General features: G+C 39.5%; 6 protein-coding genes and 1 long non-coding RNA gene across 14 annotated transcripts; 3 read left to right on the plus strand and 4 right to left on the minus strand.

The window, feature by feature from the left end:
• The first annotated feature begins 21,738 nt into the window (after nucleotides 1-21,738).
• Nucleotides 21,739-42,989, plus strand: IL7R (interleukin 7 receptor). 3 transcript variants are annotated; one of them, XM_069492403.1, is made up of 8 exons: nucleotides 21,739-21,820; nucleotides 25,701-25,839; nucleotides 33,526-33,683; nucleotides 37,813-37,970; nucleotides 39,946-40,117; nucleotides 40,982-41,075; nucleotides 42,038-42,113; nucleotides 42,495-42,989. In XM_069492403.1, the coding sequence occupies exons 1-8, from the start codon at nucleotides 21,739-21,741 to the stop codon at nucleotides 42,987-42,989; spliced, it is 1,374 nt and encodes a 457-aa protein (XP_069348504.1). The 3 variants fall into 3 exon arrangements, with proteins under 3 accessions (XP_069348504.1, XP_069348505.1, XP_069348507.1); XM_069492404.1 differs by having other exon boundaries at nucleotides 40,985-41,075; XM_069492406.1 differs by lacking the exons at nucleotides 40,982-41,075; nucleotides 42,495-42,989 and having other exon boundaries at nucleotides 42,038-42,117.
• A 23,794-nt stretch (nucleotides 42,990-66,783) lies between these two features.
• Nucleotides 66,784-95,068, minus strand: CAPSL (calcyphosine like). Of its 3 annotated transcripts, none has more exons than XM_069492396.1 (5): nucleotides 94,942-95,068; nucleotides 79,117-79,253; nucleotides 72,477-72,654; nucleotides 71,982-72,191; nucleotides 66,784-67,140 (listed from the first exon to the last, which is right to left on the minus strand). In XM_069492396.1, exons 2-5 carry the CDS (start codon nucleotides 79,251-79,253, stop codon nucleotides 67,039-67,041), a joined length of 627 nt encoding a protein of 208 aa, XP_069348497.1. In that variant the 5' UTR covers nucleotides 94,942-95,068; the 3' UTR covers nucleotides 66,784-67,038. The 3 variants fall into 3 exon arrangements, with proteins under 3 accessions (XP_069348497.1, XP_069348496.1, XP_069348495.1); XM_069492395.1 differs by having other exon boundaries at nucleotides 94,832-94,999; XM_069492394.1 differs by lacking the exon at nucleotides 94,942-95,068 and adding an exon at nucleotides 90,245-90,337 and having other exon boundaries at nucleotides 66,822-67,140.
• LOC138398162 (uncharacterized) lies at nucleotides 92,128-109,431 on the plus strand. The gene is made up of 3 exons (XR_011235933.1): nucleotides 92,128-92,316; nucleotides 103,144-103,208; nucleotides 108,571-109,431. It is a non-coding gene; the product is annotated as an uncharacterized lncRNA (long non-coding RNA).
• A 383-nt stretch (nucleotides 109,432-109,814) lies between these two features.
• On the minus strand, nucleotides 109,815-132,135 carry UGT3A2 (UDP glycosyltransferase family 3 member A2). 2 transcript variants are annotated; one of them, XM_069492390.1, is made up of 7 exons: nucleotides 129,642-132,135; nucleotides 126,853-126,954; nucleotides 120,158-120,272; nucleotides 117,538-118,069; nucleotides 115,136-115,367; nucleotides 113,443-113,662; nucleotides 109,815-111,661 (listed from the first exon to the last, which is right to left on the minus strand). In XM_069492390.1, exons 1-7 carry the CDS (start codon nucleotides 129,733-129,735, stop codon nucleotides 111,385-111,387), a joined length of 1,572 nt encoding a protein of 523 aa, XP_069348491.1. In that variant the 5' UTR covers nucleotides 129,736-132,135; the 3' UTR covers nucleotides 109,815-111,384. The 2 variants fall into 2 exon arrangements, with proteins under 2 accessions (XP_069348491.1, XP_069348492.1); XM_069492391.1 differs by lacking the exon at nucleotides 126,853-126,954 and having other exon boundaries at nucleotides 129,642-132,132.
• A 49-nt stretch (nucleotides 132,136-132,184) lies between these two features.
• On the minus strand, nucleotides 132,185-154,208 carry LOC138398159 (UDP-glucuronosyltransferase 3A2-like). 2 transcript variants are annotated; one of them, XM_069492392.1, is made up of 7 exons: nucleotides 154,018-154,208; nucleotides 152,647-152,748; nucleotides 142,698-142,812; nucleotides 140,130-140,661; nucleotides 137,709-137,940; nucleotides 136,048-136,267; nucleotides 132,185-134,332 (listed from the first exon to the last, which is right to left on the minus strand). In XM_069492392.1, the coding sequence occupies exons 1-7, from the start codon at nucleotides 154,109-154,111 to the stop codon at nucleotides 134,056-134,058; spliced, it is 1,572 nt and encodes a 523-aa protein (XP_069348493.1). In that variant the 5' UTR covers nucleotides 154,112-154,208; the 3' UTR covers nucleotides 132,185-134,055. The 2 variants fall into 2 exon arrangements, with proteins under 2 accessions (XP_069348493.1, XP_069348494.1); XM_069492393.1 differs by lacking the exon at nucleotides 152,647-152,748.
• Nucleotides 154,209-164,020: 9,812 nt separating this feature from the next.
• LMBRD2 (LMBR1 domain containing 2) lies at nucleotides 164,021-207,617 on the minus strand. Its single transcript, XM_069492139.1, has 18 exons — nucleotides 207,464-207,617; nucleotides 200,104-200,336; nucleotides 199,747-199,844; nucleotides 198,624-198,719; nucleotides 195,559-195,726; nucleotides 194,424-194,634; nucleotides 188,603-188,677; nucleotides 186,779-186,892; nucleotides 186,201-186,384; nucleotides 182,387-182,568; nucleotides 181,371-181,504; nucleotides 179,879-179,984; nucleotides 179,290-179,387; nucleotides 171,091-171,194; nucleotides 169,605-169,651; nucleotides 168,172-168,277; nucleotides 165,147-165,276; nucleotides 164,021-164,189 (listed from the first exon to the last, which is right to left on the minus strand). Exons 2-18 carry the CDS (start codon nucleotides 200,275-200,277, stop codon nucleotides 164,129-164,131), a joined length of 2,088 nt encoding a protein of 695 aa, XP_069348240.1. The 5' UTR covers nucleotides 200,278-200,336; nucleotides 207,464-207,617; the 3' UTR covers nucleotides 164,021-164,128.
• Nucleotides 207,618-207,846: 229 nt separating this feature from the next.
• Nucleotides 207,847-237,381, plus strand: SKP2 (S-phase kinase associated protein 2). 2 transcript variants are annotated; one of them, XM_069492290.1, is made up of 10 exons: nucleotides 207,847-208,023; nucleotides 208,526-208,797; nucleotides 218,657-218,768; nucleotides 221,508-221,651; nucleotides 222,754-222,888; nucleotides 225,011-225,109; nucleotides 226,183-226,313; nucleotides 230,694-230,745; nucleotides 230,914-231,021; nucleotides 236,843-237,381. In XM_069492290.1, exons 1-10 carry the CDS (start codon nucleotides 207,980-207,982, stop codon nucleotides 237,054-237,056), a joined length of 1,311 nt encoding a protein of 436 aa, XP_069348391.1. In that variant the 5' UTR covers nucleotides 207,847-207,979; the 3' UTR covers nucleotides 237,057-237,381. The 2 variants fall into 2 exon arrangements, with proteins under 2 accessions (XP_069348391.1, XP_069348393.1); XM_069492292.1 differs by lacking the exon at nucleotides 225,011-225,109.
• The last annotated feature ends 3,799 nt before the right edge of the window (nucleotides 237,382-241,180 follow it).

Genomic DNA, 241,180 nt, shown 5'->3' on the forward strand with positions numbered 1-241,180 from the left:
TGGCAGATCAGCTTGAAAAAAAATATGGCCACACTTGCATTTTGTTTTGAAGATTTTCAGATAATATCAAAGATTGTTTCCAAGCCACAGTCCTGGTTTTACAGTCCAGGGCAATGCTTTAACCGTTTCAGAAATGGAACAGAGTGTATGTTTCCAATTCTTTCTCTTTGTAACATCCAGAATAGATTTTAGTTTGACTTCAATGGCAAAGCTATTAGACCTAAATAAATATATAATCTAATACATTATTCACATACGGTCACCCAAAATGTTTATCTTTATGGGATATTGAAAAGTATGAAGACATCTAAACATCAGGACGTCCAAAATATCCATTATGTGCTTCCTTCTTTTCTGAGAAGATTCCTTTCTAAAGGAAGATCCTAACCATGGATTAGGACAAAGACAGTCTTCCCTGTCTTATTTTTCTTGTTACCTGCATTAACTTTTCTTACAATAGTGTTGATGGGCAGTGTACTGTTTACCTATGGTCTGTTAAGGAGAGTATGCTTAAGTTAGTGTTCTAAGGGTTTCAGGTGCCAATTAAGTATAAACATTTAGTTTTCCTTGGCAAATAACTTTATGTCCTTCTCACCTCCATCTTTGGGAATCAAATGTCATCCACCAAGTAGACAGGAAGTCCCCAAGTCTGCATGGATGAAATTGTGAGGGCTCTTACTTAGAGCAGCTGGGAGAACCATAGCCTCTGATCCATCACAACTTCTTCTTCTAGCCAAATACTGACCTAGAGCAAGGCAGTAATTGTCCAGGCCCTGCTGCTGCCCATGAGGCATTAGCCTCTTTGAGCTATAAAGAAACCAAGGAGATAAAGTCCACTCTGCCTCTGCCACGGCACCTCAAGAGTCTTAAGGTCTATTAGAAATTCTTGGTTCTAGACCTGTTGCTGGTTCCTGGAAATGCAGCCAAACAGTATTGCAAGGGGACATAGGGTGAGCCATAGATGGGGAGAGACACCCCATGACAAGATATCAAAATTGTCATATGCAAGTCATGTGCTTTGCAATATGTGTGCTCCCTCTCTCATAACGTCACAGCATGATACATATTAATATAGATGATTTGATAGGGAAGCCTGTCTGAATTAAGGAAAAGCATAAACAACATGATATTCTCCAAGAAGCACAATTCTATTATCTTCAAACATCAAACATACATTTACAAGAACTGCAAGGCGACAAAAGTGCTTCCTAATCAAAGGATGTTTTTCATAAGATGACTTTTATCCCTACAAGTTAACATCTCTAAAATTGGAATGGACCTTGCAATTAATGTCATTGTAGATTTGGTAAAGTGCAGAAAATAGGAACAATATCAAATTCATTTATCAGTGTTGTTGGTTCTAAAGCAATTGGAAATCCTTGTGAAATAAGTTGCTCTCTTAAGCATGGTTTTTTGTTTGTTTAACTATGTTTTAACCTAGGAAGTGTTTTCCCTAACTAAATCTCCCTCTAGGTTACCTAATTTGAATTCTGAATTATTTGATGCCACATAATGATATTTCACTTTAAAGGCAATTTTTGCTATTATTGTATCATCTGTTTCTATCCTGGCTTGAAGTCTATCTGCTTGTCTTCTCATTTCACCTGATTCCATTTGAATGGATTTTAGCCCATCACTCTGGAGGGAGAGCTATGTAATTCTCTTTTCCTCCCTCTTCGTTTCCTTTTTTTTTTTTTTTTTTTTTTTTTGAGACAGGGTCTCACTGTGTTGCCCAGGCTGCAGTGCAGTGCAGTGGTAGTGTTGTGATCATAGCTCACTGCAGCCTCAAACTCCTGGGCTCAAGCAATCCTCCAGCCTCAACCTCCTGAGTAGCTAGGACTACAGGCATGTGTCACCACACCTGACTAATTTTATTTTATTCTTTTGTACAGACAGAATACAGACACTATGTTGCCCAGGCTGGTCTCAAATTCTTGGCCTCAAATGATCCTCCTGCCTGGGCCTCCCAAAGTGCTGGGATTATAGGTGTGAGCCACCGTGCCAGGCCCCTCCTTGTTTTCAAATGTTACATAGATTTGTGCTGTTAGAGTTGAACTCCTTCTTAAACAAGTACAATTGTACTTAGCAGGACACTGACCTGACCTACTTTGGTGGGAATATGTTGCACAATTGCAAATCACTTACCAACACTGGCTGACCTAATTCCAATCATATAAGGTTTCTCTGAAACACTTACTGAGAAGGAACATGAATTAAAATCATTATGGAATTGTCTCTTCAATCAAATAGGAGCAAAATGATGAAAATGCTATGACAAAATCTTATCCTCTGCTTTTCAGATAGCAACATCATTTTCCATGATTTTCTTATTTTTCTCCTTGAGTATTCTTGATGATTCATTATCATCTTTAAAAACCAAACTGCTTCTTTCGTCAACCCTTATCTCCTCTTATGTGACCAGTTTATTTCTTCTTACTTTTATAGAATGATGACTCATAACTAAATGAACTTTTTATAAATCTCTGAATTAAAAAGCTGTTTTGATCAAATTATCTGGCTGTTTTTTGATGTATCCTGCAAAATATTGCCTGGGTATCGTGTATTTGACAATAAACACTGCTACACATACTATATTCTCTATTTAGGACAAATGGAAATACAACTCAAAATGGCACTAGATTAAGCTTTTGGAGCATCTAAGTGTTTATATTTCTAAAATTATTCAGATAAACCATCCATCCATTCATTTTTATTATGTAATTGCCAATGTGCTGATTACATGCATTTTAGGCGTTCTCTTATTGGGAAAAATGTTTTTGACACCTATAAACCACAAGTAGAGTGTCAGGTTAAACAAAGCATTTTGTTCCCACAATTTGCTTAAGAACAATTTGTATCTGTAAGCAAAAATTTACCAACATGATTCTGGCCCTAAGTGCTAACAGAGCATATGTTGGTTCCCAGCTCCAAATGTAACAAATCTATAGTAATGAAGGGTGAAGGATGAATTGGATTTCAGGAACCACGCAGAAGAGGAGTGTGGAGCATCCTTTTAATTTCAATTCAAAATTTGGCTCAAGATTTTAATTGTGTTTTTATTGCCTGGAAAACAAGACTAAATTCAACTCTTCTGAAAACTAAGTCTCACAAAACACCACTACATCAAAGTGGCTAAAACAAAATCAACTTCTGGTGCATTATAAAAATAAAAGTTAGTGTTTCAAGGCAGAACTGTTGTCTAAAATATGTAAACAGGAAAACCTAATCTCTCTCAAGTTTCCTACCTGCACACCTTTTTTTGTTGTTGTTCAAGCAAGCATGTTGGTACCTCATCAGGAAACATCAAGATGCTGCCTGCAATGGTTAAAGCACCGATTCTTTGACATAGTAACTCACCACAAGATGAACAAGACGGGAATAGCTGAAGCAAGATAACCAAGACAGAAATAGTTGAAGCTAACCAGAACTGAGCCAACTGTGTGTTATCTGCAACAAAGAGGAGGAAGGGGCCAAGGAGGAGAAAAGATGGGCAAAAATGTGTCTAAGATTATTGCCTGCCTTCATTGGGAATTGAAATGGGCACGTGAGGGTAAATGGAGCCAGACTGATTAAATAACTCAATCTTCTTTCTAAACTTGAAGTCAATCCATCTTCAGATGTGAACATTTTATTTTATCTTATTTTATTTTTTTATGAAGGGGGAAGAAGTGAGGTTCCATTTCCTTTTTTTTTTTCTTTTTGAGACAGAGTCTCACTCTGTTGCCCGGGCTAGAGTGCCATGGCATCATTATAGGTCACGGCAACCTCAAACTCCTGGGCTCAAGCCATCATCCTGCCTCAGCCTCCCGAGTAGCTGGGACTACAGGCATGTGCCACCACATCTGGCTAATTTTTCTATTTTTAGTAGAGACCGGGTCTCCCTCTTGCTCGGGCTGGTCTTAAACACCTGAGTTCAAGCGATCCTCCCACCTCAGCCTCCCAGAGTGCTAGGCTTATAGGCATGAGCCACCTCATCTGTTCCAGATTTGAACATTTTAAATTAGAAGCTACCTTGTCTCTGAAAGCCTGAAAGGTTGCTCTTTTCTTGTTTCACTGAAATAGCAACAACACATGTGTTTGTTCTTATGGAAGATGCAGGAGTATTTTTCAGATTATATATTATAAATATATATATATATTCAGAAATACTACAATATAGATTTAATTCCTTTCCTACGAAATAAGGTGGTTGTACTAATGAAATGAAATGAGGTGCCCAGCATGTGTTAGCAATGATGATGATGATGACAACAATGACGACGGCAACGGCAATGATGATGAAGGGTAGTGAGCTCCACGTATATGCATTTACTCCCTCTCCTCTTTTAGTAGTTGTGGCCAATTTGAAACCTATTAAGCGTCCTTCTGTCACTGTGACATAGCCCTTTGGTGGATTGTTTTTTCACTGTTTTTTCACAGCTTTTCTACCATGAGCTATTATTTCTCTCTCCTTCCTGAGGTCCTTTCCATTCATGATTTAGAACTTCCAGATTTTTCTTTTGATATCAAGTTCTCATGATTCTTCCTCAATTCTGGCCATAGCAGTTCCAAATAATTTGCCAGCATTCATAATTGACTCTAATTTTGCATCATAGTCATTCTCTCAGTTGCTTCATAAACAAACATTTCTTGTAATTGCAAAACATCTACCTAGAAAGTTGGGGAAAAGGGTAGTGGCACCGGTTTCTTTTTTCAGTGTTAATCAGAGAAAGACTGAAAGTGATGCTTTATGACTAAGCTTTTGAAGAAATGAGACTAGTCAAGTTGGTGCAATCTTTGTCCAGAGTCTGTGGTTACCATTAAGTATACACTTCCAACATTGTTTTTTATTATCTTGACTAAATTTTATAATTTAAATATTCCAAGTGACGAAATTAAAAATTTCCAAATAACTCTAAACATCATGAATTTGCATTTAGATCCCATATCTCAGTTCATCTGAGAATGTGAAGCACAGCAGTGAGTTACCATCTTGATGACCAAAAAGGAGAAAAGAGTTCTGAGCAACAGTGAACCAAGATGGATGAGAACACAAAGGGAAAAAAAGTTATAACAAAGTATGGGGAAACTGGCAGTGAAAAACATCTATTTTTTTTTTTTTTTTTACCAAATGAGAGTCAATTAAAAACTTATATAAAGAAAGAAGGAAAGATAAATAATAGGGAATATTTGTCTACCTTAAAGCATGGAGATAAACACAGACTCCAGTGAAGACTGCTTATTTCTTACCCTCCGTCCATCAACAAGATGAGTTTTTGAAATGATTCCAGAGAGTAGGCAGCCTTGCTCCTTTTCCCTGTCTCTCCTTTCCCCCAAGCTCCTAGGACCATGTTAATTTGGGAGAGGGAATAAGTGCTGTATCTACATAACACCAGAACAGGAAGCTGAAAAGGGGAAAGCTCAGTGTATTGTGCATCTGACCTCCAAAGAAAGACTTAATTTATAGCTTTTTATTTTGAATTGACTGACTTTAGGTATTGAATAGAAAAGCCTAGGTTTTCATGAAATCAAACAAAGGAGACCAAGTAGCAGAACCAACGTCTGATGCAGAGGACAACAGAGAAAGCACATCTGATGTCCCAACCAGCAACAATAGCCACTGTTTGTGGAGTACCTTGTACGTGCCAGGTTCCTGCTAAATGTTTTAGGGTTCATAACTGCCCTTTGCAAAGGCATTATTGTATGCATTTTTAAAATGAGAAACTGAGACAGAGAAGAGTGATTTGCACAGCCAGGTTCTTTCCACCACCCTATAACCTCCCTCTGATGTGACTGGTAGCTCTCTAATGGTACTTAGCTTTTTCCATGCTGTATTGTGGTTATCTGTTTTAATTGCTTCATCCACTCATATCAAGAGCAGATGCATTTTTAAAATCTTTGCATATCCTTGAGACTTAGTCCCTAATTGTTGAACAATATTTTTCTTTTAAAAAATGAATGAATACTACAATTTAAGAATTTTGTCTATATGAGAGGTTTTTTGATCTCTTCATTGGCTTATTTCTTGCAATGCATATTCTAACTGTGTGACTTTGAGTCAGTTATTTCATCTCCCTAAGTTTTAGATATTTCACCTATAAAATAGGAATAATACAACCACTTAAAAGGGTTGTAATGAGGCATAACAAAATGAATGTCTGTACAAAGTAAGCAATGACAAAAACTCCCACTGCAGAAGCTCTCCTGTCCAAGTGAAATTGATCCGTTAACTAAAAATAATAGAATCATTTAAAAAAAATTGTAACCTAAATATTTTTACTTAAGTTAATTTGCATTCATTTCCTATATATTCATATAAGACTAAGTGTTTTCCTGAGCATAGTTCCTCTTACTAGAGTTTGGTGTTGTTTTCCACGTACTTTCATAATTTCTAGTTTTTCTTTTAAATGGAGTAATATACTGTTGTGAAACTGAGTGAACAATGCATTTCAATATTTATGGGTTTTCTTATTAATCATTAACAATTATCTCATACCTAATTTGTTGTAATATTTCAGTGCAATGAATGAATCAACTTTATTTTTCAAATAATTCAAATATGTCTTATAGAAATGATAATTTTTATTTTATGTTGATGGTTCATCAGTTTATCTAGCATTTAACTAACTGTGTAATTACCATGACACTTACACCTTGCATAAACCATTCCACTGGTCAGAGTGGTGTTTCTTGGGTGTTTAGCAGGTCTAAAGAGTCAGTTAATGGGGAGATCAGAAAAGAGAGCTTCTATTATACATGGTTGTTATTATTGTCTGTTCTTTCTCTTAGCACACAGCCTAGGATATTAAACACTATATTCAAAAGAAGAGAGGACAGCTGAGTTTTACCTTCTTAGATCAGTTTGATAGGTCATTGATACTGATGTACCTCCTGAGTTTTACCTGGAGTAACAAGAGGAAATGCAAAAGAAGGCATACGCAAAAATAAAGGCAGCACCAAACTTCTTCTAATAGACAAAGAAAGCAGGCTGGGAATTGAGGGCAAGGATTCATAAACTGCAGAAGTAAACTTTGCCTCTTTAAGACTGAATTGTCACTTTGCACTGCCCCTGTCTGTTTCTCCCCTACCTATTACTATTTAATAATAAAACCACTAGCAAATTCAAAAGATTAGATGTTATCTTTTGATTTCTTTATTTAATCTATTTTCATTTATTCCATAACTCCACAGAAATTACATTAGAAATATCTAGCTACTTGTTTTTCAGGCAAAATCTTTTTAGAGTGAAATTCTCTTTTCAAAGTGAAATTTTAAAAAGAGTTGCTGAATATTAAAAAATTAACAAGGGGCCTGTACTATCAAAAATTATACAGGAGGCAGATGGTTTCACTGCCCCACTCCCAGCGTCCCCTGAGGACCTCCACAGAGGCATAGAGCTCCATGAAAACCAGCAAATACTTTTCAGAACCTAGTTCCTGCTACGTAGCCAGTCTAAAACCAGTCATATTAAGTATACATGCACACACACACACTAATGCGCTGATAACTAACATAGATTTTACTACAGGTTTCTTGAGAATTTGAAACAGGGCTATTATATGGTATGATACACAGTGAGATAGCCTAAGACTCTCAATTTGCCCAAAAGTCTGTGGCACATGGTGCCACCACATCAGTTCGGTGCTCTCCCTAGTCCTGCACCATCTTCTCTTCTCTGGCCACTCAAGGTCTTGGCATCTATGCCCATATTTTCCCCACATATGCTCTCAACCATTTCTTCTCTTAAATAAAACAAAGCAAGCCAACTGTCTACCAATACTAAGGCCTGATTTTTAGCCACACAAGACTACCTCTTGCTTCTAACCACACTCTTTGAGAGCCAGCCGCCATTCATTCAACCACACACTGGTCTTGCCCAACCCCTTCTGCCCAAAGAAAATAACTCAGAGTCATACTAGTCAGATGCACTTCCCATCACACTGGCAGCTTCCCTGGAATAAAGGGAAGTTTCAGAGAGGAAAGATCTCTGCCCCATGTGCACATCTATGAGCGTATCACAATGTGAAGTCAGAGATTTCCAATCAATCTCACTGGAGTCCCATGAACAATGTATAATTCTTCAAATCACATCATCTGAACTATGATTCATCTCTTCCTGTATTTGTGCAGTGATTCTAGGTATTCATACTAGAATACTAAAGTATTACTCCTTTGTGAGTAATGGTTTCCCCAATCAGATAGCAGAATGGGACTTTAAGGTATTGTGTGCCCCTCTTCTCTTCTCTTCCTGATTTTCTTAGAATATTTATATCTATGGTACATCAGAAAGGTGTGCCATTGAAAAGATCAACAAAAGCAACACAAGCCATTAACTAGACTGACCAAAAAAAAAAAGAGAGAGAGAGAAAATTCAAATTACTAAAATGAGGGACGAAGAAGAGGCATTACTGCTGACCTTATAATAATAAAAGGAATTATAGGGAATGCTATGACCAGTTGTGTGCCAACAAATTAGACAACCTAGATAATGGACAAATTTCTAGAAAGACACAAACTACCAAAACTGACTCAAGAAAAGTATAAGAAATCTGAATAACCCTAAACAAATAAAATGGTTAAATTAGTTATTTTAAAATTTCCCACAGAGAAAAGCCCAGGCCTAGATGGCTTCACTGATGAATTCTACCAAATATTAAAAGAATTAATGCCAATACTTCATGAATTCTTCCAAAAAATAGAAAAGGATGGAATATTTCCTAATTTATTTCATGATCCTGGTATTACCCTATAGCAAAACCAGACAGATATCACAAGAAAAAAAAAAACAATGGATTAATGTCCTATATATGTATAAATACAAAAATCCTCAACAAAATACTAGCAAACTTGAATCCAGTAACAAAATAAGACCGCGAACAAGTGAGATTTATCCCAGAAATGGAAGATTGCTCTAACATCTGAGAATCAATAAAAGTAAGACATTATATAGGTAAATAAAGGATAAAGCAAATATAATCATCTCAATAAATGCAGAAAGAGCACTTGACAAAATCCAACAGCCTTTCATGGTTAAAGCACTCAACAAAGGAGGAATAGGAAGGAAATTCCTCAACCTGATAAAGGATATCCAAGAAAAACCTATAGCTAACATACATTATGTTTAATGGTGAAAGACTGAATGATTTCCCCCTAAAACTTAGGGAAAAGACCAGGATGTCCACCCTCACAAGTTCTGTCTGACATTATACTAGAGATTCTATCCAGGGCAATTAGTCAAGTAAAGAAGTAAAAGTCCACCAGACTGGAAAGAAAGAAGTAAAACTATCTCTATTCACATGTAATATGATCTTGTATATAGAAAATTTTCTATTTTCACAAGAATTCACAGGGGAAAAAAGGAATCCACACACAAAAATAACTATTAGACCTAATAAATGAATTCAAAAAGATTACAGGATGTAATATCAGTATACTAAAAGCAATTAAGAAGACAATTCTACTTGCAATAGCATCAAAAAGAAAAAAATATTATACTTAGGCATATATTTAGCAAAAGAAGTAGCAACACTTCTACACTGAAAACTATAAAACACTGTTTAAAGAAATTTTAAAACTTTAAAAATGGAAAAAATCCTGTGTTAATGGATTAGAAGACTTTATGTTTTTAAGATGGCAATACTCTCTGAATTGATCTTTGGATTCAATGTAATCCCCATTAAATTCCAGTAGCCTTATTTCAAAAATTAGCAAACTAACCCTAAAATTTATATGGAAATACAAGGGACCCAAAATGTCTAAAACGGTCTTGAAAAAAATGGAAAAATAAAGTTGAAGGACTCACACTTCCTGATTTCAAAACTTACTACAAAGTTATAGTAATAAAAGCAGCATAGTGCTGGGAAAAGGGTAGATACATAGATCAACAGAATAGAATTGAGCATATAAAATAAACTTATACTTCTGGTTAATTGATTTCAGACAAGAGTGCCAATGCAATTGAAAGAAGAAGGAACAGTCTTCCAACAAGTAGCCTTTCCATTACCTGGATATACACATGTGAAAGAATTAAGCTCTTTTATGTTTTGCACCTCATGTAATTCTCTCTAGCGCAGTGGCGAGGAGACCTTGCAACTGCCATGCACTTCAGGTCTCTAGCAATATACTTTCCAGTAAGAGAACCAAAGGCTGCCACCAGCCAGGCCTTGAGGGAGGGTGGGGCTGGTGGGACAGTGTAGGAAGGGGCTGAAGCAGGTGTACAGCCAGGCAGGAATCTCAGGGAAAAGAGCCTATGGATGTTTGTAAGTAGCTGGAGAACTCAGTGGTTCTCCAACCAAGCTAGAGGGAATTTCTATGACTCCTCTAGAGAAAAGTACCAAGTAGGGAGGCTAAATTTTGTTGGAGGTCCTGATTTAGGGGCTTCTCTCCACGTTGGCAAGAGTAGCTGTGTTGCCTGTGACAAGATTGCATGTGACAGCAATGTTGCATGGGGCACAGGAAAGAGGAAAGAGTGGGACAGCACAGCAGCCAGGACAGTGTTGGAGGACTGTAGCTGCAGGAGGCTTCTGCCCTGGCCTTGCATAGCTGGTCCTGGCGGGGCTCAGGCACCCCCAGGACACAGAAGGGAAAAACTGCTCTGATTCTTCTCCAGATGGAGTTTGCTTTGGGGGTAGGGTGGAGTGGGGAGGGGAAAGAAAACTATGCCCCATAAACTTTTTTTTTTTTTACTTCCCATTTAAGACTCCTTTGAAAAAGTCCAACTCCACTAAACCAAGAGAAAGAAATTTTCAAGAGGTGGATGGGTTAGAGAGGAAGAGGCCAGAGCCCCAGCACCAAGGTAGCGGGTAAAAGCCAAGCTTCCCCCACACCTCAGCCTCCTGGGGGAGCCGGCTGGGCTGCCGCAGGGAGAGAAGGGCAGCGGGTATCCATTACTCCTGCATCCAGAGTCTGCAGTGGACTTGGTCCCCAGCTTGTAGACATTGAGGCAGGAGGTCTAGGATAGGACTGCACAGGCTGAGTGTGACGTGTTCCATAGGTGAGTAGGTGCTCAGCCAGGGTTGAGAAGCAAGAGAGAAGGAAATTCTGAAACCAGGGTGTCAGGGATCAGGAGAAGCTTTGGGACCAGGCTTTGGCCTGAGCTCTTGGTGTCTGACCTCCCAGCTACCACTTCAAGCCAAATAACCAGTTGCTCTTAACATCTCTGAGGTCACAAACTCTTGGGAATTAGGGGAAAGCTATAATCTTCTCCCTAGAAAAATGGCGAGCAAGTTTTGCATGCTACTCTGAGGGGTTTCCTACCCCACAATCTATCTTTGGGCCCCAAGTTGGAGCACAAATAGATGTGCCAATACCGTGTTCACCCTCCATCAGAGCCCTGTCAACACGATGCAAAAACTCCCCACAAGCTCATGTTCCTGCCCTGTTTCTGCCCCATCCAACACATTTCCGCATCTCTTGTTTTAGACAGGAAGCCCATCTGAGAGCCTTTGTCATTCAGCCCTGCTTTAAAGGAATCTAGTATTTTCCACAAGACGTATTCTTCTTTAAACACAGCCATCTCCTGAAACTCGGACCATAGCACAGGACCCAACTGTCATTTCAAAAAATACTTACAGGAAACTATCATTGTGAAAAAATGAGTCTGATATGTTATATGGTAAATTGTTCTACTAAGTTTTCTAGCCTTTTATTTTCTCCCCTAACAAACCTATGACACGATACATAAGAGATAATAACCAAGGTAAATAGCTGAATGTTCAGGATCCAATTTCTCTTTCCTCAGTTGAAATGCCCTTCCCTTCTTTCTGATCCCTCTTTCATACTTAATGTGGTCAAGCCCAAAGAATTGAAGAATTTTAAAATGGGAAGTGGGGGGTGGTGTTTAGGAGACAATTTATTTGGATTCCATCTTGCTAGGAGAAGTAAAGTAAGCCCCAGAGCAGTTTAACTGCTTGCCCACAGTTTAACTGCTTGGTCTCAGAGGTCATGATGCAGTTTTGTTAAGTAAAGCTCTTTTAATTGCTTCAGATAGATGAAGTAAGATGTCACTCAAAATTAGTTTGGCTCTGTGAGAGATTACCGATGAGCTCAGCTGAGCCCTGAATGCCCAGCCTTCTCTGCTGACACTTGTCTTGGTCCATATCCATGTAGAGACTGCACTATTTTTCCAGCTGCAGAAAATGCTCAGGTGTGCAAGAAATGTGATCCTTTATTTCTATAACTCAATTCCATTTCTACCTCGAGTCCTTATTCTACAAACAGTGAAAAAACTTGACCTTGCCAATGTAGAATAAAATTCATAGGCTTTGGTTAAATCTTAGTTAATTTGAAATTTTTCTCCTTCCATAGCTCTTCTTGCATGACTGACTTTTAGTTTTGTTTGGAGTTTGATTTAAGTGATGGTTTCATGATGTCATGTCAGCAGGGGACGGATGTGGCCCTTGAACCCACAGTCCTCCAGAAATGTTTCATCCCTCTCTGGCATCTTCTGGAATGTGCCATTTCATGTAAATCTCAAGCATGTTACCTCACCACAATGGCCTCCACTGAGGCATCTGAGATTACACCTGGCCCCCAACACCTCCATGCATATAGGATCTGTTGACAGCAGCCCCTCAGCCCATAGCATCTCAGTGTCTTATCCGTACAACTGTCAGGAATGCAGGAGAAGTATTGGGCTCCTCCCTGGGCCCTCGGGGCACACAGGACCTCTGTGAGATCTCAGGCCATTGTGCCCAGGCACCCTCTGCAGCTATCTCTACTCTGTTCCCCAGTGCCCTGGCGGTTTAGGAACCTGTGAGGAACACACTTCCTGGCATGCTGGTGAGGAGTGAAGCCCAAGTCCCTTCTATCTCGCAAGCCTTGTGCTCCCAAGCCTATCTGGGGAACTTCTCCCCTTCCCTGGATTCGTATCCCAGTGCAGTGAGCCGTTAGGACGCAGCACTGCATCTGCTCGTCAGCGTTCAGCTCTCTCTTCTCCACTGGAAATCTTTTTTCGTCCTTCCCCTTCCCCTTCTGCAGTTCAGAAACTCTTTATCATGTGTGCGTGTGCACGTGTGTGTGTACACCAGACTAGTTTAGCATGAGGTAGGGGAGAATGTGTCTTGCCTGACAATTGTTCTAAATCTTTCCTGTCTTACAGAGCATGGCTTTTGAACTTGAAAGCCAGGAATTTAAAATCTCTGTTTTTTAGTATGACAATTTCCACTTGGGAGCAATGGCTATGGATACCTGGTGGGAGAAGCCCATGGGGAAGAAGTCAATGGGCAGGAGAGACACATGGCTTAATATTTTTTGTGTGGTTTTTGTTTGGGGGATGGGGATTGGTTTTTTTTTAAAAAAGCTTTAAAATGTTTTACTTTCATCAAATTATTATTTTTATTTTAAAATATTAAAGGGATATAAATGTTTTGGGGTACATGGATAGCTTTTGTAATGCTTGAGTCAGGGCTATAAGTGTGCCCGTCACCCGATAGTGTTCATTGTACCTGATAGGTAGGTTTTTACCCGCCCCTTCCCATCTGCTTGATTTCCACTGAATTTTACTTCCCTCTGTGCACATGTGTGCTAATCCGTTAGTTCCAATTTAATAAGGAGTACATGTGGCACTCTTTTCCATTCTTGAGATAATTCACTTAGGATAATGGGCTCCACTTCTACCCAAATTTCTGCAAAAGGTATTAATTCATCGTTTTTATGGCTGAGTAGTACTCCATGGTATGCATATACCACATTTTGTTAATCCATTCATGAACTGATGGGCACTTGGGTTGACTGCACATCTTTGCGAGTACAAATTGTGCTGCTGCAATGAACATTCTAGTAATAGTACAGATGTCTTTTTGATAAAATTACTTCTTTTCCTTTGGGTAAATACCCAGTACTGGGATCACTGGATCAAATGGTAGGTCTACTTTTAGTTCTTTGAGGAATCTCTATGCTGTTTTCCAAAGAGGTTGTACTAATTTGCAGTCCCACCAACAGTGTATAAGCCTTCCTTTCTCTCTGCATCCATGCCAGCATCTATTGTTTTTGGAATTTTTAATAAAAGTCATTCTAACTGGGGTAAGGTGATATCTCATTGTAGTATAATTTGCATTTCCCTTATGACTAGTGATGTTGAGCATTTTTTCATATGTTTATTCACCATTTGTCTATCTTTTTTTGAAAAGCGTCTGTTCATGTCTCTTGCCCACTTTTTAATGGGCTTGTTTGTTTTTTCTTGCTGATTTGTTTGAGTTCTTTGTATGTTCTGGATATTAGCCCTTTATCTGATGTATAGTTTATGAATATTTTCTCCTATTCTGTAGGTTATCTATTTGCTGTGTTGATTATTTCTTTAGCTTCTTATTTTTGTTGTTTTTGTAATTGCCATTGGGGTCTTAGCCATAATTCTTTGCCTAGGCCGATATCTAGAAGAGTTTTTCCTACGTTTTCTTCCATATTTGTTATCCTGTTGATGAGAGCAGACAGTGAAGAAAATTTACATGCACTAAATACCTGTGCGAGCCACCGAACCACGTACCTCCACCATGGAGTAGCCCTCATAATTAAATATTATTCCCCCATTTTGCAGATTAGGAAAGCACAGGTGAGAGGTACTGGGAGGAATACAATTGGGGCCCAGGTATGATACCAAGTTCATGCCCTATTCATTAGAATTCAAATTCTGTAAGTTTTAAGCAGTAGAAATTATTTTCCAAACAAAATCATACACAAAGAACTACAGTATGAAACAGATTTAAGCTGGGGAGTTTACCATTCTCCTGGCTCATGGTGCCCTCATGTGAGCTCCTTCAGCTCCTCAAGTACAGATCCGAGGTGGGGATAAGGAGAGAGGTGGATTTTCTTTTCTCTATTTCCAGCCCCATCTGAATGTCCAAGGCTGTACTTTTCTTTTCCTGGACTTTGCAGTCATCTGAAACCTGTTGCAGGAGAAGCCAGACCATATCAGAGCATTATTCTTACTGGGCAGTGGGAGGGGATATTGGCAGCTGTGTCGAAGGACATCCTCACTGGGCCCCAGGGAAAGGGTGGGACCTCTGCGGGGGTTGGAGTGATGTCAGTGTGTAGGGTCCCCAGAGTGGAGGGATGGGGGGGTCTGTCTCACTCCCAAGGAGATGCTCAGGGGTGGGCTCCATTGCTTTCCAGCTGAGCCTTTCCTTCCCACAGCTCCTGTCAGCCTGGGAATGTGGCCTCTTGTGCCATCACTTCTCCGCATTCTCTTCTCCCCTAGTATGAACCCTTTTCTAGTCAGCAGGATGGAGGGGTAGCATTTTTAGGGTGAGAGACGTTAGGAATCCTTTCTTTTGTTACCCAATTTACGCTATTCTTTCCCTATATCCAAGGTTCAGACTTTTGAAATTTAAAAGCCAGGAAGAGACTCTTTTCTTCAATGCTTTTAACTGGCACCTTTCTTCCCTGAGTCAAAAATTCAGAGTATCTGGCCCGTGTATGAGGTGTGAGGGGTGAGAAGAGCAATAAAGGCGAGTAAAATCCACAGGTGGGGGTGGGAAGGGCAGTGATTAATATTTCCAAAATATCACAGTGCTGAAGCTGGGACCGCAGCACACTGGCTCAGCCACCTCTTCCCTCCTGAGTCTTCTGGTGGCCCCTAAGGCCTTTACAGAGGACCCTCTGAAAACTCAGGCACAGAATACGGCCTCACGTGATCTGAGGTTTTACTTAAAATAAGATTTTGCTTTGTGGGAGACACTGTAAAATGACCAGTATAGGCAGAATTCAGCTTCTCATATGAACTGGAAAAGCTAAGAGTTGATGAAACACATTCATTCTTTCAATGGAAAAACAGGTACAAGATGAGTGCTAGTACAAAGATGAAGTTCCCAGCATGCCCCCTGGCACCGTTATTACTCTGCATTACTTGGCATTACTAAGCTCCTGCTTTCAGCTTCCATCAGTGGAAGACAGTTTGGCTAAGATAGTACAAGACTTGGGCAGGGATGGAGGAGAGACTACACCATTGGTAGAGAGGAAAAGACTTGCTTTGGAAAGGGCACAGGCAGTGCCTAGAAGGAAGAACATGGTGGGAAGCCTCCTCAGGAGCAAAGCCAACTTCCCTCCAGGCACTGGGAATAAAATAAGAAAGGATAGCCTTCTTCATCTGCTCCTGAGTAGGGAAGGCAGAGACCAGCATGAGTACACGGTGACGAATTTGTGATGTTGGACATTCCTCCCCTCACCTGATGAGACTGGGAAGTGAGAGAACTGGCCAGGATTCTGCAGTATCCCAAAACACAGAAACTCAAATACAGTCTCAGACACAACCGTGTGGCTTTTTCCTAGTCAGTGATTCCTTGGTGACAACTCAACTGCTTCAACATGGTGTCACTCCCAGGTCAATGTACTGGAATTTAAAAGTTTTGGTCACAGTTTCTCTTGAGAGTAAAATAAATGAAAAAGATCTTTACCTTTTACCCTCATATATTTCTTATAGCTTCGGGAGCCTCATGGAGTACTCCTATTTGCAACATTAGCATTAGAGTTTTGATTATCTTTAAAATCTCCTGGGATCAGAAATCTGAGATCAGAAAAAATGGCCCTGGTATAAATATTAAAAGTTTTACTTCCTCATTGGCCAGTGAAAGCTGCACCCTCCCCACCCCACCCCCCACTCCAGGTCTAGGTCTACTCATATGATAGGTCATTTTGTGTCTTTTAATCTCAAGATCGAATGTCTACTCTCTCTTCCCACAGGTGGAGATAGCTACCACTGCCCACGTTCTTCATGGTGCACACAGTTGCATAACCACTGGATGTACTACTCTTGCAGAGACTGATCATTCTCTCAGCATCCATTCTCCCCTTCTTCCTTTTACTAATGGCACCTCCAGTTTTAGCTACAGCCGCCATTTCCCTGTCTCCTTTATAGCTAAAGTGGCCATGGTGAATATTAATACTTCCTGGCCAGTAGGTTATGAGCAGAAGTAACTTTCAGATCACATCCTTAAAGAGGAAGCTGATTTCTCTTCACCTTCTCCTTTCATGTACTTCCCAAGGGCTAGAATGGGATCATGGTGCTGGTAAGCTAACCTTAAATATGTGGACAAGGGCAACTGCTTAGGAAATGAAAGGTGAACTGGGCTCCTAATCAAATGAACCCATGGGACTGCCTATCTACCATGGATCATCTACTATGAGAAAGCAATAAATGTGTGTTTTTGTTAAAGCCACTGTATTTCTGGGTCTCTTTATTTCAGCAGCATAGCCCAACTAATGCATATAATAGCAAAAAATCCTGTATTAAATCCCCAAATTTCCTGAGACTGATGATAAAGTGAAAGCAGAAAGGTTTACATGTGGAAAAGTAAAAGTTGGCAGTACTTTATCATTTTCTTAGAAGGTTTCTGGAAAGGACAGTTGTGTCTTAAACATTTAGCCTAGGGTTATGTTGTATGGCCATAGACAGAGCCCTTGCTTCATTTTTTAGGAACACCTGCTGATTTGCTGTGACAATTCCATAAAGAGTACCACTCAGGGTCACTTTTGACCTGAGAGAGAGAAAGTGCTGAGCTGCAGGGACACCCACGCTGGCTCTAGCTGCCCACAGCCTCTGCCAGAAGGCATACCACTTTCCCCAAGGGTCAGCCCTCTTGTTCACATTTTTATCAAAATCTGGGCATGTCCTGAAATCGAAATACTACTCACTTTCTGGCAGAAATGTCTTCAGCAAAGAGTAAAAGGTTGATACTCAAAAGTTTCCATTTTTGTTGCATCCCAAGGCAGAGGCTAAACTCTTATAAAGGTGAATCCAGTAAGACATTTCAAACTCTGCCCAGAAAGAACACAAATGACAGTAAGACATGGGGCTGAAGATATGGGGCAAGGAGGAAAGGGAAATGAAAGAAGAGCCACAACAAGGAAAATGTTGTGCTCCTGGAAATGAAACTTTGAGATGCTGGGACTCCCCCTCAGAACCCCAGGGACTGACTCAGCACATACTGATCAAATGCTGAAGACAATTCATTGAGGACCAGAGCAACACTGGGTTTCCCTACGGCTGCCTTCGCCTATTAGGACATCCTTGCGAGTTTTTATTCCTTTTTCCGTAGCCCTTGGGGTTCTCCAGTCACTCCACTGAGCAGGCCTGGATTTTTTTTTGCAGAGGGAGGCAGGTGCCCAGGATTGTTTTCCACCTTAAGGATAAAGTCTGTTGATTAAGGAAGATACGTTGACGGTAGATGGGAGCGGTTATACAGATTTTCTAGAATGAGGATGTGTTTTGGCGCTGTTGAATATTTTTCAAATATCGGATTTTGCCCAGGACATTCCTGTTGCAATATATACTGCCTATTACTGTCGTTGTTGTTTCACTTTATTGCCCTTCAGTATGCAATCACAAGGTAAGTGACTTTTAAATCATTCTCATTTAGGACAAATTACTAAATGTTTAAGCGCTATTTTATAAGCTTCATCTAAAAACAGTCAGAGAAATACTTTTGCTCTTGAAACAGTTTGTTTCCAAGGGTGCTAAAAGAGATAGTGCACCGGTGTCTGTCCCACTGAATTTATAATTTCTGCAGAGGATAGAGACAAACTTTCTGTTCCTAAGAGATGAGTCCAACACAGTGAAGATTAGTAATAAGTCTAGATGCTCAGCCTGAATTTGCCCAGGAAATCCTTTGTTCTTACTGATAAAAAAAAAAAAAAAAAAAAAAAAAAAAAAGGAAGACATGGGACTTTCCGGGGTGGACTTTTATCCAGCTAACTAAAATAAAAAAACAGTCAAATATGCACACACTCTTCCAACTCTAACATTCTCTCAAATCTCACCAGAAGGTCAGCTCTCCGAACTCTCTAGGGCTCTACCAATTCTGTAGGAACACCACACAATTTACTGCAATATCAAAATAAAAGAAAGATTTTTTATGTGCTTTGTTTGACAAATGACCTAAACAATCACCAAAGGGGAAAAAAAAAAAGGAAAGGAGAGACTTGGCCAATTGGTACTGGAGTCTTCTGAGGTCTGTGTGCTCTGCTTGTGCCTGAGAAACAAGAAAATGGTTTTCTGTTTTAATGATTTACAGCATCATAGGAACTCATGAAACTGAAGGAAGACAATGTATAAAAGAGGGAAGAGAAGAGGGAACGATGAGAGGAAGCCATGAACAAAGAGGAGGAGAAGGCAGAGGATCCAAGCCAGCTGCCAGGCCAGAGGACTTGCTCTGCCCACAGTCCGAGGCCTGAGTCCTGACCGTGCAGCTGGAGGCTCGGGTGCCCTGAATAGCCCTCCTAATCCTGCCTTGCTCTCTCTGTCTGCGCTTGTCTCACCAACAAGGATGACAAAGCAAGACAGTGACTGTCTTTCATCTGGGGAATAGGTGGAGTGAGGCGGTTCTTCCTCAGCTTTTCTGTTGTCAAAGATTAACAAGACCCAGGTGAAGGAAGAGAGAAGATGCCATTGTTCCTCCACAATCTCTAGAAGCATTAGTGATGCGTCTCATTTTTCTTTGAGCCCCTCACACTCGATCTGGGCTTCTCTCTGTGGTCCTTTCGGCATCTCCGGCCCCACCCAGAGAGAGTAAGCACCCCAGTGGAAATCCCCTGAACAAACTAGCACATGCTGTACCAAAATATTGTGTCTTGGCTTTGTTCTCTCACATCTTCACAACTAAAGGAAGGAGATACAATCAAAATGATAGGCCACTTAAATGATAAACATGAGAACTTAAAGAGACATGACCCAATTACTCACCTGTGCGGTGACAATCTGTGAGCAGTTTATGAGATCTGTGTTGGCAGATAGATGTAATTTGTGATTCCTCCTTGAACACTTGCTTGATTCATGGGAATGTATAATTATAGCTTTCTTAAAAACATGTTCAGCTCAGTGCACAAAACACACCAAATTTTGTGAATCAGGCTTATAATTTTTAAACCAACCTTTCAAAACAAGATTAGAAATGAGGACACAAACATTATCTGGTGCACAAAATTGTCACTCTGTTTGATTTGGAAGGCATCTTGAAATGCCAAAAGAAGGCCCCAATAAACGGAGAAGATAGACTATGTCCCCTTCAGTTGGATTCTTGCTCTGAAATATCCCCTTAGCTTGTAGTCTATAACTAGAGCAGACTGTGTCTGTCACCGAGTCTGTCTCAAAACTGAAGAGCCGTTTCCAGAAATTGGTCCCATCTCCTTTTTTCTCATTTTCTTATTGTCAAACAACGGTGTTGATGAGACAAACTATTATAACTCATGCATCTTTCAAAGACTCTCCAATTTGCTTTACATCTTGGGGAATACTGTTTATCTCTGTTAATGTAGGTATTTCACAGGCCCATAGGATCAATTCTACCCAATGGCAAGGAATCCAGCAGAAGTTCATAATTTACTGTCCACTTAGTTTCTCTGTACTCACCACATTTCAATCACAGTCTTGTGGCTTCTTTCCAAAAGAGAGCCACTGTGAATCAGGAGAGTGGTGCTTTATGGCCTAAATCCAGGTTTTCGTTTGCAGACCTAAGCAGAAGTATGTTTTACAGGAGACATTTTGTGTCTATGGGTGATAGGACAGCTCTCAACCTGTGCCTTTGAGCACCAATAATGGCTTATAGAAAAAAATCCAACAATTATTAAGAAGTCAGCCAGGCTTAGCAAGTACCATCAGTTTAACCACAAGGCCACATTGGAAGGATTTTGATTGGCATAGAAGTTTAGGGGGAGTCTGAATTATCTATGTTATAGTCTCAGACATCTGCCCCTTATACCTAGGTATGAGTGTAGTTTGTATGACTATATGTTCCTAAAAAATTGTGTGGCAATCAGATTTTCACAAATAAAATCCTGTTTGAAGTACACTAAGAAAGTAACTATTTTATCCTTTAAACAAGAGATCAGCAAACTTTCACTACAAAGGATCAGATGGCAAAGATTTTATGCTTCAAGCATCATACAATCTCTGTCCCCATCTACTCAATTCTACCACTGTAGCACAAAAACAGCTTTAGATAATATACAAATGGATAGTGCATTTAAAGCTCAAAATGTGGATTTTAAGTGTTGAATGATACTTCTGCTCTTATTAAAAAGCACACATATAGACACTACAATTGTGCTTGCTGGAAAATCTCCAAGGTAATTTTACCATGTCAGGAAATCAATCTCGATTTATTTATAAAAACTGGATTTATTTACGACAACAGGTAGTGGTCCAAATTTGGTCCCTAGGCCATAGTATTCCAACCTTTGCATTAAACAAATAATTCTTGAATGCCTACTGTGATGGGTGAAGTAAGAGTAAGTGCAAGGGATACACAGAGAACAAAAGAGAAAAATTGCTGTTCTTGTGAAGCTTAGAGGAGGGCGGTAAGCTATTTAAATTAAACCTATAATAAATTACTTCATAAAGTGCAGAATCTTTCTTTAAAGAAAAACTTACCCCAAACAACCAATTGCTTAGTTTTGTAAGTTTCAATTTTTGACTTGTGATTCTTTTAAAGTGGGCCCTAGCCTGAAATAGCTTGAGGCTAGATTTGAATCTAGCACCTCACTTTGAAGTAAGCACAGTAAGGTTGGGGCTGCAAGGAAGATCAGAAAGGCATAATAAAATAAAATGCTCTTTCTCTTCATGTCCTCTACCTCTGCTTACAGCAGCGATACTTTTACTCAGGCTTCCTGTTTCTGGAACTTGCCCACTTTTTTGCTGTGTTTATACTTCCCCCTGTCTGTGGTTAAATAAGTATAAAGCTGTAGATCTAAGACTCTCTCTCTCTCCGCCCCCCCATTCATTTCTTACACACAGGCTCACACGTCTCTTCTCTCCTCTCTTTCTCTCTCAGAATGACAATTCTAGGTACAGCTTTTGGTTTGGTTTTTTATTTACTTCAAGTCGTTTCTGGAGAAAGTGGCTATGCACAGAATGGTGAGTCATTTCTTACTTTTCTTAAGGATTTTGGATTATCTCTAGCACACCTTCAGGTTACTCAGCTCTCTAACAGACCTGAGTCGGGCGCCGGGTTGGATGGAGATTGAGCACTAACCACGTATTTGTTTTGTCTGTTCTAACCACCAGGACAGGGGGGATGGGACAATACAGTGGGTGGCATATAAGGCCTCAGTGTTGTCCAGAAGGAAGGTATTGGACTCAGAAAATGTGGATCTTAAATGCCTATTGATTCCTCTGCTCTCACAAAAGAAACACCCGTATGGATGCTACAGTTGTGCTTGTTGGAAAATCTCCAAGGTAATTTTACCTTGTGAGGAAATCAAGCTGGATTTTTGCTAGGCTTTTTAAGAGGTTCCAAAAGCATAACTTTCAGGAAAAAATAATGTCCAGAAACAATAGCTTTGCCTGCATTGACAAGTGCTATTTCCCCAGCACCAAAATGTATCTAGAATAGACATTCAATAAATATTTTTAAATGTCTTCAATATACTTTAGTTTTGATAGATTCATGTGAGAGTCTTAGTAAATAACTGAGGGGAGAAAGATCTCAGTGAGTTGTCTCGTTGAAATACACTTAACTGCCTTCCCATTCACAAAGTTATCATATGTAATAATTCTCCTTGAGATCCTTAAGATACTTAGTAGCTAGGAGCAGATCCTGCCTACTCAGCAAATGCATTGTCATTACAACAAAACTAGGCAAAAGTGTCCAGCAGCAGCAAGAACCACCTAGGAACTTAGCCCACCAATTTGTTCCTGCAAATGAAGCCGTTTCCCTTTAAGAGTTAGTTAGAAAGTATTTTCCTATAGGCAATATCAAACACATCAGCTTGATGACTCAGCTTAGATATTTTGAGTGGCGTAATTACTAAGGATGGAAATCCCTAGAATTTTCTCATTAAGGGAATTGTCAGAGGGTTGACATTTTTCACAGTGTGACCATGTGAATCACTCTGTGGGGGATGATCATTATCCTGTGCTAAACGTTGCCTAAATGTGGGTTTGCACAAAGATGCACGGCAGGAAACACATAAATCTTGCTCTCTTTTGGTGTAATATATTCTCTCTATTTCTCCCTGGTGATCATACTATTTTTAAAAGAAATAAGAATTCTAATTGAAAGCTGGGTTTTCACTTCAACTTTTTAAATTTCAGATTTTTCTCCCCAAGATCTGTAGCCACCTAGCCACAGGATCATATCAAAATACCTTCCAGTTTGGGGTGTAAGGAATTCACCGTCAGCTGCTGCTTACTGAAAGATAAGTTAGTTCTCTTGATAACCACAAGTACAATCAAGAGAATACAGGAATACTTATAAAAAAAAAATCCAAACCATTTTAACCTATTAATCAACTAACTCTATCCATTCAGTAGGAAAAAGACTTCTAAACCACACTGCCTTGCCTATTATACATATTCCAAAAATTTTAAATTTTTATGGATAAAAATTTAAATAGATACCTATTTAAATATTAACAATATTAATTATTGAGCACTTAAAAAAAATAGATAAACTCCCTGTTCAAAAGCTCTGTAACTTCAGAACCATAGTGATACCAACACCTTCAACTGACATAGAACTCTTTTTCAAAAAATCCCCATGTTTCATGTATGTTTTCAGAATTAGAATGCTTATTTTACCTTTTCTTTCTTATTTCTCAGAAATAAAAGTCATAGCTAACCCTTGTTGAGTGCTTAGTGTTCTAAGCCAAGCCTTTGTATATATCCATTTAATGATTCTTCATATCATGAGTTTAATTTTGAGAACACTAAATATTAGAGAGGTTGAGTACCGGGCAGAGGACCACAGCTACACAGAAGAGTAGCTGGGATTTAAACACACATCTGTCCAGCTCTGACACCATAGGTCTTAACCGCTGTGTACACTACTCTTTCCTAAGAATTTTTCAGCTTGTGCCATATAGAATATTCTCTTTGTAAAATGCTATGCAACTTTACAAGTAATTGAAGGGAAGTTTTCCTGGTTACAAGGTGATTTTACCCCGTAACACTTGCTAAAGAGCCAATGAACTACTTCTTAAAACAGCAATTTCAAGTGCAGAAAAAAAATTGTATAAATGGTGCTTTGCATATTACATGAGAGTGTACAGTAAGTATGCTTTTCCAGACTTAATGGCTAAAGTTAATGGGAGTCTTTTGTTTCGCTGGCGCCCAGCATTTTCTAGAGCATGCTGTTTCTGGTTTACCTTGTATATTGAAGAATTGTGGAGATAAAGCTGACCCATAAGATGTCTGAATGTGACTAGTAATGCATGTGCTGTGTACAGGATAGGCGGAAGATCCAAAGAAGAGAAAAGGTCAAGGCAATGAGAGGACTGCCATAGAAGGCCAGACCCGTTCCATTTAGAAGGTTGCCAGCTCTTATGGGAGAGATCTAAGTCTGCAAAACTAGGAATGAATGTGCTTTAAAATGCAAGACCTAAATGGTGGGCTGCCCCTCATTTTTTCACACTGCCATCAGGACCAGGGCCATACCCTGCCAAATTACATAGGAGCCTTTGCTCATGGCAGAACTGTGAGCTGGATGGATTCTGGGAATGGTCAGAAAGACAAATGCTCATGGCTGTGAACAGTGCCCACAGCTCTTATCTAGCTGGAGTTGTTCCAGATTTGTAGCTTTGACTGAACTGACCCATCACTCAACTGGTTGGTCCATTCACAATCAGCTTTATTAACTTTCCCACAGAACTTCTAGGTTATTTAAGTAAAGAAAACATTGTTTGGACAGCCCATGGCCTCTGGGACACTCAATTGACATTCAATTTTAGTATATTCTGTATCCAATTTAAGCCTTAGAAGCATCCAGTTTCTAGTATTGATTAACCAAAATATCATACCTAGAATCAGTCACAAGCTCACATTCGACCACTCTGAGAATAGCTTTGGTTACTATTTTCTCAGGTCCTAGTCAGAGTATATTTGCTGACATATTTTTTCTGCCTCATTTTTCTATTAGGAATTGCTAATTGTACATACAAAATATCTATTTAATCATAGGGTCTACAATGTAGCTTAAGAAATCGAATACTGTCTGTGACAGATTGTATTTTCCAAAGTGGTAGCAAAAATAACCTGATTCCACATTTTCTTCCAGGATCTAGCTAGTGTCTATAAGGTACTGCATCTACAGAAGAAGAATCTAGAACAGAAGCAGTTATGTATAACATTCACAAGAAGGTCTACTAGATCTGAGTCAAGCCAGATCTAATTTTTTCTTATCCTGTTTATCTCAATCAGTAGTATAAGACAAGTTGCCTTAAATACTCAGACAATGGAGATAATCGATGCTACTTTTAACTGGGATGCCTTTTAGGCAAGAAAAAGCAATCCCTTAAAAAAGTGAATTTCCAACTGTAAGACAGCTATAATCTTCCTTCATTTGAAAGAAAAAACTTGAGAGGGGATAAATGAATATTAGCAATAAAGTCAAAATTAGATTAAGTGTCATATGAATAATGGAAATAAAGTATCCCTTATTTGAAATGTACAAACATTTCAATGTAAACAAATGTAGCAGAAGAAATTCCAGTTTGAATAAAGGAAAAAGTCTTCAGTGCCTCTTTCTAGTTCTCTAATGCATAAATATTTGGAGATTACTTATTAATTGTGATGCACTTTTTTTCTGTTAGAAAACTCTGTGTGCATTGTTTCAGGTTTTAGTTTTTGTTCATTTTGAAATGCTTTTCTTGTCTTTGCCTATGGGCTTTTCTTCTTTAGATAAAATACAATAACTCCTTTGTGTCTGCTACAACATTCTGCCATTTATGTGATGCCAGTTTTCAAGAGGATGCATTCATTTGCTTTATTAACAGCCTGCATGTCTATTACTCCCCAGGAGACTTGGAAGATGCAGAACTGGATGACTACTCTTTCTCCTGCTATAGTCAGTTGGAAGTGAATGGATCCCATCACTCTCTGACCTGTGCTTTTGACGATCCGGACATCAATAGCACCAATCTAGAACTGGAAATATGGTATGAAATGGTGGTTTCAAGGATGTTTAGAAATTCTCTGTCTCTCTTTTCATGTGCTTCTTTCTATAGCTGCAAAGGAAAGCGTGTGTGGCCTAATTAACAAATGTTAAAATCTAATTAATTTACAAAAAATCTCCTAAAACTCTTTGTCCTTCACCAAGACTGAAGCAAAGCAGCTCTCACAGTTTATCTTTCATGCTCAGGGGGCTACAGCCAAATGCTGCTATGGAGCTTGGAGCTTTAACATCTTTCCCTACTTCACTGTAGAATTTAAATCCTGGTTTTCCTAGAAAGCTCCTCACAAAAAACCTGTTTGCCCAATGTGAGATAATCTAGTGTCTTCAAGCTGCATTTGGGAGTGAAGTTGCCTGGTTTCTAATCCCAATACCAGTGTTTATGAGCTTTCTGACCTAAAGCAAGTTATGTAACTTAATCTATGCCTCAGTTTCCCCACCTGTAAAATGAGATAACCTACCTCATAGGAAGGTGATGATGATTAAATAGTTTAATAATAATATGCAAAGCACTCAGAATAGTCATTTAGTGCATGATGAGTAATGCAGAAGAGACACTAAATCATAATTCTGTGAATATCGACCTAACTTCTACCCTCTTGACACAGTTGGACTTCAGATGATCCTCTCAATGTAAATTTTCTAAAAATCTACAGGAATAAGTGGGCACTTGGTTTCATTAGGCCTCAGAGTAAAGGCAAAGAAGAAAAAAAGGTCTCTGGCTTGAAAGTTTAGTAAAGAGCTCAGGGAGATTTACCTTCTTCCTCTTTCACAAATCATCTCCTGTTGCCAATAGTTACTATCTCTGGTAACTTGAAAAAATACTCTAACTTGAAATTATGATTTGTGGCTATCTCCAAATTCTTATTAGATGACCTAATTTTTTAGTTAGTTTTCTAGTGAAGAAAGTAAGTCAAGATCCGTGAGAAGTAAGAGGGCTTCCTGAGTTCCATAGACACTGGGTCGGTGAGCCCTGCATTCCACCTTACATTAATTTATGGAAGCTTCCTGCATCTATTCATACAGTGTTTCCTGCTGCAGTCATTGGATAAATATGGTTTTGGACTCACATACTATAGTGTGTTCTCAGTCTGCCTCTGTTAGTTCACTTCTCTAACATACTTTCCAGGAATAAAATATGTTGAAAGAACGGGAGCCTACAATGTCCAGTATCTAGGCTGCAACTGGACTACACTAAAACAGCCAAACAACTCATTCAAACAATACAGTCATTATTACGGGCAAAACACCTTCCCACACAGAGGTTTGACTTTGGGTTCTCCAACCAGCTAGTGGTAGACGGCTGTGTTCATTGTGGTTTCTCTCGGCCAGGCTGAAGCTGACCTTTCTGTCCACTTTAACATATCTCTTGATTTTTCCTGTCATATTTTAAACTATCCAGAGCCTCCATTTGGGTTTTGCAACCATATTGAGGTATTTGAGTTGGAAAGGGATTGTCAAAGGCACGTTTTCAGTGTAAAACAGCAAGTATGAACTCTGGTAGATTAAGGTATTTCTAGAGAGCAGCCATTTTCATCAGAGGTGTCTACAGCTTGAGGGGGAGATCCATGCACCTCGAGTTCAGAGAAGACAATGCATCTCAAATTAAATTCAGTTCAACAGAGCACTCTCTTTGCTAGTTAGGTTGGGCTTCTTTTTCACTATGAAATTAGCTTTATTGGAGTGTTTTTTTCTGTTAATATAAATCTATAAGGAAGAAATTAAAATTTATTCAAAATGGTGCATGCTGATGAAGTCGTTACACAGGTGGGATTGTTGATAGTCACTCGATGCCATCTCTTAGAGGGCAATAAATTTACCAACTGCCCTGAATCTGACCACCAGTCTCCCAGGCTTAGTAAGTAACTTAGTGTTCAAAAAGCAGATCTCAGAGAGAGACTTGGATTAACCAAACTGACAGATTTGAATTACCAGCATGCCAGACTATTTCATACTGACAAATACAAATATCATAGAGATCCAAACATTCATACTGGGCTCAGGACCTATAGGATTTAGTATTGGGGGAGGGGAGCAGAGAAGGCTAATAGGTTGCGTATCAATATAAATTCACCTTGACTGGGAGGCCTGAAAATTTTTCATTCACCAAAACTCTAGCCAGATGTCAGGTGCCTTGAGAGACAACACAGAGGCTCTGGAAACAGGCACCTGGGTTGAAATCCCAATAGCAACACTTAACTCTGTGACCTGGGGTCATTTAAACTCTCTGATCCTAACAACTGCCTTGCACTGGGGTAGAGGGTATGGTGTCTGGCATGTGGTATGTGTCTGTAAATGGTACTTAATCATCTCAGTATGGTTCAATTTCCATTAAAAAATATGATCAAAATGTTGTTTGGTATAGAAGCAAAACAAAGAAAATATGTTTGTTGATTTTAAGTCTAGAGTTATTTTGTTCAGATCTCAATGTCATTAATATTTTTTAATTAGTTCCCAGCATTTAAAAATCTGAGTATCTCTTAAAAAAATAAGATCTGATAACACTGAGCCCATATAACAAAAAGCAGCAGGAACAGAATTCTGGCTGCTTCTTACAGATGGAAAATTAAATCTCAGTCTTGGCCAGGCATGGTGACTCACATCTGTAATCCTAGCACTTTGGGAGGCTTGGGTGGGAGGGTCACTTGAGGCCAGGAGTTCAAGACCAGCCTGAGCAAAGATAAGACCTCATCTCTACAAAAAATAGAAAAATGATCCAGATGTGGTGGTGCACACCTGTAGCCCCAGCTACTCAGGAGGCTGAGGCAGGAGGATCACTTGAGCCCAGGAGGAGTTTGAGATTACAGTGAGCTATGATGATGCCACTGCACTTTAGCCTGGGTGACAAAATGAGACCCTGTCTCAAAAAAAAAAAAAAATAAAATTCTCAGTCTTGAAGGTAAGACCACTTCTATCACATATATTACTTGCATAAACCCAACAGGAATTTTAATTTGAGGCCTTTCTTTTTAAGTGTTTGCATAGTTTTCATAATCTGCTCTTAGAAAGTAATTGTATTCCCTCTATTTCCATCTTCTTTGGGGTACCACAATCACTCCCATGTACTGCCTACAGATACCACTTCAAATATGTCATTTTTTGCTTTCAACGATTACCAACACCATCACAGGCTGCACCCTGATATTCTAGGCTTACCTAGCAATATCTGTCAAGTATTGTTAATTTAGTTCTTTTTACAGTAAATCATACTAACCCCTAAAATTGTGGAGTATTTTTGAACTAGATTCTGTCTTTCAGGGCTGACTGAGAAATGAAAGCAATAGTTGTGGGATTTTTTTTGTTTGGTTTGGTTCGGTTTGGTTTGGTTTTATTATGTCTTTCAGTATTTCCACAGAAATATTTGTGTGCACCAACAAGAGAAATGCATTTATCATACTAAACTACATAAGAACAGAGGAGGTTTAGGAGGGTGGAGGTGAGGTTAAGAATCAGATTACATGGAACCAGGAGATTTGTGTGAGTGGCTCAGGGTTGAAGCCCCCTAAGAAGGTGCTCCAGGCTCAATTCACCGGCCTACAGTACTACTTGGATACTTGCAGTGCTCTTTCTCCCCCCAGAACCCTAAAATATCTCTGTTCAATAGAAATACCAGGCAATCCACAAATGAGTGAGCCATTGAGGTAATTTTAAATTTTCTAGTAGCCACACTTTAAGAAAAGGAAAAAGAAATAGGTGAAATTAATTTTAATATTTTATGTAATCTAATATATCCAAAATATTACAATTTCAACATGTAATCACTATAAATAAAAATATTAATAGATATGTTACATTCTTTTTTTCATACTAAATCTTCAAAATCTAATGTATATTCTACAGTTAGATTGCATCTCTGTTTGGACTGACCACATTTCAAGTGTTCAATAACTACATATGGTGTGGTGGCTATTGTGTTGGGCAGTGTGGCACTAGAACATTCCTAACCATAACAATGCATAGTAGCAACCAAGTACGTTGCTTTAATTGACTTGCATTGAAATGAATCGGATTGCATTGAGTTGGACTCCTCATGAGGGACACTGAGTTTCCTTCAATTGCCTGAAGCTAGGGTCAGGTGCACGAAACAAGGCTGCGTACGCTAGTCCACAGCGTTTATCTTAGTCTTCCAGCATGGGCCCCAACCCACATGGAGTAGCTCCTCAAGTTCAGATCCCTTAAAAGGATGCCTAGTCTCACAGGACAGCCATGAGGTGATCCTTGATTGTCCCTTGCTCATAAATCTCATTCTCCAAAAAGTGTCAATGAGCTGAGAAGACCATTTTCGATCCTTTTAAAACTCCCAGCCGTACCAGAAACCTGCCACAGGCTTAGTATCTAGAATTAGATATTCCACACATGCTTCTCTTAGAAATATATTCTAAATTCAAGTATTGAACTAAAAGCTATTGTCCTTCTAGTTTCCCCATATCACATGTTTACCTAAAATTCAGAAATGAGACTCTGCCCACAATGCTTCCCTTCTGCTCTTTTTATCAAATCGTAACAGTGTTGCTGTCTTTCAGACCTTTCTACCTGGCGTTCATCCCAAGCTCGTTCCCTGATATCCATCTAGCTTACCTTAAAATTTGCTTTTTATTTTTACTTGGTTCCAAGTGGAAAAATCCATCTACCCCAACAAGGGACACAACCCTCTAGAAACTTTGACACACACACACACACACACACACACATTTCAAAGCCTGAACAAAGTGCATACCCTAAAAGATAGCAGTTAATAAAAGTTATATTTTGAGAGGACAATTTTAAGGAATATCTCACAAACATTCAACATATTGGCCAATTTTAACAAAATTTCTTGACCAGTCTGTAGTATTCATGATTGCAGGAGCTTAACCAGTCACTCAAAGCCCACAGTAGTCCAAAAGTGAAAGATTCTGTACCTATAGCTGCGAGTTCTCCTCAGCTTTTAACCCCATGATCAGCTCACCTGAAGCAGACAGGTTCCTCTTTCTCTACAGAGTCCCGGAACCATTCTAGAAAGGACTCACTTCAGCACGTGCAGGGGAAGAGTATACATACATCCAATTCACTAAAGAAAACTCGACACATATCTGGGTTGTAGACAGCAAAGGACCTTCCTAGAACACACCCCTTAGGACTTAAACAAAAATATCTGGTTAATGGAAACAATTCTTTCACGTAAGCAAACTTGCACAGAGGTACTTTTTTCTGCCAAGATTCTCACTTCCAATTTGATACAGTTATACCTCTTTTTAGAGCTATTTGGCTGAGTTTAAGGAGCACATAGGAAAAGCAAACTGGTAACAGTGGTTATCACAGGAGAGAGAAATTAAATTGAGGGTTGGGAAGGAAGGAAAACTGTAATTTTACTTTTATTCTGCTTTGTTTAATTACGTTTACAATGAGAATGTATAACTTCATTATTCTTTAATTCTCATATTATTAATTTGTTTACTTTCCTTTTTGATGACGGTTCATTTTGAGGATAAAATTTACTAATGGGAAAATGTGCAAATCTTGAGCTTGGAAAAATGTCTATGACATATAGATGACCCATCATTCGAGATTAGAGCATTTCTTTTGCCCTGAAAGGATGACTTATGTCCCTTTCCAGTCAACCTGTATGCCCCAGGAGCAATCATAATTCTGAATTCTATTTAATATTACCCTTGGATTTTACCAGTTTCTGATAGTTCTTCTAAATGGAATAACTCTGTTCATACTTTTATGTCTGAATTCGACACAATGTTTGTGAGATTTATCCATGTCACACATTTTGTAGCCCATCTTTTCAACTGCTGAGCAGTACTTCCCGTGTGTCAATATACCACAAATTTTTAAACCTTTCTCCTCATAATGGACTTTAGTGTTTTTTGAAGTTTGAGAGGCTGTTAATTTTTAAGTTGTTATTAACATTCTTTTACAAATCAGTTTGCAAATCTACATTTTCATTTCTCTGGGGTAAAAAACCAATTGCTGTATCATAAGGTAGGTGCACATCTAACATCATAAGGAACTGCCCTATGGTTTTGCAAAGTCATTCTACTGTCCTGTCAGCAATGTATGAGTCACACATTATTTCCAACATGTGAGTTTGGAATAGTATCTCATTGTGATTTTAATTTGCATTTATCAAATAACAAATGTTGAACACCTTTTCAAATATTTGGCCATTTGAATGTCTTCCTTGGGTGAGTATCTGTTAAAATCATGGAGTTCTTTGTCCTTTTATTATTGATAGATAGTAGATCTTTATATGTTCTGGATACAATTATTTTGCCAGATATATATATTGCAACTGCTTTCTGTCAGTGTAAAGCTTGCCACTGCATTTTCTTAATGGTTTATTTTAATAAGCAAGACATTTTTTCATTTTGATGAAGTCCTATATAATTTTTTATTCATTTATGTTTCGTGTTTTTTGTGTTCTTGCTGAGATTTCTTTGCCTACTCCCAAAGTTGGAAAGATATTTTCCTATGTTTTCTTCCAAATGTTTTATAGTTTTAGCCTTTATTTTATGTCTTAATCTATATATAAACTGTGTGGGATTAAGGTTCATATTTTCCATACATTTACTCAGTTGTTTCAGGACAATTTGCTGAAAAGAGTTTCTATGCCCCGTTAGATCTATTGGGTTTCTCCATTTAATTAATTAACCTTATACATATGAGTCTATTTCTGAACTCTATTATTCTTTCTATTGATCAATTTATCTATCCTTATGCCAGTACTAAATGGTTCTGATTGTCATAGCTTTTATACTAAGTTTGAAATCAATGCTCTGAGTCCTCCATATTTGTACTATTTTATCAACATTACTTTGGCTATTTTTGGTTCCTTATACTTCCACATTAATTTTAGAATCAGCTTATCAATTTGCTAAAATACTACTGAGATTTTGATTAATATTATATGGGCCAATTTGGGAAAAATTTCATGTTATCAATATTGAATTTGCTAATCCATGATCAGAGCTCTCCATTTATTAATATTTAGACTTCCTTTAATATCTCCCAGTAATGTTTTATAATTTCCAGTGCAAAGACCTTGAACATCTTTTATTAATTTTATTTCTAAGTATATTATGTTTCTATTGCTATCATAAACGGAGCTATAATTTTTAAATTTTATTTTCCAATAATTTGATGCTGTCTATAGAAATATAACTGACTTTTATATAATGGCCTCGATGAATTCACTTTATTAGTTTCTGTAGTTGTATGAGAGATTCTTTATAAGTTACCTATGAAAATCCCTTCTGTATATGTGATGTTACATATGTAATTTTTAGACTATTTTATCATTTCCTTTAACCCTTTTTTAATCAATGATTCTTTACAGCCCTTTTTTCTCCCATTTATTTCTACAAAACATAAAAAGAGCAATTTCCTTTTTTACCTAAATGAAGTATTTGTTTCTCAATGATCAGTTATCAAAAATAGGAGGGTTTTTTTGATAGTTTTCATGAACATACATTGACTATTTCAGGTTCAATTTTATCTAACACCTGAGTATAATGTTAGCAAAAAGCCATATTATTTTAATTCATTATTTCTCTCTGACATGCACCCACCCACATACCTGTGGACAGAGTTGCAGTCATGCAACTGAAATGCACATATGGTACTATTCCATTGTATAAAGAATCTCCTACTTGAATCAAGACACATTCCCTTTTTTGTTTTACAGTGGGGCCCTTTTGGAGATAAACTGCCTGAATTTTAGTAAGCTTCAAGAGGTATATTACATCAAGACAAAGAAATTCTTACTGATTGGCGACAGCGAAATATGTGTGAAGCTTGGAGAAAAGAGTATAACTTGCAAAAAAATGAACATAGTCAAGATAGGTAAGAAGTTGTATATAGAGATATGGTTGTCATTTTTTGGATATCCGAAGACACTGTTTCTGGACTTTCTGGATGTTAAAAACAGATAAATGGTGGAAACAATTAGCAATTAATCATAGCAAATTCTCTAATGCACTTTTTAAAAAATGAAAAATTTGAAGCTGATACTACTAATTCCTGCTGTGAAAGAATTCTGAGTATCTTCAAACTCAGCTGTGAAAGAGAGTCTTTGACACTTAGGATTGAAGGAAGAGCAAATCTACATGAAGCTTCTAACTGGAGCTGGGCCTCCTGTCATCCATGCACACGTGCCCTTTCCTTCCTCACTGGGCCTTCTCCTGAATTCCTTATAGTCTTCTCTCCACATTCCCACCAGATTCTGAGTGTGTTTAGCTAACTTATTAAGTTACTTTAAAAAGTAAATATGCCTTCTGTAATAGTCAGTGCTCCAGAGGAAAGAAAACCTATAGGAGATAAACAGATAGCTAGGTAGATAGCCAGATTGATTGATAGAAGAGAGAGATTTCTATTAAGGAGTTGGCTTGTGTGTATGTGAGGGCTGGCAATTTCAAAATCTGTAGAGCAAGACAGAAGGCTAGAAATTCAGGTAAAAGTTCAGTTTTGACTCCAAATTCTGCAAGGCAGGAAACTCAAGTTGATTTTCTATATTGCATTCTTGAGATATACTTGCTTCTTCTTCAAGGAACCTCAGGCTTTGCTCTTAAGGCCTTCTACTGATTGGATGATACCAATCACATTATGAAATATAATTTGCTTGACTCAAAATCTACTGATTTAAATGTTAATCATTCTAAATAAAATACTTTTAGACAAGTATTTGACCAAACAACTAGGCACCATAGCCTAGCCTAGCTGACGTAAAATTAACTGTCACACTTGCCTAAGAGACTTACTACGGGGGAGTGAAGCATGGCCAAATCTGATTTAGCCAATATGATTTGGCCAAGAATATCTAGATTATACTTTGCCAAAAATGAATTTTAATAATTCCATTTTAAATAAAATTACAATATCTGCATGTTTCCTTTGGTTCTATATAAATATTCATATACATAATGACGTGAATCAGTAAATCCATTTAATTATCTGGTTATAAGTCAATATTAATTACTAATAGACCATTTGGTTACCAGTCAAGCAAATCAAAACAATCAAAGAGACTGGGAATATGGACACAAAAATGTTTTCAGTTATTTATAGATTTATGACCCTGAGGTGAATAAAGTTTTTTTTTTTTTTTTGCAAAACCTCAGAGACACCCTGATATAGGGAATTGTGTAACCCAATTACAATATATCACTGTGATAGAATATTAATTATTTGTCTTTTTTCTACCTATGTAGCTTTACAAATGAAATAATGTATGTAGGAGAAAAACTATTCAAAGTGATTGAAGACATACATTCTTTTGCTGGTTTTAAATACTAAGATTATTTCTCTCCGTATTCCCACCTCTCTTCACCCTGCAAAAAGAAAATTAAAAGTGAGAGAGCAATACTCATTAGAGACAACAAAGAGTGAGAAACTTAGCTCAGCTTTGTCTCAGCTTTATTTCACCAAGATGGCAAAATAAAGAGTAAAAGCAGAAGTTCCATGTGTGAACAATTATCTTGTGAAAAAGCCAATGTAGTGGAAGACAGACATAGGTAGATGGTCGTGCATATAGACCACACAGTAACAATTGCCACGACCAGTACCAATACTATCTGGGGTGGGGAGGACGGTAACAACAGCGTATCTCCAAGGACATGAGCAAGCTGGGGTTTGGTCGTTTGGAGACTAGCCTTCCATGGATGGTCAGTTTATTCACTGCATAGGGTCACCATATCTAAAGGATCACCATTTGCATTGCAAATGTATATTCACTTCTTAGAGAGCAAGCAGAGAAGGCAGAGATTTTTGGTCTTGTGACAGTCCTGGAAATCAGGGGAGAGCCCATTCTTACACAAACTCATACCAGCACACAAGCCCTTGCATGCACGTGAACACTCACAGCACACCCAGAGCCTCCAGGTGACACCCTCCCACATCCAAATCCCCAGATCTCACACACCAGTGCTCTCAGAGGACCACACGGTGCACACCCCAGCAGACTGCAAACCTGGCATGCCTCAGAGGGGCCAGGGGAAGAGGCAGGGGGTGTACACTCCTGGTAGCACAGGCCCCTGAGGAAGGGGTGTTGTGAGTCTCGGGGGCTTTGGAAAGCACCCTTAGGCAACCAGGATGAGAGGTGGCTCAAGCTAGTCTCGCAGCAGCATCTTCTCCTGGTTCCTAATGCGACATTTCATCAATGAAACTACCATTTAACTGAATTTAAACTGGATGCTCCCAATTGAACCCCAGAGCCAGAGGCCCCCCACCCCCCACAACCGCCTGCCCCCTCACTCACTCACCCTTGCAAGGCTGGAGGGGCAGCATCCTGGCAGAGTAGATATGATTGTTCGGGTTGTATGAACACATACTACCCTTTAACCATGTTGCTTGAGGAATGAGCACCGTTTTCTAATTTGCTCAAAGACACCGCTGGGCTGGAGGCAGACCTGTCCAGAGAGTGCCTGGACAAGCCAGTGTGAGACTACTGGGTATAGAAACAAAAGCTAAATGAAGAGCGAGCCTCAGAATCAGACAGAATTGGATTTAAATTCTGTTAAACCATGTTATAGGGGCCCGAACAAAAGTTAATTAACTTCTCTGAGACAAAGTTTCCTCACAGTATAGTGACAAGTGACTGCTGTCTGAAGGCAGTGTAAGCAAAATACTCAGCACTTAGTAGGTGTGTTCTTCCCTCAATTCCTCCATTATTCGGAGATGGCACAGGGCAGGGCTTCGGTGTCAGAAAGTCACGTTGAGAACGGAGTGAAGGGTAGAAACGGGCCGGCAGTGGTGTGAGGGTGGCCAGGGTTCTCTGTCGGGCTGTCCCCATACACCCCCCGCCTTTCCTCCTGCTTCCCTGGAGGGCAGCTTCCCTTCTGGTGGCCCATGTTGGAGAAACTTAGGCAGTCACCACGATGGACAAGTGACTACAATAACTGGGCCAAACTCTGCCGCCAAGGTTTCATTTTACTGGGCCAGTCAGTCCACAGTCCAGCTCAGGTAGCCTAGAATGCAGCTCAGACCACCGAGTGAAAGTCTGATGAGCACACGCCCTCTCATTAATGACGGGGCCCGAGACCAGCCACATAAACAGAATAGGGGCCCTAGCCTCAGGCAACTAACTTCCCAGGCTGTGGTGGAGGAGCCACCAAGGGGCCAGGACAGGGACATCTCAGCACCTGTGTAGGAAATCGGTACCTTTCTCAAAGTTTGCTTTGCCTGAAATAATACCTGCCTCCCTCCAGCAACACAGCGTGTGGCACGTGGGATCCTAGCGGCAGCTTTGCCAGCCAGGCAGGCAGAAGGAAGAGGCCCAAGGTCAGTCCAGAGGTAACTCGGCTGAGGCTGACAGAGGGGACCCCCTGAGGCCACTCCAGAGGTTATGAGCCAGGGCCAGGATGCAGACCCTCCAGGCCTAAGTAGCTGACATGAGGTCTGAGGTCTCTAGCATAGAACCCAATTTTATTGGAAGAAGCAAGACTCAAAGTTGAAATGCTCCTGCTTTGGGGCCAGTGAGTAACAAAGTTCTCCAGTATGCAAAAGGCAAAGAGAATGGGTTTTAGTGTAAAATGAACACTGGCTGCTGTAACAAATAAGCCCCCAAACATGTGATATCTCAGACTCCGTGAGTTTATTTCTCTCTCACATCAGAGCCAAAATCGGCGTTTCTAAGCTGTGCGTGGTGCTCCTCCCTCCAGCCCAGTGTCCAGGGCTTCTTGCATCCTGTGGCTCCACCGTTGTCAATGCAGGACTCAAAGTGGTGAGAGGGGCCCAAGCCTGGAGTGGGAGGACGTGACTTCCACTCACATCACCCATGAGGCCACCCCCAGCTGCAAGGGAGGCTGGGAAACAGGGTCCGCATTTGCACCCAGGAAGAAGATACGGCTTTCTGAAGAGTTAGCCAGTTACAGATGCAGAAAAGGTGGAATTGATTTTCAGAGGAGATGGATTTTACATATTGCAATTATTTCCTTGACTGCCCTTTATACAGACATCATTTGTTTTTCTTTCCCAGTTAAACCGGAGGCTCCTTTTAACATAAGTGTCATCTATCGTGAGGGAGCAAATGACTTTGTGGTGACATTTAATACATCGCACTTGAAAAAGAAGTATGTAAAAAATTTAATGCACGATGTAGCCTACCGCCAGGAAAAGGATGAAAACAACTGGATGGTATGTTGATCAACCACATTTATAAAATAAAAATGCCTTAATGTTACATGTGTTACTGTCCTAGATGTGCATTTACCCCGGGAGGCCCTAAAATAATTTTGTTTTCAAAATGTACCTTCTACTGAAAGAAGCTCCCAACACTGTATAGGCTTCAGGCCCCACAAAAACCTGGATCTTCCCTGGAGCATACTGTTCTAGCTCTGATTTTTCTTTTTTTTTTCTTGCTCAAAGTTTTGTCTTTAGGATATTTCTAAGCAAGTTAGTTGGATAACAATATAGATTGAGATGAAATTGATCCTGTTTATTTGGGGGCCTCAAAAAGTGTCATGTCTTATACCACTTTCATAGGCAAATCAGGCAAAAAATATCTCTGGGTTTGATCACCAAGTCACAGCCACAATTTGGTCTATGAAATTTGTGGGAACAGTATGAGGTAAGGAGGAGAGGTGGAATGTTTGCCTTTGTTTTGTTTTTATTTTAAAGCCTGAGGTCTTAGTTCTTGAAGTAACAACTTAATGTTTACCTGTCATAATCTAGAGGGTTATTTAGACTATTTATTCATGATTCCTTGAGGTTGGAATGATCTGGAAGTCCCTGGAATCTGTTTTGGGGAGGTGGTAGGAGAATAGTAGAGTATCCCAGGTTATCAGATTCCTAGCATAACTTCTGTCCTTTCTGTCACAGGGACAGAAAATAGATTATGGTTTCTCTGTCTCAAGGCTCGCAGGGTGCCTACTTATTCCTACTGTCCTGTTTCCTCAGGCCAAGGTCAGCCTGGTCTGTGTGCAGTGCCGCACTGTGCTACTTATATAAAGGGAACGCCTGCCCCACACCACCTCCTACCCGCATGCCCCGCCCCCTAACATGCGCTACCTGGAGGACCTCGATCCTGCCCTCTTTCATTTTTCATCTAAAAATCACAGCAATGGGAAAGCAACTCTAGTGGATAAAGGAGGAATTTTGAATAAATAGTGCCAGAACAATCAGATAACTATTTGAGAAAAAAAATAAGTTAAATGCCTGATACTCTTCCTATAACAACAAAAAAATAACAGATGATTTAAGGAAATTATATAAAGTGAAACTCTAAGCAAGCTAAAAAGAATATAGGCAAATGTTTATATAATCTTGACATGAAGAAGAACATTCTAAGCGTAAAAGCAGTAGAAGAAAGTGAAGGATAGATACATGTGACCACATAAAAATTAGAAGCTTACACATGTCAACACACAATAATCAAAATTGTAAGGCATACTGAAAATTAGGATTAAATTACCACATATGCAGCTGACAGATGGTTAATATCTTTAATATATAAAGAGTTCTTATAAATCATTAAAAAAGACAAATATCACAATAGAAAAATGAACAAAGAATTTAGAAAAGTCTCAAAAATAAGAAATATGTGCATTCAATAAATATAAGAAAATTGATTATCAAATAAATACAAATATAAATAAAAATGGACTACTTTTATACCTATCAAATTGATAGAGCTTTGTTTTTCTTAAGAATAATACACAGTGTTAGGGAGACTGTTGTCCACATTCCCAATGTGGAAAGGTATCTTTCTGGAGAGAAATGATTCCTGCCCACTAACCTAAACTTTCATCTCCCCTTGCCACGTGAAAGGGGAAAGAGAAAAAAAAGAGGATATTGAAGTGTAGAAAGGAAGGTGGGAGCCTGGGAGTGATTTATATCCTCCCGAAGTGGGAGTGCCTAATTCAACTGACTAAAGACGCGTCATTTCACTCTCCTCCTTGGCCACTCACAGCATCATTTATGAGCTCACAGACTCTACCCCTAGTTCTGTTGCTGACTCCTCCACATAGTAAAACTCCTATTCTAACAAATATGAGAGAGCCTGAAGAGAGTGCATATGTGACTAAAGGAGTTCCACTTGAAATGGCTTGGGAGAGCTAGGCAACACCTCTTTTTCCATCCTGAAAATGCAATGGCACATTTTACTCTTCAGCACGTGAATTTGTCCGGCACAAAGCTGACACTCCTGCAGAGAAAGCTACAAGATGATGCCATGTATGAGATTAAAGTCCGATCCATCCCTTATTCCTCTGACTATTTTGAAGGCTTCTGGAGTGAATGGAGCCCAAGTTACCACTTCAGAACTCCGGAGACCAAGCGTGCAGGTAAGGAGTGGCAAAGTCTTTGTTCCCCTATAGAGCTTGAAATGCCAAAGTCAAAGTGTGAGAGCTGGGACCCCCTCCCCCAGCGCATTCTTACCCTTTCTTTGTAGAATGACCTGCCTGCTGTTTTTGCCCCTTTTTTGAAAAATAAGGAAGCAAACGCTGAGGGTCCTTCTACTAACTGATAACTGGTGCAGGCTGTCTGGAGCTACTATCCTGGGTGTTCCTAGGAACTGCTAATAATTCTGAACAAAATCCCCACCCACCACCTCCAGCTAACCATTTAGCCTAGAATCCTAACGGCTGGTATCTCTAAGACCCCACTAGGGAACACGTTTGTTGATGGCGGGTATGGCTGTCCTGTGTCTCCTTTTCCAAAATGATGAAGATGTCCTTGGGGGTCTAGGAGCTGAGACTGGCCAGAAGAGCCAGAGAACATGGCACAGGCAGTCCTGGGGACCCAAAGCACCACATTTACTTTTCCTTTGGGGGAGGCAGTCAAGGGAACTATTCTACCATAGCAGCTTCCCATCCTCACCCTGGAACTTGCTGGGAATGCAGGGTGAACATCTGTCTCATTACCCCCTGCTCTGGTGTGGCTTCTTTCCTTTGGTGGACAGTCAAGAAGGGAAGGGAGTGGTGGTACCTTTGAAGTTAGATCACTTTATACTTCAGGTGGCAGATGTTCTGGGCCTGGTCACCCAAGTCGGTGCCACTTATGCCAAAATTTCCTGATAGAGTTTCTGAACAGCAACTTTCAAGAAATGATAAATGGGCCCCCATTACCAAGTAAACTCAAAGCATCCTGAAAGTCTAACCCAATGCATACTTACTAAATGCTAACTGTGCTCTATCCTTGTATTCCAGAAGAGATGGATCCTGTGTTACTAACCATCAGTATTTCTAGTTTCTTCTCTGTGGCTCTCTTGGTCATCTTGGCCTGTGTATTATGGAAAAGAAGGTGACTTTCTTCAACTATTTGTGAAGATGATTGTGTGGGATCCCAGACACCAGAGCTTGAGCCCCATTTAGTGATGAGACAACTGCAAAGAGGAATAAGACATTTTAGGAATTGTAGTGGCCAGTATCACTTTCCATCCTTAGGTACCAGGGAATTTCCACAGTTGATTTCATAAGAGGCAAAAAAATATAAACTGAACATAAGGCAAACCTTTTCCACAAAGCAGGAATTCTTTAAGGCAGTGTTTCCCAAGCTTTCCCTCCAAAGTCTTCTAAAGCGTATAGAAGGCATCACCCATGGCAAATGTAGAATGCACTTGAAGTCTTGACTTTCAGCACACAAATTCGTAGTAGTTTGTACTCTACCCCTTGATAGAGCCATGATTGTTTCATCATACAAATGATGTTTTAAACATGCACCAGTTATTTAATATTCTAGGAAGATGCCCTCAGCACAGGGCTACGTAACTCTAGGATTACAAACACCCTAATTTGTAAAGTACTACCTTAATAGTACTAAGCGATTTCCCTGGGCAACTTAGAAAATATCCTCTACTTCCACTAAAATTAGGGCAAAGGAGTTGCGGCCAGTACAGAGAAGGAATAAGACCACAACACCTACATTGGGAGTAAATGACTCAGTTCCAGAGCCCCACAAAAAACACCTCATTGCAAGCCTTCTTCCCTCTAGGGCTCTTTCCCAGAGGTGTATTGTTGTCATGTCTTATTCACACAGTAGATTAATGGCAGTGATCTCTGATACAACCCTCCTTGGATTAATAGGGCACTGAGGGACATAGAAAGCAAGTCACTTGACCATGGTGACCACTCGACCTACCTAGTTGTGGCATAGCCCAGACTAGAAATCTGCTCTTCCAATTCCTGGCTCAGAATAAGTGGGTAGTCTCACTGTGCTTATGTCCTGTGCCATTTATTTCATCTACTGATGTCCTCTGATTTCAGGATTAAGCCTATTGTATGGCCCAGTCTCCCGGATCATAAGAAAACTCTTGAACAACTGTGTAAGAAACCAAGAAAGGTAAGTGTTTTGGTGCTTACAAAAGCACTAGTTGGCAGCATCCCAGAAACCAAGAATGATATTCCAGAACAAGGAACATTGAACCTCAACTTTTGGTCTTTTATGCGTTCCATAACTAGCATCCATCATAAGACCCTAGCTGCACTAGGGAACTAAAATGAGATACAAGTCTCAGAACTTCTAGGCTTCCCAGGGCTGGAGGGCACAGCCAGTAGACACTTTAGACTCTGAAGTGTCTCAGCACCAGAAGCAAAGAGTCAACTGAGGAACATGTGGACAATTCTCTGTCAGAAGGTTCTCTAGATCTTTTCCTGAACTGAACATTTGGTAATGCATCTCTCTCTGGTGCCGTCTTAATGCCTTCTCTCTTTTTCTGTCCAGAATTTGAATGTGAGTTTCAATCCTGAAAGTTTCTTGGACTGTCAGATTCATAAGGTGGATGGCATTCAATCTCGAGATGAAATGGAAGGCTTTCTGCAAGAAGCTTTTCCTCCACAACCAGAGGAGTCCGAGAAGCAGAGGCTTGGAGGGGGTGTACAGGGCCACAATTGGTCACCCAAGCATACAGTCATCACCCCAGAAACTTCCAGAGGAGGGTCACCCCTAGAGTGCCCGGCTGGGAATGGCAGTGCTTGTGATGCCACTATACTCCCCTCCCCCAGGTCCCCAGAGAGTGGCAAGAATGGGCCTCATGTGTACCAGGGCCTACTGCTTAGCCCGGGGACTATGAACAATATCCTACCCCCTCCATTTCCTCTCCAGTCGGGAATCCTGACATTGACCCCTGTTGCTCAGGGGCAGCCCATCCTCACCTCCCTGGGACCAAGTCCAGAAGAAGCCTATGTTACCATGTCCAGCTTCTACCAAAACCAGTAAATTGTGAGACACCAAGACTGAACCCACTGTGCCCAACAAAGCTGACTGAGAGAACTCTAGAGCTCCCACTCTCCCTCCCAGAACAAAGAAAAGAAAATTGACAAAACCCCACTGCATGGTCTACAGGACTCTGAAACTTTGACCACTCCTCCCTGGTTCAGTGACCCTCAAAATCCTGCTTCTACCATGTTGATTTGGTCACTAGGTTTCAGGTGACCCAGTGATTCAATTATTTAAAAAAAGAAGGAAAGAATGTAAGAAAGAGTGAAGAAAACAATGGAAGCCTGAGGAAGGAAAGAAGAGAGCAAGAGAAGGAAGAAGGAACGGAGAATAAGAATGATGGTTGCCATTGTTAGGACTTCCCATCTATACAGTGCTGTGCAAGTTCTCTACACGCCTTGTCTCATTTCATCCTCAACATAATCCTGGGAGATGGGTGCAATTATTATTATTATTCTCTTTTAATAGATAATGAAATTGAGAATCAAGGGGTTAAGTAACTTGTCCAAGTTGCTTACTCAGTGGAGGATGGAGCCAAAGTCCCATCCCTGAGTGTCAAGCCTCAGTAATACGGGGTGACCATATAGCTTATCATCCAAGCTGGTGTGAAATACCAAAGCCAGCCATATCAAAAGAAGGTGAAGAAGGCAAGAAAAAAACACAAAACCCATTCAATTTCATTCTTCTGAAGCAAGCTCAAGAAGAAACGAATTAGAAGCCCAGAATTTTTCTTGCTAGTTATCAAGACCACGGTCCTCTTCCTGCCATCACCCAACTGCATCTGTGCACAATTCCCAGAAGAACCTGTCGCTGACCCTAAACACTTGCACATTTGACCAATGAGTGGGGAATAAACCCTCTCACGTGTATAGACACTACCCCAATCAGTGTATCCCTTTCCTGAGTTGTATAGCCTGAGTTCTACACCCTCGGATGTTGCCATAAACTTCAGGGATGAGGAATTATGAGCACATGCAATGAGTGAACCAACTGTGGCTATGTTACAGAAGATACAGAGAAGAGACACATTGTTAACATTTGACTTTTGTCCTCTTACCTTTCTTGGTCTAGATGAATTTCTAGTGACTAACTCAAACCAAGTCAAGGCAGCTGAGCAATAGGAGCTCAGGGAAGTGCAGCTAACCCCTCTCCCACAGGCCCCCAGACCCTGGCTATTCACAGAACGGCACAGGGCAGAGGCAGCCCAGGGAAGTAAGAAGGACTGGACTTAGGTTCTCCAGGGTTTTTCTTGGGGTTTGACTTTGTTGTTTTTATGTTTCAAATTTTGTTCTGTTTTTACTTTGTTTTGGGGGACTAAACATTTTCAATATTTTAATTTTCTGGGTTTTTTTGTTTTGTTTTGTTTTGTTTTTTACTGTCTGTAAATGGGGTTTGAAGTTGTCTAATGGACCTTGTCTGTTGGCTTAAAGGACTAGGAGCAATCAGATCATGTTATTCTTCATATGAATGGGTTATTTTCCAAAGTGCTTTCCTCTGCATCAGTAGCATGAAGCACAATACCATAGTCCCTTAGATTTGCTTAGTGCTTTTGTGATTTTCAAAGCACTTCCATAAGCATTCTCCTCCGTCTCCTTAGAGAGCATTTATGAAAAGCCCTGCTATGGGCCAACCATAGTGTTAGGCACAGCAGATCTAAAGACAAATAAGGATGGCACGCTGCCCCATAAAGTGCAAAATCTAACAAAAGTGACAGCTTTGTAAACAAAGAATTATTATAATGTAAAATGCTATAACAGAAGTATGTTGAAAGTGTCCTGTTGGAGATATGGACAATGCCACAAAAATGACATAAATTTACATGGAGAAAAAGTAGAATCTGCCTGGTGTGTAAGTAGCAGAAGACACTGTCCACCAGGTGGGCAGGTGTTCTTTACCTTTTGTAAAGATGGGAGCCAAGTCTCAAAGAAAAGTTTACACAAAATCTCATGCCTAACCTAGGTCTCTGATACCTTATTCACAGAGGTTCTTTTAAGTGTTTATTATCTTTGACTTATGGAAAACTGGGACACAGAGAAGACAGGTAAATTATTCAACCTCACATGAAGTCAGAACTGGGAGCCATAATTTTGTATCCCTCCCTCATGTAAATAGACAATCTCTCAAAGAAATGAAGGGATGACCCTAAAGGAAGGAACATTGAGGTCCCTCCAGCTCTAAAATCCTCTGTTTCAGTGTTGTTCAGCATATGTGACCATTGGAATTTAGCGTCTGTCTATATTGGAAGTCTTTAAAATGCACGTATTATACTCTTGTAATGATAACTGCTGCTAAGGCTTGATTATATACTTAAGGACAATGTACAATGCAAAATTACGAATTGGTTCTGCCCAAGCCCTTATTGGATTTCATTAAGAAAGAAAAACTCCTGGTCAGAGACAATGTATAAATCAGAAATGTAAACTGCCATTTCTATATAGCATGAAATGAAAAGACAACTGAGAAATTGGCAGCTAATTTGATCAAACAACCATGTCTGGGTCTGGGGCACCCTGATTTACTGGGTTCATTTTCTACCAGCCTTTGCCTCTTCCTTCAGTGTTTTTTTTTTAATAGGAATTTGCTTCAGAAAAGCCAAATATGGGCTGTTTCAGATGTGCATACTTGTGTCTTCTTAATTCCTCTGGAGAGGCTACCAGACTTGCAACTGACCAGGAAGAAAATATGGTAAAAGGTCTGGAAATGTTTTAGATCAGGTGGCATTTTTGCCAGTTCAGTGGCTTGTCTTTGGAGTTATTCTTAAAAATTATCCTTCATTCACTACAGGGAAGGTCTCTGATTTGATTGTGTACTTTCCACATGCATTACAAACATTTTGCAGAGCTGCTAAGTATATAAGTATATGATGTGTGTTACCATCTCATATTTAATTAAATGCTATAGAACTCTTTGTGGCTGTGCTTGTCTTCTATGAAAACTGTGCATAGAGGGACACCCAGAATGGACCATTTGCTGTCACTTTTTGGGTTTGGACTTTCAGAGGAATCATTTTTTCAATTAAGTGGGTAATTAACTAACAAATTAATTAATAACAATTTTTGAGGATCTGCTTGTGCACTACTTTGCACTGTGCTAGGCACTGGTGTTACAGAGATGAAATGGGACACTTCCACCTCAAAATTATATGGGGACAAAAACACATAGGAACAGTTGTGATACAATGTCATGCCATTGTTTTAAGGCAAAATATCAGCCAGGATTTTTAGCTTTAAGCAAGAGAAATCAATTTTGGCTAATTTGAGCAGAAAAGGAATTTTTTAAAGGCCATTGGGCTCACAGAGTATCTGGGAAGGTCAAACTACCAGTCTCAGAGGCCACAGAGCTACTCCATATCCCTGCCATTGGCACCTTCAAAAAATGAAAATAGCCACCCCCACTGTGGCCACCCAGCCCCAGGGTCATCTCAGCAGGAGTGTCCAGTGGCTTCACACCCCTGGCTGCAGGCTTAAAGGCAGAGCTAGTGCCTGAGGTGGGAGGCAGTAATACCCATCTCGCGTGCCTGGGCCCTAGCAATGGGGAGTGAAAAGATAACCCATGTTTTCATCTTCTACATATGAGGTAGACACTGCTTCATAGAGTGGGGCAGTGCCCAAACATAGGAAAGAGGTTCTGCTGCTGGGTGAGAAAAAAAAGAACAAAAACAGGTGAAAGATACATTAAGGAGAAGTGCCAAGAAGGGGCAACGTGAAGAAGGTCACAATCGACACGACACCGTAGCGCAGGATGCAACAGAGTGTGCCAGGGAGCGGAGCCTGGAGTCGGGGGAGGGCGTCTCCTGGCAGAGGAAATGCTCCTGCAAAGTAATGGAGCTGAGAGAGCTTACAGAACATTTGGGGAGTTACCAATATAGTAGGTGACACCTCCTTGCCTGTCTCAATTGGGAACAGTAATGTGTTGGGGTTACTCCAGAAATTCAGGTAAAGGGTGCTTTCATTCAAAATTACATATATTCAGCTTGGATATTTTACTTTAATTTAAAACTTACAGCTATGTATTCATTGGTCACTCATGTGTTAGTCCATTATAGTCCATTCTGGCTGCTATACAAAATACCCTAGACTGGTTAACTTATAAGTTAGAGCACAAATCTATTTCTCACACTTCTGGAGGCTGGGAAGTCCCAGATCAGGGTGTCAGCACGGTTGGAGTCTGGTGAGGGCCCTGTTCCAGGTTGCAGATTTCTAACTTCTCTGTGTCCTCACATGGTGGAAGGGACAAAAGAGGTCCCCTGGGCCTCTTTTATAGGAGCAATAGTCTCATTCATGAGGGCTCTGCCCTCACAGTCTAATCACCTCCCCAAAGCCCCACCCCCTCATGCCATCATCTTGAGGGTTAATATGGCAACATATGAATTCGAGGGGTTCACAAACATTCAGACCATGGCATATCCCAAGGCCAGGGCCATTCTTTTGAGTGTGGGGTTATTGATTACAGTTTCACTTTGTCTTTCTTAGGTAACACACACCAATAACGCATCATCTACTCTTTCTAGTTTTGCTTTCTTTAAAATGGGAAAGGACTTTAAGATTCTTGCAAAGAAATCTAAGTGGAGAGGCCGAGCTTTTTAAAGATTTTTCTGCTCCCAAATCTTTTACCATCACTTTTCCACCCCAATTTCCTAGTAATATTCTTTCAACATGTCGTTACCAAGTCTTCTCAAACCATTCAAAGTAGTTCTCATAGATCAATAGCTGTCTTTCTTTGCATACTCCTATTTCATAAGCTTGCATAATATAATTACAAAAACAAGTCCTACCAGCTTAACCAAGTTTGGGAATGCATACAACTGACCTGAGTGAGTTTACATGTTACTGGGCGGGAGCAGAAGAATACGATACACTAGAGGACAGCCTGCTAGCGGCCACATCTCAATGTGGGTATCAGTGTACTTAACAGAGAGGATGGAGACTGCCAGTTCACTCGGCAGGTGGTTCAGTGGAAGCTGCCTACGGGCATCCATTTAACTTGACATTCCTAGTCCAGAGAGTCTGCAGAGTAGTGGCTGGAGTCGAGGCTTGGTAAAATTGGTAGGGAAGCAATGATTAAGCATTTAATGTGCCAGTCTAAGAAGCTGTGACCGAGTCTATAAAAGATGGAGGAACTTGGCAGGATTTTAATCAGGAGTGTGGCATAATAAATTTTATGTGCATGTGTGTAACAGGTTTTAGGAAGGAATCTTGCTGGATTCAGCAGGATATAGATAGGAAACATTTTTGACATTTCTCTAATTACTCATCTCCAGAGGTGCTCTGTTGAATTCCTCTTTCTGAGACACATTCCTTTCCATGACCAAAGCTTAATTCAATCTTGTTTTAAAATGCAGTGTCATATTCTTTTTTTTATTTGATTCAGAAAAATAATTTATGAGTCTCATATTCTAGTCAAAGCCACACACATCCCCATCATAGGCTTGTGGCAAGAGGGACTTGGAAAGAAAGGAAGACAACAGCTTGTGTTCTCTCTACTCCTCCCCTTCTTCCCCTCCTCATCCTCCTCCTCCCCCGCTTCCTTCTCCTCCTACTTCTTCTTTCTCTTCCTCTTCCTTTCTCTTTTTGACAGCTCACAACACCACACATTTCTTTTCTCACAGCGTCTGTGGGGCAGGAGTCTGGGCATGGCTTTGCTCAGTCCTCCTCAAGGCTGCAATCAGCAGGTTGGACAGGGTGTGGTTCTCGTGGATCCACTTCCGAGCTTACTCGGGTTGTGGCAGAATTCATTTCCTTGTGGTTGTGAGACTGAGAGCTCTGGCTTCTCACTGGCTGTCAGTCTCAGCTCCTTGTGTGGCACTCCCCACAGCTCTCTCACAACATGGCAACTTGCTGCTTCAAAGCCGACAAGGGAGACTGAGCCGCTAGCAAGATGGAGTCCATGCAAGTAATATGATCACAGGGTGACATCCCATCACCTTTGCCCAGTTGTATTGGTAAGAAGCAAGTCAGAGGCCCCACCCACACTTAAGGGGAGGGGACTCTACAAAGACATGATTACCAGGACGTGGAGATCATGGGGCCACATTAAAGTCTGATACTCAAGGTGACTCAATCATGCCAGTTTCAGCTCAGTCACTTGGTTAGCTCTTCAGTCAAAGTCAGATTTCTTTTTCTTCCATTCTCTCTAGAGTTTTATATACATGGTATTATAGGTTGGATTGTGTCCCCCCAAATTCATATGTTGAATTCCCAATACTCAATAGCTCAGAATGTGATCTTATTTGCAGATAGGATCCTTACAGACGTAATCAAGTTGAAATGAGGTTGTTAGGGTGGACTCTAATATGACCTGTGTCCTTATAAAGAAGGGAAACTGGGAGACACAGGCACAAAGGGAGAACACCACATGGAGATGAAGGCAGAGATCTGGGTTGATGTTTCTACAAGACAAGAAATGCCAAAGATTACCAGCAAATCACCAGTAGATAAGAAAGAGGTGTGGAACAGATTCTCCCCTGCAACTCTTCGAAGGAACCAACTTTGCTGGCACCTTGATGGCAAACTTCTAGCTTCCAGAACTGTGAGACAATGCATTTCTCTTGTTTAAACCACCCAGTTTGTCGTACTTTGTTATAGCAGCCCTAGAAAACTAATTCCCATGGTATAGGGGAGGAACATCTGGGGTCATGTGACATCTCTGGGGTCCCCTAAGGTCTAGGTTTTTCATCTTGTCTTTGGATAGTGTCTTCTATTGCATCTGCTACTAATGTATGAGGTACCATCCTGTTTCTTTTAGATTGGATGATCTGCATGCTGTTTTATCAACTGGGTCTCATGTGTTGTCCATGAAGCCGCTTTCCTCCTCCAGACCTCTCTACCCCTTGAAGTATGGGAACATTAAGCTGCTAGCCTGCATCACTCAGGATTGCCCTGGAATCTCTGAGAATGCCCGAGTCCATTCTTCAGTCATTGCTCCTCTGCTGCCTTGACACCGTGCTCCCTAGGAGCTGCTCCCAGAGGCTCAGAGCCTCTTTCTCCTCCCTCCTTCCTTCCTCTGCTCCTCCGGAGCTAGGAATTGGAAGAATAGAGAAAACAATGTCTTTTGTTGTTGTTGCAATTTTAAGAATATTTTAATCTCAAAGGAACATTTCCATAATAAAATTTTGGAGTATGAAAAATGACAAGAGAAAGAATTCTGGTAGTGAGAAGTAGAAATAATATATTGAGGAACAGGAGCATTTAGTTTAGTTCCCTATCATTCTATATTTTATAATTCTCACCCTTTTCTTTAAAACTATGGTTTCTTTTAAAGTTTTGGATTTTTGTTTTGTTTTTTCCTTAGCACTCATTGATTGTCATTGCTTCTCTGGTTAACACTAATTGGCCATCAGTGCATTCTGTGTACCTGCATCAGACACTAATTGGCCATGTATGTGGGGTGTGTGTTTGTGTGGGTGTGTGCTTGGGGGATTGTCCAGTAGTCCTCACTGCACGTTTCTTGGCCACCTTTCCTCCTCCCACCCCCTCCTCAAATCCTGCTTTTTCTTTTCTTTTCTGCTAGGGTTCCCTGGCCACATCCTTAAGAGTCTGATTTAATTGATCTGGCGTGGACCCTGAGTATTTACATTAATTTTAAAAATCCTCCAGGTTATTCAAATGTACAACCAGGTTCAAGAACCACTTTTATAAAGACTGGATATTTCCTGCAATTTGAGCATATGCTTAAAATTTCAGCAACATTCGTCAAGTTTATGGCGGTGCCTGGAAAATGCTGCATTTCTATGGCACAGACAATAAACACACAGCACATGATTCATCAATTAGCAAACCTGCTCATCAAGTATCAGCATTTTCACTGTACTAACAAAAAAGATAATGTTTAAAGAAATGGTTCTCAGACTTTGGCCAACATAAAAATCACCCCTTATTCTTTAAATATTAAAAGGTTTCCTGACCACAAGACCTTTGCACCTGCTGTTCTCTAAAACATGATTTCTCCGCATCTTTGTGTGACTGGCTCCTTCTTTTTCTCTAGGTCCTACCTTCTATGTCACCTCCTCCCAGGAGTAGTGACGAAAGCAAGACCCTCCTCTTAGCTAAACACAGTGCCTAAAATTTAGTAGGCATTCACTCGCAAACATGCATAAATGATCTAAGAATGAATATACATATTAGCGAATGATGTTGTATCAGTCAAACTGTTTCCTCGTCACCGTGCAAGACAGAAGATGCCAGGCGAGGCTGTTGAGACACAGGCAGGCGCTGCACCCCTGAGAGTGCAACGCATTAGCACATCTTCCTATTTGTTCCCTCCAAAACCCCTGCGCAGTATTAATTACCTCATTTATTTTTGTTGATTGTTGTTATTATCTCTCTCAAATTCTAAAATTGAAGTTCCATGCAAGTTCCATTATCTTTTTTATTCTTGGAATAAAACGGGAATTTAGTAAGCTCTAGTTGATGAAAAGGGGGAAGAGGAGAGGGAGGAGCTCTTCTGACAAGGAGAAAGTTGGCACAGAAACCTATTTTATCTTAGCCTCATGCTCACTTGGACCTCATTGTGGCGCCCGTAGTGGCTAGAGAGGTTAAAAAAAAAGTCCATTTGCCCCTTCTCTAGTCTGGCTCTACTTATGACCTATCTCCAACCCACGGGGAGATCATTCTAAGGAGGAAATATAATCAAGTCCCTTCCCTGACTAAAGCCCTCAGTGTCTTTCCAGCAGGGCATGGAAGGCTCTTGATAATCTAGTATTAGGTTTTTGTGGCTGCTATAACAAATTGTCACAAACATAGTGGCTTAAAAGAACACAGATTTGTTATCCTACAGATCAGGCGGTCAGAAGTCCAAAATGAGTCTTACAGGGCAAAAATCTGGGTGTCAGCAGGGCTGCGTTACTTCTGGAGGCTACAGGGGAGAATCTATTTCCTTGCCTTCCTCATCTCCTAGAGGCCACTTGTATCCCCTACCTCCCAGCCCCTTCCTCCATCTTCAAAGTGGGTCACCCCCACCTCTGTGTTTGTCATCACAATGCCTTCTCTCACTCTGGCCCTCTTGCTGCTTCTTATAAGAACTTTTATGATTACATTGGGTCTACCCTGATAATCAAAGTTAATCTCCCCATCTCAAGATCTTTACATAATTACAGCTACCAACTCCCTTTGGCCATGTAAAGTAACGTATTTATATGTCCCCGGGATCAGGAAGAGGACAATTTGGGGGAGGGGAGGAGCATTGGTGAGCCTGCCTTATCTATTTCCTGCCTGCCTTTCTTTCTTCATGTCTCACCTTGCTCACTCCACGCTCACTGGCAGCCCCAGTTCTCAATCACTGGCCTTTGCACTTACCACTCCCATCTCCCGGCTGATTCCTACTGGTTCCTCTAGACCAGCCTCGGCATCACCTCTTCTGGGAAGACATCCTCTCACAGGCCAGGATATGGTTCACCGGGTGCTCCTAATAGCACCTTATGCTTATTCCTATTGTCGCCACACTGATTCGTAATTACACAATTTGTCTGACTCCTCTATGGCCTTTCAAACATTCCGGCATAGAGGACTATGACTTCCTGGGGCTTATGTCTGTTGCTAACACAGTACTTAAAATTTAGTAGGCATTTCACTCATAAACATGAATAAATGAATCAAAGAATGAAAAAACATATCAGCGAATGATGTTGTATCAGTCAAACTGTTTGCTCATCACTGTGCAAGACAGAAGATGCCAAGCGAGGCTGTTCAGAGAGAGGCGGGCGCTGCATCCCTGAGAAAGCAGCGCATCTGGGCAGCCATGTGTAAGAAGTCGGTTGCCTTCCCCATCCACGGTTACCTCCCCAGCTGCACTCTTAACCACCGTAACCACAGAAGTGGGGAAACAACAGGTGGGGTGGGCTGGGGAGACAATTTTTCCAAAGCTTCATTTCTCTGATAAATATCTGCATTTAATTTTGTTTGTTGATGTATTTAGTTTAGTTTAGATCCACATTAAAGTCTATCCTAACTTCTGAATTACAATGGCTTGTGGCATTTGTGTGTAGCTTGTAATGATACAGCTGTTCTGACCAAGAAAGTGGGATGCATAAGATCTTTTAGGCTCAAGGAACACATTAACGCTCCTCAAGACACTGGTAAAAATCGAATGTGAAGCAAACAACATGCAAAGCCCCTGAGGTTTGAAAAATAAAGTTTAAATACTGAATTGTGCTGAAACATTTGAGTTTATCTGGAGGACCCCTCAACTATAAATTATTATAGCCAATTTGCCTCTACTCTAGGTAAAAATTTCTCATTGAGAAGTGGAGGACTTGAAGAGACTGAAGAGGACATTTTTTTTTATGTCAAAGTAGTTGCTGCAAAATGTTAACTGCACTATTCATTAGACCAAAAATGCAGAATAATCAGAAAACATTTTAATATTAAGCTTATCCTCTGATAGACTAAAATATTACTTTTAGAGACTAAGGAATCATTAGTTTAATTAGATAGAGGTTCAGTAAATGCTATAGCGTGAGACTGATAAATATACTGTAAAATCTGTTTTTTACATGATAATAACCTTTCATGAATTTAAGTGTGAATTTGCCAGTATAGATTTGAATGATGCTTAGGCTTCTACTTATTAAAAATTTAAAAACTTTAGTAAAATAAAAATAGCACATAAGCCAGGGAAGTAAAACAGTGTTTCAACGTTGAAATGTTAAAAATATTCCACTACATTTAGGAATAAGACAAAGGCAATTTACTGTCACCACGTTTAACATCATTCTGGAAATGCCAGGAAGTGCGATTAGACAAGAAAACAAAGTAAAAAGCATAAACATTGAATAGGAGGAAACAAAACTATCATCATTGGCTGAAGAAATTGTATGTTTGGAAAACAGAAGGGAATTGAGTAAAAAAAAAACACTGCAAGACACAGATAATTCATTAAGGTCTCTGCTTATAATATTTTCATGTTTATTTATTTATGTAAATCCTTATTGAATCTTTACTACTAAGCTATTACTTGCTTGTACTCTAACTTGAAGGAAAATACATGTGTGTAATGTATTAATAATAAGTAAAAGATGCTACTTTAATCACACTCCAGAAATAATCATAATAAATAACTGATATGTAGCTTTTCTATACATGTACTGTTATTCTAAATATCACACAGTGAAATAAATGTTCAAGAATAGCCTACACAATTCTAGAAAAGAAAAGAATTGAGAAGAGACTAACCACACAAGTGGTTTTAAAATTTGATTCAGCAGGAATTGATGGAACAATCAATGAAATAAAATAGAGAATCTGTGAGTCAAGATCTATGAAATTATGAAAAGTTCATTCATTTCTAATTAGTGGGGAAAATGTGGATTAATTAATAAAAGAGATTGGAATAGTACACTAGCCATTTATAAATAAAGAGGAAAGCTGATTTATTTCAGAATTAATCCCACATATTAATAGATCAGAGATATTAATAATTTTTAAAATGAGAAGTGCTAGAAGACATGGGTGAGTCATTTTATATTTTTTAGATGTGGCAAGCATTTCTAAATAAGACATAAAACTCAGAAACCATAAAAGAAAAAGATTGGTACGTTTGGCTACATAAAATTTAGAACGTTGGTAATTTCTTTACTAAATTAAAAAAAATCCACAACAAAAAGGAAAGATAAAAATAAACTGGAAAAATATAGTAACATTATGAAAAGCAAAATGCTAATATCGTTAAAACCCAAAGAGTCTTAACAAGTCAACAAGCAAAAGATGAAGAAACCAAGAGGGAAATGAACAAAGCACATTAACAGAAGGCTCACAAGAGAAATGAAACTGATTTTAAAAATATGAAAATTGCTTAATCTTATTCCAAATAAAAAATACAATTGAAATGAATGAGACAAATGCTTCACCTATTAAATTGTGAAGATTGAAAAGATTACTAAAGTTCAATGCCAAGAAGGGTATGGGAAAATAGGCTTTCTCAAGTACTGTTGTAGGAGTATAACTTAGTACAAACTTTTAAGAAGGCAATTTGGAAATATGTAGCAAAAATTTAAATGTGTATATCCAGAAATTTCACTTTCAATAATTTTTTTCAGAAATAATCTCACAAAGAATTAAAAATATATGTATTAAAATATCTATACATCATTACTTATATTTGAGAAAAATTACAAATCTAAATAAACTGTAATATACCCATACTATGGAATACTAACAAAGTCATTGAAAGAATTATGGTAGTACTATATATACTGATAAAGAAAAATATCTATGCCATTTTTGTCAAAAGCTTCTAGGAAGAGCAAACTTTCCCAAAGTCTCCACCTCTCTTACTCCTTCCCCCATTATTTCCATGAGGAGAAAATGCCAGATTGGGCAGTGTATCCATTAGCTATTTCTACACTGATGCTCAATAACAAACCACACCAAAATTCAGTGGCTTTAAGAAACATTTATTCTCACAAGTTGTCTGTTGTATGGAAGTTGAATGATTTAGGTTGAGCTCTGCTGGGTGGTTCTACTATTAGCTAGGATGACTCAGGAGTCTGAAACTAGAGAGAAGTCAGCTGGTTTCAACTGGATTCAGCTGGGAATGCTTCTGCTCCATGAGTTTCCTGTCTTTCTCCTAAGACTAGCAAACTAATCCAGCTTGTTCTTTTCATAGCAGAGGAATAAGAAGGCAAGCAGAAAAATGCCAGGCTGGTCCACCCATCAGTTCCACCTCATCTTATTGGCCAACCAGGTCATATGGCCAAACTCAGAATCAAGGCGTGAAGAAATATACTTCCCCTCTGTGTGGGAACTCCAAATTACACGGCAAAGTATGAGGGCAGGGGAAGGGGTGAAGAGTCAAGACATTAATACAATCTCCTATGGTCAGATGACAGCTTAGGCCACATTTACAGGAGAACACAAATGTTGCCCTCTATCTGAGGAAGCTCTTCCTGTGTCATCCATAGTGCAGCAGGACGACAGCCACCTTCTTTCCATTACTCTGTGCCAGAAACTCAGGAAAAGACCAGAATCTTTATTGTGCCACACTTATATATCCGAAGCATGGGAAATCTGAAGAATGTCATGGGAGATATATCTGGAACTATAGATCAGGGAATATTTTGGATGCCTTAAATGCTGTGCTAAGATGTCTGAACATTTTGGTGAGGGTGAGGGTGTTATTGAATGACTTTAGGAAGTGAAATAATGTGAATGAACTTGAGGCTTAGAAAAAGTCATTCTGGAGTTAGCGTGAGGGATGATAGGCAGGTAGAAGACTGTAGGCAGGGAAATCATTTGGGGCCTCATTCTATATCTGAGGTAAGATGAACTGAGCCTGTACAATGGGAAAAAAGAGAAAGCTCACTCAAAACATAATCATCTGACTCTGGAAAGTGACATTAAACAATAACAAACACTTCTACAGAGCTTATTTAGTTCCAGGTACAATTCTAAGAGCATTCCATATATTAACTTTTTAAATCTTCATCCTATTATGTAGTTACTATTATCTCCACTTAACAAATGAGAAAATTGAGGTTTAAGAGGTCAAGTAATTTGTTTAAGGTCACACAGCTAGTAAGAAACAACCCTCAGAGAAATATTGAAATTACTGTGATAATTTATACACAGTGAATTAGAAGAGAGGTTTCTTAAGTCTCTTCAGGCTGCTATAACAAAATATCCTAGACTGGGTGGTTTACAAACAACAGAAATTTATTTCTCACAGTTCTGGAGGCTGAGAAGTCCAAGATCAAGGCATTGGCAGATTTGATGTCTATTGAGGGCTCATTTCTTAGTTGGCACTTTCTCACTGTGGCCTCACAGGGTGAAATGAGCTCCCTTGAGCCTAGTTTATAAGGGCACCAATACCATTCCTAAGGGCTCTGCCCTCATCTCCCAATCACCTCCCAAAAGCCCCGCCTCCTTAGACCATCACCTTGGAGGTTAGAAGTTCACCGTATGAATCTTGGCAGGGGACACAAACATTCAGACCATAGCAAGAGGTATATAAAAGCACCCTAAGGAGACAAACATCAACCTCAGGCAGGCAAGACAGGCCAGATCCTGAGTGATTTTGCTAATATGTATAATTGACAAATTTAAAGTAAGAATGTGTCCTTCCTACAGGTAGTTACTCAGCTATGAAGCATTGAAAAAGAGAGGTCAGAGAAGACATCTTTTTTAGTCCCCTCCAGGAATTTTGTGAAAAGAATGTTGTGGTCTCACTGGGAAGATGAATGCATTACACAGTCAGAAGAATTTCATTAAATATTTAGTCTTCATATCCCACGTTTTGAGTTCAATGACCAAATAATCTTAAAATTATAATTAGACTTCCAAGAAGAGATTTGCCTCTAGGACAAATATTTTTTTCATTTATCAATGTGAATAAATAACTTGCTCCCAGTATACATGATAGAACTCAGCTTCAACTTCCCATGGAAAGCCCCTAAATGAACATGGGAAATTCCTAGGACCCATATTATAGAGGTACATAAAGGATAAGATGTCTCCATGTTGTTGTAGCATAAATTTCAAGGCCCTGAATAAGGCCTTGAGGCCCAAGTGACCGGAATGTCTGATTGGAGAATCATCACGTTATATGGTTGTATAAGTTGTTTCTTTGGTTCCTAACATGGCTGAGGATAGAGAGACCTCAGTTCTACCATCCTCCAACCTGCCTGATGTCTCACTCCACATGTGCTACTGTGACCACCAAGCATGCCTTTGTGATAAAATGAAAGGCAATGGGGACTACAACTTGAAGAGGCAGAGACAGCTAGTTGTCCACCTAAGTTTGTACTCTCCTCCCATTAAGTATATTTCCATTGGCCAGAGGTTTTCCTGCAAAGACTACATTTCTTAACCTGCCTTGCATTTAGATATAATCATGTGACTAGCTATCGTCAAATGGAGTTCAAGCATAAGTAACCTGTGTCACTTCCAGGCCAAAACTTTTCAGCATTCTCAACATCCTCGTCTTCTTCAATCACATGGATATCGTTGACTATGAAGTCCTGGAAAACAGCAGAACCACAAAATGGAGGGGCCTGAGACCTAAAATCACTACATGGAGGTACTGTTTTATGAGTGAAAAATAAATATATTGTGTTGGAGCTTTTATAAATTTGAGGATTTATTTGTTAACTAGTATTATACTAAGATACCATGTGTATATCTCCTCTGCACTGCTTTGTCATGTCTGAGAATAAACTACTAAAAACATACCTGAACTGAAAGCTAAACTACCATTCTCTCACATCCTCAAATCCAGATCAGATTCTTTGATCTGGCCTGGAAACATAAGGATTATATTCTCCATAGTAGATCAATGGCTTGGCATTCTAGTTTTAGTATCAATTGCTATGAGCTTGCCCAATGTAGTGAAGGTCTCTTTTAAGAGATGGACCTACTCTGGCAGATTCAAATCTTTGAGGCCAGATGTCTGCAGGACTGAGTCCTGAACTATGAGAAATTCTTCAGTTGGAAGTGTTATTTCTTCCCTACCCATACCTGGGAGGCACATGTGTTTTCTTTGTCATTTTGATATTTCCCTTGTACTTTCATGACCTTAAAGACAAGGAAAGAATGGCCCAGCAGTAAGAAATCATAGACTATCATGGCCAACCAAAGGTAGGCAAAACAATAAGCCAAACACACTGGAAATATACAAGCTGGTATCTCTTTACCCCTCACTACTCAAAATGTTATCTGAAGATCAGAGGCATGAACGTCATAGGTAAGTTCATTAGGCAAAAGTTCATGCCCAGCCCAGACTTCTGAATCACAATTAGCATATTAACATGATCCCCAAGTGATCTGTGGGCTCGCCAAGTCCGAGAAACACAGCTTTTGTTTTCCATCTCTTCTCCCACCCTCACTTCTACCCTTTCCAATATCAAGGTGCTATGGGTATGTGCAGTCAACTTAGAGCTGTGTTTGTCTCCTGAGAAGCAGTTATTAGAAGAGAAATCAGACAGGAAAACTGACATCACCTGCCTTGTGTCGGAGCCTAGAAGTGGGTTCAAAAAGATGAATTCCTCAAAACAGGTTTAAAGTCCTCCTCTTCAAACTACCCTGAAGCTCCAGAAAGCCTCCAAGGCTTGCAATAGACACTTCTTCTTTCCTTTTCACTGTCTTTCATTCTAGTAGGTTGATCCAACATGTGAGCCTGCTCTGTGAAATCACAGCCTTTAACCAAGTGGGCCAGCTGAGCTCACCTTTGTTTTCTCACCAGAGGAACTCATGTCCCCTGTGGGACATAAGGTGTGGGAATTTGCTGAGTTAAAATCCCTGCATTAAAATCTAAAAATAGACAAAGAATCATAAATTTCAGAATAAAACAAATTTTCTTTTATTTGTAGAGTATTTACCAACAGAAAGAATAAAATAAGCAAGCTCAGGGCACTTAACAGTTAGAATTTCCTCTAATCCTTTTATTATCACCATCTGCTATAGAGATCCGAGACAGTAGATAAAATGAAGATGTGGGGAAACAGCTACATTTACACCTATAAGAGGAACACCTATAAGAACAAGTACATTATTTTACCTAGGAACCACTTCCCAATCTCACTTCATTGGTTTTCTTTCTTCCTTTCTTCCTTCTTTCTTCCTTCCTTTCTGATTTAAAAATGTATCCTCAGGTATTTATGGAGATAAACACATTCCAGGTAATTAAGTAAGATGACCAAAGATCTATTGCTTTTAAAATTCCAGATCTTTCAGAAACTTTAGTTTATACCTTATCAAAGTCCATAGCATTGGGCTTCTTTCAAACTCATTCCACTCTCTGAGAGTCCCTGATTTCCAAAATAGACAAAAGTCATAATCTCCAAGATTTTTTCATCATTAAAATGAAATAGGCATCGGTGTCAATAGAAGCACTAACACCTGCATAATAGTTCAAAAAGTCTTCTTGGGAAACCTGAGGGAGAAAATAGGCAAGGGAAGAAAGAAGGAAATGGTGTCAAAATATGTGAGTCACAGTGGAGCATTTTACCTTCTTCCTGAAATATTTTCTATTGAGTGTGATTTGACACTGCCAATCAAGAAGTTAGGCAAGGAGAGCCTAGTTGACTTTCCCTTCTAAGGTGGCTTCCTGAGATGGGACATCAGTGAGGGTGGCTCACCTGTCCACTGGCCAGCTACAGTTTACCCATGGCCATCACTTTTTGCATTAATATAAGATCTCTAGATCTCTACCTTATTGCCCAATATGGTAGCCACTAGCTGCACATGACTATTTAAATTTGTGCTCATTAAAATTAAGTATAATGAAAAATTCAGTTTCTCAGTCGCACTAGCCACATTTCAACTGCTCATTAACCATATTTAGCTAGTGGCTGCCACATTGGAGAGCACAGACATAGAACATTTCCATCACCAAGGAAAGTTTTATAGGACAGCACCACTCTAGAGTAGACCTTGTATTACTATTTTAGGATATAGAAATTTATAGCATAAATGAACACATAAAAAGTTCTTTAGGGAAAGGGAGTCTAGGAAAAAAAAAACATAGGTAGGGATATAACTAGAGAATGGGGAACTTTCTAGAATCCTTGGGCACTCAGGAGTACATGAGGCCTAACACTCAATGGCAGAGTGCAGAAGAAATAGCTATGTGGGAGGTACCAGAAGGCCAACTCTCCTGACTTCTCAGTTTGGCCAGGATTTGTGTTAGTATTTGAAGGTTAGACCTGTGCTTCCTAAGCTGGACAATGAAGTTAAGAGCAAAGATGTGAAGAGCAGGAACCAGCCCCTAATTCCATCCATCTCTCCCCACCTCCCCCTCCCCCATTCCTTAATACCAGCCAGGGAGTAATACTATTCCCCATAGTCCTAGGAGCACCACTCAGAAGCTGGGCATTCTGGGAATTTGCTCGGCCAGCTAGATGGAAGTAGTTCAGCCCTGCAGGAAAAGGAATATTAACATCAAATTTTCAAACTTTCTTCCTTGGCTGTCAAAATAATGTTTTTATGAGTAATTATGTTTCATTCTTTTAAAAGCATGAGAAAGTACAATGTGAACAGGGTCTTATCATTTTCAAAGAAGAAATTTCATCACCTGGAACTGAAACATCACACAAATAACATTTTTAAATGATTCAAAAGCACCATCACGGAAGTAAACATTTAAAGAAGCATGATATGTAAAATGTTAGCTAATAAGAAGAAATACATTTTAGAAACACTTTAAAACTGAAATAAAAAGCTAGATGTACTCTTTTATTACAATAGTTGCTAATGTTTGAAACCTTAAATTAAGGAAATTCTATTAAATCAGAACCATGTTAATAACAAGGCACAGTCCGATAATGTGACAAAATGACAAACTTGGTATTATAAATTAAACCATATCGAACTTTGTGACTGAGAAACTTCTCAAGTTCTGGTTCCTAGAAATGATAGCCCAACTATTGCCATTAAGGTAAGTTCTTGTTTTCGGAGCATATATAGCTTACCACTAGAAGCACCTATAGCTTCTTAAATAAAATATTTTAAACTTTATATTACAAATATCATGGAAATTCTTCTTTATAAAGCAGAATGTTGTTTGTTTGTTTGTTTGTTTTCATTTCAGCTCATTATGGGGGTACAAACGTTCAGGTTATATATATTGCCCATGCCTCCCCATCCCCCCGAGTCTGAGCTTCAAGCGTGTCCATTCCCTAGACAGTGCACATCGCACTCATCATGTAGGTATGCACCCATCCCCTCCCCCGACCCCATCCCCCCCAGTCAGAACTCAATTTCTATTTTAAAATACTATCAACATAGGATTTTCATATAGAAACACCTCATTATCTAGAAAATAGCTTGAGCTATAGTTGTACAATAAAATATTGTCAACTAGCAATTAAAATGGGATTATTTTAAAACATATACAAGAACTTTTTATGACTAGCATACTAATTACATTTATATGCAAATAGATACCTCCAAGTTCCTGTAAAACATATTTGACTAAGGTAGACCCAGCCCTTATAATCTTCTTTACATTACTGACTGACTTAACACCCTCCATCCTTTTTTTTCCTAGTATAGATGAAACAAAAGTAAATTTCCACTCAAACTCTATGTAAATGACCTCAATTAATAGAGTCTGAATTCACGGTGATTACTATGCACACTTTGCAACTTCAGTAATAGTCTCAAGTCAATGGATTTTGAGTGATACTGCTAAATGAGATTTAAGGCCTAAGTATGAACTTGTGGAATGGTACTTTATTTCCCAGTTCCCTTGGAAACTAAAGGAGTGATCTGGGTTTAGCAAGGTAATGGCTAACATTTGATAATATCCTGCATTTGTGCAGCACTTTATCCCATCAATGTGGAAGCACTCTGAGATTTACTATAACCCTGGCAGGAGCAGGCCACTCTGCCATCTGTCATTTTCTCTCAATTCCAGGTCCCCATTCTGTTCTAAGTGTCTCTCAGAGTGCTTATTGCCGTCAGCACCGCATGTGGCCTGAACGTTTCCAGGAGACCAGCAACTCAAAGCTTTCAAGGTCAAGACCAAGATGTTCCCAAGTCAATACTAGTCTCTGAATGCCAAGCATTAAGGTCAGTGAGGAAAAAGTTACTCAAGTCTTCAACGATACAGGATACCAAACTCAGATCTTGATTCAAATTTCAGGTACTTGAGCCTTGAGTCACAAGACCCCTAGTAAATTTATTACAGGGTCTACAGCAGAATGAAATTGGAAATGAGTGATAGTTACATGGGGAGTGTAGGGTAAAAACTGGGTGTGGCCCTTGGCAGGTGTGAGCTGCTTGTCACACCTCCAGTGTCAACAGCAAGAGCCGGAGCTGGAAGCCCATGGTGTTCACGAGGACTTCAGTGAAACCCAAGTTGCACCAACACCGTTCAATGGCGGCTAGGATTTTTACAATACTTCATAGAAACAATAAATAAATTCGGTAATGATGAATCAAGAGAAGAATCTAATACAAAAGAAAGAAGGTCATTACATTTTGAGATTTTCTTTCCCTGATGCACTATAACTTGCTAGTTGCAAGGTCCATATCTAAACCTCAGCTACTGTTGGTTGTTCATATTTTCGGTGGGTTCCATTCCTGAAGAGGCTCTTCCACTATATTTTACTGAGGGAAAAAACTGGCTTTGGCAAAGCAGGTGTGAGAATTAAACAAGAAGGTCATGCTATTCTCAGAGAGGAAGAGCTGTTTCACCACAGCCTCTCACCACACCAACTGAGACAGCAAAAAGAATTATTCTCACACAGTAGTGTTCTGAGAACCCCCATCAATCATTTGTTTATGTTTCTTTCAACAGATTTTACCTGCCATCTGTTTTAGAACAAATAATTTTAGGGATTCTATAGGTGGGCTTTATGTTTTTATTTTTTAAAATAAAAGAACCAGCTGTCTCTATCACTGTTATGTAGTTTCCACACAAGTGACTTGGAGGAGTAAAACCACGCTGAGAAACGTTGGCTTTCAAAAGGATCAATTAGATGAAAATCACTAAGATTCTATGACAATCTATCAGATCTTTGACACTTTTGTTTTTCCTTTGAGTCATAAGTATTTCTAAGGTTTAAAACGGTGCTGCTTCATTCAACAAGATCTTAACTTAAAACAACAACCGATCATTTCCAGGGAAGCAAGTTTGTTGACCAATTTGGAAAAGTGGAAGTTGCGAGGATCTTTATTCTGTACCCAAAACAGATATATATAAATCCAACAAGATATACTACTCAGAGGGTAACAGAATTTCATAGAGCAGGAGTAGAAGGGCCCCCACACACCATACAAGAATGATTTGGTTCATTGAATCTCTCCACTTGATTAAACGCCAGCATAACAGACTGCATCTGCAGGTAGCTTAGGGAGGGTGGACTCATTGCCTGCTTGCATTCCCATGGGTCAGTGAGACAATCTACATTGGCCAAGAGAACTGATGGGCCAAGACAATTATCTGCCTTCAAACATAGAGGGGGGTTTTTCCTTGCATTGCTTTGATAGACTGTCGACGTTCATCAAATTTACTACGTAGTTCCCCAACACGATGCCAGAGGAAGGGCCCCAACTCTCCTGGCTTCAGAGGCTGGATGAGATTCAGGAAGGGGCATGTTTCCCTCTTTCTCTCTGCCCACTTTGGTCTCTTAACAACTGTGGCTTGTTAGTTTAGTTGGAAAGCCAGTGGTTTTATTATATTTGCATTTATTCTAGTTCACTGCTCTATCCCCGAAGATAGAGCAGACAGCTCAATAAATATTTACTGATGGGCTGCATTTCCACCCTCAGACTCTGAGAGGTGCCAAGTCAATCTGCAGCCAACATAGAGAACACACAGCTCTACCTTGAAAAGCCATTAGGAGGGTGTGAAACATGACTCCATGCCTGCTGCCAAATCACACAGAGCAAGTGCATGGTCCTCCACGGTGCCATCTGGGCCTGGGAAGATCCTATCAAGGTTTAGATGACTGAGAAAACCAGCCCCGCAGACTGGTGAGAAGAACTCTCTAAGTCTACCACTCAGCCCGCACATCTGGGGTTTCTCATTTGCACTGAATGAATTCAGGTGATTCGGTACGATGTGCACCGACTCTTGGCAGCAGCTGGCAGGGGCTGTGGCCATTCTCGCGTGAGTTTGCCTCTGGGGGAGTCAGAATCCCAGACTCAGTACTGCACCGGTGGCTTGTTCTGACAAATCCTGATTTGCAGAATGTTTACATACATAATTTCTGTTTAATTAAAAAGCTAGCCATTTTATCGTCTTTTCTTTGGCTTGCCTGTTTGTTTAATTTCCTACCTGGGGTCCTTACCCAACAGGTGAGATGCTCCCGAGAGGTGTTTTGAAGACTTTTTATTGTTTTATCATCTGAACTAAGTGCTTACTTTTAAAATTGTAAACACAGTAAGGTTTAAAATCTCTAAGTTAAACAGAAAGTACACCCAGAAAAATGTTAGCAAATGGTTTTTTTTAAATGACTCACGTCTGATCCTCCCACCGTTGTTAAAAGGATTAGAGCTAAATAATGAACGATTCCTTGCTGTGCCAGAAATCACAGATGAGACTGAGAATGAGAGTAGAGTGATCCTTGACCGTGAGGTTATTAAGAGGTTTTGTTTCCAGAGGGTGAAAGGGCCTTCGTGGAATCTTGCAGGTGGGCCCAGAACCCAAACTCCTAGAAGGGCAACTGAAGGTAACCAAATACACAGTGGGGCATGGGTTATCTAAAATCGGATAGCTGTGCCCTGTGCCCCCGTTAGACAGGAAACAAAGTGCCACTTGGGGAAGACAAGCTGATAGCTGCAACCTAGCCCTTGCTCAGAATCACATGCTCACTCTATGGCCCCAGTTAAGCAGAGGCATGAGTCATACCCAGAATCAAAGACATGAATCTATCTAGAGCAAGAGGCTTGAAACCCACCATGCCCAGGAAGCAGGGCACCTCTCCTCGGCCACAATCTGCGAGGTATAGGCTGCAAAAAACATGGATTTTTAAATGCATTTCTTCATAATTTCTTTTGGCTTTCTACATAATTTCTATATATTTCTTCATAATACTTAGTATCTTTGGCCCACCAACCTCTATATAAGCCTAGATAATAAATCCAATAAAAAAACAGGTTTGTATAATTAATTTAAAAAAAAAAAAAAACTAGCTTGCTAGTTTTTTGATGTAGGGTTGCACCCATCTCAAGGAAAAGGTCCCTTGTCCAGCCTGTCACCAGAATAAACAAGAGTTGAGCTTCTCAACAAGAAACAAAACACAGTGCCTTATATAATGACTGCTATAATTCTTGTCTGGAAGCACCTGTTTTCATGATTTTTCAATCAATACATATCCTGATCTCAACTCCCAAGTCTGTAAAATAAACCATAAACAAGTGAATTGGTACAAAACGTGGGAAAGTGTGTTCGGACCCTGAGTCCAGAGCCACTTGAACACATAAGATCTTAAAGGAGACCATTAACCCAATCCATGTCCCAAACTGAGGGAATGAATGCGGCCAGGAACAGAGGAGGCAAAAAGGGACTTCCCTGAGCAATAAGGCAGGGTGGGCATTGCCTCTAGCACCATAACCAGAGGCTAACCACTACATTTATCTCTGGCCCCAGACACATAGAAGGAGAGCTATAGTTTCATTACCTACTTTCCAGCAGCTGGGGCTGCCTTCATTTCTAGTAGCCTTTCATGGGAAGATTCCCATACAATAAGAAGCTGGAGTTTAGTGCTGGGAGGTGGAGGCTTGAAACCAAGAAATGTCAAGATGGAAAATCTGCTTTGGAAAAGCCTATGATCCTAGTCCAGTCACACCCAACCTCCTTGTGTTGGTGGGAACTTCAACATGATTGGCTGAAAGCAGGAAGGGGAGAGAGAAACATTCCGCCAGGGCAGGGCTTGCTGGTATGATCTGTCTACTCACAGGGCCAGATGTCCCACGTGAAATCCAAGAGCACAACCCAGCCTCAAAACTTTAGCCACAGGAATACTTTGAACAGTCATGGATCAACTGCTCAAACGGCCTCCACTCACACTAGTCTTTAAAGTGACCACCAAAAATGTCATTTTAAACCTATTTGCCAAAGTGAGGCTTCCCTAAACCCTGAGCAGTGGAACTCACAATTCAATACAATTCAGTTAGAAATTGAGGCTAACACATGGTCTCCTTCCAGTCCCCAAATTAGGACTGAAACACTTAAATATTTATAGTAAGTCATAAAAATAGATGAATTCTGTCACCTACAAATGGACCATCTAAAAGGAGGTGAAGACAGACTGCGGGTGCATGAATAGATGTTATAACTAAAATGTTCAAACTTTTGTTAATGATCAAGGGAAAAAACCTAACGATGATTAGACACCTGTGTGTATCAACCATAGCACTAGGAGCTTTGCAGATCTCATTTTATTCAATTCCATTTTAGAGCAAAATAAAAAGCCTCAGAGAAGGCAAGCTCACAGTTGACTACTTGGTGCCTTTATTTCTGCCTGTTTTTTAGCCTTAGAAAATACAGTGTGTTGATACGAAAGAAACACTGAGATGAACGTGAAATCAAATATAATTCTGGTTTTTGAGCTGAGGTTTAATCATTTGGAGCCACATGGCTGTCCCTGAGGTCTGGTCCCCGGGTCATACACTTAGAGCTTCCAGGCGGTTTTCATCATGATGATGAAGTACACGTCGGTGTCAATGGACGCGCTTACGCCTGCATAGTAGTTCATGAACTCCTCGGGCGTCACCTGCAGCGGAAAAGTCAGAAACAAAAACGATGCTTTGCCTCTCACTCCTTCAACAGAGGCCCACCTTCTGTACCTGTAAGTATGAATAGAAGGGGAATCTCAGTCGAGAGAGGTGTTTTTTGGTGATCATGGCTGAGGAATAAATAGATCTACAACAAGAGAAAAAGTAAAGCTGAGGATAGCAGTGAGGGTGGTGGAGGGAAAGAGAGGAAGAAAGTCTTGCAAATTTCCAGGCCAACCTAAATGGAAAGTGAGACACAGGCTTTCATCTTTTCCTTAGGAGCAGGAGCCCGTCCATTCTGATAAGGGAGACTAAAACTCAGAGAAAGAAGCAAGTGTTCCTCAACTGCAGTTAAGTCTGTCTGTGACACATCAGAAACAGCATGTCATGTCCTTCTGTCAAGATTAGCAAGGTTTTTCCTTTCAAACAATGGAATTCTGTCCTGTGGGTAAAGAAACAGATTTCCAGTTAAGCACTCCTGGGTTGCATGCTTTTCTAAGACACAAATTACTCATTGAAGGCCCAGAATGAGTAAAAAGGTTACCCCCAGTTCCACACCTCCCTCCCACCCCATGTTCTCTCTCCACTTTATAACTATGACTGTGTTTCTGGAATTTCAACTGATGTGTTTATCTATGCCAGTATTTTACATTACTTTCCTTTTGGAGAGAAGAAAAACAGTTATTAGTCTTCTTTTATAACAGGAACAGATGATACGTACATTTCAGTTTCACTACACTGGCTGTCGTAATTAGTTGATACGGGGAAAGAATTGTCCTCCTGTTTAACTGATTTCTGTGCCAGTCAGTGTAGCCCAAAGTATGTATCGGCTTATATGGAAGGACACAGGCATGATGATGAGGAGGAACCCAGGCCCTGCCCTACACCTACAGAGTCGGAATCTATGAAGTGGTGGGATGCAAGCATCCCAGTTAATTATTGTGCACACCAATGTTTGAGAACATCAGAGATAATCAAGATAGTCTTAGGCCTCAAAGAGCTCACGGGGCTGGTGGAGGAGTCAAACAAGTAATGGATAATTTCAAAAGTAAATATCAAGAAAAGCGATAAGAGTTATTTGCAGAACCATGAGCCATTTTGACTGTTTAATTTGACAATTTGAGGAACATTTTCTATGGCTAAAATTTAAAAATTATCAAACTCCTAATATTTTTGTGTTGTTTTTATTGTTTTTTTATTGACCAAGGGTAGCAGACATTGAAAGAGACATACTCCACATCCATTGAAATATTCCTGTACCTGGCTTTTTCTACTATGAAGTTGAAAAACTGCAGATATGGATTGAGGGTTAAAAGAAAAAAAAAAAAGAAAAACTAAAAATGTGCTTTCCTAGACTCCCTTGCAGCTACAGCTAGGGATGGCCAAGTGATAGAATCTTCACCAATAAGATAGAACAAGAAATCTGATAGGAATTTCTAAAAAAGCCTTTGCTTTCTTGACACACACTCTGCTTCTTTTTCATCCTTTCCTTCTCCCTCCCTTTGTCCTGCTGCCTAAAACTCAGATGTGCTGCGTGAAGTTAAGCAGGCATCTTGAGATTACAAAGAAAAGACCAAGAGAATCACAGAAACCTCAACTCTGCTATCCTTTAGCCACTCAACCTAAGACATTACATAGAATAAAAAATAAAACCAAATTTGTTTATTCCACTGTGTAATAAGATTTTCTATTATTACTTTCAATTGAATGCAAACCTTAACTGATACACCGAGATATGAATGAGAAGAATATTGTCACCCCATCTCTCCATCCCAAATTCCCCCAGTGGGATGGGGTGACCTGGAATTGAGTTGGCTCTGAATGGAGAATTAAGAAGGAATCCAAGACGGGCAAGAGATAAGGGGAGCATCAAACCTCATCTGGAAGTCAGACTACATCAAACCAGAAGTTAGAGCAAATGTACTTGATCAATTCTGAAAAAGCCATCAGTTACTCTTAGCTAGGTGCCTGCTTGTTTCCTGAGACTCAGTTTATACTGGGAATGGCCTGAATCACAAAATCTCTGATCTTTTGTATGTTTGCCTTCATCATAGCAAATTGATATTCCTCAATAATTACTATCATTACTTATTTTATTTGACATTAGAAAAAAATGAGAGAATGGACAATCCCACTTTCAGCAGGCCTATGAAGCTGCCCTTATTTATTTGACAAGGTACATACCATGTACAGGGGAAGGTCCCAGATGGGGTCAGTGGAAATGTCTAAGTCACGATACTGTCCCTTTTTCTCAGCTCTAGACTCATTAGAAAAATCCTAAAACAAGGTTAGGTTACTACATGTACTCAGTAAAATACCTAAAATATTTTTATTTACTTAAAAATTTTATATGAGATGGATGAGGCAGTAAGACTCATACACCCTGAAATGCTAAAGTTCTAAGAGTCGTTTAAAAATGTGATTATAAAGTAATATACACACATGAAAAGTTCAAAACACAGATATTTAAAAAATAAGTAGTGGGGTTTAGGAGTAGAATAAGGTTGAAGAAGGTCTGTTTCACACCTTATTTGGTTGCTTTCATCCCTCCATCCAAACAGCTTCTGATGCACAGGCTGCTATGCGAGCCAAGTGGGGCAATAATAGTACAGGATTTATGACGTCAAATTTTATGACTGCTGCAAACCCTAGTAACCTTTATGAGCAGTTGAGAGCTTAGCCTCAATTATTAAAAGTTCATAAATTTGAACATCATCCTTGGATAGGGACTATGCTAATATTTTGCATTACTGTAAATTCTGTCTTGTTTGGATATTTTTTTAACCAAAAATGAGCACACTGGCTTACAAGTGTAACTATATTTCACCATAAGAAATCTTAATATACAACTCAATTTGCAAAAGGTAAATTAGGGGCTAATTATCCCCTTTATAAAAGAATTTACCATGGAGTTCATCTACATCAACAATTCTTTTTACATTTAAAATATGACTCAATGTACAAAAGTGTGAATCACATGTCACTTTTCAGAAACATTTTTATTATTTCTACTACATGAGATAACCTTGTTAAGCCCTTAGCACAGTGCCCAGTTGGTATGTGCTCAGCAAATATTGCCCAGATTCATTATTATGCTAAATGAGGTTGATGTGTATATTACATTTAGTAATCAAGAACAGGCACTTCTGAATCTTTTAGAGCTAAGGACCTCAAATATGAATGTGTATGAAAGTCATCTGGCACACTTATTAAAATTGCAAAGCCTTGGGCTCCACCCAAAAAAACTCGGACTCTGCGCATCTGCAGTGCAACTAGGAATCTGCATTATGAACACACACTCCATGGTGACGGTCGTGACAGCCAGAGAAGGTCTGTGATACTTGGGTGACATCAAATGTTTTAACTGCTAAAAATCTCAATAATTTTTATGAGTATCTGAGAGTTTAATGTGACCTATTACGATAAATGTCAAAAAGAGGTGGGGTGGGGACTTTAAATCAGCTGCATCACAACCACTGGCTACTGTGACTTGGGTTAGGGAAAAGGGCAGCTGAGGTTTCCCCTGGTAACGAGGAGGAACCACCTGCAGAAAAAAAGCAAAGACACTCTGGGATCCACGTAGAGTTGGGCTAATTTGGGGAAATGGCAGTTGGCTATTTTTCCACTGACATCTCAGAGATCAAAGGCCAGCAATACCGAAAGAAAACATGCAGTTCTGTTATTTCTGTCCCTAAGCATTTGACTGCCCTGCAGAATTTAGGGCCCCTTTTCATTAATCGACCTGCACAATTCCTTAGCCCCAAACAGAGGGTATTTCTCCGTCCCTGACTGGAGGACGTCAGCAGGAAGGAAAGAGGCTCCCTTCCTGTCTCCCGCCCCTTCTCCTGGGGTGCATCAGTTTCATGAAAAAAGTTGGGGGAATTCCCTTCCAAAGGGAAAGATTTGTTTTCTCTTCCCATAACCACTCTCTTATTCCCGTCCCCCTTTCCACTAATCTCTTCCTGTGTGTCAAAGGGGTTGGGAGATAACAAACCCTAGCGTTCTGCTGATGCTGACTGTTGCCAAGGAGACAACGCCCTTCCCTTATCACAAAACTCTTATGTCACCTAAGAGCAGAAGTGGCCCTGGCTTAAAAAATAAGTCCACTTACGTCTGTTGATAAAAGACAGATGACATTTTCATCTCAGCCTAGACACAGTCATGGAAATATAATTCCGTACGTACCCTACCAAGCTATGCATTTGTAACTTGAAGAAAAAAGTTCATGGAGATAAGGTGGTTGCTTTTGTTTCAAGTTCATTTTAGAAATGCAAATTAACCTCAAAGTATACTAATGAAATCAGAGTAACTTCTGTAATCTGGTGTTCCCTTTATCAAAAGCTGCCTTTAAATGGCATTTCCACAGAGCAAAGTGTGCTGACAAATGATGCTCATAAGAATGAATGCAGAGGCCCTAAAGCATCATGAAAGGCCTTGTAAATCTGTTCCAGAAAATTGAATTATATCTCATTTTGAAGGCAAATATGCTTTATTATAGTCTAGTTCATTGGAATGCGACTAGCTGAGTGTGGTGAATATGGTAACCATGAAATGGGGTGTTTAATCAAAACACCACATTCTCCAGATGCCAGGTAGTTAGCCGTATGTGGATCCCCTAGCAATATATGCCAATATATGTGTCTATGTGTGTGCACACACACACATATTTTATTACTTTACTTTTCAACTTTCCAGATGGTTCCCAAGGAAATATTTTACTTCCATTTATAACAAATATGCTATCAATGTGTTGAGATTTTTAAGGTTTGGGACCTATTTCCCATTCCTAATTTCAACCTGAATAGAAGAAATTTCCCTTAGATTAAGTTCTTTTACTTACCAATCCATCTTTGTCATAGGGTGAATCAAAGTTATCCAGAAATTTCCTGAATACTTGCTCCTCGGTCCACTCCCCATTTTGGTATTTTGGATGGTGTTTTACATTATATACCTCGCGAAGGTCTTCAATTGTTATGACACCATCTCCAGTCTTGTCTAACTTTCTAAAAGCTTGCATAATTACCTCTTTTCTGGCTTTGGACATTGGAGGCTACATAAATAGAAAAAGCACACAGAGACATACATGGTCAAGTGAGCCTTTTTTGTACTATATGTGATGAAATATCTTATTCCCCTCAATGATGAAAAGCTGTTTATGTGCCATTACTTAATATGCATTATGATTGCTTTAAAAAATGCCTAAACCTGTTCACAGTCTTCTTCCCATCCCCTCAACAGTGTACTAACAACTTCTAAAAACAAAACCTCAAAATAGCCAACCCAAACCACGTAAAAGCCAAACTTAACAAATACACTGATTCACGAGGCCACTTACTCTTAATGTGAGAAGAAATTCATTGAAGTCTATTGTTCCATTTCCATCTCTATCAAACCTCTGAAAAAGCTCTTCTGCCTCTTCCTTTTCCATGACCACAGCATAATCACTTAATCCTTTCACAAATTCTTTGAAATCAAGGGTTCGGTTGTTATTGTCATCCATAATTCGAAACACTCTAAAGAAAATACCCACACAAAAACAAGAAGAAACTCACAAAGAAGAAGGTGTAAGTGTAAAGATTTAAAAAGAAAACTACTGTCAATGTTTTTCAAAGTAATATACAAACGTTTTAGATTCTTCTCTGCACCATCCTTTTCAAAATTGGAGAGCCTCTTCCTAGTCCATCATAAAGGAAATTAAACCTTTAAACACACACACACACACACACACACACTCACACAGTATGAGTCTAATTATATGACATTCTGAAAAAGGCAAAAATTAACTACAGAGATAGTAAGAAGATGAGGCGGAGAGGAAAGAGTTGAAGTGGCAAAGCACAGGGGATTTGTAGGGCAATGAAACCACGCTATATAATACTACGATGGTGGATACCCAGCAGTATGCATCTCCTAAAACCCATAGAACTTTACAGCACAAAGAGGACACTTTAATGTGGATGGACTTTTAAAAAACCATTTAGGAAGTCAGGGGACCCCAGGAAGGAATGCAAATTGTGACAAAAGAATCTCACTGTATTACAAAAGTATGAACCACTTCACTGAAAGGGGTGGGAGAGAAAGGTGCTGATTTAAATAACTTTGGAAATGAGCGGTGTCTGTCAGACTAAAGGAACCGCACACAATCACTGTACTCTAACTGATATTCTGATACTGCTATACATGTACACTGGAATCGGACAACCAAGCAAGGGGATGAGAAAGAACGGGAGTGGGGTGCTCACAGCTGAATGGGAACTTACAGATAAGCTAGGGGAGGAGGCTCAAATGATCCATGAGGTAATGGATTGAGTTGGAGACAGCAGTATGAACTTGTGTGTAGTTTAATATGGACATAGATGGTTATGTATAAAAATATTTGTAGATATGTGTATATACACAGGTTAGTATACACACACATATATTTCCTTGTTCTGTCAGCTGAGAAGACCTAGAAATAACAACACCTCAGTAACAATAAGCACATCTAGGGCCTAAATCTTGGTTTCTAAATCCATTCTCCTATAAGAAGAACACAGCTTCTTGGAGAAATGGCTGATTCTAGGATTGAGGCAAGAAATATACAAAATAAGCTTGGAGAATCTTGTAGTATCAGAAATTAAGGAAATGCTAAAAATTGAACAACTACAGTGGTGGAGATATGTTAAAGGGACATAGGAGCCAACTGCAAGAGTTCTCAAGACCAAAGCTGGAATAATTCCATCAATATAAAAATGTTGGGTTATAACCCAAAATAGAAAATAAATATCCATGAGTCCATATAGGTTTAAATAAATAATGGAATAAATAAATAAATGGAGGAGAAAAACACATTTCCCTTACAGAAAAATTCCGGATAACTTATGTACATACTCTGCCCTCCAGGAGGGGAAGCTTACTCCCCACTCCCTAAGCCTGGGCTCTGCACAGATGCTTCCTTCCAAAAGCACAGAATGGGGAGGGTAGTGGGAGTAATTACATTGGAGGAACCTGACAAACACTACCTCAATCAGGTGATCACGGTCAACATCAACAGAGATAAACCACGTTGATCGCACTCCTCCTTGTGTTGAGGCAATCAAAATGGCACTTGACCTCTATGGTCCCCAAAATCAGTAACTCTAGTCTAATCATGAAAAAATAATCAGACAAATTCCAACAGAAGGGCATCCTACAAAATACTTGACCTGTCAAGATCATCAGAAACAAGGAAAGTTGTAGAAACTATCATAACCAAGAGGAGTCTAAGGAAACATGACAAGTACATGCAACGCAGTATCCCAGATGGGATCTTGCAACAGAAAAGGACACTAGGTAAAAACTAAGGGAATATGAACAGATTGTGGTCCTTACTCAATAATAATTTATCAATATTAGTTCATTACTTGTAGCAAATGTACTATACTAATGTCGAATGTTAATAATAAGAAACTGGGTGAGGGCATTAGGTGGGAACCCTCTGTAGTATGTTCATAATTTTACTATAAATCTGAAACTGTTCTAAAAAGTAGTCTATTTAAAAAATAAAAACATGTAACATTTTTCAAGCTCCCTTCTTTGCTAATAGACCCAAAGGACCCAAAGTCTTCCCTTTCCATTTAATTCTCCCAATTAAAGGAAAACAGAAAATGTAGATAACTACTTTGAAAACCCTATTGTACCTATTCTTCTGGATAATGTCTCCACTTAGCATAAAATGTAAAGATGGCTTCTCATTTTTTAAACATACATCCACTGACTGCCCAAAACGTATGGACACTGTGCTAGCTGCAAGTAGCCTCACTTGGAAACATGCCTCATTATTTCCAGCTATATCTGATCACCTCCAAATACATGGTGTCCATATATTTTTCTATGGAAGAAATCATATATATTCTTTTTTCCCCTAGTATTTTATTTATTTATTTATTCATTTTTTAATTTTTAATTTTTTTATTTCAGCATATTACAGGGGTACAAATGTTTAAGTTACATATATTGCCTTTGCTGTAATAAATGTTGACATGGATGCAGAGAGATAGGAACACTGATATTTTCTAATTGTGTTTAATTATAATGCTTGAGGTCCTTCTATCAATCTCATCACACCACATTGTGACCTCACTCTTTGCTACACATTCCCTCTTCCTCCATCATCCACCGCTACCCACAGCACATCTCCAAAAATTTTATATTTTGCTGAGAGTCTATCATATTGAAAGAGTTCTTAACTGGGATTCAGAAAACCTGTTCTTGATTTCCGGTTCTACCACTAAAACTACCTTTGTGACCTTGGGCACATTTTATAACCTCTGAGTCTCAGTTTTCTTTCTATTCTATTCTTTTCTTTTCTTTTGTTTTTTTGTTTTGTTGTTGTTTTTTTTTTTTTTTTTAATTAAGATAGCATCTCACTCTGTTGCCTGGGCTAGAGTACAATGACACAATCATAGCTCACTGCAACCTCAAACTCCTGGGCTCAAGTGATCCTCCCATTTCATCCTCTCAACTAGCTGGGACTATAGGCTTGTGCCACCAAGCCTGGCTAATTTTCTTATTTTTATTTTTTGCAGAGATAGGGATCTTACTGTTGCCCAGGCTGGTCTCGAACTTCTGGCCTTAAGCAATCCTCCCACCTCGGCCTCCCTAATGGCTAGGATTACAGACGTGAGCCACTGTGCCCAGCCTGAGTCTTGTTTTTCTATAAGGGACTCTAATAGTTGATTTTAAGTTCCTTATTAATGCTAAAATAATGTATAATTGTCAAGTTGCAACTTGTACTTTTCTCTATGTTAGTTATATGTAATAATGACAAATTTCTATTCTTTTGTAATTCACATTTCTCGTTTAAAACACAAGAAAGAACACTTTGAACAAGAGGATCACATCCATGGGCTGTATGAGAGCAGAAACCCCGACAGTTTTGTTTACTACTATATGTTTGCCATTTAGTGGTGACTCTCAATATTCGTTGACTGGATGAATGAATAAATAAATTAACTAAGGAACATACAGCAGTGTGACAGAAAGTGAACTTACAAGTTTCCTTGTAAAACATAAATAAATTTGAAATAAATAATGTATCATGAAACTACCATGTGTTATTCAATAAAATTCATTGGTTAGGCGTTTATAATGTGCCACACATTGCATTAAGCCCTGTGAGAAGGAATACAAAAGTTGAATGACAGTCTCTGTCCTCAAGAAATTTATTGAGAGAAAGAGACAGAGAGAGAGAGAGAAACTAAGAAAAATCATCAGTGGCTTTGACTGAAGGGAGACAGGACTCATTTCAGACCAACAGCAGTTTCTAGGGGATTGGGGCATTTGAGAAAGCCAAAGTACAGCTCTGAAGAAAAAAATAATGAAATTCAGATAGAAAGTTGGGTTAATGGCAGAATCAGAAGAATTTTAAATGCTCCTAAACACTAAAGAGTTTGAGATTATTATAAAATTTTTTCTGAAAGTCATTTCATGACTTCCATGAGAAGTAACACTACCAAAATAATCATTTAAGTGAAATTCAGCAATAGTGGGTTGAGTGATTTGAGGACTGAAAGCTCAGAAGCAAAGGAACCAATAAGAATATTATACTATAGTAAGAGCCTGGGGGAAAGATGTTGAATGGCTGCACTTGAGCCATTGAGATGAAAATAAGAAAAGAGATTGCAAGATATTGTAGCAAAAGAGGAGTCAATGTGATGGGTTAATGAAGATGATTCTAAATTTTCCCACCCAAGGAACTGGAAGAGTAGAGATACCATTAAAAGAATAGGGATGGCCGGGCGCAGTGGCTCATGCCTGTAATCCTAGCACTCTGGGAGGCCGAGGCAGGTGGATCGCTCGAGGTCAGGAGTTTGAGACCAGCCTGAGCAAGAGTGAGACCCCGTCTCTACTAAAAATAGAAAGACATTATCTGGACAACTAAAATATATATAGAAAAAAAAATTAGCCAGCATGGTGGTGCATGCCTGTAGTCCCAGCTACTCGGGAGGCTGAGGCAGTAGGATTGCTTAAGCCCAGGAGTTTGAGGTTGCTGTGAGCTAGGCTGACGCCACGGCACTCACTCTAGCCTGGGCAACAAAGCGACACTCTGTCTCAAAAAAAAAAAAAAAAAAAAAAGGAATAGGGACTTCAGGGGAAGCTCTGTTTGCAAGAGGGATGCTGACTTTTGTTTTGTGTTGAACAGTAAGACAACTACATAGAGATATTCACTGGGTAGTTGGTTAGCTAGCTAGTGTCCTTCCTGATAAAAGAAAAGAATAAATTGTGAAATGAGTTTGGAGCTCAGGAGAGGACTCACTGCCAAGAATGTGGCCAGGGCCCAGAGTAAAGATGACCTAATTCAGGAGAGGGCAAGAGGTATGGTGAATTAAAGATAATAACAATAGATTTTTAAAAATATCTGTATTTACAAAGTAACTGGAAATGACTGGGGAAGAACATATACTGTTGAAAACCACCAGAATTTTGTGTTAAAAATGAAGATATGAAGGTAATGATAGAGTCATCTGATCTTGGCCAGGATAAGGACTCAAGTCAAGGTGGAGAGATGGTTCCAGGAGCCAACACTGCACAGAACGTCGAGTGTCCTGGAGGTGAGCAGGTGGGAGAGCCGAACCTGGAGACAGGATTTATGGGGAAGGGATAAGTGAACAAAGTGGTGTTGGGAGATATCACCTGGGATCAGGGGTACACTGAAAAAGACTGTTCAGCCATCAATTGACCCCAAGGCAGGGGTAGAGGGGAAGGAGCAGCCTCCCATACAGTTGAGGAGAGACTTGGGGAAGGGTGAGGCCAGTAAGGTGGGCAGAGGGCACATTCGAACCAAAGGCTGAGGATGAGATGGTGTCTGTTCACAGTGGACTGGCTCACAGTGGAAGGGCTGGCACAGGTGCAGGCTGCAGGGGGTGTGGGGTGGGGGGGCATGGGCAGCAGGAGGGATCCAATTGAGTGGACCAGGGAGCGGAAGAGGGCAGGGCCCCTCCAAGGTTTGCACCAGGGACAATGATGTGGACCCAGGACAAAAGAGATCGAGGATGAAGTGACACAATATTGAGGCGAAGTGGGCTGGTCTTGCCATGGGACTGTGACCGCCCGGCCACCAGGGTCCACATACAAACAGCCTGGGCTTCTCACAGAGAGCTGGGCTTAGTCAGAGACTTGAGACTCCTCCAAACGGTATCCCAGATGCTCAGTGCCTCACAGGAAGCGAAGGCTTCCCAACCTCTGGGTGCAAGGTTGGATTTCCCTCCCGTGGGCATCCTGTCCTTCTCTAACACATCCCACAGCGAGAGGCCATTTACTTCACTCTTATTCTCCTCACTCTGAGTCCTCCACGGGCACTGAAGAAGCTTGCTCACCCGTGAACCCCTTGAGATGTGTGCAAGTCCTGGCCCAGGGCAGGCGCCCGATGTAGATTGTTACAATGCACAAGGACTGCCCACGGGAGGCTCACTATCTCCTTTCCCCTCAAGCTTCTCAGTCCTCGGGACTTCACACTGTCAGAGGGCCACAAACAGGACCTACCCAGCTGGGAGAACCCCACTGCAGCGAGCTGTCAGTTATCTGACAAGCAATTCCAGCACCCCTAGAGGTGAGTGAGACATGACTGCCTAAGAGCAAAACTCCAAATTCTGCAATCACTAAATCCCCGTTCCTTCCTCCCTCTTCCAACATGCCTCTATTATCACAGCTTCAGGAGCTTCTCTCCATTGTCCTGCTGGGCATCTCTGCTACTGGGCATGCCTCTCCTTCACCCACGTCGTCCCAGCAGCCGCACTCTCCTGTAGCAGACATCGGTCTTGCTGAATCTAGACTAAAAACCAAAAACTCTCACAAGGGACCTCAGAGATCAACTCTTCCAAACTCTGCATTTTGCAAATAAAGAACTGAGCCCCTGTGAGGAAATGACTTGCCCAAGACCACACAGCCAACGTCAGCCCCACCTGGCCATGCCCTGCCTTTCTACCCCATCCCTGCCACCCCTCGACCCACCCTACCTGCCGAGTCCTTTGATGCCGGCAGAGCCCCTGGCCAGGCACTGCAGTCGGAGTCTTTCAATGGGGTCGGTGGCCGTGGTGAGCTTTTTCTTGGCCTGAATTGCCATCTCTCGGTCGTGGCGCGCTGTCCCAGCCATCTGAGGGGGGAGTTCACAGCATGTTAGCAGAGCTCAGGCCTCACCACCTGCCTCTGGCTGAATAGGTGACTGCAGCCTTACTGAGAAGGAAGTTTACAGCCTGCTCTATTATTAAACCTCCCAGGAACAGCCTCAAACCTCCCAGAATTTCCAATTTTTAACTACGCCAACTGTGTGCCTGGCATATTTATTACCTACTTATCTAGTCCTGAGGACATCTGGTTTCTCCAGCCTGGACAACAGTCTTAAATATACCACCATTTCCCAACGTGCTTTAATCTTTCTGAAGCCCTCTTCCCTTCATAAAAAAGTCACCCAATTTCTCTACAGTCTCTTTTTTGAACGAACTTTATATGCCATATTCTTTTATTTAGAATTTTCCATATTTTATTGACCCACATTTACTATTTTCCTCTTTGGTCTAAACTTTGATTTGAGTTCCTTGTATCTTGATTGAGATTCTCAACATTTGGGCTTAATGATTTTTACCAGCAATTAGTACCATCTCCTCGAACAACAAAGTTCTCAGGACAGGAAAAAAAAAAATGGTAAAAAGACATTATCTCTCCTCTCCTGACAAATATATACAAGATCTCTTTTTTCTACAGTTTGTCTTTTGTGTCTTAACTATTAAGAAACAGGGGAGAGGGTAGGTGCAGTGAAGTACAGCCTCCTGAGTGGTCCCCGAGGAGCGTACAGACTTGAGTTCTCAGAATTTGCACAACAGTGAGCAGAGCGCTGGGCTGGGAGCCTGGAGACCCAGGTTCTAGTCCCGATTCTTCAATCCCCCACCCCCCACCCACTAATCCAGTGACATCGGAGTGGGTCTCAGGGCCTTTGTCTCCTCCTCCGCTAAATGGGAGATTGAGTTAGATGGTCTTTGCATACCATTCCATCTCCAAAACACAGTAATCCTCACGAGTCCACTGACCCAGTAAATGGAGGATTCTAGACGTCACTTTCATGTGGACTGTGAATGAAAAGACCAAGGAGCGAAAGGGTGTGAAGGTGTGTTTAAGGTGTAGAAAAATGATGTTACAATGGTTAGAATAGTTCCACCCTTAGTTCAAAGGCTTCCTCCCTGGCCAAATTTTGGCACTTCCTCTGAGTGCTCCATTAGGACGAAATTAGTTTCATCAAAGATGGAAACCCTTGGATTTGTGCATCTCTTGTGCTAAGGCAGTTGCTCCCTGAATGCAAGCTGAAGGGTCTCCTTTGCAAAGGACTCGTTTACCTTTTGGGGAAGGGAATCTAAAGCCAAAACTGAGGCCAGAATAGATCATCAGGGATGCACACACTTAACTTGGCTCACTTCCTGCAGCCATTCACGAGCCAACATACAGGATCCCTACTTCTTTCCGTTCATCTCAATTCCCACCATATAGGTGAAGAGGGTAGTAATTCCTCTCAGTTCTCTTGAACCCAGAGCCAAGAAGGAGGCCTTTGCCTGCCTGAGTCCCAGCCACTTTACTTCTCATTAGGAAACAATTATTTTGTCTAAAGCTACACAGAGCCTTCCTCTGCCCTCAGAATTCCAGATGGTGGCACACGCCGCTCTTAGACACCTCCATCTCTAGTTGTGTCAGGCATGTACAAAGAGCATGTTCCGATTCTCATCCAGCAAGGACATCTGCAGCCCAGATTGTTTGCCTTCCTGGCAGCATTAGTTTTCTTAAAACTGGCATTTGCCTATTACTAGTTTGTCACCTGGCCTCAAGCTGGCAATTCCCAGAGCTCATCCCCAGCCAGCTTCCAGCCCTAACTCTACACCAACGACATCCCTCAATCACAGCCAGGTCCTGTGTTCATGTGCAAGAACACAATTCACTCATCTAGCCATCTCCTGCTCCTTTACTCATCCTTGCCTAAGCCGTCTCTTGCCCTGACCATATTCTGCTAGTGGCAGCAGTCCTAGCCTCCTCCCAACACCTCCAGTCCCACTATGGAAGCAGAAACTGGCATCAACAGCACACCCTCCTCATTCGCTAGACCCACCCAGGGTCGTGCTCCATCCTGGGACCACTGTTGTCTTTCCTGCCCCTTCACCTTGCTATGCAATACTTGCCCATTGGCTGTCCCCAGCCACCCACCTCCCATCCTCATTTCCCCCTACTCTCCCCTGCCTTGTCCGCTCCACCTGATTTGCTCTTGTTTTTCCAGACTATCCATGACAGCAAGTGAGGAATGAAGAGGAACATAGACCAAAAACCAGTAGTGGGAGGAAAGTGAGCTCTGGCTCCCAGATCTGAGACAGATTCCTAGTGGGGCCTTCTTTGCAAACCTTCTGAATATTAAAGGCATCCATTGTGCCCCCATTAGGTGGTAAGTATGTATCTAGTCCTGGCAAAACCCCTGTGAGCTGAACTGAAAATAGGAATTCAAACAAATACACATATGCCCGTGTTCATAGCAGCATTATTCCCAACAGCCAAAAGGTAGAAACAACCCAAATGTCCATCCATGGATAAATAGGTAAACAAACTGTGGTTTGTCCATGCGGTGAAGTATTATTCAGCCATAAAAAGGAATGAAGTATTCATATGCGCTATATTGTGGATGAACCTTAACCATATTATGCTAAGTGCAAGAAGTCAGACACGAAATGTCACGTTGTTTGATTTCATTTCTGTGAAATGTCCAGAATAGCTAAATTCATAGAGACAGAAAGCAAATTAGTAGTTGCCTGGGGCTGGGTGGGGGCAGGCAATGAGGAGAAACTTCTTGGTATAGAGTTTGCTTTTGGGGTGATTAAAATGTTTTGGAACTTGATAAAGGTGGTAGTTAATCAATATTATGAATGTACTGTATATTTTAAAATGGCTAATTTTATGTTATGTGAACTTCAACTCCATTTTTTAAAAAAATGAGTAGATGTTAATTAGCTAGATTTAGACATTTCACAATTATACATACTTCAAAACATCATGTTATACAAGGTAAATACATATAATTTTATCTGTCAATTTAAAAAATAAATTAAAAAGTGTGCCAGGCACATGATCATCTTGGCAAAAGGGACAGCTAAAGTATAAAAAAAAAATAAAAAAATAAAAAAATAAAGCCCATGAGCTAGTTCCAACTATCATTTGTATTTCACAGATAAATTGAAGTGCAGAGGAATCAGGTCACTTCACTTGCACAGGTCACACAGCCCTGCGGCTTGCAATCCACACACTGCTCGGACTGCAAGACCCTGAGGATCTCCCAGTGCAATCTCCTCATTTTGCAGACTTGGAAACTAAGGCTTGGGTTGGTAAAGTGACTTGCCCAACAGTCCTGGCCAGCACCAAACACAAGGCTTCTGGTTCCCAAGCAGGGCTCTTTCTACTCCACCACAATTGTGAATAATATGTAAGAATGTCAGAGCACAATTTGACGGAGCTCTCTCATAGGAAAACGGGACAGGTCCAGGAAGAGGGGGACAGAGAGTCCCATATCCCAAGCTGTCCTGCCTCCTGAGGGTGACCCTACCCAGTTACCTCTGGAGTCTAATTTTATAAACACGGGGGGAAAAAATTACATTTCTCCTGCCACCCTACCATGGGACTTGAGATGCCCATATTAACCATCCTTCTTAGTCATTTAAATATGTAGTGGCCCAGTTCATCAGGCAATATCTAATATTCATCGTGTACTATTTTCAAGGCACTATGCAGGGGCAGGGGGTGGGGGGGGTGAGGGATTACTACGAGGACCAAGCCTTTGAATAGCTTAGAATCTTAGTAAGTTTGAATTCGGACGACAGGATTTAAGCAGAACAGAAAACATAAAGTTTACCAAGACCTGGGTCTTTTGAGCAAGGCAGGGTTGGATAGGGTCTTGGTGACGAAGGGCGATGCTGAGAGCTTCTGAAGCACCAGGGCAGGAGTCTGTCCCCAAATGTACATCACGACATCACAGCACCGGCAGTGTCCCTGACTCCAGAAGACCCTCTCTCTCTCTCTCTCTCTTTTTTTTTTCCCTTTCTTCTGTACATAGCATTTTTTTTTTTTCAGCATATTATGGGGATACGAAAGTTTAGGTTACGTATATTGATCTTGCCCTCCCCTCCCCCCGATCAGAGCTTCAAGCGTGTCCATCCCCTAGACGGTGCGCGTCGCACTCGTTACGTATGTATACACCCATCCCTGCCCCCGCCCCCACATCTGCCCAACACCCGATTAATGTTATTCCTAAATGTGCTCTTGGGATGGAAGACCCTCTCTCAGACATCCAGGAGCCCGAACAGTGACAAGAGCCGGCCTCCCGCCAGGCGGCGCAAGGCCCAGGAGGTGCTGCGCTCCCGACGGCGCGGCCGCAGCGCCACCCAGTGTCGGCACGGCGTCGGCGCACTCGCCCGCGGGCCTGTGGCCGTCCGTTTCCTCAGCAAAGGTGGGCTAAGCTTAGTGAGCGGGAGCACTGCGCCAGGGGTGCGGCGACATAGGGAGGTAGACGGCGCTTACAGCCTGGAAGCTCGGGTGGGGACCCGCAGTGTCACCACTGAGCTACATCACATCACAAGAGCGCAGCTAGCGGGGCTTGGGAGTGGGGCTTCCTGGAAACTCCTGTGCGGTCTACGTTTAATCCTAACGGAAGGTGGACGTTATCTAGGCTGGGGCCGTCGGGGAGAAGGAAGGGCACTGTATATTTTAGACCAAGATGTACCAGTGCTTAGGCCAAAGTGAAAGAAATTAGTATAATTATAAAAATACAAGTATTTTAGTGTGATTGGAAAAGAGGAGGATGGGGGGCAGGGGGAGATGAAGATTGGGAAGATGGGGAGGGAGTATGAAAGGGGAAATTTGGGGAAATGAAACTGAGCAGGTAATCAAGCACCAGGCCCCAAAGAGCCTGGGGCGCCATGGTGGGGTTTGGATTTTGTACTGAGAGCAACGGGCGACCGACCATACAGGCTTCCGAAAGGGGAATGATAGTTTGTATCCTAAAGTGTAGAGAGTGGACAGGAAGGTGGGACAGGCTGCCCAGTAGGAGACTGTGTATCCAGGCGCGCTGCCTGGACAGTGTGGACAGAGGTACACGGAGACATTCAAGATGGCAAGAGACAACGGTGCAGTTTGAGGGAGAGGGTAGGGCAGGCACCCAGAGCTCCCGCTTGCAGCTCCTCACCCCCAATCCCAGTGGCTGGTAGGAGGGGACATTCACCGAGGCCTGGAGATCTGGGGGTATAGGCTGAGTGGAGGCGCCAGCAGCAAAGCCAAAGGAGACTTTGTAGCAACGGCCCCAGTGAACGCTGCCTCGTTCCACTATCCTGGTGCACAAGGGCCCGCCACTGCCAAACTCTCTGTCTGCCTGGATTTTGAAAATCCTTGTAGGACAGGATGTAGGACAGGAAAGTCGAAAATGCATGGAGATCTGTCTCTTCATGGTTTTCAGTAGGGTTCTGGGACAAATTTCAGCTGACCCTGAAGAGAAGAGGGAAATGTGCAAGCCTAACCCTAGCCTGCACTTTAGCACTTTATTTGGTTGTCTTTGGTGCCCTCTGGTGGCAGTAAGCTGCATTGCATCCCCGTCTTCCTCCCTCTCTTTTCTCTCGTGCTGGGTTAAGAGTCTACGGCCAGCCTGCAGAGAAGTGGATCTTACTGCTGGGAAGGAAGGCTACCCTCATTGATCCAGATACTGTAAAGCACCAAGGGCTTCCCCACATACTCTTTCTTGCAAAATCCAGAGGAAACTTCTCACCGCCCCCATCCCGCCCACACACTCTAAAAAACTCGCCCTCCTTTGGTTTCTGACACTGCACTCCTGGTTTTCCTTTCAGGAAAGGCATGGTTGCTTGAAAGAGCCGAGGGAACCGATGCGGGTTTAGTCAGCTCGGATGAACTTTGGAGGAGAGTTAACCTGTGTTAATGTGGAGAGGGAGGGACAGAGTTAGGGTAACATGAAGGCACAGCAAGTGTCACGGACGAGCAGAGAGATGTGCCGAGTGAGGACGGAAGCAGGCCCCCTCCTGGCAGGGTTGTGCACCGCAATGGCCGGGCCAGGTTTTGCTGGGACAGCCTTTCTTTGCACCCCACTGCTTGGAATGCTGAGACAGGGACAGCATGCGCTAGGGAGCTGTGCTACCGAGGAGGTCACGGAAGTCCAGCCGTGTGAAACAGCGACGATCTGCAGGACAGTCCAGTTTTTCCAAACGCCCATGCTGCCTCTTGTCGCCGTCAAGCCCCTTTTCCCCACAGCCAGACTATGTAATGATTTTTGCCCTAGGAACATTTTTAGGCATTTCTGTGATTGTTAAATACCTGTGCGTTACAATGGCCATTTTCAATAGGAAGGGACCGGGGGTTGCTACAATAGCACCATGTGATTTTAAAACATTCTACTATGTAGAGAGAAGAAAGGAGAAAGGCAACAGAGAGAGCAGGCAGCAGGTGATTAAAATTGTAGGACTTCAAAAGCTAGTTCTGAAGAAGTGTAAAATATTTGCCTCCTCTTAAGTTCTCAACCAAGTCAAAACGTCCCCCATCTCTGCCAGCTGGGGCTTGGTCCTGAGCATCAAGACTTGTCCCCCAGGGGGGTGGGGAACAACAGGTTGTGGGTTTCACTATTTCTCTCTCTACTTGGAAACTGGATCTAAGATTGAAATTTTGATTTGGACTCTGTACCATCTACACTGACTCCAGTCTGTTCAATAAACTATTACTGCCAAGCAGATGGCAGCCCCTCTGAACTAAATACTGCATTTCAGGTGTCTTAGCACAGCTGTGCTGATGTAACAAAATACTATAGACTGGGTAACTTATAAACAGTATACATTTATTTCTTACAGCTTTGGAGGCTGGGAAGTCCAAGATTATGGTACCGGCAGATTTAGTGTCTAGTGACAGCTTCTTTCTCTGTTTTCGAGATGGTGCCTTGAACCCTGCATCCTCCAGAGGGGACAAATGCCGTGTCCTCATGTGGCAGAAAAGATGGAAAGGCTGAAAACTTTGTGAAGCCACTTTTATAAGGGCCTTAATCTCAATCATGAAGGAGGAGCTGTTGTCACCTAATCATCTCCTAAAGGCCACACCACTTAATACTATCGCGTTGGGGATTAAGTTTCAGCATGAATTTCAAATATTCAAACCATAGCACCAGGTGTTGAGAATAGCCTAGCAGGTAGGTAGGAAGGGAATAAATATTGATGTGCCCTCCCACCTCCAACCCCAGAGACTGAAATTGAAGACTCAGACTGTTTGGAGACTCGGTTTTTACAGGAGAGGACTTGGAAGCCCCAGAAAAGGGCCTGTGTCGGTGTTGTTGACATTGTGAGAGTTACTTCATTGAGTCCATCTGAGCTGAATTCAAATGAACATGCTTTTAGCATCACTAGCTACACAAGGCCCTGTGCTAGTTCTTCAGGTAACATTATAGAGCAATGGTTCCTAACTCAACTTGTGGTTGCCCCCAGGAGATGATGTCTGGAGACATTTTTGGTTGTTGCAATGCAAATAGGGTAGAGTGTTACTGGCATCTCATGGGTAGAGGCCAGGAATGCCACTAAATCACAAGAAAGCCCCTGGTAACAAAGAATTATCCAGTCTAAGATGCCCATAGTACTGAGATTGAGAAGCCCTGCTATAGAGAAAGACCTGGGACCACGGTGGGTGCTGTTGAAAAATGAAGATGCCCGTACCCCTCACCAAACAGTAAATTAGACTCTCCAGGTGTGGATGCTGCAGAAATGCATTTTAATGTTTTCAGCTGGTTTCAATGCACACCTAGGTTTGAGAACGTAAGCTATAGGAAATACAAGGTCACCTTCTAGTAAGAGGAGTAAGGCCTTATGGGGAAAGTCTATAACATAAAACAGGATAAGATAAAGGCACGAAATGAAAAAAGTGGTAGTAATAATTGTAACTACGCTAGGTCCAAGCCCTTAGCTAAGGGCTTTGCACACTCTAACACACTGCCTCATGTGGTGGGTGCTATCAAATATTACTGCCCTGTTACAGTAAATCAACAGAGATCCAGAGACTCCGGGTCACTTGCCTGAGGATGTGCCACTAGGGAGTGGCAGAGCCAGGGCTGAGCTGCAGTTCTTTCCAAGTCACCACACCCAACAGCAACGTCAAGGTGCTGATAAATTGCTTTGGGGCCTCAGAGGTCTGTGTAACAGGATGAAGGAAAGGAAATGCTTCAGGGAAAAGACTGCCTTGGAGTGCCGGTAGGACTTCCCCACAGCAGAGGGTGAGGACAACACTGCAAGACAAGCCAGGCCACTCGTGGGTCCCTAAACACGACCCTTCTCCCACCTCAGGTCCTTGCTTGGGTTTTCAAAACTTTAAGGCTCAGTGTAAACTCCATCTGGTTGACATGAACAATTTTACTGACTCTCTTCTTCTTGCAGCAGTAGATTTTTGTTTATTTCGTTGTTTTAATAAAGTGATGTGTGAGGTTTTTTGGACTAAACTCAAAACTCCTGTACTGATTATCTTTCACACCATTTACTATTTTCCCACAAATTATTTTTAAAATTATTTCTGCAACGTATGAATATATGAAACACCTATTTTTCATTTGGATTACCAGCTTGCACGTACACTAAAAGTATTTAATGCATACGTAAGTGCCATGAGCACACTGTGGCAATAAGATGTCACTGTAGTCTGGCACCTTACCAGATTTCCTCTGTTTCAAATTCATGTTGCAGCCACTGTCAATAGGCAGGTTTCCCTAGAGCCCATTTCTGCTAAATCACAGTATTTAATTCTTTCTGCTGATCTTTGGGATGTGAATTAAGTCCTCATTTTAATATTTACAATATGGCACATTTAAAAAATAATCTCTCCCATAAATATCATTGTTATAAAATGTTTACTTCATACATCTTCATATTTTGTTTTATTCACTGAACCAGGATTGGGAAATAAGGTAAAGGTGTAATGTTCAAGGAGGCACTTAGTCTCAGGAGGGTGCAAATGTCACCCTACACTTGCCCAAGCCTGAGAGTGAGAGTCTCCTTAAATATTATGCCCTGGGCACCACTTTGTCTTGCCCTAGTCTTGGTTCTGCATTCAACATGTGTTTATTCAATACCTAATACGTGCCACACAATAGCAATGGGTGAAACAGTCAAAGTTCTGACCCTTGGAAGTTTACGTTCTTACAGGTAGTTTTAACCTTGGAGAATTTGAATTACAGCTGACTTTCCAGACACTGCCAACTGGCTAATTCAAATGTCATTCCACTGCCCTTTTTCTCTGTTGCATTCCACTTTCAGCTAGATGGACATGGGAACGAGTTCTGGCCAAAGAGACCCAAATGCAATTGCTGAGGGCTCTGGGATAGCTCTCACAAGTCTTTTGCCTTCCTCATGCCTTGAATGAGAATGTGATGTCTGGAGCTGTGGCAGCCTCTATGCAAGCATGAGGCAAGGGCCAAGGCAATCATAGCCATCCCAACTTAGAGCCCTATCATCACTGAGCTGCTGAACCAATGTCAGCAACTTTCTAATGCCATACTTCTATCATGTGAGAAACACAATCCCTTTGTATTGTTTATTCAATCTGTTGTTGGTCAGATCTTCTATTTCTTGCAGACAAAAGTATTCCTAACTGACACAATTGCCAAAAGCTTATTCCTGTAGGATTTGGGTTGACCCTAGATATTGATCTTTACCAAGGTAAAATAACTAGCAATCCACAGTGAGGAGAGACTCAGCTCCCCCTGAGAATCAGGAAGAGAGAGAAAGTCACTCCATTATAACCTCTACTTTCCATAGAATGTTGTTGTCAGTTAGTAGCTTCTCCAGCACTTTTGATTACAAAAGAGTGAAAAGAAAACCTGCTTAGCACAATATTAAAGAACTTACGTAACTAACACAATGTGCTGAAAAGCCAGGTTTGATAAAACACAGAGGCCCCGAAGTACCAGGGTCCTTGTCGTAATGAGCATCCTCCGGGAGTGTCAGTCAGGAGGCACGAGTTCTGTCACCAGCACCGTCCCTGCTGTCTCCCGCATTGCACTCCTCCCTCTTCTGTGAGTCTCTGGGGTTTTTACCAGGAAATTACTTACAATCTATTCTGAGTCACGTCAGCCTGCCAGATGCAAGATCTTAAAGAAACAAAGTAAGAAGAAATCCAAACTACACAAAAGTAAGCAAAGATTTGGTGGATTGTTTAAAATGCAAAATAAATAAATGAATAAAATCAAGAGAAAATAAAATAAAACTTTTGTTTCCAAACTACTTGGTTTTAATGAATATGCTCTTGAAATCAACCAGGTTTTCTAAATATTCCATGTTTCAGATGCCACGAGGCCTTGGCCTCAGACAGGGATTTCAAGACCACTGCAAGGACGAGGCCCTGGCACATCTACCACCATCCTTTTAGATTGAGACAAAGCCAACACTCTGGCTAATAGGTGCCCTTGTGCAGTCATAAGTCACACAAATCATTTAGTAACTATTTTGCAGTTACTTAGAATGAATGCTGCTTTTGGAGTCATTGTCTGCATCAATGGAAAAAAATGAAAAGGTGGCTAAAGAGCTAGAGAACATAAGAAAGGATCAAACAGAACTTAAAGAAATGAAAGAGTCATTTAGGGAATTTCAAAATACAGCAGAAATCTTCAAGAACAGGCCAAATCAGTAGTGCTTGGGTAGCATGTTCTGTAAATGCCTGATAGTCCATTTGTTCAGAGTCCCTTTTAAGGTTAGTGTTTCTTTATTGATTTTCTGCGTCAATAGTCTGTCCAGCTCTGTCAGTGGGGTGTTGAAGTCCCTAGCAGTTACAATGCTACTGTTTATCTCTCTGCTTTATGATCTAGTAGGATTTGCTTAATGAATCTGGGACCTCCTTGTTTGGTACAGAAGACAAGAAGCGTACACTTCCCAGCCAAATCAGCCGCTTTTTGAGTGGTTCCCAGAAGACTAACCCAACTCCTTCTACTTAAATCTTATTGGTGACTCCTGTAAAGGAGTCTGGGAAACCTAATTTTTGGCTGGATAGTTTTCCGTCTCCCAGTTTCTTTTTGTAAAGAAGAGACAGGCTATTGAGTAGGCAACTTACAGTTTCTGCCTCACTTGGCAGAAGAAATAGAGTCATTCCAAAAATAAGAGTCTGAGCACGTCCAGATCAGCTTATTCCACAAAGCCACTTGGAACCTGAAGATTTGTAGGCATATGGAGCAACCGGACCAACCAGGTGGAGAAGACTAAGATAAGCCCTAAGAGCAGAAGTCAGCACACTGATGATTTCTTGCTTATCAACCTGTGTTCGTCCAAAGCAAATAAAGCTCACCTTTTCCATGGACGGTTATGAAGCATACCCTGAGTTCAGGCAAACATAACCTAAAATTATCTAGACCTGGGGCCATCAAACCACACCCCTTGGGCCAAATGTGGCCCTCCACCTGGTTTTGTAAATAAAGTTTATTGGAAAACAGCCATGCACAAATGTTTATGTATTGTCTACAGCTGTTTTCAACTATAACTGCAAAGTTGAATAGTCCCAGAGACCTTCTGGCCCCCAAATCCTAAAACAGTTACTATCTGGCCCTATGTAGAAGCAATTTGCTGACCTCCGGGATCATACTTAAAGATAAGAGCAACAGCAGTACAAAACATTTACTGAGCACTTATTCTGCACCATACTCCCCTGCTCAAGGAGTGGCCTGTCTTTTTGCAAATTATTCACAATCAGTTCATTTAGAACAGAAAATTTGTCTGGCACAAAGTAAGTCTTAATAATAACTCATCATTTACAGACATAGCTATACCCATTTTACAAAATAAAGAAACTGAGATACAGAGAGATTTAGGGATTGTACCAGTTCATAAGGAGGCAACAAAACCAAGATTCTGAGCAGGATATTTTGCACCTGCCACCTCCCAGCAATATTTTGTAAATTACTTGCAACATTCCAGAACACACTTATTTTTAAACAAGGAATGCCTGCAGTTGCCAGAGGGCATTTATATATAAAAACTGGGACAAGCTTATTGACAATATTGAATCCAAAGCACACTTAGTAAGAACAACTGATGTTGTTGGTTACTGGAGAGTTTTGATTTCTCCTCCCTCTGTGTGAAGGTCTCCTGTTGGGGTCAGAAGGGCAACTGCAGAGGTGAGAAACACAAAGAAGGGCTTCCAAAGAAAGTAAAAACAGCTTTCATCTACCTCTCAACCACAGACTGTCCTGCTCTCTCAAACTACACTTCTCAGTTCACAGTATTTGGGAAATTTTAATTCTATTTGACTTCAGATTATAAGAAGATGTAAAAAGATTTAAAAACTATTCTTAGATTGGAGGGAAACAAGATGCTGCATGGCAATGGAATTATGGCTAGATATGCCCGAGAAGCTGCTCCAGAGAATATCGGGCACGGAGCAAATTCTCGTGGGCGTTAGGAGTGCCAGCCAACAGGCGGCCATTTCCACAGTTTAGTACCTTATAATGTCATCTTCTCCCACATGCCAACTTGTTTGTTTCTGAAATTTAGAAAACTGCTCTTAAGAACCTTAATATTTTTTCTTTATACAAAGCTGTGTGAGATCAGAATAAAGATCAAAACTTTCCAAGGAAAATTCTTATTTAATTCATAAACTAGTGAGATTAAAGCAACAGCTGAAGCCAAGAGTTATTGCACAGACCAAACATTCCCACTCCCTGTTCCCGAGCACCTCGCCACCACCACGCATTACTGGGAGAGGCTGCCCCTCTTGGGGCCAAGAGAACCTTCCTTGCAGAGACGCCCAGACTTTCCTCCATTCCTTATTCTGTTATCGATCTCATCTTGAGCAGCCTCTGAACAACTGACTATCTTCACTGCTGAGCTGAATGTTGGCTGCCCCGGTTCCTCCCCGGATCTGTTCCCCGCCCACATCTGTGCTAGGAGAGGCAGATGAGCTGCATTAACCAGACTTCCTTGCTCCCTGGCCTCTGGGTGGATTCCACCACTGAGAGGTGTCAGCAGGAGAGAGCAGGAGGAGACAGAGGCCGGGGTATTTATTCACCCAGCTTCCTCTCTGCCAAGCCAGTTTGTCAAGGACTACAATCCTCCACCAAAGGCAGCCCTCGCTACTGCAGCCCTTGCTGAGACCTGGTGACTGCTCCTCATCTTGCCTGCTCAAGCCCACAGGTAGCACCCTCCCTTCTGTCCCTCCTCGCTGTGGCATCCCTGGGTGTCTATAGATAGACTATCCCCTTGGCCTATCCACACCTTTGTGAATTGTCTTTCATTAACTCTTTTCTGTTACTACTTTTGATGTGCCATCTATTTCCTGCCATGACACTGATTGGTACAGTGTCTTTGTCCTTCCTGGTACCTGGTTTTTCATAAGGAACTCCACTCCTCATGCAGTCTCAGATGAAAGCGCTTCTTACCCCACACGCTAAATACTAAGGAACCTCGTGGTTTTTAAGGTGCACCCCGTCACCTCCCCATCATGACCCATTCTCCTATCCTTCTTTGTTTTTTTTTATTTCAGAATATTATGGAGGTACAAACATTTCAAAGAAAATTAAATATTTAGGAATATATTTAATGCAGGAGGTGAGAGACCTAGATAGGGAGAACTATGAAACACTGAGAAAAGAAATTGTAGAAGATGTAAGCAGATGGAAAACCCTACCATGCTCATGGATTGACAGAATCAATATTGTTAAAATGTCCATACTACCTAAAGTGATCTACAGAATTGATACAATCCCTATCAAAATACCATCATCATTCTTTGCAGATCTGGAAAAAATAATTCTATGCTTCATATGGAATCAGAGCAGACCTCATATAGCCAATGCAATCGTAAGCAAAAAGAACAAATTGGAAGGCATCAGTCTACCAGACTTCAGGCTTTACCACAAGGCCATAGTAACCAAAACAGCATGGTCCTACCCTCTGAAGCACAGCCCAGCTGGACAGACTGCCTACGCCCTTCATAGGCTCTGTCATTTTGTAAATCACTGAGACTGAATCTAGCCTCAGAGAATTCCTCTCTGTTCCAAGTGCCCCCATCAATTTGGGCAAACTCAGAGCTTATCTAGACAATCCGTCCAATAGACAGCCACGAAGTTCCTGGAGATCCCTGATTTGTACCAACTTTAACTGCTTGCTGTCTTAGTATTCCCTTCCAAGACCATGTTTTATATTTTGTCACCAGCCAAAGCTGTTCTCGTCTGAAAGTTCAATATTCAACGTTAACTTTCCATGTACCATTCAGTTCCATTATTCCAACTTGCTAGAGACTTAAAGGGACTTCTAGTCCCTTGACCCTCTGTTTTTCACCCCAGCCATTACCTGCCCCATTCTCCCTTTTGGAACCATTTCCTTCACTATCCATTCTACACACTTTGTGCATCATTCTGACCACTCCTTGCCAGCACCCTCTTTCTCACCCCTTGCTTGTCAGTCTCCCACCCAAACAAACGCCTAACTTGGCTCAGTTTGCCCACGCTGGCTCTCCTTGTAGGCAGACTATGAAGTGCAACTGGGCAAACCCACATGCCAGCACGAAGGGTGCCACTGCATTTATTCTTTAACCACAGCGGGCCTTTGGAAACACTCAACTATACTTTAATATGATGTTGGTCAGATTCTTCTTCCAATCTTCTCAGAGACTAATTCAAACCTTTGCCATTCTTCTCTACATCTTGTCTTAAAAGTCACAGAAAAAGCAGAGCCACCGGATATAAACAAACTCACACCACCCTCCTCCAAATCTATAAAGGCGTAGCTTTTAGACCATCCTCCTTCATTCTTCCTCCTGCTGCGGGAGTGCTGAACTTCCTCCAGTTTAACAATACCCTTTCCACCTGCAGCGCCTTTGGGATTCTGTCATCAGTTATCCCCTTTTCCTCCTCTCCATTAGCTTCTCTGTTTAGTTCATGTATCTGCTGTGGTCCCGCAATCCTGGACTCCCTCCAGCTATCACCCTTCAAAGCCAAACTACTGGAAAGAGTCTCCAGTTTCTCCACTTTCTCATTCTCCATTCACACTTCAGTCCACTGCACTACAATGAACATACTCTCAATAAGCCATTGTGGGCCTGATTGCCAACTTCGACAGTCATTAGTCCCTCGTTCACTCAACTCTGATTAATCAAATCAACTCTCTGACATAACTTTGAACAAGCCATGTCAGTACACTTTAATAGGCATGCAGATTCTTACTCCGATTCTAAGTTGTCAGTTCAGCAGGGTAAGGCAGAAATAACACAAGCTTTGAATATCAGACAAAGCAAAGTCTGCGTAAAAGCCCAATCTTTTCATTGCTTTGTGACTTGGCGATGTTGGATCCCCCTGAAGCTCAGTTTTATCAGTGAACATCAGGGTAGTTATAGCAACTCACCCAAACACTTGACGTTCAAGTACTTAGTACACAGTGATTGCTTAATAATGTTTATTTCTTTCCCCTTTACTGGATGAAATTATTTTTGTACATTTTTATCTGAGCATTTCTTCACAAAGATTACAAAAGTTTCTCCCAGTACCAAGCTATTTCCTCCATGAACTGACAGCCCAGTGATGGCTTCTCTAGTCCAGGACCTCTCAACAACTTTCAGGTTTTCTTTTTAGAGAGTAACATCTACTGTCTTTTCTTGGCTAAAACATGGAAAAGTGACCAAATCAATAGAGAGATAAAAAAATTGATTTACCTTAAATCCTAACCTGTTGCCACCAGTTGCTTGGAACTGAAACTATGGACGCTTTCTCTTGCACCTGGGAAAACTGGTCCCTCCCTTGCCCCACGCCTCCTCCCTCTTACCTGTCTTCCTCAGATGTTCTGGTTTACTCTCTTAGTGCTAATTGGATAGCCTGGGAGTCACTGCTGCAGGCACACAGCCTGATTGGCTCAGCTCACTGTCAATCTGCACTCTGGCCTGCCTTTTCTCAAGTTTACACTCCTGTTGCCAAGGAAATCCCAGTGACTGAAAGCCCAAGCTGTTTGCACAGGGAGAGAAGCCAGTGGGAAGTTTAGCTGGCAAGTTTAGCACAGCACCAAACCCTACCTCCTATGTTTTATGAGGTAGTATTCAGCAAATTATCGCCTTCTTTTAGGCGATCCCTTCCTGCCCTCTGCTGTCCCCAGAAGCTTTACTGCTAGGGTCCTTTATTACCAGGTAAAACTTAAAATCACAACTCTCAGGAGCAGCCAGGTGTTACTATAGGTGATTCCAAGTCCTCTCTCCTTCTCTGCATTCACACACTACGCTGATGCCATTTCTGCTATTTCCGTCCTTGGTTTCTTCCCTTCTCTCATTTCTTTTCTTTTCATTTCTCTTTTCTATGCATTCATTGGCCATTACTGTACCAGATAAGAAGCAGTCTAGTGGCCTGTTTAGAGGAAAATATCTAAATTATGCTCTCTTTCATTGTCTATCTATGACATCCACCCTACCCTTGCCATTCTCTCCCCTATGCCCCTGCTCTGAGGAGCAGACAGGTGTATAGGTGATTCAAATCTTATCTCCCACACACACGCACGCACGCACACACACACGTACATGCATTGTGCACACTTCTGCATGTGACATGATCCTGGCTGTGTGCACCATCCTTGCAGCATGAGAACTCACAGAACTGGATTGTGCCAGGCACCCAGCTCTACAGAATACCAGGCAAATTTTTCTGTGGATCTGGCAAGGAGTTGAGCCCTTTACTATTTCTGCAGGGAGTATATGCAGCTTTATCTTTTTGTTTGAATTGTTTCAAGATATGTTTTACAACACCAGAATTAGACAATCAGAACAATGGTTCTTTCAGGGCAACCCCATGTCTCTAATGTTTTCTTCTCAAAGGGTGAACTCACCAGATATCATTTAAGTATCTGAAACTTTTAAGGACGAACTGAAATTCCCATCTGAGATTACAAAAGCAAATATAAGTGCACAAGCATTGGAATGTGAAATGTTTTCTGAAACCCATCTACTAGGGGGACAGTTTGCTATAGTAATTTAAGAAAGGAGATAAAAAGTAAAAAACAAACAAATGAAGAAAACTAACAATAAATAAGGAAGGGGGAGTATGGACAGCGGGAGAGAGCCACCATACAAGCCCTCGATGCTCTGCCTTCAGGTTTTACCAAAGAAAGAAAAAACAAGCAAAAACTATTGTGTGTTTAAGCCAAGCTTTTGCTTGTTTCTGTTCCTAGCAGCTGGTGTAATTCTCAAGGGTTCACTACATATAGGAATATTCTCTGCCAGATCTGGTTCAGAAAACTGGATCTGAGTTTCTGGCATTGGTTATCTGATAGGATTAATTATATTTTAAAGCACTAATGATTCTTTCCAGGGGTAAAGAGAGCACCGATAGTCCATGGTGTGACGTAGCAAAAGGATACACAATATATCACTACTGGATTCCTAGCGCAATGTTTATAAAGGGCAAGGTTATGGATGGCCATAGTACCTTAGGATATTTTAGTCAAACCAATGAACATAAGGAGGATGACTGGCTGCTCCTAACTGTGCTGGGCAGAGTGAAGAAAGAGAAGGATGAGCTCAGGGCTTCAAATTCCGAATTCAAGCTCCACGTAAATGATCTGAAAGTTTTTATGTCTTCTCTGAAGAATATACTTACTTCCTACTCTTGCCAGGCTGAGGTTTCAGAAAAGCAAATCCAGAGTTTTATCCTGAGTATGGCTGAATTACAATGCAAATTGAATTCCCATCCAGGCAAGGTGTCTTCTGCTAAACTGAGGAAATTGGGAAGTAAGGAGATTTGGACAATTGGATGGAAACATATAGACAGATCCTGATGAGGCAGAATACATTGAACCTCTCAATTCGTCTGAACTTTCTTTGCTAATAGAAGAACTCCTTCTATCCTTATCTGAGAAGCTTCATCCTGATTTGTCAGAAGAAACTGTACTGGCAGCCCTGAAGTATTTTACTTGGAAGACACTACTGATTCTCCTCAGAACCTACTCCACAGAACATCTTGGCTTCTAGATCTATAACTAGATCCTAGCCCTGGCAGGCTTGAAAGGGAGAAGTAAACATTGTGACCCACTAGAAGATACCCTACACGTCAAAAGAAATGCATGTTTTTTTTTCCAATTCATACAGAAAGACATATGGTGAATATGTGTGGGGATGTATCTTAATAGTGTGGGATAACAATAGAAGGAATATAAAGTTGTATAAGGATAAGTTTATTGCTATGGGTCTGCAAAGCACAGATTCTTGATTCGGTGTTGCAGCTCAAAGGGATAGATGGAGCTCTGTTTGGTGGGGTTAAAGACGGACCATAGGGCGGCACACACTAATGAAGTTGAAGTGCTAGAACTGCCTTGGGACACTGTAGAGAAATGTACTCAAATGCTTAGGGAGACTGAAATGTTAGACTGGATTTATCATGTAAGATCTCATTACCAAGGGAAATTGGGTTGCTACTACACACTGGCAGAAAAGAAAACCAAGTCTGGAATACAGGAGAGCTCTTAGCATGTCTCTAAATATTTTCATGCCGTGTTATTAAAGGCAATGAAAAACTACAACCACCCAATTCAGGAAGAAAAACTAACAGCTCAAACTCTCCAGGAATGAAGGTTTGGATCTTCCCTATCAGGAAAAGATAATGGAGGTGCTTGCTGAGGGTAAAAGGAATATGAAATATGTATAAACGCTAGCTATCACCACATGACCAGTTGCATGAACAAGGACTGTAAATGTTAGGACTATAAAGGAATACTATAAAGTTTACATGCCAATAAATTAGATAACATAGATGAGATGGGCAAATACCTGAAAAGACAAAAATTACCAAAGTCAATTAAAGAGGAAATAGATGATCTGAATAGGACTATAGAGAATAATGTTGCCCACTTGGGTAAAGAACTCTGGGAGTCTCTTGCCACCTAAATACCCAATATATAAATTAAAGTTACACCTGTCTCTGCACATGCTAAAGACACAACACACAGCCTTCACAAGACACCGCTTATTCCCTTCAGGCTTCCAGACATTACCGATAGTGATGAAGGCACCAACTTCACTTCTCAACATGCACAACATGGGGCTTTTTTGAAAAAAGAGTTCAGTGAAACTTTCAACTCCCTCACCGCCCTCAGGCTACAGATCTTATGAAGTGTCCTAGTGGTTTACTTAATCAAGTTCAAATTCAAATAAATACCAAATGGCACATTCCACTCATCAGTCAAACATCGAAGAGGAATCGGAATAGGGTTTGGATTTATTTCTGATCCTTGGCTGCTGGCATCTTTGAAACTGCACCCTCTCCCTTCCTCTTCTGCCCCACTCTGGGCAAGCTGATGAGAAAGCCTGGGTGCTGCCTCCTTTGGGACCAGCAAGAAGTTCAAACCAGGCAGGAAGATCCTCACTCCAGCCCTGCCCTCTAACCACCCCAAAACCCCAGCCACTCTCCTTTTCCTACTCTCTCAATTCCTTCTTAGACCAACTTGAGAGATGCCTTACTCTCCCCAGGCAACCTCAGTAGGTTATTAATAAACCTGTTCATAAACTCTTGATATGTATGTTCTGCCTTAAACCTCAACATCCAATCCTAATTACCAGTAGAGGAGTCCATCCTGTTTCTGAGAGTGAGTAAAACAATTTGGGAAGAAATAATAGTAATTTTACTCAAACTCTTCCAAGAAAATTAAAGAGAAGGAACACTTCTCCATTCATTCTATGAGGCCAGCATCACCCTAATACCAAAGTCAGAAGAGCCATCACAACAAAAGTGCAGGACAATATCCCTGATGAACACAAATGTAAAGTTTTAAGCTAAAATTTAAGTGGACAGTCAAAAAGTATATAAAAAGGAAAACACAACTTGACCAAGTAGAGTGTATCCCTGTAATACGAGTTTATTCCTGGTTAGTTTAACATTTGAAATTCCATCGATGAAACTCATCATATTAATAGAATACACAAGAAAACTCAGAAATTCATAGCAATATATGTTCAAAAAAAGCATGTAATTGAATTTCATCAAAATTAAAAATATGCTCTTCAAAATACACTGCAAAGAGAGTGAAAGGGTAAGTCAGAGACTGGGAAAGAATATTTGCAAAGCGCGAAACTGATGAAGTCCTTACGTCTAGAATACATAAAGAACTCTGGAAACTCAAAAATAAGAAAACAAGTGACCCAATTTTAAAATGAGCAAAAGATGTGACAAACACTTAAGCAATGATAATACATGGATGGCAAATAAACACAAGAGAAGATGTTCAGTGTCATTAGTCATTCAGCAAATACAAATTAAAACCACAATAAAATACTACTACATATGTATTAGAACGGTCAAAATTAAAAAGATTGCAGCAGTGTGGACAAGGATGTGTGGTACCTGGAACCCTCATTTACTTCTGGTGGAAATGTAAAATAGTACAGCCACTTCGGGAAATGGTTTGGCAGTTTCTTAAAAAGTTAAACGTGCACATACCATGTGACTCAGCCACTGTACGCCTTGCTATTTTGCCAAGAGAAAATAAAATATATGTTCCTACAAAGACCAGTATACAAATATTCATAGCAAATTTATCTGTAGTATACAATATCCATAGGAAATTTATTTTTACTAACCTCAAACTGGAAACAACCCTAATGTCCTTCAACAGACAGCTAGATAAGCACACTGTGGTAATCCTTACAATAGAGTACTATTATGCAATAAATACAAATAAATTATTCATATATACAACATGAATGAATCTCAGAATAATCATGCTGAGGAAAACAAGCCAATATAAAAAGAGAACATAACTTATGATCACATTTATATAAACTCTAGAAGATGCAAACTAGCGAATAGTGACATACAGTGATTAACTAGCACTGGGGGCTAAAAGGGGAGGCCAGGAGGGGGGATTAAGAAGGACACTAGAAATCATTTGGGGGTTACGAATATATTCATTATCCTGTCAATGTTGATGGACTCACAAATGTATATATATATGTATGTGTATGTGTATATATAATATCTCTCTCCAAACATATCAAATTATATATTTTAAAAATGTGTGCACTTTATTATATGCCAAATTTTATTTGATGAAGTGTTTTTTTACAAATGAAGGTAAGGAACTTCAATCTGTGACCATGAGGAAGTGACAAGAACAGAATTTACCTCTCTGCTTTAAACAACTAAACAAGCCAGACAAAATATATGCAAAATATTTTTTAGGCATTGAACACCAGACAGTGCAAGACATTGAAACTGGCTGGAGAGAATTTCCAGGGTTTAGCTCATGGAGAGGGTACCCAAATCTAGCTCAGCCATCTCCCTAAGTGGAGGAGAGTGAGTTCAGATTTTGGGGAGGACAATGCAGACAGAATTTACAAGGCAGAATGCCGGAGAACAGAAAGCTACACAGATAGACATTTCTGGAACTAGAGTCCTCAGCTGAGAACAGTTCAATGTACACACATGAGGAAACTGTTTGAGGCCAGGAATGACCACCAGAAATGATAAAGTAGGAAAAACCCAGAGCTCTTGCAGGACCTCTCTCTAAGCCCCTCCTCTTTCTTGACTCAATTCTTCATTTTTAGTGTAGACCTAAAGATAACTTCTCCATTCAGCAGGATACAGTGCCATTTGACCATCATCTAAGGCGTTAGTTATCTTGATTCTCTGTCCATGGGTTCTGATATTCAGAAGAAAGATGATTCTATTTTATTAAGTTCCATAAGCCTCAACAATAAGAAATTGACTTCCCCTTTTTGACAATAGGCAACGATACTGTACATTTACCCCCCAGGACTAAAATTACCACCATTTAAAGAGAAAGAGAGAAGCTCAGTAGTCCCATCAAAAGTCTGAAATTCAGCTTAGAGGCTTCCTTATATTAGCTGCTGATCTGCCCTCCTGCCCACTCACCCAAAGAAGGCAGAACTGACACTGCTGGAGGGAGTGAAAGATTTTCTAGTCAGAAGGATTCTCTATTCAGGAACCCACCTGAATGTTTATAGCCAACCCTGAGGACCATTGATTTTGGCCTGTCCCCCAAATCACAAGGACCTATTATTTGGGAAATGTCCATCTTATAGACCGGCAAAGTCGGCTGTTTTAGGGAAAGGAGAATATCCAGAATTTAAGACAATTAAATTCTCTCTCACTTGTAATTTCAGTTATGGGTGGGAGCAATACTTCATTTAAGTATTAGAAGCCTTTGCTACATCAGTATCTCTGAAGTCATTTATTTATTAAAGTTGCAATAAGTAATCAAAATAGGAAAAGTTATCCAAATAGGTAGGTAATAACAAATTCAAATGTTTCAATACACTGAGTTAGATATCAGGCCAGCAAAAATAATTCAACTGTGTGTTTTTCTTATTTTCAGACTTCTACTCAAGTTCTAATACAGAAGAGAAGAACAAATATTCCATTTCAAAATCTCAGTAGTATCCAATGATAGGGGAATATTGGAAGAAACTCTGGACTATTAAAACATAGAACCAAGGAAAAAATCTGAAGGGATCCTTGAACCCCTCTTCATAGATTTTGGTTGGCATGGTTTGTTAAAGAGGTAGAAGGTCCGGAGCTTTCAGCAGTTTTCAAAAACCATAAGAACCACCGAAATAAGAGGATCATATGCTACAGCTGTTAAGTCTAGGCAGATACAAAGGGATATGTATATAAATGATACCCAATGAACAATATGGAACCCAATCTAGAAGGTGATGAAAAGTACTTTAAAATTGTCTGAAAAATAACAAAGCCTGAGGTTCACCTTCATAGTTTTATAATTTCTTGGACTTTTATTCATCATAGATGCTTACATTTTGATTCTTTTTTAAATCAAAGCCTCAGCAACAATTTCAGATTGAGCAATCCAGAAGGTTAAAGTCCTAGATCCACTCAACTCTGTTATTAACCTGCCATGTGACCTTAAGCAAATATTTAAGTTCTCTTGCCTTCTGTGACCTTGTCTGTCAACAAAGAAAAATTGATAAAACTGGTAAGTTTCATTTTGATTAAAACTCTTTGAATTTAATGGCTCAGTTAAGAACTTCTGATGTCACTATGCATAACTCAGGGACAGCCACTGATTTTTCAAGAATATGAGGCCATCTCAATGGTTGCTTCTGATCCTAATAAGAGGATCAGAATAAATAAGAGGCTTCCTGGGAAAGCTCCCTTAAATTTCAGGTCTTAACAAGAGTAGGAAGTAACTTATAAGATATGAAAAACAGTTGTCCTTACACAATAGAAGTCTTAAATGTCATCAGACATTTCTGTTCAACACAAATTTAAGCCACACTACAGCATAGTATTCTCAAAATGATCAATAACAATGGTGGAGAGATGCCATGAAATATAGTATGTGGAGGCCCAGTCTACACAGCTTAATAAGATTTCCAACATTCAACGTATACACACATACACACTGTATTTTATATGTATTTTTAAATTTTTTGTATGTTATGAAGTTTTGAAATCTTAAAAATTTCTTTCTGGCTGGGGAGAGACTGCCTGTCTCTGGGCTAGCCAATTCTTAGAGATAACAAAGGGCTGGCTGGGAGCATGTCTTTGATATGCAAACTAACCAATTCAGAACTATACCTCTTCTATCTGGCCCATTTGCCTCAGGAGGCAACATGCCTTAAACACCCCAGAGCCAGGTACCAGACAACTAGCAACCACCCCTATAGCCCAAAGCCCACCAAAATTATGTAAACTAACCCACCCTAAACTGTTCACCCTGCCTTGTGTTGCCTCTCCTTAGGAAACTCCAATAAAGTCTCTGGCCACACACTTTCCTCTGGTTCTTGTCTTCTGCCTCCTGACCACTCTTGTGTCTTTCCCATGTAGCCATGCATGGTGCCTCTCATCACGAGGACCTGTGACTATAACAAACTTTGTTTTTCTGAGCTTCTCCTCTGTCTCCTCTAGTGGCCACACCTGACTTACCATCTCATAAAAAAATACAAAACACACACACATATGTACACACAAATACAGTCACGTACACTAACACATACTTTTTTCATTCTTTCAGTTGGGCTTCTCATGGATGCTTTCCCCTCAATTTTAAGAATGCTCTATACAATGGAGTTGAATATGGTGAGCTACAATCTGTGAACTAAAATAAAATGTTAAGGCTTCCCCCAACCTGTTGACTGAATGGACCCCCTCTTGGCCAAGAGGATACCCTAAAACTGAGTTGCTAGCCATGAGAAGGGAGGGCAGACATGCCTCATCATGCCTCCCTCCCTTCTTGGAGATATCCTTTGTAACTCATTAACAGGTCTGAGACTATGTAAGATAAACCTCATATATAATATATATATATAGTGAATCATTTGAGTCTGGGTATCTGTCTGGTGGCTTCTCTCTGATTAAAAAACTTCCTTCTCTTAAAACATTCCAAGCCTTTAGACAAAGCTTCATTTCTTTAACCAGTTACAAATCTTACAAATCATAGAGTCTTTAAACCCACCTATAACCTGTAAGCACCCACCCCTTTGAGATGTCCCACCCTTTTGGGGACTAACGAATACATGCCTTCCATGTATTGATTTTATGACTTTATGTATAATTCCTGGCTCCCTGAAATGTATAAACCTAAACTGTTATCCAACCACAGCAAGTCCACTTGCTCAAGGCTTCTTGGGCTTGGCTGCAGGTCATGGTCCTCAAATTTGGTTCAGAATAAACCTCTTTAAATTATTTTACAGAGTTTGGCTTCTTTTCCTTTGACAGATCTCCTTAATGCATGGCTTTGGTTGTTTGGTGATGGAGTTAGGGGTTTGCATCGTCCAACTTCCTACTTGTCTCTCATCTGCAGGATTGCAGATTTCCTCCTACTGCTTGTTTTTCCTTTACCACCCAAAATCCAAATACTAGCTCCCCCTTCCCTTTCACCTTCTTCTCCCTCAGAAATGGAGCCTTCTCAAGACTGTTACTTTGGGTCTCTACTGCTTTTTGTCCCTTTCCTTTCATCAAAGCTTTGATCTACTAGGACTCTTTCTCAGAATTTTCATATGTCATATACATTTTCTCTGCCTGGGCATACTTTTAGCTCATCCCTGGGCCATCTGCAGTCCTTTATTCTGTACTGCAGGAACGTTCTCTATGTGGCCTTGGGCTGACCCAGTTCTCCTCTCATTTCTTGCTTGTAGTTCCAATAACCGTACAATAGTATATTGGGAAGGTAGCATCTTACACTGGGGAGGGACTGGCCAGGACAGCTGGGGCTCTGTTCCAGTCCCACCAGAACAGGATGTCCTTCAGTGCTTTAGCTAAGTGTGCCACATTGCTCTCAGGTAGAACACCTGGGGGAGCTGCTTTCTGGGGTCACTTGAAGGAGCTCAGAAAATTTCACCCCAAAATATGATGCCTTGGTATTTTGAATTAAAGGCCCTTAGAGATTAGCAGGCCCTTGGAAGGGGCTTTCTCTCTATCTGCATAACCAGATGGACCCATCGAGAGAACAATGGGCTTCCCTTCTCTTCCCTGTTATCTCACTACATTGCAGGAAAGAAAATCAAGAATACAACCAGACCTGGCCCAAATCATGTTAAACATAATACCTGCCTCTTAGGTTAATTTACAAGTCAATCTGTTTCCCCCAACCATTCATCCTCCCTAGCAACCATTTATTGCCCCTCAACAGAACTACCTATATTTCTCATCTCCCACTACCCTCTAAAAGGAGTGTATAAAAATTTCTGGATCCCATTGGGATATTGGGTAATCTCTCTGTGATTATCCTTCTACACATGGTAAATAAACCTCTTCCTCTTATTTATCTGCCTTAATTGTGAGTTGATCTTTCAGCAAACTTATGGCGGAAGGGGGAAGTTTCCCTCACCCCCACACCCTTATCTGCTGTGCAAATGCAACATGTAAAGTTGAGACTCCATAAATGCTAGGCAGCCTTCCTGAGCTCTAGGTAACTGGTCCTCAATGAATCTAGGCTTCCTTCCTGCCTATCTATAAGTAATAAACTCCCTTCTTAGAGCTCATGGAGTCCTGTCTCACTAGACTAAGATAAGTTGGTAACCAGTGTACAGTGAATCTGCTTCACAAAATTGGTACAACAAGCAGGGTTTGGTCTGACAGAACCATGACTTACTGTCAAAATAGGAGGGGGATATCCCTCAGGGTGGGGAGGTCTGCATGGGGGTACAGGGGCTAGACATGCTTCTGGATGTCTTGTGGGGAAGGAGTGAGAAGTGGAACAAAAGTCACCCTCCCAAAGATGTAAATGAGCTGGCTGCTTGAATTAAGACAGAGAGAGAAATGCAGACATGGGAGAGCAGCTCACAATCCTCCCGTTTGGGGGCACTTATTACTGGGGCCAGAAAGCTCAAGAAGTGGATATTCAGCAGGAGCCCGCAGCACCTGAGAGGAGCAGGAAAGAGGAGCTCAGATCACTCCCGAGCTCTCTGAGAGAGAACCCACACAAGAGATGTGGGACTTCACAGAAAGGGAGACTCACCATCCTGCAACAGAAAACTCGGCACTTGTCCTCAAGTCTGCATTAGAAGAATGAGAACAAGTGCTTTGGAGAGGAGGAAAGAGAATTTTTATTACTTTGCCAGCAAAGAGGAAACATGGCAGACCTTTGAGACCCTCATTTCAAAATCCAAATTTCGTGAACATAGCAGAAACACAGAGCTTTTAAAGGGAGGGCCCCTTAGTTCTAGGCGATTGTGCTTAACTATTCTAATTGTCCCATCTCTGCCAAAGACAAAGCCTATGAACTCCACCAGTCACTCACCTGGGGGGCTGGTGACACCTGGGATGTAGTTATCACTTTTAATAAAGGACTTAACTTTCCTCAAGGATGCAGGCCAGGCTGCAGTTCCCAAAAAGAGTGGGTGAAGTTTTAAAGAGACAGAAAATCTTTTTTTCTTTTTTCTTCAGGCCCTTCCCTCTGGTACAATCCAAAGGACAAATATGGAGAAAGGCTGGGGAATTCTCATGCAGCCTGGCTGGTGTGTTTATTTGTTAAAGAGATGTAAGAGAAAAATAAAACCTCGGAACCCCCAAAATTCATTAAGCCAAAAGGGAGACCAAGCCTGGGAACTGAATCACACAGCACTGCCATCCTCTCCCCAAACCAATAGCTGTGATTTCATGGCCCTGTGTCATGACTTTATGCATAAGCCAGGTTCCCACAACAACAAAGGGCCTTGCCACTCTGGATGGCTTTCCTCAGAGGTTGCTTAGAGGGAATTGCCTTGTTAGCCCTAAACATTTCAGGATATATGACCCCTCTAAAACAGGCACATGCTGATTATAACTTTAGAGCTACAACCGAAGTAAATCCTTGATCCTGAGTTCTGTTAAGTTCCACGCTGATGTCAATGGCAAGCTTATCTCCACAGACGCACACGTGGGACAGAGGAGCTCAGTCAGTCCTCTGCCTACTCTGAGAACACTGCATAACTGATTTCTTGCCCTCTACTCCCTTTTGAATATTCACCTTATCCTAGGTAAACTGTAGGTTTACTGAGCACTAATTAGAACCTCACAAGAATGTAACTATTAATAATATGTTTACCTCACTGCCTACCCTCACAGTCCTTCCTCTTTTCTGCGTGCCCTTTCCCTTAAATACCTTGTTCCTAAATTCTTCTGCAGAGAGTCCAGGCCACGGATACTTTTGTGGGCTGTGCTTTACCCAGGCGTGTCCCTAGACTTTGTCTTAATGAACCTCAATTGAGTGTGACTCTCGGTTTGAGTCACTGATTATTTATCTGGGACGTTGCAGACCCAAATGTCTCTGGCTGAATGGTGCAGTTAAGGATAAGGTTAAGGTCTCTGGGTCCCACCCAGGGCCAATGGCCCTGTACTATTGTCAAGATAAAAAGCGGGAAGTGGAAAAAAATAAAACTAATGACATAAGGAAATTTGGAGACAAAGTTGGTGACCCAAGGTGCTTATCTACTTGCAGATCTTAGCGTTGGCACCATTTTGGGTGCCAGTGACTGTGGTTCCCACTGCTGAGTGCATTATAGACATAGACAGTTTGGCTGCTGTGGCACAGAACATATCTGCCGCCTGAGAAGCTATGTCTCCTCACAGCCAAGAATTTGAGCCCTAACAATGGGGCATATCCACTCCTGCCTATCACCTAAGCTACCCAAGCCCCAGTGGGTTATTCAACAAAAGCTGTACTGCATACTGAGTGCAGAATTGCACATTGCTTTGTTAATTCAGGGCTTGATGCAAAACATCCTATTACAATGTAACAGCCCAATTTGGCTAGTCAAAAAGGCCTTCAGGGCATGAAGACTAACAATAGACTATTGCAGGCTGAATGCCAAGGCTACCTAGGCGGCATGACAAAAATGTTTCCCAGATATAGTCAGGCAAATGTCATCAGCCCTGGCTGCACCCACTAATGAAAAGGAGGCTCAACAACTGATAGGCTTCTTTGGATACTGGAGACAGTATGGATATTTTTTTGTCCCCCTTAGTCAAGGTGACCCACAAAGTTGCCAATTTTGAATGGGGTCCTCGGCAGCAACAGACCGTGGAAGCCATTCAACAAGCCATGCCACAGGGTCTGCCTTTGGAAAAACATTGGAGCCTGCTAGCCTGATGGAATTACAAGTGTTTGCAACTGCCATGCACGCTGAATAGTCTCTGGAAACAAAAACCTGCCACTGGAGAGCAGCAGCCTCTTGGATTTTGGAGATGTAAGTTGCCTGAGGCAGCCACTAGAAATGCCTCTTTTGAATGGCAACACTTTGCTAGCTACTGGGTACTGGTGGAAACTGAACAACTTATGGCCAGAGTGCCACATGTAACATTGTGACCTGAACTGCTCATTCTTACTTGGATGCTTACAAACCCTACCAAAAAAACTAGACAGGCCCAACAGAGCCTAAGTATCAAATGGAAATGGTATATTGAAGATAGGACCCTAACCAGGACCCTAAAGGACCAATAGGCTCCGTGAACAAATGGCTAGCTTACCATAAGGAACCAAGAAATCTGTAGGGGATGCTCTGGCTCCTCCTGTGTCTACCTGGAGCCCAAGACTCAAGATGCTTCTGCTGACAGTATGACGTGGTCTACTGATGGCTCTGGGAAGCTACTAGCAGATGGGGGTCATTGGGCTGCAGCTGCCATCCAGCCAGTGGATGGCTATCTTTTGACTGAAACTGGACATGGACGTTCTGCCCAATGGGCCTAACTACACACAGTGGTGATGGCCATGCCAGCCAACCCTACCACCATATCTTAATACATATTTTTCAGCCCATGAGCTGTTTTCCAACAGCCTTGCCCTCAGGTCAGGAAAATGACAACTGAGTGACAGGACTATGAAAGGACCTCTGTGTGGGAACAAGAACTACAGCAACAGCTTGCTGCCAAAAAGGACAAATATATGTCAATCATGTGGATTCTGGGGCTACCATGGCCACTCTTGAGAGGAATTTATGTCATCTTTTTGGATACCCCACAGGATTTCACTCTGATCAAGGAACAGCCTTCACTGCCCAAGCAACACAACAATGGAGGCACTTGTGCTCTCATGGAATACAATGGACTTTCCATGCACTCTGTCATCCACAGCCCAGTGGAGCCATCAAACAACGGAACAGCTGACTCATACGGCAACTGAAGACAGGACATCAAGATGGCCTGCTAGTCAGGTAGTCACCTGTCTGACTAGGGCAGTGTGGACACTAGACAGTGCCCTCCAGTGCAAGGGAAATGCAGCACTGCAGCACATGTTGAGAACACTGAGCTTGGTGGAGGTGGAGGTGGACCAAGCAGCTGTCTGATTAGGCTGCACCTGAAAAATCCCAATCTCAGTATCTTGAACAATTCTTCTTTTTTTTCCATTAAAGTGCACTTCCTGGGGGTGATTTGTGGACCAGGCCTCCATATACGCCAGACAGGGCCCCCTGAATCTAATCTGGAGGTGATGCTTCCTCCAGCTGCCTCCCCACCATGGGATCCCAGAGGAGTAGGAGATGGGACCAAGGAATACCAGGGTGCTAATGTCCCTCTATTGGCACCAGGGACATCTGATCCTTCTAGTCAGTGGGTGACATTTTCAGACATACCGAGTTTTTACTCAGACCTTGTTCTCTCACAGATCACAGTGACCCTGGTAAACTGCAGCAGCATTGCCAGCACCACAGTGCACACCAGCGGGACCCACGCCCTGGCTTAGCAAGTGAGGACCTGGCACCTGTCTCAGGAAAGGAAGCCAGAGGCGTCCTGTTAACTTAACTGGCCTGAGATGGCAAAATGTAATAATGACCACAACTACCAAAACTTTGGTGGCCTGGTACTTTGACACACTACTTTCCATGGATAAGAAGTGTCCCAAGGCCGGGCGCGGTGGCTCACGCCTGTAATCCTAGCACTCTGGGAGGCCGAGGCGGGTGGATTGCTCAAGGTCAGGAGTTCGAGACCAGCCTGAGCGAGACCCCGTCTCTACTAAAAATAGAAAGACATTATATGGACACCTAAAAAAATCTATATAGAAAAAAATTAGCCGGGCATAGTGGCGCATGCCTGTAGTCCCAGCTACTCGGGAGGCTGAGGCAGTAGGATCGCTTGAGCCCAGGAGTTTGAGGTTGCTGTGAGCTAAGCTGACGCCACGGCACTCACTCTAGCCTGGGCAACAAAGTGAGACTCTGTCTCAACAAAAAAAAAAAAAAAAAAAAAAAAAGAAGTGTCCCAGTGGCAATGACAGAATAAGGACTGTACTAATGCCAGCTCTCTCTGTAGGGGCTTTATGAACAATATTGTATAGAGAAAGCTGAGTTCATGCAACTATAACAGCTCCATACCCGTGAGTAGGCCAACAAACAACAGAATGGGGAAGGGGTGCTGTGTATACCTGAGGGCTACATCTTAATCTACAGGCATCCTGGGGGTGACCCCAAAACCAGGTGTGCAGTGTGGGATCCTGCATGTTGGTGGGATAGAAAGCTAGCAGATGGTGGGGCCCCTGCACGCTGGGCTGCTGGAGCCCTAGATGTCACCCTGGCAATGAGAGCACCACTGGGCCAGAAGCCTAAAGCTGCACACCAAGCTTACTAAGGAGGTGTAACTGCCTCTAGGCTTGTGCCTTTATGAGATCTTTGATATCATTCACAGGAGTCAGTGTTCATAGAAAAATGACAAATCTGCCCCTGACCATGGTAAATATTGCTTCCTCTACTATCATGGACTCGGTAGACCAGCAAACATCCCTCAACACTCTCAGGAATGCTGCCCCAGGAAGGCCTGACCATCCTGCTTGTGGTAGTGGTCCTCCTGGGCCTGGGGAAATGTATTCTGGCAATCGCTTGCAGATCTCAAGAACAACTATAGAATGTGCTGGATACACAACATATGATATAGAGAGGAACTGGTTGGAACAGCCCGGCTGTGTTCCAGTTCTGCCAGAACAGGATATCCTTTAACTCTTTAATCCGGTGAGTCATGTTATCCCCCGGAGTATAAACTCATGGCGTGCTGCCTTCCCAGGTCCTTCAGGGGAGAAGTGGGGAACGGGCAGATGAGATTCCAACCAGCCCTGGCAGCCCCTGAGTATTGGGTGGCCAACTGGCAATGGTTGTGAGGCATCTAAAGTCCCTTGCTGACTATCTGTAAGTCATTTCCCATTTCACCTAACTTGTGTGTGAAGGTGTCTGTCTCACTGGACTCAGACAAACTGTTAACCAGGATACAGTGAACCTGCTTCACACGTACTATTTTTCCAGATGCACTAGCTCAACACAAAGGCTTGTAAGAGGAGTTCAGCAGATAGCTCTGTTACAATCTGCTATTTGTTGCTGTTTTCTCTTCTCATTAATCTTTATAGTGCATATGTCACCTAATTACATTCTCAAATTGTGAAAGTCCCAGAAGGGGAAAGTCCCTGTGACATGCTCCATTTCCTCCATTCTGACGCCTACATTAGTAGTTTCTAAACCTTAATGCCAGCCAAAAGGGAGAAAAATTAGCAAAGATGGGGTAGGCTTAATAAAAGAACACCATGCATGAATTCTCAGGTGAAATCTAGCACCTGTTAGTAAGTCTGAAGTCCCCATTCTCCTACATATGTGGGGACATTTTGATGTGGATACATATCTCCTACTCATTAGTACAAAATCTTTTACACAGAGGACTTCAGAACCATAAAAGAGAATCCATTTAGAAATCACATTTCTACACAACACTAAAGAAGGTGGGTTTTGTCCTTCTTATACCACTTTAAGGCTCCGTACCCATTGTTCTGTGACAACACGCAGCCCTCTCTGTGCTGTCCTTGGCCTCATGTCTCCTTCAGCTTCCTGGCCCCACGCAGCCACCTGGACACCACACCCAGCAGCTTCCCACAAAGCCACAGGGTGCCCAGAGTGAGTCCCAGCAGGAACAGGAAGACATCCAGCAGGTACTGCTCATGCCAGGGCTGCTGGAAGGCATAGGGCTTGAGGTGTGCGGCGCCCCCTGTCTGCAGGATGTGGTCGATCCAGCCCACCAGCCTCTGGGCAGGGGTCAGGGGGTGGGAGCGTCTGATGACACTGGCGGCCACTGCTGCAGACTTGTACCTGTTGGCAGAGATGGGGTGGGGCCGTTACTGATGTGACCTCACAGGATTTCAACATGTGATCCTTTTCTATTTGATGCACTAAAGACTGCATTTCAAGGTCAATTTGTTGGCCTGATTCCCAATAGTCTAGCTGGGTCCCCTTAAAAAGTTCAAAAATGATACCTGCACGCAAAAATCCATGCTTAATGCTGAAAGTGTCAAACTATATAAAGGCAAATCAGTCTGTAAGGACTAGTCCCTACTCCAAGGGAGCTTATAGGAAAATTATATGCTGTAATTATTATATGTACAAGGGCTGTCCAGAAAGTATCCAGCCATGTAACATGAAGAATTATGAAAACTATGGCTGGATACTTTCTGGACAGCCCTCGTATACATGGAACACCTATCTTGTGCCAGTGTCTAGACTGGGTGAAAAATGTCACTCTGGGGACTGCCAGGCCCAGGACAATGACTTCACTTTCCTGCACCATTAAAGGATAATATTGCCCAGGGCTGACTTCCTAGACTGCTGTCTGCATATTTGCACCACAAGCTTAGTACTATCCAATGCTTGATTAAATTCTCTGCTGTCACTGTCTTGAAATTCTTAAACTTTACAACAAGAAACCCTATATTTTCATTTTACACCAGGTCCCACAAACTATCAAGCTGGCCCTGGGGATGTACAGTGTCTGGGAACCATCTCAGCCCAGAATGACTCATTCCCAAAGGCCAGTGGATCATGGCCATTTGGGGTCTAAGACTTCAAAAATCCAACGAAAGCTACAAACCTCTACTTTAGTAAATGAATATCCATAACACATGACATTGCAAATATTGCAGCTACTCTGGGGTTATCTGACACCTCCAACTTAACAACTATTCTAGGGCTAAGAACCATGAGCTATGTGGTTCCTTACCAATTATTGAACTGAAAGTGCTTCAGTCTCTCCTAAGCCTTGACGATTATGCCCTTTGAAGTTTAATTAGATACTTAGTCCTACTTAAAGAAAGAGAGTATATATTTATCTCTTCAAATAATGTCATTGTGTTGGATGAGCATTTAGTTACCTAGAGGTCACTGGGACAATTCTATAGCTCACTTGACCAAAACACATTGGCTCAAAACTCATTACTTTGTGGAAGACCCTGTGCTAGGCACTGGGAACATAGTGGAAAACAAGAGAACACACTGCTATATTCATGAAGATCAATATTCTCTTCCCTCTAGTGTGGGGGGACAGATAATAAATGAAACATAAACAAATGAGGTAACTGTAGCCCCTATGAAGTGTTACAGAGGAAATAATATAGTTGGGGTGGGTGGGAGAAGAGGCCACCTAGGACATTCTGGGATGAAATCTACGAATGAATGAATTGGAGATGAGACCTAATGAAATTAAGAAGCCTCTCTGAGAAGAACAGAGAAGGAGTGTTAGAGAGCAGCATGAACAAAAACCCAAGAGAAGGAAGACTGTGCAGCATTTGGAGAACAGAAAGGCAACATTCTGCCTCAGCTGAATTCCACTAGAAGAACTACAAACATAAGAGCTCTCACACAGCCCCTGTGTATGTAGTTTGGGTGCCCAAACACAAAAGGTAGAAAATTATTCTAGGCATATAACTTAAATTGCTCTAGTCTTGCTCTCAGAGGATACAGGTCATCTCTTACCATCACACACATAATATCCTATGTCTAGGAAAATACAGTTTGCATTGAAAACCAGGCCCACACAATGCCCTTAGTGTTTATGCCTTCACTTACCCAAGGGGAGCACACCCCCGACAGCAGCATACCTCTTGTCTTCTATGACTTCTTCCATCTTAAGAGCCAATGTCTGTGCCTTCAGCTCCTTTAACTTAATAGAGACACCAAACTTTTTGGCTTCTACTCGGACCATGTTTTCTGGCTGGTCTCCAAAAACAGGGATGCCCACCATGGGCACCCCATGCTGGATGGCCTCCATGATGCTGTTCTGCCCACCATGGGTGACAAACAGACGGATGCTGGGGTGAGCTGTTGCAAAGGAGAAAAGGGTGCAACATTCAGGATGAAAAGTTTCAGAACATCAGGTCAAGCAGGGAGGACATGAGAAAATGCCAAGGGGACATAGAGGTGTGTTGGAGCCATTGTATAGAATGACGTCACTTGGGGCACATCCAAGGAAGCAGTTCCAAGGTGCTGGATTCCAAGCCATGCTGTGTATAGGGCCTTCTCCAAGCCCAGGTAAGACTGAGATCCCAGGGAGTTCTACAGAGAAGAGGGCTATCCAAGGCACATATCTGCTATCCATCCACCCATCCTTCCTTCTCCCTGTCCTCCCTGTGCCTCCCTTTGCTTCTCTCATCTCTATTCTCTCTTGTGTGTTTCTTCCTCTGTCTCTACCTCCTCTGTTTGTCTGTCCTGAGCTCTTTGTTATTTACTGACAACTAATTTCCTTTTCTTTCACTCCTGATTCTTTGCCATCACAATTCATGAGTCGCTGGACTGGTATGACAGACTCCATTATGTGAGAATCCCCTTGAAAGCCAAGACCAGACCCTCCCCCTCCGTATTTCCAGTTCCTGTCCCTCCCTCCCAACAGTGTTTGGAGTTAACTAAAATGATTGTTGTCATGAGCAGTCCATCTCACCCAGAGTCACTCAACCGCAAAACGTATCAGAATCTCCTTGCCTGTTCTTGGAAATGAGAATCCTGGGCTCCAGAATTAAAGAAATAAAAGAGTTAAAGAAATAAGTTTGCAGAAGTAGAGCCAGGAATATGTTTCTTAAATATTTCAGGTATTTGGAGCCATATCTTGGTTATGAGAATTTACTCTACTGAGTGCTGTTTGGGGGGGTGTCTCTAACAAGCAGGGCTGGGAGCACAGAAAACCTGCTGGAAGTGAAGGAACTCTCTAGACCACACAACTTGGTAAAACAAATCACAAGCTGTGAACTTGTTAAGCTTGGCACAAAGCTATGTTGGCACATCCTAAAATCATCAGTGGCATCAATGTTGTGAAGGTTGAGCTGCTCAGATGCTTTCTAGATTCAGACAGTGTGTCTCTGTGTGGATGTGTTTGTGTAACAACATGTGGCTGAACTGCTGCCCACAAAACCACTAAACAGAGGGGCAGTGCCCCCCAGCCCCCCGATTTATATGCCTCAGAGTTCACAGGTTGTGTTGCATTTTCTGTGACTTGTTCCAAGACTAAATGCAGTAGGGTTGACGAGACATGACAGGAATATCACTACTGGCCACACACATCAGGCCTGGGATAGAAAAGGAGGGGGAAGTTGGCCATTTTGTCATCTCATCCTACAGGAAAAATAGCCTGATTCCTCAAGACCTCCAGCTGGCGGCTCCTTCCTGCCCTCTGGAGTCTTACCTATACCCAAGGGCAGCTCCTTCTCTGGCTGGGACAAATGCCCAGCTAGAGGTCAGAGTCCTGAAGAGCCCCAAAGACAGGACAATGGAACGAGAGGAGCAGGTCTGGGCAGCCCTTACCCAGGAGGTCACTCTGAGGAAGCCAGTCCACGAGTTTCACATTTGCAGCCACCTTGACATCTTTGGGCCAGTGGGAATGTTTACACTTCCATATCACCCCTTGGCGGAGGTGGCCAAAGGCACTGTTCATCTCCTTAACGATTTCCTGGAAACTAGTGATGTTCACCATGGAGCCCATAGTCACAAGGACAAAACCAGAGTCCCCAAACCTGGCAATGAAGTTCTCCAAGTCCTGGAGAGAGATAACCAAGCAAAGGACACAACACAGTTGCTTGTGAAACCCTCAACGGCAGCAAAATACAAATCAAACTATTCACTGACACAGGCTCATTATGATCAGTGCCTCTCATCGGTGCCTTGATATCACCCTCCTGAAACAGTTATAATGGCCCCTGGGACAGCTCAGCACCCCTGCACTGTCCACCCATGTCCATTGTGTGTGTGAGAAAAGCTCTCTTCTTTCAAATCCTGACCCCAGATTCTGGGCTGTTCCTCTTCCACCATCCATTGTGTGTTCAGGGAGTCACAGTCATCTGAGAGATGTCCAAGGCCAGACCAGAGGTAGTGGTCTGGGAGAACTCAGTTGTGGGTCAGAGTCCAGCATGGGGAGTGGGCTTCTCAAGGCCGGAATGCAGAAGATGGGAGAACATCACTGTCATCAGCAGAAATGGAGGCACAATGGGGTAAGGCTCCCCTGACCCACACACAGTGTGTATCCTACGTTCCGTGATATTCTCAGCCACTGATCTTCATACGTACTTCATCCTCTACCACAGTGCCTCACCCACAGGACTGCAAATGATAACCACATGGGAAGGTTTGTACAAAGTAGCCATGCCCAGCCCCAATAGCACACCTGAGCAGCTTATGTCTTAATGTCTCCAAGGCAGTTCTCAAGGAAGACTAGTGTCTAATGTCTTCACTGTGGCTTTATCACAGTTTTGTCAATTCCTACTTCCAAATATGTCCTCAACCCTCATTGTCTCTGTACTTCTGCAGCTCCCCTAAGCTCCCAACTCCTCACCATATAAGGTGGTCAGGCCCCTACTGGATTCTACACAGCTCACTACTATCTGATTTACCATATCAAAGGACCACTTTAAAATAGCCTTGCCACCCTCTCTATAACTACAAAAGCAATCTAACACCATTGTATAAAAATTGGAATAGGAAGAGGAGAAAATTTTTTTTAAAAAAGCAAGTCTGTCTCACCTTCACTGCCATTATTACCTTCATAACAATTCCCTACCTTTACTCTATGGCCAAGGCCTGCCCCACCCTCCTGACAGCTAAAGCCTCCACTCAGTGCCCTTTGACTTTATTCGTGCAGTAGTCCATCCAGCCAGACTGCCCAAGAAACACAGAGACATGGCCATCCCACTTCCACCTCCTCACGTGGACCCTGCTTCCCCATCCTGGGGGCCTCCCTCCCAGCTTCATTCCTTAAAGCTCCTGCCACCAACGAGAAGACCGTCTCTCCCATGGATCAGCCCCAGCTTCTCCTGCTCACTCAGTGTGAGGTCAGGGAGGAGGGCTGGACACTTTGGTGACCTCAAGGCCCAGGCCAAGTCCAGCCCCTCAGGGCCTCTCAAATGCATGGTGCTGGGAAGGTCACCTATGTCACCTGTGCCCCCATCTTTATTTATTTATAAAATTGGAGAGGATCACACCTGGAAGAGCAGGATTTTGCACACGATAACTACTGCAAAATGGCAACCAAGTGCTGACAGGCAATGGGCAGCTAACTAATCCTAGCTGTCCTCCCTTCTAGAACATTCTACAGCAGTGGTTCCAAGTCCAAGCTGATTATCCAGTGGATCCAAGTCCAAGCTGATTATCCAAATCCCCAAAGTACAAATTACAGTGGCCTGGGCCCATCTCAGACAAATCAGATCACAAGGTCTAGGTGGATCCAGGAGCCAGGGCTCTACAGGCAGGGGACACTGGGATGACACCTGCCTTTCTGGCTGTCAGTCAGTCCTACACAGTCCCACCCCACTTACTCCCTGTATCACAGCGTTGTCAGTAAGTAACTCATTTCTCTCCATATTATTTCATGCAATTGGCACTAACTACAAATTTATTGTACACGTGGCTACGCAAAGTGCAACTGAAAATAGTAACTGTCATAAAGCGCTTATCACACCCAGCCCAGGACTAGAGTGAGGCAAGAGAGCAGCCAGAGGAGCCCATAGGAGGAGGCCTCAATCTCAGGACCATGCAGGGCCCAGCACTGTTCTTGCACAGCCCTGAAGGTGAGACCCTCCTCACATAGCAGGCCCTAAGTGCCTCCCTCGCCTGGCTCTACTTCAGTCTCAGGATCCCGCTGGCACAGGGCAGCCACCAACCATGTACTGAAGGCCTTGGCATGAAATCCAAATTGGTGCTAAGGGTTTACTTACTTGTGGTACTGGCTTAGTGGGTTTGGCCATTAAGCCTCCAACATAAACAGTGTTGGGAAGTAGGGGCCGGGCAAAATCAAAGGCAAAGTCAGAGTTAACAAACCACAGCTCTGCTTTCAGTAGGAGATCAGACAAAACTGGCCTTGAGCCTTCTTGGAAATGCTCCTTGATGGTGTTGTAAAATACAGACTGAACTTGCCATTGCTTCCTGGAGAAAGTAAAGAAAGTCAGAAAGTTCCTCACTCGGCCCCAGAAGTCCATGTGGTCAGTTAACAAGGAATTGTATACTGGAACATAAGACAAAGGGCTTGGGAGCCCAAAGTCCACATTGGCAAATGAGGCAGTAAGAACGGACACAAATGGCTTGCCAAGCTTCTCAGCAATCAGGAAATGGCAGTAGTCAAAACTGTCAACAATCACCAGATCAAAGTTCTCATTCTGTAAGGAATCCATGATATCCCTTCTGCTTAGCAAATGACTGCACTGAAATCCCAGTTGTTCCATGAACTTTAAAAAGTTTTCATATATTCCTCTGTAAGAAAGAAAATAAATGATAAATATTCATGGGAGGTGTTAAATTCACAATACATAAAAGAATCATGAGATACAAAGACAATATCTTGGAGAACCAAGAGCACGTCTAGCAGTAGCCCACACATTCAACCAGCTTCCCACAAACACTCTCGGCCATGGTCAATGTGCTTCCAATGTTTCTGCTCCCTAGAGTGCACCCTTCTCCCCTCTGCTTTCCACCCAGACCCAAATCCCACCCACCATCATTGCCAGTTCAAGGTCCTTCTGTTCTGGGAGCCGTCTCTAACTGTAGCAGATCTCACAGTTCTGTGTCTCCTTGGTAAATTCTGTCATGCTCTGTTTAACCCTCCTTTATATACTGACTTTTTATGAGTGATTGTCTTGTTTGCCCACCTAGACTTGTAGGTAATTTGATGATAGACTTTATCAATATTGATGATATATGCTAATCTTTTCATCATTTTGTGTTTGCATATGAGACATTGCCTCACCCAAGAAACACTGATCATATTAGAACCAAAAATCTTAGCCAAAATTCAAAATGTCACCTTTCTATGCCTAGGAGTTAAGCAATGGAAAAAAACAAAAACTAAAGACAACCTGATTTTGAAACACATTCTTAGCCTTTCTACTTCAGTGTAGGCTGGAGTAGTCAGAGAAGAAAATGCCAAAGCTTTACTGACATTTAGTATGCTATTATTTAGTATCTTATTATTTAGTATGCTGTTATTTAGTATGCTTTGCATATGCTATTATTCCAGGGACCTTTTTTCTTGCAATGCTTTCCCCTCATTGCCTGCAAAGGATATGATCCTGTCTTCCAGCATGCTAAGGAAATCAATGAGGATGCCCAGGCCAGAGCCCACAGGTGCCAGGCTCTAGATATGAGGGACCCGTTGGCTGCTTCGAGGACTGAGAGAACCAATACCCTGGCATACCTGTAACCTGTACCTCACTGCACCATTGCCCTGCAGTTAGGGATTGCCCTGAGGCTGAGAACTCATTACGTATATGCAGATTCCTACCTAACCTTTAAGACCAGCTTCAAGTCAAACAATGAAAGTGTTGGCTGAAATCATCCTCGTTTGTGCATTTTTAAAGTGTTACATAACAAAGGAATGATTGCCAGATATTTTGGATAATCTCAGTAATTCATAAACATTTTTAGAATATAGTTTGTTAATTATATTTAAAAATAAACTAGTAAATTTTAAAAAATGGTATGAGTGCATAATTTCTCATACCTGTTTCTAAAAATACTAAACTGAGGGAGAAGAGGCAAGGCATACACTTAAAATCTATAACTCACTGTGAAAGATGATATAGGCTAAGTGTCCAATGGATGGGTTAGAGCAGACGTATAGAGGAGGGAATGTGGTCTCCCAGTCTGAGTGAGGAAAAGGGCTTTATGGAAAAATTCATATTTGAACATCACCTTGATTACTGATTAGAATTTGCAAGGAAAGAAGAGGGGTAAGGCCACTGTAATTAACCAAGATAGGCATGGATTTCTCTCTTTCCTCTTTTATTTCTAAGATTAAAATGTTATCTGTTCCTTTCCATTCTAGATGAAGCAAAAGCAGTCAGTTTCATGTCTCATTTTGTACCAGGTTGGTTGCTTTATAAAAGACCTTGGCATGGGCAAATATTCAACTTCTGAAAAAGCAATATTCGTAAGTCTTCCCTTTATTTTTAAATACGTATGAGAAGGAAGAAAAAGAAAAGGAAAAAAGTGGCTCTGATTTCCCCATTGATGATAAGAAGTCAAGGGGCATATCCTTGTCTCTGTGTTGGGGAAATTATAGACAAAGTTTGTAGGTGAAGTGTAGGAAAGAAGTCCCAGAAGGAACAACCTTTCACTTTGTACAGAAATACATTCATCCTGTTAGCACAAGGACAGTAAGTAAGGAGGAATTTCCAGTGACTGTACCAAATCTACCCACCTATCGTCTAGCTGTTCCTCTATACATGCATCCATCTATCCATCCATCCGTTTCTCTTTTCTTCATTCCAAATTTCCATGTATCCATCCATTCATTTCTATGATTAAAATAGTGACTCACTGGTGCAAAGAATAAAAAACTACCTGCCATTGAAAGCTTCTTCTATAAAGAAATTGAAATGCTTATTAAGTTCTTTTTGATGATCTTCGGGCAGAAGCCAACTCATAACTTGGTATGATTTTTCCTCCTCTTTAAAATCTAAGAGAATAGAAATGGGTTAAAAAAGAACTATGCCCACAACGTGGTAGCATTATCGTAACAATATCAAAAATTGTTTATTCCAATGATTTTATATTTATTTGAATGTTTGCTTTCTGAAGTACAGTTATCTTTTGTTGCTTTCTCATTCATTCAGTCTTATACTGATGACATTTATTGAGACCCTTACAATGACTGCTGATTGTTTTTTCAATTTAAAGTTACGGCAAGTCCCATTTAAAGCTTTCTTTAAAGGTACAGCTATTTGTCTCATTTTGTAGGTAAGAAAACAAAGGCTAATTTAGTTTAAGATCATCTGTCAAAATTGCACACAAAGGAAGTGACAGAGTTTGGATTTAAATACAGTATAGGTCTGTTTGATTCCAGAGCCTCTGCTCTTTCTGTTTTAGAAAAAGTTGATTTTTATTATTTAAAGTGATACATACAGATAATTTTTAATTCAATGGAAAAATACTAACAGGCTTAATTAAAATACCAGTCTCCTGCATCACTACTTACCAGCTTGGCTCCTTCCCCATTACCCATGTGTAATAAAAAGTCTGACTTCATTTTGGATTTTGGACCCTGGACAGGCTTCAAGCCCTATCTTCCTGTCCCCCATTGTGCTTCATCTGGGCAAACTGGTAAGAGACCCCACACAATACACGCTCCCTCCTTTAGCCTGGTTGGAGTTTCAAACCATGCAAGTCAAGCCAATGGCAGGGAACCTTCATGCCATCCCAAGCCCTTCACACAAAGAAAACTCAAGGCAGTCATCCCTCCCTGCTCTGTAAAGCCATTTTTCAGATTCACTTGGAAGCTTGTCCTGCTCTTCCAAAAAAGTCTCATTCTGTAAGTAATAAACCTTTCATGCCCTCTTAATTCACATGTGCTTTCAGCAGACGACATACAAATCAAATTTTGTATAGGGGGTGGGGGTAGATTAAGGCACAGTCTCATATATTAAAGCCCCCATACCCAATCTAAGAGAATTTACGGACTGTATTCAAGTAGCTACTGCAAATACTTTGCACTCATAAATTTTGCTATTATGATCTCTTCTGTGCCTATTTCAGCAGGTTCTCAGCCACAGCTTGTCTTTACTAGGAAGGAGCACAGTACACCTGTAACAGGCTGCCCATGGAACACTTCGACAGCCATATTGCCCAGTCTTTGCCAGCGAGAGGCTGCATTAAGCTTTCTCCAGGAATACAGATATGACCTTACATTAAAGATGTCCTTCTCTGTGTAGATTCTTTTGACACACTTATTCAAGACAGAAAAACATTCACAGAGGAGTTCAAAAAAGGATAAGGCATTGCCCCCCGACAAAGAACAAGTCTTAGTACCTCAGTTAAGTCCCAAGGAATTCTGTGATTAGTCGGAAGCCTGTCGTCCCTGGCACTACCTTAGAAACAACTGTGGAGCCTCTCTGGACCCGCAATGTTACAAGCCCAAGATCTTTTCGGGCTTTTTGCATTCTAAAGACAACAAATTCCTCATTTATTAATTTTACTTAAGCCCATTCATGCTTGTTACTTGATAATCAGCCCATATAACGGGGCCCCTATAGGAATAGGGCCCCTATAACAAAAGGCTCTAGGATCTATACAAATTGTAATAAAACAGGCTCTTCCCTTAGTGCCCCCAAGGACACCTTCACTACAAAGGCTTTTCCAACCTTCTCTTATGCCTCACAGAGTCTGCTTGACCACCTATCATGGCTGTATTAGGTTCCTATTGCTGCTGTAACAAATTACTACAAACTTAGTGACTTCACAACACAAATGTATTATCTTACAGTTCTGGAGGTCAAAAGTCTCCAAAATGAGTCTCATTAGAAGAAAAACTCATGTGGAGGGCTGAAGGCTCTAGGAGGCGATCCATTTTCTTGCTTTTTCGGCTGCTAAAGCCTGTCTGCATCGCTGGCTCATGGCCCCATTCCAGTGGGCAATTTTATTACTCTAATTTTTTTCTTCCATCATTATTTCTTTTATGACTCTCCTACCCTCTTCTTTTCTCTTCTTATTCTTCCTTTTTTTTTTTCTTTCCTTTTTTGAGACAGTGTCTCCCTCTGTTGCCAGGGGCTAGAGTGCAGTGACATCATCACAGCTCACTACAACCTCAAATTCCTGGGCTCAAGCGATCCTCCTCCCTCAGCTTCCTGGAGTAGCTGGGATTACAGGTGCATGCCATGCCCAGCTAATTTTTCTACTTTTTTGTAGAGACAAGGTCTTGCATTCTTGCTCAGGCTAGTCTTCAACTACTGACATCAAGCAATCTTCTCACCTCCCCAAAGTCCTGGGATTACAGGTCTGAGCCATCATGCCCAGCCAACTCTTCTTTTCCTTATAAGAACTTCTGATATTACGCTGGACCCATTGGGATAATTCAGGATAATCTTTCTATCTCAAAGGCCTTATATTACTCATATCTGCAAAGCTCCTTTTCCCATGTAAGATAGCATATTCATAGGTTCTAGGGATTAGGATGTGGATATCTTTGAAGGGGCAGTATGCGCCTACCACAGTCTGCTCAACGGACCCCAAAACACTCATGCACATTGCACATGGGTTGACAATGCATTCATCCCATCCCAACATCCCCAAAAGTATCAAGTGATTAAATCAATTCAGAGTGCAAGATCTCATCTAAGTCTCATCACCTCAAAGTCTCAAATCACATCACCTGAATAATTTAAATAAGGTATAGGTTAGAGTCTGGGTGGGATCTAACCAGGAGCAAAATTGCTCTCCATCTGTGGATCTATGAAAGTAGGAAAAAGGTTATCTGCTCCCCAAAACCAATAGTGGAATAGGCATAGGATACTAGTGATAGACATTATCATTTAAATAGGGACAAAATAGAAGGGAAAAAATGAGTCACCAGTCCCAAGATATTTTGATACCAGCTGGGCAAAGAAAATTAGGTTTTTAAGGACGAAGAATAATCCTCTGGTCTACAGTTCAGCCCTCTGGGGTTGAAGCTCTGCCCTCTGAGCTCACGGCTTTACCCTCAGAATTACCCTTCCTTTCCCCTGAAAGCTAGCATGTGTTTGCAGCTGAGTAGTTTATCAATCTATCTCCTACTTGTAGAACTTTGGAAGTCCAACAGCTTTCTTCCCAGACATCCACTCTCTCTATTCTTTTCAGTCCAAATTGGCAGTGGTTTTCCTGGAATAAAATTCTCAGGTACATTGTGATTCTCCTGTGTATGTCATGAGACTTCACTTCACTAGATAAGAGGCTGCCACACAGATTCTTTCTAGATAATTTCATCTCTATTTTTCCTTCTGCCACTGCGGGTGAAGGGATCCACGAGTCATATACCTAATTGCAGGATAAGTCACTGAGTGGCCTTGGACTGACCCTGTTCTTCCCTCCCCTTTCTCACTTAAAGTTCTCAGGAATCACTGTAAAATGTGCTGGGAATGCAACATCTTGAAATAGGAAGGGACTGGCTTGAATAGCAATGCTTTTTCCAGTCCCCACTAAAACAGGTTGTTTTTCATCTTTAGCCCAGTGTGTCAGGTTTCCCCAGAGTATAAAACCCAGGGTGGGCTGCTTTTCACAGGCCTTCATCTGCAGTGCACGTGGGGCACGCACACTTGAGACTGCATTTGACCCAGGCAGCTTTCTGAGCCTCGGGGGACCAGCTGCCAATGAACCCTGGGCTTCCGTTGTCCCTCGCTGCCTGTTTGTAAGGAAGAAATCCACCTCTTGTACCTTGTATAGAGTGTGTTCTGTCTTCCCAAACTCAAATGAGTTCGTAACCAGTACACGGTGAACCTGCCTCACACTAATCTCTTCAATGAGCCTCTGTCTGATCAATACTCTGACCTTTCAATCCTTCAGAGACACTAGCAAAAGGTGGTCCAGCCACACAATTGGCTTTCTCTACAAGAGAAAAGGATACACAGGTTTCCTGACATTGACACCTCTAATTTTAGAATCTTTTATAATTCTAACAGGCTTAGAATTTCCCAAAACATGAAGTCGTGGTTCCGTTTTGCCTAATAGTTCTTTCCTCAATTTCTCCCTTTCTTCTCACATTTTACTACACACAGCAAGAAGACTTCAATATCTATATTTCCACCAAAGTGTGTGTATGGTGATTTACATAGCTTCTAAGACAATGCAGATTTTCTGTACCATGTTCCTTTCTTCCTGAGTCATCACTGGCAGAGTTCTCAGCACATACCCACTAACAGTCTGCTCAGGGCACTCCAGGCTTTCTCTGTTATGCCCCTCCCCATTCTTAGAGCCACTGCCAATAACCCACTTGTGCTTCCCAGTATTGGTTGAAGCAGTGGTACATGTGATTTTCAGAAACTTTTGCTTCTTCAGTGCCTATAATGTTATTTATATTTTAAAGTCATAAATAAATAAACAGCATAGGAAAGCATACCCAAACAAGGAGGTAATACATCATTCAAATGTTTCGATACACCAAATTGGGCATCTGTCAGAAATAACCCAATCATGTCTTTTCTTTATTTGCAGACCTTTACTGAAGCTCTGCTGACGAAGTGAACAATGAAAATGCTATTTCAAAGCTTCAGAGACATCTCTGACGAGGGACTACTAAAAGAAACTCTAGACTCCTAAACCTATGATAAAATGGAAGAAATTCCATGAATTACTTCAATTGTTTATAGATTTCAGTGTGTGTATATTTGCTAAAGGGCAGCAAGCCTGTAGCTTTCATTCATTCCTCAAAGTCCATTGGAACTGCCACAATTAATTTTTAATCTAAAATTTTAATCTAATTTAAATTTTTTATTTAACTTATTTCAATTTTTGAAACTAAGATATAATTATATTAAAAATCAATATACTACAACTATTTAATCAGCTGTCCAGCCAAGGGAGATGCATAGAGATATAAATAATGATCACTGAAGAATGGGATATCTATTACAGAAGGTGATTAACATGGCTTTAATCAGGGACTCAAACAAAATTTGTATATCACTGGTCATAGCAGCATTATTCATGATAGTCAAAAAGTGGAAACAAACCAAATGTCCATCAGTGGATGAATGGATAAACAAAATGTGCTATATATGTCATCTAAACCATAAGGGGGTTTCAGTCTAGATCTAGTTGCTTGTCGCACAGGGATCCAATCATTGATTCAAAGAGTCTAGACAAGGGACAGAGGAATTTTTACTATGACAGATGTCTTGCTTCAGAATCTCAAATCTTTTGTCTTGCAGAACATCCACCATTTCTGAGAAACAACTCAAAAGGTCATGTAGTTAGTTAAGAGAGAGGATTACAAAAAGACATATAGAAGTCATTGAAATTTGTTGAATGGGGGCCAATTAAATATACATACAATGGAATATTTATTCAGCCTTAGAAAGGAAAGAAATTCTGACACATGCTACAATGTGAATGAACCTTGAAGACAGTATGCTGAGTGAAGCAAGGCAGACCCAAGAGGACAAATATTGCAGCATCCCACTTATACACAGTATGCTGAAGAGTCAAATAATAGAGAAATAAAGCAGAACAATGGTCCCCAGGGGCTGGGGCAGTAGGTAATGGGGAGTTACTGTTTAGTGGGTAAAGTTCCGGTTTATGATGATGAAAAAGTTCTGGAGATGGATGGTGGTGAGTGTTGTACAACAATGTGAATGTCCTTAAAGTTACTAAAATGTATGCTTAAAAATGGTTAAAATGGTAGGTTATATGTTATGTACATTTTACTACAACAAAAATATGAAAATTAAATGAAAAAAATGTTAAGGAAAAGATTTGTTTTGAAAGTCTGAACACTAACAAAGCCTGAGGTGACCCTCATAGTTTTATTTTAATAATATCTCAGAATTTTATTTCTCAGAATTGCTTGCTTTTGGATTTTTTTAAAAGAAGGCCTGAGCAACATTTCTATATTGAGTAATACAGAGTCTCAAGCCCTAAACCCACCCAACTGTGTTATTAACCTGTCATGTGACCTTGAACAAATCTAAGTTCTCTGGGCTTCTGTTTCCCTGTTGGTCAATAGAGAAGAGGTGACAAGATTTATGAGCTTCACCTTAGCTAAAATTCTTTGAATTTGACAACTCACTTAAGAATTTCTGACATCACTATGCACATATTCATGGGCAGCCATTTATTTTTCAAGAATACAAGATCCTCCCAATGACAGATTCTATTTTAGTTGCATAAATAAGGAGCTCCTAAGAAACCTTCCTTAAATTTCAGACATCAAAAAAAGGGGGAAGGAGAAATTTAGGACATATAAAAAGAAATGTTAAATATGGCCAAATACTTCATTCAGTATATTTCTAAGCCATGTTATAAAGTAGCATTTATTAAAACAGTTTGTGGATGGTTCTTAGGATGGTGTAGAATTCAAGTTAGAAAAATATAAGAGTATGCAGTTTTGATTCCTGGTAGACAGAGCTTAAGAAGCTTTCCAACAGTTTACATGCAAACACATGTACATACACCTTTTACATGCTTTCAATCAAATTGCATTTTAAACAACATTTTGCTAAGCCTTTCTATGCAGAAGGTATTTTGCTCTTTGTCTTGAGTAGTAGAAATCAAGAATTAGTGAGAAAAGATACCTGATATAAAAGAATTTCCTCTCTGGTGGAGCATGGTGACATTATGACTATGATCTTGAAGAATCTGAGACACCCGGTCCATCAATAGATAATGGCTTCCACCTAGGAACAATGTACAACTTCAATTCTGTAATGATGAGAATACAGAGTCTAAAGTAGGTCTGATGATAAGTCAAGGAGAGGAAGGGTAGGGAAACAGGAAGTTGAGAGTGAGTAGAGGCAGATGTGTTTTCTCAGTCTCTCCATCTCCCTATGGGCAAACCCCAACCCCTGCACCCAGATCATGGCTATCCAAATCCTTAACCTGTGGCAATCCTCAATCAAAGATTGTCACTTGTGACTCATAGTCTCCATTTCAGTGTGGTGAGCTTCTCTGTGCTTAGGCCTTAAAGAGTTCCTCATCCTGAGGGATAGGCTGCATTTTAACCAAGCCCATATGGAGATGGCCTGTCCAAAAGAAATATTAATAGCTGCATTGATAGAATTATAGGCATGGTGTTATGCATATCAATGTGAAAAGTCCCTAACAGACAGTCAATCAGAGCTTTCCCTGAGATACTTCTTTTTCAAAATGTATGCTACTGTAGAACATTGAAATACCAGAGTTAAAAGATGAAGGATTTGAAGCCTGGCATGGTGGCTCATGCCTGTAATCCTAGCACTCAGGGAGGCAGGTGGGAGGATCGCTTGAGGTCAGGAGTTCAAGACCAGCCTCAGCAAGAGCAAGACCCTGTCTCTACAAAAAACAGAAAGAAACTATCTGGACAACTAAAATAGAAAAAATTAGCTGGGTATGGTGGTGTACACCTATAGTCTCAGCTACTCGGGAGGCTGAGGCAGGAGGATGGCTTGAGCCCAGGAGTTTGAGGTTTCTGTGAACTAGGCTGATGCCACAGCACTCTAGCCCAGGCAACAGAGCAAGACTTTGCCTCAAAAAATAAAAATAAAAATAAATGAAGGATTTGAAGCCACCAACCACGTAGAGCCAAAATTATTGAGATTCAAATGTATTTGGAAGGAAATTATTCAATTTGGACCTAAACTATACTCAACTTACAGTTTAGAAATTTAAGGATAACTGTAGAGCACATGAGATGGGCATGCTGGATCCTAGTTGCGCAAGAGACTAAGTAATCACTGATTCTAGGAAAACCTCACCATTCTAGGGAAAGAGAAACTTGATCCTTGAAAAGAGATACAACTTCTGTGACTTCAATGTCTTCTCTTAGACTATGTTCCAGCACAGAGCCTTTGCTTGAATCTAAGTTCTCAACAGCAAAGAAAGGCACATCAAAAGAGAAGTTAATGGCTGATGCCAAGAAATCAGAGATGCAGTTGAAAGGGGAGGAAAGCTAGAAAAACAGTGTGCAGCTCTGGGCATGACTCAGCTTTCCATACACAGACTGGTATATTCTGAAGCAACAAGGAATACATGAAGTCCAAATCCCCTACGCTTCTTGCTCACATTTTAGTCCATGTCAGGACAGGAAGCCGGGAAGGAGATATCCCTACAGAAACAGCATGCCTGGTGGGTCTTGGGAAGCCAGGGGGCATTATGGGGCAAAGGCTGGGATTATAGCACCTAAGGAACTACACCAACTCCCTTTGGAGTCTGAGTAAGGGGGACAGTTTGCACTCAAGAAGTAAGGAAGCTCTTTTGCTTCGTTGCTGCTAGGAATCAGAAAGAAAAAAATAGGTTTCAAAAGGACTTACACAGTCTCTTAAACAGTGATACTTGAAAATCACCACTGAAAAGGGCTTCTGAGTAGAAGTTGTGGTGAGGATGGTCTTGGGGAAAGAAACCCTGAGTCAATTCCTCAAATGCCATCAGGGACAGTGGGTGAGCTCTGCAAAAGGCACCCCACTCCCCTGACCCTCAGGTGCCCTCTCAGGAAATCAAAGTAGGGGCCAAACTCTATGAGGTAATGATGGTTCCTTGCAGATCTACGATCCCCTGTTCTGGGTGAGCTAAAAGTGATCTAACAGAGCCCATTATAGGTTGAAATGAAGTCTTGAGTAAGTCCATCCTGGGATGACCCATTTATCCACATACGTGTTTCTTTTAATCTTCTATTCCCTTTGAAACAAAAGTAAAGAAAATAAGACTGAGGTTGTAAAATGCAGAACTCACTGTCCCATGAGTCCTTCAAAAACTTTCAGCAGCACAAGTCAAAGGAAAGAGGCTCCAAAACATCCAAATGACGTGGGTCCTCCCTCAGCCCTGGGCAGTTCTGCTGGTTTTCGCAGAATAGAAACACTACACTGTCCTTCCTGTCATGAAATACTTTCCCTGCTTCATTTTTACGCCAGGTGAAGATTAGAAAATGTGCAGTGCTGCCCCAGAGCTCCTTCGCTGGCCTCCAAGAGCCTGAAAATGCTTATCATAGTTTCTGCTGAAAGCTACTGTGCACCCCTGTCCCCTGGAGTTTAGGGTGAGCCTTTGAACGTCCCATTGAGCCCTGCAGGAGGCAGCCCAGGGGCCCATGCTCTGGGATGGATCGCAAACCTCTGGCACCAGCCCTGCACAATGGGGAGCACATCCTGACTAGGAAGAGAGAGGCAAGGATTTTGTGGTTTTTCTGCAAAACTATCTTGTCCACCTCAGCTGTAGAGGTCCCTCTCTGCCCCACAATCACGTCATCTTCTCTCTCCTACAGCCTGCTACACAAGTGCATGCTGGAAAACCACATTGATGACCCTCTGATCAAGCACTCTTAGTCTGAGCCCTGGAGGCAAGGATAACTGGGCCACATGCCACGCCTCTCTGGATTTTCCAGCCAAGCACTCACCCATTGTAGACACTGTCAGGATTTTGGCAGCCTCTGAGAGCAGTATCCCAGGGAGAAGGAAGCCCACTAGAAGCAGCACCCACTTCCCAGCCATACTCTCTTGCAGAAGCCACGGAGCCAGCCTGGATTGCACACCCTGGGACCCTGTGTGCCTCAGTGCACCAAAGGCACTCACTGTGAGCTTGGGAAGAGGTAGGAGACCGCCAGTCTTCTGTCATCTCCTTTTGCAGTTCTGCTCCTCCTCTCTGCGTGCTGCTCCATTGGACAGTCTGCTTCCCAAACCACCAGCTGTCAGTAGGAGGGGTTGATATGCTAATCCTTAACCCTGCTCTGTCCATGTAATCACAGCCCTCCCCGCCCAGAATATACTGTGAGCTAGGAATCATAGGGACACTGATGACAACTCCACTCCGAAGTGACCCGCCTGGTGCTCTACCTCCTTTCTAACTGCCTCTTCTAGTACTTCGTACTGCCATCCTCACACCCCGTTTCTTCAAGTACCTGCTTAAAATCTCTAGTTCGTGTCCCAAGCTCAACACATCTGTGGAATTGAATCCCGAAAGCAAATCACTCTACCACCCCTGGACTGTCTCTCTGAAGACAACTTTAGAAGGTAAGATTCATCAACAGGGGCTAGTGTTCTGACTCTGGAAGCCCAGGTCTTTCCCTGGAGGACTGAACTTCTAAAGCCAAGACTATACATATGCTTTACATATGCTGTCCTGAGCTCCTGGTGCTCTATCTCTCTGCCAGCTGCCCCATAATTACCTCATACTGCCAACGTGATGCCCCATTTCCCCAGGGACCTGCTTAAAACATTTAGAGGCTGTCTCAAGCTCAAGACTTCCCTGGAATGGGATCCCCAAGGAGATCGCTCTACCACCCATGGACTCCCTCTCTCTTAGGGCATCTTTAGATGGTGACATTCATGAAGGGGAACTACTGGACTCTGGAAATTGAAGTCTTTACCTGGAAGATTGAACTTCTAAAAGAAAGACTATAATTCTGAATGAGCATCATAAAATAAGACAGAATCTTTTCTTAAACTCCTCGAGCACAAGCTGAGGACAGTTTGTCAAGGCACCGCCTTGTACTGTTGGCCTGGGGAGGGCAGGGATCATTATGCCCAGGAGTCACATTGTTGCTCCCTATCCTCAAACCAACACTGGCCTTAGGAAAGGCTTTCAGAGCAACGCTAAACCGGCAGAGAAATGCTTCAATGGATCGTGTCTACAGGGTGAGTGGGCCATTGAATTCTGAACTATTACTATTTTCAGATTGCCAAATTAATTTGCTCATATTTAAATTTAAATGTAAAGCATTACATTCTTATACCTTTGTGTATCCCTAGCATAGCCACGCCCATGGTGCAAAGGGAGGATGGTGGGGAGAGAGAGACAGGAGGAGAAAGGTTTACCAAGCATCACAAGGCTCCAGTCCATCTACTATTCTTGCACTTTTCATAATGCTTTTGCAAAATAAGGGATTTGTTATCAAGCAACAAGCTTTTCATTTATTCAAGAATTACATTGCTAGGGAGTCATGCCAGGCATTGTTCTGCTGGGCAAACAGATTTTAAACACATCACAGATAGTATGTTAATGGCAAAAGCTACTAAAAAAAAATCAAACAAGGAAAGAGATAGGAAGGGCCAGGTATCAGAAGTGCCAACACTTTAGATAGTATGACGCAAAGAAACTCTAAAATATTATAGGAGTATCAGAGATGTTTGAACATAAAATTTCGTAATACTCAGTAGTTACTATTGTTTTGTAGAAGAGTTATATGCCAGTGTGATTACACAAGAAGAAATTCCTTCTCTCTTAAGGTACATTCTGAAACATTTACAGATGAACATTTACGATGTCTGGGATTTGCTCAAAATAATTTGGTGGGGGGAAGCAAGCTCAGAAGTGGGTGTAAATATAAAGAAAAGAGAAGTTGGCAGCAAGCTAACCGTTGGGGATGAGGAAATTCTACTTTTATAAATGTTTGAAATTTTTCATTAAAATTTTTTTACCACTTTCCCACTATGATTTCATTTTTCCTCCTTATGGCAAGTTTTGCGTACAGTCTTAAAGACCACATTGTTAGATGCATATACATTTACAAATATAGTTTCAGGTACCTTATCTTCCCAGTGAAACAGTTAATTTTCATTATGAAACATCATTTTTATCTCTAATAAAGCTTTTCACCCAAAGTTTATTTTGTATGATATTATTACTGCTTAGTTTTTATTTTTCATTAGTATTGCATGACATATCTTCTTCTATCATTTTGTGTGAAGCCCTCCTGTATCCTAATATTTTAGATGTGTCTTTTGACACAGCAATTAGTTTCATATTTTTAATCAAGTCTGTCAAACTTTTATTTGAACACATACATATACATACAATATACATATTAAATATATATGTGTTTAATGTATGTATTAAATACATATACGTAAGTATTTAAGGTATGTATTAAATACATATACATAAGTATTTAATGTACATATGTACACTGTATGTATTAAATACATATACATACATTGTATATATTTAAATCTATCATGTTTCCATTTCTCCCACTTATTCTATGTTTCTGTTCCTCTACTTTGGCTTTGTTTGGAAACCTGGATATTTCAGGCCACTAAACACACTTCATCTAACTTCTGTGTGGGGTGTCTGTCCTGCTGGACTCAGACAAACTGGCCACCAGTGCACAGGGAACCTGCTTCACATCCTGATTTCTCTGGACTCACTAGCTCTCCACAAAGCCTTCTAATAGGAGTTCAGGAGATAGTTCTCTTACAGTCGGGTATTTATTTTTTTATTTCTGGGAAGCTATCAGTTATATGAGTTTAATTTTAATTTTCTCTTCTTGTTGATCTTTATAATGCATATGGAATCTAACTACATGCAGATTGTGGCAGCCCCAGAAGGAGGAAGTCCCTCTGACATGCTCCACTTCCTCCGTCCTGACACCTACCTCAGCACTTTCCAAACCTGAATGCCAGCCAAAAGGGAGGAGAGTTAGCAAACACAGGGATAGGCTTGGTTAAAACACACCATGCATGATTGCTCAGGTGAATTCTAGCCCCTATCAGTAAGTCTGAAGTCCCCATTCTTCTGTACATAATAAGACATTTTGACATGGATACATATCTCCTACTCATTAAAACAAAATGTTTTGTATAGAGGGCCACAGAGCCACACTGACTCCAAAGAGAATTAATTTGGAAATCACATTTCTATATTACCATAAATAGCGAGGCTTTCATCATTTTTATAGCACCTAAGGCTTAGTTCCCACTGGTTGGTGATAACATTCAGCCCTCTCTGTACTGTCCATGGTTCCACAGCCTTGGTTCCACTATTCCTTCCCTCTTCTGATCTACACAGGGATCAAGGGCTGGGGCTCCATCCCTGAAATCACCTGGTCCCTCTGCCTATCTACAGGTCCCCATCACACCCAGAAAATCATTGAGCCCAACTCAGTGCCATGTGATTCCTCAGGCCCAGCCAGAGACTGTAACCAAGAAACAGAAGATTGTATTCCCCTCATGTCCGCGATTGCTTGCTGCTTTGGTGTATAAACATAGGCCAAGACAAAAACATCAGAAGATTGTTCATTCTGGAGTATTGTTTGGCCATTTTCCATGTTCTTCAGACACTACAGGTTAGATTACCCCACAGCCACTCCCAGATCCCTTTGTCCTTGTCACCTGCCAATGCAGACACTTTCCAGCTTCCTTACAGCCTTGAGAGCCAGATGACAGAAGTCTGGGCAATCAGGACAGAAATCTCTTGGCCAGTGGGGCAGTGTCAGTTGCAGGGGAAATATTTTGTGAAAACTTTTCCTTTCCTGGAAATCTGGGAACCCACAGCTCCCTGCCTGATCAGCCAACAAGGAGCTATCTGTGGGCACCAGAGGCAGGTTCCAAATGTGAAGCCCCCCAAGGGTGTCCCCGACCCTGCATGCATATGCATGGGACAGGCTTCCTGAGCACTGAGTGTGCAGGAGCAGCAAAGACAAGGGAAAATTTGGACAGATATTCCCTAACAAGTTCTAGGGGCAGGAGTGTGGCAAGAGGCTGAGATCTAGACATGGAGGCTGAGATGGTCAGGCTTAATGATACCCAAAGTGGCATGAGAAGGAGAGTGGGCCTGAAGACTGAAAATCTGAGGGTCAGTGGTTCAAGTCACTCAGAGATAGAATCACAGCACAGTCCTTGCTGACTGGCGAATACAGACCATAAGTGCTTGGAAAAGATTCTGCTAACAGGACAAAGCTCATGAGGAGGAATTTGCAGCAAAATAGCAAGTGGATGTGATGTGGAGAACAGGGTTGCCAGAACTGGGGGAAGCCCCCAAGAGATGGGGATGCTGCCACCAAACACACCCATCTCCCAGGGCAGCACTCGGCCTCATGTCTCCTTCAGCTTCCTGGCCCCACGCAGCCACCTGGACACCACACCCAGCAGCTTCCCACAAAGCCACAGGGTGCCCAGAATGAGTCCCAGCAGGAACAGGAAGACATCCAGCAGGTACTGCTCATGCCAGGGCTGCTGGAAGGCATAGGGCTTGAGGTGTGCAGCGCCCCCTGTCTGCAGGATGTGGTCGATCCAGCCCACCAGCCTCTGGGCAGGGGTCAGGGGGTGGGAGCGTCTGATGACACTGGCGGCCACTGCTGCAGACTTGTACCTGTTGGCAGAGATGGGGTGGGGCCATTACTGATGTGACCTCACAGGATTTCAATGTGTGATCCTTTTCTATCTGATGCACTAAAGACTGTGATTAAGGAAAATTTGTTGGCCTTACTCTGCAATAATCTCGCTGGGTCTCTTTGAAAAGTTTAATAATGATACATACATGCAAAACATCCATGCTTAATTCTGAAAGTGCCAAACTACATAAAAGTGACCCAATCTGTAAGGACTAGTCCCTACTACAAGGAGGCTTTTGATATACCACAGGAAAATTATATGATGTAATTATCATTATATGTATCAGGGAGCACCTACTATGTGCCAGTGCCTAAACAGCATGAAAACTGCCACTCTAGGGACTGCCAGGCCCAGGACAATGACTACACATTCCTTCACCAGTAAAGGGTCATGTTGGCCAGCGCTGAATTCCTGGACTGCTGTCTGCATATTTGCACCGCAAGCTTAGTACTATCCAGTGCTTGATTGAATTCTCTGCTGTCACCGTCTTAAAATTCTTAAAATTTACAACAAGAAACCCTACATTTCCATTTGACACCAGGCTCCAGAAATTATGAATCTGGCCCTGAGGATGCACAATGTCTGGGGGGAAAAAGCCAAGCCCAGAATGACTCCTTCCCAGAGGACAGTAAATCATGGCCATTTAGGGTCTAGTTCTTTAAAAATGCAGCAAACAAAAGCTACAAACCTGTTCTTCAGGAAATGAACATCCATAACATATGACATTGCAAATATATACAATTCTTCTGCAGTTATCTGACCCTGCAACTTAACTGTTCTAGGGCTAAGACCCATGAGCTGTGTGGTGCCTTAGCAGTGATTCAACTGGAAGTGCTTGAGTGTCTCCTATGTTCAAGGGAGGAAGTTAAGCCTTGAGGATTATGCCCTTGAAACTTATTTACTCCTTCTGAAATATAAAAAAGAAAATGTACATTTCTGTCTTCACATGAGGTCATTGTGCTGGATGGACCATTAGTGACCTGGAGGTCACTGGGACCTTTCTATACCTCACTTGACCAAAACTCGTTAGTTCAAAACTCATTACTTTGTGGCAGGGCCTGTGCTAGGCACTGGGAACATACTGGAAAACAAGAGAACACACTGTTACGTTCATGGAGATCAATATTCTCTTCTCTCTAGTGTGGGGGGACAGATAGTAAGTAAAACATAAACAAATGAGGTAACTGCAGCCCCCAGGAAGTCTTAAGGAGGAAATGACATAGTTTAGTGGGAGGGAGAAGAGCCCAACCAGGATGGTCTGGGATGAAATATATGAACAAACGTGTTGGAGATGAGACTGAATGTTAGGAAAGAGCCTCTCTGAGAAGAGAGTGTTAGCAGCATGAACAAAATCCCAAGAGGAGGAAGTCTGTGGAGCATGTGGAGAACAGAAAGGCAACATTCTGCCTCAGCTGAATTCCACTAGAAGAACTACAAACAGAAGAGCTCTCACACAGCCCCTGTGTATGTAGTTTGGGTGCCCAAACACAAAAAGTAGAAAATTATTCTTGGCATCTAACTTAAATTGCTCTAGTCTTACATTCAGAGGACACAGGTCAGCTCTTAGCATCACACACATATTATCCCATGTGCTGGAAAATACAGTCTGCATTAAAAAACAGGCCCACACAATGCCCTTAGTGTTTATGCCTTCACTCACCCGAAGGGAGCACAACCCCGACAGCAGCATACCTCTTGTCTTCTATGACTTCTTCCATCTTAAGAGCCAATGTCTCTGCCTTTAGCTCCTTTAAATTAATAGAGACACCAAACTTTTTGGCTTCTACTCGGACCATGTTTTCTGGCTGGTCTCCAAAAACAGGGATGCCCACCATGGGCACCCCATGCTGGATGGCCTCCATGATGCTGTTCTGCCCACCATGGGTGACAAACAGACGGATGCTGGGGTGAGCTGTTGCAAAGAAGAAAAGGGTGCAACATTCAGGATGAAAAGTTTCAGAACACCAGGTAGAGCAGGGAGGGCATGAGAAAATGCCAAGGGGCCCAATAGATGTGTCAAAGCAATTTGACATCGCTTGGGGCACATCCAAGGAAGCAGTTCCAAGGTGCTGGATTCCAAGCTATGCTGTGTATAGGGCCTTCTCCAAGCCTAGGTAAGACTGAGAACCCAGGGAGTTCTACAGAGAAGAGGGCTATCCAAGGCACATATCTGCTATCCATCCACCCATCCTTCCTTCTCCCTGTCCTCCCTGTGCCTCCCCTTTGCTTCTCTCATCTCTATTCTCTCTCGTGTGTTTCTTCCTCTGTCTCTACCTCCTCTGTTTGTCTGTCCTGAGCTCTTTGTTATTTACTGACAACTAATTTCCTTTTGTTTAACTCCCGATTCCTTCTTTGCCATCACAATTCATGGTTCGCTGCACTGTTATGGTACACTCCGTTATGTGACAAGCCACTTCAAAGCAGAGACTTGACCCTACACCTTGGTATCTCCAATTCCTGTCCCTCCCTCCCAACAGTGCTTAGAGCTAACAAGAATGATTGCTATCATGAAGAATCCATCTGACCCTGTGTCACTCAACTGCAAAACGTATCAGAATCTCCTTGCCTCCTCTTGGAAATGAGAACCATGGGCTCCGCTTCAGAATTAAAGAAATAAATTTGCAGATGTGGGGCCAGGAATGTGTTTCTTAAATATTTCAGGTATTTGGAGCCATATCTTGGTTATGAGCATTTATTCTACTGAGTGCTGTGCATGGGAGTGTCTTTAACAAGCAGTACTGGGAACTCAGAAAACCTGCTGGGATGAAGAACTCTCTGGACCAGACAACTTGGTGGACCAAATCAGCTGTAAGGTTGCTACTCTTCACACAAAGGTGTGTTGGCACACCCTAAAGTCATAGCTGGCATCCAATGCTGTGAAGGTTGAGTTGCTTTTTACATTGAGAGGATATGTCTCTGTGTGGATGTGTTTGTGTAATGACATGTGGCTGAATTGCTGCTCACAAAGCCACTAAACAAAGCGGCAGCATCCCCCCCTGGTGTATAATTTCAGAGTTCACAGGTTGTGTTGCATTTTGAGTGACCTGGTCCAAGACTAAATGCAGTAGGGTTGACGGGACATGACGGGAATATAACTACTGGCTGCATACGTCAGGCCTGGGATAGAAAAGAAAGAGGAAAGCTGGCCATTTTGGCCTCTCATCCCATAAGAAAAATAGACTGATTCCTCAAGACCTCCAGCTGGCGGCTCCTTCCTGCCCTCTGGAGTCTTACCTTTACCCAAGGGCAGCTCCTTCTCTGGCTGGGACAAATGCCCAGCTAGAGGTCAGAGTCCTGAAGAGCCCCAAAGACAGGACAATGGAACGAGAGGAGCAGGTCTGGGCAGCCCTTACCCAGGAGGTCACTCTGAGGAATCCAGTCCACGAGTTTCACATTTGCAGCCACCTTGACATCTTTGGGCCAGTGGGAATGTTTACACTTCCATATCACCCCTTGGCGGAGGTGGCCAAAGGCACTGTTCATCTCCTTAAGGACTTCCTGGAAGCTAGTGATGTCCACCACGGAGCCCATAGAAACAAGGACAAAACCAGAATCTCCAAACCTGGCGATGAAGTTCTCAAAGTCCTGGAGACAGACAACCAAGCAAAGGACACAACACAATTGCTTGTGAAAGACTCAGGGGAAGCAGAATGCAAGTCACACCATTGACTGACAAACCCTGTCATCAGTGCCTCTTATCGGTGCCTTGACATCACCCTTCTGTAACAGTTATCATGGCCCTTGGGACAGCTCAGCATCTCTGCACTGTCCACCCCTGTCCATTGTGTGGGTGAGAACAGCTCTCTTCTTTCAAATCCTAACCGCAGCTTCTTGGGCTGTTCCTCTTCCTCCACCCCCACTATATGTTCATGGAGTCACAGTCATCTGAGAGATGTCCAAGGCCAGACCAGAGGTGGTGATCTGGGAGAGAATCAGTTAGGCGTCAGGACCCAGCCTGGGGAGTGGACTTCTTGAGTTCACAATGCAGAAGCTGGGAGAACATCACTGTCACCAGCAGAAATGGAGGCAGAATGGGGTAAGGCTCCCCCAACCCACACACAGTGTGGATCCTACGTTCCATGATATTCTCGGCCACTGATCTTCGTACATACTTCATCCTATACCACAGTGCCTCACCCACAGGACTGCAAATGATAACCACATTGGAAGGCTTGTACAAAGCAGCCATGCTCAGCCCCAACAGCACACCTGAGCAGCTTATGTGTTAAAGTCTCCCAGGCAATTCTCAAGGAAGGCTGTGTCTAATGTCTTCACTATGGCTTTAATAAAGTTTTGTCAGTTCTTATTTCCAAATATGTCCTCAACCCTAATTGTCTCTGCACTTCTGTGGCTCCCCTAATCTCCCAACTCCTCACCCTATCAGGTGGTCAGGCCCGTAGTGGATTCTACACAGCCCACCACTGTCTGATTTACCATCCCAAAGGACCACTTTAAAACAACCTTGAAACCCTTTCTATAACTACTAAAGCAACATAAGACCATCGTATAAAAACTGGAAAAGGAAGAGAAGAAAATTTTCTTAACACCATGTGTGTCTCACAGATATTCCAAATCTCACTGCCATTATTATCCTCACAACAATTCCCTCCCTTTACTCTATGGCCAAGGCCTGCCCCACCCTCCTGACAGGTAAAGCCTCCACTTAGTCCCCCTTGGCTTTATTCGTGCAATAGTCCATCCAGCCAGACTGCCCAGGGGACACAGAGTCATGGCCATCCCACTTCCACCTCCTAACGTGGGCCCTGCTCCCCCATCCTGGAGGCCTCCCTCCCACCTTCATCCTTTTAAGCTCCTGCCACCAACAAGAGGCCCATCTGTCCCATGGATCACACCCAGCTCCTCCTGCTCACTAAATGTGAGGTCAGGGGAGGAGGGGTGGACAATTTGGTGACCTCAAGGCCCAGGCAAAGTCCAGGCCCTCAGGGTCTCTCAAATGCATGGTGCTGGGAAGGTCACCTACACCACCTGAGCCTCCACCATTCTTCATTTATAACATTGGAGAGGATCACACCTAGAGGGACAAGATGTTGTACATGATAATTGCTGAAAAATGGCAACCAAGTGCTGACAGGCAACAGGCAGACAACTAATCCTAGCTGTCTTCCCTTCTAGAACCTTCCAGAGCCGTGGTTCTAAGTCCAAGCTGTTTATCCAAATCACCAAGGCAATGTTCACAAATTATGGAGGCCTGGGCCCACCCCTGAAAAATCAGATCACAAGGTCTAGCTAGAGCCTGGAGCCAGGGCTCTACAGGCAAGGGACACTGGGATGACACCTGCAGTTGCAGGGGATGCTGGGTATGACTCCTGCCATTCTGGCTGTCAGTCAGTCCCACACAGTCCCACCCCACTTACTCCCTGTATCACAGCATTGTCAGTAAGTAACTCATTTCTCTGCATATTATTTCATGCAATGGGCACTAGCTACATATTTATTATACACATGATCATGCAAACTATAAATGAAAACAGTAACTGTCATAAAGCGCTTATCACACCCAGCCCAGGACTAGGGTGAGGCAAGAGAGCAGCCAGAGGAGCCCATAGGAGGAGGCCTCAATCTCAGGACCATGCAGGGCCCAGCACTGTTCTCGCACAGCCCTGAAGGTGAGACCTTCCTCACACAACAAGCCCTAGGTGCCTCCCTCGCCTGGCTCTACTTCAGTCTCAGGATCCCGCTGGCACAGGGCAGCCACCAACCATGTGCTGAAGGCCTTGGCATGAAATCCAAATTAGTGCTAAGGGTTTACTTACTTGTGGTACTGGCTTAGTGGGTTTGGCCATTAACCCACCAACATAAACAGTGTTGGGAAGTAGGGGCCGGGCAAAATCAAAGGCAAAGTCAGAGTTAACAAACCACAGCTCTGCTTTCAGTAGGAGATCAGACAAAACTGGCCTTGAGCCTTCTGGGAAATGCTCCTTGATGGTGTTGTAAAATACAGACTGAACTTGCCCTTGCTTCCTGGAGAAAGTAAAGAAACTCAGAAAGTTCTTCACTCGGCCCCAGAAGTCCATGTGGTCAGTTAACAAGGAGTGGAATACTGGAACATAAGATGAGGGGCTTGGGAGCCCAAAGTCCATAGTGCCAAATGTGGCGGGAAGAACGGACACAAATGGCTTGCCGAGCTTCTCAGCAATCAGGAAATGACAGTAGTCAAAACTTTCAACTGCCACCAGGTCGAAGTTCTCATTCTGTAAGGAATCCATGATATCCCTTCTGGTTAGCAAATGACTGCACTGAAATCCCTGTTGTTCCACAAGCTTTAGAAAGTTTTCAAACGTTTCCCTGTCAGAAGAAAATAATTGATAAATATTCATGGGAGGTGTTAAATTCACAATACATAAAAGAATCTTGAGATACAAAGACAATATCTGGGAGAACCAAGAGCATGTCTAGCAGTAGCCCACACATTCAACCAGTTTCCTACAAACACTCTCGGCCATGGTCATTGTGGTTCAAATGTTTCTGCTCCCTAGAGTGTACCCTTCTCCCCTCTGCTTTCCACCCAGACTCAAATCCCACCCACCATCATTGCCAGTTCAAGGTCCTTCTGTTTTGGAAGCCGTCTCTGACTGTAGCAGATCTCACAGTTCTGTGTCTCCTTGATAAATTCTGTCATGCTCTGTTTAACACTCCTTTATATACTGACTTTTTATGAGTGATTGTCTTGTTTGCCCACCTAGACTTGTAGGTAATTTGATGATAGACTTTATCAATATTGATGATATATGCTAATCTTTTCATCATTGTGTGTTTGCGTATGAGACATTGGCTCACCCAAGAAACACTGATCATATTAGAACCAAAAATCTTAGCCAAAAATGAAAATTTCACCTTTCTACGTCTAGGAGTTAAGCAATGGAAAAAAACGAAAACTAAAGACAACCTGGTTTTGAAGCACATTATGAGCCTTTCCACTTCAATGTAGGCTGGAGTAGTCAGAGAAGAAAATGCCAAAACTTTACTGAGATTTAATTAAGACTTATTCCAGGGACCTTTCTTCTTGCAATGCCTTCCTCTCATTGCCTGCAAAGAATATGATCCTGTCTTCCAGGATGATAGGGAAATCAATGAGGATGCCCAGGCCAAAGCCCCGAGGTGCCAGGGCTCTAGATATCAGGGGCCTGCTGGCTGCTTCAAGGACTGAGAGAACCAATACCTTGGCAAAACTGTAACCTGTACATCACTGCACCATTGCCCTTCAGTTAGGGATTGCCCTGAGGCTGAGACCTTATTAGGTATATGCAGATCCCTGCCTAAACATTAGGACCAGCTTCAAGTCAAACAAAGAAAATAATTGGCTGAAATCATCCTCTATTGTTTATTTTTAAAGATTCACATAACAAAGGAATATAAATGTTTGCCAGATATTTTGAGTAATGCAGTAAAAGTCTTTAGTATATAGTTCATTGATCATATTTAAAATTAAACTAATAAATTAAAAATATTTTTAAGAATGTACTGTTACCTAAAACTGTCCTTAAAAATATTAAACTGGGGGAGAAGAGACAAGGCATACACTTACAATATATAACTAACTCTGCAAGATGATATAGACTAAGTGCCAAAAGGGTGGGTTAGACCAGACCTACCGGGGTGTGAATATGGTCTCCCAGCTTGACTGAGAGACAAGGCTTTAGGGAAAAAGTCAGATTTAAACACCTCTACTTATAAGCAGAGTAGAATTTGCAAGGAAAGATAGAGAATAACACCACTGCAATTAACAAAGATAGGCATGAATTTCTTTACTTCCTGTTTTTGTCTTCCATTAAAAGGTTATATGTTCCCTTCCATTGCAGATGAAGCAAAAAGAGGAGTCAGTATCATGTCTCATTTTGTGTCAGGGTGATTGATTTATAATAGAACTTTACATGGCCAGACGTTCAACTTTTGTAACATGAACATTCATAAATCTTCCCTACATTTATAAGTATGTGAGAGGAGAAGGGACGAAATTACGTTGGAAAACTATCACCAATGAGTAGTTGAGAGGCATGTCCCTGTTTTTGTGTTGGTGAAATTCCAGACATTTGTAGATGAAGCGTTGGAACCAAGTCCCAGAAGGAACAATGTTTCAATTTGTATAGAAATACATTCCTCCTCATATTATAGGAAGGACAATGCAGAGTAAGAAAGGTTTTCTCGTGACTGTACCAAATCCATCCACCTATCATCTGTGTATCCTTCCATAAATCCATCCATCCATCCATCCATCCATTCATCCATCCCTTTCTCTTACCCTCATTTCCATTATGCAGGCATCCACCCATTTATTTGCATGATTAAAAGTAACTCTTTGTTTCAAAGAATAAAAAAACTACCTTTCATTGTAAACTTCTTTCATAAACAAACTTGCAAACTTATTAAATTCCTTTTGATAGTCTTCAGGCGGAAGCCAACTGATAACTTGGTATGATTTTTCTTCTTCTTTAAAATCTAAGAAAATAGCAATGGGCTTAAAAAGGTAAATATGCCACACAGCATGGTAACACTAACATAACAATGACAAAATTTACTTATTTTAATGATTTCATATTTATTTGAATGTTTGATTTTTTAAATAATTTTACCTCATTTTGCTCCATTCTCATTCATTCAGTCTTATACACTGATAACATATATTGAGACAGTACAATGATTATGGATTTTTTTTCAATTTGAAGATATGGAAGCTCCATTTAAAGCTTTCATTTAAAGTTAGAGCTATTTTTCTCATTTTACAAGTAAGAAAAGAAAGGCTAATTTAGTTTAAGACAATTGTCAAAGCTACACACATAGAAAGTGGCAGAGTTTGTATTAAATACAGTATGAGTCTGTGTGATTTCCGAGCCTCTGCTATTTCTGTTTGAGAAAAATTCATTTTCATTATTTAAAGTGATACATGCAAAAAAATTTTTATTCAGTCAAAAAGTCAGAAATTTATCTGCTCAACACCACCAATAGTGCAACAAGCATTGGATACTAGTGATAGACATTATCATTTAAATAGAGATAAAACAGAAGGAAAACAATGAATCACCAGTCCCAAGATATTTTCATGCCAACTGGGCAAAGAAAATTGGGTTTTAAGGACTAGGAATAATTCTATAGTCTATACTTCAGCCCTCTGGGCTTATGGCTTCATCCTCAGAGTTATCCTTCCTTTTCCATGAAAGCGAGCATGTGTTTGCAGCTGAGTAGTTTATCATCTATTTCCTACTTGTAGAATTTTGGAAATCCAACAGTCTTCTTTACTGTCACCTTCTCTCTCTGATCCTTTCTGTCCAAATTGGCAGTGGATTTCCTGGCATAAAATTCTCAGGTACATTGCAGCTCCCCTGTGTATGTCACGGGACTTCACCTCACTAGATAAGAGGCTGCTACACAGTTCCTTTCTAGATAATTTCATCTCTATTTTTGCCTTCTGCCACTATTGGTGAAGGGATCCACGAGTCATACATCTAATTGCAGGATGAGTCACTGGGTGGCCTTGGACTGACCCTGTTTCTGCCTCCCCTTTCTCACTTAACTTTCTCAGGAATCACTGTAGAATGTGCTGGGAATGCAACATCTTGAGATAGGAAGGAACTGGCTTGAATAGCCCATGCTCTGTTCCAGTCCCCACTGGAAACAGGTTGTTTTTCATCTTTAGCCCAGTGTGTCAGGTTTCCCCAGAGTATAAAACCCAGGGTGGGCTGCTTTTCACAGGCCTTCATCTGCAGTGCACGTGGGGCATGCACACTTGAGACTGCATTTGACCCAGGCAGCTTTCTGAGCCTCGGGGGACCAGCTGCCAATGAATCCTGGGCTTCCGTTGTCCCTCGCTGCCTGTTTGCAAGGAAGAAATCCACCTCTTGTACCTTGTATAGAGTGTGTTCTGTCTTCCCAAACTCAAATGAGTTTGTAACCAGTACACGGTGAACCTGCCTCACACTAATCTCTTCAATGAGCCTCTGTCTGACTCAATACTCTGACCTTTTAATCCTTCAGAGACATTAGCAAAAGGTGGTCCGGCCACACAATTGGCTTTCTCTACAAGAGAAAAGGATACACAGGTTTCCTGACATTGACACCTCTAATTTTAGAATCTTTTATAATGCTAATTGGCTTAGAATTTCCCAAAACATGAAGTCGTGGTTCCGTTTTGCCTAATAGTTCTTTCCTCAATTTCTCTCTTTCTTCTCACATTTTACTGTCCACAAAAGGAGGATATTAACATCTGTATTTTCACAAATAGTCCACTTATGATGATTTATGTAGCCTCTAAAGCAATATAGATTTTCTCTACAATATTACATTTTTCTGTCAAAGAAAGTAAAAATCTCAAGAGTACCCTCCCAACTCCCTATGCAAAAGGAAAGGCATAGGCCTCAGGTACCTGTGGAGACTGGCCTCACACATCATTCAGTAGAGAAATTCCTTACTGGCCTCCCAAAAGCAAGGACATGCAAATTGTAACTTTATGTCTACAGGCTAAGTCTAGCTCCTAAAACTAAAGTCTGTTTGTTGTGACAATAATAATGAAGTATAAGTTTATCTCCACAGGTGCAGAACAGAAACAAGGCAGGATCAGACATTCTTCCACCTGTCCTGTGGAATCCATAATAGATCTTCACACCTACATAATTCATGCTTCCTTCATTGCTTTTTTCTCTTCTAACATTCCCCTTATCTTATGTAAAATGTAGATTTTCTTGAATCTCACAAAAATATAACCCTTTTGTCTCACCAAACCCATGCCTTTTTTTTTTTTTCTGTGTTCCCTAGTCCTCTTTAAATACTGAAATTTCCAAATTGCCCTTCAGAATAATAGCCACAGATCTGTTTGTGCTTTGTGTTTGTCCTTGGTGAGTCCTCAGCTTTGGCTTCATAAATCTCTGTTAACTGAGAATTTTTACCTTAGTCACTTATTTTGGGTTGACAAAACACAGCATTGCCCCTTCTGGCTTGCAGCAATTCTGTTGGTGCTGGGTACTGGCTAAATGTTTACTGAAACCTACAATGAATTTCACCAAGGCCAAACAGTGGCTCTCTACTGAGGTTCTTTGATCGCTCAAAATTTTTGATGTGATATCCAAGGTGTATTTGGCCAGGAAACACCTCTAAGAATTTTGTCATTCTTCCAGTTAGGAAGGTGAATTTCCCTGCTTTTGTGATGACAGAAAGCAGCCACAGCTTGGGCCCATCTCCAAGTAAGTAGCTAGTCTAGGATTTTGTTTTAAGCACTTAAAGTTTATTGTCAGTTAGCTATAACTTCTCCTTATGCTTAGGAATCTCAATAACATACTAGTTTTGTGATTGAATCTTCTAATTTTCCTTTTGGTCAATGGTCTATATCACATTAGATTTGACCAACTCTTAGTCAATACTAACAAAACCTCTAAATTATGGGAAATGAGGCCTCTAAATCAGAACTAAAACCCTTTGAACTGCAGTACACTGTTGGTTAAAAGAAATCAAAATATTACCATATATATGTATATATATGTTCCTATTCCTCCTTCATCTTTGCCATCTTCAGTACCACATGAAAACACAAGCCTAGAAGAAACCTCTTATGACTCAAATCCCTTCATGGACTTGGAAAAAAGGCACCACACACTTCTTTCTGGGGGTCTTCTGCTTCCCTTGCAGAGTTTAAAGTCACAGACAGATTCCTCTCAGGTATACAACTCTGCTGTCTGTTGTATTACGTTACCTGATCTTTTTGGCTTTTGAGGATATCAGAAATTAACTTTGACCTCCTCTAGCATGGCCCAAACTCCTTCTCAAGAGACAGGATATTCTCTCCCTCTGTCTCTCTCTACCTGTCTCCCTCTACCTCTGCTTTGAGATACAGATTGCTACCCTGTATCCTGAGTCCAGTGAGGGCCTAGGCCATGTGTGAAACAAGTAGGCTTTGACTTGTTCCATTTTTAGGGGCACAGTTTGAATCCAGCTGTCTTTTAAAACTGCTCAGTTGGCCAGTCTTATGACAAGAGTTTTAAAATCAAGACTATAGAGCCTTCATTTATGCATGTTTGTATCTTTATCTATGTATGTGTGTATGTCTTTAAATATCATTTATGCTACCATATTGGCTTAAAAGTAAATAAATAAGCCCAAATGCTTTTCACATTTATGTGGCTTTAATAATCTTTGATAAATAAAGATGATTTTTAAATTATTGATAAAGTATAATAAAAACATCTTCAAATTTAATTGAGACATTCTTTTCCTAAACATACTAGTCAGGAAGGTTTACACTATCTCAGCTAAATAGTTTAAGGTTATAAACTGTTGCTTGTATGATATTTTTAATACTTGTTTAATTTGTCCATAAATTTACGTCTTTACATTTGAGCCTTTAGGTTATGATGCGGCCTTGGAGAAAACACTGGTCTGACTTTCCTGGGGCAGTTGTTCCTCTTGGCCATGCTGAAAAAGATAAGATACTCCTGACATTGTCTTTTGTCCTGAGCTCTATATTTGACACATAATTAAAATTCCTTACTGCCTAGGTTTTTCACTAAAACTTAGGGTGACTAAGAATTAACACTGCAATTAACATACATAATTAAAACTACTAGATATAAGGGAAAAATTCTCTATGCAAAATATATAAGGAAAATGATACATGTTTTTGGTAAGAACGATTATAAGAAGATATAGAAATGTGATTTTTGTTAAAGTAAACTACTTTTCCTAATTTAAAGATTTTAGAGAGTGTTTTAAATTTAAAAACTAAAATGAATGATAAATAAAACTAAATAAACATAAAAGTTAGAAAAAATGATAAAATTTTAAAAAGGTTATAAAAGGTTTATAGAAACCTTATCCTGTGGTGAAATTGGTTAAGAATAAATAGATTTGTTTATAAAGTCTTTATTAAAATTAGCTGCAGCATTAGTAACATACTAATGCCAATGTAAAGTTTTGTTTTCTCTTTTTTGTGGGGAAGAGGGGAGATAGGGTCTGGTCTGTTGCCCAGGCTAGATTGCAGTGCCTTCATGATAGCTCACTGCAGCCTCAAACTCCTGGGCATAAGTGATCCTCCTAGCTCAGCCTCCTGAGTAGCTGGACTATAGGTACAGAGCATCATGCATAGGTAATCTTTCTTTTAGAGATGAGTTCTCCCTATATTGCCCAGGATGGTCCTGAACTCTTGGCCTCAAGGGATCTTCCCTCCTTCACCTGTCAAAGTGCTAGGATGGGAGGCATGGGCCACCACACCCAGGCAGTTTTCTCTTTTAAACAAGATTTTAATGTAATTTTAATGGAAATAAGAGAATTTTGTCCACACTTTGAGTCAACTTAAAAAGAGGAGAGGGAAAGAGAGACAGATTCAGTCCGTATCTTTATTAGCTTGTCTTTCAGTTTGTCTTTATTAGGTCTTATGATTATTTAGGAGGGTGAGTCTTCTCTCTATCAAAGAGCATAATTTTTGCTTCTTAAATTATTTGAATTATCACCTTGGCTCAATGAATGACTGTTATTTTATAGTAACCTGTGATGCTGTTTTGTGACAAGTGTTTTAAACCTTTCATATTTGACAAACTTTCCAAAATCAAAATTCTAAATTTAGTCTACTTGACTTCAAAATAGATTTTTTTAATATTGGAGCCACTGAAAGTCCAAGAGAGACATTAGTCTTGTACAGCATGTTAAAACCATACAGGAAGCATTATCAAATACGAAATTGTGTTTTTCTTTGGGTTATATTTGTATAAACATGTCATTAATATGTATTCTACAAAAAATTATATGAGATTTCTAAAATTCTGATATGTCTTTGTGTTATCAGTATCGATTATGGTTATTACCTTAAATTGTCATATGCCACAAAAATAACCAAATTTCTTTGTCAATTGTCTCTTTAACCATGGCTATTCTAAGATGTTTTGTCATCCTCAGACAATAATTGCTTTACTTTGATACTCTTAAAAAGTGATTTTTAACTGGATACAGTCCAAAATTTGCTTCTGCGAGAAAATTTATAGAAAGGTCTGATGGGTCCTATTAATTACACGTACACCTGATAACTTTGGAGATCATACAATTTGAATGAGGAAAACTTCCAGGATTTGATTAAAAAGCTGATGTGCTCATGAAGATTGCTAACCAAACCTTAAACAGAACAAAAATTGATTACATGGGACGGAAGTAATATTTTATTATTTATGACTTTTTGTTTAAAACATTGGTGATTCTTTCTGTGTTTTGTTTTCCAGAAATCACAAAAGATTTTTATCTTCTTTTGAGCTATTTATACCTCATAACAAACTGGTAAAGTATAATTTTGTGAGCAAAATTTGAAGCATTTTCTTTGTACTTGATTTTTCCAAAATTTAGAAACTATTTGTGAGTATTCTTAATATGTGATAATATAGCTGTTTGCATAAGTTCAATAAGGATCTATTTTCTTTTATAACAGGACATAATTGGTGACACTGGTTATTTTACCAAAGCGTTAACTGGAATGGCATATTTTTAAGTATTCCCAGAGTACATTGAGGAGTTTAGATTGACTATATAAAACCAAACAGAAGCCCTTTTGAGAGACTGGCCTCATACTTAGTCGTTTACAAGGTTCTAATCTATGCTAGATAAAGAATGTCACTTTCCATCAGGTTCTGGAAGCTTAAGTTATTTGGGGATCTCTAAAATGAAGAATTCAACCAATTCATACAGGTATTGCAGACAGTTTGCCAAATCCTTGGCTTGACTAGTCTCAAGAGGCTCTTTTAAAAAAATTCTAATCTTGGATTCCTTTTTAAAAAATTCCAACAAAGCCAATATAAAAAAAAAAAAAAACAGAAAGCACATATGGCCAATAACTAATATTGCTGCACATTATGCAAATAATCTAGCCAATTATAATAAGACTAAAATTTATGTTACAAATAAATTGGTCCTACTATGCTATACTCTTGGTAAAAATAAGAAACTAGACAGAGAAAAAAACATTATGTTAAAAAAAAAAAAAAAAAAACTTACACCAGACCTGTTATTAGATTCTAGGCTTCTTCATTATTTTTGAGTTTTTATTATCTGCCACAATTTTAGCATTGATCCTTCTTGATTTATTTCACCCTCCTCTCTGTGGGAAATGATCTCCTAAGAATGAGGCTTCCTAGCAATGTGAAATTATATGAAACATACAAACACAAACTCATGTCCTCTATAATGTATACCCCCACAGATTTTGAAGGACAGGGGGGAATGTAAAAGAAAATAAAATCTAAGAGCTACCCCCAAATGCCTTATTCAAAAGGGAAGGTAAAGTCATCAGGTACGTGTGAAGGACAGGCTCCACACATCATTCATTAAGGAAATTCATTACTGGCCTCCCATTGAAAAGAATATGCAAATTGCAGCATTAGGTCTTCAGGTACATCCAATTCCTAAAACTAAAGTCTGTTTCATTTAAAACTCATAATGAAAAACAAGTTTATCTTCACAGGTACACAGCCGGGACAAAACATGATCCAACATTCTTCCACATACCCAAAGACACCTACTTAATTGATGCTTCCCTCACAATTTCTCTTCTAACATTCACCTTCTCTTATGTAGATTTTCCTGGGTCTCACAAAAATATAACCATTTTGTCTCATTGTCCTCCTGCCTTTTATTTTCTCTCTGATTTTCCCACTCCCCTATCAATACTGAAATTTCCAAATTTCCCTTCAGAAAAACAGCCAAAGATCTGTCCATGGTGTGGTTTTCCTAGGCAATTCTTCAACTTTGGCTTAATAAACCACCATTGATTGATACTTTTGCCTCAGTCACTTATTTTGAGTTGACACTTCCTTTTCAGTCATTCCTAGCACAATTCTTAGCATCCACATGTCTACTAACAGTCTATTCAGACAATCGAGATTTACTCTGTTATACTCCTCAATATTCTTCTAGCCACTACCTATAATCCACTTGTGATTCCCAGTATTGGTTGAAGCATTAGTACATGTGAGTATTAGAAACATTTGCTTCTTCAGTGCTTCTAATATTATTTTTGAAAGTTGTAAATAAATAAACAGCATAGGAAAGCACACTCAAAAAAAGAGTTAATAAATAAATGAAATGTTTCAATATGCTGAATTTGGCATCTGTCAGAAATAATGACCGAATCATGTGTTTTCCTTATCTGCAGATCTTAACTGAAGCTCTGCCAATGAAGTGAAGAATGAAAATGCTGTTTCAGAGCTTCAAAGAAATCCTTGATGAGGAAATATTGAAAGAAACTCTAGGGCTGCGCATGGTGGCTCACGCCTGTAATCCAAGCACTCAGGAGGCCAAGGCCAAGAAGGATTGCTTGAGTTCAGGAATGAGACACCGTCTCTACTAAAAATAAAAAGATTAGCCAGGCATGTAACATGTGCCTGTAGTCCCTGCTACTCAGGAGGCTCAGGAAAGAGGATCACTTAAGCCTTGGAGTTTGAGGTTGCAGTGAGCTATGATGATGCCACTGTACTCTACCCACGATGACAAAGTGAGGCTCTGTCTCAAAAAAAAAGAAAAAACCAAAAACAAACAAACAAACAAACAAACAAGAAAACACCTCTAAACTCCTAAAGTTACGGTAAAATGGAAGAAATTCCATTAATTCCTTCAATTGTTTATAGATTTTAGTAGGTATATATTAATTAAAGGCTAGAAAGTCGGTAGCCTTTGGTTATTTCTCAAAGTCCATCGGAACCGCCACAATTAAATTTTAATCTAAAATTTTAATATCATTTAAATTTTTATTTAATTTCATTTTTATTTTTGAAAGTAAAAGGAATTAAACATTTATATACTACCACTATTTAATCAGACATCCAGTGAAGGCAGATGCAAAGAGACATGAATAATGGTCAGGAAAGAATGGGAAATCTAATCCAAAAGATGATTAAAACAGTTTTAAGCCAGGACTCCAAAAGACATTTGTATACCAATGCTCATAGCAGTATTATTCACAATAGTCAAAAAGTGGAAACAACCCAAATGTCCATCAATGGAAAAATGGATGAACAAACTGTGTGATATGCATAGAATGGAAGATTGTTTCAGCCTTAAAAAGGAAAGATATTCTGACACATACTATAACATGGATGACCCTGGAGACATTATGCTGAGTCAAGCAAGGCAGACACAAGAGGACAAATATTGCAGCATCCCACTTATACACAGTACACTGAAGAGTCAAATTCAAAGAGAAATAAAGCCGAACAATGGTCCCCAGGAGCTGGAGCAGTAGGCAATGGGGAGTTTCTGTTTAATGGGTAGAGTTCCAGTTTATGATGATGGAAAAGTTCTGGAGATGGATGGGGGTGAGGGTTGTACAAGAATGTGAATGGCCTTAAAGTTACTAAAATGTACACTTAATATGGTTAAAATGGTAGGTTTTATGTTATATATATATTACTACAACAAAATATATAAAAATAAAATGAAAAAATGTTTACAAAAAAATTTGTTTTAAAAGTCTGACCACTACCAAAGCCTGAAGTCCCTCAAGGTTTTATAACATCTCAGAATTTTGTTCCTCAAATATGCTTGCTTTTGGATTTTTTTACATTAAGGCCTGACCAACACTTCCTTATTGAGCAATCCAGAGTCTCAAGTCCTAAACACACCCAATTGTTTTATTAACCTGCCATGTGACCTTGAACAAATCTTTCAAGTTTTCTGGGCTTCTGTTTTCTTGTGGGTCAATGGAGAAGACTTCACAAGATTTATGAGGAGCTTGGTTTTAGCTAAGACTCTTTGGATTTGTTGACTTATTTAAGAATATCTGACATCACTATGTACCTACTCATGGGCAGCCATTTATTTTTCAATAATCAAAGATCATGCAAATGATAGATTCTATTTTAGCTGCCTGAATAAGGGGTTCCCTGAGAAAGCTTCATCACATTTCAGATATCATAAAAGGGCAAATAGCAATCCATGATATGTAAAAAGAAAAGTGATCCTTACATAGAGGTGTTAAACATGGCCACATACTATGTTCAATATATTTCCAAGCCATGGTATAAAAAAGAATTTATTAAAATAATGTGTATGATTTTGGGAAGATTGCTTGGGGTGGAGTAGAAGTAAAATAAGAGAAAAAATATAAGAGTATGGAGTGTTCAGTCCTGGTGGACAATGCTTAAGAAGATTTCAAACAGTTTATATGCACAGACATGCACACACATGCACATACACCTTCTTCATTCTTTCCATTCAAATACATTTTTAAAAATATTTTGCTAGGCCTTTCTATGCAGAAGGCATTATGCTCTTTTCCTGGAGTAGAAGAAATCAAGAATTATTGACAAAAAATACCTGATATTAAAGAATTTGCTCTCTGGCGAAGCATGGTGACATTATGACCATGATCTTGAAGAATGTGAGATACCCGGTCCATCAGTAGATAATGGCTTCCACCTAGGAACAATGTACAACTTCAGTTCTGTAATGCTGAGAATACAGTGTCTGACATACGTAGGGTGATTAAGTTGAGGAAAGGAAGGGTAGGGAAACAGGAAGTTGACAGTGAGTAGAGGAAGATAAGTTTTGTCAGTCTCTCCATCTCCCTCTGGGTAACCCACAGCCCATGAACCCAGAGCATGACTGCCCAAATCCCTAACCAGTGGAAATCCTCCATCTAAGATTCCTATTTGTGATTCATAGTCTCGAAGCAGTTTGATGAGTTTCTTTGTACTTAGGATTAGGAGTTTCTAATGGTAAGCTAATACTGCATTTTTTTTTTTTAAAGGCCTTATGGTGGTACCCTCTCCAAAAGATGTAACTGCATTGGTGGAAAATACAGGCACGGTGTTGCACATATCAGTGTGAAGAGTTCCTAAGAAGCAGTTGATCGATCAGAGCCCTGATTCTCAGTGATAAAAAAGTGATAATAGAGCCTATGATGTGTTGAAATAAAGTCTTAGGGAAGCTCCATCCTGGCATGACCACTTTACTCTGACATATTTTTCTCTTTCATCATCATTCCCTTTGGAACAAAAGTAAAGGAAATAAAACTAAGGCCACCAAATGCAGAATTCACAGTCTCATGAGTTATTCAAAAACTTCCAGTAGCACAGGTAAAAGGAAGAAGAGTCAAAACATTCGAATGACCTGGGTCCTCCCTCAGTCTTGGACAGTTCTGCAGGTTTCCTCTGGATGAAAACACTCCACTGTCCTTACCATCAGGAAATACCTTCCCTACTCTACTTAGACTCTGGATGCAGCTTCAGAAAATGTGCAGTGCTGCCCCAGGGGTGCCTTCCCTGACCTGCAAGAGCCTGAAACTGCTTGTCATAATTCCTGATGAAAGCTACTGTGCATCGCCATCCCTAGAGTTTAGGGTGAGCCTCTGAAAGTCCAATTGAGCCCTGCAGAAGGCAGCCCAGGGGCTATGCTCTGGGATGGATCGAAAACCTCTCACACCAGCCCTGCACAATGGGGAGCACATCCTGAATAGGAAGAGACAGGGAAGGATTTTGTGTTTTCTGCAAAACTATCTTGTCCACCTCAGCAGTAGCATCTCCTCTCTGCCCCATAACCATGTGAGTTCTGCTTTGCTCCAGCCCAGTACCAAAGTCCGGGCTGGAAAACCACATGAATGACCCTCTGATCAAGCACACTTAACCTTAGCCCTGGAAGCAAGGACAACTGTGCCACCTGTGTCTCGGTTTCTGGCCAAGCACTCACCCAGTGTAGACATTGTCAGGATTTTTGCAGCCTCTGAGAGCAGGATCCCAGGGAGAAAGAAGCCCACTAGAAGCAGCACCCAATGCCCAGCCATGCTTTCTCTTGCAGAAGTCTCAGAGCCCAGGCTGGACTGCAGTCCCTAGGCCAGGCTGAGGAACCGTGTGCACCTTAGTGCACCAAAGGCACTCACTGTGAGCTTGGGAAGAGGTAGGACACGGCCAGTCTTCTGTCACCTCCTTTGTAGTTCTGCTCCTCCTCCCTGGGTGCTGCTCCATTGGACAATTTGCTTCTCACACCACCAGCTATCAATAAGAGGGTGTGGTGAGCTAATCCTTAACCCTGCTCTGTCCGTGTAATCACAGCCCTGTCTGCCTGGTACATAGGTACTATGAACTAGAAATGGCAGGGATCTCAGTAAATCATGTTGATCACAGCTCCACCCCCAAGTGATACACATCTCCTTTATGTAAGCTGTCCTGAACTCCTGGTGCTCTGCCTCTCTGCCAGCTGCCTCATAATTACCTCATACTGCCAACCTCATTCCCCATTTCCCCAAGGACCTGCTTAAAACATTTAGAGGCTGTCTCAAGCTCAAGACTTCCCTGGAATGGGATCCCGAAGGAGATCGCTCTACCAACCCTGGACCCTCTCCCTTTTAGGGCATCTTTACAAGGTGACATTCATGAAGGGGAAATACTGGACTCTAGAAATTCAAGTCTTTACCTGGAAGATTGAACTTCTAAAGCCAAGAAGATAATTCTGAATTAGCATAATAAAATAGGATGGGGGATCATTCCCTAAACTCCTCGAGCACAATCTGAGGACAGTTTGTCATAGCACCGCCTTGTAATCTTGGCCTGGGGAGGGCAGCGATCATTATGCCCAGGAGTCACCTTTTTCCTCCCTATCCTGAAACCAACACTGGCCTTAGGAAAGGCTTTCAGGGCAACTCTTAACAGGCAGAGAAATGATTCAATGGGTGATGTCAACAGGGCAAAGTCGGCCCTTGAATTCTATACTATTACTGTTTTCAGATTAGCAGGTTAATTTTTTCATATTTAAATTTAATTTTTTTTTCTTTCTTTTCTTTTTATTTCAGGATATTATGGAGATACAAACATTTCAGTTATATGTTGTAACTTTGCCTCACCCAAGCGAGGAATAGAGGCTTGCCATTCCCTCATACAAAGCTCAACAATTCCATTAGCTGCAAGTTTACCCGCCCCCCCCCCAAGCCTCAGTGAATGTTATTACCGTGTGAGCACCTTAGTGTTGATCACTTAGTGCCAATTTGATGGCGAGTACATGTGGTGCTTATTCTTTCATTCTTGAGATACCTTACTTCGGAGGATTGGCTCAACCTCTATCCAGGAAAATATCAGAGGTGCTAGGTCACCATTGTTTTTTGTAATTGAGTAGTATTCCACTGTATACATATAGCATATTTTCTTAATCCATTCATGGATTGAAGGCACTTCAGTTGTTTCCACATCTTTGCAATAGTGAATTGTACTGCCATAAGCATTCAAGTGCAGATGTGTTTATGATAGAATGTCTTTTGTTCCTTTGGGTAGATGCCTAATAGTGCTATTGCTGGATCAATTGGTATTTCTATTTTTAGCTCTTTGAGGTAACTCCAAATTATTTTTCACAGAGATTGTACTAATTTTCAGTCCCACCAGCAGTGTAAAAGTGCTCCTGTCTCTCCACATTCTCACCAGCATTTGTTGTTTGGGGACTTTTTGATAAAGGCCATTCTCATTGGGGTTAGATGATATCTCATTGTCGTTTTGATTCGTATTTCCCTAATGATTAGAGATGTTGAGTATTTATACATTTGCTGGCGATTATTCTGTCTTCTTTTGAGCAGTTTCTGTTCATATCCTTTGCCTATTTATTATGTGGCTTGATGTTTTTCTTGTTGATTTTTTTGAGTTCTATATAGATTCTTGTTATTGGCCTTTTATTGGATGTGTAGAAAGCAAATATTTTCTCCCATTCTATAGGCTGTCTATTCGCTCTAATGATAGTTTCCTTGGCTGTGCAGAAGCTTTTTAATTTGATCAGGTCCCATTTATTTATTTTTGTTGTTCCTCTGATTGCTGTGGGTGTCTTGTTCATAAATTCTTTGCCTAGGCCAATGTCTGAAAGAGTCTTCCAGACATTTTCTTCTAGGATTCTTAAGGTTTCATGCCTTAGGTTTAAGTCTGTTATCCATCGTGAATTGATTTTTGTAAGAGGTGAGAGGTGGTGATCCAGTTTGAATCTTCTGCATATAGTTATCCAGTTTTCCCAGCACCATTTATTGAAAAGAGATTCTTTTCCCCAGTGTGTATTTTTTTCTGCTTTGTCAAAGATTAGATGACAATTGTGAATGGTTTCATTTCTGGGTTCTCAGTCCTGTTCCAAAGGTCTATATGTCTGTTCTTGTGCCAGTACCATGCTGTTTTGGTTTCGGTAGCCTTGTAGTAAAGCTTGCAGTCTGGTAGACTGATATCTCCCAGTTTGTTGTTTTTGCTTAAGATTGCTTTGGCTACACGAGGTGTTCTCTAGTTCCATAGAAAGTGTACAATTATTTTTTCTAGATGTGTAAAGAATGATGATAGTACTTGATAGGGATTGCATTAATTCTGTACATCACTTTGGGTAGTATGGACATTGAAACAAGGTTGATTGTGCCAATTCATGAGCAAGGTAGATATTTCCATCTGTTTACATCTTCTACAATTTCTTTTCTTAGTGTTTCGTACTTCTCCCTGTGTATGTTTCTCACCTCTTTCATTAAATATTTTCCCATATATTTAATTTTCTTTGAGACTATTGTAAAATGTGCTGTTTTTTATTTGATTTTCAGCTTGACTATTATTGGCGTATATGAATGCCTCTGATTTGTGTGCATTGATTTTGTATCCTGAGACTTTACTGAATTCATTTATTGATTCCAGGAGTCTCTTGGTTGAATTCTTGGCATTTTCTACATATAATATCATATCATCAGCAAAGAGTCAGAGTTTGATCTACTCTGCCCCTATTTAGATGCCCTTAATTACCCTCTCTTGTCTGATTGCTCTGACAAGGACTTCCAGCACTATGTTGAATATAAGTGGAGATAGTGGACAACCTTGTCTGGTTCCACTTCTAAGTGGGAATGGCTTCAATTTTTCCCCATTCAGTATGATATTGGCTGTGGGTTTATCATATATGACTTTAATAATTTTAATGTATGTCCTATCAAGGCCTATTTTGTTAAGTTTTTATCATAAAGGTGTGCTGGACTTTGTTAAATGCTTTTCTGCATCTATTGAGACAATCATATGGTCTTTGTTCTTGCTTTTATTTGTGTGGTGAATTGCATTTATGGATTTGCATATGTTGAACCATCTTTACATCTCTGGGATGCAGCCCACCTGGTCATGATGAATTATTTTTTTGATGTGCAGTTGAATTTAGTTTGCTAAGATTTTTTTGAGAATTTTTACATCTATATTCATAAGGATATTGGTCTGTAGTTTTCTTTTTTGTTGTGTTCTTTTCTGGCTTTGGTATCAAGGTGATATTGGCTTTGTAGAATAAGTTGTAGAGGATTCCATCCTTCTCAGTGTTGTGGAATAATTTCTGCAGTATAGGTGCCAGTTCTTCTTTGTAGGTTTGGTAGAATTCAGGTGTGAATCCGTCTGGGCAGAAACTTTCTTTTATTGGAAGAGTTTTTATTGCTGCTTCAATTTCAGTCATAGTTCTTCTCATATAGATTTTGTAAAAATTTTGTTAGATTTACACCTAAGTATTTCATTTTGGGGGATACTAGTGTAGATGTTATTATGATTTTAATTTCAAATTCCACCTTTCCGTTGCTACTACATAGGAAAGTGATCAAGTCTTGCATATTAACCTTGTTTCCTGCAAACTTGCTGTAATTTATTAGTTCAAGGAGTTATTTTGTCAATTTTTTTTAGACTTTCTACAAACATGTTGTCAGTGAACAAAGATAGTTTTTTTTCCTTCCCAACCTGTATGCCTTTTATTTCCTTTTCTTATCTTATTATATTAGCTAGGACTAACGTAAATAGTGTTATGCATTTAAATTTCAAAGTCCAACTGTTCATTTTTTGTATATAGGAAAGCAACCTACTCTGTTTCCTTGGTTAACCTGGCTGGAATTTCATCTAATTTAATAATCTTTTCAAAGACCCAGCTTTTGGTTTTGATTTTCTCTACTGCTTTCCCATTTTTTATTTCACTGGTTTCTGATCTAATTTTTTCAATATTTTGTAATGAGACGTTACCCTCTTTTAAAAAAATGTTTTAAATACATTTTTAAATTGACCCATAAAAACTGTACATATTTGTGGGGTATAGCATGTTTTAATACATAATTACTTTTGTTTTAATTATAAATACAAGAAGTAATGTGGAACCTAAAGTACATATATTTAATTATTTACCTTAAAACATTTCTTCTGTAATATCTGCTAACAAATTTATAAGGAACAAAGAAAGCCTAAATCTACTTTTAAAAGTTTGATTTCAAATGAAGTAAAATGTATACATAATCACCAAGATTCTTGTTAACTTGTAGAAATGTTTATTTCATGCAAAGCTACATAATTTCCTATATTTTAACAGCTAATCAAATAAACATTTCAAAAATTCATTACATCACAATAAGTTAAAATACTATGAAGGAACTGCAAGTCAATGAGTTTGTCAAAATCAAACTGAAGAGAATATTATGCATAGATAAGGCCAAAGATGCTAACTTACTTATAGTAGGTAGCACTTTGCAGCTTTTTGTAAGTACAGATTTGAAAATGTAGTGAGAATCTGCAAATAAAAACAGTTAAATCTACAACCCACTGGTCAAACAGGAAAATATTTGTCATTACATATCAGGTAGTAATGGCTGATTAAAGATAAATTTGGCATCATCCATGAAAAATGAACATAGTTATTAACATTTTGAAAAATTATGATCAGATACACATTTGAAAAGATTAATCTATTTCACCTAATCAACTGAATTAGAAAAGGCAAAATAACAAGTACTTTATTAATGCAATGCAGAAATTAGGCTTTTTATATATTTTTCTTGAGTACTGGTGTATATAAAAAGATACTGAGGAGACATAAGAGTATTTCAAATTCACATTAGACTACTGAAATTTAGAATATTGTCCTAAGGAAATAGGTCTGGGCAGAACTTATTTCAGAAAGATTTTAAAACTATTTAAAAGCAATACCACAATTAGTTACTTACAAAAACATTTATAAAAATTAAATACCAGAAAGTAACAACATCAATATTAGAGTTCTTTTGTATTTTTAAATGCTATAATTTATAAATATATATATTATAATAATTTAAAAGACAGGTCCACTTATTCTCTACCTTCTAAAATAAGAAAAATCTTTCAAGTTATTTTCAAAATATGGACAAAACAAATCCATTGGATTGCTTTTTAAAAAATAAATACACAGTCTCTCCCCTGCGACTTGGTATACTAAGTAGGGAAGATGCTAGCCAGCATTCTTTTGAGAAATTACAGATCTAAATGAGCAGGTTGATAAAAATTTGTCAATATCCACTCTAAATGGTGTTGTACAGTCAGTTTAATAAATTGTGACTTTACCCTACATATGTCTGCCATAGTAAACCATTCTTTTTACTCTTTCATACTACGTACAGTAAAATTCTTTTACAAAATGATTTGGGATCAAGATAACCATAAAAGAAAATATTTTCAGTGAAAAAAAGTTAATTTTCCCCAAGAAACATGTAAAAAAAAATGTTTTTTAGGATGCTGGTGTCAAGAAGAACATGCCAATAGTCTTACTCTATTAACAAATGTAAAAATTATAGCAAGGCCTCAATCAACCTTAGTGGACAACTCTCTTGAAAATGGAAATAAAATTTTAGTTAAGCCAGGCTGAGCATGGAAGAAATTAGAGGTGAGGACATGTTCCCACTGTAATGGGAAGGAAGACAGGGCAGAACTAGTGCCTGCCCTGCTGGGAGAAATGGCTCACAGGGCCTCATCTCTAGGACTGGGAAAGGGGAAAACGCTGCCTGATCTCTGGACAGGAAAAAGTCACCGAGTTGGAAAGAAGTACCTCACGGAGAGGGGAATTCACATTTTAAAAGGTCTCTTCTTCTTATATTGATCCAACTTTCCAAAGAAAAATTCTGAAGATGAATGTTATTTATTAATGCCTTTTTGTAAAAAGAGGTCTCAAGATTCTTAATATTTTGGGTCTTTTTATAATCATATTTTTTTGGAAATCTATTTTTATGCAAAAACATTACACTGAAAAATGATTCATTTTACTCAAATGCCCTTCTTACTGACCTAAAAGACAACACACTGACTCAGCATACTTCACATTTACATTCAGATGTTGCTTAGTTGTTTAGCAAAATCTGTTTGACTACTTTAGGTACAATACTGCTATTTCAAGTAGTGGGATTTGTAGCTGAAACTAGTTCACTTTGAGTATACTGCTCATCAAAAACAACTGTGCAGACAAAACAAACAAAAGAAAAATCTGTCAGCACATTAAAAATCATATTATAAAGAGAGGTCTCGGAAACAAAAAAAGGTGTAAAAGGAGAAAGGAAATAAGAAAAGAAAGGAAAGACAAAACCTTAAATCCATTTGCTTCTTAATACAATCCATTACACTTTAGAGATTCAAGTATGTTAAGATTTTTCAAGGAGAGGTTTTGTCTCTTAGTGCAAATATACTTATTCTTGTGACTTTTTAGGCATGGTCCATTCAAATCACAGGTACAAAACTCACCTTTCTGAACAGTGTGAATTGGAGAGCTTATTTTTCTCTTTATACAATAATCAGTACACTATCAAAAACATTCCCTAAACCTATTAAAGCTCTATAAAATGAAGTTTGTTAACGAACATAAATTAAATTCCTTCATTAATATGCTAAATACACTCTAAAAAAACTATATATATTGACTTTCCTATCTATATTTAATTTGGGTACACATACAGCTTAAATTTCCAAAACCGATAATATAATCAAACAATAGAATACAAAACAATCAACTGGTAGCATTTCTTTTTCAAAGTTGGATTGCCAAATTCTCTGATCTATTCTTTATAAAGGCAAAACACTTGAATTTTTTGACTTAGGTCTTACCACTTTTGTGAAATGAGGGCTTCTTGTGTGATGAAATTATTCTAAAGCCCTTGTATTCATTTGGTAAGAGTAAATTTTAATAATTAGAGTCATACTTTATTTCTTATGTTTTTTACAAAAATGCTCTATTGATGATAATGTTATTTAAGTAGTAAAAAAAGTTAATTAGTAACTTAGAGGTGACTCATGAAATTAATAGATTGTTATTTTCCGCAATGGTTATTCTAAATTATTGGCTTACTGAATATACTTACTTAACAACTATTTTAAAAATTATTTAGAAAATTTGACTCAGATATTATCATGTAACAAAGACATCAAAAAATAATTGCTGTTAATAATTTTAGGAAATGTACTTTGTATGTAAAGTTTATGAATTTAGTAGTAATATTTTGCAGATGTCATTACATTTTAATAAGCTTCTCAAAACAAAAATTTCTTGTACCTCCTAGGGTTTTTCACACAAGGTGGCTTAACAAATATGAACTTAGTTCTCCAGCCATGAACTCATTCTTCAATCGTTAAATCATTGCCTTCTGAACTCAAATTTACCCAGCAAAATAACCTTCCTATATGATTACACATAAAATCTTGTAAGACAAGTTCTGCTTAAAAAATTACTCTGAATCACTGAAACACCCAAATATTATTTTAAAAGTAACTCAAAAGTCATAAAGGGATCTATAGTGTTTGTGAAGTATATGTATATATACTATAATTATTACAACCATAAAAATTTAATAATAAAGGAAAGTGGTAACAGTCTCGTACACATTCCTATCAATTTATTTTAGGGCATTAATAAAAGATAGTTATAAAAGTAACTGGATAATTTCTCCCTTTTTCTGCTTCTACTTCAACAACATCTGAGTTTCATGACAAAACCTGATGAGAAACATCATATTTAAGAAAACATTCCAAGGTAAACCCAAAGACTAAATAAAACAACACTATTTTCACAGGACTTTTAATGAATTAGTCCATAAAGAGTGTATGCTTTGAGGACTTGTAAGTGTTGCTGTAATAACAAGAAATGGGACCACTTTCTGGGAAGATCATTTCCCCTATCCAATACCTTCAAGTACCACTATGAAAAACAGCACAGCTAACAACTTGTTTTATCTTTTTAAACTCTAGTACATAACATCAACTCAACTCCCTCACAATAGCTTTGTGAGGTAGATCAGTAGGTAAATAACAAATATCATCTTCATTCTGCAAATGAAGAAACTGAGGCACTGAAAGGTTATGATTTGCCCAAGGTACTCAATGAGTCAATGATGAAATTGCAAACAGTTATATTATCTCTGCTCCTGGCCTGTTCTCTATTGCTCTTTGACCATACTTCACGATAAAAAGCTGTGTGTGTGTTCCCTCAAATAAGCAGTTTATATGACCTTCAACTGAGAGTAAATCTATCCATTGATAATAATTTTAAAGGGAATCTAATATCAAAGATCATAAAAACTCAAAAGATCAAAAAAATCAGATAATTAGGATAATGCACTATTCCTTTCAGTACCCACAAACAACTGTGTCTTTTCAAAATTTACATGATGACACTCATTCAAGAGGAAAATAAAAATTTTAAATTTATGACTCAGGGAAAGATTGCCTTCAAGAAACATATAATCATATTGTTAGGGTGACCATATAATTTATTTTCAAACTGGGATACTTGAGAGTGAAAGTGAGCAATAGTAATGATTACAAAAGATAACAGGTGTTAAACTGAGACTATACTGGGAAATCTCAAGTATGGTCACCCAATGTAGCATGAATTGTCTAAGAGCTGCAAGTATTTCACAGACATAAAAAACTCTCTATAAGCATGTTGCACTCAACCATGTTCACTGGTGCTTTGAAATATAATACCTAACTTTGGCTTAAACACAAAGGTTAAAACAATTTTAAATAATAAGCATGTTTAACCAAGCTATGACTACACATTTCCATTCTAATATCATTTTCTGTTTTCTATAAACCATATTTTAAGTGTCAGTAATAACAGCAAATGGACTCACTTTTTACCTTTGAATAACCACATTTTTTTTTTTATCAAAAAATATAACCAGGCACCTTTAAATATTAGAGAATTTTGTGGAACTCTCTGGCTACAAAAAAAACAAAAAAAAACAAAAAAAAAACTATTTACCATTAATGTTTAAGATTTATCCTTGAATGACATGATCAACACTTAATATGCTAAATGATAAAAATGATCATTGCTTTCTGAAATGAAAATCTTTTACAAAGCAATACCAAATGCATAAACAAATCCAGTTACTACAGAGGACTAAAAGAATAATATATCATCTGATTATAGTATACATGCTAACGACACTAACACTTATCAGTTGAAGTATAATCTTAATTATACATGCAAAAACCCCACTAATTTGCAAATAGATTTAAAAAAGCACTTTTTACATTTAGTTATGTCTGGTAAGTAAGTCTTAAGACATGGATTTTATGAATATGGTTATCATTTGAGGTCTCCATTCACTTACATTTCTTTGGGAAATACAGGTTAAACATTTTTTTAATAACAAAAATGTAAATTACAATAATAAAACTGTATAATATTATTTAGTATGACTTATGGCTTCCTTGAACCTTTAACTCTCCTGAAAAAAAATTAATCTGAAACAAACTGCACTACACATTGTCAACATATTCTTATCCTTACCATGAATTAAATCCTTCCACTGTAACTGTACTTCTAAGGCAGATGCTTAGGGAATGGTATGTAATAAATCTTGTTAGAAAAGACAATATTCTATTCAATGAGCAATAAACTATTATTAAGATATAATTAATTCTCAGTGCCTTTTTTGTTATCCTGATACTTTTCACTGAGAGTAAAAAGGAAATCCTAGAGTACACAGAATGTTCATAAAGGCTGAACTGATTGATGTGTTGATATTGGTTAGCTGTTCCATAAATTTTTTCAGGCATTACACATCATCAAATATTCCGGCATAAGACATCGAGTGATATCGTCCACCAGGCTGATACCTAAAAGGTGAACATTAAGAAATGATCTGAAGCATCAATCGAAAATAATAAAGGAGGAAAGAAAAACAAGAACACATTAAAAGGAAGTTGCTACATAATTTGTTTACAGCTTAAAATCTATTCAGTAGCTGAAAGCAGAAACTTACCCTCCCAGGAAATTATCCAAAAGGACTTAATTATAAATCAACCAGCAACTGTTTTAGAGCCTAGAATACATACATGACGGAGTGAGGGATATAGAAAGAGGGGAATATAAGATACATCTAGGAGATTAATCAATTTAATAACCACTCTTGATTATTGAACATAATATTCTAAGCTTTTTGCTATTTATAGGCAATAGTATAGTAAACATCTTCATGCATAAGATATTTTGCTTTTGTTTAATTATTTCCTCATACCATAGTGGCTAAAAGCATAGACTCTGTTGCCAGAGTACTAGGGTTTGAATTCACAAGTTGTGTGAATCTAGGCAATTTACTGGGCCTCTCTGGGCTGAAATACAATTGGATTGCAACCATACAATATGATATTGTTGTTAAACTGCTGAGAATAGGGTCTGACACCGAAACATGGCTATGCAGCTCTTACTAAGGTATAATAAATTTCACAAATGGGACAGTCAGAAATAGGCATATATTGTTATGATTCTTTGCTATATATTTCAATTCTTTCATATTTATAATACCATTAGTGTTGTCTAAAGTTACTAATTTCAATTACCACTACTGGATACTATAATTTTTTTTTAAATATAAAAGCATTATAAGGTATAAAAAGGTATCAAAAGTTACTTGATATATTTTTTATTACTAGTAAAGATGAACATTTTCCCTTACTTTATCACTTGTTTACTTTTACCTTTACTTATCACTTGTTTTTAACCTTGTCAAGTCAGTATGTTATTAAAATTTCAGAGGAATGCCAGAGCCAAAATGTCACACAGCCAGAACATACCTTCTTGGTTCAGGTTCAAGGGGATCATCAGTGAATGTTTCTGCATTAAAATCCAAAGGTTCTGCATCTTGGAGAAGTTCTATTCGATCCCTTTCAGTCCTATTATTAGTCCTGGTATATTTGGATGCTGCTGCAAAGGAAGGAAAAAAAAAATCTATTTCCCTATTGTCTTTTAATTTATGGGTCACAGTCTATGGACTTACAAAAAGAAAAATCAAGATTATAACGAATCTGAATTTTCACTGTGAAGACAAACAACTACATGATTCCTTAAAAATCTGATTAAAATTAAAAACAATATACAGAGAATAGCAAGGAAAAGTTTTCTAGCTTTGCAGCTAGTATAAGCTCAGAAGCAGATACAGTGCAAAGACATAATTAATATAACTCAGAATTAATATTTAACTGTGGTATCACAACAGCTGAAGTTCTTCATTATCACATCAAGTTTCAGTTGGTTTCACAGTGAATCTCATTTCTTGGCTAGGACTTTAAGGTGCAATCAACTCAAGCCTTCAAGAAAGGCCTGAGCCTTCTTCCCATTAAGGCAAGAGTGTGGGCAGTACTAGCCAACAGAAATAAAATACAAGCCTCATAGATACTTTGAAATTTTCTAGTAGCTACATTAAAAAGTGAAAAGAAACAGGTGAAATTAATTTTAATATATTTAATTTAGCCTAATATATCCAAAATATTATCCTTTCAACATGGGGCACCAGCCATGTTGCAATTGCTCAACAGCCACAATGTGGCTAATGATTATCATACTAGTCAGCACAGATCAGAAAACTAACTCTCCCTTCTCTGTGTGGATGGGGATTTCTTCATAAACAATCTAAATTCTCACAATATTGTTTTGAGCAGTCCAAGTAGCTTTAAAACAACTTTATGATACGGTTCTTTTCAAAAACTTAAGGCAAGCCAATTCTATCATATTTACATTTTTGTCATCTTGGACTCTGCCCTAAATGCATGTCTCTCCATCTTTTCTCTCATTTATTCAGCAAATAGCAATTACCCACCCTACACCAGGATCCCTCTAACTCATACTTAGGCTTTGCACCACCTCTTCTCTCAACCATTCTCCCATATTCCAGATCTTTCTATTTGTAAACTTCCACTCTGTGGTAAGCAAGCAACAAAATCTCTTTACAGAATCCTCCCTCTATTTTCTAGCTTTAACTAAAGCTTTAGCATTCTATTTATTCTACCAAAAATCTTACCATGCTTCTTCCCACTCTGAAATCTTACCTTCAGGACAAAATACAAACTTTTGAGCATGACAATATCTGTTCCTTGACCATCTCTGTGGCCTCCCCTCTTATCAACCTCCTCATGCTTAGGCTCTAGTTGCAGAGAAAAACATGCATCTCCCCAATGATTCTCTTATGCCACAATGTCCTGCATTCACTCTTCCTTCTGATTAAAACACTCTTCACCTGGCTATGTACAATTCAATCCTAAATACTCAGATAAGTATTTCTTTATAACAGAAATATTTCTTTATTACAGAAATTCTTTCCCAAGATAGAACACTTTTACCATTCCCCAAGCTGAGTTCCTTCAGCATCAGGTAGGTATCCTCCTGCCATACCTTTCATGACAAGTTTACAATATTATAAATAGTTCATCATTAAATATTTCTAACATTTTCCATTTATCTCTTTTGTATAGTTTCCACCTCTCTGGCGAAATTCCTCTTGATCTGTTCGTGTACATTGTCTAAGCTTTCCATTAGATATTTTAACATACTAATTGGTTATTTTCAAGTCACTGCACTGTCTGATTATTCCAACATTTGAGCCATCTCTAGGTCTAGTATGTTGACTATTTTATGTTTTGAAAACAGCTCATATTTTCTTACTTTCTTATGTATCTCATAATTTTTGGTTAAATGCCAGACACTACATATAAAAGAAGAGATGGAGATACATAATTGTTATGCCCAGAATGGGCATACTTCTATTAGATCATCAGTGTTGAGAGATTGAATCAATCTAATCTATACTTGATCTGGGTTTGGACTTTATTGTTGGGTTAGTTACCTTAAGTCCCTACATATTTCACATCTCTCCAGCGATGAACTGCTATTACCTTGTGATTAGTAGGGCCCATCTGGAAGATGATTTCTCTTAGTATTTTTTTCCTATTCTCAGATTTAGCAGTCCCTGCATACATATGCCACAGAGGGAGTCCCTTTCCATGTTTCTACTCCTCCTCCAACAGTAGACTACTGTTGCTTGGTCACTACAAAACCTGTAGTTGGGTGGGAGAAGTTGCTCAATTTTCCTGCTCCACTCTCAGTGTTAGGCAGGTCCCTGTGCACTGAAGTCTTAGTGGTGAGTCTCTCTCAGCAAACTGAAATCTCTCCCAAAGACAAACAACCTCTGCCTTCTACTCAGTGCAAGGTCCTAAGCAAAAACAGGTTTCTTGCACTTACCCAGGGGCCTCATGTCACATTAATGTATTTTTTATTATTAGTAAAGATGAACATTTGTAGGGTCAATGATATGGGAAGGTTTCCTAACCCACCCTGGTGAGCAATGGCTTCTGCCTGGTGTCAGTTCCTCACTCAATTATAAGCATCCTAAGGATAAGAAATTTATCTTCTTTGTATCATTGCATACTTGGGAATATGTCTGACATACATGGGTCAGCCAATAAGTTATTATAAAAACAACTGAATAACCTATGTCTGTTAATAGAAAAGTGAAGAAAAATATTAAGTACATGGTAGAAATAAATACTTCTCTAGAACACATCTGGGATAAGTGCTTAAATTATTTAGGTTAATATACATACAGCTATTCATTTGATGTCTCAATTTCTCCTTTCCCTATCAGAATGCATATTTGAATTTCCCCTTCCTTCTTTATACTGAGGAATGTGAGAAAGGAAGGTCAGTGCAAATGTACATTTACAATTCTACAAAGGCATTTCTGAATGAGTATCCTAACTCTCAGTCGCCATGACAATAAGCATAAGAAAAAAAATTTCTAAGCAAACTAGAAAATAAACTACTTACATCGGTTGGTATTAATATCTGAGAAGTTTAACTCTTTTGGGTCAGTATGAACATTTCTGTTCCTGGTGGAATCTTCTCTATTGTGTCCATAACGTTCTTTCCATTCCTAAGAAACATAAATGCATATACAACAAAAGAACAAAAAATAATTCATCAATGTCAACAGATTATATATGCAGAATAATATAATTTCTTCTTCATCAGAAATTCATTAGTAATCAGTATAATTATCATAGTACCTTTAAAAAATCATAGGTCAATGTTTTTATCTTTACATGTAAAGTCACAGTCTCTATAAACTTTAACTTTTAAAAATGAAGACATTTATAAACATTTTTGTTAACTATGATTATGTTAAAGTATTCTTCTACGTAAAACATCAAAAAAATACTGGAACTGCAAGCTTATCCTAACCATGTAAAAGTTATAAGAACCCATAATGACTGATAAGATGTTAACAAAATTTTCTTTCATTTAAATAAACTACAAATATTAGAGAAGTGAAAAGTCATTTTCAATAGCAAAATTAAAGTTTTATACAAACATAATTAGAGTGAGATTCACACAGCATTTTGAGTTATCATAAGCATGGTAAAACCATGTTAACTAGGATTCTACTCATCAAATTCTTACATTTCAAAGAGACATTAGAGGTCACCTAATGCAACTTCCCATGCACTGAAGGGTCTTGTTCTAAAAATCTGTGCAAGATGCTTTTTGGCTGACTAGATGACGTGTAATTTTCTGGGTTTGTGCAGCCTACTGCAATTTTGTTAAACTGTGGAAATTAGAAATTCTTATAGAGAGGTGCAAGCTATCTCCAGTAACTTCTACTCTTTGGTTCTACTTATACTTTCCAGAATAAAGAAAAGACCTCTCTTTCACATGACGTATACTAAGATACATGACAACTGTCAAGTCTCCTGTCTTAACTTTGCCAGTATAGATACACTCAGATGTTAACAATTTGTGGTAACTGTGACTAGATTATTTTTCTCATTTTTTGCCTTTTCACTCTCTAGGAGGTTAGTTTGCCTCAGCAAATGGAGAACTGAAGAAAAGTTGAAGAGGAATAAAATTAGTGTCATATTACAAAAAAGCATAACAATTTTAAAGCAATCAAAACCACTTTAATAGCAAGACTACATGAATTCATTCATTCAACAAATATTCACTGAGCATCTACCTTAAGCAAGAAGCTGCTTGATGTGGAATACAAATGAAGTAATTTATTACTAGTGACTTTTACAGGTCTCATGGGACACCTAGCATATATATCTGAAAGTATTAAAATTTCCTTTCTTTAAAAATACATCCTGTGCCATTTTTCCCACTGTTCTATATCTAGAGCCAATTATTCCAAATCAGTAGGATTCTTAAGATATTTCACATTAATATTTAGGTTACAGCAATTTAATCAATATTGTACTTACTCTTCTTCGATTTTCACCTTCTTCTTGCCTTTGCCTTTTTCTCTTCTCTGGAAACAAGAAAATGGTCTCAAATTTGGTATAATGTGGTTTAACCAGACACAGAATAACTGAAGTAAAACTATCAGGCTATGACTAATATTTCTTTTAAATTACTAAAAAATCAAACGTAATAGGTTACTGTTGGAAATGATCTAAGAGGTCATCTCACCCAATAGGTCCATCTTCTCTATTTTTGTTAGAGATGGTCCTAAAGTCTCTGTTCAAATAACTGTAGTGATGAAAAGAGTTCTGTCTTACAATTACCTGAGTTTCTCTGTAACTTCTATTCTCTTTTAGTCCTATCTTCTAAATTAAGTTCATACTTCTTTCTGTATAAAAGTCTTTTCCCTTGTTACTTTACTCCAGGTTATAAACACAGTGTTTTTCACTTTATGTTCTACAGATTCATAATTCTGGCTGTTCTTCTCTAAATACCTTCTAATTTATCAGTCTTATTCTTAAAAATCTTAGGCAGGACTGGATGTGATACGCCATATGTGGTCTAATATGAGAGCAAGTGAAGTCTATGCTAGCTTATTTGGAGCTGCAATACAATTTCATTCAACTAATGATCACACAAAAGCCCCAGGCCTAGGTAGGGAGAATGTCTAAGAAACAATGTCACAAAAGTCGAGCTTTTTCCCTCCATCCTACCATCATTTCAACATCAGTAGATTTAATATATCTAGTTTTGTGATTTGATCGTAGTAGAGTGCCATATATTCTAACAGGCTGTTAATGATCATCACATTCTTAAAAAATAGCATTGGCTTGAGTGATTTCCCATGCAGTATCAAACTGATGGTTCCTTAATGAGTTTTATAGTTGTATAGAGCTTGGCAAATATGTTTCAATGCAAACATGAAAACAATTCCAAGACCATTCAAGGGCATTATTTAATCTCAGACATACCAATAATTTATGCTTCAGAATTTCTTAAAGACAAATAAAATAAGTATTTACGTTTCTAGTCTTTTTCTAAGAAGGCTGTATGTCGATTTTTAGCTAAAAACTGTATTAATTTATAATTTCTCCCTCCCCTTTATTTTTTGGAGACAAGGTCTTGCTCTGTCTCCTGGGCTAGAGTGCAGTGGTGTCACCAGAGCTCACTGCAACCTCAAATTCCTGGCTTGAGTGATCCTCCTGCCTCAAACTCCTAAGTAGCTGGGACTACAGGTGTACATCATCACGCCTGGCTAATTCTTCTATTTTTTGTAGAGGTGGGATCTCACTCTTGCTCAGGCTGGTCTCGAACTTCTGGCCTCAAGCAATCCTTCTACCTCAGCCTCTCAAAGTGCTGGGATTACAGGTGTGAGCCACCATGCCCAGACTTATAATTTCTTAAGATAGATTAAAATTATTTACAAATTATACAAACATTAATTTTGTTTTTTCAGTTTGAGCACTTAGCAATTTCTCTTCATTTAGTTTAAAAGACATATCTTACCTCGCCTGATTAATTCTTTTCCTTCATCAACTAAGTCTGATGTCATATCATTATCGCCCATAAACTGCTGGAAACCAAGCAGATTCAAACAACGGGTTCCCAAACTAAATAAAAGTAGATTTTCAAGAAAATAAGCATTATTTCACATTATAAATATTAGATAAATTGTTCTTTAATGTTGTCATCCCCAAAGAAGTCTATGCTTGATTATCAGTTATCATGGCAAGTTACATATAGTTACAACTGTTGTTCTTAAAGAAGTACTACTTATTTCCCTTTCTAAGAAGTTTATGCCCAGTACTTTACTGACTAGGGTATGCATGATACCCAGATTTCCTATGGAAGTTAAAGGATCTCAGGAAATTTCACCCCAATATATGACTCCTTAGTATAAAGAGTATTTTAAAAAGAACAATTGACTTCCCATTCCCTTCCTGGTATCTCAGATATATTGCAGGAAAGATCAAGAATGCAACCAGACATGGCCCAAACCATTTTAAAAATAATACCTGTCTCTCAGGTTAATTTAATTTCCAAAGAGAATCATTTACAAGTCAATCTGTTTCCCCCATCCATTCATTCTCCCAAGTATCTGCTCATCCTCCCTAGTAACCATTTATTCCCCCAAACAGAATTACCTATATTTCTCATCTCTACTCCCCCATCTAAAATGAGGGTATATAAATTTCTGGACCCCACTGGGATATTGGGTAATCACTCTGATTCCCCCTGTGCGCACAGTAAATAAATCTTTTTCTCTTACTAATCTGCCTTATTGTGAGTTGATCTTTCAGCAAAGCTTCCGGGGGCAAAAGAGAAGTTTTCCTTCTTCCCGACAAATAAAAAGTCAGGTCATTAGCATATATAGCCTTCAGAAAACAATTATAGCAGGATGCCAAATAATAACTATAATACAAAAGCAATTTATTCTTTCTTTATATCTGAATAGCAGTTTTGATACTGAAATATACATTTAAAACCAGTATTTCCAAGAGTGGAATATTCTAGTTTAGAAAGCCTTAATTGTGTAAATTTATTTTCATGCTCTATTTTTTCCCTGAGAAATAGTCAACTTTATATAAATACCTTGTGTTACACACTGTAAAGTGATGACTATAATCTTGTGGGGCCTATTACCTTATATCTTATTTGCTATTTACCTTAAACCTGATTATTGCGCAGGTCAAGAATAGTCTGAAAATATGGAACACAAGGAAAGAAGTGATAGGTGAATAGGCAAGATGAATATTTATTAAGATCCTACTGTGTATCTATCACCAAGCAGCTCTTTTTATTACATTAGTTCTCAAACTTTTTCAGTGATGTAATTCTAATGGCAGAAGCCTGAACACATGCATGAGAAGGGAGCGAGGCAAAGGAAGAGGAAGAAAGGGGAAAAGAAGGAGAGGGGGTTGAGAGAGGGGGAATGTGTGTGTGTCAGGAAGGAAAAACAAGGAGGCAATTAAAAGAAAGTGAAGACCTCCATTTTACATTAATAATGTGTAAATATCTGGCTACTCATAGTACATCTACTTGTTTCAATACAAAAGGGATGTTTTATGCGAATTACCATTGAGTAAAACTGGGGTTTTAGGTAGATGATTATGTTAATTTTGTGACCTTAAACAATCCCTTACTGTCCTCATATCGTTGTAGAAACTCTGAACTAGTTCACTTACTCTGGAAAGGTTTTATCTTTGTCTAAAGTGTCAGAAATCAACCTATGCTCTCTTGGCAGATAAGTCTGAATATTAGCTCTGAGTATGGCCATGTTGCTAACAGACTGGCAATTAGGCTAACTATGGCAGCATTTCAAATGAAAATGAACCTATAAAGTCAAGCTACCATTGAAATGTCAGTGAGACATTGCTTCATATATTTGTAAAAGAATATTTATTGTGTGAAATAATTTGACAATTAAGGAATACAACCCTTTCTTACTAAAGATAAAATGGCAAAGTTCATCCTAATTAATTCTAGATATACTTTTTTTTTTTTTTTTTTTTTTTTTTTTGAGACAGAGTCTCACTCTGTTGCCCGGGCTAGAGTGAGTGCCGTGGCGTCAGCCTAGCTCACAGCAACCTCAAACTCCTGGGCTTAAGCGATCCTACTGCCTCAGCCTCCCGAGTAGCTGGGACTACAGGCATGCGCCACCATGCCCGGCTAATTTTTTGTATATATATATTTTAGTTGTCCATATAATTTCTTTCTATTTTTAGTAGAGACGGGGTCTCGCTCTTGCTCAGGCTGGTCTCGAACTCCTGACCTCCAGCGATCCACCCGCCTCAGCCTCCCAGAGTGCTAGGATTACAGGGGTGAGCCACCGCGCCCCGCCTAGATATACTTTTAATGAATATTTTTAAGTTTAACCATTTCTCTTTAAGGCACAATGATTCCTTATAGTTAAGATTTTATAGTCGTCAAAGCACTATCCTACCCCATGTCACTTGATCCATGTAACCATCTGATAAGGTAGGAAGAAATGTTAATCTTCCAACATAACTAATAACATAAAAACATATCATTTGTACAGCACAGGCCCTTAATTTTCCATTAGTAGCTTTATAAACTTTTAAAATGAATAAACATATAATCAAAACTTAGCTTTGGGCATACAAAGTACGATTAGTCTCCTTTTAATACATCATTTTCACACTATAAATTTGTTACTCTCTTTTCCACATTAAAGAAAACACTCACAGTATTAGATTTGCTATCAGTTCCTATTACAATGTCATTTTAAGTTATAATCTTTTAGCTATTTTGCTTATGAAAAGGTTAAATATATTTTTCAAAATTCAATAGAGAATTTACTTTAAACAATATCTGTTTACTCACTACCTTAATATTAGTACATATCATTTGTAATAACTATACAATGGTATTGGAAGATTTAAGCAAAAACTAGGTAGATGAAACTTATTTTTGTTAGAAATATAAATGATTAACATTAAAAAAAAGTTTCTGGATACTTCTGGTTCCAAAATGGCAGAATAGAGGCAAGCTGGCTTCACTATTCCCCAAAGAAAAACAAAACCAAATATACAATATGAGATCTATACCAGCAACAACACAGAGCTCAAGGATGAGGATGAGACAGTTTCACAGGACCACGGAGCAGTGGAAAAACTACAAGGAGATGGTAGGAGAATCAGAATTCAACATCTGTGACATCATGCTCCCCCATTCTGCCCACCACCAAGCACATGGAATATCTCCCCGCAACTGACAGTTTCTACAATGGAAAAAGTGAAATTGAGGTGGTTGATCAGCTTCCCCATCTTCTTGGGTTCCCTGGCAGAAGACCGGCCCTAGGCTTAACCCACAGGAAACACTGTGATTGCCTAAAGGGAGAAATATCCCTAAGGACAAGCAGAGATTTATGGGAGAGGTGGAACTACTATCCCCAGCCACAGAAACCCTGCTCTGTAAGTAACTTGGCCAAAGGAGATGACAAATCAGAATGTCTATTCAGCAGCACCATGCTGTAGAAGGTTCATTCCCCAGGTTCCCTGGGCCTTCCCACACTGTGAGAATAATTTCTGTGGGAACTCTACATGTGGAAAAGGCAGTGCTTTTTGGACTTACTGGAGCAGAGGCACACCTGGGCTTAAGGTACCAAGTAGAGAGCCTAAAAGGAGGCAGTGACCTAGCAGTGAAGATTTGCTAAGAAAATATATTCAGTAAAAACAAAAACAAGCCAAAGAAAGAAAATAGAAATAAGTAATCCTTCAATGCAAAGATACATATATATAACCACAAGAAACAACAGCAAATAGAGAACCACGACATTCCCAAAAGAAGAAAGCAAAAATCCAGTGACTGACCCTAACGAGATGGCAGTTTGTCAGCTCTCTGACCAAGAATTCAAAATAGCAGGTTTAAGGAAACTTAAATGGAAAAGGAACTTAAAAGGAACTTAAACTTAAAAGGAAACTTAAATTCAATGATCTCCAAGATCACACAGAAAAACAATTCAGAAATTTATCACAGAAATTTAACCAAGAGATTGAAATAATAAAAAATCAAACAGAAATCTTGGAACTGAGAAATACATTTGAAGAACTCTTTAGAGGCTCTCAACAGCAGAATGAACCAAGCAGAGGAAAGAATCAGCAAGCTCAAAGACTGGCTATTTGAAAATACACAGAGGAGAAAAAAGAAGGGGAAAAATTTTAAAAAAGGAGTAAAGATCACCTACAAGATATAGAAGATTACCTCAAAAGAACAAATCTAAGAATTATTGGTGTTCAAGAGGGAGCTAAGCAAGAGCAAGGGGTTGAAAGCCTATTATAAGAAAGAATAGCAAAACTTAAGAAAGATATAAATAGCCAGGTATGGGAAGGTCTTCTTAGAACACCAAATAGATTCAGCCCAAATAAGACTACCCCAAAGCATGTAAGAATCAAACTCTTAACAGATCAAGGACAAAGAGAAGATCCTAAAAGCAGCAAGAGATAAGAAGCAAATAATATATAATGAAGCTCCAATTTGTCTGGCAAAAGACTTCTCAATGCAAACCATACAGGCCTGGAGGGAATGGAAAGACATTTTCAAAGTCCTCAAAGAAAAAACAAACTTGTCATCCAAGAAATTTTGAATCCAGCAAAATTATCATTCAAATATGAAGGAGAGATAAAATCTTTTCCAGATAAACAAAAGCTGAGTGAATTCACCATCACTAGACCTGTCTTGCCTATCTTGGGCCAAAAAACAAGTGTCAACAAATTCAAAACAAAAGTAGAAATCATATCAAGTATCTTTTCTGATGACAATGAAATAAAACTAGAAATCATTAAGAAGAGTAACCTTGGAAAATACATGAACATACGGAAATGAAACAACATGCTCTTGAACAACCAACAGGTCAATCAATAAATTAAGGAGGAAACTAAAAAAAAATTTTTGAAACAAAAGAAAGTGAAAATACAACACACAAACATCCATGAGATTTAGTAAAAGCATTAATAAGAGGGACGTTTATATCAATAAATACCTACATCAAAAATGTAGAAAGACTTCAAATAAACAACCTAATGATGAACCTCAAGGAACTAGAAAAGAACAAACCAAATCCAAAATTCATAGAAGGAAAGAAATACTAAATACTGGAGCAGAAATAAATGAAATTGAGGCTAACAAAAATACATAAGAGCAGTAACACAAAAAGTTGGTTTTTTGAAAAGATAAGCAAAATCAACAAATCTTTAGCTAGAATAACTAAGGAAAAAAAGAGAGAAGATCCAAATAAATGAAATCAGAAACTAAAAAGGAGACATTACAGCTGAGACCACAGAAATACAAAGAATCATTAGAAGTTTCTATTCTTTCGCAAACAATTATATACCAACAAATTGGAAAACCTAGAAGAAATGGATAAATTCCTAGACACATACAACTTTTCAAGATTGAACCAAAAAGAAATAGAAAACCTCAGCAAACCATGAAAAGTAATGAGATCAAAGCTATAATAAAACGTTTCCAATCAAAGAAAAGTCTAGGCCTTGATGGCTTTACTGCTGAATTCTACCAAACATTTAAATAACTAATATCAATACTAATCAAAGTTTTCCAAAAAATTGAAGAGGAGAGAATGCTTCCAAACTCATTCTACAAGGCCAGCATTACCTTGGTACCAAAACCAGAGAAAGAAACAACAAGAAAATAAAACTACAGGCCAGTATCAATGACAAACATACATGCAAAAATCCCCAACAAAATATTAGCAAACTAAATTCAACAACACATTAAAAAGATCATTCACCATGATCAAGTGGGATTCATTCCAGGTATGTAAGCATGGTTCAACATACACAAAATCAATAAACATGCTATATTACATTAGCAGAACCCAAAACAAAAACTATATGACCATTTCAATAGATGCTGAAAAAGCATTTGACAAAATTCAACATTCCTTTATGATAAAAAACCCCCCAAAATTTTGAGGTGTATAGAGAAGAAACACACCTCAAAACAATAAAGGCCACATATGAGAAACCCACAGCTAACTTCATATTGAACATAGAAAAACTGAAAGCCTTTCCTCTCAGATCTGGAACAAGACAAAGATGCCCACTTTCCCCACTTTTATTCAACATAATACTGGAAATCTTCACCAGAGCAATCAGGCAAGAGAAAAAACTAAACGGCATCTAAATTGGAAAGGAAGAAGTCAAATTATCCTTGTTTGCAGATGACATGATCTTATACATAGAAAAACCTAGAGACTCCATCCAAAAACTGTTGGAACTGATAAAAGAATTCAGCAAAACTGCAGGATACAAAATCAACATACAAAAATCACTAGCATTTATACATGCCAATAGTGAACCCCCATCTGAAAAAGAAAGCAAGAAACCAATCTCATTTACAATAGCTATAAAAAATATAAAATACCTAGGAATCAATTTAACCAAGGAAGTAAAAGATATATATAAGGAAAACTATAAAACATCACTTTAAAAAACTGAAGAGGACACAAAAAAATGGAAAGATATTCCATGTTCAGGGACTGGAAGAATTATATTGTTAAAATGACAACACTACCCAAATCAATTTACAGATTCAATGCAATCCCTATCAAAATACCAATGACATTCTTCACAGAAATATAAAAAAAAATCCTAAAATGTATATGGAACCACAAAAGACCCAAAATAGCCAAAGCAATCCTGAACAAAAAGAACAAAATTGGAGGCATGGTACTGGCATAAAAACAGACATATAGACCAAGGGAACAAAAAAGAGAACCTAGATATCAATCCACACATTTACAGGCAACTCATTTTTGACAAAGGCACCAAGATCATACAATGGGGAAGGACAGTCTCTTCAATAAATGGGGCTTAGGAAACTGGATAACCATATACAAAAGAATGAAACTAAACCTCTCTATCTCACCACATACAAAACTCAAACTGAATTAAAGACATAAATCTAAGACTTCAAACTATGAAATTACTAGAAGAAAACATTAGGGAAATGCACCAGGACATTGGTGGGGGAAAGATTTTTTGTGTAAAAAAAAGAATGAAATCCTGTCATTTGCAACGTGGATGGAACTGGAGGCCATTATGTTAAGTGAAATAAGCCAAGCATAGAAAAACAAATACTGCACATTCTCAATCATATATGGGACCTAAAAAAGTGGATCTCATGAAGATAAAAAGTAGACTGGTAATTATCAGAGACTAGGAAGGGAAAGACAGATGAAGGGGAAAAAAGAATAGGAATGTATTTATTTAAAAAAAAACTATGAAAATATGAATTATAAAAAACTCAAAAATATATATTTGAAAATGTAGTACTTTTGTTGTATCATGGAGCACTTAAGCAGTGAAAGGGGATAGAGTACAGGACGAGGACACTTGACATATGACAGTTAGTAATACAGGGTGCTGGAAGCCAAGCACACCTGTCCTCTAACTCATTTTGAATCTCACCCCTGCAAAGTTTCTACCATTCTTTCTAATTCCATAAAAGGAGTAGCCCATTTACTTTCTAAAACTGGGGGAAATTCCTCCTCTGGCCTTAGGTATACTGCTTGACTACAATTGCTCCTCATCTGACCTGTGTTACTCGTGGTCCAAAGCATTTAGAAACCCAACAGTAATTATGGGAAAAGCCCAAACACTAATTTATATCGTTAGAAAGAAGCTGTACATGAGGGTGTTTTGCCAGGACTTAGAATTAACATTCTGTAATTAATCCTATCACTTTGTAGCCTAAAAAAAGTAACATTATTTATTATAATAGAATAATAACTCTTCTTTTCTTTAAAATCTTTAGAGGGAGAATCTGACTTGATCACTCAAAGTAGTCCCTTCAAATAGCTCCAGCTTCCCCAAAGCCACAATAAAACAAACAACTAAAACCCAACCAATAAATATTTAAAAGAGTTTAAATGAGAAAGAACATCCAGATCCAACTAAGAGTATAGTAAAAATAGTTGTCTTTCATTAATTAAGATAAAGGGATTAGATTAAAATTATTAACACAACTGCCATTTGAGTTGTATTTAACTCATGCTAGTTTGTGAGGCAAAACCTGGGTATCTCTGTAGTTGGTTCATGAAAATCTTTCTTGTTGATGCTCTTCCTGTTACAATTAACACTGACATTTTTAAGATGGATTAAATGAATAGAAGTCAATAAATTTCATTTTTCATTAAAAAAAAAAAAATGTTAAGTTTCTTACCTAAAATAAGTAGCTATGCAGAGAATTACCACCAACATAGGATAATATATATAGAATCCATCTGCAATAAAGGATAAAACTTTCATGGAACCCATAATCTGAAGAGCAAGAAAAAAGTAAGTTAAATTGGCATAGTTCTATGTTTTTCATTCCTTTCCATCATTAGAAAATTTGCCCATAACCTGTTACATCATACATTTGAACTATTCAAAGTAAAAGCACAAAGCACTAAACGAACTAATTTTTAAAAATTTGCTTTTTATTACGTTTTCTCCTAAGGAAAGTTAATATTTTATAAATATTGCTCAGCATTATCACATATTTTAAGACTATAAATATAAAAGTTAATAGTAGTTTTGGTCATGTAGTTGATACTGCTCAGCTAGACAACCATAAAAACTTTTTTTTTAATAATAAAAGAAGCAAAATCACTTTTATTCAGTCATTAGTAATACAAAAACAATCTTTAAGAGAAGATTTTGCTAGTAATGTTATAGAACTTTTCTGCCAATGTTAAAAGAAATTTCACAATAACACCATTTCATACAGATAATGAATGTGAAGAACTCTGTTTTCTGACCATACTTACAGATGTGTAAGCAGTTGGCTGAGTATTCTGGTGAGAGATAGATGAATCCATATGGGTCAAACCCAAGAAATTAAGACATAAAGGAGGAGTCAAACGGCAAAATAACCTGCAGTAAATATTTAAAAATATATAAAAAGTAAATCAGTAAAAATACATTTTATATGATACTGAAATGTACTAAGAACATTTTGGATCATTGTAGCTACAATTTTCATCTATTTCCATGATATACATTTTGAATTTTTAATGTGAACTGCCCTTAGTTGCAATTAATAAGAAAATCTTACAAATTGCATCCCCCTTAAAAACATCAACACTTGCATGGCAAAACTGCAGTTCAGGCTGCCTGCTTTGGTCGGGTTTGCCACTGATTTATTTTCACAATTTGTGGAGTGCCTTGTATGTACCTCCTTCAACTCTACTATGTGTGCAATTAATTCATTTCACAGAATGACAAGGACAGTAACATCCTCAAGGTAAACTGTACTCAATACATAAAATATCTGAAGATGTATCAAAATACGTCATTCTGACAAGCACAGGTATAAAGAATTGTTCAATTTTTGACTAAATAAAAAGAATCTCTTACAAGATTACAGAGTTGGAGAATTGGGGGACAGGGAGAGAGAAGAGGTGTGAGTAAAAAGAAGCAATAATGAGGGAGTGCTTTTGCAGTGGTAGAATAGTTCTGAATCTTAATTGTGGTGGTGGTTACAGGAATCTACACACACACACACAAATGAAGGATAAAAAATGGTGAGAACTAAATAAGGTCTGTAGTGTAGTTAACGGTAATGTTCCAATGTAATTTCCTGGTTTTGATATTGTTCAACAGCTACATAAGATGTCACCATTGGGGGAAGCTTGGTGAAGGTTACATACAAATTTTTGCATTATATTTAAAACTTCCTGTGAGTCCAAAATTATCTGGAAAAGAACACCACAAAAAGTCTTAAAGTTGCTTTAGATATCAATTCCTCTATAAACTTCTCTAATTTCAGCCTTTATAAATACCTAATATGACTGATTTTACAATAAGGACAGGTAATAAATTATGCAATCTAGCCCAAGTTGGAGCCATCTCTCCAAACTTCTTTAGGAAAATTTGTTCTTGTTGGTTTTCTTAGTCCTCAATTCATTTAGAGGCCACTGAATCTCAGAATACTCTCTAGGTCTGACTTAGTCTCTAAACTCTTCACTGTTCCTGCTATTTACTAATCTATTTACTGACTACCTAGTTGGTTAATCCAGGCTCATTATGTCTTTCTTTTCCCTCCTAACCTAGCATACCTATAATATTTTAGCCTTACACTTCAAGTAAAATTTAGCTGGCAATCAACAAATATCTATCTAATATTTAAACCTAATCAATTAGCTCATAAAAATACAGATATTACTGGAACACCCATAAACAACAAGAAATAAAAGAGAGATCCGTAAGAATACATGCAATAGAGACATTTTCCTTGTTTCTAAGTGTAATTCTACTTACATGCCACTGAAAAGAAGGCTATAAGCATCAGTTTGGTGATGTGAAGCCAAGTAATAATAGTTAAATACACGGATCCTGAACACAGTAGAATAAACACAGATACTTAGGAAGAAGATGGAAAGAAAGCAAGCAATCTGAAAGAAAAACAAACACAAAAACAGTCTGTTTAAGACTAACGGACTTTAAACTAGCACTTAACTATCACAAGCATTATCCTTCATTTCTAGTTAACATTTATTGATGTTCTGTTTAAATACAGCAGTAGAGGATTTTTTAATCATCTAAGAAAATGAAATTATGAAAAACATCTACATTTCAAACTGTTCAACATCCTAGATCCATACATTTTAAATCTACCTCCTAAGGTGAGCCTATTCTCCCATTCCCTTGGTGACTCTTCACGTGAGACCTGCAAGTTATGTAGCTTTTCACTAGCATAAAGAAGATCAAAGTTTCTCATAAAAAGAATTTATACTATCTTGGACCTCTTCATCTCTCCTCAAATATTAATACAGTTATGTTGGGGTTTTTTTGTTTGTTTGTTTGTTTTATTTGAGACAGAGTCTCGTTCTGTCACCCCAAGTAGGGTGCAGTGGTGTCATCATAGCTCACTGCAACCTCAAACTCCTGAACTCAAGCAATCTGATCCTCCTGCCTCAGCCTCCTGAGTAGCTGCAACTACAAGCCCACCCCATCATGTCCAGCTAATTTTTTCTATTTATAGTAGAGACAGAGGCTCAGCTCTTGCTCAGGCTGGTCTTGAACTCCTGGCCTCAAGCGATCCTCCCACCTTGGCCTCCTGGAGTGCTAGGATTATAGGTGTGAGCCACCATGCCCAGCCTAGTTCTTAGTTTTTGATAGTCAGGGTAAATTGATAAAGCACATTTTTGGAAGTTTGAATAACACTGTGGGAAACTTCACAGCTTTCATTATTACTGTAAGAAATATATGGAGAAAATTAAGTTAAGGTTATACCGTGAACTGACATATTTATGACAGATATAAAATAAACTGACCTCGATATAAATATAATTGTATGTTTTTTCTGCCAGCTGTATGAAGACTGCAAAGAGGGATAAGACAGGAGTCGTGCTAAAGAATGTGCACTCTGACCACACAACAATCACAGAGAAGATAGACAGAACCACAGCAAGGATCCTATAAAACCAAGGTCGCAAAAGACATTCCCAGTACCACTCTGAAAGATAAAAGAAAAAAATCATTAGGAAAAATATAAAGAAGTAAAAGGGTATTAACATTGTTTTCAAATATCTCCCAACAAGATACTTAATTACAAACAGAAAAATAGCAGTTTTACTGTGGAGGAACCAGGCATATTCCACCCTGACCAAATGATCACCAACAACAGGACAAACTGACATCATGAACTTCCTGCTACAATGCAGTGAGAAGAACAGGACACTGCTGCTGTGGTATTCCTGCCAAAAATGCAGAAGTTCCATCTAATCAAGAGGAAACATCAAACTCAAATTCAGGGACATTTAACAAAAAACTGGCCTGTACTCTCTAAGAACATCTAAATCATAAAACACAAATAAAGACTGAGAAACCATCCAGATCAGAGGAAACTAGGGAGACATGACAGATGAATGTAATATATGACCTGAGATTTTTTTTTACAAAGAATACTTTTGGGATAATTACTGAAGTCTCAATAATGTCTGTAAATAATAGTACAGTATCAATATTAATTTCCTGATTTTGATAACTATAATATGTAAGAAAATATCTTTATTTTTAGGAAATACACACTGAAACATTTAGGGACAAAGAGGCATCATGTCTGGATACAACTCAGAGATTCAGGAAACAATATACATACAGAAATAAAAAGGAAATGCATATGGTAAAATGTTAATATTTGGAAAACCTGGATGAAGAGTTTATGCGAATACTTCACACTATTCTGGTTTTGTTAAGTCTGAATTTAGGTAAAAATAAACGTTTAAAGAAAAGCTCAATAAATTGAAAAGGCTATGTTTTTACTTCATTGAAGGGTTGAGCTCACTGTAATTCTTTTCCTCCCTGCTCTCAGCATAATTCCCTGTGATTTCATTATCCCCATAAGCGATCCTCCTTTCAATACCCTGGTCTCTCATTCCCTTGACCTCCTCTCCTCCAATGATCTTCCCTTGACCTCCTCTCCTCCAACGATCTTGCCCTCCACCCTAACTCAATTACCTGTTGCCATAGTCATCCCTAAACCTTTTATTACCAATATCTTCACTCTTGCATATAACCTTATTCTTGCATCCTTGTCTCTCAACAATATCTTCATCTAGTACAGTATTTCAACTCCACTGACTGACCCTACCTGGACCCAAAATCAATTTATTCTACCACCTTTTTATTGTTACTTAACACTTTGATGTCCTTATAGAGCCCAGATTCCAGTCTTTGAGGATAGTCACTGTTGTATCCGGATTCCTTTGCCCCTTCTTGCTTCCCTGAACCACACCCTGTTTAGATCCAACTCCCTGGCTACTCTGAGCCTACACCCATGTAGCAGACACTGCCAGAGAAAGAGTCATAACTTTGCTACTGGTCTCACTTTAAATTTTTAATCACAAGCTTCAAGCTGGCCCTCAGCACTGCCTGGCTAGCCTACTATAACTCTCCAATCTTCTCCCATGCCCACTCTCCTAGGCAACTATTTTACAACTTCTCTTCCTTCTCCCAATCTCCAAAATCTTCTCCCCTATACCTATCCTCAGCATTTCACTGAGAAAACAGAAGGGATCAGAAGAGAACTTCCCCAAGTTTCTACCACTACACCTTCTCACCTACTTAGGTATATCTGTGCCTTACCTCCTAATTTAAGGCCATTTTCTTCATTGTTCACTATTTCCCACCTCATTTCTACTACTCATAAACACTGTCCTAGAAATTCTCAACTGTCCCATCAAATTTTCTCTATTACATCATTCCCATGTTATATAATTTCTCTTGACAATGCCCCTAATCCCTGTTAGCTACTACCCCTTTTCTCTGTTCCTTTTTAGAGGGAACATATTTTGAGAGTTTTCCACCCTGTCTCCAATTGAATCTCCTCCTTTCTTTTAGACTCCAATCGGGCTTTTTCACCTCACCCCCTCCACTTCTATAAACTCCAATGGTCAGGTCTTAGTATTTATGATACTTGATCTATACGCAACATTTAAAATGGTACCTTACACACCCTTTTCCTCAAAACACTTCACTGTCCTAATTTTTTTCCTATCTCACTGGGCACTCCTTTTCTAATCTTTGCTGCTGGTTCCTCCTTATCAACCTAATCTATAAATTGTGGAGTGCCTCAGGCTGGGTCCTCAATCTTTTTCTCTTCTCTATCTCAACCACTTCTTTACTGAATTTATCCTGACTCATGGCTCTCTATACACTGATGGCATCTTAATTTATATCTGCAGTCCAGACTTCTCCCCTGAATTCCAATTTCTGTAACCAACTACCTACTCAGAATCCTTACTTATACTTTTGTGTTCATTGTCTGTTTTTGTCACTCCACAAGGGAAGGAATTTTTGTCTTTTTAAAATTGATATAAATAGTGGCCCTGTGTCCTCTATTAGACTATAAAATCCTATAGAGCAGGGCCTGGATGATTATTCATCTCTGACTTCCCACATCTCTTACTGTGAAATTTGATCACGTCTTAGATAATCAATGAATATAGACCTGTTATTGTAATAAAAACCAGTTAGAGGAAGAAAAAAAAATAAAAATAAATTGATATACACCAAGCACCTCAAAATACATAGCATTTCTGTGCCCCAATAGTATTTGAATGAATGAAAACAGGTATCACATCATTCCTTCATTTAATTAGAAAGGATTTTCATTGAAGAAGTTTTCTAAAATATTTGTTATGGCCATTAAGTCTTCATATTTATGACAAAACATGCAAAGAGAATCAAGTGAATATGACTATTTGTTTGAATAAATAAGGTAAATAGAAGTTTTAATACTGTAACACTTTGGTACTTGCATTAAGTTTCTTCATAGTAAATTTGATAACATTTAAAGGGAGTGTTATAAATAATCACAAAGGAGAAAAAGGTAATGACTACAGAGAGTATAGGCTTTGTAAATTGGACTAATAAATGTAAATAATCAAAGAGGACTTTTCAGGGGAAGATTTTAGTAGTATATCAAGACTGAAGAAGAGACTTATGCTTGTGATATAAAATTGCTTAAAATTCTAATTATTTTAAGTACAGTTACGTGCTGCGTAACAGTTTGGTCATTGATGGATGGCATATACAATGATGGTCCCACAAGATTATGCCATATTTTTACTGTACCTTTTCTATGTTTAGATACACAAATACTTACCATTGTGTTATAACTACCTACAATATCCAGTACAGTAATATGCTGTATAGGTTTGTAGCCTAGGAGTAATAAGCTATCTCACATAGTCTAGATGTGTAGTAGGCTATCCCATCTAGGTCTGTGTAAATACATTTTATGATGCTCACGCAATGACGGAATAGCCTAACACTGCATTTCTCAGAATGTACCCCTGTCATTAAGTGATACATAATTACATATATTATATATCATACAAAATATGCTCGATGTATTATTTTCACATGGAATTTTGATTATTTATAAAGTAACAGTGGAATTTGATGGATTATATAAGATAAGAAAAATAGTTATTTTGGGGAAAGTTTATCAAATAATATTATTATATGGTATAAATCAAATAATACAAATAAAATTCAACTGTGCAATGGTGAAAATATATACTTTTTTCCTGCAGAAAAATTATCATCATTAAACTCTGAAATTTATATCAAATTACATACCAAATGTAGGGTTATAAAAATATTGGATAAATCGATTTTCTGGCTCCGGTGATTGAAAGGTGTGAACAAACTGACGAGTAGCACTAGTTTCATTTTTTGCTACATCTTCTAGATAAAATGCTTGCTCCAAAAGAATCTGCCATTGTACTTGAGTTCGACGGTGCCTCTGAACTGAATAAATCACCTAAAAAAAAAAAAAAGAATAGGAGTAGACCTAGCAGTGTCCTGATTGCAACAGTGGTTCAACCCCTTACTAGCAAGCATGTTTTGGTTGTCACAACAGGAAAGTGCTAGTGGTATTTACTAGGTTGGGCACCAAGGATGTTAATGTTCTAAAATGCTGTAACAGTTCTATATAATGTAACACTTATGCTCAGTGAATAATTCTGCCTCCCCAAATGCTAATAGTTCTATTAGTTCTCCCTATTGAGAACACAAAATTAAAACATTTCAAAGAATAATGATAATAAGACCAAAGAAATTCTAGATGTATATTCACTAAAAATTCCTTTTTAGTGAGCAATAATTATAAATCTAACTAAAATCATAAATAAAATAGCTATAATAAGTAAGGTTACCTGTTTATGCAGTTTTACCAGACTTTTTTCACTTGGGTAGGTATTATGCTTTTCATCAAAATCTTCATAATCATCCATGTTCCTACCCATTTTTTCCTGATACTCTGTAGGGCACTAAAACGAACAAGTAGATTTTTTTTTAAAAATCTTAATAGTAAAAGGATAAAAATTTATTTTTATTAAACATCTTTCATTCTTGGGCATTTCTAATTTTCTCAGAAATATCTTCCTCCTTTATTGGCATCTCTAGTTAGACTTTTGCTGACATTTTCTTGAAAATGTTTTAAAAGCTGTATTGAGGCCGGGCGTGGTGGCTCACGCCTGTAATCCTAGCACTCTGGGAGGCCGAGGCGGGTGGATTGCTCAAGGTCAGGAGTTCGAGACCAGCCTGAGCGAGACCCCGTCTCTACTAAAAATAGAAAGACATTATATGGACACCTAAAAATCTATATAGAAAAAATTAGCCGGGCATAGTGGCGCATGCCTGTAGTCCCAGCTACTCGGGAGGCTGAGGCAGTAGGATCGCTTAAGCCCAGGAGTTTGAGGTTGCTGTGAGCTAAGCTGACGCCACGGCACTCACTCTAGCCTGGGCAACAAAGTGAGACTCTGTCTCAACAAAAAAAAAAAAAAAAAAAAAAAAAAAAAAGCTGTATTGAGTTTCTTCTCATCTTTATTAATATTAATCTTGATGTTCAGATACACTAGCTAGAAGTAGGTAGAGGCAGGGGAACTTACCTACAGGAAGCAACTAGTATTTGAGAGGATTACCCTAAGTAGGCCCTGTTGAAACTGTCAATTATTTTTCTAGCTAAATAATAAAGAAGAATCATGACAATTCCAAGATGCTGAATTTTTAAAGGCATAGTACAGAGAAACAAATACATGATTGGAAGTCATCTGCCATACTGCTCCTCATTTGTAAATAATAGTACAGTATCACTATTAATTTCCTGATTTTGATAACTGTAATATGTAAGAAAATAGCTTTATTCTTAGGAAATACACACTGAAACATTTAGGGACAAAGAGTCATCATGTCTGGATACAACTCTGAGAGATTCAGGAAACAATATACATACAGAAATAAAAAGCAAATATCTATATGATCTTGGGCAAGGTAGTTAACCTCCCTGAATAAGTCTCAAAAACTAGCAAATTTGAGAGAAATGATTAGAAAATTGACTCCTTATATCTACCATCTTAGCCAAGGAGAACACGAGATAATAATCAATACAATAGATTTAAAATATAGGAAAAGAAATAGTTCAATGATTCTGTGGTTGCATAAGAGACAATTAGGGAACTCTGCAAACAATAATTTTGAGAAGTATACGAATACTCCTAATTCAATACGAATACATCAAAATCTTAATTGCATAGCTTCTTATTAAATACTCATGTTAAATATTTCATGTCATTTATTTTATGAAATATGAAATATATCATAAAATGACATGTACACAGCTAATTAAGATTATTAAGGCCCTCATTTATTTTCTTATAAGTAAGTCTTTAGTGATCATATACAATGACACTTTAACGGTTTACCTCCATCACTATGTCATAGCAATCATTACACACTAGTTAACATCACCTCTATCTCCACATTTCAATGGAAAACATTGCCAATAATTAATGTTAAACTTATAATAACAAAAGAAAAAATTCTATGTATAAATTACTACTGTTTTATGGTAAATAGTTCCACGAAAATAAGTTGAGAAGACCTCAGTCATAGGCTGTTTTCATACTTTTCTGATGCTTTTGTTATAATAATACATAAATCTATATTTCAAAAGGAGATAAACAAGATTATTTAATTACCTTTTTAAGTATTGTATCAACACATTTTCTCAATGGATGATTATACTTGATACTTTCATTCACTTTACGAACTTCCTGTAAAAACAGTAAGATAAAAATATTTCCATTTCTACAGATCAGCTACTTCAAATGAGTTTGTACTAGTACTATACTCATTCTCATAAGTTCAATTTCAACCTAAATTACATAGCATTATACAGAAGTTCCTTTCACTGAATAAAAGTTCTTAAGAATACAAGTAAAAATAGAAGGTCACTGAATAGCTGTATCTATACCTTTGCACTTTTTCTTATTTTCTAGATTTCTTCCTTTATCATTTGATCACTTAGTAAACAAAGATTAATAAGCATTATAAAAAAGTTCATGAAGGATCAGACAAATTTTGTGATCCTAAAAGAACAGGGCTGTGTTCCTCCACCTTACTCATCAAGATCAATTATCTCTTTATCTAAAATACAGTCAAGAAACCACAGGAAGCAGAACTACAAATTTTATGAAGTGCCTCCTCCTTTCCAATGGAAGAGTACTCTAGAGAAGTCATAATTGATTGATTAAGTCCATACTTGTTTATCAAGAGCATGCTATATGCCAGCACTGTGCTAGGTATAAGCCCACCATAATCCATAATGGAGGGCTGGAAGACATGGAATTGTTGGACTTTGACTAAAATTACATTATAGTGATAAAATAATTAAATAAGTACTTTAATGAGGATGAAAGGCATAAAAGAGTTACAGAAAGGAATCACCAGTTCCTAAGGAATCATAATAATATTTATGAAATTAAAAAAAAGTTGGAACTACTGTTCTAGGCAGATGAAACAGCATGTTCACAGCCTGGGAGGCATGAGAGAATTGACCAGGATATTAAAAAAAAACATTCGAACTGTAGGGTAGAGAAGGGCTTTAAGGGATACAAAACTGGAGGCAAAGAAACCATCTGGCATATAGAAAAAATTTTGTAATTTATATGACAAAGAATCACCATCCTTAAGATGTGAAGAGCTCTTATAAATCAACCAAAAAATGAGAATACAGAAGAAATACAATTGGCCAAGAAATGGCTGAAAATATATTCAAGCTCACTAAAATAGCTACAAATTTTAAAACTGAGAACTTTTTTTACATAAAATTCTATTATGTAATGAGGTAATATTGTGGGGAAACAGGCCCTCCTATACATAATAAAAAGGGATATTATCTACTTGAGGGTAATTTAGCAATATTTATCAAAATTTAGAATATGCATACTCTATGAATAATCTGTACCAACAGACACTACTCCTGTCAAGAAAAACTTAATGAGATAAACAGACATAAATCAAATAGAAATGGTGTCGAAACTACTGTAAAAGAAAAGTATGGGATGCTCTGAGAGGGTATAATCTAGAGTGGGAGACTTTCTGATGAACTGATTATTTAAAATGATAGAAAACAAAATGAGTAAAAGTCAGTCCACCAAAGAGAAGAGCAAGAATATTCCAGACAGACAGACAAGGACAGCACATACAAAGGCCTCCAGGCCAAAGGAAACGAATTGCTTTAAGGGACTGAAAGAAGTCCAGTGTGACTACATGGAAAAGGAAAGTAAGGGCCTGAGTAGCACTTATCACACGGGAAAAGTATGATGAAAATGCTCATAGGTCTTAATAATGGTTTATTTGGAGGTTGATGTGTGAGGCTTAAAGATGACAATGACAAGATCAGACCTGGGTTTTTTAAAGGTCACCTTGAAGCATGATTATATCACAATTTTCCATTAGTAAGCTGCCTTAAATTTTGTTGACTTGCTAGCACAGATTTATCCTACTTTGAAAACAAAGTATATACCTGGCTATATGTTATACATGAAATATCATATGTGTTCTTTAAATTATTTAGCCATATTAAGCAAAAACAAGTTTTGAGACAGTTAACTATTAACATTTGCTATATCTATTATAAATTTAAGGTTCCTTCAAAAGTTTGTAATTTTTATAAAGTATAGACAGTATCTTAGTTTGTTTTTTAATACAAAATAACATAACTTTGAGCTCTTTACTGTGCCTAATCAACTCTTTTCTAAGCAGATCAGACAACATCAAAGAAGGCAGGCTAACAGGCAGTTTTCAGTGGAAATAAGTAGCTATTTCTCCCTCCCCAAAATATTCTCTCTAGAAAAATGACAAAAGGTACAGGTGACCTTTTAGGTCATCTAGCAAATACCTCTTGAATGCTTTGACATGGCTTATAAGTTTTGTTAATGCTTCAGGGAAAAGTGGTAGACACACAAATGTATATATTCATTTCAGAGAGAAACATATCATAAAAATACCAAACTGGTTTTTGTAAAACTACATTTGGGGGATTATATGGATAGCTGAAAAAAATACCTACTAAGAAAAAGTAACTGAACTTTGTGATCTCTTAAACAACGTAATCAGAATCAGTATATTTTAAGTTTTCTTTCAAACTCTTCACATTCTTGATTCTTGTTCCATGCTTTCTTCCTACAGTACATTCTGTGCACCTCCATCAGATGGACCATCCTAAACCACATATAGGATCATGTCTCCTCCCTGCTTGTAAAGTGCCAATGATTCCTCACTGCTTTCAAAATGTAGTCTGGACTTTTCAGTATGGCATTCAGGGTCCCGCTATAGCTTTACCTTTCCAACATAAACTTCCTGCTCAAATTAATTTGGCTTTAAAACTTCCTGATATCTGATTCGTTGCTATCAGCTATCACAATTCTGTCCATCCTTCAAGGCCCAGGTCATATTTCATCTCCTCTGATCACTATTCAGAAGTGAAACCTCTCCAAGCTAGAGCATTTCCTTTTTATCATTCCCATCACATTTACCATATGTCATAAAGGACTGTTTGTATAGTTTCATACTTTAGAGAGTTAGTATCCTAATGGCCAGTTCTGCACAGCACTTAACATGGCAGGAAGACAGTAAGTATTTGTTAAATCATGAATAAATTTTCTCCTCATTTTTATAAGTTTCAGATATTCAGAAAAGCAGAAAGAATTCCAACATACCTTGAAACACATGGCCAAAGAAACCCATACCTGGGAAACCATGCATTTGCTTTTTTGGTGGGGTGAGGGTCAAAGTTCTCCTGCTATGTAGGTGGATCTACTGCTATTTTCAAACATCCATTATGAAACGAATAGTTTCTTATCTAAAATTTTTTACATTCTCCACACCTTAAACCTATGAATACTATAATAAAATAGCACAGAAGTCACCAATACCGGTCTTTAATTTTCTGTCTTATTCCTTAGGGGGCTCCCTAATTAAAAATGACAAGAATAACACCAAAATCTCTATTTTATTTGGTTATTAAAGGTTCCTCCTAATAAAATCCAGATCTTCAGTAATAACTGGGTTTATATTTGTTGTAGGAATACTGAATAAACTAAAATTCCTCAAATCTGAACCAACCAAATTCAATACCAACTTTTAGAGGGAATACTATCAAATTTAAATTATCTTATTTTATCAAATATAAACATCTTACCAAATATAAATTTTCAAATATTTCAATTTTTTTCCAAAAAAATTTCAAATTTCCAAACACAAATATAAAAATTATCAAATATAAATTATATTATTTCAAAAGATATAATAGCATTCATCACAGGACTAAGGAAATGTAACAGAATAACTATTTATAGATTTGCTTCTACATTTTGAATCAATGTGTTCTGCTACAGTTCTTACATTTTGTAGAGAATAAATGCTGAAAGGCCAACATAAAATTTTCCAATCACAGTATACATTCATTTATTCATTTATTCATTCACTTAAAAAATGGGTAGTGGCTCATGACTATAATCCCAACACTTTGGAAGGCTGAGGTGGGAGGAACACTTGAGGCCAGGAGTTCAACTTAAGGCCAGTAGTTCAAGGTTGCAGTGAGCTATGATCGTGCCACTACACTCTAGCCTAGGTGACAGAGCGAGACCCTCTATAAAAACAAAAATGGTTACTGAGTGTCAAAGAGTATGGAGGGCCAGGCAATTGTGTTCCCCTGCCAAATTCATATGTGGAAGCCCTAACCTCCAGCACATTAGCTAAGATGAAGTTATATTGGAGTGGGATGGGCCCTAATCCAATATGACTGGTGTCCTTATAAAAAAAGAAGAAATTTGAACACAGACAGGCACACAGAGAGAAGGCCATGTGAAGATGAAGGTTAAGATCTACAAGCCAAAGAATGCCAAAGATTGCCACCAGAAGCAAACCACCAAAAGCTAGGAGAATGGCAGGGAACATATTTTCCCCACAGTCCTGAGAAGGAACCAGCCCTGCCAAGGGTTTCCCTGAAGAATTCTCATTTATTTTAAAACTTGAATATGAAGTAGGAATTAGCTGAAGAGAATGCTGAAAAGAACATTCTAAGAGTTTGGAAGGAGCATGCTGTTGGGAGAAGTATTCTGTCGAGAGACAGAAAACAGAAGCAATGAGTATAATGATTTAGAGTAGGGGCCTTCAAACCAGATCAAATCCAGCCTACCACCTGTTCTTGTATTGGAACACATCCACGCTCATACACTGGCTATGGCTGCTTTCATGCTATAACAGAGTACTTGTAAACAGACTATATGTCACACAAAGCCTAAAGTATTTAGCATATGGCCCTTCACAGAAAATGTTTATCAGTCCTATTAAAGCATAAACTAGAGTGCGTGGCTCTATCACTTTAGTAGCTGTGTGAACACGGGAAAGTTATTTAATAATCTCTCTATGCCTCGTTTTTGTCAATTATAAAACGGGGATAAAAAAACTCTCTCTTACAAAATTATGAGAATTAAGTATATTAATATATGTAAAGTGCTTAGAAAGTCTTAGACAAATATTAAGTCTATATAATTGTTTGCTATAATTATCCCTGTGACTAAGTTTGAGGAACCAAAGTTAAGTGTTAGGCAAATATTAAGTCTATAGAATTGTTTATTATTTCATCATCATTAGCAAGTTTGAGAAACTAAAACTGACCAGTGTAAGGAAGACAGAGGCTTGGGATAAGGCTGGTGAGCTAACATGGCCCAAATCATTTTTTTTAGGCTGCATTAAAGCATTTTGGAATTTATTCTAACATGAGTGAAAAGCCTTCAATAGGAGGTTTTAATTTGGAGCGTAACATCATCAGAGTGGCATATTTTCCCATGGGAGCGAAAATGTGAGGTGACTATGATAATCTCTCTTTAAATCCATAACAACATTATTAGTTAACACAGTAAAATTTTATCATTTGTTGCATATTTTTATGTACATTATTGAAAATTATACTTTCACCAACATATGAAGTTGGTTCAAGTCATCTAAATTTTACAAGTAAAATGAAGTGCCTTATTAACATTACAGACAGGAAACAAAACTTACAGAAACACATTCCTATGCCAATTGTTCTTTAAAGAGGTTTCCAGACTTGGTGAGATTACCTTGGGTCACACCTTCAGGAAGAAGGATCCTCTGGTCATTATTTTCACTTCTACTATGTTAGGGTAACCATACAGCTTATCATTTAATCTAGGAGACTTTGGACAATAAAAAAGGTCACTATTAAAAGTTACCCCAAGACAACATGCATAGTCCTACACTATTGGATATATTTTCCCTGAATCTTTGTCAGTTAGAAGATGGATATGACACCTCATGAGGCTGAACTGCCAATAAGAAGTCATCCTGAATGAGACATCAAGAAGGACTGCACACCACCAAATTTGCAGTCTGAAGCCCATCAATGTTCTACCCACAAGAAACCAAAAATAACAAAAATAAGATGCATACAACTGGTGACTACTGCTTGTAAGGTTTAAACTTCCTTACCTCCATGACATCCTCTAAATTCTCCTCTGCATCTGCTTTCTCTGTCATCAGTTTGGCTGCCTTAAAATAAGTTTTCATAAGTAGATAACCCCTTTTTGCTCCATTCCAGTATGACCGAGGAATTTCCACCAAGCCATACCCCAACAACAACACAAGAAGAAACAGACCCCATGTATTTGCAGCAGCTATCCCAATTGTCTGAAGCTGATTCCTAAGATAGAAAACATATGCAGATAGCTGTAATAAATATATTTTCCTACAAAAATGTGAAATGAAACTAACTAGTATTAAATGTTTTTTCAGAAAATAATTATACTAAAGGTTGAATAAGATCTTATATGAAAAAATTAGATCTTCAAATTCTCAGCTACTCAGTAACAGCAGATAATCTGCGTATTTTAATGGAAAAATAAAATGTAATTACAGAAATGGACTTTAACACAGCAAACACTGCTTCTATTACAGTTAAAATCAGAATCTAGAATAATTCACGATAAAAATACGTATATATTTTCCCAAAGAAAATATTTTCCATTAGGTGCTTTTTTATTCAGTATTAACCAAAAGAAGCCTAGAAAATTTTTAAATTAACCTGTGTTCAAGCTGATATACACAAATCTCAGGAATGCAACAGTGAGGCCTATCACTGCTGTTCTATTCCTAAATTTTCAGACCTATCTCTTCACATATATAACAAATCATAAGTATAAAATAGATTTCAATTTTATTGAAATAGCTAAGACAACATTAAGAACAAATAGGCCCCAAACTACAGCAAGAACAAAAAGAAAAAAAATATTCACAAGTTCCAATGAAAAATAAAACCAGATATTTTATCATACAGACAATTTGAAATTCTACCCAAAAATCATTAGAGTTATTACCTTTAACATACAGCTATTAGACAAAGCATAAATCCTTAAATAGAGCTTTTAAGCTATATTTAAAGATGTCATTCCCTATTTTCTTTCTTAGTAATATGGATTATTCAGATATTCTTTCTGGGGAATCTATAAAACATAGAACAATATGTTTCTCAATGAAATGTCTGTTTACTTGTATATATGAGATAAAAATGAATTTTTAAAAGTACGAACATACACAGAAGCAATGTTAAGAAGACTACTTTTCTTACCATTCTAAATGCAAATGTGGGTTTACAGCTACATAAATTAAAAATGCTCCAAAAATCAGCAAATAGGTGCCATAATAGATTGCATTCTCAATCAGTGCAGTTTTGATCTTCCCAGTGATAGAAAACCCTCCTGATCTTGCATATGACTGCATAAACGGTAAGAGAATCCTAGACAGATGGAAAAAATGATTTAAAAAATTTTAAAAATTGATGTCTATATAATCTCAAAAGACCAGAATTTTAATGTATAGTTCTCACTAATAAATATAACTATGATTATTAATACTGAATAAATTACAATGGATGATTATTTTTGTAATATTAAATTTTAAGAAAAGCAAAGGCTCTGAGACAAGAGAGAGCAAGGCACAATACCGGGAGTAAAGCAGACCAGAATGACCAGCAGGGAATGCAACAGTGTGATAAGTAAAGAGCAGTCTAAACTAGGCCTTTAAAGCCTTTATGAAGAATTTGGACTGAAAGAATAATGAGGAAATATCTTCTTTAACATAAAGGAGACATGACCAAATTTTAGTTTTCTAAGGCTTCAGCAAGGAGAATGGATTGACAGGGAACAAAACTGGAACTAGCTGAGAGGGGTAAGGGTGATGGTGGTAGTAATAAGCAGCAGGAAGGAAGAAGATTGGTTGTCAACTTACTGACTTTGAAATAGTACGTAGGAGGTGTCCAAGATGAGTTGCACAGGACGTAGCTGGCTATCCAGCTTCAGAGTTCAGAAAAGAGGACTAGAAATACAGATAGATTCCAGAGTCATTACCATATCGATGGTACTGAAATGGCATCAGTAGATGAGATCTGAAAGGGTGAGTATAGAGTATCTGAAGGAAAGAACTAAGACAGCCCCCTGAGAATTATCAACTTTTAAGGGAGAGGTAGTGAAACAGAAAGAAAGAACCAGGAAAGATGACTGAAACAGAACAGAAGTGGAGCAAGGAAGAAAACCAAGGAGTATATGGAGTGGAAATTGGGAGAAGAGAGGTTTGAAAGTGGAGAAAATAAACAATAGAATCAAATGTTGCCAAGAGAAGTAAATTCAGGACTTGTATGTGTGAGTGGTAGAGGGAGAGTAGAAAACAGAGAACTATGGGTTGAAGAATAAGTAAACAACGAGAAAATGGAGATACCAAATATAGAGAATTTAAGAAGTTTGGCTGGGTAGGATAAACTAGGGTATCAACATAAAGTGGAGTATTTTACAGTAATGGAAAGAACAGAAAATGGATACATACAACACAGCATAGATGAATATCCCAAATATGTGAGCAAAGAGAGATGCAAAAAAGTTCATACTGTATAACTCCACTTTTATAAAGCTGAAAAACAGTCAAAACTAATCTATGATGATGGAAGTCAGAATCATGGTTACCTTTGTTGGGGGATGACTGGAGAGGGAAGCAAGAGGGAGGCTTCTGGGGGCATTGTTAATGTTCTATATCATCATTTGAGTGCTGGTGTATGGGTGTATTCACTTTGAAAAATGTCAAACTAAACATAATCTGTGAACTTTTCAGTATAAATTTATACTTCAATTGAAAAAAAAAAAAAAAAAGTCTCCCAAAAATATTTCGTTGTGATGAGGTCAACGAGTAGAGACTGGAAAGGGATTTAAGTTGAGAGACTTTTTGTTCCTTTTTTGAGACAGAGTCTCACTCTGTCACCCTGGCTAGAGTACAGTGATGTCATCATAGCTTACTGCAACCTCAAACTCCTGGGTTTAAGCGATCTTCCTGCCTCAAACTCCTGAGTAGCTCGGACTACAGATGCACACCACCATGCCTGGCTAATTTTTCTATTTTTTGTAGAGACAGGGTCTCTGTGTTGCCCAACCTAGTCTCCGACTCCTGGTCTCAAGAGATCCTTCCACTTGAGCCTCCCAAAGTGCTGGGATTATAGGTGTGAGCCACCGTGCCCAGACCCTTTTTTTCTTCTTAAAGGATGAGAGAACTGTGCATGCTTTGTTGAAACTGGAAGCTATATGTCTATATCAAAAGCTGAAGGAGAGGGATCCATATTTCAGAAAGAAGGATTAGCTTTAACAAGAGTGATTCTTCCATCCCTGAAGTAAGGGAGAAGATGGGCAGGTAGGTAGGTCTGTTGGTGAGAAGCTGAAAGAGATGCCATCTGATGGCTCCTGTTTTCACTGTAGGGTAGAAATAAAGTCAAGTCATCTGCTAAGAGTAATGGTGATTTTTTTTTTTTTTTGGGAATAGGGGAGAGAGAGAGCCACAAAGGGGACAGCAGAAGTTTGAAGTGACTAGAAACGTTTGTTGTAGAGAATGAAGAGCAAACAAACTAAAGAAACAAAGAAGGAAACTCTGGCAATGCTGAGGGCCAAGTTGAATTTAAGAAGCATGATTTTAGAGAGGCGCTACTCTACTCTGCTGTGTGATTTTTCTCCTGCAATGATCACTACCTCCAGTTTTAGAGCTTAGCTGTTTGCAGAATACCTGTGAGATGCTCAGTAGGCAGTGGGTTACTGTGAGTCTGGCGCACAGCAGAAAAGTAAAGCTGTAATAGGGAAAAAGATTTGGAATGCATTACTGGCCAATGAAACCATGGCTATAATTACAACTATGCAGGAAGAGTAAGACAACAAGATGACCAAAGACGAGACTCTAGGAAAGACCAATATTTAGGAAATAGGCCACAGAAATGGAGCCCATAAAGGAAATTCAGAAGGTTGGGCTAAGCAGATAGAAAGAAAACCAATGGATAATGATGACCTTAGCAAGAGCAATTTCATACAATAATGGGGCTGGAAGAAGACTGGATTGAAGGTCAAGAGAGAGGCAATACTGGAGGGAAACAGTGACAAGGAAAACTTTTGTTTCTATTTTCTATTTTTTGTTTGCCTGGTTTTTCTTTTCTTTTCTTTTTTCTTTTTTAAGATGGGAAAGACTTGACCCAACAGAAAGGGAGAAGATACAGATTTAAAAAAAATGACATAAGTAAGTTCCAAAATATGAATGTTCACTGAAAAATAACCGCATTTTATTTTTACTTTAGCCAAAACTTTAAAAATTTTATCCTTCCATGCCACTTACCATGTTAAAAATTGTGATGTCCAATATACCACCCTCCAGAAAATTGGCATGATTCCATCAGGAATGTAACTCCATGGCTTGAAACACGGATGTTGGCTGTTGAACGAAAATTTAAAGCCAAGTAATCATAAATAATGACTACTTCAATTATGCAATTGATTTATATGTGGCAAAGTTAATTTTCAGATTCAAATTTTAAATTATTGACTCTAACTCAAAAGTTCATAAAAAACTTAAAAATTCAAAGCTATCAAACTAAAAAAAAATCACACACACAAAGAGAACAAAACAGTTTGTTCTAGAGAGGAATGCCATTTAAGTTTTCAACTTTTAGTGTATTTTTGGTCATCGGGCAAAAAGAGGACTTAATGTTCAACTAATAGACTAAAAATGCAACAGTCTTTAAAAAGCAAATATATCATGAAATCAAATCTCTAATGATTACCTTTAAAATACACACTCACCCCATTTATAGAGCTGGTTATTTTATTTATTTACTTATTTTTGCAGGGAGTGGTGCAGGTAAGACATTAGGCAATTAATCCCTGAAAACTGGAATGCTAATTAAATCAGTCAATATATATCATAACTCCTATGGAGATGCATGCCAGCATCTATAATTCTGTTTGAATTATATAACATTTTGACAATTTGAAGTTTATTCATTCTTGATCTATAACTATAATACTTTCAGAGGATGTACAATATGAAAAGAATACCATAAATATAGAATAACCTCCTTGTTCTTTATTACAATCATGTAAAATAGCCAAAAGAGAAAATGCATGCCCCATTTTTTAGATCTGAGATGGGCTGAGAGGAAAAGTATATCTTGGAAGTCAGATACTTAGTAAAGAAGAACCAGGACTAAAAATTCAGGTCTTCTTCAAGTTTCTCACTATGATCTGCTAAAAGGCCCATGTGCCAATATTTAAAACACAGACTTAAATAAAACACACTGTAATAAAGCCTACTAGTGAAAAATAGAGGTGGGGGGATCAGTAGAGAATGAGGATAGCTCTTACAAATATAAAATCTGAATGGTAAAAACTGGCAATTTTAAAATAGTTTTCCCTCTATAATACTTATATTTAAAAAAAAAAAAAAAAAAGAAAGGAAATACCTTGGCTTGGGGTTAGCAGTTGCATACAATCCTGTAACATTGCTACTTTCAGGAGGGCTTGAGTTTGCAGCAGCATGCTTGCACCGGTTGTATATTGTCTAAAGCAATGAATGGTTTTAAAATGAGAATCAAAAGGTTACTAAGTAATTGGAGGGATATTAGAGTTTATAAATCTATCTACCCAAACTTACCTTTCTGGCTATGTTTTTTAATGATTAAATTTCTAAGATAAAATCTAAATTCAAAATATAAGTATAACCATATATAATTTAGCCGTCTTCAGAAACAACATTATTTCAAACATGCTGTATGACTACAATTGTCTTTTAAATTGTGAAAATCAGTTTCACCCCTTACCGTACTAACATCCAGAGGCAGTATGAAGACAATAAGAAAGCAGAGATACCAAGCAAGCAGCGTTCCAACAATTACAAGTCTATGCTGTTTCTTAAAGTCTCCATATCGATGAAGTAGAAATAATGCCAGAAAAAAGACAAAAACAATCTCAAGTCCCAAAGCTGCACCGCTCATTATTGAATGTTCACTCTAACCAAAGTTATTCATGTACAGGTCTGGACCATATCTGTAAACTGAAAAAAATAAAAAATAAAAATGCAACATTAACATTGGAAATGACTATTTGGAAATTTCCTAAATATTTATTAATGTATTAATAAACTCTTTGAAAACTGTTATGCTTCACACTGGACTATGAATTTCTTTTTTTATCCCACCCCAGGATTATGAATTGGATGACAAGGATAATTCCTGTCCTCAAGTACTTACATTTTATTTTTTGAAGTACACCTTAAAATTTTCACATACATTGTATTTTCCCAAAAAAGTTATTTTAACAAAAATTACACTAGTTCTTAAGATATTACAAATTAAGAAATTCTTAATACTAGATGTGAACAGTTTCAATACGGTGTCATTTAGAGTTTGTTTCTTAATGCTATAAATCCTAGCAGAATATCTTCTACAAATAAGCTATTGACTAGGTCCTAGGAAATTACATACTTAGTAAAATAAATTTTTCTAAGATCATCCATATATCCCATAATTTGATTTTCTAAAAGAGAGGGAGTAATAGAAAGACAGAGGCCATTTGAAAGTAACCTTTCCTTTGTTTAAAACAGTATTTTTCATTTGTGTTAATTTTGTCTAACAACTCAACTTTCCTGACTTGAAATTCTCATTCATTTACTGCTTCATAAAATACACTTGCACTTCCCATTATCTACATACGTCTTATTTTCTTTAAAGAAAGTTACTTTACCTATTTTATATGCAGAAAGTCTATCAATGATGATTGAATAATGTCACATATTTGAAAATATTCTTAATTATAAAAGCTGATAATACAGACATCAGCAAATGGCTTGATATCTCTCTACTCTTAAATAAAAAAATTTACCTTTATGGACTACAATATTACAAGGAATTAATATCTTAACATAGAGAATCAAGATTGTGATGTAACCTAATAACATATAATAAAGCAGAATAAAGTATTGCAAATCAACAAACATCCACGCCCAAAACTAGTTATAAAAAGAACACAGAAAGTCTGAGACTGTAACAGGGTAAATTTAAATTCATATAGGAAATATTCCTACATGAAATATCACGAATAAAAATCACATTTAATAAACTATTTTCTTCACCATTTCTTTATATTATTATAGCTTCTTTCCATTCCTCTGTGCATTTCAACCTAAAATTAAACAACTTTCATCACTCTGTCCCCTTATCTTCCTAGTTTTCAACATACTTATCCATCTGATATAATGCCCATTCTTTATATTTATTAATTGCTCCCTGTTCGTCCCCCCACCTCCCCCTGTAGACTCTATGAAGAGTAGAGACTTGACTATTTTATTCAGTACTATATTCCAAGTCTCTAATTAGTATCTGGCATATAGTAATACTAAGAAATATTTGTTGGATGAATAAAAAATGAATTAAAAACATTACTGTATACTTTAGTATATACATTATTTTTATATTTTTATATTAAGCCTTTACAACTCAAAAGGCTTAAAACTGCACATTATCAACTATTACTCAAAATTTCAAATTTCATATTCTATGAAAAAACTAATACCACAATAAGAGTAAGGCAAATATTTTAAAGCCAAGCAGAGATCAAGTAGTTTTAGCTGAAAGCTATGTAATAGAATGTGCTGATGACAACTATTATCACCTTCAAGATCCAGCTTTATAACTCATTCAATGTGAGTTTAAATACAACATATTATCTGAAAATCCCTTTATGATTTGATCTAGATACTGACTTACCTGAAATTGTCCAGTGCAAGGAATATAACAATCATATGGAAAAAAGACTAAATACTAGAGATTACCAAAGAAATGCTAAATAAAGTATGGCAGAGCCAGATGATGGAATATTACTATAGTATAAAAAGTAATGTTTGTTAAGATTGTTTAATAGCATTAGAAAATTACCCTCAAATTAATTGTGAGGTCCACATATTCTTACACAATATGCATAAAAAGAATAAGATAACAATAAAATATATGAAAACTTTAATAATAAGTGGTAAGATTATGGGCATAAGAAAACAAAAAAAAATCAGTTATAAACTTGTCATAGCCATTAATTTTTTTTTTCCCATGGCTCTCAATTTCTCATTCATAGTACTTTAAAATGTTATAGATGAATAAACAGAATTATGGAACCTTTATTCTAGTAATAAAAGATTTGGTTACATCTTTTCCCATACTCAGTGTATTAGTTTCCTATTGCTGCTGTAACATTACCACAAACTTAGTTACTTAAAACAAAACCCATTTATTATCTCATAGTTTCTATGGGTCAGGAGTCCAAGCAGTGTGGGGCTCAACTGTGTTCTCTGCTTAGAATCTCACAAGATTAAAATCAAGGGGTCAGCTGGTTTGCATTTCTCTCTGGAGAAGAATCATTTCCAACCTCATTCAGGCTGTTGGCAAAACTTAGCTATCTATGGTTATGGGACTGAGATCCCCGATTCCTTGCAAGCCTGGCATTTGCTCTTAGCTCTAGAGGCCTCTCTCCAGTCTTTGTATTTGACTCTATATATCTTTATTGTTTTAATTGTATACATTTGAGGTGTACAATATGCTGTTTTTATATACTGTACATATGCATGGTGAAATGATTACTATACTTAAGCAAATTAACATTCCCATCTCTTCATACACTTTGTGTGTATGTGTAGTCCTCTCTGTTTTTCAGGCCTCCTCTGATTACACTGGGCCCACCTGGATAATCTAATCACTTTACTGTTTCTAGAGACTAGGGAATAGTCATCTTCGGACATCTATTACTCTGTTTACCACATCATCGACTTCTGTTCAGGATGAACTCTGTTGCCTTCTTATGACCAAGGTTAGGACTAGGAGTCTCATCAAATTGGAGAAAAAAATTGGGGTTTTCCTAAGCTGAGATGAGAAAATAACGGTTTTAAAGTCCATATTTTTAACCTTGTACCTAAAGTCAAATAAGAAGTTGCAAGGTTTAGGGGAGAAGGAGGGAGAAGGAGGGAGAAGGAGAAGGAAGGGAAAGATTATGATGGAGGCAAATAAAAATTCAGTTCCATATGATTAGAAATGAAAAGGAAACTTTAGGTTCGCATTAGCACCACAGCAGCAAAAGTTAGTTTTACTTAAAATCAAAATGCTGATTCATTCATTCGATCAAATTTTAGCGTCTGATGTACAGGCATATTGTATCCCTCAAAACACTGGCTCTGAAAATCTTAAACATTTAAAAATTGAATTCAATCTTTTTCCAATTATCAAGATATTATTCAATATTACTTTCAAATGCCTTTATAATGGTTTCCTAATTAGCATGTTAATGTTACTGAATTGGAGTACTATTTTCTGAGTACTTTATGGCTGATCTTTCTTTTAGGCTAACTATACTTTGAGTGGAAACTTTAGAGATTGAGATAATTTTGTAATTTGAAGAATCCCAAATGTTGAGGCGGGGGAAGAGGAAGAATTGGTAGCAATTGATTGGAACATAAACAAAACACTGACAACAATTTTGCCAAAACCAAAGATTCTGAAACTGAATGAAAAATTTCTGAATAGAACCTAATGATTCATCAGACTCTGATACTGTTAACCTAAACATGTATTTTTACTCAGATGTATGAAATAATAAAAACTAGGAAGTAACTCAGGATTCTAATGGAAACTCAAAAGAACTGGCACTGGAAGTGAATGATGAAGTTATCTGGTTTCTACCACCAATCAAAATGTAAATCTACCAAACATAATCATTATTCTCATTTCAAAGACTTCAGGAATAGTGAGAGTCCAGTTCAGGATGTAGAATACCACAAGAGACTGTTACTCCAACTCTAAAAATGAAAAAAAGTCATACTATTTTTTGAAGCCATCTAAGAGCTGAGTTGGCAAACAAACCTGGTAACCTGAATTCCCAAGTGTGACAAGCCCCTCTGAGGACAGTGGGATACATACAAACTGTGATGCCTCTGGCAAGGAATGAAGGGAAGAGGTAGCAACCATGTACACAAGTAAGAAAAAAACAACTGAAATTTCAATGAATTCTTAAAGATTCCAGGTATAGATATTGCAAGACATTTTGATAGATCATAATCCTTAGAATTCTTCCTAAAAACAAAATAATTTTAAAAAAGAAATAGCTAACATTTATTTAGTGCGCATTTACTAAATTCTATGCTAGTATCTACCATGCTTTATCAAATTAGACCTTGCAACCCAGTAAGAAAGGGATTTAATATCCTTGCTTATCAGAGAAAACAGCACAGAGAGGGTACGTAATTTGTCCAAGTTCCCAGGGCTGGTGAGTGGAAAAGCTGAGATTCAAACCAGGGCACCCTGACTACACAGCCTGGATCACAATTATATGTCTCTTCCCCAATCCATACATGCTTTCTTAATGCAATTTAAATTGTTTAAAAAATTTAATTTGTTCAGTCTTCATAGGGGACAAATTAGAAACATTCTATTTTTCATTTAGATATATCAAGATAGAACGCTAAGAAAGTCAAGTCATATTTAATATAGAATTTAAACCTTTTTACCTTACAGATAATACTGCCATTATTTCATTTAAGGGTAATATATGACTCTAATCTACATAGGAAAAGTAGAAAACTTGTTGCAAATTTGTTCTTGCCCCAATCTATCTATCACAGAGCATTAAATTGCAGAGAATTAAAGATCTACTTTAAAATTAATCAAGGGAAAAGGATCCTCTTGAAATTTGATTGGCAGATAGAAACTTCTTGCTATGTAATTGTTCTCAGCCTTTTGTTCACCTAAGCTAAATAATATAAGGAAAAAACTAAAGGAATTTTAGGATTTATTCCATGTTATAATGGAACTAAGGAAAAAGCACATCATCTTTCTATTTAAATAGTATCTCTTTGCTATATTTGATTTCCAAAAATGGCACTAACATACTACTGAACATATGTATATGCCTTGTAGTCAATTATGACGGTCAGTCCTTTTTGGCCCTTCCTATGCCCTAATATTGATCATCTTGTAGTTATGCTGTGGTTTTGACTCTGCATAACTGATACTGCTCGTCTCACCCACGCATCTCATGTTGTATGATAAACACTTTCCCAATTTACAAAGTCACTTTGAATTCTATCTGAAGCTTCCAAAGAGTACTAGGAATTACTTACCCTAATATAATTTGCAGTTATTTAAAAAAATGTATTAATAGTTTCTCTGTCCTGGATACTGATCTAATAAGTCTAGTTCTGGAAATATGGCATATGTCTTATTAAAATGGAACATGGGGTACACTGAGTAAAATTAAATAAATCAGAAAAATGAAATATATCAGTAGCAACCACAACACAGTTCTTTAAGTGACCAATTTCCACATAGCTAGTAATCTCAAGTCCTCAATGGACACAATTCCTTATTTTAAAAACAACTGCATGTACTAATTTAGACTTTTATTTACTATATTAAGAGAACAGCCATGATTAGAAGGAATGTGAAAGAAGAAAGGAAGGAAGGGGGGAAGGCAGAGGGAAAGGGAGGGGAAGCGAAGGGAAGGGAAGAAAGTTAAGAAAGAAAAGAAAGGAAAAAAAGAAAGAAATTATTCCTATATTATTAAACTGAAGTATTTGTTACCAGGGCAAATTAATGAAATATCTATCACAGTATTAAAAGACTGATTTTCAAAGTTGATGGGCTCTCCCTGAAGTCCAAGAGAGGACCTTGTGTCCACTAATTTCGATATTTCAAGTATTCTAGTTCTCAGGGGACTCCTAGCTAAACCCTACACTGAACGTAAATATTTCTCATCTTTAAATTTAGAATCATCCCATCTATTATACCTTCCTATCTATGAGATCTATATCTGAAGTGGCCGCTCAGAATTTTGTATCTCAAAACTGTTTATTCTCATCATGGCATCATATTTTTTTTTATTTATTCTTTCTCCTCCATTAGTGTACAGCTCCCTCTGTCTTGTTCACTTTCCTGAAGGAGACTATAGAAAGGAGATAGATTCAAACAAAGGCAACTGCTTTCTTCTTAGTCAAAGTAACATAACGGTAACTGTGAAAATCAGGATATTGCATTTGAAAATATTTTCCATTTAACATTAATATAATGACATGTGAACACTCTGCCTAGTATTTTTCACCTAGTTTCAATCAAAATCAATTTGTGAAACAGATCCCTTCTTTACACCAATCTCACCTACTTTCAAGAACAAACTAAAGGATCATGAATTCCTTCCTGTCAGGAGGTAGTTACTTTTCAAGATATGGACCAAGCTTGAAACAAATACATACCTGGGCAAGGGAGGTTTAATTTCACTATAGCAGGAATCATTTTTTCAGAGAAATAGAGGGTCATACAGCATTACTGAATATTGCACTACGTGATAGCCTGCTTACTTCTGAACTTTACAAATCCTCTTCATTTTTATAAGGGTTGGAATTCATCCCCTTTTCCTCTTCCACTGTTCTCCTGGGGCCACAGTTGTAGCATAGTTTGGACAATGAATTTCGCATGGTCATCCTACCCGGAATATGGCACGCTCCCTACTTTAACCACCCCCAAACTCTTCTCGATTTTAGGCGGCGACGCAAACAGACGTAGCGGGTTGAACCAAAACAAGCAACCAATGGCTTTGTTAGTGGCCCCCTGCGTTACACCGGTAAAGCCCTTTGCAAAACACCGTCCGTTTATTTCCATTTATGAGGCTTATCAAGGCTGCAAGGGGATGTGCAACCTTCCCACCGCACAAAGGACCACCTGGGGTCACTCCTCCCCTAAAATTAAACCACCGCCTCTCGTTCAAACTGCGCTTTAGTTTAGCAAACCACTTTCACACGCCTAATCTGATTTGATCCTCATACAAAGCCTGTGATACGTGCGTTGTTGTCGTCGTGCCTATTTTAACAGATGAGGGAAGGATCCTGTCCACAGACTCAGTTCTAAGGACCGTCCTCTCCCTTCCCCGGTGGAGGAAGCAGCTTCCTGTCAAAAAGAGCAGGAGTGACGCCCGCGGCTCGCAGCCTCTCACCTGGCGGGCGGGACAGGCCACCGCCTCCACTCAACAACCTGGGACGCAGGCCCCGCGGCAGCAGCCGCTCGGGATCTCCCGGTTCCCCTCCATGTCTGCCTAAGCTCGGCCCCGTACCCCAGACCCCAAAACGCCTCCCGCGTTCCCCTTGAGGCTCACCGTCCGATCTCGCCAGACAGCGTCTGGAAGGGGCCGGGAAACTCGGCGTCCGCCACAGCTGTCCAGGGTCTGGGACCCACGCTCGGAGGCGACAGCCGTGGCGGTCACCAGAAGGCCTGCGGGCTCCTGGGAAAAGAAAACCCGTCCACGCTCAAGCGCCTGACATGTCTCAGTCAGCCGGAGCACCGCCCACTTCCGCCTAGCCGCTTCCCGGAGGGCCAACCAACCCCGCACCCGCGGAGCGTTGTGGGTATCTCGAAGGCGGGCAAAGCTGCAAGAGAAGGAAGTAGTGGCGAACCAGTCGGACTACGAGACCGGGTAGGAACTACAATTCCCAGCAGGCTGCGGGGCCGCGGATGGCGGCCGCGCAGGAGAGCGGGCAGAGCAGCAGTGCGCGCGCGGCGGAGATGGAACGTTGCTAGAGTTCGCGGGTCTAGCTGCTCGGGGCTGGAGTTGCACGCCTGGAGCCTCCGCGCGCCAAAGCGGGAATCCGGGAGGCGGGCAGCTCTGCAATTAATGCACGTATTTAAAACGCCCGAATCTGTGGACGCCATGCACAGGTAAACCGACTGCAAAAAGGGGCAGTGCACGAACAGGACTGTCTTAATTCTTTTAGGCCGCGAATATTGCTACTTGCTAATATTGTTACTAATGCTGCTATGTGGATGGTTGCTTAGCTCCTTCTTGGGGAAAGTGTGGATGGATGAATGCTTTAGTGCAGGGATCTGCTTGCGGTTTTATTTGGCTTCCCTAATTGGGCTTTCCTGTTACCGTTTTCAATCACTATGTGATTGCCCTCCCTCTTTTTCTTGTCAGTTCCCTCCACTGGAAGAAATGCTTGAGGCCTTCGGCACGATCGTAAATCAAAAAGCTTTTTTTTGACTTGTTCTGTTACTTCCTTTTTAATTCTTGGGAACTCGCCGAGGGCATGTAAAAAATGCAATTCTAGTAGCTGTCGTGAAAGTTTTCTACAGTGCATCAATTGCAGCTCTTTTATGCCTGCCTTGGAATTATTTATGGGTGTGTTTTCGAAAGGAACTGGGGTATTGTGCGCTTCTGCAGGAAGCACCTCCAGGAGATTCCGGACCAGAGTAGCAACGTTACCACCAGCTTCACGTGGGGATGGGATTCCAGCAAGACTTCTGAACTGCTCTCAGGCATGGGGGTCTCTGCCCTTGAGAAGGAGGAGGTGGACAGTGAGAACATCCCCCAGGAACTGCTCTCAAACCTGGGCCACCCGCAGAGCCCCCCACGGAAACGGCTGAAGAGCAAAGGGAATGACAAAGACTTTGTGATCGTCCGCAGGCCTAAACTAAATAGAGAGAACTTTCCCGGTAAAGTATGAGGGTAAAACTCAGTTATGTAAGGGGTGGATTGAACTGTTGTTGGTAAACCTTTGTTCAAGGATCTTTATGACGGATCCCTTTTTAAATTGCCTAATTCTGCAGTTCTTTTCCAATGAAATGGGGCAAGTTGTCATTGAAGTGTACAAGAATCTTGGTAAGTATATATCTTCTCGTGCACAGTCAACTTGAAAATTTTAACCGATGAGAAGACATCCCTGCGTTTTTCCTTAGAAGGGAATCTGCCTGCTCAGAAGCCAGCTCAGTGTCACTGATAATGAAAACATAAACAATGTTCTTCTTGTTGGATTCCTTTGCTTATAATCTGCTGCTTTTTGACCCTTAAGCTTTTTGCCTTAATCACTTTAGTTATTTATCAGTGGACTGCTAAATGGGTGTTCAACTAAGTAGAGAAACTTATCTCCTTGGGTCCACTCCCAAATGGGCTCCTCCTGGTATGCTCTGTCTCCATTATTGCCAGCACTATCTGTTCAGTCATTCAGTCCAAAAACCTGAGTCAGTCAGATTCCCACCGTCCCCCAACATCCAGTCAATCATCACGCTCTTGTTTAGTAACTATTTGTCAAGCTCTCATCATCTCTTTGCTGAACTACTGGAATGAGCTCATAATTCCAGCCTTCTCCCCAGATCCATCTCCCAGAACTGGAGTGGATTAACTGAAATGTAGAACTCCCCATATCATTCTCCTTTTAATAGCTCCCCAGCCCCTGGTTTCTCAAGCAGGTAAATGAGTATCTCCCAGAATGGATCAGAACCCTGAGTACTCAGAGCCATAGGGTAAACATAGGACATTGACCTGGGATTATCAGTTTTTCTAGCCAGTAAGTCATTTAAAACAATAATTCAAATATTTGCTGAGGACATGCTATGTGCTAGGCATTGTTCCAGGTGCTGGGAATATTATAGTGAACAAAACATAAACATTTCTACCCTCATGGGTCATCCATCCTAATGAGGGAATGCAATAAACATAATAAATATTTTATATAGTATGTTAGATGATAAGTGCTATGGCTCAGAACAAAAATAGAGCAAGCCAAGAGGGAGTGCAAGTCCTAGGGTGGGAAGATAGATTATACTTTTAAACCAGGTATTGAGGGAAAGCCTTAATTGGACAGTGGCCTTTAAGCAAAGACATAAAGAAGGTGAGGAAGAATGCCATGCAGATATCTTGCAGAAAGGAGCCCCAAACAAAAGAAACAGCTAGTGCAAAGGCCCTGGGGCAGAAGCATGACATTTTTGTTCGAGGAACGAGGAAACAAACCATATGCCAAGAATGGAATGAGCAAAGGGGAGAGTAGAGGGAGAACAGGTTAGAGGTAATATTGAGCAGAATTGTGATTTGACCTGATTTAACCCATTAAAAGGACACACTGATATGTTGAGACTAAACTAGGGGGTCAAGGGAGGGGTGTTAAACAGTGGTCAGATTCTGGATATAGTCTAACATTAGAGTCAACAGAATTTAGGAGGCTGTTGAAATTGTCTGTAGAAGAGGTCATCAGAGTCTAAACTGAAATTGGGTAGGTGATGGAGAAGAAGAGAGAGATTTAAAACATAAAGATGGGATATTGCAGAGCCACGGTAGATAAGTATATTTCTAAATTCTCCCATCTGGCTTTTTTTGCAGAGGGGTGAATAGATTGGTTGGTTGCTTGCTTGTTTGCCTGCTTGGTTTAAAAAAATTGTTTGTTTTCGACCCTTTCTTTAGGAGAGGGAACTTTGTCCAAGTTACGGTCTGGGAATCCACATCAGGAGTTAAATGAGAGTGACAATAGAAGGTTGTGGTGAAGGCAGACAGATCTGGGTGTGAACCCTTATCTGCTGTTTGCCAGCCTTGGGAAGGTATTTGAGCTTTCTTTGCCTTAGTTGCTTTATCTGTAAAATAAAGTACTGTAATAATATCTACTTCATAGGTTGTTGTGTAGATTCAATGAGAGTGACGTAAAAAGCTCTTAAGATGCTGTTGGTACCTAACACTCAATAAATAACCCAGTGAATATTGGTCAGCAAAATTTCTGACACCATTTGGGAAGCTAGTTGACTTTGTCTTTTGTTCCTAATACCGTTAGTCTGACCCTGTTAGTGCAGAATTTTTTTTCTTCAAAATTTAATGTTCACTGCTATTTTTAGCATCTGGAACGTTGCCATAGCACTTTGGTGCTTGACCAACCAAATGTGGTGAAAGATACTAACTGCTAAGATGAACAGACTTTGATTAACTTGTCCAGTGCCGATGGCTTTTGACATGAGTGTGATTGCTGTATGCCCGTCCACAGTCACATACGCTGATGTAAACAAAGGCATTTTTTAGGTAAGGCACTATGGGAACGATACAGAAGTTTGAGGGATGGTTGCTGTCTCCTAGGAATTTGCAATTAAGTTTAGGAGAAAAGACAATAAAAGAATGAGAGTAGCTCACACACAGCAATACATGGAAATTAGTAGACTAGCAGTAGATGAGTAGCTCAGGCAATGAGCACTGTAGGGGGCCAGAGGGAAGGATCCCTTGTGCCAGGGTGACCCAAAACTTCCCAGAGGCAGAAGGGCTACCATGGTGATTCCCACCCAGGTGGATGTGGAAGATCCTCCTCCTTCTGCTCAGCAAAAGTGGAGGGTCTGAGGAAAGAGAGGAGGATCTGAAAACAATGGTCTAATCAGTGTCCAGAGTGTTAAAATTGACTTCAAAAATCTATGTTTGAATTGAGAGGGAAAAATAATGACTTTTGTGTTTGTTATTACCTACAGTAAACATGAAAATAACAAAACGTAAGTCATTATTTTTCCCTCTGTGGGGAAACCAATGTGCATGGACTTACACATGATATAAATTGGTTAATTGGTGTCGGGGGCGGGGTGAACGCCACGGTGCAGGATGAAGGACAGCTGGTGTCGAGGATTCCCAGTGGGCCTTGGGAAGCCTGGGCCTCCAGTGTGGCTGGATAGTCATTCCAGGGAGTTTTGTCTGCAGTTGTCAGGACAGGTGGCTGAGAGCTATGCCAGGATTAGAGTAGAACAGGCCACACCTGCTTGACATAGATATCTGATGACTGGCCCTGGGCTGTGAGTTTTTGCTGGTTCTTTGCTAAGCAATCTCTCCCTGTAGGCCCCAATCCAGCCTCACAGCTGGCAACTAAATCCTCTGCATCTGTTTATTTTGGAAGATAAAAGCTATGTGGCCAACCTCTACCAGAACAGGTCTCACTGGCCACTTGGGTGAGTGTACGGAAGGAGTGGGGAGGAAATGGCCCAGCGGTGAGGTCAGTAATAGACGGGAAGAGGACAATCAAATTTTATTTATGATCATGAAATGCCTGTCCCCTCCCTTTAAACAGATGATGGCCATAAAAACAGAGTTGAACTAATTTGTTGATCAGCTTTTCCATGGCTGTTAAATCCTTGAAATTCCAAACCCTACAGTGGTTCTCAGACTGGAGAGGCTAGAGTTTAGAGTATATCAGAATCTTCAAGGGAATTTGTTCAAAGTGCAAAATTCCTGAGATTCTGATCCAAGAAGTGCTGGCTTGAGCCTGGGAGTCTGTGTTTTAATACCCTCAGGCAAACATTTTTCCCCCAATTTTTTTTAACTAGTAAGAAATATATTTTACATTGCTATCCTGGGTGTGTATCTGAAACAAAAGTTTTACAAAATTATATTTCCCCTTACTAAGATATTTTCTATTCCATTCTAGTCCATTCTTTAAATAAAAGAAAAATGCTAGTCAAACTCACTAAATTGATTTCGTGACCCATTAATGAAGCCTCAGCCCTGGAAGATCCTTTATGGGGTCCTCCCCAGTCGTCTTTCTTTGTTGCATAGCTTCCTTTCATTCATTCGACAAATGTTTATCAAGCACCATTCAAGGGATTGGTTCTAGCACTGAACAGGCAAAACACCCCGTGCTCACAGAGTTTATACACCATGCCTTACTCCCCAAGTTCCAATTTCCATTGTTTCTTCATTACTCCTCCCACACCCCAGGGTTGAGCAAGTCTTTCATAGAAATAAAGGGTTGTGAGGCTGAGGAGTACATTAGGGGTACCCTGGTTTAGTTTTGCTTTTTCACCTAGCCAAAAACACGAAAATACCCAAAGCTAGCATGGTCTCATATTTTCTCTTTATGATTTGTGGGAAGAAGAAGAACTCGTCTGGGATGGCAGAATCTGTTTTAGTTCCCCAGAAAGGAGAATTGGAGTGTTGCTACTTAACACAAGCCAGCAAGAGCAATCGTGAAGTGAGCAACTCTCCTTAAAAACAAACAAACAAAAAAACCCAATTGATGTGAGTACCAGGGCCCGCTTCTCCTGAAAGCATAATTTGATTATCTTTGCTTAAAGAGAGGAACAATTTTAAAAGTCAAAATTTTGGTTATGATTAGTATTACTTTGGATTTTCAACTTGAATCTGAACATAAGTGATGTCTTGAGAAATAAATATGTCAAGCAAGATTTGTCACCTATGCTGAAAGATAATACATAGAAAACCTTCCAACAAGCCCCTCTTCCCAGAGGAGTGTGGAAAGCATGGAAGGTGATGAGATTACAGAAGTATGAAGGTGGGTTTGCACCTGAGGAACAATTGGAAATAGTGGTGGGTGGAGCAGGCTTGCGGATCTGGCCAGTTTGTGCCCTTTCCTGACCCTGAAGTATATTTAACTGTCCATGTCTTTGAAGACTGGAGGCCTTGGGCTTAATAACTACTTCCCTTAATGCGGGGCTGGTGTGCATCTTGGTCGGGTTAGCAGAGGCAAGTGGACAAAAGATCTCTGGATTTTCCCTTCTGCAGCAGTGTAGTCAAGAATCCAGGAAACAGATGGCTGGTGTTTTCAGAATTAAATATGGCAAGTAAAATTAGATTAAGCGTATCATAGCTTGCATGCCAGTTACTAGAGCAACTATTGAAGACAAACTCCTGCCCAATCTGCTAGGACAGCAGCCCACCCAAGGGCCCTAGAATCGGTGTCATCCTCTCTGGCCAGCTGAGTGGAGCCTGGGGTACTTGGTGCTAGCTGAGGCTGTACATTTTCTTGATCATTGCTCCTTCCATTTGTGGTGAACCCACCGATATCTCTCAGCATCTTTATTTTATTCCTTCTCCCCCCACTGCTCACTCCCTAGTCCTTATCGATTTCTTCTCCCATAGCAAGTCAGACTTAATTCTTAGCTTTTCTAAACTTGTAGAATAATCAAGTACTCAGAACAGAGGAGAGCATAGAGGCTTCCAGCATGCTAGGGTAGAAAGATGGCACGATGATAAAATACTTAGTACACAGGATTGCTGCAAAGATTAGAGTGAGTGTGTTTTAATGCATACCTGAGGCTTTTTAAGGTTTCCAGTAAATGGCAGTCTTAATTGTTAGATTGTGTATTTGTTTACTAGTTTCTCAGTGAGGCCGTCAGGCAAGGGCTGTGCCTTATAACCAACTCCCAGCACTAGTGCATTAGTAAGGTGCCCATGAAATGTTTTCCCAAAGTGGAGTCATAGGCCATCCTTGTCATTTTACAAATGAGGAAACTGGTTCTAAGAGGCCGACAGTCTTGCCCATTTATAAATAAGAGTGTTAGTCATTCCTTTGTGAAATATCAGTTGAGCACTTTCTTGTATTCAGTGCAGGCTCTATCCTCAGCAGTAGGCATGTAGTAGTTAATTGGTTAGTAAGAATTAACCAGTCCTTATTAGCACAGTCACAGTTTGCATGAAGAGGGAGCAAAGGGCATAATTCATTTAGCAAATACGAATCAAGTCCTATTATGTGCCAGGACTTGTATTAGGTACTAGATGTGCAAATCTGGAAACGGGGGCTTCGGTAGCGTCCTGGGTGGGAATGTTTCTTCAAGCAAGTACCATTTAAGCTAAAATCTGGAGGACAAGTAGGAGTTGGGTGGGTGATGATAGAAGTTGCAGCACAAAGCCGTCCTAACTCTGGACTGTTCTTTTGTATTTCTTTGTTGCCTAGGTCTGCTGGCCTCTGCATTCATTACTATGCCAAATTTTCCTTTTACCACTTTAATTACCTATCTCCTATTGCTCTTCTAATTGTTCCTGATTTCTTATGTCTTCCCAATAAAATAGGAGGCACCAAGTTTTTAAATTTATTTGTTTCTCCTGCTCTGCACTTCACAGCACACTTTTCCAGTTTCCTTTCCCCAGCAATTTTTAGTGGATACACTGTTGGTGCTGTCTGTAGCCCCTTGAAGCTCACCATTTCCCTACATACCAAAGGCTTTCGCTTGCACGTGGATATGATTCCATGCTTGAGAGCTTTCTCTGATCAGGAATGCTGGGGAGTTAACATTGAGCCCCCAATCAATGGCTGACAGCAGCTGGTGCATTAATACCCGAGCACCCATGCCCTCGAGTGGGACAACTCTGGGGCAAGTTCTAGGTGGTCTGCTGGTGTCCTCAGAAGATTTGAATAAGCATTAACCTGCTAATTAACATACATCAAGTTGTCTTCCTTCCCTTCCACGTCTCTCTCCTCCACTTTTTCCAGTGCTTCGTGGCATCGCTTTTTAAATAAACTACTTGAAATCAGATCCTTAGGACCTGCTTCTGGGAAACCCAAACTTAAGAGAGGATTTCGGTAAATCATGCCATGCAGCCCTTGTTTGTCCAAACTCTACTCAGACCTTGGATGTTTGCCTGTAGGTGAAAATTCAGAGCAGCATTGAAAAGAAAAGCTCCTTAAAAGAGGAAAATTTACAGACTTAAAGGGAGAAGGAGAGGAGAAGAGGCAAAAAAGAGAAGGTTTGACTCTCTGCTGTGTTACTTAATCTTTTCTTCTTGTTCATCATTTAATGTTAACATTGACCAACTTTGCAAAATAAGTCTTTTTATTTCCTTCCTTCAGAAGAAGAAACTGAGCCCCGGAGAGATGAAGTAACTTGCCCAAGTTCACAGACTTGGAGGCAACACAGCCAGGATTCTGATCAAAGCTGTGCTTTTCTTCTCAATCCCGTGGTTCTCAGGCTCACTGGGGAGGCCATGCACCTGGTATCAGAATGGTCTTTGCAGATCATAGTAAAATCTCAAGATATTAGATTTGAAATAACTAAGTATGCAATTTTTTGCCAGATCAAATATTAGAATGTGATCTACGTATGCAGGAGGCAGCAGAGGTCAGAGTTGGACTAATGGGAGAAAAATTTGAGAAAAGCCTATCTTTCAACTTGTTTCCAATTTGGGGAGCTTGGTTTGAGAACCTTTCTCCTCTTCCCATGTTGACTTTGGGGGAACTTTGTGGTAGTGACAGAGTGGTTGTCACACTGAGGAGCTTCAACATAACCTTCAGCTGCCTCCCCTGGGTTGCGGTCCTGGGTCAGTATGGATGATCTGCCTTCATTTCTCTACCCCTAGCCTTTAGGACCACAGTCAGTCCTTTAATTTTGTCTCCTAGAGAGATGGGGGGCAGGCATTAATTGAGCAACTGAATATCTGCTATTCATTCTCCTATAGAGGCCACTTCCTCCAGGAAGGCCTCCCTGACCATTGCTCCCCTCCCACATGCTGCACAGCACCCTGAAGCCTGTTGTGGCCCATCATGACCGTTTATTGAAATTTCCTGTTTATTTGTCTGTGTGTCTCAAACTCTGAGCAGAATATGGGTCAGAACCATGCCTTGTTTATCTCTGTATCCCTAGAAGTTAGAACAGACCTCAGCATATAGTACAGTTTCATAAATATATGAATGAATGACTGTATCAGATTTTGTGCTGGTTCCTGGAAATAGATTGTAAAAAAAAAAAATCAGGTTCTTGTTCTCAAGAACTTGTGGCCTAGTGGGGTGTCTGGACAGATGAGTAAGTAAATAATAAAATTATGATATGTAAGTGACCTATCTTTGGTGCTGTCATGGGAAGCCCTCCATAGTAATTGGGGCTTTAATAGCAATTTGATTTTAAATGAATAGCAGTCGGAGGAGGGCACAGCATGTATTGACTCATTGAGATGTGACACAGAATGACTCATTCTAAGAATTACAGGTAGCTCCAAATGGCTGGAACATATTTCTAGATTAGAAACCTAGAAAAACGAGCTGGGCCCTGGCTGAAAGCTTTGAACTTTGTGCTAAGATGTCTGGACTTGGGGCTAAATATCTGGGGAGTACCATTGAAGGGTTCTAATTGAGGGAAGGGCGTGATTGTTTAGAAGGACTACCCAGGGCAGCAGCTGTGATATTTGTCACCCTCCTTGATGTGCTTCTCCATCATGTCCTCAAGCTCACTTACACAGGGCCTGGCGCAGTGTACATGCTCAGTAAATACTGGTACATTTGAAATGGGCACGGGGTAGAGGATAGCACTACAGCTGGTATGGAAGAGCGAACGGAGAGAGAGACACTAGAAAGGCTGTCACTGGACTCATCTAACCACTCTTTCAGTATTTGGTGCATACTCATTTCCTTCTTGGCCTTTGTCATATTATCCTGATCTTGTTGGCTTATACTATATATTCATACCTAAGAGTTTAATTCTTGTTTCATAGCTGTTCAGAGATTGTTTTTATAAGACAAAGAAAATTGGTCTTCCACCTTTCTCCTATTCTGAACACAGCAGCCAGAGTGATCCTTCTAAAATGTCAGTGAAAGCCTGTCATTTCTGTACTCAGAACCCTCCAGTGGCTCCTCATCAAACTCAGAGTCAAAGGCCTTATGACTTAGGGCGCCCGTGTGACCCAGCTGCTCTCGCCTCTCTGATGTCATCTTCTACCATCCCCCTTGCTCACTCTGTTTTTCTACACGGGCCTCCCTGCCATACCTCAAAACAGACATGCTGTTCCCGGCACCTAGGCCACCCCACATACTCAGGCCTCACTCCCTCACCTTGTCTGAGCCTTTGCTCAGTGATGGCCGTCTCAGTAAGGCCTTTCCTGACCACCGTGTTCAGATTTGTAACATTCCCCTCTGGACTCTCTATTCTCTCCCCTGCCCTGTTTAATTTTTCTGCACAGTGCTAATGAATTTTAAATATGTCATACAATTTACTTAATGTTTTATATATGATTGTCTCTTCCCCCTCACTAGAATATAAGTTCCATAAAGGCAAAGTGTTTGCTGCTCTTTCCCCAACGCTCAACATGATACCTGGCACCATAGTGGGAGCTCAGTAAATATTTGTTGAATTAAGAAATGAGAGTACCCTTCTGGTATTGCTGTTTCTGGTAAATTGACTTTATTGTGCTTTCTGCTCATTCGAAAGAAGAGGGAGGAAGCTTGCACGGAGTCCACATCAGAGAGAAACGAAGCCTTTCTTAGCAACCAGAAGCATCACAGTGTCTTAGACATCACTGTAGGACCCTTGAGAGGGGTGGGGACTTGCTCTGTGTTGCTGCTGATGTCATCCTTGCCTGTGATTGGCTGGCTGGAGCTGAAGGGAAGAAGGATATGAAGAATATTCTTGGTTTTCTCCTTTCTCATTTGCTGGGAAAGTGTGGTGCTCACTTCAGGTACATAGACAGTGGGTTGAATAGAAAAATCCTTGAGAGGATGAGTAACTCAATTAGTGTTAAATTCCCCCTTCAAGCTAAATGTTGTGCATCCTTTATATCAGTGGTCCCCAGCCTTTTTCAGCACCAGGGACTGTTTTCATGGAAGACAATTTTTCCACTGACCAGGGAGGGGGAGTTGAGGGGTGCTGGTTTCAGGATGATTGAAGCACATTACATTTATTATGCACTTTATTTCTATTACTATTATATCATAATATATAATGAGGTAATTATACAATTCACCGTAGGTTGGGGACTCCTGCTTTACATGCTTGGAAAGCCTCAGTGGATGGGAGAGAGTAAGAGAATGGTGATGGGCAACCATGTTTTTCCTCCCCAAAGGTGTTTCATGGGACTCGCTTCCGGACGAGCTGCTTTTGGGCATCTTTTCCTGTCTGTGCCTCCCTGAGCTGCTAAAGGTCTCCAGTGTTTGTAAGAGGTGGTATCGCCTAGCGTAAGTATTTTTCGCCCCTTTGGCATACGTAGGGGAGGAAGAAAAGAGGAAGATTATTCATTTTGTTCTGGTCATAGTAAAAACCAAGAAAAAAGGAGCAGCACAAAGCAAGCTGGGTATCTTCCTGCTTTTATTACTAGTTGGTGTCCTCATTTCACAGTGGGAGAGGAGCCTCCTAGGAGTGTGAACTTACCCATTTCTGAAAACCTCTTGGCCCTGCATTAGCACATGTTTCTTGGATGGGGACTAGGCCAGGCTGTGTGCTGAGAGAGGACGGAGTTATGGAGGTACATGAGGATGACTGTTCTTCTCACCAGTGGGCTGGGCGGGGGGCAGGGTGGGGAGAGAGAACACAGGGCTCTGGCACGTTAGACCCCAGTGCAAACCCAGCCTCTGCCACGTACACTCTGCCTGATCTGAGAAAGTTAATTGATGCTTCTGAGCCTCAGTCTCCCCAAATGTAAAATAGGGATGTTGGTACCTCCAGTACAGGGCAGTTACAAGGATGAAATGTAAAGATGCTGGTGCAGTACCTCACTCACAGATGTGTTCAGCACAGGGCAGCCCTTGGCAATGTTTTTGCTGGTTTTTTGGCAGCACTTTTCAGGTGTGGAAGGTGAGCTGCACATGGAAAGTCTTGGTGAGCTGGGAAGGCAGTAACGGGCCTGAAGTGAGAAAAGGACTGTAATTTCAATTGGAACTTTTTACCCTCTTGCCCTCTCTTCATCCCCATCCTACCCCCAGTCATTCTTTGCGTTGTGTTTAAAGGCCATCCATCTGGCTTCTTCCACATATCTGGAACTCTCTTTGTGAGACAGCAGGAGCCTCTTGCCTTCCAGGGTGGCTGGCATTTACAGGAGTGGGCTGTTTGCTTGGAAGAGCTACAGAGAGATTTGCACACCTGGAGATGCTGATGCATTTCACTCACCCCTACCCAAGGAACCCCATTTTTATTTTCTCTTTCCACCAACTGTGCATTAGTCCTCTACATGCAGAATCTATTCAGCCTTTTTTTTAAATTTTATTATATGTGTTTAAGGTGTACAATAGGATGTTTTGATATATATAAGTGAATGGTTTCTATAATCAAGCTAATTAACATATCCATTATCTCACTTAGGTATCCACTTTTTTGTGTGGCAAAAGCCCCTAAAATCTACTCTTTTAGCAAAAATCCTGAATGCAGTACAGTATTATTGTCATCATGTTGTACATTAAATCTTGAGACTTGTTCATCCTCCATATCTGCTGCTTTGTATCCTTTGTCCTACATCTGTCTCCCCCAGAGTCCATTAATCGCCATCTTAGTTGTCATAAAGGTAATAAATGACGTTTATCAAGCACTTGCTATGTGCCAGCAAAGTGTTTACAGCTTAATCCTCTATATGACCTTAAGTGACTATATTCGTGTCATCTCAGTTTTAGAGATGAGGAGACTACAGGGTCAGGAACAGTAGTTTGAGAGATAAGTAGTCAAACAGGAATCTAAGGTCTGGCTAACTCCACAGGCTTAACTGTAGCGCTGTACCTAGTTATATTTGGTTTAGGATTCGGGTAGCTCCTGAGTCCACCCTCCTGTGATACATTCAACTTCCTAAAGATCTATGTTATTTGGGAAGAAAGTGAGTACTCTAAAACCTTTCCCAGTTGTTACTGAATGCTGGTTAAGCTATAGTTTACCTCCCTGCAAGAGGAAACATCTGGCATGAGATTTGACACAACCAGAGCAATGCTGACCTGGTATCAAATCGTTGGAGGCCAAAATGGATTTTAGTCTTGGCAAGAGAAAGATATAAAAGCATGACTCTCTTAAGAATCTCTTATCTACAGTCTACTTTTTTAATAATAGGGGTCAAATCACATACTGACAATTTCTTTGTGACATAATTATCTTATAACCCTGGCCAGTGGTCCACTTATTTTAAGAACTATTTAAAAAGAAGATTTTAGTACACTTAAGCATTTAAACTGTTCCCTCATATGCTTGTACTCCACATTTTCTTTTATTTAAATAAATTCAACTATGGATATTAAAACTACCTTATTGTGCTGTTCAGCACATTTTTAGATCCTCCCTTTTGCTTTAGAAACGCCATCAATAATCTAATAAATTTTCACCATTTCCTTTCATATTAGTTCATACACACACAATCACACATACATACATATATACACACACCGAGTGCTCTCAGTTTTAACTTAAAAGATATTAGAAAGCACAGCTGAAATATGACTACTTTTTCCTAGGAGATATCTGTGACAGCCATGTCTTATAGTAAAATAGTGCTAACTTTCCTTCCTCAAGCAGTATTTACATGTTAAGTAATTATGGTAAACTGTGCATAACAAAAGCAGCAAGTGGTATCCTTTAAGAAGTTTTGAACCTACTCACTTAGTAATAATCAGTTAAGTAATTTGAACAATTACTTTTAAATTTGTCAAATTGAATGCTGGCATATTATTCTCTGGGTCTAGATCATTGCAGTGCTAATGTTAGCATTGAACCATCTAAATTGGAAATATATAGAAAGAGGAAGATGGAAGCTTTCTCTAATATGACCAAGAAATAGTCAATAGTGCCTTAAAAATATCACAGCTAATTATTAATCTATAGTCAGCTTAAAAACAAAGGTTCCTTCAGAATTTGCTTTAAGAGGATTTAGCAGCTGTGTCCTCATTAGCAATGTTGTTGAGGGCCTCTAGTATTCAGTTTGACCAACTGCACCTCCTCTTTTCTAGGTTTGATGAGTCTCTATGGCAGACCTTAGACCTTACAGGTAAAAATCTGCACCCAGACGTGATTGGTCGGTTGCTGTCTCGAGGGGTGGTTGCCTTCCGCTGCCCACGATCATTTATGGACCAACCGTTGGTTGAACATTTCAGGTAAAAAAGAAAAATCCCCAGGAAAGTCTGTTTCTAAATCTTGAGGTGCAAACAAATCAAAACTTCTTTTGTTCTTTATCCAGCCTTACAGCCTGTGACAGTGTGGGATGTTAATTGCATGCTTTGCTATGCAGCTTTCGTGTTGAAACATGGCACAGGTGTCAGGTGTCAGTGACACCATTCCCATTTAACTCGGGATTGCTGTTAAGCTCTTCCCAGGGTTAAAGATGCACATTTAGCTTCTCAGGTCTGGTTTTCAATAGATGGGACTGTGAGTCCCCCTAAGCAGGAGCCAAGCAGAGCGCTCACCTGCAGATGCAAGGCTGCCTAGTTATTTCCCCACTGCCTGTTTCTGATCAATAAAAATCTGAGGAGTCTTCAGATTAGTCGCTTGGGGTTTCAGATCCTATCGTGGAAAAATGTACAATCTGAAAAGAGTGCCCTCTTTTTGTTTTGTAGAATATTTTGAAAAAATATTTCTTTGTTACTGATAATTTTGCAATGTGAAGGTTTATGGCACCCTTCTCTTCTTAATCGCCCTGCTGTCCTTGGGCAAACTGTGTCCTGAACACCCACATTTATACCCAGGACACTCAGTTCCTCATGTGTAGCTCAGCCCTCTCTTTCAAACTCCCAAATTTCAAATTACCTAAAAACTTCTGCACCTGATTTTCTTCTAACTACTTTAATATTAGCATATCTAAAATTAAATTTGGCCTCCCTTTAAAACATGCTCTTCTACTGTCTTCCCTGTTTTAGTAAATACCACTGCCACTAACCCCTGCCCCAAAACAGGGGTCATTACCGGCTTAACCTCCTTGTCACCCACATCCAGTTCATTTCCATCACCCACTGACTAATTTTCTGAGTGGGACTGTGTTGGCAGCAACATCTACACTTGACAAAAATCCTCTTGAGAAGTGAGGCTGGGAATAAGCTATTAGCAATTTGTTTTATGACCAAAACTATAGTCAATACTTGAAATGTGTATTGAGGTTCTTTTTTGTCATTGGCTGCTTGTTTGGGGAGAAGGGGTCTGATTGATCTGGATATACCTGTGAAAGCCACTTTATGGAGACTCTTTTTTCTCTTCTGCATTCAGCCCTTTTCGTGTACAGCACATGGACCTGTCAAACTCGGTCATAGATGTGTCTACCCTCCATGACATTCTGTCTCAGTGCTCCAAGTTGCAGAATCTAAGCCTGGAAGGCCTGCGGCTTTCGGATCCCATTGTCAAGTGAGTGGCAGCCAGAGCATGTCACAAAGGCAGTGGTTTTGATGTGTATGAATTTTGTTCCCTGCATATAACTGGGATGCCCTTCTATCCATAGAAGGACATAGAAAATATCTAGTGCGGTGCTTCAGCTTCTGCAGAACTTTCAGGGCACATGGAGACAACAGAAGTTTGAATGCTACTATATGCTAGGTTCTAGAGATATAGGGGTGAACAATGTATGGTCCCTGTCTCATTCACGGGGGAGACAGATAATTACCATGTAGTGTGTTTATCAAATGCATTGGTGATTATGTGGCAACATACACAGGAGACCTAATTAAATTTAGGCAGGGCAGCCTTCGCAAAGGAAGTGACTCTTAAGCTGAGTATTAAGGATATCCAGGTAGGAGATCTCCGAGTGACAGGACAAAGGAAGCAGCCTAGGTGAAGGTGCCTGTGTGGTTCTAAACTCTTAAGTAGTTGAAAGTTGCTGGAGCATAGCATTCAGGGAGGGAAGTGACAGGAGGTGAGCAGAGTCGGAGACCAGATTATAATGGGCGTCTATGCCATATTGTAAGAAGCCTGGACTCTGTGGTAGGCTATAAAGAGGGAAGGGCCAGGCGCAGTGGCTCACACCTGTAATCCTAGCACTCTGGGAGGCCAAGGCGGGTGATCGCTTGAGGTCAGGAGTTCAAGACTGGCCTGAGCAAGAGCGAGACCCCGTCTCTACTAAAAATAGAAATTGTCTAGCCAAATAAAAATATATATAGAAAAAGTTAGCCGGGCATGGTGGCGCATGACTGTAGTCCCAGCTACTCGGGAGGCTGAGGCAGGAGGATCGCTTGAGCCCAGGAGTTTGAGGTTGCTGTGAGCTAGGCTGACACCACGGTACTCACTCTAGCCCGGGCAACAAAGCGAGACTCTGTCTCAGAAAAAAAAAAAAAAAAAAAAAAAGAGGGAAGGATGGTGGAGAGAGTGGTTCTGAGAATGGAAGGAACATGTCAGAGTTGGAATTTAGAAAATTAACTGGCTGTGTACCATCTATTTTCCATCAGACATAGAAGCAACTAGGGTACTTTGGATACTGTAGTGTTTGAGAAAAGATGAAAACTGATGTGAAAAATATAATAGCAGCTAACATGTTTGGGGCATTTAGTATGTGCCAAATACTAAGTTCTTTAAATGTATTCTCATTTCATTCTGACCGCAACCCAATGAAGTATGTTCTTATTGTTTCCTTTTTATAGATGTAGAAAATGAGACACAGAGAGACTGGATAACTTGTCCAAAGCCATACAGTTAGGAGGCAGCCGAACCAAAATTTGAACCTGGCAATATAAAAATTCAGAATTCTTGCTGTTAATCCCTAAGTTTCACTAAGACAGGACATTTGGGAATGTTATAGAAGAGAGGGCAAATTTGAGAGACACTTAATCAAAAGAATCTGGTGATTTTACAAATAGAAGTTTGTCTACAAGCTAATTCCAATTATGGGTGAATTGCCTTTTTTTAAATTCAAAAAGTACCTTGATTGATGTTTCTTACACATTTATTCTGTGCTAAATCATTTATTACATTATATCATTTAATCTTAATAACTCTACCAAGAAGGTACTGATAATGCCATTTCACAGATGAATAAACTGTGGCAAAGCATCCTGCTTGATGTCACAGAGATAATGATATGTGGATTTTAATTATTTATTTATTTATTTATTTTCTAGAGGCAGAGTCTCGCCCTGCTGCCCAGGCTAGAGTGCAGTGGCAGGATTCATAGCTCATTACAGCCTCGAACTCGTAGGCTCAAGCGATCCTCCTGCCTCAGCCTCCCAAGTAGCTGGGACTTCAGGTGCATGCCGCCACACCTGGCTAATTTTTTTATTTTTCGTGGAGACTGGGTCTTGCTTTGTCACCCGGGCTGGTCTCGAAGTCCTGCCCTTAAGCGATCCTCCCACCTCAGCCTCTCAAAGTGCTGCGACTACAGGCATGAGCCACTGAGCCTGGCCGATATGTGAATTTTAAACTGACTTTACGAGAAGCCCTGTGCACTTAACTACACTAGCCTGCTTTTATTCAAATGCTTATTGATCAAATAAGAGTGTCTTACTGGTCTTAATTCCTCTGGCAATATTCTTTTTTTCAGTAATCTCGCGCAGAACTCAAATTTAACACGACTAAACCTTTCTGGGTGTTCTGGGTTCTCTGAATCTGCTCTGAAGACTTTGCTAAGCTGCTGTTCCAGGTAGGAAAGATTTGAGACTTGATTATAGAATTGTTGTATCAAATGTACAGTCATCCCTCACATCTGAATAGAATTGGATAAACTTTTGAGCTATTCTTAATTCTCAAGGCTCTTGATTTGGATAACATAAAATCCAAAAGTTTGGCCTGCAAACTTTTCTCTAAACTCAGGAATGTGTTTATCAACCTGTGGTTGAAAGAAATCTATTTACACTTAACTGTACTGCCAGGTTTCTTTCCAACAGTATCTGTAGACCTAACAAAGTTTTTGATCAAGTTGATGCATTGTAAATATAGATCATAAATTTGGGCAATTCTATTAATAACATCTTTTATAATAATGTCAGCATGTAAAGGATATTGAGTTACAGATATTACTTAGTAAGATACATGGTTTATAAAATACACAGTACTATGTGTATGTGTGTTTTTTTAAGTATCTCTTGGTCTCTGTGGTACAGCATTTGTACCTGTATCTTATTAATGATTTGTTGAAATAGATTGCCTTTGGATAAGAATTTTATCAGTGAGATAAAATGTAGAGTCCTACATTTAGTCATCAATGCCAGGAAGTGAAGAGGGGCGTTTAATGGTTGGACATTTTCTCTGAAACCCTCATTTGCTCAGTTAGCAGAGACACAATAAGATGAAGTGGCTATTTGCAATGTCAGCATATCTTTATTAGGAATCCCCAGTGCAATACATCAATTTTTATTTATTTATTTTTTTAAACATCTCGGGAGATTGCTCAGTCTGTGTGATTGGTGGTGGCTTGAGAAAAAAACATAAAGGCTAGAATTTCTACCTTCGGTCCTGGAGTGAAGTTTGAGCCATCAGGAGAGGAAAGTGCTCCCTTCCATTTCCAGAAGGGGGCAGCATTCACTGAGGCCTTTGCTTTGATCCACTGACAACTTTCAGGGGCAAACCCAGCAGGCTCAGGTGAGCATAGGTACCTGCTGCTAGAGAAGCAGGCGTTCGTGCACAGTGGCTTTGTGGTTTCTTTACTGGCAGCTTAATGCAAACGCACTCCTGTGTGATGGTTTCATACTTTTCTATTACTCCTCTTTTGTGCAGACTGGATGAGCTGAACCTCTCCTGGTGTTATGACTTCACTGAAAAGCACGTGCAAGTTGCTGTCGCACACATATCAGAGACCATCACCCAGCTGAATCTTAGTGGCTACCGAAAGAATCTCCAGAAATCAGGTTAGAGGTTCCAGGCCTGGGCTACCGGGGCCTTCCCGACAATAACAGATTGGATTCCTTGAGTATTTCCTCAGTGCTTTTCTACCTAAGTTGTCTCATTTCAGCCAGTACATGTGTTATTCCCATTTTTCAGATAAGATAGCTGCTGACCAGAAGGGTCAGGTAAAGGTGAACAGCTTGTGAGCTAGTCAAGATTTGAACCCAGGATCTAGAAGTAGAAACCTTTATACTTGGAAACAATTATTTTTAAGCAGAAGAACTTCTTTTAATCAACAAATTATTAGATAAAACCCCAAAATAAAATTAAGTAAATGCAATATTTGATTAGTATTAAGTAGTGGTTATCAATTGGGGGTAATTTTGCCCGCAAGGGGACGTTTGGCAATGTCTGGAGACATTTTTGATTGTCACAGCAGTAGGGGTACTGCTGGCATCTAGTGGGTAGAAGCCAGACATGCTGCTAAACTCTGGGTAGGATAGCAGAATAGCACACATAATAATCTGGTCCAAATGTCAGTAGAGCCAGGTTGGAAAATTCATATTTATGACTTTTACTTTTTAGTTCAGTCTAAGAGGACAATGAGGTGGTTTAGATGAACACAGGCATTTGAAGTCAGGAGAAGTAGGTAACAGTTACCATCTTTATAAACCTTAACATTGGTTATGCTTTGTTTTGTTTGTATAATACTGAGAAATTTGCAAAGACAACTGGTTGCAAATGGCAAGTTTTTTTTAATGGCTTCACCTTGCCAACTCAGGCTAACATTCAGTCTGTGGGCTGTACAAAACCTGTTTGAACTCCCAACACACATCAACCATATTTTGATGTCTTGATATTGGTACTAGCTCATTTGAGTATATGTATTTTGTTTGTTAGAGTTTTTATTATACTTAAAAAGATTTTAATCAAACATTTGCTGAATATATCCTAAAATTTAAGTAGTATTTGAAAACTACTTCTCCAGGACATGCTGTGTCCTCTGGTAAGTAAGATATGTCAGGCTGTAGAACACAATAGCTAGAGTCTCATGAGTGGACAGGAATTCGAGTCCTTTGCCTGTGCAAGGACTCCGATTTGGACTGCTGCCATTCCAAACAACTGCATTTTCAGACAAGGGGAACGTTTTCTTTAGGGATCCATAAAAGCAGCAAACATGTCTTGATTTCTTAGCACTCCTCCCACCCAATACTTCTGTTCTATACTTTTTCCCTTTAAACACTATGTTAAATTTGATGCTAGTATTATACAGTCATTCTCAAAATATGTAAAATACAGAAAAACACAAAGGGAAACAAATCACAATAATCCAACATCTTGCCAGTCTTTTCCTGTACAAAAGTGTGTGAGACATGGTGTGCGAAATACGTTATGTTATTTTTTTTTTCAGATAACTTCATTTTCAGTGGCTATGTGATAGTCTATCAAATAGATATGGAATAATTTATATTAAGGCAATAATTCATACAGCTGATCTAATAGACATAAACAACTTTATGATGGACAGAGAGAAATCTTTGGGTGCATTTTACAAGGATGGATTCTTAAAAGTGAAATTGCTTAGAAGTAGAGTCAGCCATTAGCCACCATTCCCACCTTTGAATAGTTCTTGCCAAAGTACCTTCCTAGGAGTTTAAACTCTCACCTATGAGCATCCTCTTCACGTCAAATCCCACCACTCTTGGCTCTTCTGTGTTCATTCACGAGGGAAGGGAGGGCAGTGTCCTGTTTACATTTCATTTCCACATCTGGATCTCACACTACTTTATTGAAAAGTTTTTCTGAAATGAACTGAGGCTCTGGGTGCAAGGTTGAGAAACTGCTGTAAGCAAACTGCTTTTAATTAAGCCATTTGGCTTAAAACTCTTCTCTTTATTCCTTGAGAAAGAAAACCTGTTTACTGAGTTTTGGCAGAAATAATAGGTAATAAAATCCCGCTTGCTAGACACATTGAGGGCAAGGGCGAAGAGACAGTGTCAGTTGAAGTGCTAGGTTTTTAAATTATACAATGGGAATAAAAAAATTTTAAAATTAATGTCATTAACAATAGTGCACACTATTTCATTATATATAATGAAATAAGATAGTCTGACATTGGTTTAACTCATAGACTGGTGCCAGACTGCCTGGATTCAAATACTTACTCTGCCATTTACTGGGTAGCCTTGAGTGAGTTGCTTAACATATCTCTTCCTCAGTTTCCTCATCAATAAAATGGAGATAAATAGAACCCACTTCTTAGAGTTATAGTAAAGAACAGATGAGATATTATTTGTACATGTGGAGCACTTCCTGGCACACAGTGCGAGTTCAGTCACTGTTGGCTGTTATTACTGCCCCCGCGTCCGTCACTACCTTTCCATGGGGCAATGGATAAGCAGTGAAGAGGGCTCTGGAAGACTTAGCTTTGGTCTTGGATTTGACCTTGTCATCTATGGCTACAACCACCTCTCCTCTGAAGTGATGGGTTGGATTTTATGGTTTCTAAGATCCCTCCTAGCTCAAGTGGATCTACCGTTTGTGATGAAATGAAGGAAGCAGTGAAGAGGGACTCTAGGCACTGACTACTGATGACTAACCCTTCCCACCAAGGGAAGACAGGGCTTAAATGAAGGCCAGAGAAGGAAACTAACCAATTTTATCCCCCAGTGTTTGGTTCTTTCTGCAGTGGTATCAAAATTTTACCATGCACTTTCTTCATATTTTGGTCATTCATTAAACAAATGTTTGCTGAGCAATGCATGAAGCTCTGTTGCAGACTCAAGAAATGTAGCTTTGAATAAGACAGGGCAAGTCACCCTTGTGAAGCTTACTTTTCTAGTGGAAGAACCAGACAATGAACAAATGTTATGAAAAGAGGTGAAAATGCAAAGAGGAAAAATAAAGCAGAATAAGCTTTCTCTCCTTCTTTCTACGTGTACATTTGTGTGTAAATGTGAGTTTGTGTGTGTGCTTTGACTAAATTAAGACTATAATGCACTGTAAATATTTTGTTATGTTTACTATACAATATCTCCTCGTATTTTTCCATGTCATGAAATGTTATCAAAAACTTTTTAAGAACAACAATCAGCACTATAGCCATGGAATGGATGAAGTTAATATATTAAACTAATCGGAGGAGGGGGCTGTTGTAACTATTGTTACGTTGAATATGTTCATACACATCTGTATTTTTCTAAAAGTGGAATTACTGGACCAAAAGGCAAAATGTGTAACGCTCTGAATTCTTTAAAAAAAAAAAAAAAGCAGTTCAGCTTTCTGAAAATCTACATAAAATTAAATATCCACTTGGTGTGGGCGTGGGTGCTGTTTTATGATAGAATTTCTTTTCATTTGATGGCTGAAAAACTATTTCTAATTTTATTTCATAGTTTTGGTTCCAGTTTCATTATCTGTATTTTGCATATTAGATCTGTTACTTTTTTTTTTTTTTTTTAAGACAGAGTCTCATTCTTGTTGCCCAGGCTGGGGCATCATAGCTCACTGCAACCTCAAATTCCTGAGCTCAAGCAAGTCTCCTGCCTCAGTGTCCCCAGTAGTAGTGACTACAGGCACACGCCACCACGCCCAGCTAATTTTTCTATTTTTAGTAGAAATGGGGTCTCCTTCTTACTCAGGCTTGTCTCGAACTCCTAAGCTCCAGCAATCCTTCCCCCTCGCCCTCCCACTGTTACCTATTCTTTGCTTACTTTCTATTGTTTACCTCTTTTTTTTTCTTTATATGATAAGACTTAACTCTGTGTTTAATGAATGTTGAAAACACTTATTCCCAGTTTTCTGTTACTACTTTGCTTTAAAAATCTTATGTATTAAATTTAAATATGTGTTGCCTATATATTTTCTTCTATGTTTAAAAATGCCTTACCTATCCCAGGATTCAATAAGTAATCGCCCGTATTTTTGCATTTAGATCTTATGTGAAATTTATGGATATATTATTTGAGTTGGAGAAATAATTTTTTCCAGTGGTGGTAGCAATATGTTAATAGTCCATGATTTCCCTCATTGATTTAAAGTGCCACCTTTATAATATGTTGTGTATATATTCTAGTGTTTGGTTTTGCTTTGTGCTATTGTGAATGGGATTCTTTTCCTCCATTATTTTTCCAGCCAGTTATTGCTGATACATAGAGAAGCTAAGGATTGTTGTTAACCAGTCAGTATACATTTCCAGTAGTTTTTCACATGATTCTCTCGGGTTTTGGGGGTAGAAAATTTTATATGGCAAGATGATCATATAATCTTTCTAATAGTGTACAACTCTAATTGCATTGTTCACACTTCTAGCACAATGTTAAATGATAGTAGTGATAGCAAATATCTTTGTGTTGTTCCTCATTTAATAGTGACCATCATATTTGTTTGTTTGTTTTTCCTAGATGTCTCTACTTTAGTTAGAAGATGCCCCAATCTTGTCCACCTAGACTTAAGGTATTTGTTTGTTTATTTTAGATGAAAAGTTGAAAAATCTTGATTTCTCATTGACTGGGCAAAGGATCTTAATGTTGCATTGAAGGAACTAAGCAGTAGCTTATTTTTATCTTCTCCATCTACGATCTATGGGTGGTTTTGAATATCTTTTCTTCTGCTCTGTTACAGTGATAGTGTCATGCTAAAGAATGACTGCTTTCAGGAATTTTACCAGCTCAACTACCTCCAACACCTATCACTCAGTCGATGCTATGATATAATACCTGAAACTTTACTGTAAGTATGTTTTGTTTTTAATGCTAATAGAAGGCAGGGACCAACAGAGATGCCTGGTGTTAAAGTCCGTTATTATTCATAGCAGACATTTGAAACTGAAACATTAATATTAGTATACCGCAAACTGTCCAGGAAAGACCAGCAAAATAAACCAGGGCTGAGTGTTTTGCTTAAAATGTCTCATAAAGTTGAGTTGACTGAGATCGTTCACTAAGCATTTATTACTTAGCTGTAAACAGTTTTAATTACTAGCATACTGTATTAGTATCTGTGGGGGACTTGGAAAAGATGCAGAAGATAACCTTTACCTTCTGGAACTCAGAGTATAATTGGGAAGGCAGCCCCAATGTCTGTGGGTTGGTGTCTCTGGTGTCTTTCCCTCTCCCCCCACCTCCGCTCAAATTTTCCAAGTCAACTCAGTTGATTTTCAAAGCCTTCATCTGGGCTTAAAGGAAAAGTTCAATACCTTCTAGTGATGTATGTCCTGGATGGTCAAGGAATGGGAAGAGTAAAAGCATGCAGGTGGTGAACAGGGAGGAGATTAAGGTCCACAAAAAGTGAAATGACTTATCCAAACCTGATGGCGAGTTACCGGCTGAGCTCGGTCTAGATCCTGTATCTCCTGAAGAGACGCAAAATAGTCTGTATCTAATCTGGTGGCTCATGTGAGGATTAATTTTGCCTGCTCGGCAACTCCACAGAATCAAGGGAGTGCAAAGAAAAAAGGAATCTAGTCCATCCATCTTTCTTTTAGGAAGTGCTATACCCAAGTCATCCTGGGAATAATATCATCTTTTTATTTTTAAAATGGTTCCCTTTATTTCATCCCAAAGGCCTGGAAAAGTCTTCATAATGTCAAATGTAAATGTGTAGCAATTTTATTAAAAACCACAAGAGGTCAGTATCTTGGCCTTGGTCAGTTGCTCTCTCTTATTACAGCCAACAGGCCCTGAATGCAGCTGCTGAACTCATTTAAATGAAAGTAATGTAGCTGCAGGTTCCTACTTGAGAAGGGTGGTAAATTTGAGTGAGAATTTATTCAGTTTTTAAAATAATGGTTTGGATTTTTTAAGTTAGTTTCAAATTGATGAATTATAATCAGATTCTTCAGCTGTACGGGCTTAACTAGTAGAATTAGGAAATCTGGTAATTATGTATTTTAATTAATCTTGGGGCTCGGGCCTGAGCTGGTATATCATTTGGAAAAACATCGCCTAAAAAGGATGCCATCATTTACTTAGATGGCTCTCAGATGTTGGGGTTTGAATTCATATACATGGAACTCATTGAAATTCCCACCTTCTCTATTTTCTAGCATCCAGAACTCCTAGGAACTTCTAGCGTCTACCCAAAAAGGTTTCTCTGTCATCCATTCTTTCCTGTCCTTGCCATCTGGGCTCCTGCTTCTTTGCCTGTGCAGCCCCCTGGGGAGTGTGGTGATAATTCTTTTCTGGTTGCTTTTCTCAAGAGAATATATCCATGTTTCTTGCTTTTGTTCCTTCTCTGCAGAAAGGAAGAAGCTAAGCAGGTAATAACCCAAATGCTTTTTTTCAATCAGAGGCTGTGAGCCCTCACATTTTAGTATTTTTATCCAGTGGGATAATACTAATAACGGTAATAGCAGTACCTGCGTAATAATCACATAGTAATACCTGTAGGTAGTGTGAATTGATGTTAAGAAAAATGGGCCTGAAGTTACAGACCTAGATGTGAACCTTCACTGCATTATTATTTTTTACTTATCTAAATCTTATCATGAAATAATAGAAACAGGGGCATCAGGAGTTTAGTTACCAGTCAGCCCACCAGCATAGAGTGAGAACAAGGTGGTGTCCTTTAACGTTAAGGTAAAAGAGTGTGGTTTTTTTTAGGCATTATGTAAATAATAGTAGGTTTGTGCAAAAGTAATTGCAGTTTTGGACCAGTGAATTTTAAATCATTATAACTAGGCTCAAACACATCTTTATTAATCATAATCAGAACCATTACAATCAACACATTTTTTCCAAGGAGAAATAAGTTTGTTCCTGTAGCATAAAAATCCGTGCTTCGGGATTCAGTGAACTCTTGGAAAGCATTTTCTGTATCCTGTTGGTTGTGGAAGCATTTTCCCCCATAAAAAGTTGTTGAGATGCTTGAGGAAATGGTAGTCGGTTGGCGAGAGGTCAGGTGAACATGGCAGATGAGGTAAAACTTTGTAGCCCAATTCGTTCAACTTTTGAAGTGTTGGTTGTGCGATGTACAGTTGTCGTGGAGAAGAATTGGGCCCTTTCTGTTGACCAGTGCTGGCTGCAAGCATCACATTTTTCGGTGCATCTCATCGATTTGCTGAGCATATACTTCTCAGGTGTAATGGTTTCGCTGGGATTCAGAAAGCTACAGTGGATCAGACTGGCAGCAGGCCACCAAACAGTGACCATGACCTTTTTTTGGTGGGAGTTTGGCTTTGTTAAGTGCTTTGGAGCTTCTTCTTGGTCCAACCACTGAGCTGGTCATCGCCGGTTGTTGTATAAAATACACTTGTCTTGGCACATCACAATCCGATCCAGAAATGGTTCATTGTTGTTGCATACAAGAAGAGAAGATGACATTTCAAAATGATGATGTTTTGATTTTCAGTCAGCTCATAAGGCATCCACTTATCAAGCTTTTTCCTTTTCCAATTGGCTTCAAATGCCGAACAACAGTAGAATGGTCCACGTTGAGTTCTTCAGCAACTTCTTATATAGTTGTAAGAGGATCAGCTTTGATGGCCGGCCACTTCTGATGGCCGGCCACTGTGCTCCTCATCTTCAAGGTTCATCTCCTTTGCAAAACTTCTTGAACCACCATTGCACTGTACGTTCGTTAGCAATTCATGGGCCAAATGCGTTGTTGATGTTGCAAGTTGTCTCCGCTGCTTTACGACCAATTTTGAACTCAAATAAGAAAATCACTGGAATTTGCTTTTTGTCTAACATTGTTTCCATAGTCTAAAATAAATGTAAAATAAACAGCAAGTAATAAGTCATTAGCAAAAAGAACATAAAGTGAGAAGTGCGCATCAAAATGATGTATAACATAACCACATTTATTTAAGAATGTATTCCAATCCCAAATGGCAAATTTCAACAATGCAAAAACAGCGAGCAGTTACTTTTGCACCAACCTAATACATTGATTTATGTTGTGAATCTTTTAAGATGAGTTTATTGGTACCCTATCCTTTTAAAAGCCTCTCAAGATAAAATGAGAATTAGAAAGACCCTCATTTCAGTCATTCTGGCAGCTGATAAATTTGAGATTCATTATAAACATTCCAGGGTGCCTCAACAATTTCTAGAGAGCCATGTATACTAAAGAATTTAAGGCTATTTATTTCTTATCTTGGAAGTGAGAAGATAAAATTTGTCTTTCTTCTGTAGTAATGGTTTAAAATACTTGGGAAATTGTAGGTTTTTCTTCCTCAGGACCTATTCCCATTGTGTTTATTCCCTTCTTAATTGGGGAATTATTCCCTATATCTAAAGTTTCTTCTTATTATTCCCTATGTCTTGTTCAAGCAAGAAACCCAAGCTGGAGATAGTAAACTGATCTGAGGTTAGTGGAGACTGAAGTCTCCTATGATAAGAGATTTGCACTTAAGGCATTTAAGGCTTTATATGGAAAACAGAATTATGTAGGTGAGGCGAGGAGTAAACCTGTGATAGAGTTTATAAATATCTTTTATTTACTAAAATTAAACAAAGGAACTTAAGACATTATGGATTTCATTTTACACTTCTTAAATTAGAAATAATAGCTCTTAACTATTCATTGCTGTTTGTATCCCTTGGAATGCTCTTCAGTCTCTTTCACTGTAGTTTTAAAAAGATGCTTACAAATTTTTTGTTCTGTGTTGTAGGTAGTGCATAGACCAAGAGAATTTTTTTCCCCCATCTTCTCCTTAAAATTTTAGAGACTTTCTGGGTTTTTGACTTGTGGACTGGTCCTTCATCCATCATCCCATCTTTTTACACCTCCCTTCTCACACAACACCTAAGTGAGCTCCGAGAGTCTGGTCTTAATTTCTTTCCTCACCAAATCTCTTTCCCCACCAAATCTCTTTCCCAATGCTGTTGCAAGAACATTTCCTCCTCTGCCATCTGCCATACCTTCTTTTCCTACTCCCACCGACAGTTTCTTCTTTTAAATGTTATCCACTGCAGAGTGGCTCACAATTTGGCTAGTTTTCATATCCCAGAACCAGAATTCGCACAGTTACTACAAAGCTCTCATTTCTCAAATTTCACCAAAGAGGGATTCAAAGTTGGAGTGGGATTACTGTCATCTTAAATGATAAGTATAAACATCTGTGTATTGTGACTTTTCTTTTATACTCCTGTTTCTACATTCCAGAAATCAGTTTACTTGAAAAATGACCGTAATTTATTCTTCCTGATTTTCTTTTGATCTGTTTTATCTCCATATCTTATTGTCCCTTTATGAACAAGTATATTTATTTTATTTGAACAGTGCTTTTATTTTCTAAATTATCCTTCATCTTGTATTCAGCTAACATATATTAACCACCTGCGGTGTTTAAGAAACCTTGTGGAATGTAGAACACATACGTTTAGAGGGATGACTGGAAAACTGGAAGAACAGGATAAGCGAGGACATCTTCCGGGCCACCTGAACAGCCTGGGTTCTGTAAATAAGAGGCAGGCATCAAAGGTTTTAGAGCAGATCAATGACACAATCTGAGCTAGGCTTTAGGAGGACACATTGAACATGGTATATAGAATAATCTGGAAGGAAGAAAGATAGGAGGCCAGTTATTATGGAGAAAGTTTGGTTTTTCATGTCATTATTGACCATATGAAAATAAATAGGATGCTTCTAACTCTAGGTCATTGATGTGTTCATTGATCTGCAGTGGAATTTTGTTGAAAATCCAAAATAAATGTTCCCTTTCCTGAGACTTTGTACTATGTCCCAACCTGGAACAAATACACATCAGAGAGATGAATTTTTAGGCACATAGATCCAGGTTAACAAGAAAGAATCATTACCAGAACCAAATAGTATTTACTTTGAAGAAACAGGCTCCCTTTTTTGTGAACCAGAATTTCACTGTTCACAAAGTTATATTTCACCTAATGTGAAATACCTAGGAAGTGGCGCTTACCTGTGACAGAAAAAAATGGTAACCTGTAGAGTGGTGATGATGGCTATTGGAAAGGTTGTGATTGGTCACCCATTTTCTCCATGTGTACTCAACTACATAACCCTATCTAAAATATCTCAGGGAAGTCACTGGTAGGTTTCATCACACATAATGAACTTGTTGACTTTGAATCATTATTAAGTTCATCAACCCTGCTGACATCTCCTTTTGAGAAATGGAGCAAAGTTCAAATAAAGGTCAAGTCCGTATCCTTAAATTGCATGTAACTTGTGGTGGTTCCAACTGATGCCACGGTGAAACATTTACTATCACTTGCTTGCTAGTTTCTTCTCACAACATAGTAACCCCTTTCGTATTCACTGTATAAATCAAGAATGGAGAAAGGAAGCAAATATGGTTGGATTTTAAATAAACATCAGAGTTTCTAAGGTTGTTAGGAGCTTCATTCAACACAATGCACCAGTGTATTTCCTAGAAAGGCCATATTGCTCAAGCTGTATGGTCTGTGCTTTCCAATTTGATACACTTTTGCTATATTCTCAAATCATTTATTGCAAATTATGTTTACAGATTGCATTTTATAATACAAAGTGTAAAAATTGGGTCATATAACTCTAGTTGAATAGTTTCCATAGATACTGCTATTCTGAAAGTCTCTTTCTTCCTTTCCAGTGAACTTGGAGAAATTCCCACACTAAAAACACTACAAGTTTTTGGAATCGTGCCAGATGGTACCCTTCAACTGTTAAAGGAAGCCCTTCCTCATCTACAGATTAATTGCTCCCATTTCACCACCATTGCCAGGCCAACTATTGGCAACAAAAAGAACCAGGAGATATGGGGCATCAAATGCCGACTGACACTGCAAAAGCCCAATTGTCTATGAAGTATTTATTGCAGAATGGTGTCTCCTCTTTTTTTTTTTTTTTTTTTTTGGAATAGGAAAAATAAGCAGGAAGCCCAATTGCTGGAACACTCAGCTAGTTTTATTCTTGGTTTTCCCTTTGTCTTCATTCTGCAAGTATATTAGGGAACCATTTGAGAGGGAAAACTATGAAGTGTTGCTTTTTTGAAATGACTATAAAAGCTTCTGTCACTGCTATGTTCTTAAGAGCCAAAGTTCTAGGCCTTATGAAATTTTAGGAGAGCGAGCCTATAATTTCAAGATACTTTAAAGGACAAAATTTGAGCCACCTCTTCCAAGTGCCCTTCTTAAGTCTATTCAGAATCAAGCTTAAAAATTACCACTGGCAAATAATCTTCATAGCCTATGTGATATCTTTTATCTATTTAATTTTTCAATATTGCTTTATAAGACATAGCTTGGAAAAACAATAAGCTATTTGTATTGTAAGCTAAACAGAAAGTGAATCATAGGATAGGATTTGAGGCAATTTCTTGTGGGAATAGGAAAAAAGGTACATTTCAGTTTTGCCTTTTGATTTTAAATTAGGTTAATAGAAATAAATAGCCCCATGTAATTCACCTTAAAACCTAAATAAAAAACAAACAAACAAACAGCCAGACGTATAGAATTGGTATAGGATTTGAAGGCTCAGAGACAATTTTCTATGACAGGTTAATCTGAAGTGTCCTTTAATGTTCATTAAGGTACTGTGTTCCCAGAATTCTAAATTAGGTGAAGAAATAATTGTGGTTTTCTAACTTTATAATCAAATTATGTTAACATGGGTTCTTTAGCTTTTAAAATGACTTGCTTTGTTTTAGAAAGGTTGTATTAATCCAGTCTCTCTTCTTGAAAAGTTGGATGGGAGAATTCTGAACTGAAGTTGCCTGCTGTTTTCCTTTAGCGCTTGAGGTTTTTGAGGTTATTTTTATATTACTCTGGAATCAAGTATTTTAAATTGTCTTTTTTTTTAATGGTCTCAAAATAATTGTGTGAAACTATCCATTTTATAAGGTATGGAATCTAAATTTCCCTAAGAAGAACTGCATGTTCCCTTCAATCAGAAATACACACTAGAAGCAGGTATGTTCCATGCAGTTTCAGATCAGTAAGCACTACTTGCACCTACATAAAAGTTAAGGTTCAGGTGTTGAACCTTTTGATAGCATCAGTGAATTTATTTTTAAAAAGCTGGTACATAGAAACAAAAAGAGTAAATTCTGCTTTTTAAAAATCACAAAAAACTAGTTTAAATTGATGACCTCCTCATATGTTTAAAAGGCAACAAAGCCAAAACCCATCATTTCTATTAACTGTTTTTTTTTTTTAAATTGAAATTTTTAAATGTTAGATATAGTAGTATGAAGTGCCCTTATCTGCTCGGACCTAAGGAAGTTGTAAAGTTGTGTTACACAGGAAATGATTATGCTTCAATTTCTTAGTAGTTACAAAGTGCTAAATACTACTTGAAATTATTGTTTACAGATTAGTGACAAGGGCTGGTGATAGGATCTGGTTTGGACTCTGACTTCCAGATGCCCTCAAATATACAGTACTTCCAAACTCTAGTCCAGCCATAAGCTATTTTGCCAACATGTCAGAGTAATCTGTATTTTTGTATGTGATTTCTACTTTTATAGACTGGTTTTAAAATAAAACACATTTTTATAAAAATAAGTACTTCAGCTAAGTTGTATTCTTTTTTTCTTTTTCTTAAGTACTGTGTTTAAAATTAGAAAGCATTCAATGTGCTGTGTCATTTAGCTTAGAGGCCTCTAAAGTAACACCCATCAAAAGGGAGCTCTAAAAATGGTCCTTTTTGACCTCTCTACTTCATATGCTTGTTACCAAATTAAGATGATAGTTTACGATGGTTTTTGAAAAGGTGCTAAATATAGGCTTATTACCTTTAACATAGTTCCAAAAGTAATAACATATTTATAAAACATTTGAATTCAAGTGATTAATGTGATAGTCAAATACTATGAATAAAAGCCAGTTGGCAGCACTTTTTAAATATAGCCTTGATCTGCTTATACCGTGTATTTTGTCATTCAGAAACTATTTGAATAGTTCATCTTGTGCCCAGGTCTTCCTTTTGAACCCGTCCATTCAAATGGGGGAATGGTGATTCTTGAATTATCACCCAGTTTTGTTGATTTTTCTTTTACATTATCACTACCATGCCTCCTTTTTTTGTTTTTAATGGTGAAAAATGTCAAAATGTAGAGAATATGATGAACCCCATTATCCAGTTTCAACAATCATTAACTCCTGGCCAATCTTACTTTATGCATGATCTCAACTACCCTCTTCCCCACACACATAGATTATTTTGGAACAAAACCCAGACGTGTAATTTCACAAATAATTTCAGTGCATACCTCTGAAACATAGGGCTTCTCCTAAATTAATTCTGAAGCACTAAATATCAGGATGGTGTTGAAAATTCCTTAATTGTCTCCAATGGTTTTTTTACAGGGTCCACACATTGCATTTGATTGATAGTCTCTAAATCTTAATCTTTGGATTCCTTCCCTTTTTTCCCTTGCAATTTATTTATTGAAGAAACTGGGTCATTCATACTTTTCCATATCCTGGATTTTGCTGATACCATTGCTAGAGCGACACTTAAGTTAATTCGTCCCATATTTCCATAAACTGGTAGTTACATCTAGCACCAAAAAGCTCTAGATCGAGGGTGATTTTTGGCCCCCCAGAAGACATCTGTGGTTGTCACAAGAAGACAGGTGCTACTGGCATCTAGCCAGTAGAAACTACGGTGCTGCTAACCATCCTAAAACACAGGAAAGCCCCCCTCAACAGAGAGTTCTCTGGGCCAAAATGTCAATAGTGCCAGCATTGAGAAATCCTGCTCTAGAGGGTTGTATCAAGTTTTTTTAGCAAGGAGATATTTAGTCAGTAGCGTTATGTTCTTCCATTAAGAGATGTTCCATGTGGCTTTCTTTTTATATTAGCATCTGTCTCCATTTTCATTTTCACTTTTATCACTTTACCCTCTCTTGGACCCTTGATTCCTCATTCTCCTATACCCTATCCACACATCCACACATCCCTCAAATATGAGGGACACTGGCCAAGTGCACACCTTTATTCTGGATAAAGTCCTTGTGTCCCTTCTATCCTGGTGAACGCAATTGCAATTCAGCATTTATTGACCATCTACAATGTGGAGGATTCTATGGGTGAGCAATAGCACAACAGAAGGTGCAGAACATATGAGGAAAGGCAAGTAGTCTAGGGGCTGGGCAAAGGAAAGAATGAACCCCTTGTCACTGGGTACCCTAACCCTGGAGCAAGCAAAAAGGCAAACTCTTGTTTCCTTACCACTCTTCTTTCCCACCTAGCCAATATCCCAGGAAGTCAAAAGGTCTCTTCACCAACAGACTAACTCTTCAAGATATAGGTCAAAGCCCTAAAACCCTGTACTTAACTTATTTTATGGACTTGTTTTGCCTTAATAATTTTTACATTTTAGTGAAGCTAAATATTAAATGTTGGTATTTTTGTATTTCTCAAAATATCAAAATTGCAGTTTTAAGCATTAAAATCACTATAGTTAAGGTATTCAAATTAATACTTAAAATAGTCTCTCCTATTTCTATTAATATCTATTTAGCTCCTCCTTGTTTAGGCAGTGATTTTCTTTAAAATGTGTCTTAAAGACTGAAAACTCATTACCTTCCTTAGAGAACTTAAGTCTTCTCACTGACTTATGCCTTAATCCCTCATGAGTATTTTTAATGTTAAAGTTAAGAATAAACTGCAGTTGAAAAAATAAAATTGAACTATTATTTAGTTCAGCAGTACATTTATCCCCCCACCACCACTTTATTTCATGATACTATTTAGGTGTAACATTATCCCTGGAATCTTTTGCACAATTGTCTTGGTAGATGTTATCCTTAAGTATAAGGATGCATAACTTATATTGGCACAATGGGATGAATTTTTTAGTGATTTAAATTCTAAATTTACATTATTTTCACATCTGAGCAATATATAATGTATCCCTAAACTTGTATTTGACAAGTTTTTCAACTCAAGTGAATATTTTGCAATAAAAATCGTGTGTTAACTGG

Source organism: Eulemur rufifrons, chromosome 17, assembly GCF_041146395.1.
Source record: "Eulemur rufifrons isolate Redbay chromosome 17, OSU_ERuf_1, whole genome shotgun sequence".
In the NCBI taxonomy this organism is placed as follows: domain Eukaryota; kingdom Metazoa; phylum Chordata; class Mammalia; order Primates; family Lemuridae; genus Eulemur; species Eulemur rufifrons.

Bases quoted from the DNA above. Each gene is read 5' to 3' on its own strand.
- IL7R (XM_069492403.1), top strand. From the start codon at position 21,739: ATGACAATTCTAGGTACAGCTTTTGGTTTGGTTTTTTATTTACTTCAA. The intron at 41,076-42,037 runs GTGACTTTCTTC...CTCTGATTTCAG, and splicing joins TGTGTATTATGGAAAAGAAG to GATTAAGCCTATTGTATGGC. The intron at 42,114-42,494 runs GTAAGTGTTTTG...TTTTCTGTCCAG, and splicing joins TGTGTAAGAAACCAAGAAAG to AATTTGAATGTGAGTTTCAA.
- CAPSL (XM_069492394.1), bottom strand. From the start codon at position 90,280: ATGACTCTATTTCTTCTGCCAAGTGAGGCAGAAACT. The intron at 79,254-90,244 runs GTAAGTTGCCTA...CTCCCCCCTCAG, and splicing joins TGCCAAGTGAGGCAGAAACT to ATGGCTGGGACAGCGCGCCA. The intron at 72,655-79,116 runs GTAGGGTGGGTC...TATTTTCTTTAG, and splicing joins GGCATCAAAGGACTCGGCAG to AGTGTTTCGAATTATGGATG.
- UGT3A2 (XM_069492390.1), bottom strand. From the start codon at position 129,735: ATGGCTGGGAAGTGGGTGCTGCTTCTAGTGGGCTTCCTTCTCCCTGGG. The intron at 120,273-126,852 runs GTATCTTTTCTC...CTATTCTCTTAG, and splicing joins AGGAAATTCTTTTATATCAG to ATTTTAAAGAGGAGGAAAAA. The intron at 118,070-120,157 runs GTAGTTTTTTAT...TCTTTCTTACAG, and splicing joins GAAGAAGCTTTCAATGGCAG to AGGAATATATGAAAACTTTT.
- LOC138398159 (XM_069492392.1), bottom strand. From the start codon at position 154,111: ATGGCTGGGCATTGGGTGCTGCTTCTAGTGGGCTTCTTTCTCCCTGGG. The intron at 136,268-137,708 runs GTAAGGGCTGCC...TCTTTGCAACAG, and splicing joins TCCTCAGAGTGACCTCCTGG to CTCACCCCAGCATCCGTCTG. The intron at 134,333-136,047 runs GTATGCTGCTGT...CTCTGCCAACAG, and splicing joins GAAGTCATAGAAGACAAGAG to GTACAAGTCTGCAGCAGTGG.
- LMBRD2 (XM_069492139.1), bottom strand. From the start codon at position 200,277: ATGAGCGGTGCAGCTTTGGGACTTGAGATTGTTTTTGTCTTTTTTCTG. The intron at 188,678-194,423 runs GTAAGGAAGTTT...CTGTTTTTACAG, and splicing joins ATTTAGAGGATGTCATGGAG to GAAGTTCGTAAAGTGAATGA. The intron at 171,195-179,289 runs GTAAGAAACTTA...ACTTTTATTTAG, and splicing joins TGCATAGCTACTTATTTTAG to TTTGGGAACCCGTTGTTTGA.
- SKP2 (XM_069492290.1), top strand. From the start codon at position 207,980: ATGCACGTATTTAAAACGCCCGAATCTGTGGACGCCATGCACAG. The intron at 218,769-221,507 runs GTAAGTATTTTT...CCTCTTTTCTAG, and splicing joins AAGAGGTGGTATCGCCTAGC to GTTTGATGAGTCTCTATGGC. The intron at 221,652-222,753 runs GTAAAAAAGAAA...TTCTGCATTCAG, and splicing joins CCGTTGGTTGAACATTTCAG to CCCTTTTCGTGTACAGCACA.